The sequence below is a fragment of the Camelus bactrianus genome, chromosome 16 (genome assembly GCF_048773025.1).
Source record: "Camelus bactrianus isolate YW-2024 breed Bactrian camel chromosome 16, ASM4877302v1, whole genome shotgun sequence".
Lineage (NCBI taxonomy): Eukaryota > Metazoa > Chordata > Mammalia > Artiodactyla > Camelidae > Camelus > Camelus bactrianus.
The window spans coordinates 50125761-50340274 of record NC_133554.1 but is presented as its reverse complement, the minus strand read 5'-3'; the positions used below and the strand labels follow the sequence as shown (position 1 = coordinate 50340274).

At 37.6% G+C, this 214514-nt stretch overlaps 3 protein-coding genes and 2 pseudogenes across 6 annotated transcripts; all 5 read left to right on the top strand.

Annotated features, from left to right (window-relative positions):
- The first annotated feature begins 14365 nt into the window (after positions 1-14365).
- Positions 14366-79895, top strand: ABCA10 (ATP binding cassette subfamily A member 10). 2 transcript variants are annotated; one of them, XM_010948620.3, is made up of 39 exons: positions 14366-14778; positions 16132-16239; positions 17390-17594; positions 19632-19796; positions 20147-20250; positions 21788-22014; positions 26713-26854; positions 27091-27276; positions 28244-28391; positions 31905-32073; positions 33351-33409; positions 34459-34569; positions 34930-35105; positions 35300-35419; positions 35663-35801; positions 37155-37245; positions 37732-37871; positions 38615-38734; positions 39775-39973; positions 41617-41783; positions 42482-42615; positions 43803-43940; positions 45911-46012; positions 46981-47151; positions 47355-47468; positions 52965-53084; positions 53947-54033; positions 70604-70695; positions 71379-71499; positions 72154-72271; positions 72633-72724; positions 72976-73151; positions 73427-73502; positions 73573-73667; positions 74213-74332; positions 74527-74667; positions 76600-76679; positions 78747-78802; positions 78922-79895. In XM_010948620.3, the coding sequence occupies exons 2-39, from the start codon at positions 16144-16146 to the stop codon at positions 79018-79020; spliced, it is 4896 nt and encodes a 1631-aa protein (XP_010946922.2). In that variant the 5' UTR covers positions 14366-14778; positions 16132-16143; the 3' UTR covers positions 79021-79895. The 2 variants fall into 2 exon arrangements, with proteins under 2 accessions (XP_010946922.2, XP_045367885.2); XM_045511929.2 differs by lacking the exons at positions 16132-16239; positions 17390-17594 and having other exon boundaries at positions 14369-14778.
- Positions 79896-83029: 3134 nt separating this feature from the next.
- LOC105063962 (SKA complex subunit 1-like) lies at positions 83030-85713 on the top strand (annotated as a pseudogene).
- A 6388-nt stretch (positions 85714-92101) lies between these two features.
- Positions 92102-143428, top strand: ABCA6 (ATP binding cassette subfamily A member 6). 3 transcript variants are annotated; one of them, XM_010948625.3, is made up of 39 exons: positions 92102-92252; positions 93674-93774; positions 95028-95232; positions 96234-96395; positions 97600-97703; positions 98089-98315; positions 101224-101365; positions 102123-102308; positions 104852-104999; positions 106335-106503; positions 109037-109095; positions 111935-112045; positions 112452-112627; positions 112889-113008; positions 114535-114673; positions 115211-115301; positions 116142-116281; positions 119638-119754; positions 120766-120949; positions 121325-121491; positions 123466-123599; positions 124893-125030; positions 126411-126518; positions 127276-127449; positions 127674-127787; positions 130563-130679; positions 132235-132312; positions 133564-133655; positions 134321-134438; positions 135043-135160; positions 136243-136334; positions 136577-136755; positions 137193-137268; positions 137344-137438; positions 138371-138490; positions 138686-138826; positions 139847-139926; positions 141639-141694; positions 141826-143428. In XM_010948625.3, exons 2-39 carry the CDS (start codon positions 93679-93681, stop codon positions 141925-141927), a joined length of 4875 nt encoding a protein of 1624 aa, XP_010946927.2. In that variant the 5' UTR covers positions 92102-92252; positions 93674-93678; the 3' UTR covers positions 141928-143428. The 3 variants fall into 3 exon arrangements, with proteins under 3 accessions (XP_010946927.2, XP_045367887.2, XP_045367886.2); XM_045511930.2 differs by having other exon boundaries at positions 92208-92394; XM_045511931.2 differs by lacking the exon at positions 141639-141694 and having other exon boundaries at positions 92207-92394.
- Positions 127936-130554, top strand: LOC141573518 (protein transport protein Sec24A pseudogene; annotated as a pseudogene).
- Positions 143429-154274: 10846 nt separating the features above from the next.
- ABCA9 (ATP binding cassette subfamily A member 9) lies at positions 154275-208297 on the top strand. The gene is given in 40 exon segments (XM_074343563.1): positions 154275-154573; positions 160433-160534; positions 161871-162078; positions 163996-164160; positions 164735-164838; positions 165436-165662; positions 168600-168741; positions 169003-169188; positions 170076-170223; positions 170635-170803; positions 171501-171562; positions 172105-172215; positions 172615-172790; positions 172991-173110; positions 173575-173713; positions 174216-174306; positions 176399-176538; positions 179076-179195; positions 180368-180566; positions 182238-182404; positions 183059-183192; positions 185416-185553; positions 187196-187257; positions 187259-187301; positions 191652-191825; positions 192015-192128; positions 192273-192392; positions 193706-193774; positions 194220-194311; positions 195530-195650; positions 196247-196377; positions 197335-197413; positions 199440-199600; positions 200869-200944; positions 201015-201109; positions 202120-202239; positions 202426-202566; positions 203376-203455; positions 206849-206904; positions 207038-208297. Coding segments are annotated over 40 exon segments (4917 nt in total). The 5' UTR covers positions 154275-154534; the 3' UTR covers positions 207134-208297.
- The last annotated feature ends 6217 nt before the right edge of the window (positions 208298-214514 follow it).

The window sequence follows — 214514 nt, the reverse complement described above, 5'->3', positions numbered from 1 at the left end:
AAGAAGAAACCTGGTACTAAAATTTGTTAGTAACTTATTTTTCGTATCTGTTGGGAGTTTTCAAGTACAGAAGGAACATTGACAGTTACTCATGTTTTAATTCACATTCATATTTTAAACTAGGTGTCTTTGTTGATCTTTTAATCTCAAATCTGTTTTGTGAAAACATAAAGCAATCCCTTTTACTTACATTTTATTACATTTAGCAGATTAAATTATTCCCAAATATTTAATATACTTAGATTTTATCCATTTCCTTAGGATATCTGAATAAATTGGATTCTCCCAACGCTTAGACAAGATTTGAAATTTAATGAACCGATTTTTCTCAAGCACCTAAGCAACTCTTGCAAATCTAATTAATCAAATTAGATTAAGCAAATAAACTTAATAATTTTAAGCATCTTAAAAACAGACAATGTACACAAAACTACATGATTAGAGGGTTTGCTGCCACACTTACATAAATGCAGGATTCCCCGAAAGTATCAGTACTGTCATTTAAAGTAATTATTTATCTCATGTGTACACATATACCTTCCCAAGGTCACACATTTACCAATAAAAGGGCCATCTCAGGTCACCAAAATTTCCCTCCTGGTATCTTGAGACCAAGAGATGGATGCTGGTTAGGTTGCTCACTTAATGACTGGAACTGCTTGAGGGCTGGCTGTAAAGTGAGCGCTAATACAAGCATAAAACCCAGATCTGTCCTCAAAGAGGAAGCTAGGCATGCACCCTACCACTGAGCTATAGCTGTCCCCCTAAAATAAACGTGTTCTATCAGAATTTGATAGACTGTTATCTGCAGACTTACTCTGAAAGTCTTTGCACATTGTAAGGTTTCTTTTAGTCCTGCTTTGAGTTAATCTTCCACTATCTTTTGGTTATTTTGTGACCTATCTTCATACATGTCATGTTATTTATCTTGCTATCTCTAATGAGGGTCTCAGTTTGTGACTGGTCATCTTTGGGGAGGGGCACCACTATTTTCAGGCCTTCATTATGAATATTAGAAACGGTTGCCTGGATGATTGTAACTGTCTATGAAGCTAGTGTGGCGAGCCACCCGTCTGTATAGCTTGGCTTACATTTTGAAGTCCAAGGCAAGAAATTTAAGAAATATCCTACTGGCACTATTTGACTGACAGCCATTTAAATCATCAAACATATTGTTACTGCAGGATGCAAACCCAGGGCCTTGTCTCAGTCCTAGTGGATGTCCCTATGCAGTTGAAGATAAAAAGCCCATCCAGAAGACCACTGAGAAAAAAACTGAAGACTGAATTGTATACAAAAAAGCCACTGGAATTTTCTTGGTCCTTTTAGTCTAATGAAATTAGACGAGTCAAAGGGAAAGTAGACTCATCTTTCAGTCAAAAAAATTTAAATAACAATTTACAATTCAGAGCTGGGGAAGAATGAATCTCACATTGGAAATGTGACAACACCAGGGAGATTTTTATTCAAAAACGGTTTATCTCAACCTTCTCAATTAAGGTCCAATCCTGCCAGCTAAAAGCAGCAGGTGCCTGGTAGAGACTGGGCAAAAGGTGAAACCACCAGATGGCAGCAGAGGGCTGTGCGGCAGGGGTACCTTCCCAGTTCCAGAAGTGGGTGGAGTAAGGCGGGGTGAAGTAAGGCTGAGTCAACAGTTGGAGCCAGCATGTCAGCTGGAAAGCTGGAGGCTAAACTCTACGAGCCAAAGGGTCATCCTTGTACTAGTTCATCTGGGAAACAGTAAGGAGCCAACAGGGTTTAGGCTGTCAGGACAAAGAACAAGAAACGAGGAGTGAGCCAGAAAAAGTCCCAGTCATTCATCAAATAGAAGTAGGCAGAACAGCCAGAGGTTAGAGAGGACCGGAATTGTGTGACAGCATGGACTTGAGGCTGGATTTTAAATCACCAGTTTTAAATCCCTCCTTTGGTCCCTTTAAGGAGTCTCAAAATCTGAAACTTTTCAGGTTCTCTCCAAACTCTTCTGTATCCTGAAAGCCAACTTTGTTGATAACCAGGATAACTGGGAGGTGGATGGGCAGAGCTGGTGAAACAAAACCTCCAGGAAATAATTTCTTGGGATATCACTGATTATAAAGATACAGTCACAGTCTGATTTTTACTTCTCCCCTTTACTGTGCTTCCAATAGTGAAACTAGTGGTCCTCACATACTTGGGAAAACTTAGTTATTTTTTTCCCCCATATAAAGGATTACTTAAGAATTTCAACGATAATTGTCAGGTGGGGGAAAGCATCAAGATGAGTCAAAACAAAATATCGGAGTATTTAAAAAGCTGGCTTGATATGTAAGAACAGATTTTAAAATTTAATTGCTAACATTTATTGAGGACTCACTCTGTGCAAGGCCCTGTTCCACTGTCTTACGCACATTCGTACGCTGGTCATTCCCAGAATCAGACATGTAAATTCTCAGGTGGCCCCAGTTCTACCAAATCAGAAACTCCAGGAGTGGGATCCAGCCATCTCTGTTTAAACAAACAGTCTAGGGGATCCTGATGCATGCGCAAGTTTGAGAACCACTGGCGTTGTCGATTATATTCAATCCTTACAACCACCCTGAGAAATAAGGATGTTTATGCCCGTGCTCTCCCCTATAGCTGCAGAATCTGAGGCCAGGGACGTTAAATGATTTACCCAGTGACACGGAGCTCCTGAATGGCAGAGCTGGGATTTGAACCCAGGCAGGATGACTTCAGAGCTTATATTCTTGATCTCTTCCTCTCATAGAAAGTTACACTTAGCCCTTGTGCGGTATCTGGCTTCTGTCTTATGATACCTGCTGAATATTGAATTCACTAGGTGAAAGCCACGTGCGTAACAGGTTGATCTCTCTGGGGTGTGCACACACCTCCACACACACATGTGGTGCCTGTTGCCAAAGGCAACTGGGGGTGGCTGAAGGTTCACTGTTTGTCCTGTCTTCCTGCCAAATCAACTGAAGATAATCAGTCAGAAGGGGCTGGTTGTGAAATGCATGGTAAAATGAGAATCAGCATTAGCTAAAGCAGTGATTCCCAAACTTGAATGTATCTGAAATGCCTACTTTGAGAAGATCCTGATTTAAGTGGAACCCGAACTGGGAGTCTGAGAATTGCAAATATTAACTACTATATATAAAATAGATTAAAAAAACAAAATTTCTTCTGTATAACACAGGGAACTATATTCAGTATTTGGTAGTAACTTATAATGAAAAAGAATATGAAATGGAATATTTGTATGTATATGTATGACTGAAACATTATGCTGAACACCAGAAATTGACACATTATAACTGATTATACTTCAATTAAAAATAACAACAACAAAAAAACAAACCCCGAACAGTTCTTCAGGGACAGACTTTGGAGTATTTAGCAACTTGCCTTCAGGGGGCTCCTGAAAATTTCCCTGACTTCCATGCTGTTGAGTCACTTGGATTATAAAAGACAAATCTGTGAGGATTCCACAATTAGAGGATTATTTTACTGTGGTAAAGAAGTTTCACATCACTCTGAGGGGTGTGAGTGTGTGTTGGGAAAGTGAGTCTGGTGTATCCTGAACTGCCCCCAGGTTGGACTGAGATTGTCACAGTCTTCGTAGTAAGTCAGCCTGGCAGTGATTAAATTCAATATTTCCTTTTGTTCCTAAATTCCTACCTTGGGCCAAACACTAGGTTAGGAGCTGGGGATATAAAGGTTAACCATACAGAATCTTGACTTTAAAGGGCTTAGAATATATTGGGAGTTACACAGAAATATGTAAGTGTATTAGTTACCTGCTTTTAAATAACAAATTATCCCCAAATGTAGCATCTTAAAACAACACACATTAATCAACTCGTGGTTTGTGTAGGACAGAAATCTGAGCAAGGCTTAACTGTGTACTTTTAAAATTAATCACCAAACAGAAAAAAAGAGGCAATTTGGGGGAAAGTTTAAAAAAATACAAACTACAAAAGAAACATAATTAATACAGTATCATGAAAAAAACAAAAACAGGATATTATAAAAAAGGAGTCCAAGGATTGGGCCACATCAGGAACGAGTCGAGTTAATCCCAGGAATTCTACTTCAGAGAACTGTAAGAACTGTTAGAAAAAACAGAAATCATAAAACCGTCAATATATAGATACATTTATTGTTTAGGAAATTTTAAAAATTTACACTTAGAATAACAAGAGAGTGCAGCAAAGTTCAAATTAACATACAAAAGTCATCCTGCTCCTCTATTCAAGCAACAATTAATTAGAAAATGCTAAAAAAAAAAAAAAAAAAAGTCCTATTACGTTAGCAATGGAAACTCTAGCTATGCAGCAATCAGTCTTGCAAAAGACATGGCAGAATCTTAGGGTAAAAACTCACATTTTATTGAAGGACAGAAAAAGTGACCCAAGTCAGATCAACAGTTTCATCACGTTAGGGCTCAGGAAAATTCAATATAAGTGAGTTCTCTTAAATTATAAAAGCAAAACTGAGATATCGCCGGAGGGGGTTCACGCAGAGGACGCGATCTCTGGTCGGTCCTCGGGCAGCATCCGGGCAACATCCGGGCAACGGGGGCTGCGTACCCCTCCCCCGCCCTCGGCTGTCGGCACCGCCGCCCCCACGGCGGCGCCATTTTCCAGGGCGCGGCCTTGAGAGAAACCGTCTGGGCGGAATTAGGGGACCCAGCCCCGTAATGTCTCCGTGTTTAAGATTCTGGCGGCAGGTGCGGAGAGCTCCTTGGCTTGCGGCGCCCGAGACAGCCCCGGACGCGTGTAAGGTCCCCACTTCTGGAACCTTCCACTGCCAGTCAGGCGTGGCCGCCTCTGCCTTCGTGCCCCCGAACCTCCATGTCCACGCGGGGCTTAGGTGTCACCAGGAACTCGAGTTCGGGAACCCGCAGTTCATTCACTTTATGGCGCTCGCAGACCTGGCGCTTTTTGTTTTACAAACTGAAGGTTCCCGGCGACGCTGCGTCGGGTGCGTCTCCCTGCGCCATTGTCCCCACAGCGTCTGCTCCCCACGTGTCGCTGCCTCAGGTTTTGCTAATTCTTGACATACGTCCAACCCTCCGCCAGCAAAAGGATTACGAGTCCCAGAAGGCTCAGTTGACGGTTCGCGTTTTTATTTTATTTTTTATTTTTATTTTATTTTGTTTTATTTTTAGCACTGGTGTAACTGTTAGTGCGCTTGGGCGGCGCGGCTGTGTCTGGAGAGGATCTGCCTGCTGTCCTCCGGGCAGGAAGCGCGGAGGAGAGACGCGTGGTGGGAACCTGCCACCAAGTGGTCTCTGAGTTTTCAGTAAAACGGTAATTCACCTGCTGAAAGCGGAAGTGCAGAGGTGGAGCTAAGAGCCCGTGGAAGATAAAACTACAGGAGGAGATGAAAAAGAGATCCGTGGAAGGGAACCGTCCTACGGTGCAGGTGGGGATGTCACCTGGGGCCGCCAGTGTGGAGGACAGTATGGAGGTTCCTTAAAAAAACCAAAACTAGACTTACTGTATGATCAAGCAATCCCACTCCTGGGCGTCTATTCAAAAAAGATGAAAACTCTGATTCGAAAAGATACATACCCCCTCCTCCCTGCCAGTGTTCATAGCATTATTTACAAAAGCCAAGACATGGAAGCAACTTAAATGTCCATCAGGATGACTGGATAAAGAAACTGGTATGTTTATAGGATGTAATACTACTTGGCCATAAGAAAGAATGAAATAATGCCATTGCAGCAACGTGGACGGATGTGGAGATCATCATTCTAAACGAAGTAAGTCAGACAAAGGTGAATGTATGATTTCACTTATATGTGGAGTCTAAAAAATAATACAAAGGAATCTATATGCAAAACAGAAACAGACAAAGGAAACAAACTTATGGTTACGACAGGAGAAATGGAGGTGAGAGAGGAATAAATTAGGAATATGGGATTAGCAGATACAAACTAGGTAAACAACAGGGGTTTACTATATAACACAGGAAACTATTTTTAGTATCTTGTAATAACCTATAGTTATTATATAGTGAAAGATAATCAGAAATACATATATATGTTTTATATATATATATCACTTTGCTGTATACCTGAAACTAAGGTGATATTGTTAATCAACTATACTTAAAAGTAAAAAAGAAGTATAAAAAAATAGATCTGTGGAAAGCATGCTGAGGAGGGCTGGGTTGACATCATGTAGGATGGTCACCCATAAATCCAGGTTGGGAGAATTTCAGCATTGTGACCCTATAGAAGAGCTGCAAAGGTTTTTTTTTTTTTTTTTTCTTGAACAACAATATAATATTTTTATTAATTTATAATCATTTTACAATGTTGTGTCAAATTCCAGTGTAGAACACAATTTTTCAGTTATACATGAACACACATATAGTCTTTGTCACATTTTTTTCTCTGTGAGCTACCATAAGATCTTGTGTATATTTCCCTGTGCTATAGAGTATAATCTTGTTTATCTGTTCTACAATTTTGAAATCCTGTCTATCCCTTCCCACCCTCCATCCCTTTTGCAACCACAAGTTTGTATTCTATGTCTATGAGTCTGTTTCTGTTTTGTATTTATGCTTTGTTTTTGTTTTGTTTTGTTTTGTTTTAGATTCCACATATGAGTGATCTCATATGGTATTTTTCTTTCTCTTTCTGGCTTACTTCACTTAGAATGACATTCTCCAGGAGCATCCATGTTGCTGCAAATGGCGTTAAGTTGTCAGTTTTTATGGCTGAGTAGTATTCCATTGTATAAATACACCACCTCTTCTTTATCCAGTCATCTGTTGATGGACATTTAGGCTGTCTCCATGTCTTGGCTATTGTAAATAGTGCTGCTATGAACATCGGGGTGCAGGTGTCATCCTGAAGTAGGGTTCCTTCTGGATATATGCCCAGGAGTGGGATTCCTGGGTCATATGATAAGTCTACTCCTGTTCTTTTGAGGAATCTCCATACTGTTTTCCACAGTGGCTGCACCAGACTGCATTCCCACCAGCCGTGTAGAAGAGTTCCCCATTCTCCACAGCCTCTCCAGCATTTGTCATTTGTGGATTTTTGAATGACGGCCATTCTGACTGGAGTGAGGTGATACCTCATTGTTTTAATTTGCAATTCTCTGATAATTAGTGATACTGAGCATTTTTCATGTGCCTAATGATCATTTGTATGTCTTCCTTGGAGAATTGCTTGTTTAGGTCTTTTGCCCATTTTCGGATTAGGTTGCTTGGTTGTTTCTTATTAAGTCATATGAGCTGCTTATATATTCTGGAGATCAAGCCTTTGTTGGTTTCATTTGCAAAACTTTTCTCCCATTCCATAGGTTGTCTTTTTGTTTTATTTCTGGTTTCCTTTGCTGTGCAGAAGCTTGTAAGTTTCATTAGGTCCCATTTATTTGTTCTTGCTTTTATTTCTATTGCTTGAGTAGACTGTTCTAGGATAACATTTTTGAGATGTATGTCAGATAATGTTTTGCCTATATTTTCTTCTAAGAGGTTTATTGCGTTTTGTCTTATGTTTAAGTCTTTGATCCATTTTGAGTTGATTTTGTGGATGGTGTAAGGGAGTGTTCTAGCTTCATTGCTTTACATGCTGCTGTCCAGTTTTCCCAACACCATTTGCTGAAGAGACTGTGTTTATTCCATTGTATATTCTTGCCTCCTTTGTCGAAGATGAGTTGACCAAAAGTTTGTGGGTTCATTTCTGGGCTTTCTATTCTGTTCCATTGGTCTATATGTCTCTTTTTGTACCAATACCATGCTGTCTTGATGACTGTAGCTCTATAGTATTGTCTGATGTCTGGAAGAGTTATTCCTCCAGCCTCTTTCTTTCTCTTCAGTAATGCTTTGGCAATTCTAGGTCTTTGATGGTTCCATATGAATTTTATTATGATTTGTTCTAGTTCTGTGAAATATGTCCTGGGTAATTTGATAGGGATTGCATTAAACCTGTAGATTGCCTTGGGCAGTGTGACCATTTTAACAATATTGATTCTTCCAATCCAAGAGCGTGGGATATCTTTCCATGTTTTAAAGTCTTGTTTAATTTCCTTCATCAGTGGTTTATAGTTTTTTGTGTATAATTCTTTCACCTCCTTGGTTAGATTTATTCCTAGGTATTTTATTACTTTGGGTGCTATTTTAAAGGGGATTGTTTCTTTTCTTTCTTTTTCTGTTGATTCATTGTTAGTGTAAAGAAATGCAACTGCTTTTTGAACATTAATCTTGTAACCTGCTACCTTGCTGAATTCTTCCATCAGCTCTAGTAGTTTTTGTGTGGGCCTTTTAGGGTTTTCTATATATAGTAACATGTCATCGGCATATAGTGACACTTTTACCTTTTCTTTTCCAATTTGGATCCCTTTTATTTGTCTCTCTTGTCTGATTGCTGTGGCGAGGACTTCCAAGACTGTATTGAATAGGAGTGGTGATAGTGGGCATCCTTGTCTTGTCCCAGATTTTAGTGGGAAGCTTTTGAGTTTTTCACTGTTGAGTACTATGCTGGCTGTAGGTTTGTCATATATAGCATTTATTACATTGAGATATGTTCCCTCTATACCCACTTTGGTGAGAGTTTTTATCATAAACAGGTGTTGAATTTTATCAGATGCTTTTTCTGCATCGATTGACATGATCATGTGGTTTTTGTCCTTTCTCTTGATAATGTGATGTATTACATTGATTGATTTGCATATGTTGAACCAGCCTTGTGTCCCTGGGATGAACCCCACTTGGTCATGATGTGTAATCTTTTTTATGTGTTGTTGGATTCTATTTGCTAATATTTTGGTGAGGATTTTGGTGTCTATGTTCATCAGTGATACTGACCTATAATTCTCTTTTTTGGTAGTGTCTTTGCCTGGTTTTGATATCAGGGTGATGGTGGCTTCATAGAATGAGTTTGGGAGTATTCCCTCCTTTTCAGTCTTCTGGAAGAGTTTGAGAAGGACTGGTATGAGTTCTTCTTTGTATGTTTGGTAGAATTCCCCAGTGAAGCCGTCCGGTCCTGGACTTTTATTTATAGGGAGGTTTTTAATTGCTATTTCTATTTCCTTTCTAGTGATCGGTTTGTTCAAGTGGTCAGTTTCTTCTTGATTCAGTCTTGGTGGACAGTATGTTTCCAGAAACTTGTCCATCTCCTCTAGGTTATCCAGTTTGGTTCCATATAGTTTTTCATAATATTCTTGTATGATATTCTATATTTCTATTTTATTTGTTGAAATTTCTCCGGAAATTTCTCCATTTTCCATTCTTATTTTGCTGATTTGTGCTCTCTCTTTTTTCTTCTTTGTGAGTTTGGCCAGAGATTTGTCGATTTTATTTACTTTTTCGAAAAACCAGCTTTTGGTTTGATTGATTTTTTTCTATGGTTTTTTAATCTCTATTTTATTTATTTCCTCCCTGATCTTTATAAGTTCCTTCCTTCTGCTGCCTTTTGGGGTTTTTTGTTCTTCTTTTTCTAGTTCTCTCAGCTGGTGGGTTAAATTGTTTATTTGAGATTGTTCTTCTTTTTTGAGGAAGGCCTGTATCGCTATAAACTTCCCTCTTAGCACTGCCTTTGCTGTGTCCCATAAATTTTGTGTGGTTGTGCTTTCATTGTCATTTGTCTCAAGGTATTTTTTAATTTCAGCTTTGATTTCCTCATTGACCCATTGGTTTTTGATAGCATATTGTTTAATCTCCATGCTTTCCTTTCTTTCTATTCTTTGTTTCTCTGTTGTTGATTTCTAGTTTCATGGCATTGTGATCAGTAAAGATGCTTGAGATAATTTTTGTCTTCTTAAAATTGTTGAGGTTTCTTTTGTGCACAAGTATATGATCAATCCTTGAAAATGTTCCATGTGCACTTGAAAAGAATGTATATCCTATTTTTGGGGGGTGTAATGCTCTGAAAATATCCACCAAATGTAATTTTTCTGTTGTATAATTTAATTTCTCTGTTGCCTTATTTATTTTCTGTCTGGAAGATCTGTCTAGTGATGTTAATGTGGTGGTAAAATCTCTAACTATGATTGTATTCCCATCAGTATCCCCCTTTATCTCTGTTAGTAATTGTTTTATGTACTTAGGTGCTCCTGTATTGGGTGCATATATATTAACAAGTGTGATATCCTCGTCTTGTATCCTTCCTTTAATCACTATAAAATATCCTTCTTTATCTTTCTTTATGGCCTTTGTTTTAAAGTCTATTTTGTCTGAAATCAGTACTGCAACACCTGCTTTTTTGGCTTTTCCATTTGCATGGAATATCCTTTTCCATCCTTTCACTCTCAATCTATATGTGTCCTTCTCCCTAAAGTGGGTCTCTTGTATGCAGCATATTGAAGGTTCTTGCTCTATTATCCAGTCTGCCATTCTGTGTCTTTTGACTGGAGCATTTAGTCCATTAACATTTACAGTAAATAATGATAGATGTGTGTTTATTGCCATTTTGAACTTACCTTTGCAATTGATTTGATATTTCCTCTTTGTTCCTTTCTTCTTCCTTTTGTGGTTTGGTAATTTTCCTTTGTATTATCATAGATTTTATTTAGTTTTTGTGACTCCCTTGTAAGTTTTTGGCTTGTGGTTACCCTTTTTTGTAAGTCTATTAGCGCATTACTATAATTGTTTTTATTAAACTGATAGTAACATGATCTCAAACCCATCCTACCAAGAACAAAAAATTAAAAAAAGAAAGAAAAAAATATTCTGTATTTTCCTGCCTCTCTCTCCCACTCTTAATGATTTGTATGTCTTCTTTTATAATTTCGTGATTATTTTATTTGTAATTCATGAGTTATCACCTTTCCTGTTGTGAGTTTCTCATTTCTGTAGCATCCTGCTGCTTTTCTATTTAGAGTAGACCTTTCAATATTTCTTTTAGCATGGGTTTAGTGTTGGGAAACTCTTTTAGTTTTTGCTCATCTGTGAAATTCTTTATCTCTCCTTCTATCCTAAAGGATAGCCTTGCTGGATAAAGTATCCTAGGCTGCATCATTTTTTCATTCAGCACTTTGAATATATCTTGCCACTCCCTTCTGACTAGTAGTGTTTGTGTAAAGAAATCAGCTGAGAGCCTTATGGGGGTTCCCTTGTAACTCACTCTTTGCTTTTCTCATGCTGTCTTTAGGATCATTTCTTTATCCTTGACTCTGGCCATCTTGATTATGGTATGTCTTGGTGTGGGTCTATTTGGGTTCTTCCTTTTTGGGACCCTCTGAGTTTCCTGTACTTGGATATCTGATTCCTTCTTTAAGTTTGGGAAGTTTTCAGTCATGATTTCTTCAAAAACCTTTTCAATCCCCTTTGATCTTTCTTCCCCTTCTGGGACCCCTATTATGCGAAGATTGGCATACTTTATATTATCCTATAGGTCCCTTATACTATTTTCATTTCTTTTTATTTGTTTATCTTGTAGCTGTTCTGATTGGGTGCTTTCTATTGTCCTGTCTTCTAGGTCACTAATTCGTTCCTCTGCATTATCTAGTCAGCTTTGCACAGCCTTTAGATCATTCCTCATCTCAGCCAATGAGTTTACCAATTCTACTTGGCTCTTCTTTATAGCTTTGATTTCATTTTTGACATATTTTATATCTCTAGAGACTCTCTCTTTTAGTTCCTTCAATACTTTGATCACTCCTTTTTTGAAATCTTGATCTAGTAGGGTATCGATGACTATTTAATTGGGAATGGTTTCTCTGCTTCTTCATCTTGCTCATACCTCTCTGGCACTGTGGTTTATGGAGTATCAGTTATCTATTGTGGTCCTTAAGGAGTTTATCTATCTAATGCCTATGTAGGAATAAAACTTAGAAAAAAGAAGAGAGAGAGAGAAAGAATTTTAAAAGAAGGGGGAAAAAAGGTTTGAAAACAGTGTATAATGAATAATAGAAGAGCAAGTTGAAGCAGAATTGCAATTGGTTGAGACGTCCTTTAAAAACCTTTAAAAAAGGAGAAAAGAGGAAAAGATGTATTTGAAACCTGTGTATAATCAATCACAGGACATCAAAACCAAGAGAAATAAAAATGAAATGCTGTGGATTTTTCAAAAATAATAATAAAAGTATTTTTTAAAAACTTAAAAGGGATTAAAACTGGGGGTTTATATAATTGTTTAAGAAGTAAAAATTAAAAGGGTAATAGAAAATAGAACAAGTGAAAACAGATTTAAAAAAAAAAGAAAAAGAAAGCGGGAGGGGGTTGGTGTTCTCCTGGAGACTGTGTGCTTTTAATGCGAAGTCTTTCTCTTTTCGTCCTGTTTTGGAAGCTCAGCTTGCTGTTTCCAGAGGCCCTCTGTTGGCGCCCTCCTCTGTGCCGTTCCCAGTGCCTGTCGGCAAGCCGATTGCGCCCCCTCCCAGCATAGTGTTCCTGCCGGAAAGGCGGGGGCCACCCACCGTCTGCCGGCGCCGGTCGCTCTGCGCTGCTGCGCGCTCAGCCCCCGGTCGTCGCTCCGCAGGCGGGCCCCGGGAAGACCGCGGAACAGCCCTGCCCCTACTCCGTGCCCAAACTCAGCTCTTGTTTGTTCTGGCCGCGCGAACTTTGCGAGGCACCAGGGCTGAAGGATGCTATCTGACTTGGGCTGTAAACAAGTCACTATTTGGCCTTTGAGGCTGCAGAGCCCCCAGGCGCGGATTCAGGTTTCGCCCCCCCGCCCCCACCTGGGTGCCAAGCGCCTGAACCCCGCCTCTTCTCGCCGAAAACCTTCCGTGTGTTTTCAGAGATGGCGGTATGCACCCTTCCCTCCAGAGCACATAAGCTGTGCTGTTTCAGGGAGGGCCCGGGTCGTTCTGCCCAGTGCAACCACTCATCCACGTCGTGCAGCCCCCTGCAGTTCACTGGGGCTGCCTCAGTGCAGCCGTCCCTGTCCTCTGCCCTGCTCGGGCAGCCTGTCGTGGCCCCCGGCTCCTGGCTCGGGTCTCAGGCTGGGTGTCGCAGGGACCCTCTGTGCCCGTTTAACTTAGTTCTGTCAGTCAAGGGCTGCTCGGTATAGATCCGAGCCTCGGAAGCTCCCACTCTGTCCCGCTGGCCTCTCGGTTGGAGAGGGGAGACCCAGAGAACGAGCGCCAGGCCTCCTTTGCCGCTCCCTCCCTGCGGGACTGGTCCTGCACTGTTTTGCCTTTTCATCTTTTTTTCCTTTCTCCTACCAGATCTTTGGTGTCTTTGTCTCTTGAAGAGGGCAGTGTGCTGTCGGAGTTCCACAGGTGCTCTTTTTGGCTGAGTCGGTCCGTGGATGTGAGTCTTGGTGTATCTGTGGGAGAGGGTGAGCTATGAGTGTCCTACTACTCCGCTGTCTTGGCCTCTTCCGCTCTGCACAGTTTGTATGTACAGAGGCCTGGTCCAACCCTGTTATAAATATGGAACAGAGGTCTGTGGATTTTATGGCACCTGTCCAAGGTGCATAGCCAGTGAGTGACAGTTTGGAATGTAGGTCTCAGACCCCTTCCCTGTAACCACCTTACTGTGCCGTATTGGAAGTTACAATACTGTTTCCCTAAAATTATGGAAATAGACAAATTATCCTTTAGATGTAGTTACTAGGAACGTATGTGTGCATTATGATAACGATCTTAGTAGTTTTTTTCCCAGCCATTAAATATTATCATTAATGTCTGGGATTGGAACCAGGTTAAATATTTGGTGGTTTCCACTTCATGGATTTTTACTTCTAGTAATGACCAGGAAACAAGAAGAGAAATGTGACTAACAAGGGAGGGAATGCAATTAAAGTCAAAGAAAATGTTTATTTTCATCTTCTTAATGAAAACGGTAATAGCTTGAATAGTCTGAGTGCTTCTCCCTCTCTCTGTCCTTCATTTTCATGAGTGGTGATTAATTTGTGTACACATCCCAAGAAGAGTAATGATTACTGAAAAAATCATGGAAGGAGATTTTCAGAGTTGAGAAACAGGGGTTATTTACAATTCTGAGGATGTCCAATATTTGTAGCTAAAGAAAAAAAGCATTCTGCCCATCTAGTTTGAACTATTAAACTATTAAAATGGATATTAGGTATCATTGTTTTTATTAGTGTAATTTTCACAGTGGCAGTTAAGAATGAGGGGGCCTGGAATCCAGACACCATTCTGGAGTTAACCTGTTAACTCTGCCTCTTTTTGAGTATCCGCAAATAATTTCACCTTTAAGTCTCACCTTCCAAATCTGTAAAATGTGTACAAATACAGTATCAACTTCATAGGTTTGCTTTGAGTGTCAATGAAATAATTCATTTAAACCCTTCTCATACTTTTCTGGCACACAGGAATCAGTGCAAAGAACCCTTTAACTGAAGTGCAGTTAAGTCTTTGGTAAAGTTTTCTCATAAATTGTTCTGATTTTTGAGACTCGTTTTCCTTCTGTCTGTTCAACTTCTTTTTTGTCTTTTTTTTTTTTTTTGGCGTGGCTGTTGAATATTGAATCATTCAAAGTTAATATAGACTTATTTAGGACAAGGTTTTTTTTTTTTTTCTTTCTTCCTTTTTTGACTCTGATCACTTTTTGCATATGCCAGAAAGAGAGAGCAATAAACAAATACCACGTGACAAGCTTAGCCAACCATCCATAGCTGCACCCTCCCTGTGAAGCAACTGGACAAGAAGAAAGACATGGGAAAAAAACAAATTAGCAAGAAAAGAATGTGTTTGGCAGGCTTTTTACTCAGACATCATGGCCTGTTTTCAGAAACCAACTGAATGAAAACAGATTTACAAGAGGCAAGCATTTGTGGAAAAGTCCTTGAAGGATTGTTAACTGTTCTTCTGGACAGAAAGAGACCAGTGAGTCAAGAGTGCTTTTGAGTTCTTCACTCTTACTTTCCTGACAGTAAGTCAAATTTGTTTTTACCTTTCACTCTGCATAAGATAATCAAGGCACAAAAGACATAGTACCAAGGATCTTGACTGACATTGTTGAAATTATTGTATTGTTCTGATATTTCTAAATTATTGTTTTATATTATAGACCTAATGAGTGATGTAATATTTTAAACTCAATAACGTAGTATTTTGGTGTGATAGTCAAATGGAAGATAGACTCAAGGTATGTATAAATATTGTTATTTTTGTGTGTCAGATTTACACTTCCCTTGATGGCCTTTTGAGAACTTGCAAAATTTTACTTTTTGGGACTGTGGAGGCATTAGGACAAGTTGCTTCTCCCTGTGGTTTCCTTTTTCTTTTAAAATGTCTTTGTGGGTTGCTTCCTGAGCTCTCCACGTAGACCTCTATAGCCATAACATAAAAATGGGTATTTTCACTTAGAATCTTTCTCAAGTTGGATTTTAGAGATTATTTTGGTATTTGGTAACTTTACCTTTTCCTTTATCCAAAAAGGGAATCCAGCAAGTTCTCCAAACATTGTAATTTGTATATAACATCATTTATTCGAGTGAATTTAGATAATCAGAGCTGTTATACCAAATTATCATCTCAGAATTTTAAATTAAAAACACAGAAGGATCACTGCTACACATCAGGATGTTCTACACACATCAGTGACTCCATCACACTAGCTAACTAATGTTTTTGGCTTTCATCTGTATGTGTCTTACATACTTACTTCCTAGAAGGGAACTCATGAATTTGAAGAGGAGAAATGAGCTCTTTGGGATTCTAGGAATGACTGAAATGTTACTCAACTTTCTTTCACTCAGTGGTTTCCTTAATGTCATCAAATAAGCATGTGAAAGCATGCCATTCAAAGTATAGACTGCTTATGGTCAAATCTCTGAGTGACAGAAAACTGGAGATGGTTTTATTCCTATTACACCTTTAAAAAAAATTAAGTAAACGGTATAAAGTGTGATTTGGATTCTGAACATTACTAACATCTTATTCACTGATTTACTTTAGATTGTTTTAATGTCAGGATTTGGCAGAAGAATGTACTTTTGAGACAAAAGGGAGAAGACCTCCCACACCAAACCCCCATCTTTCACAACCGTAGCGCCTGCAGAGAAAGGCCAGCTGGTACTGTGTTCTACCTTCAGGAATACTTTATCCGCAGAAAAACCTTTTGAATCTATGTTTTTATGTCAAATGTTAGGCATTCAGTGAGTTTATCTGGGACTGTTTTCAAAGTGTGTAGAAGCTTTTCTTGTAACTGGATTTTTTTGGTGGGGGGGGTCTTTTTCTCATCTGGTTATTGCTGTCTATTTACTTTGTCTTCTTTCTCAAGGAACAGGACAAAATGATTAAAAAAGAGATGAGTGTGTGTCAACAGACTCAGGCCCTTCTGCACAAGAATTTTCTTAAAAAATGGAGAATGAAAAAAGAGAGCTTATTGGTATGGTTCACAACATGTATTTTTCCATGTTTAGTGAATGAAAATCCATCCCTTCATATTATGCCATTTTTATTGCTTTTTTATGTTCATCAATTCTACAGGCCAGTTGATTTGGGGTTCTCAATATAATATCTTGAAAATATTGCAGAATAGGATAATATTTATGGAAAAAGGTGAAGTTAACTAAATGGCTCATATTTCAGCTCCTGAAAAACAAAGTTAACTAACACTTTTTTGAGTAGAACTAGCCATTTTCCAAATAATTAATCCATTTGAATCTTGTGGAGTCATTCTGATTTACCCTGGGCTAACTTCAGTATTAGGGAAAAAAGAAAAAGCCAGGCAAAATGAAATAGATTTTAAATGAGTAAATCATAGTGATCCAGTGAACTCGCATCCTGTCCTATTCACCCACAATCCAGATTTGACAGCAGTTAATATCTTGCCATTTTTGCTTCATCTCTATCTCCCCTCAACTCCTCTCTTAAAATACATGACACTTGACTGCTAAATATTTCAGCTAGCATCTACAAAAATTAGGGACACATTCCCCTTTATAACCACTAATACCCTTTACAAAGTTAGCAATAATTGCGTATAGTTATCTAATTTCATATTCAAATTCAATTTCCTAAAATTTCCCACACGTCTCAAGGTTGGTTTGTTCAGTCCAGGAACCAGTGAGACCAAAGCTGTTCTCTTGTTGAACATCCATGTTCTGTACTTTTCATTCTGTCATTTAACTCATTCCTTAACTGTCTATGTTTCTTGGAAACAGAAAGTTAGATCTAAAAATGGGATTAACTTCAGGTTAAACACTTTTGACAAGAATATCTCATGTGATGCTATGTACTTATAAAAAATCAGTATGAGGGCATATAATCCATAGTGGTCCTTCTATTAGGGGTGCTGTGTTACTTAGGTCAAGATCAATGGACATATTTGATACTATGTCAGAGTTGTTTTTTTTTTTTTTTTTGAAATGGTGGTTTCTTTAAAGGATGGATGGTAACTGGGAAAGAAAAAAAATGGGAGAGTGAAATGAAACTATGCTCAATGACAATACTTTCTGTCTTAAGATGCGTTTGAATGTTTCTCACTGTCCTGGACGACATTATAATTTGACTCATTTTTCTTTTGTGTGCTGGAGGAATGGACAGAAGCACTGCTTCTAGGGCTGTCTTTGTGCATATTTTCGGAATTCTTCAGAGCTATTCGTTTTCATGAACAGCCTCCTCATGTTCTGGGACGTGTGGATCAATTTAATGACTCTGATCTAGTGGTGGTCTATACCCCAGTCACTAACATGACACAGAGGATAATGGATAAGATGGCTTTGGCTGCTTTTATGAAAGGTGTGTTGTTCAATGGCAGTGTTTCATTGTAATGTAATCTATGCATGTTTAATTTGAAGTTTGTTCTGCAAATTGATTTTTTTTACCCAGCTTGTGGGTCAGTGGTTCTCAACTGGGGCAAGGATCCTTATTTCATAAGCGGTGAGGGGTTGGTGTGGAGCTACAAGTAAGTGTATCTTTCAAAGTGAAAAAGATTTAATTGGGGCTTTTTAAACAAAACACATCCTTCTTTCCTGTCATCCTTGAAACCCATGGTATTGTGGGTCATTATCGTTGTGAGTATGTTGTTTGCTCCAAAAAGTAAAGTTGGGGTAGGATAAAATGTTGGACCCTATTCTAGATGGTTCCACTTTTTACCCCTGGCCACTTTGCCCGGTTTCATGATTCTTCACTGCAGCTTCTGAAGCTCTGATTTCTGCCTGCCTCACTTACCCGCATTGGTCACGTGCTCTGCCTGACCAGTGTTGATTCTACCTGGGTCTGGCTCTCCATGCATCATCCATTTGGTTTCTTTCCTCATCTCTTTTTAAATGAAGAAACATTTACAAAAGCCTCAGGGACTAGTCTCTGCAGTGCAAGCTGTCCGGTGCTTTCAGCCCTTAGGGCCTCACGACCCTGCCGAGTCTGTCCTTCTCTTACAGAAACACCCAGTTCCAGCTCCTGTGCCGGCCTGTCTTGGTCACAGCTCCTCTCTCACTGCCTCATTCCATGTTCATCTAACTCTGCTGTTCGGCATGTTCTGGCCTCCACGGTATTTGTGTAACTTTAGGGAGAATCAGTGAAATTAGCCTTGTCCTCATAAAGTTTCACAGCCTTACTCTGTTTGGAAGGACGAGTATTTTTGAAGGATACAGCTTCACTGTGAACATGAGTATCTTCTTCTTCATGTAGCCATCATCCTGCATGAGATTTAAACACTGTGTTAAAATTAGTAAAAATTTTAAAACATAATATACGTGAAAGTATAAAAAGTATTCAAAAAGGAGGCCATAAATTGGACTTCAGAAATTTTCAAAACTTCCATCATTAGTGGACTTGTTAACAACCGATTGAGTGGGTGACTTCTGCAAATGTACTCATTCATAAATATTATGAGTTTAATTCTTAGCATTCTTGACTCCAGAGAATCTGGGTGGACTGTAACATTACTTCAGAGTTTTGTACTCTGATCTTTGCATGCAGTTTATTTCTACTGGAGTACTATTTTCAGAAAATGGAAATCAGTTTATGATCATGGCAGGGAAAAGCCTCACCAGATTCTCATTTCTATTGATTATTTTAAGTATTTTTTATTTTTAATTTTTAAATTATTTTAATTACCAAAGTAAAAGCCAGCTTAAAAAAAAAAAAAGCTAAGCAATATAACTTGTAGGAAGCAGAAAAGAGAGCTTTTGCTTTTATCCTGGCCATCTTTCCTTCCCTATCATAGCTTCCATTTAAACTTGTATCTTTTTAAGATACTATATACACAAGCATATACGTGATTACTTATTTATACATATGTTTCTGTATGAATATAGGCATATAAATTGTTTTTCCTTTACTAAAATGGGAATTACACTAAAAAATATGCTGCAGATTGATTTGCAGGTGACCCTTGATAAATGCGGAGGGCTAGGGGAGCCCATCCTGCACAAAATCGAAAATTTGAGTGTAATTTATTGTGAGCCCTCTGCATCTATGTTCCCTCAGCTCCCGAGGTTTCTCCGTATCTGTGGTTCCACATCCATGGATTCAGCCAATCCCTGGATAGCATAGTAATGCAATATTTGCTATTGAAAAAAAAATCCGCATATAAGTGGACTCCCTGCCGTTCAAACCTCTGTTGTTCAGGGTAAAGAATATATAATACACATCTTTTCATGTGTTTACATTGAACTTAAAACAATAGAAAAGGCTTTCAGCCTTAACTTAGAGGCGCCTATTTGGGATAGTATATAACCAGTAATTTTATGGGAAATCTAAACAATTGCAACTTGGTTTTCTATCCTTCAGTAATAAGTTTCTATGATTGATTATGTTTTTCACCCATGGCAGGAAGAACAGTCATTGGGACTGCTGATGAAGAAGCCATGAACAGAGTGCCTCCAGAACACAGCTCTGAAGTGGTGGGAATTGTGTTCAGTGATACTTTCTCATATCAGCTGAAGTTCAGTCAGAGATACAGATTCCCAATTATAAAAGAGCACTTTGAACACTCAGGTAACTACATGAGAATTGATTCCAGTTTTTTTTTTTGCTACTTCATCAACCCCCTGTTGGGAGTGACTGATAGGAACATTCATAAAATCCAGAAAAGAAGTAATACACTTTTTATTCCTGAATTCAATGATCAGTCTTTACTACAGTGTAAGTCTTGTTATTTTGGCAGTCACTCAGTAATCTTCTTTCTTCCAGCTTTGCAGAGTGCTTAAAAAATTCTCTAGATTGTGTAATCATGGGCTTTGAGCTGACATTTAGGTATTTTAACTTTAGAGCCAAAGTTAATGTTCTTAATGCCGTTAATTGATTCCATTGCATAATGATGGGCATGTCTTCCTTCCTCTTTAAAGAACACTGTCGGGGTCTGCCTGATGAAGTTTATTGTTCCTTGACAAGGTACTGGAAGAAAGGGTTTGTGGCTTTTCAAACCGCAATTAATGCTGCCATTATAGAAGTAAGTGCCTAACTTCAAAGATCTATTTTAAATATTCTATACTTTTGACCTTACTTTCAGTCGCTACCTCCTCCTGCACCTTGGCCCTACACTCTTAGGAGATATTGCTTTTTATTTTTCTCATTCTCAGAGAAAACAGAAGCTGTCAGATGGGAATATCCCTCAACTTCCCAACACAAACCCTAGAGACTACAGACCTGCTCCTCTCTGTACCCACCCTTTTCTCTCGGTGTCATCCTAATGTTCTTCCTTAGTTCATAGGCTGAAAACATTATCCCTTTCAACACTATCAGGAGAGTTGCACAGTGGATTTACCCCTTCCATGTCCTCTTTCTTCAGCTCCTTCCAATTAGATACTTCCTTTCATATTTAAAATTATTAATTTCTTCATTTATTATCAAGACCTTCTCTCATCCATGTTTTCTCCTCAAACAAATCTTCTAGCTCCTTTCCCTTAATTCTCCACTTCTTGAAAGGGTTGCTTTCACTTTGGTTCAACTTAATATAATTTCTATTCCCGCCACACCACCAAGATGAATTTTTCTAAGGTCAGTAACAGTCCTCATGTTAATTAACAAGGGACGTTTTTCTTTCCTTGTCTTACTTGATCTTTTAACTAAATATCATAGCACTCTCTTGATTTTCCTTCACATTTCTAGCCATTTCTTCTCAGGCTGCTCGCAGTGTCATCCAGCTTTACCTTCCCACGTCTTCAAGTCAGTAGTTCCACAAGGGTCTGTCCTAGGCGTCTTTCTCCATCCGGTATACTTTTCCTAAATGATGGCATCCATTTCCATAACTTAATTACAGTTTACATGCTGGTAATTCCAGGAACCCTGCTTCTGCTTTTTGACCAGCAAACTCTTCCGGTGAAGAGTGAGTTAGCAAGTGTTCTGGGCTCTGGGGGTCTAACTTCCTCTGTTGCAGTTACTCAGCTCTGCTGCTTTAATGTGAAAGCAGCGGTAAACCAATGTGCACGACTGTTCCAGTAAAACTCTAGTTACAAAAGCAGGCGGTAGATGAGGTTTGCTCTACTCTAGTCCCAAGTATCTGACTCTACTCTTCTTTGATGCCCCATAAGCAGTTCAAACTTGTATGCTTGTATTTTTCTTTAACTGTGACTGAGACTTTAAAAATTTCCCGTATCTCAGCGAACGCCAAAGCCACCCACCTAACTGGGGAATTAGTAGAAGTCATTTCCTTTGCTTCACCCGTTACATCCCATCTCTCATCCAGCCTTGTTAATTCTAAGCTCAAATCTATGTACTTCTCTTCAACGCTGCCACTAGCGCCTGTCCAGGCCATCATCATCTCTTGACTGAACTATGGGAATAGTTCATTTATCCAGCCTTATCTACTACCTGTCTGCCTGCCTGCCTGTCTGTCTATCTACCTATCTTAGTTCACCGTATTTTAAACTGATAGAAATATGTAAATACTTCTATAGGAAACTGTAAAGAAACAAAAGGTGTATGGTTTTTTATATATTTCTTCTATAGTTAACATAATACATCTGTTTGTTAACATCCCAATTTAGGTCACAACAAATCATTCTGTGATGGAAGAATTGACATCAGCTACTGGAATAAATATGAGGACACTGCCTTTCATCTATAGGAGAAAAAATATAGACAAATGGTTTATTTTTATTTGTGTAGTTTATTTCTCTCCTTTTGTATACACTGCATCATTAAACATTACAGAGGAAAGAAAAAAATGTAAGAAGCTGATGACAGTGATGGGTCTCCGAGGGACAGCATTCTGGTAAGTCAAGTTGCTGCTTTACCTATGCATCACACATTAATAAATAGAGAAACTCATTAGGTTATAAATGAAATTAGCTGCAGTCACGAGTTGCTTTTGCATGCATTCACTTTAATTACCTTACTTGTATTAGATTTTAATAGCAGTAGAAAGTAAGTAAGGATTGTGCTTATGCTTCCCTGAGTTGAAGAAAAACAATGCCTGTATCAGTTAGCAATTGCCAGAAAAAATGCTGCATAGAAGACCACCCCAGAATCCAGTGGTCACAACAGCCATCATTTATTCTTTCTCAATTGTCTGTAGTATGGCTGGAGTCGGGATGGATCTGGCTGGGCTTGGATGCAAGTTGCATTTAGGTCTGTCCCACATGTCACCCACCCTCCTTGGCTCAGCAGGCTTGCTGGGCATGTTCTCCTCCTTCAGTCACAGAAGCACAAGGGGACCAGTTCGCTGCAGAAGCACATTTGAAGCTCCTGCTCATGTCATAGCTGATCAGATCCCACCAGTCACAGCAAATCATGTGGACAAACCCCAAGTCAAGGGACAGAGAAGTGTAGTCTGCCCACCACGAAGCCAAAACAAGTCAAATAGCCAAGCCCAAAATCAGTAATACAGGGAATTATACTCCCTTCATGGAAGTGAAGCGTGGGAGAAGGGATGAAAAATTTAAACAGTAAACTAAATTACCACATTTTATTGAAGCCAATTCATATGGTTAGTCAATAAAGATGTTCTTTGGGTGGTGAGGATTAAAAGAGACAATGTGTTTAAATTACTTAGCACAGATGGTCCCCAGTGCTTCTAAGATGCATAGTAAAATGAATCTGTCTGTCTCTCTCTGTCCATTATCTCTATCCATTTATCTGTTGTCTCTTTTCCCATACACTTTGAGCCAGTAAACAATAATAATGGTAATAATGGTAAACATTGAATTTACTGTATTCCAAGGATCACGCACAGCTCATAGTGCTGTTAACCCATTTTACAGGTAAAACAACTAAGGTGCTGAAAAGTTAAGCTGTTTGCCCAAGAAAACCCCATTCTTGTAGACACTGTGCTACATAACAAATATATCACTAAAATAAAATTAGTGACAAGGGATATTTTCCCCTTGATAGAAAAAGCTGTGGTGAATTGTGCCAATAGAATTGCATATCATACTGTCTTTAGGGTTTTTGAGATAGTCATTACATTTACATTCAATTTTCTAAGTGTTCCAAATTGAGGTAAACACAGCAGAAATTTTCCTCATATAGAACTGTCCAAGGTAGCAGGGTTTGCACTGGCTAGAGATTTTTAAAAATTAGTTAACATTGCATTAGTTATTGGAGAGAGCATTTGTATAAATATGCTCTTTACTCCTTTTTCTCTTGAAAGACAAAGAATAGAGATTCTAAAAATAAAATCATATGCTTAAAAAGTTTTGACAGTTTAACTTCCAGGATTTCCCAGATGCAGGCATCCCAGAAATTAAGGTAAAGCTGGTATATTTCTTATAAATTCTTATCTGTTTACCTTCTTCCACTTTCTTCCTGATCAAGCATAAATTTTGCTGTAATCTATTTAACCCAAATAAGGTTTAAGAATGCAGAACTCCTAAAGAATCTTGAGAGTAATTTCTTTATAAAACATAGTGAATAGGTCATGAAAATTATTTATAGTAATCCCTTTCCAATTGTACATTTCTCTCATGAAATTCTGGTACTTTGAATTCTGTGAATCTTGATTGAGAGAATTTAGTTTAAATATAAATATACACGAATTAAGATCAGCTCCTAGTGGGGCTAATTTTTAAGAAGAGGATGAAATAGGAAAAAATGATTTAAACAATGATTAAAAACAGATTTTTTTGCTTGATTCTCCCCCTTCATTAGTTTTTAAGATAATTAACTGTTTCCCTAAATTTCTTCAAAGATGACCAGTTTTTCAAATGCCATTATGAATTCGTGGATCTAAACATGTCTAATAGATTTCAATCCACTGTAATAATAATAATAATAATAATAATAACTATTATTATTATTATTATTATTATTATTATTATTATTATTATTATTATTATTATTATTATTATTATTATTATTACAACTCCAGTTGTTCCATCTTTGGCCAAAGGGAGCTGCTTCAGGTTGGTTTCTGAGTTTTGTTTTTGATAGGTTCCTTTCTATTTTGTATGACAAGGTGCTCCAGTTTCTTTCAGTTAGAAAAAGTATTTCAAGACCATTGTGTGCTAGAAATATTTTTTCCATGGGATCGGTCATTGTTTCTAGCCTTTTCAGGAGAGAAAGCGAGAGAATAATGTGTATGCTGCATTTTATATATAGAATAACATACACACATTAAAGATGTCTCATGAGTTCACGCCGATACTTACAATTCAAATGTAGTACTAAAGGGTTTTTAATTAGCCTCTTCCATATTAGAACTGTATCTTTTTCCTTATGCACTGATAATTCTAGTTCCCCAGGAGAGATACAGGGAAAATTAAAATTAGAATATCCCTAATTATTCGTTTGTTTTATCCAGAAATATACGTATAACAGTCTAATGACACTAATAATATTACTTCAATATAATAACTGAAAACAGTTTAAGTACTTTTTTCCATATGTTCTCTCCAATCCTGCCCAATTTTTTTTTATCATTTTTCTGTATCTATAATGATAGGTACATGTTATACTTTCTTATTTTTAAACATGATTTAGTCTTAGTGCTATAAGTAATGACAATATTTTCTAATTAAACATTTTTATTTTGAGTAGATTCATATTCAATCGTAAGAAATAGAGAGATTCTGTGTACCTTTTACCAAATTTCTCCTAAAGATACCATCTTGTAAAACTGTTGTAATCACAGCCACGTTATTGACATGTAAGGTATAGAGCAGTTCCATCACCACGAGGGTCTCTCCTGTTGCGTTATTACAGCCACCTTCAGCTCTTTCTTCCCTGTCCCCTATCCCTACCCCTTGGTAACCACTGTATTCCTTCATCATTTCTATAGTTTCAGTATTTCAAGAATGCTATGTAGGTGGAATCATGGAGTACCCAACCCTTTGAGGTTGATTTTTTTTCACTCAGCACAATTCCCTGGCAATTCCTCCAGGTTGTTGCATTTATCAATGATTTGTTCCTTTTTATTGCTGAGTACTTTTCAGTGATATGGCTAGCTGTCAGTTTGTTTAACCCTTCTACCTTTGAAGGAGACATGGGTTACTTCCAGTTTTGAGGTATTACAAATAAAGCTGCTATTGTCATTTGCATCCGGGTATTGATATGAACATAAGTTTTCATTTCTCTGGGATAAATGCCCAGCCGTATGATTGTTGGGCTGTATGGTAATTTGGCTTTGTAGGGAACTACTGAAGTGTTTTCCCGAGTGGACATTCATTTTTATTCCCACCAGCAATGTATAAATGACAAAAGCGTGGATTATAGAAAATAACTGTGTTTGATTTGATTTATGCCTTTATACTTAACATTGAAATATAGTATATGGTGTTCTTATAAATTCATTGAACATGAAAGTTGTCCATTTTTTTCTCAGTTCTTTTCTTCACAAATCTTTATATTCCATACTCTCCTTATGTCCATCTATGGCCAGCTGTTTCAAAAATACCTTTAATTATTAGGAGTAGATATTTTGATAGATGAAAGATTTACTCTATCTTCAAAAGTCAGCTGAATAAGATTATTAGGTATTTGGATTTGTAAAAGATTTTTTAAAAATTTCTAGTTAAGTAATGGGAACTTGAGAGAGTAAGGGAAACTATGATCTTTTCAGTTTACTGTAAGTACACAAGAAAATGCTATTTACTTGTGATAGTAATAACAACTTAGATTGATGTACTACTCAAGAGTATATAAAAGGCTTTCAAATGTATTATCTGTACAAAGTTATAACTCAAGCTGAAAACCCTATATAAATCCAGAGGGTACTTGGCAGTTTTATCAGTGTTTTCATAGAAGGTCAGTTTTTTAACATGAGAGGCATTGTCCTGTTTAAAACATAACTTTCTATCTATTTCCACAGATTTTCAGAAACAACCAGCCTTGATTACTATGATGTAGGATCACTGTTGTACACCCCTCACCACATGACACCTTTTGATTTATTTTAGCTTTGTGCTTCTTAACAGCATAGCTGTATTCTGATTCTTAAAAAACAATATCCTGAGTGGCTGACTCAAAAGCCATTTAAGGATGAAAAAAATGAAAACTTTACTTTTTTACTTAAATTGGAGAGATTTCAGTTAAATGCTCAGAACAATTGTATAAGGAAGTTTAGTGTAAGGGAATTTAAAGGTGAGATTATTATTTTTCCATTAACACTTACATAGTCATCTGACTGAAAGAATCAGTATGCATATAATTATATGAATTTTAAAAGTTAGTCTATAATTGAAGGATAATTATTTTAATAATTGCTAAGCTAACGTCTTCGTGTGCATTATTCCATAATCCTCAAAACAGCCATATGAGATAGCTATCATGATTGACCCCATTTTACAGATGAGGTGAGAAAAGATAAGAGACTTGACCCTGATCACAGAGCTAGAGTGCACATAGCCACAATTTTATATTTGACTCTAGGATGTTTGCTTCTGGAATGTGTACTGTGAACTGTTTTGCGTACTGCCTCTCCAAACATTTACGTGTTGAGTGTAAATTTTGAATTAACCCTTTGTTTCTACCGTAGGCTCTCCTGGGCATTAATGTATGCTGGCTTCATCTTCATTATGTCCATTTTAATTGGTTTGGTCATAAAATTTGTCCAAATTATAGTCATTCCTGGCTTCATGGTGATATTCACACTTTTTTTCCTGTATGGCCTGTCTTTGGTGAGTTGGCAAAACATAAATCTCTCAACCTGTTTCAGGTCTCAGATGTATGAGCAAACAATAGTTTTTCTTCAGGATATTGGTAGGGTGCGGCTACTCATGTTGTACCCTGGTTTTTATATGTTTTGAGAAAGTTTTTTGACAATGTGAGAAATAGATGAATATTGCTATTCAAGATGCTCAAAAATATATATATATATATATACACCAATTGGAATTCTTCTTTCTTTCTTCAGATTGCCCTGGCTTTCCTCCTGAGCGTGTTGATAAAGAAACCATTTCTTACCAGTTTGGTTGGATTTCTCTTCACTGTGTTTTGGGGAGGTCTGGGGTTCTTTGTGCTGTACAGACAGCTTCCTTTATCGTTGGTGTGGGCTTTAGGTCTGTTTAGCCCTTTTGCCTTTACTGCTGGAATGGCTCAGGTAAGAACACAACCATTTCATGATTTCATTTACTAGATTTTTAGAATTATTGAAGAGTTTGGTGCTTCGTAAAACTGAATGATCAACTATCCTGTATTTTAAGAAATTCTTCTTTTGAAAATCTAAATAAAATTTTTTCTTATCAGAATAATAAACAAAACAGATCATTTGTACAATCTTAGAAAACTTAAGTAAGAAAAATAATTGCACGTTATATGACCACCCAGAAATATCTGGTTTATGTCCCCACTGAAAGAAGCATTAAAATGTGGAGGTTATGAGTAGTGAATAGGGCCAGACGGCATGAATTAGGCTCAGCTCTGCCACTTAATAGCCGGATGACCTTGGGCAAGTCATTTGACTTCCAAGGCCTCACTTTCCTCACCTGCAAAATAAGGATGTCAGTAGAATCAACCTTGTGGGGAGTTGTGAGGACTAACTGTGCTATTGTTTATGTGTAATGCTAGAGCAGTGCCTGACACAAGCTATGTGAATGTTAGCTACTATCTTCATTAGCTTTCTGTGTTTAATTATCTTTATTATGCTTAAAGTTAATCTCTTTGGGTCTTCCGTACTTACTTAATGTTCTAACATTTCTGCAACGTCTTAATACTTAGCATTTTTGTATTTCCTTTAAATGTCCTTCAAGTTCACTGCCCACTCTTGCTCCTCCCAGAATATGTTATTTTTGATAGCTTGCCCCTTCTCCTAATCCCCTTCTTTAAAACTTCGCATCAATTGATTAGTTAAGTTTCTGTTCTTCAACTGTTTTACTTTCTAATCGAGCATTTCTCACCCTTGTGACAATAATTTTATCTGTAAAAAGCAACACTGCTACTAACAACTGCACCGTGCATTTTTCAGGAAAAGGATATTAGAATATGAATTTTATTTGCTTATGCAGCACCATTAAAAACTTTATTTTTATAGGTTCATCTAACTTTTATTTTGTTGTTTCTGATTTCAGATTTCACACCTGGATTACAACCTGAGTGGTGTTGTTTTTCCTGATCCTTCTGGAGAGTCACACATAATGATAGTGATGTACTTCATTTTGGTATTTGACACTCTTCTCTATTTGATACTAACATTATATTTTGAACGAGTTTTGCCTGGTAAGTAATAGTGTGGTTAAAGTTGAGCTGAAAGTAATTCTGTTTCTTTTAAGGTAATGCCTTACTCTTTGTTGACTTTTCATTTAAAAAGCATTTCTGATTGCATAGAAAGGAAAAATATTCAAAGCAATAGAATTTTCCTCATTTCATCTCACTGTTTCAACTCAGGCTATTTAATGGTCTGAATGGAAATTATTTTGTTAAGACATTTTAATTTTAAAAAACCTGCATTTCTGTTGGTTTTTATCTTTTATAAAGGTAAAGGGTGTGTGTGTGTGTCAGCTGGGGAGAGGGAAAGAAGCAACTGAAACAGTTATTGGAAAATGATGCTAATTTTTAGTGCTGAATTGAACTCACTGATAAGGTTCATTAAGAAATTCTTGCTAATATTTGGCTCTAGTAAATTGTTATTCTGAATCTAAAGATATGAAGAAGAAAACACAATGTAAAGTTAATGAATGACCTTTTTGTGGAAAGATCAGCCTAACAAGAATGCTTTAAATAGTGTTGTATAAATTAATAAACTCTACAAACAACTTTTAAATAACTATTATAAAATTCCTGTGTAGTCTGCACATATAATCCCAGGAACTAATATATTTATATTCCCTTTGCCCATATAAAATTCACAAATTTTACTCATACATCATTCTTTCTCACATGTCAGAATCTGAATGTTTCTATCCTTTCAAACCCAATTTATTCTGATATCTTCCTTTATATGTTTTCTAATTCAGATACTTTGCTTAAAAATATTTATAGTTTCCTTCTAGACTTACTTGTTTCATGTTCTTTATTTCCATTACACTTTTATTTTGGGGTTTTTGTCCCCTAGGTCTCTTATTCATTCCATTAACATAACTTTATTGTAAAATTTCGTAATATATCATTTTGAAGTAAGTAATTTCTTATGCATGTAGCAAATTGCCTTCAAAATTATTTTACAAAATTAGTCTTGTGAATAAATGGTTTCTCAAAATTAAATGAAATTTCTTCTTTGAGCCAGAAATTAGTATATAACATATTAACCATATAAAAACAAGTTAACATGTATCCTTGCCTTGGCACAGGTCACAGTCAAAAATTCAACACTATGGTGTCTGAATAAATGAAAATATTTACTTTATTAACATTTCTCAAACCTGCAAAATGGAAATTAAAATCCCTGATCTCATCTCCTTGTGTACACACTCACTTTCTCATTCACTCATCCTATGGCAAAGGCAGTAAAAACTTCCTTTTCTCTAAAATCTTAGAGTGTCCCCCAGCAAAACTGGGGCCAGGCTCTTCTCTCTCTTCTCATTGTCTTTCTCCTTTAGGAATTTCTTCTTTTCTCTTTTACCCCTTGTTCATTACCCTTTTAGCCTCCCAGGTCCAGGAAGCTAGTAGGTAAAATCAGAGTTCTTTCTAATGCGTAGAAGAAGACATAAGAGTTATACTCCAGAGTTAATTTTTCCCAGTCACAACTCTGTGCCACATTATATATTCGTTCTTTCCTAAATTTTTGGTTTACTACCTTAAAAATGATTTTTCCCACAATACGTCCGTTCACAATTTGATTCATATTTTAATAGGTAACACTTCCACTTTTTATTATCAAGTCCTCTACTTGTTCATAATTAGCTTGCTTTTCTTTTCCAAATGAAATCAAAATCAAAATAAAATGAATTTATTTCTCAATTTTAATGCCCCCCCCCCCCCTTATCCCTTTGCTTTTTCACAATGTAATGTCCCTTTCTGGCTAGTTCTGCTCTGGCTCTATGTAACTTTTTTTCACCTTTGAGCATTTCTGCTCTCTCATATTCTATCTCTAAAACCACAGCACACTATTCTTTTCATTTCCCTTTTCAAAGACACTTGTTTTCTAGCTATACTTTTCCCTTGTATTTTTCTACATGTGTCCAACACCTTTTACTTTCTTATTTCTGCAGGTTCTCTGCTGTTGTGTTTCCTCCTCTTCAGCTCTTCTTTGGGGGTAGTATTTGCTCAGATTTATCCTCTTATATTATATTAGCTTGCAGTGACAGTTTGTAATATAATATTACACGTGGAAACTCTATTTATTTTAATTACCCTATAGTTTCTGAAAAAATCCATTACATTTCCTCTTCTTGTCACTAGTAAATTCATGTTTTGTGGATATATTAAAGTACCATCTCATTTTGCTTTCTTTGATTCTTTAGATCCACAGCTTCTATTAATTGTTGCTCTAGTCTCATTTCTTGCCATTAAAATATAAGTATTTAAATGTCAAAGAATTTTAATTGATTATACATATATAGCTCATTCTGCCTTGCAATAATACAAACTATTGATGAAAAAGCCTTGTATAATTTTATGAAGTTATTAAAAACTTAAAGGATTGTCTGAATATGGTTGGAAAAAAATCTACATAAAACAAATGAAAACATGGCAGAAATAGTTTGATTTATGTTTCTTTCATTTTTCTAATGAATTTTTAATATTTCCCATGCGTCCCACTTCTGATCTCTTAAATTAATTTTCATCCTTTCCATACCCTTTTCTTATATGACAATAGTCATCCAACCTTATGTCTACATTTCTGTTCTTAATAACTTAATTTTTCTGCTTTTGTTTTATTCTTAGAGCTTTGAAAAATGTTGACTTTTGATTTATAGTGATTGATATGCTCATTATTTTCAATGTTCATTTTTATATGTTATCAAAATAATATTTCTTCATATACTGTGGCAGGAATCTACTTAACACAACTTCTCTTTTTAAGTATTCAAGTATTTGGAAATCTGGGGAGTAAGAATGTTCTTGATGCAATTTCCTACAGCTGCAACTTTATCTTCTTTGATAAACTTTTATTTTTATGAACCAGAGCTGAGAATTTATCAAAGGCCAAAACACTATCTTAAATTTAACATCCCTGTAATACCTTATTTTTAACATTGTAAACAAAATTTCCCAGTATAACTTAAATTCAAAATTGATATCAACAAAGACAAATGTGATCTCACTTACATGTGGTATCTGAGAAGCAAAAATAAAACAAAAACTCCACCCAACTTGTAGAAAAAGAGATCGGACTTGTAGTTACCAGAGGTGTACAGGGGCAGGAGGGGAAATTGGAGGAAAGTGATCAAAAGGTACAAAATTCCAGTTATAGTATAAATAATGTACAACATGATGACTGTAGTTAATATTGCTTTATGGTATGTAGAAATGTTGTTAAGAGAATAAATCCTAAGGGTCCTCATCACAAGGAGAAAATTTTTGTTTTATTTTTATTGTGTCTATAGAAGATGGTGGATGTAGCTGAACCTGTTGTAGTAAGCATTTCAAAATATATGTAGATCAAACCATCATGCTGTATGCCTTAAACTTAATAGTTATGTATGTCAATTACTTCTCAGTAAAACTTGAAAAAATTAATAAAAAATATTAATGTGTAAAAAATCAGTATCAAGCTACACGAAGACATATGTCATTCTTTATTGATGCAGTATGATTGATTCAGTATGTAATTGCATCTTGATTAACTAGATGAGGATGGCCACCGGCATTCACCGTTGTTTTTCCTAAAGTCTTCGTTTTGGTCCCAACATCAAAATACTCATCATGAAGTCTTTGAGAATGAAATGAATCCTGAGGATTCCTCTGAGGGTTCTTTTGAACCCGTGTCTCCAGAGTTTCACGGAAAAGAAGCCATCAGGTAATTAATGCATCATGTGACTATGTACACATTTCACTAAAAACTAAGTTGCAACAGGGACAACCACAGGTGAAATGTTACAGATAAAGTGTTTCTGAAAGTCCTTTTCTTTCAGGTATTTCTGCCATCATCCTAAAAGACTTCTTCATAATTAGTAGCTTTGTGACTTTTTGCTAAACTTGGTGCTCTCTGAGCCTCATTTTCTTCACTTATAAGAAATGTGTAATATAATTCCACAGAATAATGTCTTCTTCTTGAGTAATTTAAAGAATCAGTGAGATAATTAAGCAGATATGTCTGTAACAAAATAGGAACTGGATACGTGTTAGTCCTTTATCCATATGGGTTTCACATTCATGTGCAAGTATATAGTAGAAGTTGAATAGATAACTCTGAAACTTTGAAGAAAGATCTAGAGACACAAATTTAAAAATGAAGATCTAGGTGAGAGTGGAAGGAATCAAAGTGGGTAATACTGTATGGCGAAGATTTGAGAATAAGAAAAAATAGTTGGTCAGTATAGAATCCAGCTTAACCCGGAAAGTATGCTGAAAAGGAGAATTAAGGGAATAATGTGGAAACCAAAAGGGAACAGAGCCAAGGACATAGAGAGGGCCTTGCAAGAAGAAAAGAGTGAGCAGTTGTCAAATCAGTGATGAGGTTTACAAAACAGAGACTGAAAAGTGTCCACTGGATTTGGTGGTTAGAATGTCACTGGTGACTTGGTTGAGAATAGGTTCAGTGGCATGGTACAGTTACAAGCTATGTGTCTAAAGTTGGAGATAAAGAAATGGAAACAGTAGAGACTCTTATTTTGATATATTTGTGGAAGGGAAGAACAATTAAGTAATTGCTAGGGAGGATGCAGGGCTGATGGAAAGCCCCTCTCCCCTCCCTTGCTTCTTCCTTTCCTTCTTTTCTTTCCATTGTAGCTCCCCCTTCATTTGTTAACTTAGAGAAATAGCTGGAATATGTGAAATGCCAAGCTTGATGAAAGTCCAAGCAGGTCTGTGCAAAACTCTTTTGGGGGTGGTGTGGGCTTTTGCTGTTGCCCTCCTTGGATCTCGTTAAGATGGAGCCTCTTACCAGTCTCCTATAAACCAGTCCCACTTCCACTCTCCATCTCACTTGGTGTTTCCACTGAGCATCCTAGCACTCACACTAAATTTCTCCATTGTGAAGTTTAGGTTCAATCATGAACTGTAGTGTTGGCAGTTACCATAATCTGTGTTATTAGAAATTGTATTTACCTCACAGTTGCTTAATTCTTCTTGCAGAATCAGAAATGTTAAAAAAGAATATAATGGAAAGCCTGAAAAAGTAGAAGCATTGCAAGGTAAAGAGAGAAACTTCATAGTTTTGATGTTTTTAATTTAAAAAAATTTTTTTCCTGAAAATACAAATAGTCATAGTGGAAAATCAGAGAATGAATATTGATAAAAAGAAAAAAAACAGAAGTTTCTACTATGAGGGATGGTTACTAATAATGCATATTTTTCTATATATAAAATATTTTAAATAGTATTATATTACTTACGCTGGTTTATAGTCTTTGATACGAATTTGTCAAACTGAGCTTGGAGTGTCACTGGATTGTTTTTACTTTCATAGAACTTTCATCATCTATTTTGTGCTCTGGTTTGCCTTATTTTTGATTCTCTCACAATATGATTCCATATGTTTTATGTCTTCAGAGAATCTCTTAAAATTTCTGGGATGCTAATGAAACTCTTTGTTATTTCCCAATGAAGTTAGATAATTTTTCAGATATTAGAGAAAACCATGTCAAGTTCTAAGGATGCGTGTATAAAAATGCCTGTGACATGTCCTTGTTTCCAACAGACCTATCTTGAGACCATGCCCACACTCCCATGATACAAAACAGAGTAATGACTGGTGCCCAGGGAAACTACACCATCCTCTGCTCTGAGCTAACCCTCGTTCCTTCCTAACATGGAATAAACTACCCCTTTGCCTCTCTACCTGACCCTTATGTCCCCAGCTCTGGGACCCTCAGAGAGACTATTTCTTAATAGAAATAGAAACTTTCTTTTGTCCAGGAGGCAAATACTCTATTCGGTTTTTATTCCTTGTAGCTTTGGCTTTATTCTTTAATGTTAAACGTATATATTCTTTGACATTCAAAGGATTTGGGGTAGGGAGGGAAGTAGAAATTTATACTCCCAGTCTTGATCCAGTAGCTTCAGAGAAATTGATGGCTTTGTCTTCATAAATAGATACAATTAGATACATACTTTTATAGAGGACATATCAGAATACTAATGAACTGAAATGCTAAGATATATTTCACTCTTTCAGTTTTTTAAAAGCCCATTTCATCTGAACATAATCCAAACTCTGATTTTCACATTTTATCTGAAACAGGCATATTTCTTGACATATATGAAGGACAGATCACTGCAATACTTGGACACAGTGGAGCTGGTAAATCAACACTGCTAAACATTCTTAGTGGGTTGTCTGTTTGTACAGAAGGTAAGAAAATAATTTTACAAAACAAGTTGGCTGATAGAACAGATTCCTCAATCTGATGATGTAAAAGAAAAATATTTCTCTAAAGCAGACTTCTTACAAAGTTGAGTAATTTAGAATGGGAAATGTTTATTTCATATCTACATAAATTAGAATGCTTGTATTTGTATTCTTGCATTATTTGACATTCCACATATACTTTGCATTGCTTTGGACACTGATTTTTATGTCAAGACTAATCTGAATTTTTCAATATATTAATTATGTAGTTATAAAATGGAAATTTCTTCAGCAAATATCCTGTATTATTACTCTGCATAGTTCATATCCTGATGTTAAATGCTTTAAAATTTTTGTCTACAGGATCAACCACTATTTACAATACCCAACTCTCTGAAATAACAAAGATGGAAGAAATCAGAAAGGATATTGGATTTTGTCCACAATTCAATATTCAATTTGACTTTCTTACTGTGAGAGAAAACCTCAGGCTATTTGCTAAAATAAAAGGGATTCAACCAGAAGAAGTGGAACAAGAGGTAGCTGAACATAGTATAATTGATGGCTTTGGAAATAATTTACTTAATTTGCTCATGACCATAGCTTTGTTTAACTATTATTTTACTCTTTCATTAGTGAAGCTTAATTAATGAAAGTCTAGAATAAATTCTTTCTAATTATTAGAGATTTAAGACTGCTTAAAGTAAAATATTTTCTATTAATTTTTTGATAGGTAAAAAGAGTTATAATGGAATTAGACATAGAAAACTTTCAAGATGTCATTGCTAAAAAATTAAGTGGCGGACAGAAGAGAAAACTAACATTTGGGATTGCCCTTTTAGGAGATCCTCAGGTAAGAGGAAAAATATCTTCGAGATTAATTTTGATCAAAGGATATAAAACTATTATTAAAGTCCAAACTCTATTTTAATTGCCAAATATGAGAGAAAATTTATAATAAAGGACCATGCAAGCCTGTTAGGGATGTGGTGGAGGACTGCATTTGAATTTAGAAATCATATTGGTTTCCATGCTACTTTCTGAAGATACTCAACTTTGAAGTGGAAGGTACTTTCATATATTTTCTCCTCTGTAGGTTTTGCTACTGGACGAACCAACTGCTGGATTGGATCCTTTTTCAAGGCACCGAGTTTGGAACTTCCTGAAGGAGTACAAAACAAACCACGTGATCCTTTTTAGTACCCAGTTCATGGATGAGGCTGACATCTTAGCCGGTGATTCTTTGTTTCTTTTTTTCTAACTAGTTATGTAAGGATTTAACATGAGAGGTATTCTCTCTAACTTGTTTTTAAAAGAAGAGAATCATGTTTGCCATCCATCTGAGTGAGTGTATCTGAAAGATACATTTTGCCTCCAAGGAATTCTGATTCCCCCAATGAGTTCTTAGAACCATGCTTTATCTATCTTGTCTGTAACTTTCTTGAATGTCTACATTAATCACAAGTATATTTTTAAAAATTTGAAGCTCCAACATTACCTTTAATATATATAAAATTACTATATATATATTTGTATATATAGGATGTACATATTTATTGTTGGAAAAAAACTTTTAGCTGGGAAGAATTCTTTTTAAATTTACAACCCTTTGTTGCCTTCTTAGGGGGATCCTTTCTTCACTGAGTGAGGTGTTGGGTATGAAGATTGGAGAATTAGAGAGACAACAGATACTTTTGCCTAGGAAATAGTGGCAGGTAGGGAAGACTAGTTTCAATGAGGCAGGAGAGACTGTGGAGGAAGAGTCTAGAAAAAAATGAAGTCAGAAGTGGTCTCAGTGAAGGAAGAGAAATTTCTGTTGTTTGATGTGTAGTATAAGACTATTCTAAATGTCCAACATGAAATCTAAGATAAAATATACTTTACTTCTCATGTCAGTTATCTTCTGTCTCAAAAATGCTATGTTGTCTCCAAACTCAGTGCCTTAAATGAATAAGCGTTTATTTAGTCCTTGAGTTGGAGAGTCGGCTGCTTAGCGTGAGCTCACCTGGAGAGATTTTTGGGTCTTGACTGGGTTCACTCACATGTCTAGTGGTTGTTTGGCCATTGGCTCAGGTGACATAAGTAACACCAACTACCATGTAGGTATGTAACGTCTTCCAGCAGGCTAGCCTGGGCACCTTCTGATGGTAGTGCCTGAGCCTCAAGAGAGCAAGACCCAACACGTAAGCCCATTTCAGGCCACTGCTCGCCCAGGTCTGCCAATGTGCCACTGGCCAAAGCAAGTCTCAGGGTGGAAGCTGGTGTCACGTGGTGGAGCAGGTCACTTTGCCCACAGTGGAAGAACACTACAAAGTTACATAACAAATTATGTGGCTGAAGGGAGAGCTGAGGAATCGGGCATTCCTTGCAGTGTTTGTACCATTGGGTTAGCAGTGAGGGATACAGTGAATTTCTGAGTTGTGCTTCAGGGTAGGCACGGGGGTGAGAGGTGATGCTATACCCAGGAGCGCAGTTGTGTTGTGTTTGGTTTCATATTGAAAAAGTCCGTCAGAGATTTGGTCTCCATAGTACAGAATATACCCACATAAGGAATTCACACAATTTAGTCTTTCTTTCTTTCTACTCAGATAGGAAGGTGTTTCTGTCTAATGGGAAGCTGAAATGTGCAGGGTCATCTTTGTTTCTGAAGAGAAAATGGGGTATTGGATATCATTTAAGGTAACGTATTCTGGGTGTCATTTCTAATATGAGTGTATAAATACTGAAGGGTGAGCCTCATATTGTAATTTCATGTAATCCTATACAGATTTAAGAAAGTCAGCTTAATTTTGGGGGGAAATTGATTTATAATAGACACTATAAATATCTCCCTCATTGACCTTTTCTCTGTTGGTTACATCTTGGTCTTAAGCATGCGAATTTCTAAAGTTTATGTGTCTTTCAATGTAACGTTTTTGACTAATATTTATATAAGAAAAATCTGTATTTATGTCCCCCCCCAAGCAATTAATCATTTTTAATAAAGCATTTTGCCTAAAAGTCTAAAATCATATTCCAAATCCACTTAATAGTTCAGAACTGATTAATGAAGTTAGCAGGATTTGCTTGTAATATATATGTATTATTTCACCAAAATCTGTCTTTTCATGAGCAGCAGTACTGGAAAAGAATTCAAAAGACTTATGCCTTTTTTTGAAACATTAGTTTACACAGGAATGAAATGTGTAATCTGGACAGAATGACATCCCTCATTACACAGCACATCTCTGATGCCAAGTTAACAGCAGAAAGTAAAGAAAAACTTGTATACAGTTTGCCCTTGGAAAGAACAAACAAATTTCCAGGTAACTTACTGTGTGATCACATAGAATACAACTATGGTCCATGATTATGCTGATTGCATTTTTCTGCTGTTCTGTCAGTTGTGTTCTCAAGCTCACACACATGAAAAGACTTATTCATAGGTACTCTGTCTCCCATTTCCAATGTAGTGAAGTGTGTTACCAGATATAGTTTTGAGGTAAGGGCAACTAAAATTTCCATGAATGTAGTTCACTGAGAAACCCAGATTTGCCTTCTTTGTCAGCATTAAATGAAGCTTTGAAATATATCTTTTCTGAAGCAAAAGAGACTTTTTATTTCTGTTAGAGACACAGATTGAATAAGACCTTATTTTGAAAACACTTGTAGCAGTTCCATAGAGTCTTGGTAAATTATAATTTTTAATTATAAAAGTAGTATACTCAGTGTAAAAAATTTGGAAAATACAAAGAAGAAAAGAAAATACAATTTACCCCATACATAATGAGTTTTTAAATAGACATACAGGTACATACCTATATAATGCTCAAATAGCTATAGCAATTCAAGAGATTTTAAAGTTATAAAACTAAACTGATATGCAAGATAATAAAATAGATCTGAAAGATAAGAAGACACCTTATGGGAATGTTTTTCTTAAATTAGTGGTAGATCTAATACGAAAATATTTTTAGATTATCTATCCTGAGTAATCTTTAGAATTTAGTATTATAGTGGACTCATTATCAATATTAATTGCATTGTTTTATTACTTTCTGCTTTTTAGATCTTTTCAGAGACCTTGAAAAGTCTTCTGACCAGGGTATAATGAATTATGGTATTTCCATGACAACTCTGAATGAAGTATATTTGAACCTGAAAGACAAATCAGCAGTTGATGAGCCAGGTATAAAAATGTGTGTCTAGCAGAAAATTAAGAAAAAGGAAAAAAAAGTGACTATGCATTCATTTATATTTGCAGATCTTTATGTGGAATTCTGCCTAGAATGTATATGAGATATAAATATGGCTGTCCACTTTTAAAAGTATAATTATTTTATATCTACTTAATCAGGCTTGGTGCTAAACAAATCTCTTCATGACATTTTTTCCACCTCCTATGTCAGTTACAGTCTCATTCCTTTGCAATGCCCACTTACCCCTTCTCGTCAGTAGCTCTCTGATAATGTCCTGAATTCTGATTTTGTCTCTTACTTGCTATGTCCTGCAAGAATGTGCTCTTCCTTAGCTAATCAACCAGTTCTAATTAACATATTGACAGATAATTAAATAAGATGTTATCTTCCCTTACTTTGTAATAAAAATAATTTAGAAGCCTAGCATGCATCAGCCATTGTGCTCAGCTGTTGGGTTATATTGTTCTTAATTCCCATAAATAATTTCATGACACAGGTGAGAAGACAGATTTAGAGAGGGTGAGTGACTAGCCACAACCGACAGCTAGCGTGTGGCACAGGTGGGATTTGAACAGGAGTCTTTCATGGACTTTCTGTTACTTAAAACCACGGTGTCTTGAAAGAGCCACTGAATGTCAGTCGTCAGTGACGAACTGGTCCCGTGGAGGAGACAGAGGAGACAGGATGGAAGAGAACTTTTTAGAAACTCAGCTATGTGAATTTATCCTTGAGTTTTCGCATAAGACTTGCTCTGCAAAAATCCTTTAGTGAGGAGTAGCTGTTGTTGGTATGAAAGAATAAATGCTTCCTAGACAGCATAAACCATCCCTTCAGACTAATTTGCTCACTCATTGGAATTGGATCCATTATATTTGTTTGGAGGAAAAATTTTGAATACCAATGTTATGGATATCAATAGCTTCGCTTGTTAGATGTGTCATTTCAAGTATTCTAATATAATTTTTCAAAGTTGCTAAAGAGAAGGTACAAGTGACGTAGCCTCTTATAACAGTTTGTCGCATGGTTCTAGATTTGGGCATTCAGAGACAGGAGGAAATCTGCGTGACCAGAGGCACTGAAATTGAGTCTGAAATGGAACAGGCTCTCTGTTCTCTTCCTGAAATGAAAAAGGCCATCAATTCTGGAACTCTCTGGAGACGGCAGATCTGTGCGATGGCAAGGCTTCGCTTCCTAAAGTTAAGGCGTGAGAGGAAAATTCTTTTGTCCTTGTAAGTTTCAGACTGTTTTAAATCTCTTTAGTCCACATATGCAAAAAAAGGTTCAAATGTGAAAAAAAAGTCTACTAATTTCTTCATTCGTTTAACAAGTCTTTTTGAGTGGCCACAGTACTATCCTACAGTAGGGAATACCATTGACAAGGCCTTGAGACGTAACTGTCTTGTGGGGGAGGAAAGTACCAATTAATAATTACCTGATAAATGTTATTTATTCATTATGTCACAAGTCTTTATCAAAGCCTGTTGTGTGCTAGGTATTGTTCTAGGTGGTTTGGTTATATTAGATCTACACCCCTGTGGTATTTACCTTCTAGTTGGTGGGGGTAGATAAAAAAAAATAAGTAGAAAAGCTGAATACATTATATACTAGGTTACACAAAACGGAGTAAGGGGAAGGGGAGGACTGGTGGGAATTGGAGCTCATTATAATTCTAAATAGGGTGATCTGTGTTGCCCCCACCGACATGGTCTCATTTGAGCAAAGAGTAGAAAACATGAATGGGGATTAGCAAATAAGTGGGGACGAATGACAGTTTAGAACAAAAAGCATCTGTTGTATTTGGCAAAAGGGAAGTCATTAAAGGTTTCGGAAAAGAAGGCCTGAGAAGTCAGCAACTCTTCTGAGGTGCTTGGTCATGGAGGGAATTCCTGCTGTACTCCTTCTATAGACACTAGCTGAAGGGAGACGAGAGTCAGGAGGAAATTGCACTTTTTTATGAAGGGGAGGTAGAACATGCTTCAGTGATGATGGGAAGAGCCAGTAGAATGAAAGTCACTGAGGATGCAGGAGAGATGAGCCAACTGTGCAGGGTCCCAGGGAGGATGGGAAGGAACAGGGTCCAGAGTGATACTGAGGACTTGCCTTTGATACAAGCAAAGGTGTCACCTGTTACAGCAGAAAGGAAGAGTGAGACAATGAATGTATCTGTGAATGTGTTTTCTTTTCTTTTGGCGATAATAAGACCAGAGGGGATTTCTACCTGGTGCACTTCATTTTTTTCTCTCCATGAAATGTGAGACTGAAAGTGTAGGAGAAAGAGGTAGAGCCTGAGGTTTAAAAGAAGGTAGTTACTGCGAAGAGTGGATGCACCTACTTATTAGAGAAACAGAAAGATTGCTTGGAAATGTTTTACTCGTGATTGGTGGAATGAGTTCTAGGATCTATAAATGGTATATGAAATATTGTATCTAGTTTCATTAAAGTGAAAATACATGGAAAATAACAGCTGGTGAAAGTTAAAATTTTACTTGAAATTGTGCACAGTGCAAGCTTGAAGCCACAGTGTGAAATAGGGTTTCTTTCCCTTCAAAACTACCTGGGCATACTCTTTGAGGCCCCTAGTGTTCCATCCATAAAACTGGGTGTCCTGGTTAACCAGCACCCCCACAGAGAAACCTTCTGGATCTCACCTTCTCTCTTACTGTTCTGTTACCTTAGAACCTTCTAGTGTAATGGGAATTATGCAGAAATTTGAGCCCATTTTCAAATTGGTCTCACGTTAGCTTTTATTTTATGTAACTAAATGCCATATCTGTATGTAGAATTTCCATAGGTTGGCCTTTAAAGAGCATGTTTGTGACTTAATCAGAGGGAAGAATGTTTTAGACTCACATTCTCACTTTGTCTTACTTAGGTTAGTGGTGTTTGGAATTGTTTTAATCCCCGTCATTTGCGAGAAGATAATGTTTGTGGTATTTCATCATACTCATCTATGGGAGTTCTCATCCAGTATGTACTTCCTTTCTTCGGAACAGCTCCCACAAACTCCTCTTACCAGTCTGTTGATCATTAATAATACAGGTGAGAAATAGGGCTTAAGTTCAGTCTTCATTTTTATTATCAAAGGACTTTGGAGAGCACAAACTTAAGAGGCAAAAAGACCTATCTTGCAAACAGCTTGAGGGACAAAGGTGGTGTATGTCCAGCTTGCTTCATTTTCAGATTAAGGAAATTGATGAGCTTGTTTTCAAATCAAGAAAAATAAAAGACATAATGGAAAATATCAAGTTCACTTAATTTCATGCAGGTGTTTTGAGTGAGTCACTAGTACTATAAACATTCTTGCTAGGTTAGAGAGATGTAGCAGGTTACATAATGGGTGGGACTCATTTATGTCACTAGAACAAGCCTGGGTCATGAGGTGTGTATTTTGTATGTACTATATGTAATTACAAACATTGCAGAGTTCTGGCAAGTTTATAAAACTCACGAATGGAAAGTTTTATTCCTGTGAGAATTACACATCTCTCAGGAATTAACTCTTCTTAAGAATTACTAAGTAAATGAACAATTTCTGAAAAGAGTCTATTACACTCAAGATGGTAGGCTGGATTCCAGTGTCCCAGCATCAGAATAGGTTTCATCATATTCTCAAAGAGTGAGGGTCTCTACCATGTTATGCTGCGTATTCCTTAGCATGAGAAGAAGCCATTCTTATTTTAAAGCTTTGGCATTGATTTTCTCACTCTTATGCTGCCATTCTTCACTGGCTACATTAGGATCAAATATTGAAGACCTTGTACAGTCACTGAAGCGTCAGGATATAGTTTTGGAAGTCGATGACTTTAGAAATAGAAATGGCTCAGATGATCCGTCCTACAATGGAGCCATCATAGTGTCTGGTGACCACAAGGTATGTTTACTTCCTTGTACTGTTTTTCATAAATGGCTTTTTGCAACATTCTAATACTTTAGTCTATAGAGAAGCAACTCAGTCATTCCATAATCAGGGTAACTTGACCACTGTTTTGGCACTAATTGAATAAGGTATGAAGTTTTAATCCTATTAAAGGGCACATTTTATCTTCATTAATTTCTTAAAAGGATCATTTTTTAATTAAGGATTTTATTTGTTATAAAAGCAAAACATGTTTTATAACAACATGGATGGACCTTGAGGGCATTATGCTAAGTGAAATAAATCAGACAGAGAAAGACAAATACTGTATGGTACCACTTATAAGTAGAATCTTAAAAAAAAGTCATACTCAGAGAGTAGAAAGTGGTTGCCAGGGACTGGTGGGGGAAATAAGGAGAGGCTGGTAAAAGGGTACACACTTTTAGCTACAAGATAAGTAAGTTCTGAGGCTCTAATGTGACATGGTTGATAACTGTAGTTGATAACACTGTGTGTGTAACTGAAATTTACTAAGGGTAGAACTTACATGTTTTATATATATACACACTAAATATATACATGTGAGGTGATGGATGTGTTAATTAACTAGATGAGAGGAATCCTTTCACAAGGTATATGTATGTCAATCACCATAATACACACTTTAAATACTTTAAATATTTTACAGTTTTATTGTCAGTTATACCTCAATAAAGCAGAAAAAAGTAATACTGTTTAATAGAGAAATTCAAATATTACTAGAGTATATAGGAGGTAAAATTCTCTCCATAATTTCATTCCTTTATTTTTCCATATTATGTTTATGTTAATAAGTTTGGTAAATATCATCTACACTCTCTTCCTTTATAAAAACACAACTCACTGTATAGAATGATCTCATATTTGTAAATGTATTTTCTAAATTGGAATCAAATTAGATGAGTCCTACAACTTTATCACAAAAAATCTTAATCTTGGACATCTTTCCATGTTAGTGAATGTTTATGTATTTCATTTACAGAATAAGTCACTTGAATTACAAAAACAATACATCCTTGTACTAATTCAAATAGGCAGAGGTGTCAAAGAAAATTTAATAGTCTCCTCACCCTAATTCCACCCTGGTAATTTACAAACTGTGCAATAACTATATTTACTCTTACGAATTTAGATCTCTTATATTTGTATGCTTTTTTTTTTAGGATTACAGATTTTCAGTTGCATGTCATACCAAGAGACTGAACTGTTTTCCTGTTCTTATGGGAATTATTAGCAATGCCCTTCTTGGAATTTTTAATTTTACAGAGCTTATTAAAACGGAGAGAAGCGTATTTCCTTCTGTAAGTATAGCATTGACTTATCTAAGAGGCAGTACAGCCTGTGACAGAAAGGGCAAGGGTTCTAGAGTCTACCACCTGAGTTTGAATCCTGTTTCTGCTGCTCATGGGCAAGTTTCTTAGCCACTTCTTGCTTCCCTATCCTCCCCTCTAAAATGGGGGAAATAATCGTACCTACTTTATCTGATTATTTTGAGAATTAAGTGAATTTGCTAAATGCCTAGGACAGAGCCTGACATACACATTTTTCATTCATTTTACAAAAATTTCTTTAGTGTCTGCTGTGTCCTGGTAATACAACATAAACAGAACAGACAAAAACCCCACCCTGGGGAGCTTACATTTTATAAGAGGGAGAGTAAACACTTCATACATGTCTGGTATTATTCTGAAAGATCAAGAACTTTTCAAGTAATTTAATGTTTAGCTTCATTAACATTTAAAAATTTAATGGAAAAATTTATATACATAATAAAATTCCTTACCTTAGTAAATCAAATGTAAATTATCATTTCTGATCCTTTATGCAGATCTATATTTCCATTACATTTATTACCACTTGATACACTATCAAGTTGTTTCATTGCTGGCCATACCCTTCTAGATCTAAAATCTTGCCTAATCAGTAATTACACCCAGCTCCCTAAGATATGTAGCATGAAAAGAGTCAAGATCTGAAAGGACACGGAAACATTTAAAATGACAGAGAAACATCAACTGTTTAAGAATCATAGTTTGGGCTTTGTTTGATTTGCAATCCAGAATAGTTCTTTACATTTATTAGGTACCCTATACGTATTTTCTGAAGTTAATGAATGAATGGATTTGCTTGGAAACCTAGAACCCCAGAGAAGCCCCAAACCCAAATCCTTAATCTAATGGAGAGTTCCATGGGGGAATTTGCTGAGTATGTCATATACTCTGATTAAAGCAAGTGAGGAGGATATACATATGTATGTACCACAGTAAGATTTATGAGAAGGTATGGTCCAGCCCTAAAATTACGATTATTTAGCAGTTCTACACAGTTTTCTCTATAATTTGTATCTTGGCTGTTTTATGTTTTATATCTTGTGGAGTACAGTGCAGTATTTGATTGTACATGATTTTAATCCATTTCTCATCCTTCAGATAATTCCTGACATAAGTGGTCATGATAGATAAAAGGGGAAAATCACAGAAATTGGGTGGACGTTTATGAGTAGACACATAGTGGTCGTGGAGAATACATTTTACTGGAAAATTTCACAATAAGGAAAGAATATAATGCCAATTCCAGTTTGGGTTTTTTTGGGTTTTTTTTGCACATGAAATAGGGCAATTTCTGCACTTTTGTTTTAGTTTATTGTTTCTTAGTCTGTTGTTAGAGCAGTAATAAAGTTACCCTGTCTGGAAAATAACTTAAATTTATAATAAGACTATAAATCTTTATAATGCCTTAAAGATTGTTTAATTTAAACATTTCTAGAAGTCAAGAAATTATTTATGAAGAGATGATTTGCTCTTCTCTGATTATATCTTACATGTAGAAATAAGAACATAAGAACAGCTTCAAGACAATTACTATTAGAGTTTTAAAGGCTCTTATTTATAATTCATCTACTTGGAAATAGGGAACTGGGACAAATAACTTAGTTCAGTGCTTCAGAGACTATAAGTGTAGTTCTCAAGAGCTACATACATATCTGTCTCCATTTAATAATGACTAGATGCAAATATGAGAGAGAAACTATTCATGCCCTCTAAACACATGCTTATAAAATTAAGATTTTGAATTTCTTTTGAAATCATACAGTTCTTGGGAATGATGTCTGCCATTAAGGGTAACAACACATGTTTACTCTGTGTTTTCTCCTTAAACCAGGTATATGCTTCCATTCCAACTTTTTCACTATTTCCCTAAAAGTACTCTGTGTTTGATTGTATGATTGGTAACAATTTCAATAGTTTACAGATGTGTTTTGGATTTTCAGGATGACGTAATACTGTCACTTGGCTCTTTGGATCTTCTTTTGCTGTTACTTGTAAACTGCGCTTCTCCTTACATTGGCATGAGTAGCATCAGTGATTACAAAGTAAGAAGGAGAGGGAGAGGGTGTTGGGGAGGAAGAGAGAGGGGAGGAGGGGAAAGAGAGAGAGAGAGAGGATTGTATCTAACTTTAGTAACTAGAATTTCACTGTTTTATACACACAGGATAGCCCTTTAAGAAAAATGTTTTACACATAAATTATAGTATTCTGATCTCATTATACATTCTATTAAATGGTTAGTCATGATATCAAAGAGTTCAGAAAGTTCACTATTGAACATAAAAGGTTACCTTGGCTTTAAAGGGAATCATACTAAATGAGATTTTCAGAGATGAAAATGTGCTACTTTTTGACTGTGTGTAGTTATTTCATAATTCCAAAGGGAATTTGTATTTTTAAATGTAGTATGAAATATAAGATATATCACATTTCCAGACTTTTAACTACGCCGTTGTAAATTGGGCTTCAGAAACTTATGATATGGCTATTTTAATCTGTCTACACCAAAGGGTAAATAAAGCAGCTTTACAGACGGGTCAGTCTTTTCCTGTTGAGCCAATGGCCATAGCTTTCCATACTGGATGTCAGATACTTAGGAAGATGCTGTTTTCCAGTCACAGAGACATTATTTTCTTTGGTAGTATCAGTGTCTTAGGTGTCCTGTGACCTGCTTCCCGACACTGGGGCTAGAAGATTACTGAAGCTCAAATTTATTGTATAAAATAACATAGACTAAGCGGGGAGGATGTAGTTCGGTGGTAGAGTGCGTGCTTAGCATGCACAAAGTCCTGGGTTCAATCCTCAGTACCTCTGTTAAAAAATAAATAAACTTAATTACTACCCCCCCCCAAAAAGACTTAACTGCAAAAAAAAAAAGTAGACTAAAAAAAATAGCTTCTGCTACAGTATACTATTTCTAAAATTTACTAAAAATTAATGTTTTCACATAAACAAAATATCTTTTCTGCCTAAGATCTCAGCCTCTCCTGTATCCTTTCTATTTCTTTATCAGCAAAAAGTTCAGTGTCAGTTGTGGATTTCAGGCCTCTGGCCTTCAGCATACTGGTGTGGACAGGCTCTGGTGGATATTCCGTTGTATTTCATGGTTGTTCTTCCAATGCATTTAACTTACTGCTTCATGTTTTTGGAATTCACATTTCCATTGGGATTCTTGTTTGCTCTGGTAAGTGATAATTTTTTTCCCCCAGGCCACATATAATCATAGAATCAAAACCAAAAAAATTATTTTCATTAACACTTTGTCATTAACAAAAGGCATATGCAAGAAAATTGTCTTTGAAGCTTTATGATCGGATTCTGTCCCTGCCCCCTGTCCCATACATGACCCACAGTCTCTAACCTTGCTGATAATCCTGTTGTTTTCAGATGGTTTGCATAGCTGTTTGTGCAGCTTCTTCCATGTTCTTCACATACATCATTTCATTCATCTTTCCCACGGGGAGAAAAAATAAGGGCTTTTGGTCTCTTGGCTTCCTTATGGTAAGTATCTATATACATACACGCACATTTACATTAAGTTTTCTTAAAGTTCATTTCTACAAATGCAAAGTTAAGTGTACGTACTTTACTTAGAAAAGAATGAAACTGCTTCTTTTGCATTTCCATTATTGTTGGACCATGTTCATGGTTTCAGGTTTTTGTGCCTTTTCTTTTTCATACTTTCCATCTCTTCTTTGAGGTTTCTCTTGTACTCTTCTGTTTCTTTGGAAAGAAACAAAATATCTATAGAAATCCTGGCATGTCATAGCTGAAAGACTAGATCATTTTGATCAATCCCTTCATTTTATAGAGTAGGAAAAAATTAAAAGGATTAGAACTTAACCCAAGCTTCTCAACTCAGTGAGGTTTTTCTTCTAAGTAATTCTTTTTATTAAAAAAAAATTGTGATAGGTCCCCATACTGACTAATAACATAACCAAAGAACATGAAAGCATTTTATTAAGTAAATTAATAATTACTTAAGGTATACTCTGCTGTGTCTCCTTCTCCATGCCTTGTTGACCTCTTGAGCAGATTACCATAGCCTTCTATTTCAAATATTAAAATAGTCTCATTTTGTTAAGATTTGCTTTAAGTACTACATAAAGGCCAGTCAAGTCCAAATGGTAACTTTCATTTCATAAATGATGTAAATCTCTCTTCTCAACCCCATTTCAGGCATTCCCTTAGTTTGAGGACCAGTGGTGAGAAAGAGAGCAAGTCCTATTTTACTGTTTCTTTCAGAAAGCTTCTGGACTTCCCTTTCTCCTTTATGTTATGGGGACAGGGTGGAGGGATTAGGGTAAAGAGATCAAGGTCTTTCTTCTCTAAGACTATTAGAATTACATTGGCTGGTCATTGTGGGTAATATCCAAAGGTTGGATTTAATGTAGATAGGAATGTCACAAATACAACCAGTTGAAGAATTATGGCAGTTGAAATCCTAAAGGCTATTAAGTTGCTTCTTAGCTTCTAAGTCACATCCCTGTATACCTAATCATATCATTTTGAGTCAGTTTTTTTGGTGACTGTTAATATGATGGTTAAATGTCATTAATAAGGTAATACGCTCTTTACCAGTGAAATTAGTCCTTGATCTGTTTTTTCCCTCATGCATCCCAATAAAAAGGTAGATTTGTCAGTTTCACTTTTTAATTAATTTTCCTTTATGTGTTTTGAGACTTTTATTGGATGTTTTTTAAGTCTGGAATCATTATGTAGTGACCTTATTTATTCTACCTATGGTTTTTGGTCATAAAGTTCAATGTGTCAGATATTAATATAGGTTTTCACCAGTTTTCCTTTATTTAGTATTTGCCTAGTAAGTTTTTTGCCATTTGTTTACTTTTAACCTTTCAGCATCCTTATGCTTTAATGTATATCTTTTGTGAAGCAAATGTAGATGGATTTTGTTGTTTTTAAATTCAGTCTGTCTCTGCTTTTAATTTAATGAATTTATTGTAATTGTTAATGAACTTGAACTGGTTTATATCATTTTACTTTGTACTTTATGTCTGTGATATACATCAAGTGATTACCCCTCTCTCTTGCCTTTGTTATTTTGTTTGATTGAATTGGTTTGTTTTTTTTTTATTCTGTATTTTATCCTCTTCTGGCTTGAAAATCATAAACCATATTTTATTACTTTGGTGGTTACTCTTTGTATTAGTCTGTTAGGGCTCACATAATGAAGTACCATAAATTGAGTGGCTTAAACAACAGAAACTTATTTTCTACAATTCTGGAGATGGAAGTCTGAGAACAGGGTGTTGCAGAGTTGTTTCTTCTGAGGCCTCTTCTGTGGCTTGTAGATGACCGTCTTCTCCCAGTGCCTTCATGTGGTCTTCTCTGGTGTGTGTGTGTGTACGTGGATGTGTGTGTACAAATTTCCTCTTTATATCAGAACAATAGTCATTATAATCATTGGAGTGGGCTTCATTTAATCTTAAATTATCTCTTTAAAATCCTCTCTCCAGATACAGTCACATTCCAAGCTACTGGGGTTAAGACTTCAACATATGAATTTAGGGGGACACAACTCAGCCCATAACACCCCCGGATTTATTTTTACATGCTAAACTTAACAAAGCCTAGAGTTAGTTTATGTCCTAATTACTTCCAACACTTCCATGTTTTGGAAACTTTATTACCAATAATTGCTGATCCTGGATACATACCATTCTCTGATGTTTTGTTTCTCTCTTTTTTAATCCCACAAATAAACATTATTATTATTTTAAGAACTTAAAAAAAATTGTAGACTTTTAAAAAATCAATTTCATTATTTACCAGTTACACTTGGAGCTTAGTCTCCTCTCTCTTATTTTTCTTCCTGAAGTGTGTTATTTATGTATTCTTTTACAAAGGTCAGTCAGCTATAAACTTTTGCAATTTTTATTACCTTTTTTCACTTTCATTCTTAAAGATAATTTTGCTGCATATGCATTTCTTGGTTGATAGCTATCTTCTCTCATCAAGTTGAAAATTCATTGTTTTTTCTTATGTTTTTAGAATTGAGATGTCTGTTGTGAATCCAATGGTCATTCCTTTGTTGAGGATCTGTCTTTGTTTTTGAGATCTTTCTTTGACTTTAGTGTCCTCAATTTCATTACATTGTTTCTAGATGGGGATTTCTTTATACTTATTTTTTTTCGTATGAAATGTGTTGCCTGAATCTGTGAATTAACTTCTTTTATCAGTTCAACAATATTCCAAGATAATATACCTCTTCAAATACTACCTCTCTTACTAAAGAATAAGATATTTATTCTTTGTTCCCTGGAATCCACTGAGGTAGTGTTATACTTAGTTATCCTCAATCTATTCTCCATATCTCAACATTTTTGTAGTTTTGATTTGCATTTCTCTGACAATTAGTGATACTGAGCATTTTTTCATGTGCCTTTTGATCATTTGTATGTCTTCCTTGGAGAACTGCTTGTTTAGGTCTTCTGCCCATTTTTGGATTGGGTTGTTTAGTTTTTTCTTATTGAGTCATATGAGCTGCTTATATATTCTGGAGATCGAGCCTTTGTCAGTTTCATTTGCAAAAATTTTCTCCTATTCCGTAGGTTGACTTTTTGTTTTACTACTGGTTTCCTTTGCTGTGCAGAAGCTTGTAAGTTTCATTAGGTCCCATTTGTTTATTCTTGCTTTTATTTCTTCTAGGAGAAAATTTTTTAAATGTATGTCAGATAATGTTTTGCCTATGTTTTCCTCTAGGAGGTTTATTGTATCTTGTCTTATGTTTAAGTCTTTGATCCATTTTGAGTTGATTTTTGTATATGGTGTAAGGGAGTGTTCTAGCTTCATTGTTTTACATGCTGCTGTCCAGTTTTCCCAACACCACAGATTCTTGTCCTTGCTGAGTCTGGGAAATGCTTCAAGCTTTTCTTCCAATTCACTTACTTTTTATTTAGCTGTGTCTAAGTTACCTTTAGTCTTTGGCTGATTTTAAAAACTTCAATTTTATTTTCCAAAACTATTTGGTTCTTTTTCAGATATGCCCAGTTGTTCCTCACAGTGTTTTATTACTAGCTTGTGTTTTTTAATTCTACATTTAATTTTTCTTATACCTTTAATTGAAAATAATGTTTGTATTTGTTATTTGACAATTCTATTATCTATGAAGTCTCCAGATAACTTTAATCTATTGTTTTTCTTCCTCCTGATTCATACTTAATGTGGCTTGTTGCCTTACATGTTTTACTTTTTTTTCTTAATTGGGAGCTCATATTTGGTTGACTTTTAAGTATGGAAGTCCCTGATCCTAAATTGGGGATGGTTTCATCCTCTAGGAATTTTCAGTTACTTTTGTGAGAAGTGGAGTGTAGAACCCACCTAGGATTGCATAAACCATATCAGAGTATCATGCCTTAGTATGTGATTTGCAAGGAACACCTGTGACAAGGGCTTTAGTTTATTCCCCTGTAGCTGTTTGCAGAGAAAGATCTTAAGGAGGGCCTGATGCTTAGCCTCCTGATCGCTGAGCTGGAATGCTTATTCGTGCCAGTGTTTTTTAATTGTCCAAGTCAGGTCTCAGGCTTTGTTTTTGCCCTTGAAGAATTCTCTCACTTTTTTTCTAGGACTAGCAGTGCCTTTAAAGGACATGAGTTAATAACCCAAATTTAACTGTATGGTGTAGGTGAGGTCTTTCAGGGTATCTGTTCCTGCAGACTTCTGCATATAAAAGTCCACACCTTGTAACACGCAGTTTTTTTAAGCAGTGAATGTAACATCTAGTTTATAGCAAATGGAAGAGTAAATCCTAGAATGGGGAAGTATAAACAGGAAGTATTTTACTATTCCTTAACTGAAGTATTGTTGCCATTATTGCTTATCAGAAAGAAGTGTTAAAGGAAGGATTCTTTTCATTTTTCTGGTGGATTAGACAATATAGATGGGCTAATTTGTGCAGTGAGATAATAAAAAGAAAGGGAATTAAAGGAAGGAAGTAAAATGATCAAAGATAAGTTCTTTCACTGCATTGTTAGATTTAGAAAGTTTAGCTTCAGGTTTCTATGAGACTGAAGATACAGTGCCACGTATTTTGCTAGAGCAATACCTTTAATAATCATAAATGGTATGGCCAGTAAATATTTGATGAGATTCTGATCAAGGTTATAAAATAAACTGATGAACCCTCAGATTATTTCCATTTATACTACCTTTTCCTTGAGAAAGTATTTCTTGTGCTTGCAGAGTAAACACTGTTTATATGCTTGTTAAATTCTCTTATCAGTTTCATATATTTAAGTTCTTGGTACCCAACACATTGTATGTTAACTGATTGACTTGATGTATGGACAGTTGACTCATGGAATATCTTCTTACAAAAGTATACAGAGGTTAGGAGTTTAGGCTCTGGAGTCAGACAGCCCTGGGTTTGGCTTCTAGATCTGGCATTGAATAGCTGTAAGACATTGGGCAAGTTACTTCAGGTTTTTTAGGTTCAGTTATCTGAACCTCAGAGAATATGTATAGTAACAATAGTACTTTATAGGCTTTGGATTGTATTTTTCAAAGAGCATTAACTGTCACAGTGCTGGTAAATTGCTCATCAAAGTACTTGGTAAATACTATGTGTTCAATAGAAGTTTCTATTCCCTTCTTTCTTTCTTTATTTCTGTAACTACAGTAATGGTAGCTACAATACCATTTAACAAGATGTTAACTGTATTCTGGTGCTGAAAGCATACGAAGATTTATATGTTTACAAAGTAAATAATGTTTCATTCCCTTTTATTGTTTTGCCTTTCCATACTAGGTTGTACAAAATCTTTTAGTTGCATATGTCAGGCCTTAATTGTAATCCTGTGTTTCAGTTGTAATGATAGTCTGATGCTTCCTAAAGATGAAGTCCTCACAACATTATTGTATATAAGGTGAAAATTGAAAATAGGGCTATCTTCCTAGGAAAATAGATTACTCATAGAAAATATCTTAAAATACTAAATATGACTTAATAAGTTATATCTCTGGATTTATTTCTTCTAGATCTCAATATTTATAGCCATCATCTTGGAGTCAGCTTCTACTGGAAATACCACTTTAATTATATGCATGATTTTAATGCCTTCACATACTTCACTTTTCTTTTTTGTATATTTGATACAGGTAAGCAATATTGCATACTGTATTACTGACCTTGACCATGTAGCCCATGAATAAAATCTTTGCCCAATGTTGAAACAGGTACATTTTACAAAATTTAGAAATTACTCAATTGCTGGTAAGTTCTGAAAATAAGACTTAAAAACTGTATAAAGTTGAAAGTTGTCAAATTCACTGAGCCCTGTATTCATAACCAGAGGGAAGCAGGTAAATCCATTTAGAAATGCAGCAGGAAGCCTAATCTTGGCTTCTGAATTCCGAGAGGGGTTTGTGAAAAACAACTAGAAACAACTTTTTTCCACTGTTATAAAACACTCTTTGTGCATGAAGTAGAAGTTTTCCATTTCAATTTTGATAAATACCTGAAATTATTATTGTGCTTAAAAAAATGAAATGGGAAACTTCTACCTTTTCTAAAAATATAGAACTGCATGGAAGATATGACATGTTGTGCTCTTTGAACGTGCACCACTAAGTCAGTAAATTGCTTTTGGAATGTATGATTGGTAAAGGAAGGCATGATGCTGTTAGCACTTTTGACAGAATCCAAGCACTGCTGAGAATTTTGGTGAAGTGTTGACAAATCTCACCTACTTTACATTTCTATACTTAGTTGGTTACACTAAAAAGAAAGCTGTAAATCTCTACTACATAGAATCAGAAAGCAGAGTGTTGGAGATTATAATCAAGGAAGGGTGTCAGCTCACAACAGACTTCAGTATCAGAGAACAAATCTTATCCCAATTTATGGACTATCCCCTAGTGTCCCATGGAACATCAAGTACAATGTAGGCATATTTAATGTAAAAAGTTTATACTCATAAAGCAGAGAAACTTTCATGTAACTCTTGTTTTTCTTCCACAGTTGTCCTTTATGTATAAGAGAAGCTCCGAAAGTCAGAACTTTGGAAATACTGTTGCTGATTATTTTGTCCTCTTAGCAATCTTAATAGTAAGAAAAAATTTCTATATGAATATACAGTGCATAGGATTTATAACCATGTGGTATATTTGATCTTATTCAAAGAATGGGAAATTTAAATATCTCCAAAATACCTGCTCTTATTGTATATTACTGTCAAATATAATAGTAGTAAAACCTAAAGGTTTTTTTCTGATTAGAGTAATTGACAATACAATATATACCAGAAATTTTAAAGACTTGATTGCTATTTTTATTGCTGTTATTATACATTGTTTATATGGTATGTTTCCAAAGACAATTTGAGGTAGTTTATAAGAAATAGCAGGATGCTATATGACTAAAAATCATTTAAATATAGATAAAAATGAGCTAATTTGAATAATGAGGAAGAAAGGGAAAAATTAAGTGGAATTTTATACTGGAAAAAGATACTGAAACAAAGTATAAATCTTATTTCTCTGCAAGAAGGTAACTGAGGCAGAAGGGGAAAATGCAATGGATTATACATCTTTTGTTTTCTCTTAATGACAGAAAAGTAGTTAATCAAATAAGAAAATTTCCTAAATTTTAAAAAATTCATAAATGTATAAAATCATGCACATTTTCACAGAGGAATGTGTATTCATTTCCACATTTCATATTCATTTTCACACAGAATGTATGTCCTTCCTGTTTTGTCAACTGCAGAGATGTTCCATATAGTCATTTTTTCTGACCATTAATAAATATTAAAGTTATACAGTTGTTTGATTGGGACATATATTCAATAAAATGTAAAACTCTGGCCAACACAGCAAACAAAGCCAGGAACCTCCAAGCCTGGAGACAACAGACATTTATTATTCACTCACATGAAGTGTAGTGTGGGTTGTGGGGCCGTCCTCTATTCTGTAGTTGCGCCACCTGAAACTTTTCATCTCCAGTGTTACCTCTGCAGAGGAAGAAAAGGTTAGAGCAGTGCATGGAACATTAACGGTTAGGCCCAGAAGTTGCTCGCATGGCTTCCTACCATATATGCTTCATGTGTCTGTATTACTTGTTTTTTAGTCAATTACATGTGATCGTAAACATAACTGCAGTTATTTTTCAGATACACGTTTTTCTTTCAGATTTTTCAAATCATAATTAAAAAACATAACATAAAGCTTACTATCACAACAATTTTTAAATACCTAGTTCAATTGTGTTTAGTATATTCACATTGTTGTGAAATAGATCTCCAAAATTTTTCATCTTGAAAATCTGAGTCAGTACCTTTTAAACAACTGCTCCCCTTTTCTCCTTTCCCCAAGCCCCTGGTAACACCATTCAATTTTCCATTTCTATAAATTTGAGTATTTTAGATACACATATAAGTGGAAACATAAAGCATTTGTCTTTTTATGACTGCCTTATTTTACTTAATTTAATATCCTCAAGGTTCATCCATGTTGAAGCATGTGACAAAATTTCATTCCATTTTAAGGCTGAATTATATTCTGTTGTATGTATATTATCACGTTTTGTTTATTGATTCATCTGTCCATGGACATTTGGGTTGCTCCCACCTCTTGGCTATTGTGAATAGTTCTACTATGAACATGGGTGTGCAGATACCTATTTAAGACCCTGCTTTCAATTCTTTTGGATATATACCTAGAAGTAGGATTGCTGAATCAAATGGTAATTCTGTTTTTAATTTTTTGAGTAACCTCCATATATTTTTTCATAGTAGTAGCACCGTTTTACATTTCTACCAACAGTACAGAAAAATTCCAGTTTCTCCATATCCTTGTCAATGCTTATTATTTTCTGATTTTTTGACAGGAACCATCCTAATAGGTGTGATGTGGTATCTAACGGTGGCTTTGATTTACATTTCCCTAATGATTAGTTTACGTTGACTATCTTTTCACATGCTCCTTCGCCATTTTTATATCATCTTAAGAAATGTTTATTTAAGTCCTTTGCTCATTTTTTAAATTGGGTTATTTGGTTTTTGCTGTTGTTGAATTCTGGGAGTTCTTTATATATTCTGGGTATTAAGGCCTTATCAAACGTGTAATTTGCAAACATTTCTGCCATTCTGTAGGTTGCTTTTCACTCTGTTGATTGTGTCTTTTAATGCATAAAAGTTTTTCAAGTTCAGTGTAGTCTCATTTCTCAATTTCTACTTTTGTTGCGCATGCTTTTCCTGTCATAGCCAAGAAATCATTGCCAAGTGCAATATCATGAAGCTTTTCCCTTATTTATTTCTGGGAGTTTTATATTTTTCAATCTTACATTTAGATCTTTAATCTATTTTGAGTTAATTTTTGCACATGGTGTAAGATAAGGGTCCAATTTTATTCTTTTGCATGTGGATACCCAGTTTTCCTAACTCCATTAATGTCATTATCACATAGAGTCCATAGTTAATGTTAGAATTCATTTTTGGTGTTGTACATTCTATGGTTCTTTTAAATTTTACATTTTTAAACATTTTTTATTGAGTTATGGTCATTTTACAATGTTGTGTCAAATTCCAGTGTAGAACACAATTTTTCAGTTATACATGAACATACATATAGTCTTTGTCACATTTTTTTCTCTGTGAGCTACCATAAGATCTTGTGTATATTTCCCTGTGCTATAGAGTATAATCTTGTTTATCTGTTCTACAATTTTGAAATCCCATCTATCCCTTCCCACACTCTGCCCCCTTGGCAACCACAGGTTTGTATTCTATGTCTATGAGTCTGTTTCTGTTTTGTATTTATGCTTTGTTTGTTTGTTTGTTTTTAGATTCCATATATGAGCGATCTCATATGGTATTTTTCTTTCTCTTTCTGGCTTACTTCACTTAGAATGACATTCTCCAGGAGCATCCATGTTGCTGCAAATGGCATTATGTTGTCGGTTTTTATGGCTGAGTAGTATTCCATTGTATAAATATAGCACCTCTTCTTTATCCAGTCACCTGTTGATGGGCATTTAGGCTGTTTCCATGTTTTGGCTATTGTAAATAGTGCTGCTATGAACATTGAGGTGCAGGTGTCATCCTGAAGTAGATTTCCTTCTGGATACAAGCCCAGGAGTGGGATTCCTGGGTCATATGGTAAGTCTATTCCTAGTCTTTTGAGGAATCTCCACACTGTTTTCCCTAGTGGCAGCACCAAACTGCATTCCCACCAGCAGTGTAGGAGGGTTCCCCTTTCTCCACAGCCTCTCCAGCATTTGTCATTTGTGGATTTTTGAATGATGGTCATTCTGACTGGAGTGAGGTGATACCTCATTGTAGTTTTGATTTGCATTTCTCTGATAATTAGTGATATTGAGCATTTTTTCATGTGCTTTTTGATCATTTGTATGTCTTCCTTGGAGAATTGCTTGTTTAGGTCTTCTGACCATTTTTGGATTGGGTTGTTTAGTTTTTTGTTATTGAGTCGTATGAGCTGCTTATATATTCTGGAGATCAAGCCTTTGTCGGTTTCACTTGCAAAAATTTTCTCCCATTCCGTAGGTTTTCTTCTTGTTTTATTTCTGGTTTCCTTTGCTGTGCAGAAGCTTGTAAGTTTCATTAGGTCCCATTTGTTTATTCTTGCTTTTATTTCTTCTAGGAGAAAATTTTTGAGATGTATGTCAGATAATGTTTTGCCTATGTTTTCCTCTAGGAGCTTTATTGTATCTTGTCTTATGTTTAAGTCTTTAATCCATTTTGAGTTGATTTTTGTATATGGTGTAAGGGAGTGTTCTAGCTTCATTGTTTTACATGCTGCTGTCCAGTTTTCCCAACACCATTTGCTGAAGAGACTGTCTTTATTCCATTGTATATTCTTGCCTCCTTTGTCGAAGATGAGTTGACCAAAAGTTTGTGGGTTCATTTCTGGGCTTTCTATTCTGTTCCATTGGTCTATATGTCTGTTTTGGTACCAATACCATGCTGTCTTGATGACTGTAGCTCTATAGTATTGTCTGAAGTCTGGGATAGTTATTCCTCTGGCCTCTTTCTTTCTCTTCAGTAATGCTTTGGCAATTCTAGGTCTTTGATAGTTCCATATAAATTTTATTATGATTTGTTCTAGTTCTGTGAAATAAGTCCTGTGTAATTTGATAGGGACTGCATTAAATCTGTAGATTGCCTTGGGCAGTGTGACCATTTTAACAATATTGATTCTTCCAATCCAAGAGCGTGGGATATCTTTCCATTTTTTAAAGTCTTCTTTAATTTCCTTCATCAATGGTTTATAGTTTTCTGTGTATAAATGTGTCACCTCCTTGGTTAGATTTATTCCTAGGTATTTTATTACTTTGGGTACTATTTTAAAGGGGATTGTTTCTTTACTTTCTTTTTCTGTTGATTCATTGTTAGTGTAAAGAAATGCAACTGATTTTTTAACATTAATCTTGTAACCTGCTACCTTGCTGAATTCTTCCATCAGCTCTAGTAGTTTTTGTGTGGGCCTTTTAGGGTTTTCTATATATAGTAACATGTCATCGGCATATAGTGACACTTTTACCTTTTCTTTTCTAATTTGGATCCCTTTTATTTGTCTCGCTTGTCTGATTGCTGTGGCTAGGACTTCCAAGACTGTGTTGAATAGGAGTGGTGATGGTGGGCATCCTTGTCTTGTCCCAGATTTTAGTGGGAAGCTTTTGAGTTTTTCACTGTTGAGTACTATGCTGGCTGTAGGTTTGTCATATATAGCTTTTATTACATTGAGATATGTTCCCTCTATACCCACTTTGGTGAGAGTTTTTATCATAAACAGGTGTTGAATTTTATCAGATGCTTCTTCTGCATTGATCGGGATGATCATGTGGTTTTTGTCCTTTCTCTTGTTAATGTGAGGCATTACATTGATTGATTTGCATATGTTGAACCACCCTTGTGATCCTAGTATGAACCCCACTTGGTCATGATGTATAATCTTTTTTATGTGTTGTTGGATTCTATTTGCTAATATTTTGGTGAGGATTTTGGTGTCTATGTTCATCAGTGATACTGACCTATAATTCTCTTTTTTGGTAGTGTCTTTGCCTGGTTTTGATATCAGGGTGATGGTGGCTTCATAGAATGAGTTTGGGAGTATTCCCTCCTTTTCAGTCTTCTGGAAGAGTTTGAGAAGGACTGGTATGAATTCTTCTTTGTATGTTTGGTAGAATTCCCCAGTGAAGCTGTCTGGTCCTGGACTTTTATTTGTAGGGAGGTTTTTTATTGCTGTTACGATTTCATTTCTAGTGATCAGTTTGTTCAAGTGGTCAGTTTCTTCTTGATTCAGTCGTGGTGGACAGTATGTTTCCAGAAACTTGTCCATCTCCTCTAGGTTATCCAGTTTGGTTCCATATAGTTTTTCATAATATTCTTGTATGATATTCTATATTTCTATTTTATTTGTTGAAATTTCTCCGGAAATTTCTCCATTTTCCATTCTTATTTTGCTGATTTGTGCTCTCTCTTTTTTCTTCTTTGTGAGTTTGGTCAGAGGTTTGTCGATTTTATTTACTTTTTCAAAAAACCAGCTTTTGGTTTGATTGATTTTTTCTATGGTTTTTTAATTTCTATTTTATTTATTTCCTCCCTGATCTTTATAAGTTCCTTCCTTCTGCTGCCTTTTGGGGTTTTTTGTTCTTCTTTTTCTAGTTCTCTCAGCTGGTGGGTTAAATTGTTTATTTGAGATTGTTCTTCTTTTTTGAGGAAGGCCTGTATCTCTATAAACTTCCCTCTTAGCACTGCCTTTGCTGTGTCCCATAAATTTTGTGTGGTTGTGCTTTCATTGTCATTTGTCTCAAGGTATTTTTTAATTTCAGCTTTGATTTCCTCATTGACCCATTGGTTTTTTGATAGCGTATTGTTTAATCTCCATGCTTTCCTTTCTTTCTATTCTTTGTTTCTCTGTTGTTGATTTCTAGTTTCATGGCATTGTGATCAGTAAAGATGCTTGAGATAATTTCTATCTTCTTAAAATTGTTGAGGTTTCTTTTGTGCGCAGGTACATGATCAGTCCTGGAAAATGTTCCATGTGCACTTGAAAAGAATGTATACCCTATTTTTGGGGGGTGTAATGCTCTGAAAATATCCACCAAATCTAATTTTTCTGTTGTATAATTTAATTTCTCTGTTGCCTTATTTATTTTCTGTCTGGAAGATCTGTCTAGTGATGTTAATGTGGTGGTAAAATCTCCAACTATGATTGTATTCCCATCAGTATCCCCCTTTGTCTCTGTTAGTAATTGTTTTATGTACTTAGGTGCTCCTGTATTGGGTGCATATATATTAACAAGTGTGATATCCTCATCTTGTATCCTTCCTTTAATCACTATAAAATATCCTTCTTTATCTTTCTTTATGGCCTTTGTTTTAAAGTCTATTTTGTCTGAAATCAGTACTGCAACACCTGCTTTTTTGGCTTTTCCATTTGCATGGAATATCCTTTTCCATCCTTTCACTCTCAATCTATATGTGTCCTTCTCCCTAAAGTGGGTCTCTTGTATGCAGCATATTGAAGGTTCTTGCTCTATTATCCAGTCTGCCATTCTGTGTCTTTTGACTGGAGCATTTAGTCCATTAACATTTACAGTAAATAATGATAGATGTGTGTTTATTGCCATTTTGAACTTACCTTTGCAATTGATTTGGTATTTCCTCTTTGTTCCTTTCTTCTTCCTTTTGTGGTTTGGTAATTTTCCTTTGTAGTATGATAGATTTTATTTAGTTTTTGTGACTCCCTTGTAAGTTTTTGGCTTGTGGTTACCCTTTTCTGTAAGTCTGTTAGCCCATCGCTATATCTCAAACCCATCCTACCAAAAACAAAAAATTTAAAAAAGAAAGAAAAAAAAAATTCCGTACTTTCCTGCCTCCCTCTCCCACTCTTAATGATTTCAATGTCTTCTTTTACAATTTCATGTTTGTTTTGTTTGTAATTCTTGAGTTATCACCTTTCCAGTTATGAGTTTCTCATTTCTGTAGCATCCTGCTGCTTTTCTATTTAGAGTAGACATTTCAATATTTCTTTTAGCATGGGTTTAGTGTTGGGAAACTCCTTTAGTTTTTGCTCATCTTTGAAATTCTTTATGTCTCCTTCTATTCTAAAGGATAGCCTTGCTGGATAAAGTATCCTAGGCTGTATCTTTTTTTCATTCAGCACTTTGAATATATCTTGCCACTCCCTTCTGACCAGTAGTGTTTGTGTAAAGGAATCCACTGAGAGCCTTATGGGGATTCCCTTGTAACTTACTCTTTGCTTTTCTCTTGCTGTCTTTAGGATCATTTCTTTATCCTTGACTCTGGCCATCTCGATTATGATATGTCTTGGTGTGGGTCTGTTTGGGTTCTTCCTGTTTGGGATCCTTTGAACTTCCTGTACTTGGTTATCTGATTTCCTTCTTTAAGTTTGGGAAGTTTTCAGTCATGATTTCTTCAAAAACCTTTTCAATCCCCTTTGATCTTTCTTCCCCTTCTGGGACCCCTATTATGCGAAGATTTGCATGCTTTATATTATCCTATAGGTCCCTTATACTATTTTCATTTCTTTTTATTTGTTTATCTTGCAGTTGTTCTGATTGGGTGCTTTCTGTTGTCCTGTCTTCTAGGTCACTAATATGTTCCTCTGCATTATCTAGTCTTCTTTGCACAGCTTTTAGATCCATTCTCATCTCAGCCAATGAGTTTACCAATTCTACTTGGTTCTTCTTCATAGCTTTGATTTCATTTTTGACATATTTTATATCTCTAAAGACTCTCTCTTTTAAGTTCCTTCAATACTTTGATCACCCCTTTTTTGAAATCTTGATCTAGTAGGCTATTGATGTCTATTTCATTTATCGTTCTTTCAGGGAGTTTCTCTTGTTCTTTTAATTGGGAATAGTTTCTCTGCTTCTTCATCTTGCTCATCTCTTTCTGGCACTGTGACTTATGAAGTATCAGTTATATGTTGTGGTCCTTAAAGGAGTTTATTTATTTATCTATCTAATGCCTATGTAGAAATAAAACTTAAAAAATAAAAAAAGGAGAGAGAGAGAAAGAGAATTTTTTAAAACAGGAGAAAAGAAGGTTTGAAAACAGTGTATAATCAGTTATAGAGGTGCAATTTGAGTCAGACTAGCATTCAAGTTAAGAGGTCTTTTTTAAAAACCCTTTTAAAAAAAGAAAAAAGATTGAAAAACGATATTTGAAACCTATTCATAATCAATAACAGGAGATCAAACCCCAAAGAAATGATATTGAAATCAGGTGGATTTTTTCAAAAAATAATAATATAACTTCTTTAAAAGAAAAATTTTAAAGGAATTAGAACTAGAAGCATATACAATTGTTTAGAAAGAAAAATTTAAAAAGGAATTAAAACTAGCAGCATATGCAATTGTTTAGAAAGTAGAAATTAAAAAGAGAATAAAAAATAGAACCGTTAAAGATATGATAAAGAGAGAATTCTGAAAAAGGGGAGGAGAAAAAGGTTTCAAAACAGTGTATAATGAATAATTGAAGAGCAAGGTGAATCAGAATAGCAATCAGGTTGAGACGTCTCTTAAAAACCTTTATAAAAGGAGAAAAGAGGAAGAAAAATATTTGATACCTGTGTATAATCAATAACAGGAGATCAAAACCAAGAGAGAGAAAAATGACATGATGTGGATTTTTTAAAATAATAATAATATTATTTTAAAAAAATTTAAAAGGGATTAAAACTGGGAGGATATATAATTGTTTAAAAAGCAAAAATTAAAAAGGTAACAGAAAATACAACAGGTAAAAACAGATAAAAAAAAAAGGTGGGGGTGTTCTCCTGGAGACTGTGTGCCCTTAATGAGAAATCTTTATGTCTTTGCCCTGTTTCACGAGCTCAGCTTGCTGTTTCCAGAGGCCCTCTGTTGGTGCCCCCGTCTGTGCTGTTCCCAGTGCCTGTCGACAAGCAGATCACGCCCCCTCCCAGCACAGCGTTCCTGCTGGAAGGGCAGGGGGCCACCAGCTGTCTCCTGGCGCCGGTCACTCCGTCTTTCTTTTTTTCCTTTCTCCTACCAGATTTTTGGTGTCTTTGTCTTTTGAAGAGGACAGTGTTCTGTCGGAGTTCCGCAGGTGCTCTGGTTGGCTGAGTGGGTCCGTGGATGTGAGTCTTGGTGTATCTGTGCGAGAGGGTGAGCCACGAACATCATACTACTCTGCCATCTTGGCCTCATCCGCTCATTTATTTCTTTCTGTTTTTGTTTCCGTTGCCTGAAGAGACATATCCAAAATCTATTTCTGAGACTGCAGTCAAAGAGCATACTATGGTTTCCTCTAGAAATTTATGGTTTCAGGTCTTACATTTAAGTATTTAATCCATTTTGACTTTATTTTTTGCATATGGTGTGAAGTAGTAGTCCAGTTTAATTTTTTTACATGTAGCTGTCCAGTTTTCTCAAAACCGTTTATTGAAGAGGCTGTCTTTTCCACACTGTATATTCTTGCCTCCTTTTTCATAGATTAATTGACCATATAATTGTGGGTTTATTTCTGGGCTATTGATCTTGTGTGCCATTGATCTAAGTGTCTGTTTTTGTGCCGGTATCATACTGTTTTGATTACTGTAGCTTTGTATTATAGTCTGAAGTCAGGGAGCATGATGCCTCTAGCTTTGTTTTTTCCTAAAGACTATTTTAGCTATTCAGGGTCTTTTGTATCTCCATACAAACTTTAGAAATTATTTGTTCTAGTTTTGTGAAAAATGTCATGGGCATTTTGATAGGGATTGTATTGAATCTGTAGATTGTTATCATTTTAACAATATTGTTTCTTTCAATCCATAAACGTGGTATATGTTTGTGTCATCTTCAGTTTCTTTCATCAGTGTCTTATAGTTTTCCGACTATAGGTCTTTTACTCTCATAGGTATGTTTATTCTTAGGTATTTTGTCCTTTTTTATGCAGTGGTAAGTGGAGTTTTTTCTTTAATTTCTCTTTCTGATAGTTCGTTTTTAGTGTATAGAAATGCAACATATATATGTATATTAATTTTGTATCTTGCAACTTCATTGAATTCATTGATGAGCTCTAGTAGTATTTTGGGGTTTTTTTTTTTTTTGGTATCTTTAGGGTTTTCTATGTAGAGTATCATGCCATCTGCAAAGGTGACAGTTTTATTTCTTCCTTCCAATTTGGACTTCTTTTATTTCTTTTTCTTGTCTGATTTTTGCTGTGGCTAGCACTTTGAATACCATGTTGAATAAAAGTGATGAGAGTGGGCATCTTTGTCTTGTTTCTGAATTTAACAAGAAGGCTTTCAGCTTTTTGCTTGAGTATGATGTTAGCTGTGGATTTGTCATATATGGCCTTAATTATGTTGAGGTATGTTCTCTGCCTACTTCCTGGAGAGTTTTTAATCATAAATGGATATTGAATTTTATCACAAGCTTTTTCTGCATCTATTGATTTCATCATTTGGTTTTTATTCTTCAGTTTGTTAATGTGGTGTATCACACTGACTGATATGCAGATATAAAAAAATCCTTTCATCCCTGGGCTAAATCCCACTTGGTCATAGTGTTTAATCCTTTTTAATGTATTGTTGGATTCACTTTGCTAATATTTTGTTGAGGATTTTTGCATCCATGTTCATCAGTAATACTAACCTGTTATTTTCTTTTTTTGTAGTATTTTTGTCTGGTTTGGTATCAAGGTAATGGTGGCCTCATAGAATGAATTTGGGAGTGTTCTCTCCTCATCAGTGTTCTGAATAGTTTGAAAAGGGTATGTTTAAGTTATTTTTTGTTTGTTTGTTTGGGGAGGAGGTATTTAGGTTTATTTACTTACTAGTGTTATTTTTTTAATGGAGGTAGTGGGGATTGAACCCAGGACCTCATGTATGCTATGCATGTGCTCTGCCACTGAGCTATACCCTCCCTCCATCCCCCTTATAAGTTCTTCTTTATATGTTTGGTAGAAATCACCTGTGAAGCCATCTGGTCCTGGACATTTTTGTTTGTAGGGAGGTTTTTTTTTTCGCCCCTTAATCTACAGATTCTGTTTTGCTTCTAGTTATCAGTTTGTTTATGATCTTGACTCAGAGCTTGGCAGGTACACCTTTCTAGAAATTTGTCCGTTTCTTCTAGGGTTTTCAGTTTGCTAGCATATAACTGTAGTAGTCTCATGATTTTTTATATCTCTGTGGTATCAGTTGTTATTTCTCCTCTTTCATTTTTGATTTTGTTTTTTTTGGGTCCTCTATTCTTGGTGAGACTAGCTCAAGGTTTATCAATTTTGTTTATCTTTAAAAAAAAAAACCAAGCTCTTGGTTTTTCATTGATCTTTTCTACTGATTTTTTGGTCTCTATTTTATTTATTTACTCTCTGAGTTTTATTATTTTCTTTCTTCTGCTGACTTTGAGCTTTGTTTGTTCTTCTTTTTATAATTTTAGCTAGTAGGTTGAGTTGTTGATTTGAGATTTTTCTTGTTTCTTGAGGAAGGTCTATATCCCTATGAACTTCCGTCTTAGAACTGCTTTTGCTGCATTCCATACATTTTGTAAGATTTTGTTTGTCTTGAGGTATTTCTTGATTTCTTCTTTGATTTCATCATTGGCTCATTTGTTTTTTAGTAGTATTTTGTTTAGTCTCCAAATGTTTGTTCTTTTCCTGTTTTTCTTTCTGTAGTTGATTTCTAGTTTCATGCCCCTGTGGTTGGAAAAGATGCTTAGTATAATTTTTATCCTGTTAAATTTGCTAAGGCTTGTTCTGTGACAAATTAGGTGGTCTATCCTGGAGAATGTTCCATGTGCACTTGAAAATAATGCATATTCTGCTTTTTTTGGATGTAGTGTCTTGTTGAGTTCAATTAAGTCCAGCTGGTCTGTTGTGCCATTTAGGATCTCTACTGCCTTAATGATTTTCTGTCTGGATGATCTGCCTGTTGATGTCAGTGGGTATTAAAGTCTCCTGCTATTACTGTATTATTGCCAGTTTCTCTCTTTATGTCTGTTTATGTTTGTTTTATGTATTTAGGTGCTCCTATATTAGGTGTGTGTATGCTAATGAGTGTAATACTCTCTTCTTCTGTTGATTGCTTTATCATTATATAATGCCCTTCTTTGTCTTTCTTTATGGCTTTTGTCTTAAAGTTTGTTTTGTCTGATATGAGTACTATTACTACTGCTTTCTTGTCATTTCCATTTACTTGAAATACCTTTTTCTATGCCTTGACTTTCAGGCTGTATGTGTCTTTAATGTGAAGTGAGTCTCCTGTGGGTGGCTTATTGCAGATTCTTATTTCATTATCTGATCAGCCTCTGGATGTCTTTTAATTGTAGCATTAATTCACTGACATTTAAAGTAATTATTCACAGGTATGAACCTATTGCCATTTTAAGCCTTATTTTCTAGTTTTTTTTGTGGTTGTTATTGTGGTTCTTCTATGTTTGAGTTTCTTTCTTGTTTTTTTTGTTTTGTTTTGTTTTGTTTTTGTTTTTGTGAATCTTTTATATGATTGTAATTTGTGGTTACCATAGGTTCATATATGTTAACCCATAACAGTAACTACTTGGTTTAAACTGATAGTCATTCAAGTTCAGTCACATTCTGAAAGTTCTGCATTTTTATACTCCCCTCCATCACATTTTGTGATTTTAATGTCCCAGTTTACATCTTTGTGTTCATCTGTTTATTGTTTATTATAGGCATAATCACTTCTATAATTTTTTTCTTTTTCAATCTATATACTGGCTAATTTAAGTGAATTAGCTAATTTAAGTGAAATATATAGTAATTTATATTTGCTATATATTTGCCTTTCCTGTTGTGATTTTCCCTTTCCCTTTCCTTGCTTTTTTCCACTTAGAGAAGACCTTTCAATATTTCTCTTAGGGTAGACTTAGTAGTGCTGAATTCTTTTAGTTTCTGCTTGTCTAATAAATTCTTTATCTCTCCTTCTATTCAAAATGATAACCTTGCTGGTAGAGTGCCTAGGTTACAGGCTTTTCCCTTTCAGGACTTTGAATATATCTTGCCACTCCCTTCTGGCCTGCAAAGTTTCTCCAGAGAAATCAACTGATAGCCTTATGGTTCCCTTGTAAATGTCTCTTTGTTTTTCTCTTGCTGCTTTTAGACTTCTCTCTTTATCTTTTAACTCTTACCATTTCAATTATGACATGTCTTGATGTGGGTCTGTTAGGGTTCCCTTTGTTTGGGACCCTCTGTGCTTCCTGTACCTGGATATCTGTTTCCTTCTTCAGGTTGGGGAAGTTTTCAGTCATAATTTCTTCAAATACATTTTTGATTGGCTTCTCTCTCTCTTGTCCTTCTGGAACCCCTATTATGTGTAGGTTGGTAAATTTTATATTATCCGATAGATCTTGTATGTTGTTTCATTTTTTTCATTTGTTTTTCTGTCTGCTGTCTATGATTGTCTTATTTCCATTATCCTGTCTTCCAGATCATTTACTTGCTTTCTGTATCATTTAGATGGCTATTCACTACTTCTAGATTGTTTTTTTATCTCAAAAATTGAATTATCTATTTTTGATTGCTTCATCTTTATAGTTTCTAGTTCCTTGTTAACAGAGATCTTTGTTTCTATAGATAATCTTCCTTAATTCAGTTAACATGTTTATTACCGTTTTGAATTCAGGGTCTGAATTCAGACTACACACTGTGTAATCTGTGTGTGTCCAGTGTCTTTGGTATTAGAGCTGATTTTGATATGGACACCAGCCACATCTTTTTCAGGGTGTGCTGACCACTGTCACCTTCGTAGGGGGTGTGGTTGGTGTTGGAGGATCTAAAGCCTGTTCAAGGTGTGAGCAGGACTTCCTCTTTGTTCTGTGGCTGTTGCCACCCTGTCAGGGGTGGTCTGCTCCCCAATTTTTGGAGTAGAAGCCCTGATGGTCATGCTCAGTCAGGCTCTGTTCCTCTTGAGTATGTTTCCTGCCCTAAAGAGAATGATTACAGAAACAAGTGAGACTCATACACTCACAGAGGACTGATGTGCTGCCTCTGTGTGCATGTACAGCTTCACTGAAATGCAGCCCGAGGTTGTGTCCCTTCCCGTGTTGTGTTTGTCCCATATCTAGTGCAAGGCAGTAGTTTGGGGTAGGTGGGGCCAGAGCATCCCCTAGGCTGGTGCTGGGAGTTGGGGTGTTGTGGTTGCAGGAATTGAGGTGGCAGAGATATGGGCTGCCTCTATGGCACTCTTCCAGGACCTGTCTGTCCACATCCAGCACTAAGCTGTGGCATGGAGTGGGTGGGGCCAGAGTGCTTACTGGGCTGGGAGATAAAAGCCAGTGTGCTCCTGTGGTGCCGCCCAAGGGAGTGCTGACAGTGGCTGCCACCACCCCACCCAGATCCCACCCCAGGCGCCCCAGGCTTCTCCATGTAGGTAGACTGTTTTCCCAGGGTCCAGCTGGTCCAGATCTCGTGCCAAACTGTGATATGGAGTGATTTGGGCTGAGGTTTTCACTCCATTTGGATTAAGGAGAGTAGCAAGGTGAAAGCTGCCAGTGCAAAGCTCTCTCTGTCCTGATTGTGGGCAAGCCAGCACCCATACACTCTTCATGAGTAGATTCTAGGCTTTGCCAGCCTTTCGATCTGTCCCACTGGTTCTCCCAACAGCCAAGGGGGCCTGTCTCCTCTGTGTAGGACCCTGGATGCCCAGTCTGCGGCTCGACCCGCTTGCTCCCTAGGGCGAGGAACCATCCATGCTAACCTTCTCTTCATTTCAGATCCCTATTAGGGGTAAAGGTCCTAACCTTATGCCTTTTTGTGTCCTACTCAGCTATGTGGAAATCTTTCTTGCAGCTTTGGTTGTATAGGAGTTCTTTTTTCAGTTTCTGGTTAGATTTCCATGAGAATTATTCCACATGTGTATGCATTTTTGATGTATTTGTTGGGGGAGATGAGTTCAGCATCCTCCTACTCTGTCATCTTGAACTCTCTCATTTTTTTCTTTATGAGTCTGGCTAAAGATTTATCAATTTCAAAGAACCAGCTCTTAGTTTCATTGGTTTTTTCTGTTTTTTGTTTTGGTCTCTGTTTCATTTATTTCTACTCTGATCTTTATGATTTTTTCCTTCTATTAACTTTGGATTTCATTTGTTTTTTTTTCCTAGTTCCTTTGGGTTTAAGGTTAGGTTGTTAATTTGAGCTTCTCTTGTTTTCTTAGGTAAGCTTGTATCACTACAAAGCTCCCTCTTAGAACTGCTCTTTCTGTGTTCCATAGATTTCAGATTGTTGTGCTTTTAAAAAAATTTTTTTATTGAAGTGTAGTTGATTTACAATTTGAGTTTGAGTTTTATAGCAAAATGATTCAGTTATACATATGCATACTTTTTTTTTTCTTTTTTTGGATTCTTTTCCATTATATGTTATTTCAAAAAATCGAATATAGTTCCCTGTGCTATAGAATAGGTCATTGTTGTTTGTCTATTTTATATGTAGTAATGTGTGTCTGTTAATCCCCTAATTTATCCCGCCTCACCCTTTCCACTTTGGTAACTATAGTTTGTTTTCTATGTCTGTGAGTCAGTTTTTGGTTTGTAAACAGAATTTGTATCTTTTTTTTTAGATTCCACAAATAAGTGATATCATATGATATTTGTCTTTCTCTGTGTGGCTTACTTCACTAAATATGATAATCTCTAGGTCCATCCATGTTGCTTCAAATGGCATTATTTCATTCTTTTTTTATAGCTGAGTAATATTCCATTGTGTATGTATATAAGTATATAGATATATATATTGCACATCTTCTTTATCCAATCATCTATTGATGGACATTTAAGTTGTTTCCATGAGATCATTGTGCTTTTCTTTTCATTGTCTCCAGGTATTTTTTTTTTATTTCCTTTTTGATTTCTTCAGTGACCCTTCTTCATTGCTTGTTTAGTAGCATTTTGTTTAGTGTCCGCATGTTTGTGTTTTTTGCAGTTTTTTTCTGTTACAGTTGATTTCTAGTCTCATAATGTTGCGTTTGGAAAAGATGCTTGATATGATTTCAGTTTTCTTAAATTTACCAAGGCTTGTTTTTTGACCAGGCGTGTTCTCTGTTTTGGGAAATGTTCCATGTGCACTTGAAAATAAATATTCTGCTGCTTTGGGATGGAACTATCTATGTGTATCTGTTAAGCCCATCTGTTTTAATGTGTCATTTAAGATCAGTGTTTCTTTTCTGATTTTATGCCTGGACGATCTGCATTGATGTGTAACATTAAAGTCCCTGACTATTATTGTATTACCATTAATTCTCCCTTTTTGTCTGTTAATATTTACTTTATGTATTTAGGTGCTTCTATGTTGGGTGCATGGATATTTGCAAATGTTTGATCCCTTTATCATCATGTAATGTCCTTCTTTGTCTCTAACTACAGTCTTTGTTTTAAAGTCTTTTTTGAGTAAGTAGTGCTACCCAAGCTTTCTTTTCATTTCCATTTGTATGGAATACCTTTTTCCAGTCCCTTACTTTCAGTCTGTGTGCGTCCTTAGAGCTGAAGTCTCTTGTAGGCAACATACATAGAGGTTGGTTTGAGTAAACTTCTCCATGTGAGAAGTATTTCAAAAGATTTTTTTCAATTTTATAGGAAAATTATCAAATGTTCAGTGATAGAAGGCATATGTTGCTCACGGAGTTTGAGTCCCATGATGATGCTAATTCTAACGATTTTTCTTTGCCTTTAGCCATTTCTTCAGAGCATCATTTTCCTTTTTGTTATAAGGTGTCTGGAAATGAAGTACGGAAAAGAAACAATGAGGAAAGATCCAGTTTTCAGGTTGGGTGAACATTAACATCTGAATATAATCCAAATATTTAATGTTTAAGTCAGGACATTGAACATTAATTTATTTGAATGGATTTACTATCCAACTCTTAGCTAGGTCCATTAGGCAGTGTTATTCTGGAAAAAAAACCACAGAAGAAAAACAAAAAATCAGGATTAAATTGAATGCAGTTTCTAAGTCATGGATCTTAACTGATTTTAGGCAAGTTGAGTATTTATCTTGTGCGTCTGTATATGCAGTGGTTAAGCATCAAAGCTTGTTTTTCTCCAGCTTATTGTAAGTATAGGCTTCTGAGTAGAAAACAGAATGATGAAAATGGTTTCACAGGGAAATTTTTTTAAAAGGCAAGTAAAGCCAATTATGGTGATCATTTATGATATAATGTAATGATTATCTGAATGGCAACAGACTAAGAAGACTGATAAGTCTATATTTGAGAGAACTTGGAGAGCTGGGAGACAGATGAGATAAAAGATTTTAAAGAGAAGAAGTAGTCAGAGTATTTCATTGGATGCGGCTACACGAGCAGATTATTACTATCAAGGGAATGGTGTAGGTAATAAATTAATCATCTGTGTTCTTTTAAAGCAAAGAACAGTAGTAATTGAGGATACATTCTCTTGGTATTTGTATAGTTAGATTTCATTTTAATGTTATTTTATTTTCTCTGTAGAATCTCTCCAAGAAGAAAGGAAAGTCATCCAAATCCAGAAGAGCCAGAAGAAGAAGATGAAGATGTTCAAGCTGAAAGAAGGAAAACAGAAAATGCACTCGCTCCTTCAAACTTGGATGAGGTGAAAACAAGCGACCAAACCCCTGATGATTTCTGAAGCTGGGGAAGCCTGTCCGGTAGAGTGGATAAGCTTGGTTTTCAGGGTGGAAATTTGCTTTTGTTTCTGTAGTACTTCCATTTGTAGGTCATATTCAAATCATTCTCTTTTGAAGTATTTGTCCTATCATCACTCTTTTAAGTTTCTCTTCTTCCATTTTTTGTGGGTTTTATTCTTCATTCATCAGTGCAACTCGAGAACTCTTGATATTTTTAGCAACTTTAACAAAATCCCACATCTTTTTCAAGAGTTTCAATTTCATTTTGCAATACATTGAAATTGTAATGTCAAGATCTGTAAATAGCATATGAAAAAGAGCAAGTGAATTTACATTGTATGAAGATCAATAAGAAATGGACTAGAAATGGAATTAATGCAAAAGGCAAGGTTAGCATAACACAAAGGGGATATATTTGATTAGGAATTAGTTTTATAGGGAGTTGATAAAGAAGTCTTTATTTATAAACATACATTTGAGTATTTTATTTAAAAAGGGGGGCTGAATTATTATTGACAAAAATGTGGTTCAGGTCATACCCTGGGAAATAAAAGGTAGAACATGAGCACACAAAATATCTGACATTTAACAGGAAAATCATGCTTTCTTGTATTTTCCAGAAACCAGTAATAATGGCAAGCTGTTTACACAAGAAATATAAAGAGAAAAAGAAAAGTTGCTTTTCAAAAAGAAAGAAGACAGTAGCCATTCGGAATGTTTCCTTCTGTGTTAACAAAGGTTTGGATAATGTTTCCTCTATTAGAATATTCCTTATTCTCTAGTTTTAGGACTGTGAAGGGAATAATTTTCCATTCTTTGAGTCTGCTCATATCTCTTAATAAATGTGTAATTATAAAAATATCTGATGTCATCAGAGAAACATTTTTACTTTAAAATCCTGTCTCAAATCAAATGGTAGGAAAACCGATCTTGGATCAGGAAGATCAAATTATTGTGTAAATCCAAAGTCTTTCCATTAATGCTGTAATATAGAAAATTATGAAGGTGATGTTTGAAAATGTTACTTTGTTTCAAGAAAATATGATTTTAGGTTAGTGTACCTTTAAAGTACAAATATTGATAGTGAGCATTTTTCCAGGTGAAGTCTTGGGATTGCTGGGACATAATGGAGCTGGGAAAAGTACTTCTATTAAAATGATAACTGGAGAGACAGAACCAACCGCAGGAGTGGTAAGTGCATGTGAGAGAGCCAAACTCATGGCCAGAGGAAATTCCTTTTAAATATCAGTAGCCTCTTTATATTATTTCTATCAGCAAATCAAGTGATTTAAAAAAAAAAAGAAAAAATAGACGAAAGAATTTATAAAATGTCTCTTGCATGCTGAAAAAGATTGTAACTTAAGGGCCACTTTTATCTCCTTTAGAAGTGGGAGGAGAATGAGGGTGAAACCAGATGATCTGACATTCATTGTTCTGTGCAGGTGATTTTCCATGGCAGCAGTACATCTCTGAAGCAGCAAGATGACATCCTCAAGTTTTTGGGGTACTGTCCACAGGAGAATGCCTTGTGGCCAGATCTTACGGTGAAAGAACACCTGGAGTTATTCGCAGCAGTGAAAGGACTGGGCAAAGAGGATGCAGCTCTTCATATTTCAGGGTACAGAGAGAAGCTTCCTTCACACTGTAACTGTAGGAGGGAGGAATATAGAACTTACTCATTAAATATGGAAAGAATAGTATAAACAATGTCTTTCAGTTTCATGCAAATAAAATGATTGAAAACCTGAATAAGCCAAATCATAAGCCAGTTAGTATTTGTGACAGTGTTCATGATGCTTAATGTACTGTTTACAGATCAGCAGTGCTAGGGTTCTCTAACGTGTTTTAGGTGGGGACATGTTCCTCGTGCATAATCAGAACTGTTTCCTTCAGGTTGGTGGATGCACTCAAGCTGCAGGAGCAGCTGAAGCTCCCCGTGAAGGCTTTATCCGAGGGAGTAAAGCGAAAGGTAGGGGCGGGGCTGGGTGCTCCTCTGCGCACCCCCAGGTCGGTGCCAGACGCAGTTCCTCCCGTTCCAGCTGTGCTTCGCGCTGAGCCTCCTGGGAAACCCGTCGGTGGTGCTTCTGGACGAGCCGTCCACGGGGATGGACCCCGAGGGGCAGCTGCAGATGTGGTAAGAAGTCGTATCAAGTGTCAGAGTCAGTTGTATAAGTCTAAAGTGATTGCTCATTTATTTTTTACATTTGCCCCATTAACCTTTGAGTTTTATACCCTCTATTATTTAATTCAGTGAAGCTCAATGTGGTGCTCAGAAGTCCTCAAAGAAGGAAAAATAAATGTTTTAAGAATCAGTTGGACTTTTGAATGTATTAGGTTGAATTTTCTTTCTCTTACTACTCTTCCTCCTGACTCTTTCTTCTATTTTATTTTTCAGTTATTGAAAATCCTACAATGTGGTGTTTCTCTATACTTAAACTTTTTTAAACAAGCATTATTTTACTCACTATTTCCTAATCTTCTACTTTTGATTCTGTGAAACCTATTGATGTGGTAATATAACTACATAGCATACAATTTTTCTTCTTTCTCTCTAGAGCAAAGATTTCTTTTTCTTGTAACCTAATCTAAAGTTTTCTGTTTAGGCTTCATACTCATTCTCATAAATCTATTTTCCCAAATTACTTTCTAAGTGCAAACAATCCCTTATTTTATCTTTAGGCAGGCAATTCGGGCCATTGTTAGAAACACGGAGAGAGGTGCCCTTCTGACCACCCATTACATGGCAGAGGCCGAGGCCGTGTGTGACCGCGTGGCCATCCTGGTGTCTGGAAGGCTGAGGTGAGTGTCTATCGAGAGCCAGCACTTGACCCCCAAGTTCTTGGAGAGAAAGTTTCTGTTTATTCTGAACAGCTGATGCCTTTCAGCTCCCTGATCTATGATCGAGAACACCTTCCTCTGCCTCTGTACTTGAGGAAGAAATTAAGAAGATACGTGTTTTTTCTTTAATTAGTTCTTTCTCGTCCCTGAACTAGGTGTATTGGCTCTGTTCAACATCTGAAAAGCAAGTTTGGTAAAGATTATTTGCTAGAACTAAAAGTGAAGGAACCCACTCAGATGGAGCTTCTTCACACACACATTGTGAAGATTTTTCCACAGGCTGCCCGGCAGGAAAGGTAAAGGACATTTTTGGCTTGAGTGACAGGTATAAGAACTTTCCAGCATACATCACTTAGTGTTGTACATGTCTGGACAGGAAGAGAAAGCCTCAGCTGCTTGTTTATTACAAAACAAATTGTTTGGGGGTCACGAGGAAGTACAAAAGAAAGACAGCAATTGAAAAGTTATTTTCAGTGAGTCTTTCATACTGAGAAAATGTGGATAGATTGTGTGTGTGTATGTAAATGGTGGAATGACTTAGAAGTTAGGAAAAAAAGTACAGACAAACAACCATTGATTTAATGATTTTTTTAAACAGACAGCTGGAATTTCTATATGAATTTATAGCATTTTACCAAATATAAAATTGCACCAAGAGCTCAAACAGACTCAGATGCTTCAGAAAGATGAACTCTTTCCTAAATAAATTCATTATAAATCATTTGATCCTCCCTATGGTTCTTTTAAAATTATATGAAGTCAGTTATGAGTTAAGAGCAAGGATAACCAAACCCATGTGAATAGCAGAATGAGGTTGAATTTAATTGAAAGATACATAAAGTTTTCTCATATACTTCTTCTACTCAGTAAATAGACAAGGTTCTTATGGTGCTTGCAGTCTTTTTGAGGCAAGGATATTAAGCAATTGAAGATCCAAATGAATGAAGAAGTGACATTAGGTAGGACTTTGACTGAGCAGGGTTTGGCCAGTTGAATAATGGGGATGAGTCACTCTTCTGAGAAAACATCATGTGTAAAGAACTTAAGTCAAGAATAAACTCTATACATGCAAAGGATGGAAAGAAAGCTCACAGAGTTGATATAAAGATATATCCAAGTGAAGGTGCCAGTATACAAAGATGTGGGCCTATGGCTCAGAAGAAAAGAGACGAGTCATTGAGAGGTACAGTCTGTCAGTAAACAAAGTGGAACATCTTAAACATATAGATACAAGGCCATTAAGCTAGGAGAATGGATGAGGTCAAAAAGAGAGACGGAAAGGGGAGAGGGTCTAGGATGGACCCCACAAACCCTCAGTACTGAGAGTAGATTGAGGAAGAAAAGCCGGTGGGGGAAACTGCCACCACAGCATTAGCCATAACAACAAATACAAAATGGTGAAGCATGTCTGGAACAGCCCTGTCCAAGAGAATTTCTGTGGTGAGGGAAATGTCCTGTATATGTGCTGTCCAGTATAGCAGCCAATACCTGCATGTAGCTACTGAGCACTTCACATTTTGAATTTTACTTATTTTGGCTAATTTAAATTTAAATAGCCACATGTACCTAGTAGGTAACATATAAAACAGAGCAGTTCTAGAAAGTTAAAAGGAAAATCATAAAAGTGTGATTGTCTCAGAAGCTGAGAGAGAGTGTCTTAAGGAGGATGTGTGCATTTTTATTTAATGCTTTTGAGTAGTCTAGAAAATAAGGACTAAAGAATGTTTATTGAATTGTGCAGGTGGAGGTCCTGGATGAACTTATTTAGGGGAGGCTAGAGGTCAGGGAAGAACTTTTTTTAAATAGGAGACAGTTCAACCGGTTTTAATTTTTATAAGAGAAGTTGAAAGTTAAATGCAGAAAAGAAAATTTGATAAAACAGTTCCAGGGAGCACTGAAAGATTGGCTTTCAAGAGTAAGAAATATAACATAAAAGAAAGATATCACAGGCTGATTGTGAAATAGTATCAGAGCTATTTTTAAGAATTTATCTTTAAATTTATCAAAAAGAATTTATCTTGATCATTAAATTAGGAGCAACTAGATTTTTGTTGTTATCAAATTTATGAGTAAAGATAAATTATTTGGCTCATATTCATGCTTTATCAAATTAAACTACCTTTTTATTTAAGAAAACTTCGAAAAATTCTTTGATTATTTTAGTTATCACTTCCTTCTCAGTATTATAACATTGAAACACAGTAAATCTTACTCTTTACTCACCCCAGGTATTCCTCCATGACGGCGTATAAATTACCTATGGAAGATGTTCACCCTTTATCGCAGGCCTTTTCCAAATTAGAGGCAGGTAAGTTTAGATACACTTAAGACTTTATGTATTGTGTACATTTTTTATAACTTCAAGCAGAAAAATTATATAACTAGTCAAACCTTGGACAGTTTCCTAGAACAGGCTTAAGAATCGTGAAGGGAATGCATCGGTGGCCTTAGGCTTGGGTTTGCTCCACCTGATTCTCCCTCTGCTCACAAGGAAGCCCAAATAAATAAAATAAGTCAGAATGTTCTGTCCTGGTTCCAGTGCATATTACTGAAGGATGACTTTCTGCATGATATCCCAAACAACAGCAAGTTGAGCTTCTCATATCTCCATATTCATCAAAGTCAGAGGCACGAGGAGCAAGAATATGGAGCCAATGATTGAATCTAACTGCGCCGGCACTCTCTCTTACCCCACTGATCTGGTTGTTTACACTAGTGACATGGCTACATTGGAAAATACACAGGGATGAAATGTGGCAAGTCAGGATCGGAGAGGGGTTTCTGAACTAGTTCCAGAGACACTGACCAGAGCTCACACTGGGTATTTATGAGGCTATGACGTGTAAGAAACATGGGATTCGTTGAAAAGGAACCAGCATAGAGTATACTCTGCCATGGACTCATAAATATAGACTAAAGTAATACTCCACAGTTGATTTGGAGTCCAAAATATGCATATGCGAAGAATCAAAAGGCTAAATACTGAAACAGGACACAAGGAACCATTTAAAGAGGTTTACAGGTAATTTGTACATTAATGCATTGCTATTTTTTTTTTAAATAATCACAATTTTTTTACTTTTCCAACATTTGTTTTTTCCACATTCTGCAGAAAATAGAATGTATTCAGGCAATTGCTCTGAAACAAATGTCAAAAAAGTAAGAATCATATAAAGCACATTGTTGCAGAATATTCTGTGCCCTCCGTGGAAACATGATATTTTGTTTGAAATGATTAGATTCTGTAGGAAATCCATTTTCTCCAGGGTCCCCAATGCAGAATCCCTCTAGGCGTTGTACCATCCTTTCCAATATGTTTAATAAAGAATTTTATGTGGAGAAAAGATGGTGGAGGAAAGATAGCCTCTTCAGCAAGTGAAGTTAGGAAAGCTGGACAGCTGCGTGTAAACCATTGAAGTTAGAGCACTCCCTCACACCATACACAAAAAATAAACTCAAAATGCCTTAAAGACTTAAACATAAGACGCTACAAACATCCTAGAAGAAAACACAGGTGAAACATCCTCCGACATGAATCTTAGCAATGTTCTCCTAGGGCATTCTACCAAGGCAATAGAAATAAAAGCAAAAATAAACAAATGGAACCTAATTAAACTTACAAGCTTTTACACAGCAGAGGAAACTATGAAACAAAGGAAACAGAACCTACAGAGTGGGAGAAAATGTTTGCAAATGATGGGACTGACAATGGCTTAATTTCCAGAGTAAACAAACAGCTCATACAACTCAATAACAAACAAAAAACCCTAATCAAAAAATGGTACAAGATTACACTGTATAGCACAGGGAAATATACACAAAATGTTTTGATAACTCAGAGAAAAAAATGTGACAATGAGTGTGTATATGCCCATGAATGACTGAAAAATTGTGCTGAACACTGGAATTTGACACAACATTGTAAAGTGATTATAAATCAATAAAAAATGTTAAAAAAATGGACAGAAGACTTAAACATTTCTCCAGTGAAGACATGCAAATGGTCAATAGGCACATGAAAAAATGCTCAATATCGCTAACTTTAGAGAAATAGAAATAAAAACTACAGTGAGGTATCATCTCACACCAGTCAGAATGGCCATCATTAAAAAGTCCATAAACAGTAAATGCTGGAGAGGGTGTGGAGAGAAGGGAGCCCTCCTACACTGGGAGGAGGGAGTGTAGTTCGGTGCAGCCGTTGCTATCTTTGGATTAGCCATATTGGCCCTCTTCTTTAATTTATCCTTCAAGAAAATTTAATTACTTGGCCTGTATAGTATCTCATGGATTTGAAGTTGCTGCTTATGTTGCACATTTTGAAAATACTTTTGGTGAAAAATTTGTAAGCCACTGAAGTCAGTCCCTTTAAATGCAGTGAAACAGACCTTTGACGTGGAAGAATACAGTCTCTCTCAGGCTACCTTGGAACAGGTGAGTTTTCTTCAAACCCGTTAGCGTCATCTGGGTAACCTTTGTGTGAGCTCTGTGTGCATCTATCTTTCAGAAGTACCCTGACATTTTCATTTCCTTATTTATTTCCTCCTACTTAGGTGTTCTTAGAACTCTCCAAAGAGCAGGAGCTGGGAAATTTTGATGATGAAGTTGATACAACAGTTAGATGGAAACTCCTCCTGAAGGAAGAGCCTTAAAACCCTGAACCTCCTAATACTAGATTTTAGGTCTTACTACATTATTAGTTTCCATAATTCTGGAAGAATCTTTCATATTACTGCAGTTAATGAAACAAAACATTCAGTAGTTTAAGCATTCAATAATGATTTAAGGTTTTAAATGTTTTTTAAAATTTTAGAATGGAGGGAAGAGGCAAGGATAAGGAAAGGTAGCAGACAAAATTAACGTAACCAGACATATAGGAATCATTAATATAGGCCTATTTTGTGCTTAATATTAATTCAGAAACCACAGAATGTTAGACTAGTATTTTGTTGCTATCAATAAGGCTGACCACTGAGCACATTTTACAAATAAAACATTGTAGGCTTTTTAAAACCTAAACTTTAAATATATAAGCTTTTTAAATCATTTTTACATAAATCATTTTTAAATCATTATTTACTAAGTACCAACAATGTGACATGAACTGTCAGAAGATCTAGTAAGTTGATAGATGAAATTATGTGGTATAACATTTAGATATAATTATATATTCTGATTATAAAATAAACATATGCTCATTTTAGGGTATAAAAATTATGTGGATGAAGGTAACAGTAATCACCACAGTAAAACATCACAGTAAATATTTGGGCCTACCTGTATGTAATGTGCTTTTAAAGAGTACTTTTCCAAAGTTAATATCCCAGTGAGCATAGGAATTTTTTATATTTTTTCACTTAACATGCATGAACATTTCTCATGTCATTATAAACCTTTTGTGTTTTGTAATGGCTCCATCACATTCCTTTGATGTGCTATCATGGTTTTTATTTAACTTTTTACTGTTATCTGACATTTTGGTTACATGCAAATATATCTCTTATAAATAAAGCTGCGGTGGACTTCTCTTAAGTCTTCTTTGTTACAGTCTTAGGGTAAGTAGCTCACATATCAACTATTGGCCGTTTGCTGTATGAGATTTTGGTAACTTTGTTGTCTGATCCATAGAAAAATTCAGTGTCCATCATAAGCTTCTGAAACTCCCCCGAGAACTTTTAATCTCAGACTCATTCCTGACTCGGACTTCGCTTATTTGCTGAACTTACTCTCTGCTCTGCGGTCAGTTCCTTTATCTCTGCCTTGGCACTGATTTAAGGTAAAGCTTGGCTTCTTACCTTGATTCTTACAAACAGCTATTTCCACAGGTAATTTGTAAAAGAAGCAAGTCCTCCTAACTTGTAGGAATGCTTAAAATGCGAATAAAAATTTGACATATATTTCAAGCTGAATATTGTTTCATATACATTACACATTTTCTCATGAATAGAGTATGCCCTTGAAGATACAGAGAACTAAGACATCCTTAGTAGCCCTTGAAATACTGGACAAAGTTATATATAAGAACGTCAATGAACAGAAATGAAAATAAAACATCTAGCATTTGCAATTAACTCCACATTAATACAAATCAGTTGATGTAGGTGGGGGCAGAGGTGGCATGGGAGAATATTAGGGGGAGAGTTTGCTTCATATTTGTGATGGATTATCACAATTGGTCAAAAAGAAGAGCTCAGTAAAAAGTAATACCTTCTACTTTCTACAGATGTTCTCATTCCTGTCAAACAGAGATTGGCCGTGACCAAAAAATATGCAGCAAGGTTCTGTGATTTTTTTCTGATGCAGCTATTGGCCAGTGGACACTCAGCTATCAGATAAAAGCCCCTTCCTCTAGGAGATTTCTCTAGCTGCTTTGAGTAGGGCATCCTAGACTTTAACATTGTAAACTTCCTATTGCTATTAAAGTCATTCAACTCTGCCCAGTTTCTTTCCTTCTACCCTTAAAACTGCTTCTTTGCAGCTTTTGCCCATAGCCACAAAGAAGTCATAGTATGTCTACCAAGAAAACACAGTTTTAGAATAGGTAGAACATTTCCAGTGCTTTCAGCCGTTATGTCTTAACTAATTTCAAAATCTCCACATCCTTGGTGATTTCATATTTCACAAATCTCAATTCCTGGTAGTAATTTCTCTGTTCCTCGAGTTTCTCTGGTTGCAAGAAACAGATTCACACATGCTAACTCAGGTGAGGAGGGGTTTGTTGTGATCCAAGGCACATCCAAGGGTAAGAACAGGATTGAAAGAGCCTGCTTGGAAGTCCTTGTGGATTCAAGGCCGCCTCAGGAACGTCCGTGGGCCAGAGGTGGTGAAACGTCACTGGAGTGTTCTCAGCCCACGCCAGAGACCCGGCTCCTCGCTGTGCTCGTTGCCATGTGCAGTCTGTCTTCTTCCCCCAGGTGCGTGGCTCCAGCACCCAGTGCTCAGTCGGTCTTTTCTCACCCTCCCCCTTCTGCTTGCTCAGAGTTTTTGTTTACATCAACATTAACTTACCCAATGGCCTCCATTATCCCTTCGGCCTTATTGCCTCTCTCTGTGCGTACTTTTAGTTTCCTCTGTATTTCCCAGTTTAATTTCCAGAGAGCCAAAGTTTGTGATTTGCTTTGCCTCTATTTGAACTAAGACTTTTTTTTTACAACCAACAACATGTGGGTTAAATGTGCTGTGGTCTTGGGTCCATGATACAAATTATGGTCAGCCTTATATTAAGAACAGCCCTGGCCTCATCCCTCAGGAGAGCAGTTTCCCATGAGGGAGCTATGAAGCTGGTAAGAACCATGCTTATCATATTCAATAAAACCCATATAGAGTTTAACTCTCACATACAGTTTATTTCCTTTTACACAGACCCTCCTCCCATGGCAAATACCTGAAATTCTGGGTAAAATATGACAAAAACCACTTTAATACCATCAGAGCAGTAAGCTTCAGCTTGTATTACCTGTGGCCCAGCATCATAATGAGCCTGAATCTCAACCCCCAAACATGAGACTGGGATTTTTGTGGCCATGTGAGGATCTGAAAGTGGTTTATAGTCGATGAGAAGTGAAGACTTAGAACGATGATTGCGGTGTAAAGCCAGCTTCTACAAAAAAACTACCCAGGCTGGGACAGAGGACTTGATGTACAGTGCCCGCCATCTGGAGAAGCTGTTCCAGACAAGAGATGGAAAAAAAACTCTGAGCTATGCTTATGTGACAGCGCCACAAGAATTTATACTATCCATGTGGTCCAGGAAACCCACCTGACAAAGCTAGCCTGTACCATCAAATAGACAACAGATAACAAGCGGTGAGGACGTGGAGAACGGGAACACCTGTGCACTGCTGATGGGAATGTAACCTGGTGTAGCCACTAGGGAAACAGTACGGAGATTCCTCAAAAAGTTAGAACAATCATACGATCCCCACCAGTGGGTGTATTCCGAAGGAATTGAAAACAGGCTATTGGAAAGATACCTGCCCTCCCATGTTCATTGCAGCATTATTCACAGTAGCCAAGGTGTGGAAACCACTTCTAAGTGTCCTTTGGCAGATGAATGGATAAAGATCACAGTTGTGCACATGTGCATGCACATACACGCACACACACGAATATTATTCAACCACAAGAAAGCAGGGAATTCTGCCATTTGTTACAGTATAAATGGAACATAAGGATATACTAAGTAAAGTAAGTCAGAGAAAGACAACTGTATGAGCTCACTTATTATATAGAATCTAAAAAATTCAAACTCATAGAAACAGAGCAGTGGTTTCCAGGGGCAAAGGGTGTGGTGGGAGAAATGGGGAGATACTGGTCCAAGGGTATAAGCTTTCAGTTATAAGATGAATAGTTCTGGGGATCTAATGTTCAGCACAATGATTATAATGTTGTTAACATTATCGTATTATATACCTGAAAGTTGCTAAGAGTAAATTCTGAATGTTCTCAGCACAGAAAAGAAATGGTAATTATGTGATGTGATGGAGGTGTTAGCTAACTGATCATTTTGCAATATAGAAATGTGTCAAATCAACACTTCACATGCCTTAAACTTATACAATGTTGTATGTCAAATACATCTCAATAATGCTGGGAGGAAAAAAGCCTAACAATGACCTATGGAACATCTAGGAGGAACAGCAGGTCAAGCAAACAGCATCTATGCAAGCTGTGGCTTGTCCAGAAGTGGCAGGAGAAGCCACTGACACAGAAGCCACCCTGAAAGGAGAGCCAGAGGCAGCAGGAGCTGGTGGGTTGGCTGGAGGCAGAGCTCTTAGGTAGTTACTGACTTCCACATGTTTGCAACATGCAGCGTTTGAAGCAGAGCAGTGCAAAATGCTCATGGGATGAATATAGAAGCGAGTGCCCTGGGACATCTGGCAGGATGGCTCCGGATTACATTTTTAAAATACCAATAGTTACAAATAAAATGAATGGGCATTTATTACCCAGAAATTCTCATTGTCTCATTCCTTTCGATTTTTTTAATTTGCTGTAAAATATATGTATAACATAAAATTGGTTTGAAATAAACCAGACACAAGTATTGTAGGAATAGGAACACTTAATTAAATGTCTAGAATAGGCAAGTTCATGGAAGTGGAAAGAATGTTAGAGGTCAAAAGGGGCTAGTGGAGGGCTGAATGAGCAGTTATTGCTTAATAGTTACAGATTTCCTGTTTTGGATAATGAAACAGTTTTGGAGCTAGATAGTGATAATGGTTGCACAATACTGGGAATGTAATTAATGTCACTGAATTGTACACTTAAAATGATTAATTACAATGGCAATGTTAATCCACTTTTTAAAAATATATAATTTAAAATAATTATGACATTACACAAGACTGCTGTAAAAAGTCACATAGTGTATATCAGTCTAAAATTTGAAAATGTTTTTGCTTAGCTAATACATTTTTCTGTCATATACACAGGATAATAGCATATCTACTGTTAGGTAATTGTTTTATTTAACAACATACTATGAACATCACATCTTCCCAGTTGATTATGTATTTGTGTCATTGTTTGTAATGTCTGTTGTGTTATTTCAGTGTTTGGATGTACCAAAAATTTTTAGTTGAAAATTGATTGAAAGATATATAGGTTCTTTCTAAACTTTCCTGTTATAAACAGTGGTGCAACTAAGAATGTTGCATGCAGATCTTTGGCGATCCTCTGTTTAATCACTTGGAGTATATTCCGAGAAAGCCTGGCTCAAAGGTTCTGTGTGTGCGTACGCTTTCAACACAAGAATCTCCTAGGAGTTTCATCTGTACAGTGCAACCAGTTCCCTGACTTCACATGAAAGTCAGCTCCTCTAAAGCAGAGATCTCCCAAGAAAGGACGGAATTAGAAGCTGCAGGCAATTATGCTGAGTCAAGTGCCCATTTATATAATACCCTTACTCTGTCTACTAAAGTGAAAAAAAAAAACCCCAAACCAAAAAAGATAGCAGAAATACACATCTATACTGGAACTCAGAAAGGCCCTAGACTCTTATTATAACCCTCAAATAACTTTGTTAGCACCCCAAACAATTGTTTGCTAAACTAAAGGAAAATGCCAGGAGTCAGCAAATAATCACCTTGCCGATGCATGAACAACGTGGTCAGTGGAAAGTGAAGCAGAATTTGAAAACCCCTATTCTGTTCTCCCTCCTCAGTGGGGAGAGTCCTGACAGCATGATCAAACTAGGGGAAAGCCTGTTCTATCACCAAAGAGATGCGAGTGGTGGAAGAGATGGGAAGATGAGGAAGAAAATGTTCAGCTAAATGTTCATTCTGCCCAGGACCACTGTGTTATACTTTTCCTTCCTCAGAGCCAACTTGAGGGTCATACGGAGTAAAAAAAATTTTAGGAAGGACTTTGGTTACTCAGCTAAAGCCATCCCCAGGATGAGGTTACAATTTAAGTGAAAAGGGCCTTTGTTTTGAGGAATCTTATGTTTACTCATTTTAAGAGAGAAAGGCAGGGGAAGGCAAAGAGAAGGGTTAGCTTACCAACCCCCCAAAAAAGGGAAGAAAAGAAAAATGAAAAGGAAAAAGTTTTTTTTTTTTTTTTAAAGTAGCATTAGCCTTTGCTCCCAGACTTTATGAGAGGCATAGAGAACAGACTCCTTAGATCTGGAACAATTATGCTCTCATATTAATGACAAGATTGATAGTATTTTTTTTTTAAAGTCTGTTAGTAAGAAACTGTGGCCAAGAACTTACCTTGAAGACTGTATGAAATAAAATAGGAAATGAGATTGTTTTAGCAAATGAACTGCTAAATAAATTGGAATTGGAAGTTCAGTATTAAAAATTAACAGTTTACTCAAGGAACACTGACTCTGGAAGACAATTATAAAGATACGGAACATCTCAGGGAAAACAGTCCTCCCTTTTGCCTCAAGTAAGAGTAACCTAAACGTTCATTAAGGGAAGAGAAACTTGACCCAGATGAAGTAAAACTGAGGAATCTGCAGTGTCACAAAGAAGTTCCCCAAAGAACAAAGGAATATTGTACTAAAGAAAAGCCACATGTCACTTCTAACAAGTTCAGCGGTATTCCTGCATATATGAAATCTTGCTTAACCTGTTGTCAAATTAATGATGCTGTTAAAGAAATCAACAAGGCAGTAGTTGGTAAACAGAAGAGCCCGTATTAACTAAAAAAGTCTATGAGTTCTGTGGCCAGAAATCTCTTATCATGTATTTATTGATAAAGAAATAAAGGATACCAAAGGTCATTATTTTATAGTGGAAGCTGATGTAAAGGTGTTCACAGCTTTGAAGATTAACAAGAGGGCTCATGTGATACTGAATTTTTTATGACACTGACAGAGGCTATCAGAGATCTGAGCGGGAACACTTACCAATTATGTTACAACCTAAGGCGGTCGTGAACTTTTGAACTGATCATCAGGTTTAGAGACTGTTCCTATAATTTCCTTATGTGTGTGTATTTTTTTAGCTTTTTCTTTTTGTCTTATTTCTTATAAAATACACCATTTTGATGAAGCAGATATATTTTAAAATTTACTTCATTTGATCAAATATTGAGCCACCTACCCTATGAGCATCTGTGCATAATGCAACTAAAAAATGTTTATGTCTACTTTTTTGTGTTTAGTGGATAGCACTGCAGACTTAATAAGATGAGTACCAACATAGTACTGGAAGGAAGGGATCAAGAAGATAAGGAGAAGGATACCCAGGCCCTTTGGAATTAAAGGTCATTAGAGCTTAACTTCTATCAGTGGTGTTTCAGTCTTCAGGCCAACTTCTTGAAGTTGGATCTGGAGGCAGCTTATCCATCTGATTATTCTGTTTTTCCTAATGTCATTAGGGAAGAGCTTGCCTGAAAGGCATTCAGTATAAGCCAGACTGCAAACTTCAACCTGAACTGAAGTTGTAATGAAAGTCCTGAGACAGAAATGATAACGTGCGAGCAGGTTGATAGTAGCCACGTGAAATGAGTAGCTGGATTGTTAGAACTTGGCTATGTTTGTCTTCTGGGCCTGGGGAGACTGGTCTGCTTATGCTGCATCATCTGCTTGGCAGGTTTATCCCTGTAGCAGAGAAAAAAGTGTCTCACCAGGCCCTGTGGCCTGGTTAACACCATCACTGTGATAACCACACAGTACATTATGGACACTGCGTACAAGGGGAAAAAAAGTAACATTGACCTGATCAGTTGTCAAGAGCATCTGCAACAACTAACCATCATGCTGGGCAATCTAGATCTCTGTAATACGGGCCATTCATGGGAAAAATCACTGGTCTGTTGAGGAGAAATTGAACCTTAGTAGACCAACCAGCAAAGTTCTCTAAAGAAAGTAACACAATTAATTACAGAAACAGGGACGATCTTAAACAGAGTATTTAGATTTCTTAGTCGCCTTTGAAAGTGCTTGCTGAACTCACAACTATGTCCCCTTTTCCGGGGACAGCTTTGTCTCCACTTGGCAGGCTCACGGGATGGGCCTGTAGCAGCTGCGTCTGCCTCATGTGACTCCAAACTAAGGATACAACAGATTGGAGTGGGAGTGGTGCCAAATCCAGACAGGATCTTTTGAACTCTGTCCCAGAGGTGTGAGTGAATACCAACATACTGGCAGCTGGGGTAGCTCTGCAGAGAGATCTACAGACTCTTGGTGCTGAAATTTTGTCCTAGGGTAGTGCTGGTATAATCCTGATATTGGATCCTAGTCACTCTGGCCACAAATGGAGGTCTGTACATGTCCTTTGTAAAGCAGATGGGCAAAATACAGAGGCTGTAAGAGAAAAACATGCAAAAGGAGAAGAAATAGATGGCTAAAATTCCTGCTGCAGCTAAAATTCCAGAAAACTTGTGCTTAGCTCTAATAAGCTGCCAAACTGCTAAGTTCCAGTTGACTTGAAAGTTTCTTTATTTAGACAATGAGTCATGACCACATACTTTGTTTTACTTCAGTAAAACTTAGATATAATCGCAGATAGCCAACCCATCCAAAGTTCACCATCTTTCTGAACACAGGGAGAACACTCTACCATGTACTTGAAAGCATTACGTAGGATCTGGTGGACGAAATCAAGTTGGCCAGAAAGAAGAGGCATCAACTATCTCCACTTAGCAGTCCTCAGCCCATCAGGGGAGAGGCTTATTTCAGCCAGTAGCCACTTCCGCATATACACCATCAGTACTCGACCCTCTTAAGCTTCATCATAATTGCCTGACAATATGCCAATCTTGGTTAAACCTGTATGAGGGAGATGAATGTTGATAAAAGATACACATGAACAAAATCACTGGTCTCACTTTAAACGAATGACCATTGCCTTCAAGTGGCACCATAGTTCTGCCTGCCAACTCCACTCCATCCCCCTCTTCACTCTTTCACTGAATTGGATAACTAATTAAATGACTTAGTCCTATATATTGCTTCTGAGACTCTAACATCTCTTACCCCTTCTTTCGCTCTCAGCAGAAGACCTTTCTTTCCACTTGACTGTAAAAATGGAAGCGTTTAAAAGAGAATGTCTTCACAAGTTTTCACCACCTCAGCAACCAGCCAGGTTTCATTGTACCCATACACTCTGGCTTTCTCCTTGTTAGTGTGAATAAATAGCATTCCTCTCTGTGAGGCCAGCATCCGCACTGTGTGCCTGATCCCGTCATCAGCTCCTCCCCCCTTGGTTAAGAACATACTTTGTCAAATGCTCACCCCCACAAGGGCTCATAAGTGCTGCTGCTTAAGTGAAGTGGGAGAGTCATAGAATAGTAATTCAGATAACTTTGGGCCCCCACAAGAAACAGAGGAAAACAATGGCATAGTACACATGTAAAAACCCTACCATTATCACTCCTATGCCACATCTGTGTTTTTAACTAGCAATTAAAGCTCCATAAAATCATAGAAATCTCTTAAGTTTCCATCATCAGAGACTGAAGAAATGTGTGGGTTGATGGGAAGTTCTGCTTCCTCTTCCACAAAATTATTTACAGTCAATGAATACTTAGTTTTGGCAACTTATTTGCCAAACTCTTCTGGCACTCGGCCCTGTCTGAGTTCAATTTCCTTTTTTAAAACTACTGTTTTATTTATTTATTTTTTTACTGAAGTACATCCTTTAGTGTTCTTTTGGCCTGGCTGTGTAAGATAATTCTTTCTGGAGTTATCTCTATTTCATGCACATTTAGCTGGGTATAGAATTTTCTCTCAGCTCTTCGAGGGTATTATATCATGGTTTTCTGACATCTTTTGCCTGTTGATCCTGGATTGACCATCTAGCTTTTCTATTTTATTGTTTTTTTTTTTTTTTTTAATATTTCCCTTTCTTCTCTCTCTTTCTTTCCCATCTCTTGGTAGGTCACTGTGAAACAGTCGTTGGAACTAAAATAGTTTGTTTTTAACTCTGCACAGGACATACTGATTTTTCTAATCCAAGGAGTTATGTCTTTAATTCTTCAAAAATCTCCTGCATTTTGAATATTCCTCTTACTTATTTCTTTTCTTTTCCTGATTATAATGTACCTATTAGGCATGTGCTGGACACCCTTATTCTGTCTTTCATGTCTTTAATCTCCCTTCATTATTTTTCCAACATGTTCTATCTTTGCACTAAATTCTGTATGATTTCTTCAGAGGTGTTTCTGGTTTACTGATTTTCTCTTCAGCTGTGTCTAATCTGCTATAAAACCTATCCATTAAGTTTTTAATCTTAACTGTTATTAATCTCTTTAAATGTCTATAAATTCAATTGGGTTATTTTCTTTTTAGTCTTCCTTTTCACCATCTATTTTAACTAACATATTCTTTAACATTTTAGTTACATATTTTACAGTTTCTGTCATAATTTTTATTATCGTCAATTCTTGAGATTGCTAATCTCATTTTTTGGTCTACTACTTCTCCTTCATGATAGACTTTTAATTATGAGCTTAGCTTCCAGAAGGTATGTTTATTTTTAAACTGTGTTGCCTTGAACCCTGAATTCTGGACATATTGCTACAGAATTGTTTATATCTTCTCCACGAGGCTCCGGGATAATAATAGTAGGAAGAAGAGGAGGAGAAGGGGTATTAGCAACAACAAGGAACATTTTTTGAGCTTTTATAATTTTCCAGACATTGTTTTTTTCATTCATTTGTTCTGTTTTTTAGATTCCACGTGTAAGTGATACCATGTAATATTTGTCTTTCTCTGTCTGACTTATTTCCCTAAGCATAATATCCTCCAGGTCAATCCATGTTGTTGAAAATGGCAAAATTTCATTCTTTTTATGGCTGAGTAGTATTCCATTGTGTGTTATACACAAACACACACACACACACACCCCACATCTTTATGCAATCACCTGTTGTTGGACACTTAGGTTGCTTCCATATCTATTGTAAATCATGCTGTTGTGACCATTTGATTGCATGTATCTTTTTGAATTCGTGTTTCATTTTCTTCAGTTATATAGCCAGGAGTAGAATTTCTGGATCAGGCATTGATCTATAAACTTTACTTATTTTAATGAATCTGATACCCCCAATAACTATATATGTAATATTAACAGTATAACAGTGTACTATAATACATACATACACACACACAGACACACTTGTTATCTCCATTTTTACTGATTAAAAAACTGAGGGGTGGGGAGGTTAAATAGATTATGCAAGGTCACAAAGCTATAGCAGAGCCAGAATTAGAACCTCAATTTGGTTCCAGAGTGCATAATGCTAAGTGCTATGACATTTCTTAGACACATTGCTGTGGGGGGAGAATAGATTCAGATTCCTCTCCTGTGTTCTGTACCTGCCTTGTGCTATGTATAGTTGGGATTTTCATTTTCTATGGAGAATTTTTTTTTCAAGCCAGAGATTGGGCAAAGACTATGTATTTTTAATTTTCCTTTAGGTAGTAGGTAAAGTTTTTCTAGTCTCTATTTCCAGCACTGAATAGTACTGTGGCACTTCTGGATTCATGCAGAGATATGAAGTTTGGCTTTATACCTTGCGAGGGATCAAATCCAGGTCACGGGTATTGAAACACCTCTTTGAACTGCTGTATTTCTAACATAGCATTCACAATTTTGACTTTAATTTCCATTTTTATTTTTAACACCTGGGGATGTGCTTTCATTTCTCTTTATTTCTTCTATTGATTCTTTTTTTTTTCCTGGTGTACAGCATAATGTTTCAGTCATACATATACATACATATATTCATTTTCATAATTTTTTCATTATAGATTACTATAAGGTATTGAATATAGTTTCCTGTACTGTACAGTATAAACTTGTTGTTTACCTATTGTATATACAGTAGTTAATATTTGCAAAACTTGAACTCCCAATTTATCCCTTCCCATCTCTTTTCCTATCAGTAACCATAAGTTTGTTTTCTACATCTGTGAGTCTGTTTCTGTTTTGTAACTAAGTTCATTTGTGTGATTCTTTATTGTTTTCATCTTCCTCTTTAAGTTCGGTTTTGCCCCTAAACATCTGTGTTAGATATATTTTACCCACTGTTCTGATGTGCTTCTAGCTGGAGGTTGGCCATTTACTCACCACATTAGGTCATATTTGTGGGGAAATCCTCATGTTTCCTCATGTTTAAATAAGAAAAATGACCAAATCAGAATTAAGTAAGGAAGAGGAACACAAAGAAGATGCAAGGAATAGCAGTAAGAAGTAGAACTAGTAAGATATGTTTAATCTAATTGATATTGTAGTTGTGACTCTTAATGCAATTGTAGGAAAGGCAGAGTGAAAATTATTCCTAAAATACAGTATACAGGGTCTAAAACAACTGTGAGAATAAAATTAATAAAAACCTGAATCGTATTTCAGGTGATTTAAAAGAAACTTAGAACTTTTGTTTAGACCATTGACCTTTCATTAATACAAAATTTTAACAATGTTTATGACCTTCCACCCTGCTCCATGAGACACTTAGGACATCTTTATTACTTTTTCTTTTTTTTCCAATTTTAATGTAAAGACACGTCCTATTTCACTGTTGACTGTTTTAAAAAACAGAACTAATTACCAAAGAGAGAACTGTATATACAAAATATCATGGTGTTAAAGTTTTTTCTCTTTAATTACACTCTTTTCTTCAGAACATGTCTCAGCTTTATGATTATTAACATGTGTGGATTGGGAGCCATGTCAAATATTTGAGATTTCCCAATTCATGGACTTTGGTTTCTTGTTTAGCGATTTACTTTGGCAGGTCACGAAAAATTCGTAACTCTTTACAGAGATAGATGATGCAGTGGGAATTGAATACATTTCAGTTTTTTCCCCAGTGTTCCCATATAAAAATTGACTTGAATCTTTTTCAACGTTTTTTTAGTCCTTATAATTCGCTTACTTTTATTTTGTTCAAATGCCTTATGAAATCCTACATCCACAATGCAAGGAGCAGGAGAAAGGAATTTTTTTCATAATTCTTTACTTGTCCAATTTAGGTGTTTCTCCGAGGCAGACTATTGATTACTTAGCTTTTGTTAGGCCAAAAAAGTTCAGCTCCAGCACATTCTAGAGTGTGTGTAAGTTACTCAGATATCTCAATGGCAGTTGTGTTTAGGCATTAGTAGTGGAAAAAAATACATAGTTAAAGATTTCTCGTGCAAATTTAACTGCTTTGTTTGGTTAGTTACTCATTTATTGCCCTTTCCCCATCTTGGTCTCATCATGTCTGAAGGGCTAGTTCCATTTTCCTTGTTTACTATTTCCCCTCTTATCCCTGGAGTTGAAAGGCCAAGTGAACAAACACAGGGTTTGTTTTATTCCCAATCAGCCACGGACCAGTCATTTTCCTGCAGAATAATTGGCTCAGGGAAGAAAAGACAGAAAACAAAACAAGTTCATCATGTGCAGCTTGGTCTGGCTACACCCCTTCTCAGAAACTAGCCTGGGTAAGAACTGTTGAGAGTAAGCGTTCTTTTAAGGAATAAATTAGGAAGTGGCAATAAAGAAATTTTAATTTGTTGCCTTATACAAAAGAACTGTGCTTTGACAGTGTTTCCAGAGTGCTTTTTTCCCCTCATTTTCCTAACAGTAAGTAAAGCTCTGTTTTGTTGTGCTATGCCAAATATGTGGGTGGACACTGCTAAGATCTATCTATTTTTCAGATGTTTCCAAATACTTCTGTGTTTTGTATTGAAGACCTAATGACAAAATGTTTCTGCTTTTTCCCAACCAATTTTTATTGTGTAGATACAACAACAAAATATAGGAAAATAGTAAAATTTGCTTCTGTACTAGCTGAGGGAGAATTGTCTGAAGATTTTGATATTCAAATCTTAAAGAATTTAATTTTGCGATGATAAAAACGGAAAAAATTGTCTGTTTATTTGCAAACATTTGGGCAAAATTACTTTCCCATGTGATTTCTCTTTCTTTCTTTCTTTCTTTCTTTCTTTCTTTCTTTCTTTCTTTCTTTCTATTTGCAGTTTGTTTCCTCAGTTATTCAGGGACTTCTGAATTCAGAAAACTCATATAAATTGTTTCATTCTTTCTGTGTATTAGAATCAAGTTTCAAGTCGTTTAAGTCTGGATTGTTATCCTATGTCCTAACTTTTTTGATAAAAGTTGTTCAATTCAATCTGGAAGGTACATACCAAAAGAAAATACTTCATTGAGATTGCTTCTAATGGACATAATTAATTACTTAGATAAAATTAAGTGATCAGAATTTTTATGTTAATTTGATTTGCTCTGGGATTTCTATTTAAGTGTAAAGAACAAAAATTATTATTAACTATATGAGATATAATTCAATTACTCTATTTATGTAGTTGAATTCCTCTTATAAAATGTCAAAAATGAGAAATATATTACAGGTTCTGTAATTATATCTTTCCCATTGAAAAACTCTTATTGTAAAACTGTGATAATAGTTCACTCTACTTCCCCAGCATTACTTATCTCCCAGATAGCTCACAGTGAGTATATCTGATGTAAAATTTTACAATCATGATTAGTAAAATAATATTTTAAATCCATTTTTTGAAGTTCTCTTTGTATTTCTTTTTCAAAATTGAAGTATAGTCATTTTATAATGTTCATGTACAGTCAGCTTATGGTGTACAGCATATTACCATCATACACATACATACATATATTTATTTTCATATTTTTTTCATTAGAGGTTACTACAAGGTATTGAATATAGTTCCCTGTGCTCTACAGTATAAACTTGTTGTTTATCTATTGTATATAGTAGTTAGTATCTGTAAATCTTGAACTCCCAATCTTTCCTCAAAATATGATCAGGGTTTTTCTTATTGCTAGCTTATGCTCCCACATGTTTACTTTGTATTTGTTTAACTAACAGGCTAAATGCATATGAAACAGAAAAGTGTGTATCAACAAACTCAAGCACTTTTGTGCAAGAATTTTCTTAAGAAATGGAGGATGAAAAGAGAGAGCTCATTGGTATGTTCAAAAGTTTGCCTCTTTCCATAGTTAGCAGTATGTTTTTATTTCATTGCCTAATGATTCTCTTATTTTATATTTTAAGTAGAAGACTGCATTTATTGATTTTAAATGTCTCTAGCTATGCTTGTTGAATTAAGAGACTCACAGCAATCTTTGAAAAAATAATGTAGAATTGCAAAGACAAAGTAGTACTCATATTTCTGTAAAAAGGAGAGTAACTGAAAATTTAATTATATGGTATGTTATAGCAACTATTAAAGCTACTATCATGGGCAGTGGAGTCAAGAACTATTAAAAATAGTGTCTGGCAGAAATAGAGGAATTTTAATTTGGGAAATTTATTATCAAGGCCATACATTTTCTGCACAGAGATTATTTCCAAGAATAATGACTAAGCAACACCACTGATTGTCAGCTTGCATTAAAGCCACTAGTCTCAATGGCTTAACATAGAACAGCCATTTATTTTTCATTCTTCACTGTCTAAGTAAGGTTGACAATAAAAGTGACGTGGATTGGGTAGGTGGAGGAATCTTCTCCATATAGTCATTGAGGGACCCAGGCTCATCTAGAGACTATGCCATCTAACTAGACTTTGGGGACAATCTTTGGATCCTCTGCATCCAGTCAGATCAGGAAGTAGAAAGACTGAGATAGAGAGAATATGGAAGGTTTCGCAGGGTTCCATTAGCCAGGCCTGGAAATGGTGCATATCATTTCTCCCCACATCCCGTTAGCCAGAACACAAGCATTTGGTCCCAGTTAATTTCCGGAGGCTCAGAATGTAGTCTAGCATTGTGCCAAGCAGGAATGTATTACTAATATTGGTGAATCACTAGACTGTCTCTACCACTCAGTGCCTTTTCATTTTCTTAGACTTCCAATACAAAGATATAACCACTGACAAAAATGTTGCTTTTTGCCACCATGAGCTCTATCTGGGATACTCCATGTCTTATAGACCCTGGAGTCAGATGCCCATGCATACAGAGATTGTCAGACTGTTAGTTTCTTTTACGGCTTCTGCAGTAGTTCATGATTTAGTACAAAAGGTTAGTTCTAATATTAGAGAATGACATATGTGACAACTATCTCAGTGTGTATCTTTCATTGGCTTCCTTTGCTTTGAAGAGTGGAGAGCACAGAGAAGCCAACCATATGGCAAAACTGGAATTTGTCTTCAATAGTTCTTTGATGTTGACTGAGCTCTTTAAGGGAATACAACCTAACTTTGTTCTCTTTTTCTATAGGAATGGGGGTTCCCAATACTTGTAGGACTTTATATGGGCACATTTTTATTTTTCAAAGAAAATGTGCATTTTCCTGAAATACCTTCCCAGGATCTGGGAAGGGTAGATAAATTTAATAGCTCTTCTATGAACCTTCTATATACACCGATCTCTAATATAACCCAGCAGATTATGAATAAAACGGCATTTGCTCCCTTTTTGAAAGGTAGGTGTGCTAATGGCAAAAAAGTATTAGTGATTGTATTTTATATATTTTTGATAAAATGTATACATGTTTAATTTGAAGTTACAGCTATCCATTGTGCTGATGATCTAGGCATTAACATAGCATACAAATTTAGTTAGCTTTTTCTTTCTCTCATGACAATTAGCCTTTTAAGCCCTTTTAGCTTGATGGGGTTCCAACTTAGGGAAGCCTACATATCTATTGAAGTTTAACTAAAACAATATATTGTCTAGGAATATGCCACTGGTGGCTGTGGGCATTTTTAACAGGGAAATATAATGATTAAGATTTACAACACAGGAAAACCATATAAATAAAAGAAAGTAGGTCATGGTTATAAAAACAATAATTTCAGAGCTATGAAAAGTAAGGATAGATAATCTAAGGTTTTCTGTCTGCATATCATATAATTTATAAACATTTTTAAAGGTCTTCATTCTAAATGAGGCCTTTAACTGATAAAACCAAAATATGTATTTCCCTCATGCACAGGATGGGTGCAGTCTAACTATCTACTCTTTAATCCTTGATTTCTAACAGGTAAAATTGTGGCTGTTAAAAATAGTCACTTTGTGATCTTGGTTCCTGCATAAGATAAATTCCACATGAAGTGCCTTTGCTTTCATAAATCTAAAATCTGGAGCCCTCTGACTGCAAAATAACTACTACAATTACCTCTATTTTTATACCCTAATTCTCTTAACAGATTTATCATGGCATATTTTTTTTATACCTAAAACTTGCCTTAATACTTGTTGTTATTAAAATAAAACACTCAATTCTCATGAATGTCTCCTGATTTTGAATCTGAAACAAATAAAGTTACTTTTTTTCCCTTTTGGGATAAGTTTAGTTTAAAGGGAAAACAATTTTAGTTTAATTCCAATGGAAAATATGTGATGACAAAGTTGGATGTTATATTCTGTTTTGGTGAAATGCTAACAGTCCTCTGTGTCTGTTTTTTACCTTGCAATTCTCAGGAAGAAGAATCACTGGGGTACCAAATCAAAAATATATGGATAAAATGCTTCTAGACGATTTCCCATATGCAGTGGGAGTCATCTTTAATGACACTTTCTCTTATAAGTTAGAATTTTATCAGGGATATGGCCTTACAATTTTGAAGGAAGATCTTTACCCAGGTGACTTTCCATATGAAATATCATTATGGCATTTTTCATGTTCTTAACATAAGGAGTAGGTTGGGATGGGCAACAGAGATACTTTTGATGGCATGAGAAAATAAACATTTTATTGCTGAACTTATTCCAAGGTCAATCATATCTTCCCACTAAAGGATGCTCTTAAACAACCATTGTGCCATCCAACAGATATACAGTGAATTCACAAGTGCATTTTCAAAGGATGCAGGGTTGATGAAGACAGATAGGTCCCAGCCTCAAGTGAGATTCCAGTTTAGCAGGAAAGGCAAGCAGTGAACAAATAGTTAATGACCAATGCAAGGAAAAGTGCTTGGGGTCTTAGACGAGGGGTTTCTAATGAACTGTGGGATTAGAGAAGTCCTGCCTGGAGAAGTGGTGTTTGAATGAACACTGGAAGGGATAGCATGTGTGAGGTACAGAGGGCATTGCATTTCAGATAGCAGAAGGGCCAGGGTGGGGGACCCTGAGGTGAAGAGGGGCATCTGTTAGTAGATATGGAAGAAGAGCTGTACGGTATAGCAGAACAGGGCATACAGAGAGGAACATGCTGGAAGAATGAGGTTGAAGTTACTCAAGGGCTAGATCCTGCGATGTCTTGAAAACCCAAGGCAATGGAGAGCCATCAAGGTACTTTAATCATGGCAGAGACATGGTTAGATTTCTAAGCCTAAGGGAGCACTCTAGATATAGCCCAGAGAATGGATTGCAGAGGAGTCAGGCAGTGAAAAGTACTAGTGAGCTGATGGTGGCTTAAACCAGAGGGGAGATGCTTTTAATTATGATGGCAAGGGAAGACCTTTGTGATGAGTTAATTTGTGAAAAGAGATCAGGATGGAGGGAAGGAGTAAGCCATAGATCCATCTGGAGGAAGAGCATTTGAACACAAAGAAAGTGCTAGTACTCTAGTGTGTTTGGTGTTTTGAGGCACAGCAAGGAGTCCAGTGTAGTACAAGCAGAGTGTTTGCTTTCATCTTCTTTTATTTTCTAAGACTTTCTATGCATGCCATGTTTTCCACAAATAAAATTGTTGTATTAAGAACTTTCATTTGCCTCTTTTTTTCTGTGTGGTTGAAGTTCTTCCTGGTGGAGCATCCTCTAGATATTTTTCTCTTGGATTCTTGTGTCTTATTTTCCAGTTGCCTTCATCCCATAATATTGGTTATGCTTTTCTTTGTGCTTATAGCTCAGTGTGGGGATATAGCTAATGAATTTTCATGTTCACTGGCCAAATACTGGGCTACCGGATTCCTGACTTTGCAAACTGCGATTAATGCTGCTATTATACAAGTAAGAAAAGTTCTAATAATTAATGTGAACTAATTCCAGAGGCATCAAGATTTTGATAAAAGATAGTGTCTACTCAGGTTTTATTATGTTTACATAATGAAGTAGGCATCCAAATGCTGAAATTGAAATTTAGGCAAAGGAGCACATTACTTTTTAAAAAAAAACTTAAAAATTTTAAGTAATTATAGAATGTCAGAAAGTTACAAAAACAATGTACAGGGAGGTCCATGTGCCCTTCATCTAGTTTCTCGTAAAAGTAACATCTTGCACAACAACAGAACAGGATTAAAACCGGGAAATGAACTTTGGTATGATCTTCAGAGCTTATTCAGATTTCACCAGTTTCTATAATTTAATGATTTTGTTTGTTTAAACCTTTCTTTAGATCACAACAGATCACTATGTGATGGAGGAGTTGATGTCAGTTACTGCTATAAATATGAAGACATTACCCTTTATTTTTAAAGAGAACCTTCACAATGAGATGTTTATTTTCTATTGCTTGGTTTACTTCTCCCCATTTATATATTTTTTATCACTCAATGTTACAAAAGAGAGAAAAAAGTATAAGGATTCGATGAAAATGATGGGTCTACAAGATTCAGCATTCTGGTGAGTGAGTGATTCAAGTAGTGCAAACGAATAAACAGAGAAATTCAGAAGCAGTAAAAAAGTGTTTCTGTTTCAGAACATCATGATTTAAACTTGCTGTGATGACTGCTTTGTTGTTATTCTGACTTTTTGATTCAGTCTTTGTTAAACTTTGCTATGCAAAATAGCGACTATAATTTGCTGCACATTTTTTCTGCACCATAAGTGTGTTAAGCTAATGCTGTGATAGAGGTACCATTAAAATCACAGAGAATAAGAGTGACCTAATGTCAAATGGATGCTGTGTGCTAGAGTGGGGACTCCACTCCAGGTCCCTTGATTGCAGCTCTCCTGCTTGGTCTGCCCATAGTTATCACTTGATTTCTCCATACTTCCTCATATTGAAAAAGTATGATCCTGTATTAGCTAGCTTATGTTCAGCGATTAGATCGCCAGGGATATATTTTTTGGAGCAACTAAATACCACATGTTGGAGTTCACATAGCCTATATAATGTGACCAGCTTGTGCAATACATAGGCTGGCATATAGGAAAGACTTAATAAGAGCATTTTATATTGATATATTTATATCATATCTTGCCCCATTCCACAAATGATTTAAATTTAAAGTGATTTTGAAATAAACATATATTTAAATATTTACTATGTATGTATATATGTATCTGTGTATATTTGTATTATAATAAAAACAAATAATTGAGGAGTAGAAACAAAGATTTAGCAAACTAACAAATGGGTAAGATTAACAGATAAATATGCAAGTCATATAAGCTCTAAGTTTCCAAGAGGCAGAGAATTCTTGTACTGTCTAGGAAAAGAAAAGAAAAATAGTCTGTTTGTTTTACCTGGAAAGAAAACTAGCATTTTTCTAATGTTGAATCCTGGAAGATATTTCTCCATATACTCTCCATGTCAAGACAATTCTCTTTATGGATGTGGTACTATCTGGAATGGATGAGGAACTATTTATTAAACAATCCTTTGCAAGACACATGTTCCCCGAAATAAAATTATGGTCTAGGAAATTTAAAATTTTCTATAAAGTATATTTTATTAACAGAGAGAGTTTTAATTCTAATATACCTGAATTGTGAAATAGAAAAAGAGGAACTGAGTCTTGAGATTAAGAAAAAAAAAACAGTGGAACCTTGGGAATTACAAAGAAATGGATAAAGTTTGTCAGGAGGGAAGAGAGGAACTACGTAAAAACGACCAAGGCTTGTTCTGTGGAACAGTATCCCTGCAGTCAGTCACTTCAGACCATGTAGGCACAAGCCAACTCTAGATTAAAATCAGAAAGGCACTGGACATTTAGATGTGTGTTCATTCTCAGGATAAATGCTTCTTAGTATGCATTAACCTGAAATTTAGCAAAATGAATATATGTCATTAAAACGAAGAAGGAAAAAAATTCTGAAATGTTCTTGTAAGAGCAGAGTGTCTGCTGGAAATAAGTTTTATGGCACCTCCCCCCTTTATTTTCCCCTAATGAAATAAATGTGAAATGTAATCAGTATTTATTCAAGTGTGATGTCTGAATTGCTTTCTTTTTATCATGAAGGTTCTCATGGTTTTATCTTCCCCATCACACCCCCAACTCCCTGCAGTGAGTTCCTTTTTCTAAGTAATAGTTTAATTTCCTTCATTTGTAGTTCCACTATCCTATGGTTTTTCAGTTCTGACGTATGGTAGTTCCCTTTTGTGCTCAGGAAGTGAATTCTGCAGAATGTGGTATTATTTTCCAAAAACGCAGATGTTCTAACAATCTGAATAGTTGTAACTACATAAAAATTTAAAAAGTCAAATAAGCAATAATTAAACATGTTCTATGGAAACATATTGATGCAAGTTCCTAGTTTTAATACTTCTGCTGTTTTCTTCAGCTGTTGAATTCTAATTTGGCAATTTTATGCAGAGGAAACAGCTCTGGACTGAGCGAAAAGCTGCAGCTGCTGTGTTAGCTTTGTTGGTGGTGTACTTTGTTGACCCTGAGTAGGCCCATTACCTAGTAATAGGAACTGCAGTTTACTCACCTGTAAAATGAGAAGCTGGGCTAAAACACCCTCTATGCTTGTTAGATCTAAGATTGACTGGTATTTCTAATAACCACTTCATAAAAATGTGAACTCTAGCACATTTAAAGCAGAACAGTGTGAGCACTTACGGGTGTACCATAGTGCATACCAGTTTAAATAAAGAAATCATGACTAGGAATAGCAAGAATGGAATGGGCTCAGTGCAGTAATGGGATTTTAATTCTCTACTGCTAGGAAGAGTGGAGGTGCTTCTGGCTGAGATCCTCAAGAGTGGTCAAATTATTACCTGCCCCCAGTCCACAGGTGTTTGATTGATCAGCAGCTGTTAAGTTTCTTCTAATTCTGTAATTAGAACACTTTGGTAATATGTAATATATAGTTAAGCTGAACATGCAAAATGCTTATCCCCTTTAATTTGGCAATTTCACCCTAGAGAAATTTTCTTATACTCTCCCCCCAAAAACGTAAGTACAAGAATATTCTTAGCAACGTTGCATTAGAAATAAAAAATGGAAACCACCTAATTGTCCATGGGCAGGAGAACACTGTGTTTTATTCATACAATGAAATACTGTACAGCAGTGTATAATATTGTATATGTTGCTGATAAAGGCAATTTGCAGAAGAATATATACAAGAGTATACTGTTTATGCAGTGTTCATATTGTTTGTACGATGTATGAATACAGAGCTGATACCTAGCCATGGCACCAGCACAGCCATGCCAGTGTAATATTAGTAACATTTTAGTTGTTTATCTAGGTAGCAGGTACAAAGATAATCACTGAATTATACTTTAGATAGTGTTTTATGTTTTAAATATTCTATGATGAAAGTTAAAATAACTGAAATAATTTTTGTCTTTGTTTAGGCTCTCCTGGGGTTTACTGTATGCAGGCTTCATCTTCATTACTTCCATAGTCATTGCACTCACCATAACATCCACCCAAATTATAGTCATGACGGGCTTCATGGTTATATTTGCTCTGTTTTTCACATATGGCTTATCTTTGGTAAGTTCATGCATTTATTGCCATTTTCTCCGCTTTAGGTCTTAGTCATGTGTTGCAAAAAGTAATGTCTCAGCAGGCTGCTACAACAGCTTCTTTCGTGTGGTGTGTGTGTTTGCTTGAGAAAGTCTTTATGAGAAAATGATGTAATTTAAATAAAATTGGACTTCTTTTTGCATAAAGGTCTGAATTAATGAAATAATGCATCAAAAAGAAACAAACTATTTTAACGCTAAAAATATCCAAGGCTTTTCTAGATGATTCATATGGATGTTTTTAAGGGCTGGACTCATCTTTTTTCCCCAAAGGTTCCTGGTCACATGGTAGCTTTTCACATCTCTTTTCCCTCTAACATCGCACTTTGCTCTGACTTCCCATGTCACCCACCACTTCGTTCTCTGACCAAGACCCTCTGATTTCTTCCACTTTGCAGGGCGTTTTCTGCTCTTTGGTAATACATTAATTTAGTTTCTGTCAGTCCTTCCAAGTCTGCATTTCTATCGTTCCTCAGCTCTCCCTGCAGTTTTTCCCCCACTCTTTCCTCAATAACGAAAGCCCACCATATGAGTAGGGTAAATAAGGATTCTCTTTACAACGAGGTTGAGAGAAGACTGAGCGTAATCATACCTTAATATTGTTCATCATTGTCTCCCTTATAAATATTTATGTTATGGTATCAAGATCCTTATTTTATCACACTACCAGTGACTCTCAGAGAACTCAATCTGTGTAACAGCTAGATGTCATCTCTCTCTTTCAGATAGCTTTGGCATTCCTGATGAGTGTGTTGTTAAAGAAAACTGTCCTCACCAGTTTGGTCGTGTTTCTCCTCACTCTCTTCTGGGGAGGTGTGGGAATCACTGCATTTTATGAAGAACTTCCTTCACCTTGGGAGTGGATTTTCAGTATTTGTAGCCCCTTTGCCTTCACTGCTGGAATTAAGCAGGTAAGATCATAGTTTTTATTTAATTACATTTTACAATGTTGTGTCAAATTCCAGTGTAGAGCACAATTTTTCAGTTGTACATGAATATACATATATTCATTGTCACATTTTTTTCGCTGTGAGCTACCACAAAGTCTTGTATATATTTCCTTGTGCTCTACAGTATAATCTTGTTTATCTATTCTGCATATACCTGTCACTATCTACAAATTTTGAAATCCCAGTCTGTCCCTTCCCACCCCCTGCCCCCTTGGCAACCACAAGTTTGTATTCTGTCCATGAGTCTGTTTCTGTTTTGTATTTGTGTTCTTTTTTTTGGATTCCACATATGAGTGATCTCATATGGTATTTTTCTCTCTCTTTCTGGCTTACTTCACTTAGAATGACATTCTCTAGGAACATCCATGTTGCTGCAAATGGCAGCTTAATGGCTTTTTAGATTTTCTGTTTTATAAATTGCCTATCCAAGTCCGGATTCCCCACTTTTAAAATGAGTTTTCTATCTTTTCCTTATGACTTTGTACTCACACATGCTGGATATGAGGCATTTTTCAGTTATTTGCTGCTGGCATTTTTACTCTTGGTGCCCTAATGGTGCTTTCAATGACCAGAGGTTCTTACTGATAAAGTCCATTTTGTCAAGCTTTTATGTAGAGTGCTTTGTATTTTTAAGAAAGCATCATATACCCCAAGATTATAAAGATAGTCTCCTGTGTTTTATTCTGAAAGCTGGATCAATTCAGCTTTTATATTTAGACATAAAATCCATTTCAAAATAACTTTTGTGTATCTATAGGTAGAGGCAGTATTAATTTCTCTACATATTCAGTTGCTTCAGTTCCATTTATTGAAAACCATCCTTTCCCCAAATGAATTCCAGTATTTCCTATGTCACAACTGAACCAATCATGTACTGACGCGTCTGTCTATCCTGGCACTGTTGCCACATTGGTTTTGTTTTGCCTTATAATATGTCTTGATATCTGGCACAAACAATTTTACCACTTTTTCTTTTGTAAGAGAGTCTTTTCTATTCTAGGTTCTTTGAAATAATGTAAATTTTAGAATTAACTTAAGTTATATACATACACAGTACATGAGCTCAAAGCTGTTGAGATTTTTGGTGCAGTTGAATTTGTCAGTCAGTTTGTGGGAAAACTGATACCTTTTTTTGGTCAGAACGTAATTTATTTTCACGTACATTTTCCTTTAATAACTGTTTTAGTTTTCTGTATAGTATCCTGCACATTTTTGTTTGATTTATCCCAGAGTTTTTGATACTTTTGATGCCATTAAAAGTAGCATTTATGTTTAAATTCTTATTTCTAAACGTTGCTAATGTAGAGAGGTGCAGCTGATTTCTGTACATTGGTGTTGAATCCAGTATTCTTGCTATATTTTTTGGTTAAATCTAGTCTTTTTCTGAGCTTTTTTGTGGGATTTCCTTATGTATAATGTTGTTGTTTAAAATTAATGATGATTTATTTTTTCCTTTTGTAGTCCTTATGTCATTTATTTATTTTGCTTGCCTTACTGCACAGATCAGGACCTTTGGGACAATGTTGAATAGAAATGCAGGCTAAAAAAGTTCAACATTTCCCAATTAAGCATGATTTGTGGTGTTGATCTGCCTACACTGAATTCACCAGATTAAGGAAGACCTCTTATCTTCTTAGTTTGTAGAGACTTTCTTTGTTATAAGTGTGCACTGCATTTTATCAAATGCTTTTTCTACATCTATTAGATTAATTACATTATTTCTGCTTCAGTCTGCTTTGAGTTGAATTACATTGATTGATCTTCGTATATCGACCCAGCTTTCAATTCCTAGAATAAACTCAATGTTGTCATGAATTGTTAACATTTTAACATAAATTGAAAAATTGTGGAGTGTCTAGGGTGAGGAACTGGACTTGGGAGCTGGGCTTCCGGTATTCTGATTACAGCTTTGTGACTCCTATGTGATTTTGACTTCATCTAGTTAAGCTACTCAACTTCTCTGTGCCTCTGTTTCATCATGTGTAAATACAGATTGAAAACAGTAAGTCCTACTTCATAGGGTTATGATGAAGATTAAGCGAAATCATACAAAAAACACTTAGAACAGTGCCTAGAACATGGTAGCTCTTATTACGTGGCAAAATTATAAACAGAAATCTTTATTTACAGTGAAAACTAGGAAGAGATAAGTTCTCTTATCATTATCCTAATAAGAAACTTCGAAGAATCCTTCATATTCTTTCCAAAATTTGTATTCCTTTGTTGCATGTAGTAGATATTTTGCAGTATTGCAATGGCATTATGAAAGAACCAAAGGAATTATAATCTAAATTCCTGTTATTAAAACATTGTATTTTTAAAAAATCAGTATTTTCTTCTAACATTCCTTTGATTGCTGTAAAATAGAAATAGTTTCACTAATAGCTTCATAATGAAGGCTTCTTGGAAAAGCTACTTAATAAAATGATCATTTTTGCTGCTACATTGAATTATTTTTATTTATTTAATTTAAATATTTATTACTATTTTTGTCTGAATCTTAGATTATCCGCCTGGATTATAATATGTATGGTATGATTTTTCCTGATGCTTCAGGAGACTCGTATATAATGATAGCAACTTTTTCCATATTGGCTTTTGATGCTTTTTTCTACTTGGTGTTGGCGTTATACTTGGACAAAATCTTACCCTGTAAGTAGTAATGAGTTTTCCTCTCACCTCCACAAATACTGATCACATTGAAGATTTTTTTTCCTTAAGGTTATATAAATATATTTTAAGAAATGAAGAATGAAATATTTCCCATCACAGGTTGAATGAGTTCTTTATCTCTGCTTAGTAGTTTTAATGGCCTGAAGGAGTTATTACATAAAAATAATTGTTCTCCTGAATGTAATATAGTGAAACACATTATAAACATACAATAATGTATGTAATATAGTATTAAATAATGTTACTCTTTTCAAGGATCCCTGAAAGTGTTTTCAAAGGGTGATATTTAGGATTTGTATCAGAACAAGAGGAAATAAATTAGTTCTTAAGATGGTTTTGGTTAGTGTAGAGCCATTGTGCAGTGGAAGTGCTTCCTGATAAGTATTTTTACGAGAATGGGGGTAGATTGTAAACTAAACACAGCTAGATAGGACCTAGGTGGGAAATAACCAGTGTTTTCCTCACTGCCCCTGTTTATGGGAGGACCATTTGAGATGTCTGTCATTTAAGGAGATAGCAAATGAAAATTGGAGAGGATGATTTCAGCATTAAACTGTTCATATAGTGCTCATATTTACAGAGTATATTGCCCAGTTAGATTTTATGTATCTTGAAAACAACCAAAAATTTCAAAAAAGGCTAGATTTCCTGCACACATATTAGAATCAGAATGCCTTTTTTTCTTGCACAGTCTCATTTATCTTATTTTTTATGTTCCTTCTATTTGACTGTATTTGTTTGTCTTGTATGTTCCCATATATTTATTTGTATGTATTTCTGTCTTTTTATCACTTCTGGTTAATATCCAAAGACCTTTAATAACAAATATGATTTCATTTCTTAAAATCTGGAGAATGACCATATATTCATCCTAAACAAATTAATTTCTTCATGTAGTTTTTATTCAGGTACCATATAGATTTCAGTATGATGTTCAATCATATTGCTGTGGTCATGTAATTTCTTAAGTTCACAAACATTTTTATGTGCCATATTAAGTCTTCCCCCTCCAATATTTGATTTAATTCATTATTTCAAATACCTTTTAGAACAATTTTACTCCAACCTTTGATTTATAGTTCATCAAATTTTCTATTATATTGTTTAACTTTAGTAATAATATGTTATTTCTTTTTCATTTTCCTTGTTTTCTTCACTCTCAAATTTTCTTCTCAATAATAGGAAGGTAGAAAGCAAATATATTTTTTTATGATGCTTGGAAGTCCAAGATATTCTGCACTGTTCTGAACAAGGCTTCTTTGCTTATTGTTTTTTGTTACTGAACAAGTATCGTATTGCCTCTTGGTTAATTAGATGGAAATGAGCGCCGTTACTCTCCATTATTTTTCCTGAGCTCATCATCTTGTTTCCAACACCAAAGGACTAGTAACAAAATCATCGAGAAAGAAATAGATCCTGAGCACCCTTCTGACGATTATTTTGAACCAGTTCCTCCAGAATTCCAAGGGAGAGAAGCCATCAGGTAACCGCATGTGTACTAATACACGGGTGCGAGGTGAATGGATTACTAACCAAGAATAGAGTGAACCTGAAGCAGAATATTGAAAAAGAAGTTTGTTTTTGTGAGCATCACTTTGAAGTCTTTCACTATCATCAGCATCAGCGTCTCCTACTGATACTTGAAAATTCCCTTTGCTCAGCTCCATAAAATGTTACTGCATCACCCTCTGTCTTGTCTCCCGCTTGTTTCTGTCTCTTGTCCCCCACCTCTCTTTTATTACTGCTCTTTTCTTTCTCTGAATCCCTTCCTCCATGGTTTTGTCTGGCTTATATGGTATAATAGAAGAAGCAGGAAGTTTGGAATCAGAATTTCTTAGCAGTTAATACCATCCTTTCCTCTCATCTGTTGTTTTATCTTGAACAAGTGAAGAAGTTTCTCTGAGTCTCAGTGTCCTCTGTGAAACAAGAGTAACATCTACTTTGTAGGGCTGTTTGTAACAGACTTACATGAGGAGCTTTAAAAATCTCTCTGCTCTCACACCCTACCTCCAGTGATTCTAATTCAAGGACTGTGGGCTTGAACCCCAGTACCTGTGGATTTTAAAGAGCTCTGTAGATTTTCCTAATGTGTACTCAAGTTGAAGAATTAGAGAGTTTTAAACATTAAGCATTTATGCAGCAGATATTCACATAGTGCTTACTATGTACTGGACACTCATTTAATTCTCACAAAAAGCTTACAAGGCAGATACTTCTATTTTCCCATTTTACAGATGAGAAAAGTGAAGTCCTGAGATGTTGTCTCTTGTCCAGTGTCACATACTCGTAAAAGAGGAACTGATATTGGAATCCAGTCTGGTTTCAGGATCTATACTCTTACTGAGAAGCTGTCAGGAGGCAAAGGAAGGTGAATAAAATGAAACTGTAGCTATGAAGTGCTATGAAGTAAAATATTTCTCTGTAAGACGAAGAGCATAGGGTGAACTTATGTACCTAAGCAGCAGACTTCTAATTCTGCCCTATTGTCTGTTAAGCTACAGCCCCTCCCAACCCCAGCTCCATAGAAAGCTTCTACCCAAAAAAGCAAAGCCAAGTGACGAATAATCCCCCCAAATTCAGTGTCATCATTCCCTCTTTACCAGTTGAGAACACAAAATATAAAAATTGTATTACTATTCAAATTATAATAAGTTTCAGATTCAATCTCCTAAGAAAGTCATAAGGTTACTTATATAGTTCAAAAAATGCTTGTTCTTTGACTTCTGTGAAGGAGAGAAAAGTGAAATGTCCTCACCGACCTGCCCCGGTCCCCCTTACCCTGCAGCCCTGACAAAGCTATGTTGCATTGATTCTGGGCATCCCTTTCACTTTGTCTGGATTCTTCACTAATGTGGAGGTCTGGGGCCACTGACAAGCCAGGAAAGGAAAGTCGTGATCATACATAGTCAAGACATCTATAATCTGTCTGAGCCTGGTTCCTGCTTTGTCCTGTATCTGCTTCCTTTGAAATTCCAGTGTGCATTCAGGTTTGGTAATCATTGATTTAGAGGTGTGTGTGTGTGTGTGTGTGAGAGAGAGAGAGATATTGGGATGAAGCAATAACAGCAAACCTTTAGATGGTGAGCCTAAAGCTCAGGGCAGAGAATGAGGTCAATGTTGTGTTGGTGCTGAAACAATGAGAATCAATGAAATAATGCACTGACAGAGCCTAGAATGAGAAGACCCATAATGTGCATAGAGAAAGCCCCGTGGAACACCAGGGTCAGGGCTGGTGAACGAAGAGGACTCTACAAGGAGACAGAAAGAGCATTTTGAAAAACAGGAAGAAAAAAGCAACAAACTTGAACGTTACCTTGAAAATAGACACTTTCAACAAAGACAGAGTCCTCAGTAGTGACCCACAATCCAATAAGTAAGGATGGAGAAGTATTTGTTGCGTTTGGTAATTAGGAGGACACTAATGATTTCAGTATGAAGAGATTTGCTAGGATAGTGGTTTCAGAAGCCAGAGTGACTGAGGAAGAAGTGAGATGTGAGGAAGTTTTGATGGCAAATTTACACTTTTATTTTGAAAAAATTTTTAAGGTAAGGGGAAGAGAGAAATTTGATTGTATCTAAAGCAGAGTTAGAACTCAAACAGAAGGTCTCAGAGAGGAAACTATGGAAAATGCAGGTGACAGAGGTCTGGTTAATGAGCAAGACTAAAGGGGATGGGAGATGATGGTTAAAGAGTGCAGATGAATGAGCTCATCCTGTACAGAGCAAAGCAACAGATGTTCGAAGACTGGAGTAAGAAAGTGAGGGTAACAATACAGCATTCTACTTGTCTAAGCAAAACACTAGTAATTTAATTGTAACTTTCTAAAGAGACTCTTAGTTTTCTCCCTCAGGGGAAGTGATCGATCAGAAGAAAGTCTTGGTCTTTTTGAGTAGACTGTTATGCCAGCCCTTATTTCTCATGAAGTTGATCGCATCTGTCACTCTAAATAGGGTTGTTCATGATCTGTACTGTTTTTACTTTTCTGTTGGTTAACTAAGCACCTCTTTTATTTCAGAATCAGAAATGTTAAAAAAGAGTATAAAGGAAAGACTGGAAAAGTGGAAGTATTGAAAGGTAAGGAAAAATATTTCATAGTTTAATTGACTTCTCTGTAGCAAAAATGGGGGAAAATTCAATGTGAAAAATTAGAGAAAGCCAAACAGAAAAATATATAAACAATCTAGCCCCACCACCTGAAAACTGACGATGATTAAGAACTGGATATAAAATCCTTCCAATGTTTCATGGATCTATTAATCTACAAAAATGGAATTATACAATGAAAAATGCCATTTCACTTCATTTTAAAAGATGAATTTGGTATATAAACAATATTTTATTTGCACAATGAGGAAAGAACATCTATACTTAAAATTGATCATTTTTTTTATGCTAGCCAGGGAATTTACATAGTTTATAGGTACTGGTGAGGTTGTCTAAAAACAAGGTGAGTAACACCATTGACCACGAATTAAATTTCACAGGTCAATATCCTATGACAAATACGGTTCATAATTTTTAGTTAACCAACATATTTTATACTAAACATTTAAGCAAGCATCAAACTTAGTGGTTACATTTCATAAAAAACAGTTTGCTTTTATGAATAATGATTTTTAGGAGGAATGTGAATTATTTTTAGAAGAGACAAAAGCCTTAAAGTTGAAAAACGAAGAGCCATAGACCCTCCCAAAAATTGAGGGTTCTTGGTCCAATTTACTTATATTGTATTTATTTTCTAATAAATGTAGCAAACCTTAACTTAATCTTACTTATTATTCCTTTGAGATTATATCTTTGAGAATTTAATGTACTTATGTAAGCAAGTTTATTCTTAACAGATACCATCTATATCTAGATTTAGTTTTAGCCAAAGATACGTGGAAATATTTTTAAATATATCATTTCAATTTCTAGAACACATTATGAACTACTTTTGCACTCATCCATGTCTGTGAACAGTTTCAACTTCTGCAAGGATTTCTTCTATTTTTAAAAGTAGTAGGACTTAAAAAAAATTAAAACATCAAGGATCAATATATTAAAAAAATATAGGAAACAACCAATTGGAGTTGTTCTTTGGGAAGCAGGGGTGGGACTTTTACCCTCTCATCCTTCTGCCCAGGAAACTGGTTCCTGTGGCAACTTGGAACACTTTAGGAAATATGCTTTTGAAGTCCTTTGTCTACAGCCTGTTTTTCGATGGCTAGATAACATTCCATTGTATGGGTACCATGATTTACTTAACTAACACACTAGTGTATGAAATTTAGTTTGTTTCCAACTTTTTCACTATCGTAAAAGATGCTATAATGAACATTCTTGCTCAATCTTTGTAAGGATCATTAATTATTTCCTAAATAAAAATTTCTAGAAGCAGAATTATTCAAATTGGGCATTTTTTTAAAAGATTCCTGTTTCATACATGAAATCATTCTCCTCCAAAGTTATGAAAATTCATCCTCCCAAGAGCAGTAGTTGACCACAACATCAATAACAGTAATAATAGCAACACACATTTAAAGTTTATTGAGTACTTACTGAGTATGTGCTGGGAACCATGCTAAGTGATGTGCATGGTAATTCCCTTTAATCTGATGAAATCCATAACATGCCTCCCATTTCGCACATGAGGAAACTGAGACTTATATTTCTTTTTTCAGTTAATATGTGTCAGTTCCAGGATAGCTAGAATTACTTTTCTCTTATCCTTGAAAACACCTTTTTTCCCATTTAAAAACAACAGGCATGAAATTTGTTAATGTCTTGTGTAGTTGTCCCAATACTGTTTATTAATTAACTCACCTTTTTGATGAATTTGAAAAGTTGTTTCATTAATCTTTATTTCTTGTCGTTAGTCCATTTTAAGTTTCTGTTCTATTGGTCAGTGTATCGTGGAACAGTAATATTTTAATTATTATGTTTGCTCTACTGGTGTTACTGTATTACTAATATTTTAATTATTATAGTTCTCTAGTATATTTCAATATCTTATAGCCAAGGCTGATTTCCTTACTGTTTAATTTTTCTTAATTATTTGAGTTTATTCTTCCAATGATCTTTAGAATCTTTCAGTCAAATTGTAAGCGAGGGTTTTAATGGTTTGGATTACAACAGAAAGAATTTTCTCTTTATTTATAATTATTATTACTAGCACATTTAATATCTGAGTAAACCGAACCTTATAGAGTTTAGTTTATTCAAGATCATCCAGATAGAAAATAGATTAACTGAAATTTCAGCCCAGCTATTAAGTAATTTCAATAATGTTTGAAAGTAAGTTGCTTAAGGGAACTATCTTTTCAATATAATGTATTATAAGATTCTTAAGAATTTCATCTTACTTTGTTTAACAACTTTCCATAACAAAGTTTGATTTTCACTTGGTGGTAAGGCAAAAAAGCAAAAAATAATACTTCAAAAGATTCTCAGCTAAATGATTTTTCTATGACATATAAATGCAAAAAGTTTATAACTCAAGAATAGAAAAATGGGCACAGGGAAAAATATAAATTTTTGATGACTATATTTTAGAAGGTAATTAATGCCATGAAAAGTACTTACGATTTAATATTTAAAAAGGCTGGCTAGAAAAAAAAGAGGATGATCAAAGTTTGTAAAGATACATTTACAAATTCATATATGCAAATACATATGCACTAGATGCAAGTGTATTACAATGTTAATGTTTGGAATTATGATTGATTTTTATCTTCTTAAGTGATTGAATTTATATCTCAAATATTCTACAATAAGCATGTTATTTTAGCAAACAGGAAAATACTGAATTTTACATTTTGTAAACTATTGAGATGCTTGAGAACACACATTTAAATGTTCTTGTTCTGTTTTTAGAACCAGCCCTGTCTAATGCCTTCTTATTTACAATGTTAATATTTTATTCTGAAAACAGGCTTGTTCTTTGACATATATGAAGGTCAAATCACAGCAATTCTGGGTCGCAGTGGAGCTGGCAAATCTTCGTTGCTAAACATCCTTAATGGATTGTCTGTTCCAACAGAAGGTAAGCAAAAAGAAATCTCCCGAAGGCAAGATGTCTGATAATCGAATGAGGTCATGTGAATGCCCTTCTCATTTTAGGATTTAAATTTAACTGCTTAAGAGAAAATAATGTTTGTTTATCTAAAGTTGTTTATCAGAACTACATGATTTTGTATGTATTTTATATTTCCCAGATTTTCATGAAATTCATTATCTTTATTCCATTGCTGTGTGATACTCCAGGGAAAATATACACTATTCTGAGCATGTACTTACGTTACGAATAATTAGTAGTTGCTAATAAATTATAAGGTCATCATTTTAGGTATTTCTGAATATATGCCAATATTTGCCTGAATAAGATCTCCAAACACTAATAAAATATATTATCTCACCAATGTTCAATTATTTTTAACTTCTATTCTTAGGGTCAGTGACCATCTATAATAAAAATCCCTCTGAAATGCAAGACTTGGAGGAAATCCAAATGATAACTGGTGTTTGTCCTCAACGCAATGTTCAATTTGACACACTCACTGTGAAGGAAAACCTCAGGCTGTTTGCTAAAATAAAAGGGATTCAGCCGCAGGAAGTGGAACAAGAGGTAGATGGTCATGCTCAAATTGATCAAAACTGCCAACCATTTGCCAAGTTAAATCATGACCACAGAATTCCTGCCAGTGATTTACTGCCCTGTTATGAATAAAATTTAGACAATGTGGCCCTTTAAAAAAAATATATGTATGTGTGTGTGTTTATATATATGTGTGTGTGTGTGTGTGTGTGTATGTGTGTGTGTATATATATAACTTTAATGGATGGTTAATCATCTTGGATTTTAAGCTTTGTATATTTTCTTGTCTAGGTTCAAAGAATTTTATTGGAATTGGACATACAGAACATTCAGGATAGTCTTGCTGTACAATTAAGTGAAGGTCAGAAAAGAAAGCTGACCCTTGGGATTGCCATTTTAGGAGATCCTCAAGTAAGTGTGGAGGAATGCAGACTGAGTATCAGGAACAAGTCATGCTCTTTTGTGTGTGTGTGTGGTAAAGACATTTTATTGTATACACAGATGATGAAACTACATTTTACTTTATTTATTTACTTGGAGTATAATTGACCCACAACACAATGTTAGTTCCAGGTGTGCAACATAGTGATTCAGTATTTCTGTACATTACAAATGATCACCACAATGCGTCTAGTTACCATCTGTTACCATACAAACTTCTTAAAATATTATTGACTATATTCTCTATGCTGTATGTTGCATCCTCATGACTCATTTATTTTGTAACTGGAGGTTTATACCTCTTAATCTCCCTCACCTATTTCACTCATCCACCCTCCTCCCTTCTGCCAACCACTTGTTTGTTCTCTGTATCAATGAGTATGTTTCTGTTTTGTTTTGTTTGTTCTGTTTGTTTTATTGCTTAGATTCCACATATAAAAGAGATCATACAGTATTTGTCTTTCTCTGGCTTATTTCACTTAGCATAATACCCTCTAGGTCCACCATGTTTTCGCAAATGGCAAGATTTAATTCTTTTTATGGCCAAGTAATATTCCATTGTATATGTATCTCACATCTTCTTTATACATTCCTATATTGATGGACACTTAGGTTGCTTCCATATCTTGGCTGTTATAAATAATACTGCAATGAACATAGGGGTGCATATATCTTTTTGAATTAGTGTTCTTGGTTTTTTGGGGGGGAAATGTCCAGAAGTGGAATTGCTAGATCATATGGTAGTTCTATTTTTAAATTTTTAGGGAAACTCCGTGCTGTTTTCCATAGTAGCTGTACCAATTTACATTCCCACCGACAGTGCACGAGTGTTTGCTTTTTTCCACATCCTCACCAATGCTTGTTATTTGTTGCCCTTTGGATAACAGCCATTCTGACAGATATGAGATGATATATCATTGTGGTTTTGATGTGCATTTCCCTGATGATTGGTGATGTTGAGTATCTTTTCATGTGTCTGTTGGCCATCAGTATGTCTTTGGAGGAATGTCTTTTCAAGTCCCCTGAACATTTTATAACTTTTTTTTTTTGGATGTTGAGTTGTGTAAGTTCTTTGTATATTTTGGATACTAACCCCTAATCAGTCATATCATTTGACAATATCTTCTCCCATTCAGTAGTCAAACTTTTTGTTTCATTGATAATTTCCTTCCCTCTGCAAAAGCTTTGTAGTTTGATGTAGTCCCATTTGTTTATTTTTGCTTTTGTTTCCCTTGCCTGAGGAGACATATCCAAAAAATATTGCTAAGATTAATATCAAAGAAGTCAGGCTCTCCTTTTACCACTGGTAGTAGTGGAGTTTTCATTGTAGTGGATCAAGAGAGAACCTACTATGTTTAGCCATGAATATAAGTATATAGGACATAAGTTGTTGGATAGTCATTATTATTTTTTGATTTTTATTGTTTCTTATATTATATTGTGGAAATAATTAACGTGGAAGAGACACACACTTTATATATCTTCATCCTCTGTAGATTTTACTGTTAGATGAACCAACTGCAGGATTGGATCCCTTTTCAAGACATCGAGTATGGAGCTTCCTCAAAGAGCGCAAAGCAGACCGCGTGATCCTCTTGAGTACACATTTCATAGATGAAGCTGATGTTCTGGCTGGTAATTGTTGGTTTTCTCCAACATGATGGTAAAGACCTTGGGAAATATTTATTCCCAGGCCAAGATGCCTGCTTTCATCACCTTGGTGTGTCTATTCCATAGGAATCTGAGGGATGACAGGCATCTAATCCCACTGTAGAATCCCTCAGCAACTGTACATGTGCGAGACTGTGACTGCTAATGAGAAAAGTGGTATTTTTCAGATCAGCTTAATTTCAACATCCAGATCTTCTTTCATGTATATTTGATTGAAAATATCCATTCATTCTTTACCATAAAGAGTAGGAAATATGCCTGTATAATTTATGGTTTTTTTAAGAAGTGTTGAGGGCCACTGAAGAAGACTGGAATGCATAAGCTCATTTTAAATGCATCTATTTTAATGCATGTTTCCAATTTTTAAATGCACCTTAGATGTAGTTATGCCCACAGAACTCTTCTCCTTTGGAAATCAGAGCTGTGCTCCTCCACCCACACTTTCTAGATTTGGGAGAAGTGGCTCCTATCCTTTTCTCTCTCTTACTTCTTGTTACTCAGATAGAAAAGTGATCATGTCCAGCGGGAGACTGAAGTGTGCAGGCTCCTCTGTCTTTTTGAAGAGAAGATGGGGTCTTGGATATCACTTAAGGTAAAGACTTTAAGGGAAGATTGGACATGTAGATGTATTTCTGATACTGGTATAGCAAAAAGGGAGACCATTCTGAGAGAGAATTGGCCTCATGCTCCATCGCTGCTGAACTGGATTAATCAGTGTTTCCCAAAAGCTTTTTTTCCCCACATTCCTGCCTCCTGTATCTTCACTGACCAACGGTAGGCAGAATCCCAAAGGGGAAGCCTAGGCTGACTGGTCACAGCAGGGCTTCTTCCGGACCACTTTCCAGGTTGCCGCCCTGTGCAGCCTCAACCTCCACCTTCTCCCCACCCTCAGTTCTCCTCAGCTGATCCGTAGAATCCTGCAGTGTGTTCTCATTCTTTCCTAGGGCACAAGGTCCAATGCTTTCAGAAGCTAGTATCAACCAAGTAAATCTGGTGGCAGAGAGAGGACTGTGTCTAACAAGAAAGTATGTCCAGGCTAAAAAAATTAAAAAGCAAAACAAAACCTGATGGCCAAACAAAACATACATGAAGGGCAAAGTTCCCTATTAGACACTAATTTTCTGTTATCTACACAATTATTTTCCCTAAGAAATCTCTTCTGCCTAATGTTCTTACCTCCCTCTGTTTATCTTCGTGCTTAATATGTAGTTTTAATTACATTACGTATCTGTAGTTTTGAGTTTATACACCTTTTCCGTTTAGATCATAAGATTTTTCAAACCGATGGCATTGTTATTGTTATTTACTCATTTTGTTTGTTCCCTAAAGCCAAGTAAGGTAGTACTCAAAAGCTAGAAATCCAATAAAAGCTCTTTTTTTCTGGTAGCAGTAGAGAAAATACAAATGAATTGTCTTTTCTTTTACATATTAGTTTGTGCAGAAATGAAACATGTGATCCAGAAAAAATAACATCCTTCATTAAGCATCACATCCCCGATGCTAAACTGAAGGCAGAAAGCAAAGAAAAGCTTGTGTATGCTTTGCCTGTGGAAAGGACAAATAACTTTCCAGGTAACAAATATGAACACAATGGAGTGAAATTTGGGAACAGTGTTCACATCATTATTAGTTTTCATTGTTTAATGGATTTGGATCTTGTTTTGGGTTGGGTTTCTTAAGAAGCTGAACTTGAGATGAAGGATTTAGTGGAACTGATTTGTTTGGTAATTGATACTTAGAAGCACCATAAGGAATGGGGACAAGAGAGAGGGAAGGGGAGGAAGCCAGGGAAGTTTGCATTTTCAGGCAGGTTATTGCAATAAGCCACTGAGATATGAAGCCACTGAGAGAAATAAATGAATGAGGGGCTCAGAGGTATGTCACCAGAGGGGTGAGAAAGCCGGGGTATTTAATTACTCCTTATTCGTCACTGGTTAAGAGGGGCTTCCAGGAGTATTAGTTTTCTGACCCTTCTGGCTTGTGCCCACCATGAACTTAGCATGCTGCACAGCTCAGGGGGAAAAAATGCCTCCAGGCAGGTGTTCTTAATGAGCAGATTTGCTGTGTTTAGGTGAGTGCAGAAGAGGTGGGGGTGGAGCATCAAGGCCGCTGCTATAGGTTCCCTTTTGTATTTTAATTTAATTGTGTATGTAATTATTTTGCAGAGAAAAACATAGTTTATTTATTCTACCCAAGTATTTACCATGGGTTCCCAGTCTGCTGGGTAGCACCACCCAACTAGGATCTCTTTGATTAAGTAATTCTAATAATCACTAGCTCTTGGCACAGTACTTACCCATCAGTCAGGCCCTGTTCTGATAGCTTCATATATGTCAACTCCTTTAGCCCTCACAGCAGTTCGGTGAGGATGGTGCTGTAATTCTCCTTGTCTTAAAATTGAGGAAATGTGCCCCAGTCTTTTCTGATTTAAACAGCTTTCTTTTTGCTTAAACATTTACTTTCATTAAAGGTTTAACTTTCTGCAGGCCTGATCAAACAGGCTCATGTGGATGATTCACTCTCATTAGACAAGTACTCAGGAATTCAGATTTAGTCTCAACCTGCAAATAGGGTGGCTTTCTGTCATCCTTAGAGTAGCATGGAAGATGGTGTCCTCAGGTCCTCGGGCTGTACTATGTTCTTCTGTTCTTGGACTAACGTCCAATGAGGTGCAACTAGCTTACCTTCTTTTTTGGTTGGGGAAGAGGAATAGTAAGTTATATGCTGAAATCACCACTAGAATATGTCACTTAGCCAGAGTCCCTGGTGTTGATTTGTGAGCCATGGCAGCCTCAGATGCAGACCCCAGGCCTCTGCCAGTCCATGGCATACTTACGTCCTTGCTAGAACATCCCAGAGCCTCTGCATGTGATGTGCAGGCCGTGGGGAAACACAGTGCCTCTCCAACCTCAGACCTCATCTAGTTCCTCTCAGTAATGTTGCTGGCCTATCTGGCAACCATTTGTAGAAAGTGGTAGGTGAGAGTCTTCTCAAAGAAGCTTGCATCCTCGTCCAAGTACCCACCATGAAAGACGTACATAATGAATGTTTATCGGGAACCTGTTGTATAAAAGGCACTGCTTAACGTGCTAGGGATTAAATAAGACATATATGTCCCTACCCTCAAGAAGCCTACATTCCATTGGGTGGGGAGAAGTGGACATACACAATAACCCAAATGATATTACAACTGTATAATAAAATAATAAACATATGGGCTTGACTGGTGTTAGGCTGGGGTTTATATGGAGTAGTCACTGAAAACTACAAGAGGAAAATGTTTGAAGCATTCCAAGCAGAGAGGGAAACAGGATGTCTGGACTGTAGTGAGGGAGAGGGCAGAGTGGCAAGTGGGGATGGGCAAGGTTGTGGGGATAGAGACTTGCACGTATGGAGCTTTGGAAGCTGTGGTGTGGTCTTTGAACTTTATTTTAAATGCATTGAGAAACCACTGAAAGTCATCACTGGGGCTTGATGTGATGTGACATATATTTTCATTCTCTGGGTATAAAAGATCACACCAGATATAGAGGACATGAATGGACACTAGGAGACCAGCCATGTGACCATTACAGAGGTGTAGGTAGAAGATGATGGTGATTGGGTTACTATGGTACCAGCTGAAAGATGGTTGAAAATGGGTAGATTTGAAACATACTTGGAGATAAAGCCAAAGAATCTGGCTAATGGCCAGTCTGTGGCGCACAAGGAAAGTGGAAAATCAAGGACGACCTGCAGCATTTTGACTTGAATTACTAGGTGGAAGGTGGTGTCATTTATTGTGAAATGATGGGAGGGACAATTGGGTAGAATGGCGAAGGAGGAATTAATGCTCTGTTTTGGAAATGTTTTCTCTGAGATCCTTTTAGACTTCCAAGTGGAGATGTCAAATGGCCAAGTATATAGTTGGTTATAGGACACTGGAAATCAGAGAACGAAGTGAGAATTGAATTTGGGAATCATTGGCATATAGATGGATTTAATGAAAAGGGATTGGATTACAGTGTATGGAAAGAGAAGTGATCTAGGACTGAATCCTCAGGAGAGAGTAGAGTCAGAGTGTAGTGGAAATCAGAAGCCCCCTGTGAAGCTGAAGGAAAAGCAAGAGAATGTGTTCTCAAGGGAGAAAATGTTTCTAGAAGGAGGGAAGAGTCAACAGCTTTGAATAAAAGCACCCCCCTACCATACCTGGCCATTACATTTAAAAACCTGGACTCACTGATGACGTTGAAAAGAGTAGCTTCTGTGGAGGGATAAGGGTAGCATTAGGATTTGAGTAGGGTAAGTGTGCATCGGATGTGATTAATGAAAGACAGCACAGTAGACAAATCTTTGAAGCCATCTGTGCGTAGGGGGGCATGTGGGGAGTAGGTTGTTTTGTTTTGTTTGCTGTTGCTTGTCTTTGTTCAGTGGGCAACCTCACAGCACTTTTGCGTTTGGGGTGACCCAGTTCAGGTAGGAGAAATTGATGATGCAGGAGAGAAAGAGGAGATTATTTGGGGAAGTCCTTGAGATGCCCAAAAGGAATGGAATTCAGGACACAAGTCAGAGAGGTCGTCTTTGGTGGGAGCAGCTACAAATCATACAGAAGGAAAATCAGGAGACATATATGCTAATTTATGATGTGGAGGTGAGAAGACGATGCTCCTTCTGATTGCTCATCTTTCATCAGAGACTTTGCAGGCAGTTCATGAGCAGGGAACAGAAGACAGCATGTAGGCAGTGTGAGGATGGAGGGAGAAGCCTGACACACTCATTTCAAGGAGGGAGAACATTCTACTAAAATCTTGCTTTTGCCTACTGTGGTATTCCAAAGACATACATCTTCTGAACAATAGTCGGCATCATCTTTTAAATAAATTTTAATCTACTCGGTTTGGTTATAGATGTGGTATTTCACATGTATCTATTCCCTTCTGTTGCCTTAGACCTGTTCAGTGATCTTGATAAGGGTTCTGGCCAGGGTGTGATGAGTTATGACATTTCCATGTCAACTCTGAATGAAGTCTTTATGAAACTTGAAGGAAAATCAACTACCGAACAAGGTAAATCTATTTGTATAATTCATAGAAGATCAATTTCCACATGATCATGTATCAGCTTAGTATTTATAATGTCTTATGCATGATTCACACTAAGGAACGTGACAAATTCCAGATCTGACTCTGCCATTTGGGAGGGACTGTCATTGTTTCCTCACATCATTACTAGGACTGAACACAGATCCCTTCTTGGAATATCCCAAATTTCTGTAGGGAAACTGTTTTCTTCCTATTTCAGCAGTTTTCTCCTGTCCCCAGATGCTCACTGCTTCTTGGATATTTTGAGGATGTGAAAGGCTCTCAGTCAGGGTCATGAGGTCTGACCAGATATTTCTGCTAAGGGTTAAAAAATGCCCTTAGCTTGTTCAAATACAAAATTCCACTTAAGGCTTAATGGGGAGAAGGATTAGCTAATCTCCCAAGATGTATTTTAATGAACAATAAGAATGAGTTGTCAACAATGGAGTGTCTGTTTGATCAATGTGTAGCTACTGCATTATCTTTTTCTAATAACCTTTCCAGCAAATGCTTTGGACACCATTTTACATGTTAGAAATTCAGACCTGAGAGCACTTAAGTGATTTGTCCCAAATCATGCTGCTTGTAAGTCATATATTTGGGAATCAGGTACAGATCTTCTGGTTCCAGAGCTGGCACTCTTTCACCGACAGGTCGGAATTATTGATAGCTTAATAGTGGGCATTTAGGCATCAATGACTGGCTCTTCCTTTGGAGAAGATTTCTTGAAATCCCTCAGAACATTGTTACATATGGAACCTTCCATGCCTCTTCAAAGACTGGGCATAATGAGATCACCCTTTCCTGAATTATTCTTTTGGTGTGAATTCAGTATATTTTACCACTGAGTTTATTGAATGTGGCCATCATAAACATAATTCTTATATTCTTTGCTTTGTAACCACAAACATTCTAAAGCAATTTTTAATATTACTAAGAAGAGGAAGCTATGATGCCCAGAGATGACATTCATATTGTGTGTGTGTGTGTGTGCAGATTTTGAACAGGCAGAGATGATAAGGGACACAGGAAGCCGACATGAAATGGAGCCAGCGTGCTTTTCTCTCCCTGAAACGCAGAAGGCTGTGAGTGGCATGCGTCTCTGGAGGATGCAGTTCTGTGCAATTGCACGACTCCGTTTCTTAAAGTTAAAACATGGAAAGAAAGCACTTTTGACCCTGTGAGTATCAGAGCACTGTGGTTTGTTAGATAATGAGTGTCAAGAGAGGGTTAAACTAGAAGTAAATTTAAAACTAGAACACAATACCCAACCAACACTCCTGCCAGAGGACGGATAAAGGCAGTGCTTGATTTTCCCAGCAATGGGAATACCATACGTTGGACCTTATAAGCCTTACTCAGAGGTCTGTTTAATATTCACAGATTGATAGCCTGGTGCTTATATAGCAATGCCTCTCAGCACTGTGTGGCCTACTAAGGTATGACTTGCAAAATTCTAGCACCTATAGATGGAACTCGACAAATATTTGTGCAATGTCTGGCTGAATGAGTAACATTGTTATAGATTCACACGGTAACTTTTCTTTGTTGGTAGACTGTTCGTACTTGGGATTGCAATGCTCCCTTTGATTGCGGAAAGGATACATTATGTTATATTAAGTCAGAAGACTTCTTGGGAGTTTAAACCTGAATTGTATTTCCTCTCTCCTGGACAACTTCCCCAAGACCTTCGTACCAGCTTATTGATCATCAATAACACTGGTAAACAGAAAAACAAACACTTAAATCTGGAAATAATTTATTTTTATTTCTAAATAACATTTGTTGGGAGGGAGGCAAATATAAGATATGAAAATGTGTGTATTTAAACCTCATTTATAGAAAACTACTTATGAGGAACAATGCATATTTGCTGTGACCTGGTGGGCATGATGGGACAACTAGAAGGAGCCTGAGTCACTGTGTAACCTGGTAGAGTAGAGCTGCGCATCTCCCTGATTATCCTAAGGTCTTATGTGAGAGGGACGTAGACTACTGTATTTACTGAACCTCCCCATTTTTAGATCTCTTTGTTACAGCAGCCCAACCTAGTCCATAAATATTGTACTCACTGATTGATATATAAAGATGGCATTTTTATACCCTAAGTCCCTCCAACAAGATCTGGGAAGATTCCTTTTAAGACCGTTTGGAACCCATGATCTTGTTATCCTAAATGATGGGTAACTGGTTTTGCCTAACTGTTCATTAAATTGTGAAAAAGAAGCTTTTATGTTTCTCCCTAAGATGTCAAAAAGTATGTTCAGAGTACAAGTCTTCTCTTGATGACTTCCCCCTGCATGTTCCAATTTTTATATCCATTTGTGACTCAGAGTTCACATCTTTAAACCAAGATGGTCTTTTTGTTTCTAATTCTTGATCTCTTTGTTTTCTGTTTGAGTTTTAGAAAATAAATTTTATTCACTCTGCTACCCTAAAACTGAAAGTCTTGCTAATTGCATAGTGGATTTCCAATATCTAGAATTGTTCACCTTTCAGTCTTTCATCTCACGTTTTCCTCTCCAGTCACTCTGAGATCAACATACTTGTGTTTACTTATTTTTTTCTTCTCTGTACTTAGCTGTTAGCTGTTTTGTGATTTAAGTTTGGAGCTTCTATGCCATCTTGTTCCTCTTTTCTCAAAATCTGTTGAATATTGGTTAAATATTCATCTTTAAATTGGAGAATCCCTGGTTGCCTAGGTGAATGTGGGCCACCATTAAGGTAAAGTGACTGCAGTGGGATGTGTGACTGCCCCAGAATGCCTCCCAGTTCAAAATTTAAATGAGCAAAAGATGAGAGTCCTCCTTTTTCCTTCTCATTCCACCCTGTCCTTTTAATTGTCTGGAGTTACCTTAGGTCCTGCCCTGATGTTTTCCCCAGATAATGTCTCTTAGAAAGTAAATTTGGGGACCTGTATCCTGGGGGACCACTGCAGCTGCTGCGTCCTCTGTGGGGAACATGAGAAGCGGCATGTGGTCGCCTTGCTCAAGGCGTGGTTAACCAGTCAGTGAGCCTGACCGTGGCTTCAGAGCCCGCTTTGCCGCCTGAATTTGCCCACTCTGAGTCTAGATCTCCTGGAAGCTGGTCTACCTTGTAGCTGTCTGCTCCTAGGCGCTCTAGGCTGCAGGTCTTCTCTGTCAAACCAGTCTCAGCTGCTTGCTTCTTGAAGGGCATATCAAAAACTGTGGTTGGACAGTGTTCCTCTTCACTTCCTACTTCCTAAGAGCAAAAATATATTAATGTAGCATATGTCAATATGTAAAATAGGCGTAAAATAGATGTGTGAGTTATACATACACATACGTATATTTATTTTTCTATTATTTCGAATAAGGGAGGGGGAAGCATTATTATTGGACATTTTAGGCTGCCCAATCTAAAGTAATTCTCATGCAATTATTATATTTCCACAAATTATTGAGTTCAAATGTATTTTTTTAACCACAAATCAGAAAATAGTGTTATCTTGTTTTAATGGTCACATGTTAACTTGCATTAAATATAATTATAAAGTTATCACAGCATAAGATTTGATAAATATAAGATGATAAAATGGGTTCTCTTTCATGGGCCAATATTATTTTGATGCCCAAAGAGACATGCCTTTACATTAATATTCTATAAATATTGACTTTAAATTGTGTTTGTGATTTATTTTTTTAAATTGGTCTTCTGTTATTGATTTAATACCAGAATCAGACATTGAAGATTTTATACAATCACTGAAGCATCAAAATATCCTTTTGGAAATAGATGACTTTGAAAATAGAAATGGCACTGATGACCCATCTTACAATGGAGCTATCATAGTTTCTGGTAAACAAAAAGTACGCTTGCTACTTGCCTCTTGTTTTTGCTTTTATGAAAAAAATTAATAAAGTGCAACATTTTAACAGTTTTAAAAACTGCAGAAAGTCATCCCAGCTAGCATACAACAACCTGACCCCAAAACATTTGGGGTTATTATTGAATAAACTGTGAAGTTTAAACAATAACTTGTTGGAAAACATTTTGTATCTTAACTTTTGAATTAGATGATTTTTTTTTTACATTTTGAAAGTAGCTAAATGTAGTTGCATTATACAGACTCAGTAAAATATTAGATGTTATAACTACCAACCAATGCAGTTATGAATTTAAGAAATCCTATTTAATGACTAATTACCCAAATAATATTTTTATATAGAGAGAAAATACATTAAATATTATAATAGCCACATGAAGCCTCTGAGAAAAATGTGTTCTCAGTTTATCATTTAGTATGTTTCAATTTGGATAGAAGAGTACAAGCAATAGAGATCCTGTAAGGAACGAGACTATTGAAAATACATCCCAACCTTAAGGAAGACTCTGAGTCCTATGTCCCCGCGGAAGGCTGGAAGCCAAATTAAGTGACGCTTCCTCTTTATTTCTTGCTACAAGGGAAATAAAAACAAAAGCAAAAGCCTTTGACGATGGACAGTGAGTTCAGTTCTACCTGAAGTTAGTATGTCGTGAAAAACGTCATCTCTATGAAAACTTTAGGAAACCACGTTGCTTGGCATTGCTTCCCCTGACACTTATCTAACGTATTTATTACATGAGCTACTGGTAATATTTAAACAGTATTGAGCCTCTTGATGGACACAGAAACATTGTCATCAACATGAAGACCATTATCTTAGAAAGTGTGAAAATGCTTCATTAACAGTGTAACCATGAATATTTTATGAATTTCATGCTTATCTCCTACCCATAAAATCAAGGTTCCTTTGCTGGCTCACCGTAAACTTACACAGTGTCCCCTTGGCAGGGCCACATTCAAGTTCTGTTAGTTGAAATTTCTTCATCAGCAAAATGAGGACAAAGTGATCTAAAATTAGCAATACTAATAAAAACTCATATTGCTGACTGTGCTGTCCACTGTGCTAGAGTGTAATAGATGTGATCACATTTAAAGTGTAACAGCCCATTTATCTTCCTCTTTCACAGAAGTGGAAGCTGTAGCTCAGAAAGGCCAGTTAAAAGTGGTCACACATCAGGAATATGGCACTGTTAAGATTTTATATACAAAACCTTTTTCTTTGTTCTCTAATGATTTAGAATTAACATTATTTTATTTGTCTTTGTTTTGTATGAAGGCATATAGATTTTCAGTTGTGTGCAATACCAAGAGACTACACTGTTTTCCTATTCTTATGAATGTTATCAGCAATGGGCTACTTCGAATGTTTAATCATACACAATGTATTCGAACCGAGAGAAGCTCATTTCCTTTTGTAAGTATTGGATTTACTCATTCTGAACAATTAGGAATTTGAGAAGCAACCTGTTTTCCCTCTTTAGCCTTTAAATACTTAATAATTGATTGTTCATCCTTAAAGTTATTATTTTGTCCTAACATTATAAACAGACTATATGTAACAAAAGATGATTTTTGACTTGTTATTACCAGAGAAGTCCCATGGGGGAATATTTTTTATTATGTCATAGTCTTCCTAGGGAATCTTCTGAAAAAATACATACTTGATTGCTGAAGTGTATTGGAGAGAAAGAGAGAGAGAGAGAGAGAGAGAGTGTGTGTGTGTGTGTGTGTGTGTGTGTGTATGTGTGTGTGTCTGTCTGTCTGTACACTGAATTGGAAATCAGGAGCACTTATCACTCAGCTTGAGGACCTACAAATCCAATATAATTTGTTGGTGGACCCCTCGTTGACTGAATGGGTAGTAGACACACTGAAGTGAAGAAGAATTTGCCAGTCCTCGGGCTGTCTGCCTTCTGATTAACTGCTCCACTCACCCACAGTTTCTTTACATTACGTCTGTGATACCCACAGGCTGGATTTTCAGGATCTTTGTCAGCTGGCTGTAAGATGGATCTAGACAACAGGTAGCAGTGATAGGAGCCAGCCCCCAGCAATCACCTTTCTCCTTGCTGTTTCTATGAATTTGACTACTTTTGTTACTTCATCTAAGTGGGATCATATACTTGTATCTGTCTTTTGGTGATGAGCTTACTTCCCTTAGAATCATGTCCTCACAGTTCATCCATGTTGTAGCATGTGGCAGGATTTCCTTCCTTTTTAAGGGTGAGTAATATTCCATTGCATGTGCATACCACATTTTCTTTCTGTTTGTCCACGGACATTTGGTTGCTTCCATTTCTTGGCTGTTGTGAATAATACTGCTGTGAACCTGTGTGTGCAGGTACCTCTCTGAGACCTTGCTTTCAGTTCTTTTTGGTATACACCCTGAGGTGGGTCCTGAGTTGTTTTTCACTTCTCTTTCTCCCTAGGAGTTGAAGCCTCATGCTAGATGATCAGAAATGATTTTCCCACCTACCTCCATGCGTAGCTGTTGATGAACTATATATACACTTTTCTTTTGACTTTTCAGTATTTCAAGAAGCACATTTGTTTATGATGATTAGTATTTGTTTCATTTAAAAAATATTTCCTGGTTTATTGATTTATAATCATTTTACAATGTTGTGTCAAATTCCTAGTTTAAATTATTTTAATTAATTAATTAGATATATTTAATTGAGTAATTAATTTGTTTAAAGCTAACTTTGATTTGTGACATTAGATAAGGTTCATGCGTGTGACATGTTTCCACTTCTATATACCCTACAAAATAAAGTACCTTTTATGTTTGCAGATTTATGCACCGTTCTGGACTGGGCTGCCAGAGGGCTCCTTTTTCTTGTTTTTTGTTGTGTGCAGCCTGTCTCCTTACATCGCCATGCACAGTGTCAGTGATTACAAAGTAAGTAAAGGGGAAGGAGCCCTCAGAGATTGCGTTTTAAATGCTATCTGTTTCCTCACAGGAAAACATTTTATGATATACTTGAAATAGATGATGTAGTTAAGCATTATCTCTATCAAGTCAGAAAATTTACTTCTCAAAACACAAAATACTTTTTACTCCAAAATTACAGGAAAAGTTCAGTAATCTTGCAGGGACTCAAATTAATCTAAACCTTCAAAGGGGAGTATTACAAAACTTTCAACTACATTATTTCCTAACTACAGGGAAGAACATTGAGGACAATATTTAAGACTTGAATACTTTCTACTGTGGAGAATAAAATTTGGGGGGTTATATTTGTATTGAGTTATGCCTATTATCCAGGCAAAACAGTTACATCAGATTTAAATAAGTCATCCCTCAGCATTCTGAGTCAGTTAACTCTCCTAGAGCATATTCGTATAATGGAGAATTTATTGTCCTTCAGATCACAAAATAACATTTTTTTGAAGGAGATTAATGCCTTGATCATTATGAGGCCTACTTTTCTATTCATTCTTCATGAGTTAAAGTAGCGTTGTGACTCAAATCTGTCAAATGAAACAGTACTCATTTTCAAATATACCTAATTAACAGCATATACCTAATTAAAATTATTAGAAGATTTAAAAATATTAGAATATGAGATTATGCTTATATTTAAAAATCTTCCAACGTGTTTGTTTTGGATTTGGATTTCAATCAACTCTATGTGTATCTTGTGTTTTCCCATCAGAGGAGAACAAAGTCCCAGCTGTGGATTTCCGGCCTCCACGCTTCTGCTTACTGGTGTGGGCAGGCACTGGTGGATGTCAACCTCTACAATTTTATTCTCCTTTCAATGTATTTAACTTTCTACATAGTAAACCTGCTGCCCATTTATCTCACAAGTCGAATTGTGTTTGCTTTCGTAAGTAACACATTATATAGACAGCATCTTATAAAGTAATTCAGAATACATTTTAGTATTTATATTTTATATAATCATGATGTCTTCATCTTCATTTTGTCATTAACCAACACAAAAAAACATGCAAAGTACATGTGTAATGAGAAACATAAAAAATATTTATAATCTTGCCCTCAGTTAATACTTCTTTTTCTGACTATGTCATTTATTTGTATTATCTTCAGGCTGTGATTACATTTGGTTATGCAGCTTCTCTTGTCTTCCTGACATATGTGATATCATTTATCCTTCGTGAGAGGAGAAAAAATAGTGGCCTTTGGTCATTTTGCTTCTATATTGTAAGTACTTATACAAACACATAGAGTTCTTTTTTAAACTTTTAATATACCATTAAAAATAGTCACATATACTTTGTGCAGTGGGGAAAATTAATACCTTAAAATTCCACACTAGAAAGGAGAGGGAATGTAACATGTTGTTGAGTCAATGAAGTTCCTGGAGAATTCGTGTATAACCCTTGACTAGAATCTATGGAGAACCTTACAGAAGATCTGGAATTCACGATGCTATTATTGAGTTACTGGACCTTTCAGAATATAGGGCTTCTGGTAATTCTAGAACAAAACACGGCTTTATAACGTTTGACAGTACAGTCCATTCCTGTGGTCTTTAAGAAGGCCACTTTTAACATCAGATGTTCATCATTTAAGAGATCAAAGATGTTTTCATACTTGTGCCAAAAGACTTGTTAGTAAATATAAATGAAAGATTACTGAAAGCCCACGATTACTGAAAACTCAGACAGAAATCATTCCCAAGGCTCAGGAGACCCAGAGTGTCTAATCTCAGCACGTCAGCTGCCTATTAGCTGATACCCCAACTGGTGGCTGAATGTCTGTCTTGCAAACACAGCTCGTACCTGTTGGAGTGGGAGTCCTGAAACATGAGAGGACCCCAGCCAAATTCCATCTGCTAAGAAAATATGTTTAACATCATCCATTGACTTCTATAAGAAATCAGCCTTGGGCTGCTCTGGTCACTGAGATTTTTCCCTTCTCAGTGGACAGTATTCTGATTTGGCTTCTCTAGAGTATATTTCTCTGTATTCAGCAGGTAGTGTCTATTATTATTCCTCTTAGCCACCATCAGCACAACCCATTCCAAGCATAGAAGTTAGAGAAAAAAACTATAGAGTTACCTTATTTGGAAGACTGGCTTTGAGGCAATCACAAAGATTTGGTGCACCAAAAGTCTTTCCATTCATGCTTTGCATTGGAAACTTTTTTTGGTTAGGTCAAAAGACTTACTCCTTTTGCCCAATGTAAATTCACATCCTGGGTCCACAGTACAGATGTCAGTCTGATTAATCATTGATTTCTTTTCAGTCAGTACTTTTGTGCATATCTAGCAAAGGTGAACAAAGAATTCGTGTCCACACTTTGTGTCTTCTAGTAGTTTCAACTCTGAACAAAGTCTTTTTCAGAGCTGATGGTCAAGCAATGTCAGGGTTATTGGCCACTATGGCTGTTGACAGTTCTGTGACTGTCAGCCTGACCGAGGCTCGAAATATCCCGTGAGTGACCTCAGAGACACTCTTTAAGCTTGTTGGTCTTCAGTCCTAAGTCATGGTTCCTTTTTCTTAATGTCTTTTCCCACTCTTTATGTTGGCTCTCCTTAAACAGAAACCATTCCAGACTGAGATAAATGCATGTCTAGATGAATGCATGTTTGCTGTGTGTCAAGTGAAAAGCCAGCTCCTGGTTTACCGTGTACTCACAGTTCATCCTGGCTTGTACAGACTTGACAGTCTCTCAGATGAGGGCAGCTCAACATCAGCAGCAGACCGGACCTCAGCCCCTGATACTTCAGCTTTCAGTGAGAAGCAGAAGAGGGGTGGAGCTCTTCTCAGGGATGCAGACTCTGGAGTGGTGTTTTGGATTGGAAAAAATGTGGACAGAATTGTTTCAGCCAAGTTCTAGGATTTCAGTGTATCAGTTCCACAGGATATGACAGACCTTCCAGAACTTGATACACCAGAACCTGCTAGAGCAATAGCTTTCACCTCTTGGCATAGAGAGAGGAGACCACTGTTTTCCTAATCTTTACGTAACAGAGCTTGAAAGTCTAATGAGAGCAAAGTTCCTTTAATACGTGGGAGAAGGCAGAATCGAATCTGCTTATCTTATTGTGAATTCCTCTTGTATAATTCCTCAACTGCAAGTGAATAAATGAACAAATGAAATGAAGAAATTTGACTTTGTTATTTCTAAGGAAAGTCATGATAATACAGACACTTTTACTATGAGGTTTGTGGATTAATGTGATGATTAAGATGTTCTCTCTGTGATATTAACAAACTATAGCAAGAAAAGCACCACAGCAGAGAACTGAACATTTGACTCTGAAACACTGCATTTTTCAAATGGAAATTTATCTACAAATGATTGGATACTGTTTTATCCTTTGTTGCCAACTATTTTTTGAATTATTACCAATTAAAATAAGACAAAGTAGTATTGCAGAAGCAAGCTAAATTTTGTAAAATAAAAACATCTTTGTTCAAAATGTAAAAAAATACATCATAGTGTTACAGTACAATACTCGTTTATAATTTCTGATTATTTTCCCTTTTTATTTCTCATCCTTATCTATTTCAAATTAACTTGTCTATTTTATTTTTACACTATTGAAAAGAAGCTGCATAGTTATGGAATACTGGAATGTCAGATTTGAAAACAAGTCAAGATTATCTAGTATAATTTACCTCATTTTACAGAGGGGAAAAAAAATAAGTAACCTGTTAAAAGTAATACAAAAATTAGTGACAGACTCAGGAATAAAATTGAGGTTTCAGGAAGTCTATTTGGTCATTTTAGCTTTCACATTAATCTCCAGATTTTTTTATCCAAGAATTTCCTGTTGAGGTGCTGAAGATCACTTATGTTCTCATTAACAAAAGCTCCTCCCTTCCCTTCTCCCTTTGAAAGGGGTATTTCTGCATATGGAAAATTCTCATGTATATGATGAGAAACACCTACACATCTTAAATAGTTTATCAAATATCAATGACCTGAATATGTATGACATGTAATGTATTTCACCTTGCCTTGTAGAGCGCAGTCATCACGTTTAGCATCCTGGCTGAATTTGACTCACTGCCTATCTGGATTGTTGGCATGATATTAGTGCCCTCAATGACCTTGGGCGGATTTGTAGTTTTCTTGGAAGAGGTAAGAAATGTTATCAATTGTGTCATTAACTTTGAATATGCAGCCTGTTAAAGCACTGTGCATCAGTCTATAAGGACAAAAGGGGGCAGGTGTTTCCCAGGGCTTGGGTGGGTGTGAGGAGTGACAAGAAATGCATCCAAGGTGTCTCTTTGGGGTTGATGGAAATGTTCTTAAGTGAATTGTGGTGATGCTCTCACAACTCTGTAAATTTACTGAAAATCCTTGAATCAAACACTTAAAATAAGTGAATTTTATGGCATGAAAATATAACCTCAGTAAAGCTATTTAAAAAGCTTTGCTGTATGCACTTTACAAAACATGAACATTGTCGAATGCTAGTCAAAAGTAATGCCAGAATGAAAAACATTGCCTAATTTAATGGGTCTTTATTATCCATTGAGAGGATATTCTGATATACAATAACATTCATTCATTCAAAAATATATATTAAACGTTATTCTGTGTTAGATGCTGTACCAGTAACTGGGGACACATGATGAACAAGGTAGCTCAGGCCTTCCTTTCACAGAGCTTAGTGGAGACAAAGACAGGCCAGCCTCAGGCAAGTCAATGCAAGGGGCCTAAAGGTTACAAAGGAAAAGGGCAAAATACCAAGGGTAAGGTTCAAAGCTTAGCTGACGCACTCTGGAGAGTCAGAGAATTCTTCTGGGGAAGCAGTGTTTAAACAGAAACCTGAAGAAAAAGTAAGAATTTATGAGTGGGAAGGTGGGGCAGGAGGGAAGCGTGTTCTGTAGAGGGAAGCAAAGGCATTGATGCAGGAAAGTCTGGGAGGCATTAAAGAAACTTTCCAACTGCTTCAGTTGGAAAGAAGTGGATGATGAGATGAGCAGAACAGCTCAGTTGGGACATACATTTTTGGGCCCTGCCTCATCCTGGTTGAAATGGCTTTAAGGAAAGTAGAGAGGGCTTCCCAGTCATTTGTGCTCTTGGGGACCTAGGAAGTCAGCTGCAAAAATTCTTTTCCCTTTATTGAGCAATGCCTGGAATTCCTGGTTAGAAATTCATTCCTTTCCCTAAACATTCCTCTCCTAAAATGTGAGTAGACTTGTAAGGTAAAATACACTAACCTGACTCTGTCATGCATTATTTAGGAGGAATGAGTTATTTTTTTTAATACACTGATTGATGAAGAAAGAACACCATGATGGGGCTAATTAATGTGGTGGGAAACATTAACCATCGGGGTAGGAAGACTCATCAGGGGCATTTTGACAAATATGGTGGACCCCTAGAATCTTCCACAGTGCAGGCACCTCTCTCTGTTGTGCTTTTGTAAACTTCGCAAACATTAAACCAAAATATTACAGAAAAATAAAAGAAGAGACAAACAGACATAGGTTCCCTTCTCACTGAGAGGTGTTTGGGGTTAAGTAGGGTACCCTCTTTCATCTGCAGGGAATAGCTTATCACCGTTGCACATAGGGGAGTCAAGCTTAATGAGAGAAGTGTTCAGTGTGTGAAATTCCCTATTATGTAAATGCAGACTGGAAAATTGATGAATTTCCCTCTAGCCTTTTTTTTTTTGTCTTTGCAGAGAGCCCACAAAAGCGAAATAAATTATCCAGACCCAAATTATGATCTGAATGCAGCTGATCTTCTACTATGCCTAATAGTAAGACTGCCTCTCTACCTCATCAGCTACTTTTGTTGATGGTTATCATTTATTGTAATAACTGTGTGATCTTGTCTGGGTGCCAACTTTGAAAGTGTTTCTAATATAGGCTTAGATAAAGCAATTAAGTTCAAACATGATTCTAAATCCTAGTTACTTTTAATATGCCTGAATGGATTCCGTAAGTCCAGAATTCAATATAAAAATAATTTTTCATGTTTATTTACCCTGTCTACTGCCCCTCCAAATTTGAGAGCTTGTTAAAAGAGAAAAAAAACATGCAATATAACTTCAATCCTTCGCATTAGAGATAAAAGGCAAAAGTCAAAAAATAAGAATGCGAGGGGGAAAATGATTATACTGGTATATTTAGGCTGAAGAAAGCTACTGTCTTTGAATACATTTCAGTACTTTTCTAGGCATAGAGCAAAAGTAGACAGAAGTCCTTGCCCTCATGGGGCTTATAAAGAGACAGCATAACATATGCTGTGTCAGATGGGTGGTCAGGAAAAGACTGACTTTAAAAGCAAAGACCTGAAAGAAGCAAGGAAGCAAGCTGTAGGAATAGCGTGGGGAGGAACTTTCTAGTAGCAGGGGCAAGAGTGACCCTGGCTTGTTCCAGGGTCAGCCAGGAGGCCAGTGTGGCCAGAGTGGTTGTGGTGGAGCAACCCAAGGGGAGAGTGCTACGAGAGGGGGTCACAGAAGTAAGAGGGTTACTTAAGTGCGGGGTGGACAGAGGGGTGACAGAATGTTCTGCGTCACTTTAAGGACTTTGACTTTGCTTTGAGTAATCAAGGAGTCACTGGAGGGTTTTAAGCAAAGTGATATGATCAGACTTACGCTTTTTAAAAAATAACTCTATTTACTGTGTTGACAATAGATGCTTGGGGCAACGGAAGAAGAGGGAAACCAGGTAGCAAGGTGTTGTCATGTTACAATGAGCAACTACAGTGACCTGGGCCGGGGTGGCAGCAGCATAAGCAGGGGTGAGAATTAGCTGGGTTCTGGACAGTTTTGAAGGTAGGAACAGATAGACTTTGCTGACAGACTGGATGTAGATCATATAAGAGGAAGACAGGAGGCAGGTTCCACAAAGCTGGATTGTCACTGTAGAGCTGGATTCCTCCCCTCATTTGTAAGGATGGTTCACATCTATTTTATCTGAACACAAAAGACCACAAATTTTATTCAAATGTTTAAATAATATTTCTGAACTTAGGCCTAAATGTAACTGTTTTTCTTTTTTCCTAGCCTTACTTTCAGGCTTTGCTGTTCATTTTTGTTCTAAGATGCTTGGAAATAAAGTGTGGAAATAAAATAATGCAAAAGGATCCTGTTTTCAGGTTGGGATAAAACTTAATTTCACACTTTATATCATATTTTAATATTCATAGATAGTGGCTGCACTATCAATCCGTTAATAAGAATTTATATTTATGGTGTAAACAGCATGACGATTTTCATGATGGTCAGTGGATTTCTGGCTTAACTGCCAGGAATAGGACACCCAGGCAGAGTTCTGCCACGAATCAACTGAAGGAAGCTCTTAGTCTCTTAAAAATTTAATGAGTACTCAAATATGCCATTCTCCCATTCAAGAGGATTGTACATGCTTAAACTGAAGAGATGGGGTAGAATTGGTTCAGCAAAATAGTTCAGAGTTTACAAGTTCTAGAAAGGGTAAACAGTAAAAGATGTTGGATGTGATTAACACTGGCTCAGAGTTAACAGAGAAACTGTAGGTGACCTGATTTTTAAAGAAGCAGCAGTGCTTGCTGACACAAAAAAAAGGTCAAAGATGCTCATTAGGAGTATGGCAACAACATCAAGAAAGGGATTTGGCTACTGGGATGGAAGTTCTTGGCAAGAGCAGAGGCAGTACTCATACAGCCATCACCATCCTGTTTACTGAGAGTGAGGACCGAGGTAGAGTCACAGAGAAGCTGGTTTTTGATACATCTTTTACACCCAGAAAAACCACACATTGGACATTTCATTTTCTCTGCAGAATTTCCCCTAAAAGTAGAGATGCTCGACCAAATCCAGAAGAACCTGTAGATGAAGATGAAGACGTTCAAACAGAAAGAATAAGAACAGCCACTGCCCTGACCACTTCAATAGAGGAGGTAGGAAAGCAAGTGACAAAACGGGTGTTAATGGAACTATTTAAGAACTGTGAAGAACAGAGGTTGATGGGCTGGTTGTTGTTTTGAAAGTTTACAGTTTGGGGCATTATGTGATTCTTACACATGCAGGCACTTCTTTGGAGCTCTCTGGAAGCTCAAAGGAGAGCACAAATCATAATGGTTTTATTTTTTTTGAGAAAAATGGGCTTGGATAAGCAGAGCTATAATTTCAAAACCTTAAATTTCATGAGTTGAAGAATTTATGTGAGATTTGTTTTTAAAATGACAAGTGAAGATTAAGATTTCAAGGCTTATTCTTTCATTTGACTTTGCTGTTGTGGTGTTTCCATGAGCTTAGAAACTGCTGGGAAGACAAGGAGTCGGCTTCCATGAAACTATGCTATTTTCTGAGTCCATTTAGAAGCAATAAATATTATCGACATCACTGAATGCATGTTACATTTGAAACAAGCAATACGGGTTACCCTCAACTCAAAATATGGTTTAGTTCATGATATAGGGCAAGAAATGGTCCAGTAGGGAGAACAGAGAAACGTAAACTCTCTGAAGTTCAAGAGGAAAATTATGCTGTCATCTATTCCAGAAACCAGTCATCATTGCTAGCTGTCTGCACAAAGAATATGCAGGCCAGAAGAAAAGTTGCTGTTCAAAGAGGAAGAAGAAAATAGCAGTGAGAAATATCTCCTTCTGTGTTAAAAAAGGTTTGAAAGAATCACTTTTTTATTCACCGTTATTTTTTAGAAATGCCCACGAAACATCTGTGTTATAGGCACTGTTGTACTTGCTGAAGCAGTCATTCATTCATTCAAAATACATTTTTTGAGTGTGCCAGGGACTGTTTTAGGATCTGGAAATATTACATAAAAAGTAGACAAGTTACTGACCTCATGGACTTTACATCCTAAGAGGGGTCAATAAACAAAAATAGCTTATCAAGAGAAGTTTCAGATGTCACATTGACAAGTTCTGTGTGGAGCATTCAAATACGTGAAGTGACATGAATGACTTGGGGCTGCATTCATTTAGGATTAGGGAAGACTTTTCTTGAGCAGTGACATTTAAGCCAAGATTTGGGTGATAAGTTGCTGGCTCTGTGGGGTTAAAGAGATAAGGGAACCCCAGGCAGAGGAAATAGCGAGGGCAGGGACTGAGACATAAGGAGGTCTTTGGGATGATTAAGTCACAAACAGAGAGGTCAGCGGGCATCTGTGAATGGAAGGGATGAAGTCAAAGAGTTGAGCAGGGCCAGATAGGGTACTGCATTGAGGAATACAGAAGAGTTTACATTTTATACCAAGTTAGTGGAATGCCACCGGAGGGTTTTTAGAGGCTTTTTGTTACCATTTAATTTATATTTTGGAAAAAAATTACACCCTGGCTATTGTTTGCTCATGAATTTGTGTGCTGGACAAGCTAAGAGGCTTTTATTCAGTTCAGATGAATGATTATGGTGACTCAGACACAGGTGGTGGAATTTGGGATGGAAAAAATGTCCCTGACTCCCCAGGCTCAGGAATCACTTATGTACTCAAAAAAAATCAGTGAAAAAGTAATCTGGAAAAAATAAGACCCATGTATTGATAACAAATCCGCAAGCTCTTTCAAAAATATTTTATGTAATTATAGGAGTTACAGAACATGTTTTGGAGACATGGGTTACATATACGTTATAAATTTCAAAATGGTACTGACGGGGTGCACCTGTATCTCAGAAGGCTATTGAAGGAACAGGTTTATATTATTATTTTACTTCCAACACTGATAGTTGGTGATTCCTTTTCAGGTGAAATTTTGGGATTACTAGGACCTAATGGTGCTGGTAAAAGTTCGTCTATTAGAATGGTGTCTGGGATCATGAAGCCCACAGCTGGAGAGGTAGTGAAAATGAAGAAATGGTGTCTATTCCCAAAATAGAAGTATCCTAATATGTATAGTTTGTATCTTTATGACTTATTTTTAGTAGTTAAAAAGTTTTCTATAATAAATATATGAAGTAATTTCTGTAATATTTCTTTGATGCTCAAAAATTAAAAATTTACTAGCTGTATATCAGGTCTTTAGTAATCATGTGGTTAGGGAAAAGGCTACACATTTCTAAAACCAGCTTACTTTCTTAGGTGGAACTGACAGGATATGATTCAGTTTTGGATCATCGGGGGGACGGCAGGGTCAAGTTCCTGGGATACTGCCCTCAGGAGAACGTGCTGTGGCCCACGCTGACAGCGAGGGAACATCTGGAGGTGTTTGCTGCCGTGAAAGGGCTGAGGAAAGCGGACGCCACCGTTACTATTTCACGGTACAGCGTGGTCATGGGATTCCTTTGTGCCAAGAGTCAGGGAGGCTGTACCATCAATGACGAATTCACTCGTCGAGAGTGGAGAGTAGAAATGACATCTCCACTTTTTCAGGGAGTGTCAGTGGTAGAGCAGAGATGGAGGACAGGAGCTGTTTCCTGCATCTCTGATTGAGGATCTTTAAAAAAAATAATTGCATGAAATCGTTGACAGTGTTAAATAGATGAGTAATCATGCATAATCACCCATTTCACTTCCAAACTCAGATTTCTAGACATTTTTAAAAACTTTTTATGAGGTGAAAAATCTTTTGTGTTCCAAAATAAACTTTTTTTCTTTAATCACTAGAGTTTTTAGAATAATGCTCTTACTCTTGTGTGTGGTTACCTTTCCTTCAAATCCTCTCTTGGTCACATGGTCTCATCCTATTTTCTGTTAGATTGGTGGAAGCTTTCAAACTGCATGAACAGCTGAATGTTCCAGTGCAGAAATTAATGACAGGAGCCACTAGAAAGGTATGTGTGGTGTGTGGGGTTACTCTGAGGGCTGATGGGTGATGGCAGCAAATGGGGCGTTTCTCTGCATTCTAGTTGTGCTTTGTGCTGAGCATCCTGGGAAATCCACCCATCCTGCTTCTGGATGAACCGTCTACCGGCATGGATCCAACAGAGCAGCAGCAAATGTGGTGAGAATTATCATAACCCTCAGTGCCAGGAGTACAAGCCATATGTAAAGGTAGCATTTTTAAACTGATCTTGGAAAATCGAACCCACTGGTTCCTAATCCTGGAGATAATCCAGATTATTAGGAAAACAAATATTTAACAAGTAGATTCTCTAATATTGCATCATGTTCGTGTGGTATTCACATTGGAAAAAACTCTCCAAGTGTTTTGTTGGAGTTTCAGGTCTTGCAATTTGGAGTGTATTTTAATTTTGCCTTTTAATTACTGAAATGTCGATAGCTGTTTCCTTTGAAACAATTAACTCGCTGATATATTTTTCTCATTTCCTTTTTCCCTATTTTTACCTAATCTGTCAAATTTACCAATCTAGTTTTTTTTTGTTTGTTTGTTTTTAAATTCTTTTTACTTTCCTATCTAGGATTTTCCATTTAGAATTATAAAATTCTCTTAATTCAGTTTCATAATTGTGACTATCCAATATATTCTGAACTTTTTAAAAAGAACTTTGTTATGGAAATTTTATACAAATGAAAAGAGAATAATTTATGAACCTATTAAACCAATAATTATTTATGTAAGGCCAATCTTTCTTCATCTTCACCTTCCCCCACTTCCTCTCCCTATTCGCTAATTATTTTGAACCAAATACTAGGTAGTGTATCCTTTACTTATGAACATTCCAGTTAGTTTTTCCAAAAGATATGAAGTTTTCTTTTTTTAAACTTAACCAGAACACCATTAGCATACCTAAAAATATTGTAACTTTTCTTTATGTTATCAAAAACTTACTTGGTACTCACATTTCCCTGTTTTTTTTTAAAATTAGGATTTAAATATAATTCATAAACTATGTTTTATCTGTAAGATTTCCCCTCCACTTCTTTTTTTCCCTGCTCTTTAAAAAATGGTGTTAATTTGGGGGCTCACTTCAGGCAGACGATCCAGACAGCCATTAAAAACACGGAGAGGGGCGCCCTCCTGACTACCCATCACATGGCAGAGGCCGAGGCCATCTGTGACCGCGTGGCCATCCTGGTGTCTGGAAGGCTGAGGTGGGTGTCTTTCCAGAGCCTGAACTTGACCTTCAAAACAAGATTCCCCATGAAGAGGGTAAATCATTATGAGCAGCTAGAGCACTTCATCTCCCTCGGGACGCCTCTTTTCCTACTTCTGAAATTTAAGAATAACATGAAAAAATTTAACGGGCAAGATTTTTCCCAACATGTCTTTCTTTCTTTCCTTCGTAGATTCATCGGCTCCATCCAACACCTGAAAAACAAACTTGGCAAAGATTACATTCTTGAACTAAAAGTGAAGGAAACTTCTCAGGCGGCTTTGGTCCACACTGAGATTCTGAGGCTTTTCCCACAGGCTGCAACGCAGGAAAGGTGAAAAGGGCTTTTGATTGTGGAGAACGAGGTGGGCCCTATGCACTCAGCGGCTCCTCTTCTGCTCTGTGAGGACTTCAGGGCAATTTGACTTCACAGTCAAGTTAGGGACCTTGAGAACTGATTTGTTGAGTCTTCCAGCTTATAAGGTATTTGGGAGCTATCCAGAAAGCTATGTTCCCACAGGGAGGCCTGGAGACACCCTGCATGGGTCTCCTTGGCTGTCCAGGGTTGGTCCCCAGCTCTGGAGGAGGACTTGGGAAAACTGGAGTAAGGAACTTCTGACGACTTGGATCGACACAGGACTGCAGCCGGGGCCATGCTGCCTTCCCTAGACATCCCTATGAATATTTAAAAGATATAAACATTGGCAGTTTTAAAGATGTAACTCTTTAGGGTAAATCTACCTCATTGGAAACAAACAGCAATTGAGATAATCCAGGAGTGTCCCTTTAACAGTTTTCATGCCTCAAAACAAAGACTAGAAAGGTGCATGTGTGTGCATATATGTCTGCGTGTGTTGTGTATGTCTGTGTGTTATTAAGGGGAGGGCAGGGAGGTGGAGCAGGAACTGAATCTGAAGTTTCTTGGAGGGATAAGCACACCAAAGAAGCAGGACATGACAACAGCTGTTTTCCTTTTAGCACAGTACAGGTGTGGTGGAATTATCTGAGATACATATATATGTCAGGGCATATAACTCAGTCCTATTCCTAGACTAATTTGAACTAATCAAAGGGACTCATTCAGAATATCTGTGCTCAGCAAGAAAAAGGTTTGCCTAAACTGAGCATAAATGTAATTAAACTGGATCATTTCTAGGAGAATGATCTCTAGCAGCCAGCCACCAAAGCCACTGAAAGAATTGTCCTTGATAAACTAGCTATTTCGTATTTAAGCTGTGGATTAATTTGCGTTACTTTTATCTTAAAAAAGGAAATTACTGTTAATATCATTTATTTTAATGGTCATTTTTCCCCTTGAAACTCAAGGTCAAGTATGACATTTCTCTCTTTCCAGGTATTCCTCCTTCTTGACCTATAAACTGCCCGTGGAGGACGCTCACCCTCTTTCTCAGGCCTTTCACAAATTAGAGGCGGGTAAGAATGACCATTTTTAAATAAAACTTTTGAAGAGTTAATCCAGAATTAGATAGGTTTTTTTTTTTTTGTATTTAACTTAACTTTTTTTTTCATTTTTAAACTGAGGTATAGTTGATTTGCAATATTGTATTAGTTTCAGGTGTACAACGTAGTGATTCAAAATTTTTATAGATTATGCTTCATTTAAGGTTATTATAAAATATTGGCTGTATTTCCTATGCTGTACAACAGCTTATTTATTTTACACATAGTAGTTTGTACCTCTTCAGCCCCTGCCCTTATGCTGCCCTTCCCCGCTTCCCTCTCCCCACTGGTAACCACTAGTTTGTTCTCCATATCTGTGAGTCTTTCTCTGTTTTGTTATATTTATTTTCTTGTTTTATTTTTTAAAGTCTACATATAAGTGATAACATACAGCATTTGTCTTCCTCTGTCTGACTTATTTTATTAGGAATAATATCCTCCAGGTTCATCCATGTTGTTGCAAATGGCAAGATTTTCATTCTTTTTATGGCTGAGTAGTATTCCATTGTATGTATATGTGTGTGTATATATATACATACACCACATCTTCTTTATCCATTTATCTGTTGATAGACACTTAGGTTGCTTCTGTATCTCTGCTATCATAAATAATGCTGCTATGAACAATGGGATGCATATATCTCTTTGAATTAGTGTTTTCATTTTCTTCAGCTATATACCCAGGAGTAGAATTGCTGTATCATACAGTAGTTTTATTTTTAGAGTTTTGAGGAACCTCAAAAACTGTTTTGCCTGGTAGCTACACCAATTTACATTCCTACCAATAGTGTACAAGGGTTCCCTTCTCTTCACCTCCTCTCCAACATTTGTTACTTGTGTTCTTTTTGATGATGGCCATTCTGACAGGTGTGAGTTCATAGCTCACTGTGATTTTGATTTGCATTTCTCTGATGATTAGCAATGGTGAGCATCTTTTCATGTGCCTGTTGGTCATCTGTATGTTTTCTTTGGAAAAATGCCTATTCAAGTCTTCTGCCTACTTTTCAGTCGAGTTGTTTATTTTTTGGATGTTTCTCTGTAGTAACTATCATCATTTACTTTATTATATATTTAAGTGCTTATTTATTCAATGCCCATATTCCTCCACACTATAATGCAAACTACATGAAGGCAGGAATTTGGGGTTTGGCCTTATTTCTCTCCTGCTCTATCCTTGACACCTAAGGGTGGCTCACACATAGAAAATTCTCTTTGTACAAATGGTGGATGGTGGAAGCATGAATTTGTAAATCTGATGACCAGTCTCATGCAGATTTCCTGGTAGAGAGCTGGCACGGAAGATGAGCTGGCTGAAGTACAGTCACACAAAACTAGTGTGTCCTTTTAAAGGGAATGGGATGGAATTGAAATCTTCCTCATGTGGAGGACTACATCGATCACTTATGCAGTTCCTCAAGGAACTGACATATCTCCCCAAGACACATATACTAAGTAGTAAAACACATATTATCAAAAAGTTATATGAGAGAATTCTAATATGAAGGTGAATTTAGTATGTATTTATATTAACACTATGACTTTTCATTATTTCATTCTTTCACCAAGCTTTTGTTTCCTCAGCTTTAAATTCTATTTATGTTAATTATTTGAATTGTTATCTTGGATGACTTTGGAAAAAAATCTAAGTAAATTGTAAGCACCTACTACTAGTCTGTTTTTTCCAGTGAAATGTAACTTTAACCTGGAAGAATACAACCTCTCTCACTGCACATTGGAAAAGGTGAGTCAGCCAGTATGGTTTTGTATCATCCCTGTAAATTTCACGTGAAAGTAACTGCATTTCTCCTGTTTATGTGGAAGACAATCAGCACCTTGATAATCCTTTTTCCTTCCTATTTGTCTCCTGTTTAGGTATTCTTGGAGCTTTCTAAGGAGCAAGAGCCAGGAGATTTTGATAGAGAGGTGGATACAACAGTGAGATGGAAACTCCTCCCTCATTCAGAGGACCCTTAGCACTTCAAGCCTGATACTTCTTTGCGGATGTCGTATAAGCCTGTGTCATGTGCAATAATTAGCAGAATTGTAATTAGAAAATTATGAACACCAATATTAGTATATTTGTATGTTTAATCAATAAACGAATAAATTTAAAAATTATGCTTCCCCTCAAATTTAGCGGTGATGGACGATCTGTGATAAAGGCAGTAGCACAAAGTGCTAGTAAATATACCTGAGGAGCCAGGCATAGGGGGTTGTGAAAATAAATCCACAAACTTGAAGTTTTTTTAAATACGACTTTTTAAGAAATATGACATTTATTAAACTTTGCTGCTCACCTGTGTGAGGGATGTATTCAACAGCTATAGCTGCATGATTGTTGCACAACAGTTTGTGATTCTTTGGATACATGAGTTCGCTTTAATACACAAATACAACCCAAGGGTCTTCCTCTGAAACCTTTTCAGAAATTGTTTTAAAACTCGTGGGATTAGGAGTCCCTTGTATTCACAAGTGAACAAGCACGTGCATTGGAAAAGCACTTCAAATATACCTTTTGAAAACAGTGGGAGTCACAGCAGTATTTGTTCAGATTTTTAAAAATTTGACTATGTTGTATTAAGTTCTTATGTTTGTGGTGGGCACTGATTTCCCTCATCATATGATCAATAGTTCTTTCGTATTTTTACTGCTGCTTTGAGATTATTTCTCTCTTATGTATCTTATGTACACACACGTGCAGATATCTTTTGTATTATTCAATTTAAAAAATCTGTGCCAGCTTTATATAGTATTTCATTTTCTCCTTAAACAATAAGCTATTTTGTTTTGAATATCACCAGTAAAAGTTTTCAAGGCCAAGCAGTATTCTTGCTGCTTTTTGAGGGTGATATGTTACATAACTTTAAAAACAAATTGTTGTGCTCAGAGAAGAAAATTTCTATAATAGAAAAAAAAAAAAGAAATTGAATAAAATGAATGAGTCATCACCCTTTCTCTATACTGTCCTCCCAAAGTCAACTATTTCCTTTTTTTCTTTAGTTTCTTCCTTTCTTTTCTTTGTTCATTTTTTACATAGAATCATGATAGTACATATAATTTTCTGATTAAATAATATGCATAGTTACTGATATAACAATGGTTTTAATTTACTTTTAAATTTATGGTGAGGTTGCAGCTTTATATGTTTGCATTTTATTTTGTTTTAATTATTTGTACTCTGTTCATTTATCTTTGTATTTTAACTGTTTCTTAGCCACTTTATAAGCTTTTTATATAGTGAAATATTTTATATATTTTACATATATCATAATTATATCTGGAGCATTGCATTTCCAAATCTATGATAAATGATCTATAGTTAATTGTTTACTCAGGTGCCCTTAGTGGCCTATAAAAGTAATTCCATATCATAATGAGAGTTGAATTTAATTATTTCTAAAACTCAAGCAATAAATAATACTGTTTTGCTCAACTGTATAACATCACAACATATATAAACATTTTACATAACGAATGATGAAATTTTTGCTTGTATTCTTTATAAACTATATATTTTCTTAATTATTATAGACATATGTTTTACAAAGTACCGAATAACTAGTATCAAATATAGTACTATGAAATCTTTAAAAGATTAATCTGGACAATATAGTTTGCTAAAACTATCATAATATAGTTTTTGAAACTATTGACTTGTGTTTTTATTAGGATTATGTTCAAGAGCAGGTGAATCACTACCAAAAGAGAAGGTGATCAGAATAAAACAGAGGAAGGGATGCTTTACAAAGGGTGGAAAGTCTGTACCATCTCTAAATCTATTGTCAGCAGATCTCGTGCAGCTTTTGTTCTCTATTTTCCTGACATACCCTTTTCAGGGGAGGCTGACCTGAAAAGGTCGACTGTGGTTGGCATCACAGTTCCGTTCTTTGATGGTTGGCTTCCAGTTGGCTTGACTAGTCTAATAGGAAGTAGCAACAAGAGATGGGAGCATGGAAGAGAGAGACCAGAGGCTTTCTCGCCTCCTACCCCTGTTTTAGTGTCGGATCTCAAGCAGTAGATGTAGCTTACAGTCTTTGTCCCCCCCCCCCCCAGTTGCAGCCACCTACTTCTGCCCCCTCATGACACAGCTGGCCTCAGCAGTGTCTCCCGCTTAGCCCACACTCAGCCTCAAGCCGTCCCTCAGAGTTACCATTTCAGTGCTTGCTCCTGCCAGCTTACGGCTCTAGCGGCTTCTCCAGGTAAGCAGATCTTGGCTGTCATTCTCTGTATTCACTTGTGTAAAAGAATAAGAAATGTATACCTTGGTTGTTGCCCCTGGTTTCTGCTAATGTTTGGTTTTTGGCTCGGAGCTTCTAAAATCCTTGTAATTTCCTTAGCAGTAGGATTGTCTGACCCAGAGCTCATAAATTCCCTGGAATTTCCTGGGTGATAAAAGCATCCTTTATTCTAATGAGGCAACTATTGGTGGGCTCCTGGATGGGGGCTGGGCACCAGAAAGACCGAACTATGATTAAAAACTTGGTATTTTCAGCCTCATCTCCCATTCTTTGAAGAGGGGAGAGGGGTTAAGAAATTGAATTAACAATTGATCGTGGCTCCCTGATAAAGCCTCCATAAAAACCGCCACAGTACTGAGTTCGGAAAGTGTCTGGGTTGGTAAACACATGTGCCAGGAGAGTGATGCACCCCCCAACTCCACAGGGACCCAAGTTCCTGTGCTCGGGACCCATCCACACCTCATCCTGTGTCCCTTCCTATGGTTATTTACCTGACTCCTTTATCATATCCTTTTTATATAATAAACCTGTAAACATAAATAAGTGTTCCCTTCAGCTCTATGAGCTGTCCTAGCAAATTGGGGAACCCAAGGAGGGGAGTAATGGGAAGCCAAATTTGTAGCCGTTGATCAAAATCACAGGTGACCACCTGGGGACTTGCGATTAGCGTCTGTCGTGGAAGTCGTTTTGTGGGACTGAGCCCGTAATTTGTGGGATCTGATACTAGCTCCAGGTAGGTAGTGTTAGAACTAAATTATTTGAATTAAATCCTCCAATACCCAGCTATGGACTGCATCACAGTTCCCTTTTTTGATGGCCAGAAGTGAAGTAGGGTTGCAAAAGGAAACACTGTGTTTTTCCTGGACATTTGGTGTCAGTGAAGTGGAATTTGCTAGGACTGCACTGGCTCATGGAAACATATGGGTTGGGAGAGAAAGTATGAAAGGGCAAGGGATGGGGAGCCTTTGATCCCCAATGGCTCCCTAGTCACCGAGGTATAAAACTGCAACGGTGCTACCATCAGTCACTAAAGGTAACAGTTACTAGCGGAGGGAGAGATGAGAGCAGACACAATTCCCAAGGAGCTGGTTCATTGGTTATGTAAGGAAACAAAACATACGCGTGCTGAACATACAATCTCTGGAAGTTACTATTGTCTGTAATAGCGAAAGTGGGAGAAACTGCTGTCAGATTTGGGTCAGTCTTAGCTTTGGCTACTAACCTCAGAGCTGCCTGCAAAGGGGAAAATTATGCCAAGAAAGTACCTCCGAGGCCTCTGGTCTCCAAAAAGGAAGTCAGTGTGGTGGAGGGAAAACCAAGAAATTGCTGAGGCCAGGGCTGTAGTGTGAAGGAGGTGTCTCATTTTATGGATTGGTACCATCAGCTTCCTGAAGAACCTTTACTAAAATGGATTGTGAGAGTGGCTAATTTGGGGGCTGTGTCTTTGGTTCAGAGTGCTGCAGAGGGGAAGAGCTTGGTTGGGTCTTACAGGACCCGTTGAACAGTCACAGATGGCTCTATGTGATCCAGACACACAGAAGGTTATTCTTGAGGGAATGGCCAGCCTGGTGGACTGGATAAAAGCCACCATAAAAATGTATTTATTCTGAAGAGGGTAACTGCCCAACTCCCCTAGAAATGCCTAGTGGAACACCTCAGATGAAGCAGTGGATATGCTTCGCATGCAAGTGGGATTGGCTTTATGGTGACTGGGACATTCATCCATTAAATATGCTCATTAGCAGGTTATGGTAAATGCTGTAACTAAAGGGGTCCCTTTTACATAGGCACCCCACGTGACATTACTCTGCAAAAATCTAATGAGTTTGAGAAGCTTTATCAGATTTGCAGTCTCATTTCCCCATATAGATCTTACTGATACCAAGGTTACTAAAGTAATTAAAAAGAAAATGAGAGACTGAGAGGAGAGTCAAGGAACTTTACCTAGAAAGGGGGACGTTCTAGATGGTTACTGAGAAATGGGGTGAACGTGGTGGACATTGGTGGTAATGAAACAAAGGTGTTGATGCAGTACTGTCGAAGGTTGGGTGGACCAATGGGACACTCTGCTGGTCCCCAGCATCAGAAGGGCCCAAACAAGTCGACTTCATCTACCCAAGTTTGGAGGAATTTTAAAAACCAGAAGGCAAACATGATGATAAGATACTCTGCCCAGAATCACCTGGGATATTGGTTAAGCAGATTAATCAAGGTAAAGATTGAAGGAGAGGACACAGTCTTCTGGTCCTACCTGGTGGGGACCCAAGGCCATATGTACATGTGTGGGTAACATGACCAGGGAGGAGTGGGAGAGAGACTTTCCTGGGATTCACTGACACAGGCGCCCAGTGCACTGTGATTTGAAACCTGTTGGTGAAATGTTAATGGCTGCTAAATTTAGATTGGGAGGATGTGGAGATGCAAAGGCTGATGGGATTAAGTGAAAGTGTAGGTGAAAATTGGGATTTTTGAGCAACGTTTATGTGAGGTGGTCAAGTCTCCTTTACTGAGTGTGTTATTGGGATGGACACCATTGGGATGGGTATTACATCTAACTGGGGATTGGTTCCTCTACTGAACATTGTAAACAGAAAGCATGGAAGTACACCCTCAGGCTTGTCTTAATTGGACGCACTAAATGAGAACCAATAGAACATGAGTAGGTAATTAAAACAATATAGAATAGTTTGGTGGGCAAAAGGGGATGACCACTTAAATTAATGACATGTTAGAAGCTGGAGTGCTGGTACCAATGACTTCCCCGCCCAATAGCCCTGTGTAGCCCTTGGCAAAGGCTTGTAGCTCACGGAGGCTAACAAGAGATGACTGTGGTTTGGATCGGCCGTAACTCAGCAGTTCTGGACGCGGCTTCAACCGTGCAAAGAAGTAGAGCCGGCTAAATGAGACTGGGACGTAGCAACTCTTTCTGCAGACAGGTTCTTCTCCATCTCAGTCTTGGAAGAGGGACAAGCGTCGTTCATCTTCACATGGGGAAGATCTCTGTTTGTTTACTGTGCTGTCACAGGTTATTTTAACTCCTCAACTTACTGTCATCATTTGGTCAGAAGGGATTTGGGCTTGATGTGGGTTTCCAGTGCAGTAAGACACCATATTGATGACGTTATGATTGAATTGAATATATATGGTGAATCACATAACCGAGGCTGGGCTAATAAATCTAGTGAAAGTCCAAGGACCAGCCCTAATGATAAAATTCTTTGGAGTAACGTGGGCAGGAGCCATCCGGGATATTCTACAAGAGACTAAAATTAAACTGCTGTTGCTCTCCCCTAGGCCCAAACCAGAAGCGCTGTGTTTGGTTGGTTTATTTGGATTTGGGAGAACACTGTTCCACCTCTGGGAATATCGCTAGCTGCCATGCACGAGGCTACCTAAAAGAAAGCTGTATTTGTGTGGAGAGGCAAACAAAAGCAGGTCATGTCTGAGTTTTAAAAAGCTGTAAGTCTCTTAACACCTTTGGGTCCTTGTGATTGCAGATTTCAGGGCTGTGATGGTTCCAAGAAACATCATTGATGTTCAGTTTGCTTACCTTTTCCTTGTTGTTAGGAAGGGAATGAGGACTTCCAAGCGCTTTCCGTGTCGCAGGTAAAGGAGCTGAATTCTACATTTTATTGACTTCTAATGAATTAAAATTTAAGTTTAAATACCCACAGGTGGCTAGTGGCTGTGCATATTGGACAGTGCACTTCTAAAGTTAGTCAGTACTTCTGTCCTCATCCTGAACTGTAAGATTTACAGGGAACTTGGCTCTGATCATGCCTCTCTTTTCTCCAGTATAATTGCTGTGTGATATTTTAATCCCACATTGTGTTTAACACCCTCCCCCCATGCACAAATTAGTCATTGTCGTCATTACTTTGCACCGTTAATATTTACTTAGTTTACCAATGTATTTATTTGTCTCCAACATCCAACTACTTCCTTTTGGGCTCAATTTCTTTCTTCTTGAAGGAGATCCATTATAAGATATATTATCCATTATCAGAGATATCTATAATGGAGAAACCCTAAATTTTATTTAAAAATAGGACTATGTTATCATCACACATGATTTATATTTTAGCCGGTTTATCAATCAGCTTTTGCCAAACCACCCCAAAACTTACTTGCTTAAATTAGCACTCTTTTTTTCACTTTGTTTTCTTGTCTAATTTCTGGCATCTGGATATTTATTTTTCTTTGAATTTGGTCTCTATTTTTGTTATATTTTTTCCATCCATTTTTAAATGAGAGGGAGAAAAACACATCAGCAGGAGTTCAACTGTTGATAGAAATCTTACTATTGTCTTTAAAATCACACTATGTGATATTTTAGTGCAAATGATTGACTGAACTGGCCCAATATTTTCTTCATCTTTTTTAGGTTTTACACTAGGTAAACCGGAAAACTTGCAAAAGAGACACCTGGGGGTGGGTTTAGAAGAGTAATGATTGTATGTTATAAATGATGCTTTCAGATGATGGAATAAATGCATTTTTGTTTGAAGCTCTCATTGAATATGCAAAAAAGCTGAGCATCTAAGCTTATGTAATAATCAGTAATAATTTCTGTGAGAAAAAAAGCTCATGCAAAATTTAAGCTATATGGATTTAATCAAATATCTGAAAAACAAATATAGGAAATAGTAATAGCCCAAAATATTGTGGGATGAGGCTTGGATTTCCTAGTCTCTAATAGAGAAGGAGCTGAAATTTCTCAGGTACCATTCAGGCATTCTGCACTGGGGTTGGCATCTGCCATCACTTTTTGCATACTGCCCTGAGATACTCTCCTGCTTTCAACCAAAGTTGAGAAGAATTCAGTGTCAATATTGCCTCATTCTTTCAAATCCGGTGAGCCGTGTGCAGCGTTTGTTAAGTCTACCTAGAGCTTGTAACGATGTACTTACGATGGGCGGTGATGCCCTGAGAGCCCCAAGCTTACCAGTTAGGCTTATATAAAGTAAGAAAAGAGGGAGAAACTTGTGTAAGTCCAGTGACTTTATTTTCTAAATTCAAAATTAGTGAATATAAGTAACAACATTAAAACATTTAGTTATGCATTTGGCAAACTGCACTTTGTAAAAAGAATGAAATAGCAAAAACATCGCAAAATTCAACAATAAGATGTCAATTCATGCACTTTCTGCATCGATGTTTTAGTCACTGAGTTACCAGTGCTGATGCTGGAGTCCTGAGTTTGAATAACTCAGTTTGTTGGATAAATGTTCTTGCTTGCTTGCTCATTTTAAGCATTTTTTTGGGTAAGTCTTTGGGTAATTCATGATTTATCAGTTTCTGTAGTCATTGATGCCTTTCTTGACCTACTAGTGATTTTAGTCAGCAAATAGATGACTTTTAAAAATGTTACTTTGAGACATCAGTTCAAAGGCAAACGCCATGATTTTTTTTTCCTTTGATTTAAGGAGCTCTGCCTCCTTCAGCAGGGCTCTCAGCATGACTGAGAATCCCTAACACATTCTAAGGTAAACCCGTTCCATTCTCCTGAGAGCAGTTTCAGGACTCCTAGCACTGTCCTCAGTTGCCAAGCACATCTGTTGGTCTGCTCTTAGAATTTCACAGAATTTCACGGAAACAATATCTTAACTCTCAAGGGATGAAATCCTCACTGGATGTTGTCATATTTAAAAGTTCTTTCAGTTCTCAGTTTCACCTCCTTTTTTTCTTGCGACAAAGAAACTCTCCCTTCTCCTTTTCAAGGTTTCCTCTCGTCTTGGTTCTGACGCAATCCTGCAAAGGCAACGTTCCATCTATTACTTGATTTCTTCTGTATTTTTGGTGTTTCCTTTTTTCCTTCCCCTTCCAAGTACTATCTTAAAAAAAAAACAAACCAAAAAAACCCTACCCTTGACCAAAACAACTCATTTTGGCTACCAGCCAACAAAGACTTTTCTTTCATAATCAAGTTTCTGGAAATAATAAATGCTAGTTTTTGTTTATTTTTGCTTCACTACCTCACATTCAACATTATATCTTTTAAACTCAGAGTAAACGTATTGAGCAACTTTCATGTCCCAGGCTCTGAGATGTGTACAGCAGCGAGGATTCTGTGGTTCTCTTCAGAAGCTTACAATCTAGGATGGAAGAGAGATGAGTATAACTAGTTTAAAATATGGTGAGGTACACACTACAATGGCGGTAACCATGGTGTGCTACAGGAGCACCGGGGAGGGGCACCTAACCCACATAGGAGGCTCTCCTCGGGGGAGGAGACATCAGACCTGAGACCTGCTGGACAGGTAAGAATTAGGCAGATCAATGTAGTCATCATGGGATGACCAGCTGAGAGGAGGGGCTCATTCCCGGAGAAACAGTAGAGGTAAATGAGAATGCAGTGTATACATTTTTTTAAAAAGCATCATGTTGAAGTATGCCTGTATTTGGGGGAAAGGTTAAGGCAAAGGAAGGCGAAGGAGAAGCAAGGACCAGATGATGAAAAGTCTTGTGTATTTCTGCAGCGAAATGGCGACACCGTGAAGGTGACAATGGGAGTAGCGTTATAGAAATTGTACAGCGGAAATGTTGTTTACTTGTGGTGTGAAATGGATTGTTTTCCAGTTCCAAGATGGTAGAGAGGCAAAAGGTAAGACAAGGACAATAGATCTTGAATACCTAGTAAATTTTCAGGTTAAAAAAAAAAAAAATAGACTAGGAGGGAGGCAATTTTTGACCAATATATTAGCTGAAAATTTCCCAGATCTTAAAAAGAAGACACATTTTTCATTTTAAATTGAAGTATAGTTGGTTTTACAACATTGTGTTAGTTTCAGATGCACAACATAGTGATTCAATATTTTTATAGAGTATATTTCATTTAAAGTTATAAAATTTTGACTATATTCCTGGTGCTGTACAATATATCCTTGTAGCTTATTTATTTTAGACATAGTAGTTTGTACCTCTTCATCGCCTACCCCTATTTTGCCCCTTCCCACTCCCCTCTCCCCACTGATAACCACTAGTTTGTTCTTTATAGTTGTGAGTCTGTTTCTGCTTTGTTAATTTCACTCATTTGTTTTGTTTTTTAGATTCCACATATAAGAAATAACATAGTGTCTTTCTCTGACTTACTGCACTAAGCATAATACCCTCTAGCTTCTTCCACATTGTTGCAAATGGCAAAATTGTGTTCTGTTTTATAACTGAGTAGTATTCCATTGTGTGTGTCTATATATGTGTATATATCTTCTTGGCCCATTCATCTGTTGATGGACACTTAAGTTGCTTCCATATCTTTGCTACTGTAAATAATGAACATCAGAGTGCATGTATCTTTTTAAATTAGTGTTCTCATTTTCTTCAGATATATACCTAGTTCTATTTTTATTTTGCTCTTAGGGACCTTCCACAGTGAAGACACAAATTCTTTGAATGCAAGTGACCACAAAGTGCTATGTAGGGCAAAAAAATAAAACCGTAAACCAAAACAAAACTTACACGGAGGTACAGTGTCATGAAATCTCACACACTTGAGGCTAAAGAGAAAATACTAACATACTCTAGCAAGAAAAACAAAATGCCTCAAGTTAATGAGATCAAAGTTATGTAAGCATTCTCAGCAGCAGAACTAGATGTGAGAAGGCAGCAACATTTTTAAGTGAATGATTTAAGTTATTTTCACTCAAGGTCAAAAGCAAACACATAAACAAAAAACCTAGAATGGCAGAGTACCAGAAATACAGGTGGAAAAAATGGACAGATTTATTAGTCAAATAATCTACAAATGGCCAAAAATTAAACTGAAATGTGCTTGGCATCACAGATAATCCAAGAAATGTATGTTAAGTAATCAAAGTGGTAGTATTTTTCATCCATTAGATTAATACCTATAATTTCCAGTTTGGGCAAGGCGCTGGAGAATATAATCTCTAGCATTTACTGAGTGTTCACTCTACCCTACCCCCAAATCCCAAATTTTTAAATTCTATGTGACCCCATTGGATACTATTGTATTATTTGTCTCTTACAGGTGGGGAAACTGAGGGTCCTCGAGTAAATCATTTGCCCACCGTTGCACAGCTAGCAAGGAGGAGAGCTAAGGTTTCAAGGTCATATATGCTGAAGGACTTATCATGGAAGGGGTGGGAAGGAGGCACGTATGTCCATAGCAGGCCATGGAGGGGAGACAGGGAGAGATACAGGCTGACTTTTTTGCATTGCCAGCATAATGTAGGTTCAACTACACTTCCCAGCATTTAAAGGTGAGCACCAGTAGAATGAAATATCAGAAAGTTCTCACTCAGAACGCTCCAGAGGAGAGGAGGAAGAAAGAGCAAGGGGAACCTAAAACAAGGAACAGAGAAAAAACAATCAGTGTAGAAATGGAGAAATGGAAAACCACAAGAAATCTTAGAGACCACACTATCAGATGACTGGATGAAATGGACTGGCTACCCTAGGGACTTACATCCCCTTGTGGAAAGTAAAAGATTTGCAGAAGAGATGAAAAGAAAAATAAAGTATACTGTTTCAGGAGACTTTGTTATTTGAGATAACAGACTGGAGATGTGTTTTAACCCAGATTCTGTTACTTACCAGCTGTTTGAATTTGGGCAAGTTATTTAAACTCAGAATCTCACTTTTCTCATCTGTAAAATGGGGATGATTATAATAATGCTACCTCATGAGATTATCGTGTGGGTTAAATGCGTTAATATTTTTGTGTGCCTTCCACATAAGAAGTGTCCTATTTGGTTGCTCAGTAGGTACATTATGCTATAAAATCAGTGCCATTCCACTTGTGAAATCCCAGTAGGACTTTCTTTTTTTTTTTTAATTGGCAAGCTGAGACTAAAGATTGTTTAGAAGAGTGAAGACATGACTTGATCAAAAAAATGTTGAAAAGGAAGTTGAACGAGGGTGGGCTTGCTCGGTTACAATGCTGCAGAGATTACCATGCAGTAAAGGAAGAAGCCAGTATATTGAAAGAAAAGAATACAGTCCAGAAGCCAGCTCTCTCCTAGATACAAAGTTCTTCTAGGAAACAGTTACTGGAAAAAAAAAATTCCTGAATATCTGTGTACAAAATGCTAGTAGTGTTATTAAATATGGTAATCTTATATCTCCTACAGCAGACAGCAGACATACAGGAACAGCGGTCTTTTTTTTTTTTTTTAAGCTTGACTGTCTCATGCGTTATTGAATTCCATCTGCCTCTATTTTATTAGCTGAGCAATTTCTGGGCCCATATAATTAGCCAAAAAGTAAGCATGATTGAATAAATATTGAGGGAACGAGAAGTAGGTGAGGAAGTTTCATGCAATTACCCTGGCCAGTGGGACACAGGTGAGTCTGTTTGATGTGAGAATTGCATGCGTAGCACAGTATTTCCCTTCAGCCATGTTTTCACGGAGTAATGATAATGCAGAGGAACTTAACAGACTGACAGCAAGCAGAAAGAGGGTGGCCCTTTTCACCTTTCTCCTTCCGCCAAAGACGAACTCCATGAAATACAAGAAGTTTTGGAATTGCCTTGTCTTTGACTTACCTGAAATGTTCACACACACAAAAAAGATAGAATGGCAGCTCTTACCTGTTAAAAAAAAATATTTCTTGAACAATATGGAAAACAGGACATACTAAAAACCAGTGTTCGCTTATAGAGAAGGTACTTTGCTTTCTGGGACTTGCAGAAATCACAAGCCTATCTAGGTCTTGAGAATGCAGATACTTGTCTGTGACATTGCTCTAAGGATTCTCCTATTTTCCACTTCAAGAAAGATGCTGCAGGTATCTTGCATGCAGTGCAACGAGATGCAGATGAAAATTCGAAGTTCATTTTGCTACCCTTAAAAAAATACGTTGCTTCATTGCCGTCTTTCTATATCCAGGTTTTAAGAACTATATTTCAGTGGAAGGTTTTGAGTTACTTTCTGAACTGTTTGTATGTACAGCTATCATTAAAAAAAATTTTTTTTTCCTTCTCTACTTCTCTCTGCTCTGCTCCGAACTGTTTCTTTAAGAGACTGTGCTGGGGATCAACTCTCCCAAGAGGGCCTTGTTTGAAAAAGCTAATTGAGAAAGACTATGTTCCCTTTGATTTGATAGTTCCTAATGTTCTTCTGTGTTCAGCCAGCCATCTGCAACTCTGAACTCCCTGCTGAGGAACTGGCGGGGAGACAAAGAAACGGAAAACTGGAAAGAAGTCGCCATGCGACGTGAGCCAAGAGTTTTTGGCAGCCTGGCGGACTTAAGACCGTAATCCTTTTCGGAAATCATTCTGAACGGAACTATTGACAATAAACATGAAGTTAAAAGCATGATATAGTAGTGACCCAAAAGGAATGTGAGTTCTTCTCCAGGACACGCAGAGAGACCCGTGGATGAGCTGTTTCCAGATCCTTGCTCCAGCCTTCCTGAGAGTAAGTTAACCTCTAAAACTGTGGTTGTTTTGCATATGAAAATACAATGTGCACCTTCAAATAGGAAACGCCAAACATTTAGATGGAAACTATTAAATGCGGTAAGTCACTAGTCATTTTGATTTTTCAAATCATCTGAGTCTTTTATATTGTATGACTAAATAACCAGTTGGAGAACTAAGATTTTTTTCATTTTTACCCCATGACAAGCATGTTTGGACAAATAGCCTATGTTATCTAATATACTATTGGATGAATTGAAAGGAATGTAACCTTATGTTGCCTCTTTGCAAGTATGAGCTGTTTCCCAAGTTATTAAAATTACTTATTCTTTTTTGTTGATTTTCAGTTTTTCCACCAGAGGGTTTATAAACATTGGAGGATGCTCAGTTTTCTGAGTTTTAAGTTGATTTAACAGGCTTGAGAATATTTTTATCAAAAAATCTTAAGGTAATATTTTTATTGAGCTTGTTTGTCATACTAACTGTTTAAGAATTTTGATCTAAGTTGTTGTGCAATGTATCTATGCTCTGAATCTTGGGAATTCTGACTGGGAAGTGACTGGTTTTTCATAGCCAAGTTATTATTTCTAGATCACATGACTTATACCATTCAGAGCCATTTAAGCTAACTAGATATTTTATGCAACTACAGTGAATAGTATGGTTTTTTTTTTTTCCTAATCTTTTTTTTCCTGATCAGGATGTGCAGTGGAAAAAAAATCAGTCTTAACAGTCAGAAACAGACAGCCACAATCATGGCAAATAGATCATGTTCATTGTCCTTTAGTCGTAAACATGTCCCAGCACATGTGCTCATCCACAGAAAGGAAAAAGAACAGGCCCCAGGCAACATGTTTAACCCTTTCAGATGCCGTGGTTTGCCTCAGCAGTGATTTCCTAGTTGGAAATGCTTCAGTTCGGTTTTGGTTGGGGTCTCCAGCTGTCCCCGTCGGCTCTGACGGCATTATTATCAGGAGCTCATCCAAACGGCTTCTGAATCCTGACATCCATTCTTAGGTGCTTTTTACACGTGAGTGTGGTCCATGAAAGGGGCACACCACACAAGGAAGCACCAGCAACTAATTTTGTTCCAAAGCCCTTGTTCTAGACCTGGACTGACTATAGGGTCTCCTTCCTGTCTTGTCCTTAGTCCTCAGGCTCTCACACTCCTCTTTTACTGCTTGGGTTCGCTTTCTATTGCTGCCATAACAAATAACCACACACTTCACGGCTTAAAACAGATTTATCACTTCACAGTTTGGGACCTGAGTCTCACTGGACTAAACTCAGGGTGTTGGCAGGGCTGTGTTGCTTCCTGTAGGATGTAGGGAAAAGCTCTGCCTTCTGTTCTTTCACGGCTTCCAGAGGCCATGCACATTCCTCCGCTCACACCCTTCCTTCTCCATCTTCAAAGCTAGCAAAGGGTTGAGTCCTTTTAACATGGTCTTTGTCTGACCTCCACTTCCGTCTCCCTTTTCTACAGTTAAGGGCCCTTGTAATTACACTGGGTCTGCCCACATAATAGAAGATTAATTCCCTGATTTAAAGTCTGTTGGTTAGCAACCTTATGACCACCTGCTGCCTTAATTCTCCTCTGCCCTGTAATGTCATGTATTCACAAGGTTCAGAATCGTTGCCGAAACTGAGCCTCCATACCTCGCTTATGGAATTGAGACCCGGGCACAGAGTTCTGGATGAAGTCAAAGAGGAAGTTTTATTTCTTTTCCAGACAAAGGAGGTCACAGTGGGCTAACGCCTCTGAGACCACAAGCCTGCTGAGGAGGAAAGGCAGGGGGGTTTATGGTAAAAGTTTAACAGTTCAAGGGGCAGCGCTGGTTTCCATAGAGATCACATACAGGGTAACAAATGGTTGCAAAGTCGTCCATGTTTTTGCAGATGCAATGGTCCCCTTCCTTCTGTTGGGTATGATGTTTCCCTCTGGCTTTGGGACTCTCCTAATATTCTTGAGTCTGGGACGAAGGGAGCTGAGGGAGGGTGTCTGTGGAAAAGTGCTCCAGAGAAAATCTTGTGCAGTTTAAAGTCAGGTTGATATATGCTTCTAGCATTTCAGTCAGCCTGAGGCCTGGGACCTCTTGCTGCAGGCTGGGACCTCAAACAAAAGAATACAAAGAAACCACAAGGGGCTAAAAAAGAACTGCAGACATTAGTGAGTTACAGATAAGAAGATACACAAACCATCCAACTGCCTTTTCTGAGGTGTCGGGAGCTAAGGCAGGGCACTGAGCAGGACCCCTACACATGGCACCGCCAGGGGGTTGGGCCGACCACCCAAGCCCCGCTCTTCTCCAGCCCACCCTGGACGGCAAGAGCATGAGAAAAGCCATTTAAACTATTATACAATTAAGCAGTTACAAATACTGTACTGTCACCTATGATAATAGGGTCCTGCTCCGTTATAGGATTAGAACGGGACCATTTTTTTGCCTACCATGTTCCTCTTCGATTATTCCTGCCCTCTCAGACTGAGATAGCAGCAGCACAGTATTCCCTGAAATAAAACGTGGTTAGATGCTCCCTCCGGCAGTGCCCCCTGCCCGCTGAGTAGGTGGTTTTGCCATTTGAGCTCCCCACGAACGCCAGCATGGGCCAGCCCATCTATGACTTTGTTCTCGCCCCATGGGTAAGATAAGGATTTTAGGCGATGAACCAAGTAGCCAGAAGTAACCTCATTGGTAAAATGATGAAAGAGATGATAGCAACCTATGATTTCCATCCCTCTTCAATAGGAGCCCATCTCTGGCAGGGCCTCCGAATCCAGGCATCCGAATGCACAGAGCTTCAAGGGTTCTCTGTTTTTCAGGCCCTTTTTCACTGTTGCTTTTCCTGGAGGAGGGAGAGGGGGTCAGTGGGGGAACGTCTAACATGGCTGTAGGGTGAAGAAAACACTGTTTAGGCTACTTTTTTTTCCTATGCATTTTGGACTCTTAGATTCCAATTTTTTCATCTAACCCGTACTATCATCTACAGGTTAAATTTTTTGTTTATCCTCATTCTTGCAAATAGTCTTTCCAGCAGACCTGCCTTCTCTGTCTACCCAAAACTAGATGAGATGCTTGGCTGTCTTTCCCCCTTTCATGGGCTTGTTTTTCTTGGGAATTCACTTCATCAAGGGTTCCTTCCATATACTGTTTTTTTGCCAGTGCCATGGGGAATAGGATTTTAATTTTGTTAGGGTTAGGGTTGTTTTTACCATTGGTGTGAAGGTGTTTCACCTTCTATATCTCAGCCTTGGAACCGGAGAAAACAGAAGTATGGTATCCATTGCAGATTTCCTTCCCCCTGAACCTGCCTGACCTTCCATAATGCGGAATCAGACCCCATGGGTCTGTCCAGACCTTTAACACTACAGGTCATTTTAAGCAAAGAAATATCGTGTAGTTTTCAGTGCTCTCAATAATTGTAGATTAAATTAATTTTCTTGGTTATTTCTAGATTAATATGCACATTTTAGTCAGGAGAGTTGAAAAACTTCTTTGTGTATTTTCCTTAATTGGAGGCAAATTTTAATGATTTGGCTGACTTTTTATGGAGTGGGGTAATGTGTATGTGGTTTGAGGTTAAATGATATTCTAGTTCTACCACAAATGGAGGTTTCTTCAGTGTTCTTGTTTATTTTTGTCCATTTTGGTAAAATTTTCAAAGGAAATTGGGGAAATCAACTTTTTTGCATACACTTTTAAGGTAGGCTAATTGTTTTTCCATTATATACTATTTACTCCCTTCCTTCTGAACTACCCCACCCCCATCCAGTCAACTTGATTCTTAGAGACTTTTCTCTTTATACTGTAAATTCAAAAATATAATTTTTGTCATTATACTTAGTACCTGGAAAGCCTTTATGGTAAATACACATGTCTTCTCACAACCCTGAAAAATTAATTTCCATTGCACTTTTTACAATGAATTTTCTTTAAATCTATGTTCACATACTTCAAAATGTATTTTCTATAATGCATTTTTCTTGCAACTGTATTTTCTTCTTTTCAGTTATCTCTTTACCAAATACTTGACTTTTGATCGTTTCCCCCAAGATTTCATGTATTTTTTCCCTCTCTCACTGTTTTCAAATGCATTTTAATTTTCTTTTAAAATTTGGGAGGATTACAAATTTTTGTCTCTGTATTATGGAAGATTTTATGTTTTTACTGACTTCAGTGGGAATCTTAAGTCTGTTGTTTGCTTTTCATTTCTATTTCATTTCGTTTTTTCTTCTGAAATTTTATTATAGTCATTAAATGGAAGATTTAAAACCTTTTCTTCTGTATATATAATAAAATTTTCTCTTAAAAATTATATATTTTCTCTGCCTCTTGAAGGTAATCTAACTTTCCTTATGGTCTAGCATCTGGGGACTCCTGATAACAACTGCACAAAGTGGAGCCAGTGAGTAAAGAGCCTGAGTGGATCCCTCCTAGGTCTCCTCCCTGCCTGGCTGGGTGCCGGGAGAATCTCTGCTCTTACTCTGAAGGGAGAATTGATCCCTTGGCATGCTGATTAACAGTGAGATCTCCAGAACTTGGCTTTCTGGGTTAAATCCCTGGTTGTGCCAGCATTAGCAGTGTTTGGGGAGTCACTTTGCCCTTCTATGACTCAATTTCCTCATCTGTAAAATGGGGAGAAATCTCCCAAAGGTTTATTGGGGGATTAAACTAGCTAATTTTTATAAAACCCTTAGAACTACCTGGAACATAGAAAAGAGAATTAAATATAGTTAGTATGATTTTCTTTTTAATATCCTGTATTCAAGCTAATTCTAATCTCTCCTTGTTTCAGCCATAATGAACAACATGAAATGCTCTAAAATTTCAAGAGATTTTTCTACCTACTTGTCTTTGAGTTTTGTTACTGTTGGGTTTAGTGTGTGTGTGTGTGTGCGTGTGTGTGTGTGTGTTTTAATGATGGTTGGCTTGGGACTTTTCTGGACTTCATGTATAAAAGGTTGATAGAGATGGAATTAATCGTACTGTGATTTCATGGCACACAGAATGATTGATTCAAGCAAAGCTCCCATCTTGTTTAGGTTATTTATTTTCTTGAATTTACAATTCCCACTTCACACTCCACCTCCATTTCCCACTTCTGGTCACCTTTTCATTGTACTTGATGGAAAACCTTTAGTCCCTGGATGTTCTTGAAAACGCTGTATTGCAGGTAGTGTTTGTTCATACAAATGACATGGTGGTATCACTCTCAATGTTTCTTACTGTTTTTTAAAATCGGCACTATGTATTTAAGATCTCTTCATGTTGTTGAGTATATTCCAATCCATTGCTCCTGAATCCTATACAGTATTCTACAGACTGTATCCATTAAAACTTGTTTGACAGCTCCATGCTGCAATAGCCTACATCATGATGAGCATCCTTGTACGGGTCCCCTCGTGGACCGGAGCAGGAATTTCCTTGGCGCACATACCCAGGAGCAGAACTGACTGACGGCAGGATGCTGCTAAGTAGTAATGAACTGGTAATGAATCACCAAAATGGTGAAGTCTTCCCCCACTAGCAGTACATAAGGCTCCTTTATCCCCTTAGAAAACTGAACAATGCCAAGTTGTGGGACAACATTTGACTCTGGTAAGGTCTCTACTTCTTGTCAGACCAATGAGGGAACCAGTATGAATTACATGTATCTCATAATTGTTTTGATTTTTATTTCTTTCAGTGCTGAGCTTGAATGTCTCTTCATGTGTTTTTCAGCTTTTTGGCTTCCTTCTCTGCTACGCACGCAATTGGAAACGGCTGTGGTGATGTTTCTTTTTGGTTGGATTGAAAAATGTTTTCTATTCCAGACCTTCACATTTACTTCCTTTACTTTCTCCTTTTAAAATAAACAGGTCCTAATGAGTAAGAGACACCTCAGCGTGGCTCAGCAAACGCGGGCCCTTCTCCGCAAGAGTTTTCTTAAAAAATGGAGGATGAAAAGAGAGGCCCTGTTGGTACGGTTTGGAGCGTATGTCTTCTCGTATTTACAAAAGGAAAAAGTATTTTCTTGGGTAGCGCACACACTTTATCTTCATTGTTGAATGTTTCTTTTATATTCTATTTCTAATTAGCAGGCTGGATTTTTTTTTTTCAAATTCTGGACTTTGCTATTATTTCAAATAAGATTCCTTTAAAGTATATCATGATTATATGTCTTACTGGAAGCATTTTGAAAAAATTCATATTCAGAAATTCCCTGAAAAATAAAGCCACGTCTTTATGCTGCAGAGATAACAAGTAACATCTGAACTCACTTGAATCTCATAAAGGAGTAAATACAAAAAGTCAGGAGTAAAGTCAAAGAGAGGCAGAATTTCATCCAGAATTTAAAAAAAAAAAAAACACTCAAAAGACAACAGGCAGCACTTCCACACCATCATACTATGGACAGAGATGATGTCAGTTTGAAAGAAATAACGAGCACATACGCAAACGGGAAAGGACAACGGCTTTGAACTTTTGCTTCTATTAAGATGGTGCTTTTCTTCTCATGATCAGAATGGTTACATGTGATTTGTGTGGAAAATTTAGTAAATTCAGAAAAGTGTAATAAGTAAGTTAAGATCACTTATAAAATACTGATATTTCAGTGGTATTGGTGTTTACTTCTAATCTTTTATCTCTTTTCAATATAAATATTTTATCTGCCAGTTTATCTATCTAGATCGATATAGTTGTAAAAATAGACTAACAAATATAGCTAAAATAAGATCATCTGGCGAATAAGATCTATACCTCTTTTAAAGGCCATGTGTTTAGAAGTGTAACTGGACAAAGTGTGTTCTTCCCGCTAGACTTTGAATGCATTCTGTTGCATTTCCAGATCCAGAGTGTTGCCACAATGACAAAGGCTTTTAACATTCCTTTTTTGAAGCAATATTTTGGAAGTATCTTCTTCAGCATAGAAGATAAACATATGACCTTGCTCCTGTTTGTGGAAGCTGGGTATCTATTTCATGCCACCTAATGCTTCTTTATCATTATCACTCAGGTTTCAACATAACTGTATATCCCTGGGCCGTTCATGATGCAATCCAGCCTTTAACACTTGCATTAAAGTATGATACAGTTAGGTTCTTAATTATAATTGGAATTAGTACTACAGCTCTGTCTTGATGGACAATGGCCATATTTCAAAAAGTGCAGAATAAAGAACAAAAAAACTGAGAGGGAGGGAAAAAACAGAATCCAAGCAGCATAACAGAATTAAATGGTTTAAATTGTTTGTGAGTGATTAATCTGTGGTTGGACAGCTACTGATTTGCTTTGTTTTTCTCTCATGATGTGCAGGAATGGTTTTTCTCACTTCTTCTAGTACTGTTTGCATACCTGTTTTCCTCCAGTTTACACCAAGTTAATGACTTTCATCAACTGCCTGCAGTGGATCTGGGACGTGTAGATGATTTTAATGATTCTAATTACGTTATCGCACTTGCTCCTAAATCCAAGACAACCCAGGAGATAATGAACAAAGTGGCTTCCACGCCATTTATGAAAGGTATGTTCTCTAGAAGCTCATGGTAACTTCCTTATTTGCAAAACACACAAATTCGTTTTGAGATTTCCTTGATAAACTGTGTTAAATGTTCAAGTCTCTAGATTTAATTACCAACATTGATACATGTTCCTTTTGAATATCAGGAGTTTCTTGCTCTATTTATTAGTCTCCTATTTAGGAAATTTTACATTAAAAGGGTTATCCTCACTACAGTCCATATCAGAATGAGATAGTCCAGGATTTTTCAAATGTATGTTTGTGAGAAGATTCTGGGAAGACTGGACAGTGGTGAGAGCGTGGTTTTTTAATCTCTTCAAATACGCATATGAAAACTGAGAGAGAATTTAAACAGCAAAACCAAGAAACCTTGGGCAATACTTACAACAAAACTAAGTGACAAGGTGTTTCCTTGAACCATAAAATGTCAGGGGGTGGGGAGAGAGCAAAGGGAAGCGACAGGCTGTCTGATGGACCAGGGGAGAGAATAAGAGCCCAGCAGCCCCTGCAAAGCAGAGAGGTCCAACCTGAGGACGAGAGCTAAAGACACCTTCAGTAGTTGTACTGGTTGTGCAGTATTGGGATGTTATTCCAAGGCTGTTATACATGTAACGTGGGAAACGCTGAATAAGGAAGTATGGAATAGTTGAACTCTTTTACCCCTGTGTTCTTGAAACACAGGCAGAAGAAGGAAGAAAGGCGACGAAGAGATCTGGGACAGGAACTTGACAGGGTGAGGGACCCTGTCGTTCCAGGTAGCTAGGAAGCCACTGAGAATGGTTACGTGATGTCAGAGGAGTCAGCAGTCAGCGTGAAGAGACTCTCACTGGTCAGAGTTGGCTTACGCTGAGCCCCAGCAAGACTAAGTGCAGTGATTTGAAACTCACTCAACGTAGATTTAAATCCATGCTTTCATAATGATATTGAAAAAAGAAGTTTGCCTTTGAAGGAGGATAGGAAGCCAGTTCTTATGTGATAACGTCTACATAAAGGGGAAATACCAGCATTTATGCCCTGTGAACTGTACTGTTGGATAACCAAGGAGATGATGGAGAGTACTGCTTGATAAATACTTTCTACTAATAAGTGAAAAAGAAATGATGCAAAGAGAACACGACCATTTTGAAATTTCCCACTAAATTAATGGAGCCAGGCACTGAGCATCCAAGGCAGCTAGTATCTCAGAGAGAGAGTCAATCTGAAACAGAGGCTCTCTGATGAACCCACACACCACCACCCACAGTCTTGCCAAGAGGACTAGACCTGAGTTTGATTCAGCCTCTGAATGCAGCTGCCAGGTTGCAGGAGATGCAGAGGACAAAGGAGCATGTTGAATGGCACCAGGAGCCTCGATTCAGCAGAATCCAGACTGTGAGAAATTGTATGGGTTAAAAGGCCTGGGTTTGGTCAGTAACAGTCAGCCATTCATTTATCTGATATATTTTAGAACAGGCAAAGTCGTTCGAGGAAACAGTCTCCAAGTGTCACAATTTTATGCTGCTTTTGGAAGTTTGGCTATGTTGACACCATCATCAAATGGAAATGTAATTATAGTGTATACTTATAACATATATTTCCACTTTAGATGGGCCTGTGTGTACATGAATTTAAATATGCATCGACATTGCTATTATTCCAACTTCCTTGTGCTTCAAATTACCAGTTAACTAATTCATTTGGAAAGGCACAATCTATTTGTGATAAAAGTGACTGCCACACAACACTTCTGACTTTATCTGGGACATTAAAATCCCCCCACTGACCCCCTCTAAGTGTGAATCTCTTATTTAGGACCAGCACTGCCTATAGTAAAGAAATAACTTTAGCATCAAATAGCTTTAACGTAGTTGAATACGACATGCTGTCTTTGGCGCACGTGGAAATCTTCTTACTTAGCTATTCCCTTCTTTCTCGTGGCAGGAAGAACTATCATGGGGTGGCCTGATGAAAAAAGCATGGATGAGCTGGATTTAAACTATTCTACAGACGCAGTGAGAGTCATCTTTAATGATACCTTCTTGTATCATTTGAAGTTCCTCTGGGGAGATAGAATCCCCAAGATGAAGGAACACAGAGACCATTCAGGTAACTTCTTAGGAAAAAAATTTTTTTTTTGCGATTATGTTATTAGCCACAAGGAAACATGTGTGATAAGAGAAATTTATGCAAACACACACAAGATAAACTCTGAATCTGTGAAGATACATGAGATTCATTCTTATTTAGTGAAGCCTCTGTTCTTAAGTAGATTTTTATTAAATTATATTTGCTATTATTCCTGTGTTACTTCTAAGTAAAAACCTAAAGAAAAGGCTCTCGCTCAGTGATTCCCAATCATCAAAAATAAGTAAATAAAATAAAAATAGTGCTTTCTTGACACAAGCAACAAAAGAGAAGAGCTCAACAAAGCATTCTTGACTAATGGAGAGAATTATCAGACTTAATGAGAAATTACTGAGCACTGGTCTTAAGAACATTAATAAAGCAGCTCTGGTGTATTCTCCTTGGGTAAACGCTACAAACCTCCCCTGAGAATTCTTACCATCCACTACATTGTTGTGGACCTGAAGTGTATTTTGGAGCATCTGAAATTTTGGTTTCTCCTGTAACTGAGACTGTCCCGTCTCATCCTAATGCGTGTCTTCTTCTTTTCCTAAAGCTCATTGTCAAGTAATGGATGAGACAATCACGTGTGAAAGTTCAGTGTTCTGGGAGAAGGGCTTTGTAGCTTTTCAAGCCGCTATTAATGCTGCTATCGTAGAAGTGAGTATTGAATTAAAGGAAACTAATTGCATTGTAAATTCAGTCTTAATGGATGGTAATAGAATGGGTTGTCCTAGTCTATCATTTAATCAATTTATCCACTTAATTAATTTGGCACAATATACTGAACAAGTGCTCTATGTAAACCTTATGCTAAGCACTGAGGATCAGGAAATGAGTAGAACACACACAGGCACTTTTCTCCAGGGATATTGGGTCGTCAGGGGATAAAATTATGGATAAATAGTTACAGTTAGAGTTTAGGTTCTATCCTGGAATTGTAAATGATGTGCCAGGCAAACAACGAGGCAGAAAGTACTCTGGTGAGAAATGTCAGAGAAGACTTACCAGTTGAAGTGACATTTCTGTTGTGACTTCAAGCATGAGTAGGATTTTGTTTCAGTGCAGGTGGTAAGTAGGGTTGTCCTAAGGAATGAAGACAAAAGCCAGAGTGTTTCAGGAACTACAAGGGCACAGATCACAATGGGCATATATGGTTGAATGTGGGATGCATGTAATTTCTTATAATTGAGGGGAAATGTGTGAGGTTATAATTAGCTTAATGATAACAGTCTGTTCATTGATGTCTTCCTTAAGATCGCAACAAATCATTCAGTGATGGAAAAACTGATGTCAGTTACTGGCATAAATATGAAGATATTACCCTTCATTGCCCAAGCAGGAGTGACAACGGATTTTTTCATTTTCTTCTGCATTATTTCTTTTTCTGCATTTATATATTATTTATCAGTCAATGTTACACTAGAAAGACGATACATGAAGTCACTGATGACGATGATGGGGCTTCAAGAGTCGGCATTCTGGTAAATCACGTGGCTGTGATTCATCACGCAACATAAATAAACAGAGCAAGTTAGCTGGCTGGGCTCCCTAGACCTATAGAGCATCATATTTAAACTTGATGCTTTCATAGAGTAGCACATTATAAGTGAGTGGAGTAGATGGACCTATGGGCTTGGTGAATGAAACTTTTCTTACTTTCTTTAAATTAAAGAAAGCCTGATGCTGTAGATCATTGGAACCCAGGTCACTAACCAATACAAATGAAGACTCTTAGTCATCTGGGTACCATATCTGGGTGAACCTTCATATACGACAGCTTGAGGTTTTGTATGTCCAATGAAATATGTGTTTCAGATATTTCATTAGAAAGGGTGAGTGGTTTTGCCCCCACACTGAGTGAGTCATCACTTCTATGACACCAAAGAAAAAGAACGTTTTACGCTTTTTAAGCACAGATCTTTCCTTGGCAGAGGAATAGCGGGATGGTAGTAACACAAGCCTGGGAGGAAGGAAGCCACGGGTCATCTCCAGCTGAGCATTTAGTACCTACTACCTTGACCAAGTTACTTCATCTCTTTTTAACCTTAGTTTTCTTTCCTGTGAAACACTGGTGATGATACCTGTCTCACTGGTCATGCAGATCAAAGAAGGGAATGTACTTAAGGTGTGTTATATTGAGCTTAACAAAAATTAAACACTTGACATTAAATAGCAGTTGATAGAACTTTAGGAAGTATTACACCTGAGAGGGCAGTAAATGCAAGTTAAGAAGCCAAGGATCAAATCCCCAATTAGTGACAAAAAAATTTTAATGAGTTCAGCCAAGGGATGTTTTTGAGGCTTACATAATAGTGAAAGAGTGAGTTCTGGAGTCAGAAAGCAATGGTTAGAATTTGCCTTTTACACACTGTGATAATATTCTCAGTGTTAAACAAGATATATAGAATAACTAGATATATGCCCAATAGCCTTTAAAAATGTTAGACGCTATTAAGGTGAGTAGGAAGACCCCACATTTTTCATATTGCCATTGGTGTAAACCAAAGTTATTTATTTTTCCTTCAGAGTTTTTCACTAAATTGAGTATGAAGTGGAGAAAATGGATTGTGGTTTGGTTTGGTCTAGAGTGGGAGGCTTTTTTTTTTTTTTGGTGTCTCTTTTTGTATTGAAATTGTCTAAGTCAATACTGAAGGACATTTTAGTCACTGTATTTTAAAAGATATTGCAAATGTACAAAGAGTCAGAGAAAAGTAGCCAACATGATACTTGAAAAAAATGAACCAAATATATCCAATTTGGAAGGGTTTTTAAAAAATCAGGACTCCCCCCCCAAGAAAAAGTTATGACTCATGAAAAAGAATGAAATAGTGCCATTTGCAGCAACATGGGTGGACCTAGAGATGATCATACTAAGTGCAGTAAGTCAAAGAAAAATATCACATGATATCACTTATATGTGGAATCTAAAAAAATGATACAAGTGAACTTATTTACAAAACAGAAATAGACTCAGACATTGAAAACAAACTTATGGTTACCAAAGGGGTGAAGGAGGGAGGGATACATTAGGAGATTATGATTAACAGATACACACAACTACATGTAAAAAGTAAACAACAAGGACCTACTACTGTACAGCAAAGGGAACTGTATCGAATATCTTATAATAACCTATTGTGGACAATCTGAAAAAATATATATGTGTAACTGAATCACCTTGCTGTACACCCGAAACACTGTAAATCAACCATTCTTCAATTTAAAAAAAAAAGAAAGAAAAGGCTGTGACACTCTGTACAGCATATGAGTGAAATTACAGACATGTTGAGAGGTCAAAGATAGATGAACAATGTGAGGTGAGTGGAAGTGTGTTGTGCAAAGGGAATCATTACAATCCGGTGAGACTTCCCAACACATGATGGCATTTTCTACTTTAAATAGAAGAAAACTTAGTGTTCATTTTGGACCCATTATGAACAAGTTGCCATATTGAATCCATAAAATACAACATTTCATTTCATTCTCTTATTATTTTTCAGTAGGAGATAAGGAAGTTTAAAGTTTAAGGTTTTTAAGTAACTACCTCTCAGGATCATAATCATTACAATGTAGCAGAGAAAGCCTGAACCCTGATGTGGACGATGGGAGGGTTTATTCTCTTTCCCTTATGAAGCACTTTCTTCCTGATTCTTTGGAACTGATGGCAAGAAAAACTTATCTCACATCCACCTATGTATCTGTATCTATCTATGCCCTATGTCTTTGTGCGTTTCTGAATCTATAATCTATCATCTGTGTCAACAGCAAAATACAGAGTCCCTTTTTTTTTTTTTACAAAGTAAGAATGGCTTTTTATGTTTAAAAAATTAGAACAGTAATATTTTTACGGCACACAAAAATGTATATGAAATTCACATTTCAGTGTCTACAAATACACTTTCACTGGAACACAGCCGTACTCGCGTAAATGTTGTCTCTGACGGTTTTTGTGTTCCGAAGGCAGCGCTGAGTCGTCGCAACAGAGACTATGGTCTGAAAAGCCTAAAATATTTACTCTCTGGCTCTTCAGAGAAAGAGTTCACTGATTCCTGCTTCATCATCTATTTTTCCTGTCCATGTTGTCTGTGTGATTACCGAAAGAGGAAGTCCAGAACTGACAAATCAATCGTCATAAATGCCTTCCCTGAAAACATCTCCCAATTGCTCTCATTATATTATCCACTTTATTTCTTCTTTTCAAATTAGCTTCCTATTTTCCCTGTTGACTTATTTATTGCCTACCGTCCTTTGTAGAATATGACCTTCAGGGGCAGAGAAGTTTTCCGATTTATTAGCTGTTGAATTCCCTTTATTCTTGATATATGGTAAGCTTCACAAATCATTGGCTGGAAAAAAAAAGGAATGAATCAAGTGATGGAGTAACAGCCCTTTGAACTGATGCTTTGCTTCTGTGCCAGGCTCTCCTGGGGTTTGATGTACTCTGGCTTCACCTTCATTATGGCCACTTTGATGGCTCTGATTGTAAAATCCGCCCCAGTTGTCATCCTAACTGGCTTCATGGTGGTCTTCACCCTCTTCCTCCTCTATGGCATGTCTTTGGTGAGTTGGTTAATGTAATCTCTCTCTCTCTCTCTCTCTCTCTCTCTCGGGATTGTTTCTCAGAGAAATTACAAGTCATGTCTCACTGATTCTGCTCACCCTCTTCTGTTCTGTTTGCAGTATTTGAGTATTTGCATGAGACAGTATCTAAAGGTTGGGGGAAAGATGAAATATACTTTTGTGTTATGAAATTCTTTTTTATCACGACACTGATCATTCTCAGAGGATTATATACTACCTGAAGTCTTTCTCTCCTCTCAGATAATGTTAGCTTTCCTGATGAGGGTGTTGGTGAAGAAACCTTCCCTTACTGGGCTGGCTGTCTTTCTTCTTACTGTCTTTTGGGGGAGTCTGGGATTCACTGCTCTGTACAGACACCTTCCTGCATTTTTGGAATGGACCTTATGTCTTCTTAGCCCTTTTGCTTTCACTGCTGGAATGGCCCAGGTAAGAGTTAATGTAACTATTTCATCTTTTACAGAACATTTAAAACGGATTCCCTCTTCATAATTCATGCTACACGTGCTAAACATTAAAATTCCCATCCACTTTTGTAAAGATGCACTTTGAAGAGACAGGAGAGGGTTCACTTTTTCTCTCTCAGCATAATTAGGGTTTTTTTTTAGGTCTGATATAGACTGATACTCCGTCATCGGTGTGGATCAGTTTTTACTTTTATTGGGATGCTCCAATGCACATTTATCGAATTTAATGCTCAGGAAACATGACCCCTTGTCTTGTCACAAGTATTTGAAAACCAGGAATTCCCTAGAAATAAATTGTTATTCTTTGATTGGCCAGTTCTATATGAAACTGAACCTCGTCTCAGAAAAAATAAGTTATGATGTCATAATTATCAAATGCAAAGTGAAAGGTTATGTCACACATAAACTCACTGTATCTTAACTACACTAGGAAGTTACTCTTGTCTTCGGCCCAAGTGCAGAGGTACTTGCATCCCTCCGTGTTTTCACTTTCAGACATGTCCCCATCAAGAATGCCCTCCTCCTCCCCATCATAAGCCTGATGAAATCCTATAGGAAGCCCACCTCATATACCACCTCCCTTGAGTTTTCACCTCTGCCTAGAGGACCTGCCTGCTGCTGCCTGTGGGAACCCTTACCCAGCACCTGCCTTCTCCACCTTCCCAAAGTGCTTTGTAGTTACGTGGTTTCACTGCTGTATCTTCCAACAGATTAGAGCTCTGTAAAGACCAGAACTGTGTCTCATTTATCTTTTCAATCCCAGTGCCTAGCAGAAATAAGACAATGATCATTCTTAATGCTCTATTTATCTTTTTTAAAGTCCATGCATGTATCTCTTTTTTTTTTCAGCTTACACATTTGGACTATGATAGGAACTCTAACATCCCTCTGGATTCTTCAAACAACCAGTACCTAATAATAGCAACTCTTTTCATGCTGGTTTTTGATGCTTTTCTCTATTTGGTATTGACATTATATTTTGACAAAATTTTGCCCAGAAAGTAGTAACATGATTGTGATTCAACACAATTTCATTCGCTGTATTTCTTAAATAACTGTCTGCAACATATTAAATATAAATTATCAAGAATTTTTTTCCCCAAAATTTCTAAAATGAACCTAGTGGTATTCTGTACTCTGTTTATAGAATCACTTTCTAAGATCTTTTTCTACTGTAACGATTTAGGTGGCTTCTTTTTAAAAGGAGTCGCTTGCAAGAGATTAAGGATAATTATAATGTTAGTGGTTGTTTTAGAACTAGTTAAAGAATGCTCGTGCTTGATACTGGATCTTCGAAATTTCTAAATGCTCCCCCAGTGAGTTGCATTGACGTGCCATCCTGTCTACAGTGACTATAATCCTTAAAGTGGTGACTGACCCAGTGTTTAACTGCCTCCTGTTTGTGTAGCTGAATATGGACGTCGACATTCGCCTTGGTTTTTCCTGAAATCCTCTTTCTGGTTTCAACACCAAAGGGCTGATCACGCGGCCCTTGAGAATGAGACAGATTTAGATTCTTCAACTAGCGACCCCTTTGAACCAGTGTCTCCAGAATTCCATGGGAAAGAAGCCGTTAGGTAATAAAAATATTACATGGTGTTGCAAATGGAGAATGAATCAGAGACCATAGATCTATCTGTACCCACCTACATCCCAGACTGCTACACTCGTGAAAGGCAACATCGTTCTCTATCAATGTATTTATTTAATGGAGGTACTGGGGACTGAACCCAGGACTTTGTGCATGCTAAGCATGCACTGTACCTCGGAGCTATACCCTTCCCGCTGCTTTTATAAAGCCTGCAGCACCCAGCATTTCCCGCGGGTCCCCCATCCAAATACTAACCAGGCCTAACCCTGCTTAGCTTCCCGGACCCCGCGCCTTCGGGGTGGTATGGCCACAGACTCTTCCGCAACACTCATTCTTATTCGCACTTTGTTTTCTCGCGTTGTCAGCTTTTACGTTTATATCTTATGATGTAACAACAACTGTCAATAAAGAGATCATCTTCATATTTCCATTTTCTTCATTGTCTCTTCTTTCTCTTCTTCGTGCTTTTCTCTGCCCTTTCCCTTTATGGCAGACACTCATCTGTCATAATGATCGCGGATGCTGCCTCTGGTGAGACCCCCTTCCTTCCCCCCCGCCAGGCCCCCAGAACCCGTGTGTCGGGAAGGAGCCCCCGGATTTCCCGACAGCCTCAATGACTTGATTAGTCAGTTCTCTTTCCACCTCTACAATTGGCTCAAAACATTTTCCTATTTTTTTTGCAGAATAAGAAATCTTAGGAAAGAATATGGAAGAGGAAAGCATGCAAAAGTAGAAGCTTTGAAAGGTAATGAAATAACATCGTATTTGACGTAGCGGTTTGATGTAGGGGTTGTGCCTCACTGTTGTCCTGCCTTGGTAGGGGTTAAGAACAGACGCCCCAGATATCATGGCTCTCCTTTATCTGGATACATTATGTTTTCTTCCAAGTAAATTTAAAGATCTTATAGCAATTTGGGGAAGTTGGCTGCACCACGGATATCTTAATGCGTTTGACAGAGGATAGCATATTATTTTCAACTCATCATACTTTCTAATCCTAATGCTGTGTTTATTATAGTCAGCCTATCTTTAATGACAAAACTGCTTTTATCCAAAAAAAAACCAAAACCCTGTTAATCGCATAATAATATATCATGGCAATCCTAGCCTATAAAAATGTGTATCATAGAAGATGCAATTTTAAAAGTAAGAATTGGGGAGGGGGGTGGATTTTACTTTGAATATTGCTAACCAAATGGACACATGCAATAAGAACTTATAAAAATTTCAGAGAATGTACCAGTTACTATAGAGGCTCTGAGTGTAAATTTTCTGAAACAATGCCAGGTCTGGTATTTGACATACATGAAGGCCAGATCACTGCCCTCCTTGGTCGCAGTGGAGCTGGGAAAACCACCCTGTTAAATGCGCTCAGTGGACTGTTGGCCCCAACATTAGGTGAGAAGACAGTCATCCGACGGCAAGCACACGGGCAAATGAGTTAACTGTGCTTTTCATGAACTCATTAATTTCACTGGCTGCTAGTCACACTCGGGCATTTAGTAGGAAAATTTTAGAAGTTTTAAGTTATTGTTTTACAGATTTATGTTTTATTTATTTAGGAAAATCTTTGTGGCTGAAGTATCTCATGATAAGTAGCTTTATGCTTTCTAATGGGTATTCCAATGGGTCAGATATATTGTGAACATTAAATTTTTAACCAGTCCAGAGTGTACGGTATTCCTGACAGGGAAAGTACGTCTAAGGGCTCGAATGATTGACGCACACTGTTTTCCACTTTAAGTATCTTAAATGAAGCATGGGACGTCACCTTGATGCTGACCCTCTACCTTCTAGGTTCGGTCACCATCTATAATCACTCACTTTCAGAAACGGCCGACCCAGGAACGATCAGCAGGCTCACTGGAGCTTGTCCACAACCCAGCGTGCAGTTTGGCTTTCTCACCGCGAGAGAAAACCTCAGGCTCTTTGCCCAAGTGAAAGGGATTCAGCCACATGAAGTGGCGCAAGAGGTAGATAAGCATGTTAGATGTCATACAACCAGGAAAATGAAGTTGTTTAGCTAGAATATTCTAAATGAATCGGTGTGACTTCTCCATGATTCATCCTCTAAAGGTCGAAAAAAAAAAATCCTTTGTGATGAACAGCAAAATGATAGCATTTTTAAGAGAAACATTCTGGGTTTTGGACTAAATATCCTTTACTTTGTTAGGTTCAACGAGTTTTACGGGACTTAGAGATGGAAAATATTCAAGACATTCTGGCTCAACATTTAAGCGGTGGACAAAAAAGAAAACTAACTTTGGGGATTGCATTTTTAGGAGATCCTCAGGTAAGCTGAACTCAAGTTACTGGCGAAATCAGATCGAGGACTGTGAAACGACTATATTTGATCACGGTTAATTTGCAAGTGATAAATGTAGGAGAACAGTTACAATGAAAAATTAAGTACAAAAATATTTCCCCCTCAAAATTGTACAAGTACAGTTGACTCTCGAACAATGCAGGGTTTGAGGGCGCTGACCCACCACGCAGTCAGAAATCCTGGTACAGCTTTAGAGTGAGCCCTCTGTATACATGGCTCCTCTGTGTTCATGGTTCCATATCTGCAGATTCAACCAGCCTGGGCTTGTGTGTTACTGTAGTATGTAGCGACAAAAATCCACCTCTAAGTGGACCCGTGCAGTTCAAAGCCATGCTGTTCAAGAGTCCACTATATAGGTGGTTTTTTTTTTTTTTTTTAAAGAACTTTGCATGAAAAGAGGAAACACTTTTGTGTGCTTTCCTACTGTGCAGGTTTTGCTTTTGGACGAACCAACTGCTGGATCAGATCCTCTTTCAAGACACCACGTGTGGAACCTCCTGAAAGAGAGGAAATCAGACAGAGTAATTCTCTTCAGTACCCAGTTCATGGATGAGGCTGACATCCTGGCTGGTGATTCTTGGTTTTCTCGCACGTATTTTAGTGACAAATTAGGGACACATATGGAATTGTATGGATGTGTCCCAGCACGGCTGCCATGCACGTCACCGCCATGAGCCAAGGCGGGAGGATTGTTCTCCCATCCATCGGGATGCCTGCATCCCCGAGTACATTGTCCCATGAGAGTGTTCTGATCCTATTGCAAAGCAGCTCACTGGTTGTAAAATATATAGCATCCTCTCTAAGATACACTATGTTTTATGCAGTGTGAATGCCAGTTGGCTTGAAATTTCCTTTCAATGCAAGATAATTTTCTAAATAGACTAAAGAATAAACTAACATATCATTTTAGTTACTGGATGACAAAGAAAGTGGCTTACCTTGACCAGAACCAGAATGCATCTCTTTTAGTGGTTCAGGCTTCTAAAATACATTATTTATTAATGGATTTATTCTCTTATAAATAGTGAAAGGATAACCCTTTAATACAATTTATTTGGTTTTTCCTGCTTAGATAGGAAGGTGTTTATATCCAGTGGAAGGCTGAAGTGTGCAGGTTCTTCTCTATTCCTGAAGAAGAAATGGGGCATCGGCTACCATTTAAGGTATAACCATCATTGTTGGGAACATGTTGGAACACACTGGGAATGTTGGGGACAGGTGATAGCAGTGTCGGTGTGTTAGTGTAGGCAACACAGTAAGTTCATTTCAAGAGGGCTGTGTTGGAACTACACCACAACTGTTCTCTTTCTTAGCTAGAAAAGGGTATGTGGGACTGTAAACACTGAGAATATAAGAATGTTTAAGCTAAGTTTAAATTAAATGCTTGGAAACTATTTTCACAACACATGATTTGCTAAGAGAAACTTAATGATATTCCAGTCCTCTCTCTTACCCTATTCCTAATATTTATTTTTTGTTGATCCTGGCAATTTCAATTGCCTCCAGTCTGTTCTCCCTGACTTCCTTTTCTTCCTTATTTTTTGTCTCCTTTTCTTTCTGATAATAATTATTATCACTGTTAAGTAATGTCTGTCACTTATTAGATGTTAGCTGTACTGAAGTTACTTGATAAGCTATTTACATATAAGATACTCATATAATCATACTTAATCCTCCAAATAACTGTAAAAATATGGTATTATTATGTTCCTTTGACGTGTCAGGGAGTTTTAATAATCCATCCAATCTCACCTCATTTATGAGTGGTAGAATATTTGGACCAAGATTTCAGATGTGATATAAATTGCTCCTTATACTTCCCACTAAAGTATTAATATTTCTTAAAAAGTGATTCAGGTCACTTCATGCGCAGTGGTGAAATGGGTCCCCTCCTTATTTCCTCCCCATGTTTACCCTGACCTAATCGACCGTTCCATCTTGATTGCTCGGTACAACCTAGCTGGATAAGTACACACAACTAGCACGAACCACTCACTCTTCCCTGGGTACGTTCCGTAGTTGAGTGTCCTGTCTCTGCTTGAGGAGGACATCTGTTTGACATGTCTTTCTCCAACCCATTTTAACCATTGTCAAATCCCAGCCATTCCTGAAAGTCTTTTTGAATGTCTTTTCCTTAATAATAAGCATCCTCTTTTCTGGGGCCCTGAAAACACTATTTTGAATTGTTGCCTTGAGCAACTTAATAAACTTTGATCCTCAATAACTTCATTTATAAAATAGAGGCAAGAAGACCTACTTTGCCATTGAGGCTAAAAATGATGAATGAATATCTGACCAGGTGCCAAGGGCTTAACTGGTTTGATTCAACTTCTCTCTGCCCTACTTCTTCTCTAATACGCTGCTTTATATTACTGTTATGTTCCCCGCTCCTTAGGGAAGGTGCTACATTCTCCCTATTTGGTATCCTGGGTGGTGATTCACACAGGGCCTTGTAAACACAGAATAGTTTTATCTACAATTGATGTTTTTAGGTTTGTCTCATCAGTGTGAATTGTGAAGCCCTCATCATTCTATAGCCTCAGTAAATTTCAATGGACATGACTAATAATGAGGTTTCTAACGTCCAGTGATTTCATGAAGAACTTGATATGTTCTCAGCCAGAAAACAGACCAGCTTTGAATAAATTTTGGACAGAAAAATATGCTAAAATTAGCTAACGTATTCTGAGGGTTCACCCAGTGCAAGGCCCCGTGTGCAACTTCATACATACTTTATTTTATTCTCTTTTCAAAGTTCTTTGAGAGCTGAGTACTCATTCATGTCACAAGTTAGAAAACTGGTGCTCATAGACATGAAGCCAGAGTTCTGGAACATGGATCCTCAGGACAGGGTGGTGACTGGACCAAATTAGCTTTTGTTTTTTATCATGGTCAAACCCTAGTTTTTGCAGAACTCAGACTTTACGGCAAAGGGAGAATTCATCATTGAGTTTTTGAATAGACAGAGACAAAATTGGGCATTCCCCTCCACCTGACCCCAGCCACGATGGAGCCAAATATCTCTCTTCTCCAAATAACAATCCTTGAGTCAACTTACCTGTCTCTAATAATCCTATAATGATCTGCGTGTTGTGTAGACTAGACAGCTTGGACTAAATTAATACTTAGTCTTGCTTCTTCTATTAGATTACGCTTTTTTGCCTCATTGATATTAAGTGACAAACACACCCTACGGTTGTTTGTAGAGATAGTGTTGGATGAAAATAGCTTTAACTTACTCTTCTTACATGTCAGTTTGCATCTGAATGAAATGTGCGACCCAGACGGTACAACATCGCTTGTTAAACAGCACATCCCTGATGCCAAATTAGCAGCACAAAGTGAAGAAAAGCTGGTATATATTTTGCCTTTGGAAAGGACAAGCAAATTTCCAGGTAACAGAATGCAGAGACCACAGGATGATTTATAATGCTGTTACTTAACAGTGGTGTTTAGAATGATGGCTAACATTTTAGTGCTTGCTAAGTGCACGGCACTGTGCATTAATTTATTTAATATCCCCAAGGTCACTTCCAATTTTAGCCCCTGACATTATCCCCACATCACTTATGAGTAAACTGGGGCACAAAGACACTAAATATGTTTCAAGTTGCAACACGTGCAATTAAAAGATACAGGGCAGCATCAAACTAAAATTTGGGCTGTTTGGGAAATTTGTTTCAAGAATGAATGAGAATGTGGTCCTGGCAAGAAAAGGTCTGTGAAAACAGTGGCAGAGTACTGAATGGGAGCGAAGGGAACGGCACACAATATGTAGATGGTTTTATAAACACTGTGACGTAACATTATGATCGAAAAATTCCATAGTAACTGTAATCGACCTGTATGCCGCCAGACGTTCACAGATCCACAACTTTGCTGCAAGCACAAAAACCTGGAGGATCGCTGCCTTCAGTGCTTTCCTATCTGATTTCCCAATGTGCTGTTCCGTTTTCCAAGAGTTCTGAGCTAGATCGCATTAAAAAAAAAAAAAAAAAGTGTAACCCGTAGAAATGTGTTTACTTTATTGAGTTCGGGGATTTTGCCAACTCTTACTGGAGGGTACTGAGGCCATTGCTCATGGTTGGGCTAGGAAGCCTGCCACACTCACGGCCGATGAAGACACACAGCCCCGGGCGACAGAACACAGTAGCTGAAAGCTCAGATGCTAGAACCAGCCTGGCTGGATTCAAGTCCCAGCTGCGCTGTTGCTAGCTCCGTAACCTCTAACAGGTGGTGTCACTTTTCTGCACCTCAGTTTCCTCATCTGTGAAAGGGGGCTCATACTAGAACTAACTTTATAGAGTTTTAATAAACATTAGGTGATTTAATATATTTTAAATTATTATGAAAATATTAAATATGAATAAAGCACCTGGAATCCCACTTGACACATAGTAGCTGTGGTATTTTGCCAAGTCTATGGCCCCCTCAAATTCGGTGTGTGCTTCTAAGAAAGAAACCGAAAGAAACAATGCTGGCATTTAAAATGTGACCGACTAGGATTTATGATGCGTGCTCACTTCAGATACGTTAAAAGATGAGGAAATGTACTCATCTTAGAGTCAGTGACATAGTGATAGACTTAGATGCGCACACAATGTCTTTGATATATGTTATCGTTTACGGAGACGGAAAACTTCATGAAGCCCACAGGGCCAAGTATTACCTGGTTATTAAATGCATTTCAGAAGGGGAATGCACAATTTAGAGAAAGAGTGAAAAAGAACCAGCACGTAGGTGGGTTTAAGAACTCATTAGAAATCATGACTACATGTCTGTTTTTCTTTACCTAACACACTGTTGAGACAGAAACCTTTAATCTCTCCCAATATTGAAATTAGTTTGTTCTTTATTCTGCTCTCAGTTTTCCTGAACTGTCCAAGGATTATTCCCTATCTTAAAGGGAAAAAATCTCTCCAAATGACCCTCCAAAATCCCTCATAAAGACTTACCCTCTTTCAAGGATCTTGTGCAATTTTCATACCATAGTTAGAAGCTGGAAGAGAAGAGAGTGAGAGTGAGAGAGAGAGAACTCAAGATTACATACTTTGCCCTTTCCTTCAATTTATATATACTGAAGCCAGGAAAAGATTCTGCAGCACCTAATTATTTTGATAAACTTTAGGGGTTGGTTTTTGTTTGTTTGTTTGTTTGTTTGTATTTGTTACTATATTGCCTAGCACTTATCCCTAATGTGAAAGCACAAATCTTTATTTTCTGGAAAAGATTCCTTAATGAATGAGGGTTTAGAATTAAACATTTCCTGTCTTAGTTCAGGCCACTGTAACAGATGCCAGCAGACGGGGTGGCTCACAGAAAGCAGACACTTACTTCTCACAGCGCTGGCGGCTGGGAAGTCTAAGTTCAGGGTGAGGGCGCCAGCACAGGGGGTTCTGGTGAGGGGTCTCTTTAGGGTTGCAGACGGCTGACTTCTTGCATCCTCACGCAGCAGAGAGCAGAGAGCAAAAGCGAGACTTCTTGTGTGACTCTTAGGAAGGCGGGGATCCCATTCATGAAGGCACCACTCCTATGGCCTCATCCAATCCTAATTCTCTCCTAAAGGCCCCACCTCCTGATAGCACCACATTGCGGAGCAGAGTTTCCACAGGTGCGTTTTGGGGAGACAAGCATTCCGTCCATCCATAACGCTTCCCATCATCTAACAAACATTTAAAAACACATTAAATAAAATATAATACATTTTTCTAGGCATGAAAAAATAAAAGTTTAGGCTTTTATACTCAAGAAGGTTTGGAAGCTAGCACACTGTGTAGTTTATTTTAGACATAAGGGACTGTCTATTTCATAGTTTTGTTTCTGATGAATGCATTTGGCCGATCACAAGTGTTTCCTATTTTTTAAAAATACAGTTGTTATCAATCTCATTACAAATTATATTATTTTGATGCATTTTTATGCCCGCTTTTAGACCTCTACAGGGATCTTGATAGACGTTCAAACCAGGGCATTGAGAATTACGGTGTTTCCGTGACAACACTGAATGAAGTGTTCTTGAAATTAGAAGGAAAATCAGGCGTCGATGAACCAGGTAATAAAATATTTTTTAACTTGAATTTTACCTTTCTGTGCTGTTATCCTAAAAGTATACTTGGAATGATGAAATGATGAGATTTTCAAGGTGCTATAATTCAATATGGTCTTGAGGAAACTTACAGCAGATAGGAAATAGGTTTCTTATTTCTTTCCCTCTTCTCTCAATGCTGGTTCCCCACCTTGAATTCCATAATTTGTACCAAGCTTTTTATTAAGCATGTGGAATACAGCAGTGTACAAGATGTGGTCCTCATGGAGCAGACAACAAATATGCAATATAATATTCTTTGAATGTAAGTGCAATAGAGAAAAGAAAATTAGAACTGCAGGTTGTATGTCACTGTTGCCGTTGAAGGGTTTGCTGTCAGTCTAATTGCCGTTCCTTGGGAAGTAGTCTGCCTTTCTTCTCTAATGGCTCTAAGATGTATCTTTGTTTCTGGTTTACTATCAACCTACTGTGTTTACCCTTTCCTGTGCCCTTTTCCTTTTTCTTTTCTTTCTTTCTTTTTTTTTTGATTGATAAAGTGGGGGGTCTTTTTGATCCTTCTTTCCCTCTGTCATCCACTTTTGAAGTTATACACTTAATATCTTTTTGTAGTGATTATATTCAATTTTTAATAAATATATTAAAATAGAAATAAAAAGAAAGCTATAGAGCTTTCTAAAAGTCTAGAGTTGGTCAGTTTCTCTAGGCTTCTCTTCCAAAAGAGGTAACTTTTGTCTAGTTTTCAAACATGGGTGTATTAAAAATTTTGTCTCTACCAATTTCATGTTCTTTGGAGGAGAAGCAAAGTACTAACTTTTCCATCTTGGTCAAAAATACTAAATAGTTTGTCTCTTGCAATAAATAGATTTTTTCCAGGCTAAATATGGGTTTCTGTTCATTAAGTTCCCTAGGATTGAGTCCTTTAAAGCTTTAGACACAGAACTGTTTTTTCAAGAAAATACAATATTCTCTTTTATCCTTATTTTTTCTTCTTGTATTATATCTTTTTTTTTTTTCTTCTCTGTTCCTTTTTCTTTAGTAGTTGCTCTAGTAAAGCCCTGAATTAGAGTCCTTGATCCTTCCCCAAGGCTCTCTCCTTCCATTCGGTGAAAAGATGCCCATGGGGAAATAATGCACATCTAAAATGGTGCTTCACAAGTTCCTGGTTTTGTGTTTTATAGATATTGGAATTTGGGGACAGTTACAAAGTGATAGGACAAACGACACAGGAAGCCTTGTTGAGCTGGAACAAGTTTTGTCTTCCTTGAATGAAACAAAGAGTGCAGTCAGCGGCATGGCTCTCTGGAGGCAGCAGCTCTGGGCAATGGCAAAAGTTCGCTTCCTGAAATTAAAGAAAGAAAGAAGAACTCTGTTGACCATGTGAGTACATGAGTGTTTCAGGTATGTTTGATCAGTGCACTCAAAATAAATTCAAGGAAAAAAAACTGAGATAAAATAGATTTCAGCAACCACATATGATCTTTTTAATACAGAAACCAAATTTTAATTGCTTTAGTGGATATGTAATTAAATTAGATAAAGTTTGGGATTTTTCTTTTAATTTTGCAGTCTGCAGGTTAGAAGCAAAGGGTTGAAGTAGTTTTTCAGAAGCATGGAAATTAGCACCCGGGTCCTATCCCAAAGACTTTCCTTTTTCCCCAGAGTAGCTCTGTGCCAGACCATGTCTTAGCCAGGAATTCACGTCACTATCTGAAACTTACTATATGGGTCCCACATTCCTCTACAGCATCAGGCTCTTTGTTGAGTAATACCTCCTTCCATAAGCCTTCTCTCTACCCAGGGTATTTATTCATTAAAAAATACATGTGAGTACCCCTGCCTGATACTCTGTGTTAAATGTTTGTAACACTTACCAAAATAAACCAGACATGAGATTCGGCTTTGGAGGGTGGTTAGAAGTACCCTAAAAAAGTCAATAAATGAAATAAAACAAAATAAAATTAAATTAAATAAAGAAGTACACTAAAAAAAAATAATAAAAATTATACAATATTGTCAACTGTAGCATTCAGTACAAGAGAAATCATGTCCAAAAGGCGCATAATAGAAAATAATTTTACAAGAGGGAGGATTTCAATTTGGTGTAGGAAAATGGGGCATTTAAGTAAGGAAAGAAAGGGGGGTGGAAGATCCGGCAGAGAAAGCAGTTTGGGGCGTGGAATTACATGAGGAGATGGAAGACTTGTTATGAATTTGAGTTAATTGCAACATAGGGTGTACAAAAGAGTAAAGATAATTTTGATAATGTATTAAGTAGAGCTAAAGAGTTTGGACTTTATAGAAAAATAAGGAACTAATGAGGTTTTAGTTTTTATTTTGAATAGGCCATTGACATAATTAGAACAGAATGCCAAGAAACTTAATTGGGCCACAGTGCAAAATGGTTTGGACATAGTAGACATTGGAGACAAGGGAAACAGACATTTAGGACAATGTGAAAGAGGTCAGGATGGGGATAATTAAGGTCCAAGCTTGTAAGGGAGAGAATTTTTGGAGGCAGGCAATAATGATACAAATAGAAGTTTTCAACCATTTGGTAAAGGGATGTAAGGGAGGGAAATGAGTAGGAAATGCTTGAGCTTCAGAGCTTGAGTGAATGAGAAAAAGTAATTTATAGAAATTGGGAACAGGAGAGGCTAAGGTTCAGGCTGTAGTGAGTCTGGGTGTTAGTGATACGCCAGTGTGCAGTGGTCCAGAAAAGGAAGAAATGCAAGACTGAAACAGAACAAAGAAGCGAGCACTGGAGAGAGAGATTTAAGAGTCATTCTTGGCTGACTTCATGAGCTTTAAAGACATGTTCAAAGGTGGGGAGGGAGGAAGGCATTTAGAGAGACAGGGAGACCAAGGTTAGATACATAGGAACCATCTCATTTTAGAAAGAAGAAAAAGGTGGGGGGGGGGGTGCATGTTCCTGTGTTTGGTTAGTGTTTACAATTTATTCCTATGATCACATCCATTATCTGCTCAAACTTAAAACCCTAGTCAAGTTGCTATAGGTAAATATTTTCTTCTACATTTTTCTCCATGTAGATTGTTGCTTTTTGGCATTAGCTTTTGCCCTCAGCTTTTGGAACGTCTATTCTATGAGTTACATCAAAAAAGTTGTTCTTGGGGACTGTCTCCTAACATGTACTTCCTCTCGCCAGAGCAACCACCTCAGGCACCTCTGACCCACTTACTGGTCATCAGTAAAACAGGTGAACACGGGGATGTGATGCAGCGTTTAAGCGTTGGTTCATATTGCAAAATTTACCAGACAACAGAAACCACGAGGGAAAAATAAATTCTGTACGTTTTAGAAAGTGTATATGAGGCCAAAAAGGAAATTAATTTCAAAATGAACAATACGAGGTTGGAGAGTTTGTTTTAGAAACACATTTTGCAAGTTTAGTTAAAGACTAAAGCTTATTGCACAAAACGGCAAAAGGGAATTTGGAAAGGCAGTTACTGACTCATCTTCGAGGTCTTTCTATAACATTTTCTAAGGACTGCACAGTCTTGCGCCCTGGGGAAAAAAAAAACCTGTTCCAAATTTCTAAGACAATAGAAGATTACTATGGTCAAGGATTAAAATGTTAATTTTAAGTAGTGTTTTTACAGGAACAGAAGTGAAAAGTCAATGCGACAGCTCTAGGCAAAGTAAGTTTGTCATATCCTTGATATCAGAATGGATTTAAGTCCCATAACATCAATTCCACCTTTTAAAGGAAATCCTTAGAGAGTCCTTATTATGGTGTGCTTTGAGTGACATGTTTAGTGGTTCTAAAAAAAATTTAGTGGTTCTAAAAAAAAATTATTTGACCATTGTTTTACTTCATTTATGCTTCTTTTGATCTTTGCCTTCCTGGTAGGGTCAAGCATCGATGACTTCATACATTCCCTGAGGCAACAGATCATAGCTTTGGAAGTGGACGCCTTTGGAACTAGAAGCGGCCCAGACGAGCCATCATACAATGGTGCTATCACTGTGTCGGGTGATGACAGGGTACGTCAGGCTCTGATTGCTGCATCCCACCAAAGATGGAGTACGAATGTGCAGTTTGAATAACACATCAACTGACATGAAAGGCCAATTGGGCACGAGCAAATGGGATACTTCTTATTTTTAGTGGAGATGCTGGGCCACGATTCTTTGCCTACAGCCTCCAACGTATAATGGAATGCTGTGTGATTTTTATTCCTCATTAAGTTGTGTGCACTGCTATAATTAACAATGAATTTAAATCTCATTATCAATTGTATATGGAATACAATTATTGGAATGGCCCAATAATTAATTTCAATCTTATTCTCAATTGGATTTCAACTCATGACATTTTGATGAATCTTCCAAACAGAAATCTGACTAATACCTATGGCAAACTTCAGCTCCAGTTACCAAAAAAAAAAAATCGCTCTTAATTTTTTTACAGTAGATTTTCGCATGGTTTTTATGGGCAAGAAAAAGCTCAATTCTTACCAGCTAACCTTTACCCAAATAGGACAAATCTTCAGATAAATATTTATGCCCAACTGTCTGATGATTTTTAAATGCCTTAGTTTCCCACGACTTGAAGTGTGATTCCAGAATCAACATCACTGGATCAAGTGGGAGCTTGTTAGAAATGCAGAATCTCAGGCCCCACGCCAGGCTACTAAGTTAGAATCTGAACTTCAGTAAGATTAGCATGCTCATTAAAGTTTGAGAAGGACTGCCTTGTTGGGCAGTATTTCACATACAGATTTAAATTTCTAGCTTCCCTACAGAGAAGGTTACTGAATTTATCATAGTGATCTTTTCATAATGTATGCAAATGTCGGATCATTGTGCAGTACACCTGAAACTAACATAAAATTGTACGTACATCAACAGTATTTCAATGAAAAAATGTTAATGAATAAATTTCTGACTTCTCTTGAAAAATCCCTCCATATGCCAATTCTGACTGTCTTCAGTTTGAACTCAGAAACAGTTGCTTCAGAGTCAGGATTTACTTTTCAATTTGCTACAGCTCCATTCTGCTCCATTTATTTATACTACCTGCCTGGACCCTGTGGGAGTTGGGTAGAGATCCCTACAGCCAACAAATGGAAAAAGACGAGAAGAGAGTGTTCCATGTATAAATCACAGCCGTTAAGTGTCACAAAGTTGGACTGTTTGCAGCTTGTCAGAGTTAATTCTCAGGAATAATTTCCATGCCAAAAATAAAGTCAGATGTTACCTTTGATCCAACTAGTCCTTGATACGTTTTAATCAGGTTAGTTTCCAGCATACTGAGAAAAATATTTCTAAAAGAATAGCATTCTTAATGTCAATAAACATTTAAATAATTTGGTTAGAAACAATTCACCTGATTTATTTATTTATTGGGGAGAGGTAATTTAGATTGATTGATTGATTGATTGATTGATTGTTTGACTTAATAGAGGTACTGGGGATTGAACCCAGCACCTCGTACATGCTAAGCATGTGCTCTATCACTGAGCTATACCCTCCCCTCCACTTGATTTATTTATGATATTTCATGCAATATAGATAATAATTTACTTATGTTTTATTTGGAGGAGAAATAATCATGTTGATATATATTATACACACACACACACACACATATGTATGTGTAGACATTTTTTTACCATGTGCTTTTCCCCCGTTTTACTGAGATATAATTGACATACTGCACTGTATAAGTTTAAGGGGTACAGTAAAATGATTTGACTTTCATATATCAGAAAGTGATCTTAAAATCTCATTTGAAAAGAGATTTTACATGCAACACTATGATTGCAAGCTCAGTATTTGTGAAAGCATATACAATGTGAAAGCATTACAATAGCTGCCAGTCTTCTGCTTCCCAAGTATCTGCACATTCTTTACTTGTAAAATGAACGTGTCACATTTTGAAACAAAGCTTACTGCCATCTTAGAGGGAGGTTGCGTTTATGGAGTTTTATAGTTTTGCTGCTAAAAATCCTGTAAGGGGCTTTGTTTCGTGAGAGCTTAGGCATAAATAGCCATGCAGCTAATGCCGTGGTTGGGAGAGACTAAAATACTAGATGTTGCCGTATATTGGAAATTAATCAAATAATACGATTGATGGTGATACTAATCACATTCAATGCATTAGCCTTACTGTGTTGTCAATTTGAATGAGCTTCTACCATACTCTTTTATTAAGTTTTGTGTTTGCTTCCTGAGAACTTAGAATACATGTTTGTTATATTTTAGGATCACAGATTTTCCATAGCGTGTAACACCAAAAGGCTGAACTGCTTTCCTCTCCTCTTGGACATTATTAGCAATGGGCTACTTGGAATTTTTAATTCTTCAGAACACATTGAGACTGACAGAAGCACATATTTTGAAGTAAGTATAAGATGATCTCACTTATCCTGAGCCACAAGAAGTTTTCAATAAAATACCTGAAGTGCTGAAATAGCATGTTAATTTTTATGAACTTATTCTTGAATATGTCTTATGTACATGTAAGTTACTGCATATATGTTAATGTATGTACACATATAGGTATACACACATATACAGTGTTTAGCAATGATTACATAACATTATAACCTTACCTAGATGACCTATGGAACATCAGAAAATACAGTTAACTGGGGAAAAGAAATGAGGGCTTTTGGTCTTAGATCTGTTACCATCTGTGGCTCTTTGGTAGTAGGACCTAGTTTAAACAGCCAGCATCTTAAATGCCAGACCATGTGGTCTTCTAACAACTCGACTTTTGTAGGCCTTGGTTCACCAATCCACAAGAAAATACAGATGAAAACATTCTCACAAAGATTTCTTAAAAAGGACATGAGGCATTGTGAGCGTCAGGGTTAGCTGCTGAGTTACCATGAGGACAAGGGACGAGGCACAGAGAGAAGCCTAGGCGCTCAGTAAACCGCTCTTATCGTCATCATTGAGGTTAATACTGTTTCCTCTTGGGAATTCGGCAAGTTTCCATGAAAGAATGTTCAGCTTTGACTAGGTCAGGGGACTGGCTGGATTAGAACTAGAAGACGTTCTTGTTTAAAGTATAATTTACAGCCCGGCTCAGAGCCTCTGAGTCAGAATCTCCACAGGTGGGAGGAAGATGTGCAAATCTACATCTTCAAGTCATCCTTTTCATCTCGCTGTGTTGAATCTCCCTTTGCCTTCTTTAAATGACACCTTGGGCATACTCAATAGCTTCCTGATCATTTTTTTTTGTTATTAAGTATTATTCCAGTGCCATCCGAAACTTCAGTTTCCTGTCCAACTCAAACACCGCTGGGTCAACTGTGGCCTAAGGGATGTGGACCAGGGTGGGTTGGTGGTGGTGTGATTTACTCTTTAATGGTGAGATAACAGGTCACAAATCAAATCAAGGCTTCTAACAACCCCCAACAGGCCCTCCTTAAGCTGTACAGGGTTTTGAATTCTTTTTACTTCAGTGCTTTTATGTGAAATGTGCGCTGACCGTTCTTCTCCAAGCCCCATCACTTTTACTTTCGAACATCCACCTACTCGTTAATTTATGTCTGCCAGGACTTTTAAGGCATTTGAATTTGCTCCTAATGCATTATGTTGAGCTAGAGGAGTGAATCTTCGTAAACGTGGAGCTGATCTGATTTGGCATCGGTTTCTGAGGGTAGCAGAATTAGCTCCTCCATCGGCAGTCCTCAAACTCTATTGTCTATGAAAACATCAGCCGAAACGTTGTCCTCACACAGCTGGAGCGCAGGAGTTTCGTGCTTACTTCACAGGTTATTAACTGTGGGACCTTAGCCAAGTCATACGACTTGGTGGAGTCTGCTTCTTCATGCATAAGTCAGGGTACGTGTCCAAGTGTCCAAGCTGCTGTAGCGCGTGATTGAAAACGAACGTGGGGAAGAAGTTGCAAATAAACTCTTGAGAAGTGCTTTGGGTAGTTTGACCGATTCACTTGTCTGAACAATTTAGTTTAGAAAATACAATGAAGCCTGGGCCCAGTTGCCATCAGCTCACAAGTTCTGCCTGATTTCAGGAGCACACATCCTACGAGTCTGGTTACCCGAGCAGCACCGCCTTCTGGATCCCGCTGACAGCATTTCACCCCTTACATTGCCATGAGCAGTGTCGGCGACTATAAAGTAAGAAGATTTTGGCGTCTGTGTTCATCAGTAATATTGGCCTATAATTCTCTTTTTATGTAGTGTCTTTGCCTGGTTTTGGTATCAGGGTGATGGTGGCTTCATAGAATGAGTTTGGGAGTATTCCCTCCTTTTCAATCGTCTGGAAGAGTTTGAGATTTGGTATGAGTTCTTCTTTGTATGTTTGGTAGAATTCCCCGGTGAAGCCGTCCGGTCCTGGACTTTTATTTGTAGGGAGGTTTTTAATTGCTATTTCTATTTCCTTTCTAGTGATCGGATTGTTCAAGTGGTCATTTTCTTCTTGATTCAGTTTTGGTGGACAGTATGTTGCCAGGAACTTGTCCATCTCCTCTAGGTTATCCAGTTTGGTTCCATATAGTTTTTCATAATATTCTCATATGATATTCTGTATTTCTATTTTGTTTGTTGTAATTTCTCCATTTTCCTTTCTTATTTTGCTAATTTGTGCTCTCTCTTTTTTCTTCTTTGTGAGTTTGGCCAGAGGTTTGTCAATTTTATTTACTTTTTCGAAAAACCAGCTTTTGGTTTGGTTGATTTTTCCTATGGTATTGTTAATCTCTATTGTATTTAATTCCTCTCTGATCTTTATTATTTCCTTCCTTCTGCTGCTTTTTGGGGCTTTTTGTTCTTCTTTTTCTAATTCATTCAGGTGGTGGGTTAAGTTGTTTATTTGAGATTGTTCTTCTTTTTTGAGGAAGGCCTGTATCGCTATAAACTTCCCTCTTAGCACTGCCTTTGCTGTGTCCCATAGGTTTTGAGTAGTTGTGCTTTCATTATCATTTGTCTCAAGGTATTTTTTAATTTCAGCTTTGATTTCCTCATTGATCCATTGTTTTCTCAATAACATATTGTTTACGCAAATCAATCAATGTAATACATCACATCAACAAGAGAAAGGACAAAAACCACATGATCATCTCAATCGATGCAGAAAAAGCATTTGATAAAATTCAACATCCATTTATGATAAAAACTCTCGCCAAAGTGGGTATAGAGGGAACATATCTCAACATCATAAAAGCTATATATGACAAACCTACAGCCAGCATAGTACTCAACAGTGAAAAACTCAAAAGCTTCCCACTAAAATCTGGGACAAGACAAGGATGCCCACTATCACCACTCCTATTCAACATAGTCCTGGAAGTCCTAGCCACAGCAGTCAGGCAAGAGAAAGAAATAAAAGGGATCCAAATTGGAAAAGAAGAGGTAAAAGTGTCATTATATGCTGATGACATGTTACTATATATAGAAAACCCTAAAAGGTCCACACAAAAGCTACTAGAGCTGATTGAAGAATTCAGCAAGGTAGCAGGTTACAAAATTAACGTTCAAAAATCAGTTGCATTTCTTTACACTAACGATGAATCAACAGAAAAAGAAAGAAAAGAAACAATCCCCTTTAAAATAGCACCCAAAGTAATAAAATATCTGGGAATAAATCTAACCAAGGAGGTGAAAGAATTATACACAGAAAACTATAAACCATTGATGAAGGAAATTAAAGAAGACTTTAAAAAATGGAAAGATATTCCATGCTCTTGGATTGGAAGAATCAATATTGTTAAAATGGTCACACTGCCCAAGGCAATCTACAGATTTAATGCAATCCCTATCCAATTACCCAGGACGTATTTCACAGAACTAGAACAAATCATAATAAAATTTATATGGAACCATCAAAGACCTAGAATTGCCAAAGCATTACTGAAGAGAAAGAAAGAGGCCGGAGGAATAACTCTCCCAGACTTCAGACAATACTATAGAGCTACAGTCATCAAGACAGCATGGTATTGGTACCAAAACAGACATATAGACCAATGGAACAGAATAGAGAGTCCAGAAATGAACCCACAAACTTTTGGTCAACTCATCTTCGACAAAGGAGGCAAGAATATACAATGGAATAAAGACAGTCTCTTCAGCAAATGGTGTTGGGAAAACTGGACAGCAGCATGTAAAACAATGAAGCTAGAACACTCCCTTACACCATATACAAAAATCAACTCAAAATGGATTAAAGACTTAAACATAAGACAAGATACAATAAAGCTCCTAGAGGAAAACATAGGCAAAACATTATCTGACATACATTTCAAAAATTTTCTCCTAGAAGAAATAAAAGCAAGAATAAACAAATGGGACCTAATGAAACTTACAAGCTTCTGCACAGCAAAGGAAACCAGAAGTAAAACAAGAAGAAAACCTACGGAATGGGAGAAAATTTTTGCAAGTGAAACCGACAAAGGCTTGATCTCCAGAATATATAAGCAGCTCATACGACTCAATAAGAAAAAAATAAACAACCCAATCCAAAAATGGTCAGAAGACCTAAACAAGCAATTCTCCAAGGAAGACATACAAATGATCAAAAAGCACGTGAAAAAATGCTCAATATCACTAATTATCAGAGAAATGCAAATCAAAACTACAATGAGGTATCACCTCACACCACTCAGAATGGCCGTCATTCAAAAATCCACAAATGACAAATGCTGGAGAGGCTGTGGAGAAAGGGGAACCCTCCTACACTGCTGGTGGGAATGCAGTTTGGTGCAGCCACTATGGAAAACAGTGTGGAGATTCCTCAAAAGACTAGGAATAGACTTACCATATGACCCAGGAATCCCACTCCTGGGCTTGTATCCAGAAGGAAGCCTACTTCAGGATGACACCTGCACCCCAATGTTCATAGCAGCACTATTTACAATAGCCAAAACATGGAAACAGCCTAAATGTCCATCAACAGGTGACTGGATAAAGAAGAGATGGTATTTTTATACAATGGAATACTACTCAGCCATAAAAACCAACAACATAATGCCATTTGCAGCAACATGGATGCTCCTGGAGAATGTCATTCTAGGTGAAGTAAGCCAGAAAGAGAAAGAAAAGTACCATATGAGATCGCTCATATGTGGAATCTAAAAAACAAAAACAAAAACAAACAAACAAACAAAAACAAAGCGTAAATACAGGACAGAAATAGACTCACAGACAGAGAATACAGACTTGTGGTTACCAGGGGGGTGGAGAGTGGGAAGGGATAGACTGGGATTTCAAAATTGTAGAATAGATAAACAAGATTACACTGTATAGCACAGGGAAATATACACAAAATGTTATGATAACTCACAGAGAAAAAAATGTGACAATGAGTGTGTATATGTCCATGAATAACTGAAAAATTGTGGTGAACACTGGAATTTGACACAACATTGTAAAATGATTATAAGTCAATAAAAAAATGTTAAAAAAAAATAAAGTAAGAAGAGTTAACAACAAAGTCCTGATATGTTCTTAATACCCAGAGAACCTTTCCCTGTCTTATACACGTACATTTACACATACGAGCTGCACCTCATTTATGTGCTTGAAACAACGAATAGCCGACCATTTTAATAAAAGGCTGGCAAATACTCAGAAAATGTTATTTTTCTTAATCAAATGAGAGACCTCAGGAAGGTTGGCTTAGGAAGTGTTATCACCTAACAGGGAACAGCAGCTTCTATCTGGCATTTCACTTGGCATTTAATTTGCAGCCACTTACCCACCAGCGTGGTCACATCCCCTCGGGGATGGTTTCCACTTTCCAGGTGGTGGTGCGGTTACCCAGTTAGACAGTTCACCATAGTACTTTGGCTTATTGTTCAAAAAGACTGTCCCTTTAAAGCGTTGTTTTTGCAAGGACTTTATAAAAATTTAAGAAGCCCCTCATGGTCTTTCTGCCTCTCCATGGTATTCTGTGCCACTGAAAGGCCCTTTGTGTGTCCCCATGTCCTTAGCACCATCGCTGGTGCTCTCTTTGTGCTGTTAAGCCTTGTGAACTCAGGGGATGGTGGTGGACTTGAATTAATTTTAATTTATTCTGATCCTTAAACTCTCCTTATCTTTAGCAATTTCTCCCACGAGAAAACAAAATAAAATGCCAAGTATAAGTGCACTATTTATATTCAGCATAAAACTTAAGAATCTTACAGGAAATTGTAAACCTACTGAAACTTTGTGCAACTTGCAAGTCTTGAAAGTGTCAGAGGGAGCAGTAGCTTTGAAAAGAAAAGAACAAATATCTTCTCACTGAGGCAATGCCCAGTCTGCTGGAATGTTATGTTGGTAAAATTTCCCTTTAAGACAATGAAGTCATCATACGGATTGCAGCATTATTAATGCTCCCGAAATAGGAATGTGGCAAGTGACAGTGTCATTTGCTCACTCAGCATAACACGTAAAAGACGTACGGAAAATTAATGATTTTGTGACTACATGTTTGCAATTTCTCAAGCCTCAATAGTTTGGGACCTTTTAATAATTCTTCTACTTCTTTGTCAGAAAAAAGCTCACTCCCAGCTATGGATTTCAGGCCTCTGCCCTTCCGTGTACTGGTTTGGGCAGGCGCTGGTGGATGTCCCACTGTTCTTCTTGATCCTCCTCCTGATGCAGATCGTGGATTCCATTTTTAGCCCAGAGGAGGTTCTGTTTATAATTCAAAGCCTGTTAGTTCAGGTAAGTGGCCAAAGTTATCAAACGGGTTCCTTAGACCACTTTTCATGAATGCAATAACATTATTCATCTTAAGCCAAAGAACTTCACAATTACCTTTGTTATAGCATCATTTTGAAAAGTTGAGGTTTAAGTATGAATATATATCTAGAGAGCATTTACCTTGCACAACTTTAATATTTCTATTTTCCGATCCTGTGTAGTATTGGATATGTCTCATCTCTTATTTTCTTGACATACGTGATTTCATTCATTTTTTGCAGTGGGAGAAAAAACAGTGGCATTTGGTCCTTTTTCTTCTTAATTGTAAGTATACATACAGTGCATATTAAACTATTTTCAATGATTCTAAGAACACATATTTTAATCTTTGTACTCAGCGCAGTGGTAAATTAATATTGCTCTTAGACTGTTAGACTTTAGAGAAGCTACGTTGTGTTTTTGTTTCAGATTACCATCTTCTCCATGGTTGCTACCAAACTAAATGAATATGGATTTCTAGGGCTGCTTCTCTGTACCATGTTAATACCAACCTTCACGTTGATTGGTTCCCTGTTTATTTTTTCTGAGGTAAGTCATTTCACTCCCGTCCTTGGGTCATGAAATGTGTTGCCTTTGGAGAAAGCCATGGGATGTGTTAAATGTATGTAGAGTCCTTGGCCGTACAGTGTCTGCAGTGTGCCTTCAGAAAGCCGGTTCACTCACCACAGGCCAGGGTCGCATTCTTAACCCACAGGAAGCCCCGCCGGGGTCCATGAAGGTCAAAGGCAACTCCACCGTGGCGGAATCTTACACTTCTCATAATAACCTTCACTCCTGGGAATAAATGACCCTACTGGGAGGCTGAAGAGATGCCCTTTTTCTGTTAATTTTGGACAGTGAAGAAGTGGTGGGTTGGTGGCTTGGAAGTTCGCCAACTCCAAATTATAGAGTAAGGAACCTGAAAGAATAAGATGTAGGGGCAGAGAGAGCATAGATCAGGGAGCCTGAAGTTGATCTCGGATATGATACGGTTCTTTGAAGTGGGTGACTGCAGCACTTAGAAAAACGAGACCATCTGAAATGAAGTCAGGATCCCGGCAAATCATCCGGTATGGAAAAAAAAAAAATCATCATTTTTAGACGGTGGACAGCTGTGATGGCTAAAAATTTATGACACTGGCTTAAAGTTGCTCAGAAAAAAGTCTTGGGAAATACAGCTCAAGAAACAAAATTGGCCCTTTACCCCTTATTCACTAAATGGTTGGGGGATGTTTCAAACCCTGTCTAAGGAAAACCATGCCCTTAACCAACACACAGAGGCTTTAAAGTCTGGACCACTATCTTAATACTGGTCACCTGACACAGAGCGCAAAGCCCAGACCCTCAACGGCATGAGCAGCATGTAAGCGTGTGCACGTGGAACTCCAAGGGAAGGGCTTCGTCTTCGGGGTGAGGGACTGTCATGATTATTCCTCAAGGCACGGAGCAGTGTAATGGTTCTAGGGCTCTTGGGGAAGAAAAGAGGGAGGGAGCACAGATGTGGAGAGAGAGGCAGGTCGTTGGGGGAGAGAGTTTGTCTTAAGACAATTCTTGCCCGTGGCTTCAATGGGTCCCGCCAGCAGCACCCAGGATCGTGCTACCGGGCGAATCCCGCCGAGTCCCAGTGCTTCAGGTAAACGCAGCTGAGCCCACAGCCAGACACAGGTGAAGAGGTCACTGAGTGACCTTGGAAGCAAGGAAGACACACAGCAAAGTCAGACACGGACTTTCCCCTGATGCAGAAGGGAGAACCACATAGAGTGCTGGCTGGCAAGGTCATTTAATGGACATTAATTTATCTAAGAGGAGATTCAGAAACAGATAAAGGTTCATCTAAACACACTCTTTCCCTCATTTTACAGATTTCTCCTGACTCTGTGGATTATTTGGGAGCTTCAGAACAGCAGACTGTATTTCTGGCATTGCTAATAGTAAGAAGACATTTCCATTTAAATGTTCTTGCATGAGGGGGCACATTTGTATGCTCTGCATTAAATTTAAATTTTTAATTTGGCGCTTAAAAATTCTTCACTTTACGCACCGGAAGCAACACTACACACACACACACACACACACACACACACAAGCTTTAAAATCTGGACCACTGTCTTAATACTGATCAACTGATAATGAAAAGCTCAAACTCTGAATGGTATCAACTTACTACTACTGTTGCTGTCATGGTTTCTCTTAAGGGCAGTGATGCTAACGAGGAGAGTTTCCTAGAATATTAAATACATTGTCTTTCAATCTTGTAAAAACGTTAATCAAATCCTCAAAAACTTCATATACGATCAAACTCCTTAAATCATTTCCTATATGGAAATTGTTGTTTTTATGGTGATGCTAATTTTGACTGTCCTTTTTTCCCCCTAGCCTTACCTTCACTTTTTCACTTTCCTCTTTGTTCTACGATGTCTGGAAATGAACTTTAGGAAGAAACTAATGAGAAAGGATCCTGTGTTCAGGTTAAGAAAATTCCAATAGAATTTCATGTTTTATTTGAATAGTCATTGTTTAAAGACATTTTAATAGCCCTAATAAATTGAGTAAAAAGCACTTTGTAGGGTTGTTTTTAAGGGACTGTGTAGTGTACAAAATTATAATTGATAGTACTTTAATGAGCTTACATTCTAGTGAGAGAAGCCACATTAGCACATATAAGACCCCAAAAAATTAAGGCAGACGGTAATTTCACTGACATACTAGAAGAGAGTGATAGACAAGAGGTAGAATCTTTAAAACAGTCGGTAGGTAGAGGTAAGCACTTGGAAAAGTATAGCCAATCCAGGGAGGAGGAGTCGTCTGGGCAGAAGAACACGCTGAAATAAATGCCTCCTTGTAGATTTGAGAAGGCAGCTGGGAGGAACCTGGAGGCTTGTGTTGAAGGATGATGGACAATGAAATTGGAAGCTAGATATTGGAAGGTCTTGGAATAGGGAAGTTTTTCCCATTATGCAAGTTACCTCATGGGAAACAGAGACAAGCATGATTTGAAAACCTTGCCTAACTCACAGAATGTGAATCAGGCTCAAGCCCAGAGTGGGCAGGTAGAGCAGGAGAGTGACAGGATGGCTGCCCTGTTTCAGGGAATCTGCTGGCAGCAGTCATTTGGGCTGGCGTGAGGGAGACGGGTGGGAATCAGAGGTAATCAGTGGTGAGGATGGTGAAGGAAAGAGATCAACTGCAATCAGGAAAGAGGGATTCTGACCTATATTCCCAAGAAATGACTGTGTCCATTTACTGGGGATTACATGTCCTGGCTTTTCTAGGACAGGTCTCTGATTCTGAATGTTTGGATCCATTGTTGTCACAAAGCCTTCAGAATTCCAAAATATCTGTGTCAAAACTACAGCTCCTAGGTTCCTTTTACATGCAACTCTGCTCCAAAATCCTTTGCCAGAGAGTATGTACTGTTTTATTACTTTAAAAAGAAGTCACAGCCGATAAGGAGAATTAAGCTTAGGCAAAAAGCCAGGATCCTGTAAAAGCAGCATCATTTGAATCATTGGTGGAAACTAGGCTGTTAGAAAGGCAAGTGGTGCAGAGTGGAAAAATGGGGAGTATGTTGTGCTCACGATTACTCAGTCTGCTCAAGTAATTGATAACATTTTATCGAAAATTCTTTATTTTGCTACAAGTTTTTCAACTGGAAACCTGTCGGTCTCACACTGTTTTGATTTCAGAATTTCACCGAGAAGCAGCAGTGTTCTTCCAAACCCAGAAAAACCTGAAGGAGAGGATGACGATGTTCAGATGGAAAGAATGAGAACAGCAAACGCTGTGACTGCCCCGGACTCGGACTAGGTAGAACTGCTAACAACATGCATCACGTGATTTTATGTCAGAGGAAGTGGGCTACTTTGCAGCCTTACTTTTTCAAAAGCACTCAAGTGCTTCAAGGTTATTTCATTCTTACCCATTTAGCTCATTATTTGACCTCTGTGACTATGCAGTGCCCACAAGATAAGAGAACTAAGGAAACACACACACTAACTTGTTCATTTATTTTTCAGTCATAGTTTTTGGCAAGTAAATATAATCATTACAAAACCTAAGTAAGACTTTGTGAGTTTTATAAAGTGAGTAAAGCTTATGGCAAGCAGTTCACATCTGAGGGGGTTGTGTGTGTGTGTGTGTGTGTGTGTGTGTGTGTGTCTCAACAGTCCTGGTGGTCATGTAGTTGCGTCTATTCCACTTTTCTGGGGAAGAGCAAGCTCAAACGACACGACAGAGTACAGATGTCCTTTCCCTGCAGGAATATAGACTGGGAGAGTTCGCTTGGAAATGGCAGTTTCCAGGGGAAGGACTGGCCGGCTTCGTGGCAATGAACAGGGGACGATGTGGTCATAGGGAGTATGGTGAGAATGAAGCCCCCCTGGTCCTGACTTTTGTCTTTACAGAACCCAGTCATCATTGCCAGCTGTCTGCGGAAGGAATACACAGGCAGAAGGAAAACCTGCTTTGCCAAGAGGAAGAAAAAAGTAGCCACAAGAAACATCTCTTTCTGTGTAAAGGAAGGTTGGAAACGGTAGTTCTGTTAGCACAGCTGTCTTTTTCTTTTTCTTTTTTAATTGAAGGGTAGTTGATTTGCAATGTTGTGTTAATTTCTGATGTACAGCCTAGTGATTTAGTTATACATGTGTATATATTCTTTTTCATATTCCTTTTCATTATAGGCATTACAAGGTATTGAATATAGTTTCCTGTGCTGTAATGTAGGACCTTGTTGTTTATCTATTTTATATGTAATAGTTAGTGTCTGCGAATCTCAAACTCCCAATTTACCCCTTCCCGCAACATTTCCCCTTGGTAACCGTAAGTTTGTTTTCTATGTCTGTAGCACAGCAATCTTGAACTCTTGAGGATGAGATCCTTTGAGGGGATTAAGACTACTGATAAACATGAGTGGAGGCCAACTCGTCAACAGGCTGAGGCTGGTCCATCCTGTTTAAAAGACTCAGTTACAATAATAATGTTTTTTCTCTGCACAGGGAGACAGTTATGTCTGTTCTGTTCAAACAAACAAAAACCAGAAAAGGATAAGAATAACAATGACCCAAACAGAGGCAGTCTTTCTGTTAAAAAGGATGGATTTTTAAGTAATATAACTAATTTCCCAGCAGGGGATATTACCCAGAAGGGAATTCAGTGGGATTCTTTATTCTAACAAATAGCATGTTTTGTGGAGGGATGGTTAAGTGCCACAAAACAGAATTTGTTTCAAATTCCAGCTCAACCTCTTATGGGCTGCATGACCTTGGGCAAGTCATTTATCGTCTTTTATGCCTCAGTTTCCTTGCCTGCAAAATGAAGCTAGGGGTGTGTGTGTGTGTGTGTGTGTGTGAAGAATAAGTGAAATGATGTACATAGTGCATTTGACAACAATCTTGACACGTGGGGAGCCTTCAGATACCATTTGTTTTGTTTTATTGTAATTATTTGCAGTTGTAATTCTGAGCACACCTGTTTCTTTCAGGTGAAGTTATAGGCTCTTAGGACACAATGGAGCAGGTAAAAGTACAACTATCAAGATGATAACCGGAGACACAAAACCAACCGCAGGGCAGGTCAGTAAAACACAGAAACGTGGTCACTAATGCTGCCTAGAGCAAACATTTTACAATGAATACTGATGACAGTCTTAATACACAGATGATCCTTTTTTATTAACCAATGTGATTTATGCATTGAATGAAGAGGATTAATTAAAAATTTCTCTCCTTGAGTCCAAAAATAGTTAGGTGCTAAAAAGGGTTACGTGTTATCTATACTGTGCCTTTTAAAGAATGATAAATAGAGACATTAACGGGAAATATTTTGGTAAGTAAAGCTAAATATTAGTTTTATTTTCAGTCCAAGATGTTTGGGATTTTATTTTTTTTGACTTACGTATCCCGAGAACTTGTTGAATTGAATTGCCAAGATCCAGGATTTATTCAGAAAATAGAGATCATAGTTTAGAGGAAACTGTCTAAATTCCAAAGCAAAAATGAGAATAGCCTATGAACACACCACGTGCCAAATTGTGTGAAACGATGGACAGTGGACCGAAGTTCAAAACCTTTGAAGGGGAGACGCCCCTGACACCTGATGGAGGGTTAAGGCCAGAGGGAGCGCTCACAAAGAGAGCTTGCGCAGGGGTGCCAGTCACTGCGGAGGTCCCCAAGTTACCATTCTTCCATTTCCACTCTCGCCTCACACCGCAGCCAGAGCCGTCTCTAAGAAATGCACATGAGGTCGTGTCACTGTCCTGCTTATAACCCTTCCGTTAGAATTGATCCCAAACCTTTACCTGTAAGATCTGGGCTCTGTTGAGCACCCTTCCCCCAATGCCGACTGCTCACGCTGGCCTTTGCTCGTCTTCCCAGCGTAGCACCTTTAGGTTTGCTTTTCTGGTGGGTGGAGTGCTCTTCTTTCGGTGCATCATGAGTTTGGTTATCTCCTTCTCATCACCTTAAAACTCACCTCCCCAGAAGCCCTTTCCCTGATTACACTGGGAGCTAAATTGGACCCTCCCTTTTAGCACATTTCTTTCCTCGAAAGCATTCAGCAGGGGCTGTAACTCATTCACATATGTGTTTACTTGTTTATTTTCCATTTCTCTGTCTAGATTGAAGGCTCTGTGTGGCCAGGTGAGCTAGGTCTCTACTCCTTTGTACTGGGGAGAGACACTATAGCATCGAGGTCAAGGGCTTGGATTCTGAAGGTGGATCCCAGTTTCAACTCTAGGGTTTGCCTTGTGTGACCTTCTGCAAATTTCTAAATCTGTGCATGTGTTTGTTTTCTCATGTGAAACAGGGGTGATCAAACCAATACTTCAGTCATAGAGGGTTTTTCTAAAGTTAAAGTAATTCAAAACATAAAATGTTAAGCCCTGGTACACATTACCTGTCATTATTAATATACAGCATGGTATCTGGCTCATAAAAATAAGAAATGCTATCGTGTGTTTATTGGTTCCTGTGTGCCAGGCTAGTGCTCAGAGCTTTTAATTTATTACCTTAGTGCAGGATTTCTCACGCTTGGCACTCGGGTCATTTTGGACCAGATGACTTTACTGTGAAGAACTGTCCTGGTCATTGCAGGATATTTGGCAGCTCCCCTGTCCTTGACCCACTGGATCCCAGCAGCACCCTAGTCGTGACAATCAGGAATGTCTCCAGACATGGCCAAATATCCCCTGGGATTGCCCCAACTGAGAAAAACTGCCTTATGTAATCCTCATAACAAACGTGTAAAACAGATGATATAACTGTTTTAACACTGGAAAAACAGAATCTTCAGCAAATACCTGTTCCTCTGCATGTTTAGATCAGTAAATGAAGTCAAGCACTGGGCAACTGAATAAGCAACCCTGAATTCAGTCATGGTGATGGACTTGGTGATAAAATCTAAACTTTAATGGAGGGGTACAGCAGTGTGGATTATCTGCCGTTTGAGTTTTTCATCATCTTTTCCCCAGAGTGAAGTGATTACGTATGTACTTTTGCACTCTTGGCAGCCCATGTGCGTCAGGGGGCATCACTGAAATGCACACAGTGCACACACACATGCAGGCTTGGAGAGAATGTGAGAGGGGACTTTCCTCCGCAGATGCTACTGAAAGGGTGCGGCGGAGGGGACGCCCTGGGGTTCCTGGGCTACTGTCCTCAGGAGAACGCGTGGTGGGCCAGCCTGACGGTGCAGGAGCACCTGGAGGTGTTTGCCGCCGTGAAAGGGCTGAGGAAGGCAGACGCCGCGGCTGCCATCACACGGTACACGGGGGAGACATACCTGTTCTCCACCAGGGGGATGATGCCTTAACACAAAATAAGGGACGGAGATTCTAAGTGATGTTCATGGGAGACGATTTGATCATCAAGAGCCCAATTCAGTGTCTTCTCTCACCTTAAACCTGGAGAGAAAAGGGTTATGGATTATTCTTTTTTTTTTTGATTGCTGTATAGTTGACTTACATTATTGTGTTAATTTCAGGTGTACAGCAAAGTGATTCAGTTATGTGTATATATTTTTTTCAGACTCTTTTCCATGATAGGTTATTACAAGATATTGAATATAGTTCCCTGTGCTATACAGTAAATCCTTGTTGCTTATCTATTTCATGTATAGAGGTCTGCATCTGTTAATCCCATACTCCTAATTTATCCCTCCCCTCTCCTTCCCCTTTGAAAACCATAAATTTGTTTTCTATGTCTGTGAGTCTGTTTGTTTTGTATATAGATTCATTTGTATTATTTTTTAGATTCTGCATATAAGTGACATAATATTTGTCTTTCTTTGACTTACTAAGCATAACATTCTCTAGGTCCATCCATGTTGCTGCAAATGGCAATATTTTTCTCTTTTTTATGGCCGAGTAGTATTCCACTATATCTATATCACATCTTCTTATTTATTTATTATTTTTTTAAACATTTTTTATTGATTTATAATCATTTTACAATGTTGTGTCAAATTCCAGTGTAGAGCACAACTTTTTAGTTATATGTGAACATACATATATTCATTGTCACATTTTTTTTCTCTGTGAGCTACCATAAGATCTTGCATATATTTCCCTGTGCTATACAGTGCAATCTTGTTTATCTATTCTACATTTTGAAGCGAGTCATCTTTTGATTGGCACTTTGGTTGTTTCCATGTCTTAGCTGTTATAAATAGTGCTGCTATGAACACTGGGGTGCTTATATCTTTTTGAATTAGAGTTTTTGTCTTTTCTGGGTATGTGCCCAGGAATATGACTGCTGGATCTTGTGGTAGGTCTATTTTTAGCTTTTTAAGGAACCCTCATAATGTTTGGTTATGGATTCTCCTTAATGCAGAAAGAAGCCACTGAAAATATGAATTTGGCTGCCATACAAAGTTCACGAAGTATCCTAGATACTTCCAATTTTACGATCACTCCGAAAACTCTTTTAAAAATGTCTCTACTGGAGTGTTGGCTCTGATTTGCCCTTTCTCCCACGCACTCCCCGCTGTGCGGAGGCAGTGTGGAGAGAGTGACTCACTCTGTCTCCTTCAGGTTGGTGGATGCGCTCAAGCTGCAGGAGCAGCTGAAGCTCCCCGTGAAGGCTTTATCCGAGGGAGTAAAGCGAAAGGTAGGGGCGGGGCTGGGTGCTCCTCTGCGCACCCCCAGGTCGGTGCCAGACGCGGTTCCTCCCGTTCCAGCTGTGCTTCGCGCTGAGCCTCCTGGGAAACCCGTCGGTGGTGCTTCTGGACGAGCCGTCCACGGGGATGGACCCCGAGGGGCAGCTGCGGATGTGGTGAGGGTATATGAGGAGCACCCCCAAGTGAATGTATAGCCCTGTAAGAACTGAACTTCAAAATCGTTTATAACCGATCCAATAGTGAGAGTCAGTGAATTTTTTTGTGCCGAAGGAGGTTTTTTCCTCTTTGACTCACAGTTTATAAATACACCTAGGCAACGATTGTGCAGTCATCATTTGAAAGTCTGAAATTTTACACTAAAAAAATCCTTGATGCAATAAAATTCTTTTTTAAATTGTTTATAATGTGAAAACATCCACATTATCAGAAAAAGCAATTATTAAGAGAAAAAAAATCTAACGTCATGTCATAGACAATTTTTTTAAGAAGAAAAAGATAATTCTTAACAACTCAGTACTCACTCTAAGAATTTCCAAGTCTGCAAGGCCTGTTTTTATATTCAATCAACTTAATCTATTATTAAATTTTAAATTTTGGCAGCACCACCAGATACACAATTCTTATGGAGGGAAAATAAATTCCAATATATTCTTATTTTTGCCATGCAAAATGTCCATTTAATTTTATTTTTGAAACATTTTTAATCAAAGTATAGTTGATTTACAATATTATATTAGTTTCAGACATACAACGTCTGTGATTCAGAAGTTTTTTAGATTATACTCAATGTGTTCTTTTAATGACTTTAGGAATATCCTGAAATCTGTCACTTTGTACTTTAGGGAATATGTCATTACTCTCATGCTTTTAAATAAGCTCTCCTCATTTTCTGTCTTCCCACTGCCTTTCATAAATATTCTTGAAATTCAGCATTTTTCTAAACGACCTTGTACCCAGTCATTCTCTACCTTCAGCTCAGGCCATGCTCTGAATTAGGTACCCTGTTAGCTTGGTTGTTTCCATGCATGTTGGCCCTTCAAAGATCCTTTCTTTGTCTGATCTGAATTCACTGTTTTATATGAGCCAATGGAAGCTCCTTTAAAATGTGTTTTCATGTTGCCCGGAGCATTTCCACTAGCTAACATTTCCCTTGACCTCATGTTAGGCAGGCGACCCAGGCCACCATTAGGAACACAGAGAGGGGCGCCCTCCTGACCACCCATTACATGGCAGAGGCCGAGGCCGTGTGTGACCGCGTGGCCACCATGGTGTCCGGAAGGCTGAGGTGGGTGCCCGTCCCAGCCCACGCTTGGCCCCCAGGTGTGCTCTGCACAAGCGGCCTCTCCCTGCACACAGTTATGTCTGTGAGAGGCCGCAGGGCTTGGCTGCCCCTGGCTCCCGGCCCCAGGTCACCTACAACAGGGTTCTTTCTCCATTTTCTTCCTGGGTTTCCTCCTCCTCTTACCTCCAGATGTGTCGGCTCCATCCAACATCTGAAGAGCAAATTTGGCAAAGATTATCTGCTAGAGATGAAGGTGAAGACCCTGGCCTGGGTGGAGTCTCTGCACGGCGAAATTCTGAGGGTTTTCCCCCACGCTGCTCGGCAGAAGAGGTGAACACAGGACTTGTTCTGTTTCAGCTTGGTCTCTGTTTTGTTTTTCTCTGATGGCCGTGAGAGATAAAAGCTTCATTGGCTCATTTTTTTTTTTTCCACCTCTATGGTGATTATGAATACTTTAATGACTGGAGAAAGGCCCAGTTCCAAGGGATAGTACAGAGGGGAACTAAGAAAACCAAGTACTGATTTGAAAGCTGATCCTTGTAAGAAAATTAGCATTTCTGGCAGCTCTATAACGTGCCAGGTACTAACATGTACAGGTACCTAGGTCATCTCAGTGGTTTTCTTCCTAAAGGATAAAACTACTCCCATTAAACAAGATCATCTGTGTGAAGCCTGTGCCCAGTAGCAGGCGTCAGTCAAAGCGCAGGGAATGGCATCTCTGAGCATTTTAATTATGATCTGCAGTGGCCCTTGAAGCCCAGGTGGGTTAGATGTTGCCAAGGAACTAGTGGGGGAGCCAGAAGGTGAACCTGACTCTCCTCGCTTGAATGCTCCCCTCTTCTCATTGAGAGAAGAGGGTGATACACAACCCTGCTTCTCCCCTTCTCGGGGCGTCGGTGCTGTCAGCTTCCTCCCCGTCGTCCCCCGTGCCTCCCGACAGTAAAACTTCTAATGGTTCCGCTTGAGTAAGTTTACTTCCTGCTGATCACAGACCATTCACACTACGGCTGCCCCCAGCGCTGTCGAGATGCGTACGCCTGCACGCATTGTGGACGAGGTCCACTCCCCTTCAGACCTGCATCCGTTAGTGACTGTGCTTTTGGAATCTGGAGTTCAGCCTCGCTCTCTTTTCCTCGCAGGTTCTCCTCCCTCATGGTCTACAGGCTGCCTGTCGAGGATGTGCGACCTTTATCGCAGGCTTTCTTCAAATTAGAAGCAGGTAAGAGTAACCATTGAGAGGTGAGACTCTAGTAAACAGATGTATGCAAATCTTGCATAAAACAGTATAATAAACACATGAAGATAAAATTGTGATATTATACCTAAATAAATATCAAGACTTTTAACCCAGTTGTTCTCAGTTGGCAGTTTCTGGGGATTCAGGAAGACCTTGGAGATATTACAGGTTTGGTTCCAGATCAACACAGTACAGTGGACATCCCAATAAAGTGGGTTGCACTCATCTTGGGGTTCCCCAGGGCATATAAAAGTGGTGTTTACACCATACTGGAGGCTATTAAGTGTGCAATAGCATTATGTCTAAAAAAACAACGTACATACCATAATTTAAAATATTTTCTCTCTAAAAAAATGCCAGCCATCGTCTGAGCTGTCAGCGAGTCATCATGTTTTTGCAGTAGTAACATCAAAGATCACTGATCACAGATCACCATGACATAAATATAATAATAATGAAAAATTTGAAATATTTTGTGAATTACCAAAATGTGACACAGAGACACGAAGGGAGCAAATGCTGTTGGAAAAATAGCACCGATAGATTTGCTCGATGCAAGGCTGCCACCAAACTTCAATTTGTTTAAAAAAAAAAAAGACAAGACAAGATAAAAAAATGTATCTGGGAAGCGCAATAATGAAACGCAGTAAAACGACGTCGGCCTGTACTTCTGGCTCTCACGACTCGGGGTACAGCTGGTGTCTGGGAGGTCTTCTCGAGGCCAGGGAAGGGGCTGAAGATCCTGCAGCGCACAAGTCAGCCCCTCCCACAGCAAAGCAAGGACCGGGCGCCAAGACTGAGAAACCCCAGCCTAACTGAAGGAGACTAGAAGGGAGGACGAGACACTGGCATCTGGGGCCACAGCGTCCGCAGCTCAGACAGACAGACATACACATGCTTTTTGTCTCTTTAATGCTTCCATCGCCTTTCAGATGCTGATAAGGAGGGCCCCCTCTGTGGAGCTGGGCCAGGCCAGGCCTCTTCTCTAGGCTCGCGGAGTTTGATCTTTGCTTCCTGCGTGGGTCTGTCATGGGCTCAGTGTTTGCCTGACACACCAATGTATGAACTCTGATAAAAAGCTGAACACCGCCCCGCTCTTCTTGATCTTGCCTTTCTTGCAAGTGACCTGCCTTTACAGGCCCCAGCATTCTAGTTTTTCTGTTTTTTTTTTTTTTTTAAAGAAACAAATTTTTGGTTGTATATTTATTTTTTAAATGGGAGTACTGGGGATTGAACCCAGGACCTCCTACGTGCAGGCAGGTGCTCTACCGCCGAGCTGTCTGCCACCCCGCTCCCCCACCCCCATCAGCGTTCTATGCTAATTCTTAAAGAGAGTCTTCTCCTTGAGACAAGGCTCCGATCGTCCCAGGCAGGTTTTCTTTTCACTTTGGTCACCTTCGTTCTATGGCTCTTGTGGTCATTCTCCACACTGACCATTTTGACCGAGTGACCAGTTTTGCATCATTCAGTGGGAAGGATTCCCACAACTGGCTGGCTCCGGGCAACAGGAAGGGTTTTATAACTAGTTAAGATCAGGGAGGGAGATGTTCCAGGATGGTTCCCTCCCCGGAATACATTGGAGCCTTTTCTTAAGAGCCTTCTCACATTTCTGCTTTCAAAACTGTTCCTCCCACCTCAGATTCCTTCTGCTGTGCTTAACGTGCTAAAACTGAAATTCTCATTTTGGGGGGAAAAAAACAACTTTTTGTGACAGTTTCCTGCTCCATTGTGTGAAGAGTACACAAAGTACAAAATAGGGGATCTAGGCTAGCATTTTTTCCCTCCAAATGTTAATTTAGACACAGTTACATTCTCAGCTGCAACACATTTACTGAATGAGCTCGGCCCAGCATCAGGCAAGCAAAATGCCTGCCCGGTGACAATTTCCTTGCCTTGATACCTAGACCCATTCTTCCAGGCCATCAGATCACTTTCGGGTAATGCAGACTCCAGCAAAACATGAGCCTCACGCTGCAGGTCAGACTTGCCTCAGATTTGAAGACCTGAAACTGGGAAGGCGGGATGTTCAGCTTTCTCTCTCGTCTCACCCTATTCCCTCCTCTGCCCATAAGCTGATGTTCTGGGCCTCCCTGGGGTGGAGTTTAAGGAGAGTGGAGGAGATTATACGGCAGCAAAGCTTGATCTGGTCATTAGAGCCGGAATACGGCAGCAGGGCCTCCTGTGTGGAGATGAGCAGTTCTCTCCTTTGTGGAGTGCTTTTGTGGGTTCCTTGAAGGCTCCTCTCCCTCCCATCTGTAATCTCTGACTGCAGCCTCCTGGGAAGGGGAGGTGATGCCTCCTTTACCACCTTGCGGACGTTGGGCTCCTGCTCAGAACCCCTTGGTCCTTCCAGGAGTTACTCTTGGGGTGCCTCCCTTCAAAGTCCATCAGAAATTTGCAGCGTCTTTGCTTCTCCAAATTCTGAAAGTACAGGGTCGTCAGCCACCCGCAGTATTTCTTCTTCACATGTTCGCAGAAGTGAGTCAAGGACAAACCCCCATGCCCCCAGACTGCAGGCCAGTCCCACCACACCCTCTGTCCGTGGAGAGGAGGGCGGAAATACCACAGCCATGCACAGATGTCCAAAGAAGCCTTGCTTTCCAGCCCCGTCTTCCCGTTCATTATTCTCTTACGTGTTTGCACAGTTGGAGGCTCGGTCACAGTCCACACTGGTAGCAGACTGTAAACTCAAAACCAGGATAATCCCATGCAGTATTGTTGATAAAGGGACCCTTTGGCAAGGTGCAAGCAACAGTGCAATTATCCGAGGCTGGAAATGGCAGAAGTGTTTCCATTCTCAGGTCCGAAGGGACCGAGAGAGAAAACAAGGACTGAAACTTGGGAGCAGAGTCATGTAGAATTTGCCACCTTGAGGGAAGCAGTGACCTTGAATCAAGGGACACACCTGGTGTCAGGGAGGAAGAGAAGGAATAAAGGCCTTCATCTCCTCTCTCCTCTGTCCCTCCTCCTGGGCTTTCCACTGGCAGAGCCCCCCAGCAGGAGCCTCTTAAGTCAGCCTCTGGCGCAGAGGGCAGGGTGGGGCAGAGGGAAGGCGGAGGCAGCAGGGGCACGTGGTAGGTGCTCAGGCCGCAGGGACCTGTCCTTTGGCTTGTCCTGCACAGCTGGTCTGGAACCTACCGTGTTGTCTTCCAGGCTCGTGGAGCCTCTGCCCAAACTCCCAGACAGTGGGAGAGTGTTTCCATCCTGTTGCAGGACCGTGTGGTGAATTTGCTTTCCCATGTTCAATCCAGGAATATTTGTTACCTTGCCTTTTACATTTAAAATCTGTTTGTACGGACTTTCTCGTCCATGACTTGGTAAAACTCTGTGAATGAAAACTATATGCGCTCCTAATGCACGGCCATCCTTCTGCAGTGAAGCGGAGCTTCGACCTGGAGGAGTACAGCCTCTCGCAGTCCACCCTGGAGCAGGTGCGTCCGCTTTAGGGATTTTACGGCCTCCGTGGAATGTGTGCGTATTATGTGCGTACGCTCACTCTGCACTCCCTTGGAGCCACCGGGGGCAGTGTGACGCCCTTCTCTTTATTTTTTCCCTCCATTGCAGGTGTTTCTGGAGCTCTCCAAGGAGCAGGAGCTGGACGGTTTTGATGAGGAAGTTGATCTCTCAATAGAGTGGAAGCTCCTGCAGGGAGAGCCCTAAAGCCCAAATACTCGATCTTTAAGATAGTATTTTATGGCATTAATATATCTTATCTCAGATGTGGCTTCAAAATGCTTTAGAAACTCATGCCATCGTTCTTCTCAATAATACTCCATATAGTGGGACTAAAGAACAAGGCCCGTGAGGGCGGTGACGCTCAGCCGGCCGTGCAGCCCCCCAGCAGCCGCCGAACCCCGTGTTTCACACGGCAGCAAATTTTAAAACGCATTGATTATTGAACTGTTTATGCTTCTGAGGATGATACAGAGATTGTTTCATTTTCTTTCTCTGAACTTCAAAATATTAACTATTTTCTCGTCTTTCTGAGCAGGTACGTACGCAGTGAGACAATGCCGATGGTTGTAGGGGAAGGGGAGTCAAATGATTAATTATAGCAGCGCGGTGTTGCTTTTCGTGATTCACTTCTTTATCACCTGATCTTAATTTACTGATTTTTTTCCTTTTCTGTCACTTTTCAAATTTTGGGTTGTAGAGTCCATGTTCTGTCTGTTGTGACGATGCAGGAGGTTTGAAACCTGTTAAAGTCATTGTAGTAAGATTTGAATGATCAAGCTGGTACAAGTTTTAAACTACGTATAGTACATACAATTTCAAAATTTATTTTATGTTTTCTTATAATGCAAAGGTCTACCCTTATACAAAGCACTAAAACTTCATAGATGTTACTTTCCTGTATCTGTATATGTTATGACCTACCCAACCAGTGATCTTATAAACACTTTAAAGTCAGTGCACTATTCTTGTACATTCTTATTTAGGTGAGCTTTTAATGTTGTCGTTGCTACTGTTATTGTTGCTAGCTGTCACGCACTGAATTGTGTTCCCCACAAATTCATGCACTGAAACCCTCATCTCCAGCGTGGCTGTATTTGGAGGTAGGGCCTTTAAGGAGGTAATAAGTTTGAATGGGGTCATAAGATGGGGCTTAATCTGATAGCACTTGTGTCTTTACAAGAAGAGGAAGAGACACCTCATCTCTCTGCACACTCACAGGGAAAAGGTCATGTTGAGAGCACATCGAGAAGGTGGCTGTCTGAAAACCAGGAAGAGAGACCTCACCAGCAGCTAAATTTCCTGACACCACGATCATGGACTGTTAGCCTCCAGAACTGTGAGAAAATAAATTTCTGTAGTTTCAGCCTTCTCATTCTCAATGATCCCTTATTTATTTCATTTCTACCACGGCTCCTCCCTTCACCAAAGAATTATTTGGCCCCAAGTGTCAATAGTGTTGAGGTTGAGAAGCCTTGAGATAGAGGTAAGCACTGTGCAAAAAATAAATAATAATAATGTGGTCAGATAACAGAAATGGTGGAAGGAAACACTGGGGACATTAATCAGAAAAGACTTACTCTGGCCAATGACAAGGTGAGAGTCAAGGGCAAGAAGAAAGCAGTGATGTTGAGAACAGGGGAGAGATGGACAGGCCAGGCGAAGAGCACAGACAATGGTCTCAAGTCAGGAACAGGTCTGAGTGCCTAGAGGTGATGTTGGAGCAACGCGGAGGGCTCGGTGAAATGAGGAAATTGACATGGACTTGAAGTGCAACGGAAAGTCTTTGAAGGGTGCTGAGAAGGAGAATTACATTATCAGATACACACTTTAAAAAAGACAGCACTTTCCTGTGAGTGGAGAATAGATTGTATGGTATCAAGAGTGGGTACAGGGAATTAATTAATTAATTGTTGCAATAATACAAATTGAGAGATGACAGAGGCTTGGTGTAGGTTGGTGGAGAGGTATGGAGACTGAATGGACTGGGTTATACCTGAGAACTAACATTGACGGGTAAGACTTGCTGGTGGTTTGGGTGTGGGGGGATGTTGGGAGGGGGAGGAAAGAACAGTCCAGGAGATTTCCTGTATTTTATCTTGAGCAAGTAGAAGTTGGTGCTATTTCCTGAGGTAAAAAGTAGGAAAGGAGGATGTGATGATATAGGAAGCAGAGAAGATTTAAGCATTTGCTTTTCAAAATGGTCAAAACCTGATTAAATTACTCGAGTCAACATAACCATTCAGAAGGTCCAGAACTCCTGAACAGAGGAAAAAAGGATTCTGTCTGACTAAGCTCTTTACCTTCTTACTTTTTAAAGGTAGTGTTTTATATTTAGAAATCAGCCATTTTCTTTTGAGGCACAGAAGAGAGCGTTTTACAAACCTTAGATTCCCTCTGGAGACCCCTCCTTATGTGATGCTCCAGAAATACAGCTGACACTTCTCTGCCAAGGAATCGGCTGCAGGTCAGTAAAAAAGCAGTTTCTCCAAGAGTGATCACATGAATCCAGTGCTGTCAGGCCAAGAGAATTGCTATCACAGTCTCCCTCTAGAAAGCAGTCTTAAAGGGAATTTTCAAGGCAGGCAAACAGCTCAACCATAATGCAGAGGTGTTACAGATGAGGAATGTGAACAGTTTTCCTGGAAATAATGAGACCTAGGCATAAACTTACTGTCTCAAAAGTAAGTTCATCTTTTTCTTCTGTTTTGTTTGTATTATACAAAAACATATGATTCCCATATGCTAAATGCCAAACATCTCTGGAGACATTATTCTTATAATAATTAATTTAATGTTTATGAATAGCTGCTGATTTATATTCCACAGAAAAGGAGGGCTAATCATTGGGTTAATAACCTTTTTTAAAAAAAAATTGCAACTATTTTATCATATGAGGACAAAAATCTTGACTGTGTGAGTAAGCTGGAAATTTGCTACTGGATTGATCTTTACGAACTTAAGTAACTCTTGTGAATGAATTTGCAAGTCTGAGTACGTATATGTGTGTGTGTGTGTATAGAGAGAGGGAGAGAGAGAGAAAAGCAGGTAGATAGACAAATAGCTATGCATACATGAGTATATGTATCTGATTTTATTGCATGACAGTTTGGAGGTATTTTGGGTACAATTACTCTAACTGTAAGATTTTTTTCACCAGTAACATTTAGAAAAATGTTTTTACTGTCTCTATCTCACTCTCAGATATATATATAGAGAGAGAGAGAGAATTTTTTTAATTGAAGTACAGTCAATTACAATGTGTAAATTTCTGGTGTACAGCACAACGTCCCAGTCATGCATATATATACATATATTCATTTTCATATTTTTTCCATTAAAGGTTATTACAAGATAGTGAACATAGTTCCCTGTGCTATAGAAAAGAAACCTTTAAAATCTATTTTTATACACAGTGGCTAACATTTGTAAATCTCAAACTCCCAAATTTAAACCTTCTCACCCTCTTTCCCTAGTAACTGTAAGATTGTTTATTAAGTCTATGAGTCTTTTTCTGTTTTGCAGATGAGTTCATAGTGTCCTTTTTTTTTTTTCTCTCTTAGATTCCACATGTAAGTGATATCATATGGTACTTTTCTTTCTCTTTCTGGCTTACTTCACTTAAAATGACGATCTCTAGATCCATCCATGTTGCTGCAAATGGCATTATTTTATTCTTTTTTATGGCAGAGTAGTATTCCATTGTATAAATATATCACAACTTTATCCATAGACTTATATCTTTAAAAAGATGCTTTCCTGTATCTTTTACTCTTTGGATATAACATGTTAAGTCTGCTTCTGTCTACTTGCCTCTCAGCCTCATTAAGCAGCCACACGTACGTTCTTCCTCTGGCAATGCGCTCTGAGGCTGTCTTGGCTAGCATGCCTCCTATTGGGACTGGTCCCTGCACCTCTTACCTGAGCTTTGTCTCTAGGAGATACTTCAACCCAAAGCATCATCCTGCTTCATGAGTGGGATGAAGCCTTCTGACAGGGGACCCCCATTTCTTATCTCCATGCAATATTCCATGACAACTGTTTGGACCATTCTTAGCCAACAGAGTGTAAAAGGAGCGGATCACATCTCAAATGTCAGGACCTAAGAGCCAAATGAGACCAGCTAGGATGGAGCTGCTGGCTTTGTGTGTTAAAGTCTCGATCCATTTCAGGAAGCCATGCCCCCGGCGTGCTTTCCAGAAAACTAATGTTCCCTGTAAAAATAACTTTTATTCTGGTAATTCAGACTGAGAAATCTATTTTCTTATGCAATGAAGACCTTTTGTAAATACTTAAGTTCCCACAGTTTTCGAGAGACCCAGAAAATCCTATTGGTATGGGATTTTAGACTGAGGCTATGGAAAAGATATGGTACTCACCAATGCCCTGAAGTGTCTCCTGAGTGAGATTTTGGCTTTCTGTTTGTGATATTGTGATTTATAATAAGATGCACATATTTGGCTTTTATTCCCTTTCTGGCACGGAGCTGTTAAACCCCTTGGAATTCACTAAACGATGAAAGTGGTAATGAGTCTTTTTTTATGTTAATGAAGTGACTTCAAGATGGGGGTTGGTCATCAAGAAAATCAAGCAAGTGATTAAAGGGTTGGAACTTTCAAGGCCACCCCCTGGCCTCCGAGGAGGGGAATAGGGCTGGAGGGTGAATTATTACCAATGGCCAATGGTTGCATCAGTACATAATGAAGCCTCCATTAAGCCACAAGAGGTTGGAGTTCAGAGAGCTTCCAGGTTAGTGATGGAGGTTTGCTCACAGAACATGGCCCGCCTTGGAGCAGGCATGGAAGCTCTGAGCCCCTTCCCACACACCTTGCCCTATGCACCTCTTCCACCCGGCTGTTCCTGAATTAGATCCTTTTAAGATAAATTGGTGATGTGGTAAGTAAAATGTTCCTCTGAGTTCACTGAGCCACTCTAGCAAATTGAACAAATCAGAGGAATAAGAGGGTCGTGGGAACCTCTGATTTATAAGCAGTTGGTTAGAAGCACAGGTAACAACCTGGGCTTGAAACTGGCATCTGAATTAGGGGGAGGCCGAGCCTGGTAGGACTGAACCCTTAACCTGTGGAATCTGATTCCATCTCTGAATAGACAGTGTCAGAACTGAGATAAGTGGTGGGACACCCAGCTGGTATCCAGAGAATTGCTCTGTGGTGTGGGGGGGACCCCACCCCCCAAACAATTGGAATTGGTGACCAGACCAGCCGTTTACTGCTGCAACGAAACGTGTGTGTAAATTCTCCCCTCGTGATGGTTAATTTTATGTGTCAGCCTGGCTAGGCTGTGGTGGTCAGCTGTTTGGTCAAACACCAACCTGGATCAAGGTGATTTTTCAGTCCAGTGAGGGTGATTTTCAGATGTGATTAACATGGAAATCAGTGGACTTTAAGTAAAGCAGATTAGCTTCCATCTGTGGGTGGGCTTCCTTCAGTCAAGGCCTTGAAAACACAGACTGAAGATTCCCAAAAAATAAGGAATTCTCCTCAGACCATGCGTAGAACTACTGCCCGAATTTCCAGCCTGCCAGGCTGCTCTACAGATTCAGGAATGGTCAGCCCCCACAGTCGTGCAAGTCAGTTACTTAATTTCTCTCTCTACATCCCCTCCTTAGCTACCTAGCTATCAGTCAGCTATCTATTTCTCCTATTGGTCTGTTTCCGTGGAGAATCCCAACTAATATACCCATCACATTATAGGAATCCCCACCCTCCCAGACATTCCTTTTGCTATAGGTTATAAGTACGAAGGCTGTGATTTGCAGCTTTGACCAGATGAGGGGGCTGGTCCACTGCTATACTTCTGCTCTGCTTGCTAAGAGCTTAAAAATCTTTGAAGTTCTTCTCTGCATCTCTCTTATCGTCCTCACCATTGCTATCTGCCTTCTGCCCGTTTAGCCACACACAAACCACATGTGCATATGCACGCACATAGACACACATAAACAACAAAAAGCAGAAGTAGCCTTTGTATCACATTCTTGGAAATTGCAACTGTTGCTCTATCACCTAGGGGCAGGGTGAGTGGGCCTGCCAGATGCCGAGGGCATCCACAACTCCACCGGCACCTCTGTTCACAACACCCTCTTTTACAGTAATCCCTAAGTCTCCATTTCAAGTTCTACCACCACCCAGCAGGCTGTCAACGCCTGGGGAAATCTTACACTCCCAGGAGATCATACAGCAGTATTTCTCAAACCGATCCATGGTAAAGGATCATTTCATTTCTCATCTACAGATCAGTATGTATTTTTTAAATACAAAAACACGTACCGTGAGGTTGCAGAAATGTTAAATTGCTATAAAAGCTTCTAAAGTATACACTTACTTTAAAAATTTTTTTTAAATTTTTACTATATTGTCACTGGCCAGAAACCACCCACACCTTGAGCAGCCTTGCCTACGTGCACAACATACAGGGACTGAGGATGGTGTCTGTGGTAACAAACACGCCTCATCAGGGAAGATTGTGCAGGATGATATATAACCTGGTCTGGCTCATATTCTGCTATGTCAGCATCCCCCGTCTTGCTAATAATCAAGCGTCCAAAATATTAAATACCATTTCTCCCCGTCCCCAGCTTCTCCCACGCAACCATGCCCACTTCTCTTCTGTATACGTGTTCAAGTCCCGCTGTAATCACTCACTCTATAATCTGCACCATTTTGACCCTCCTAGATGATCAATGAAAGGAAGTCAACAAAAACAGGTCAACAGGTCCTGGGTTTTCACCAGCTAAAGCCTATCTGAATCTCAGTGTCCGGGGAGGCTCTTCCCATCCCCTCCAGCACATCCCCGCCTTTCCATGGTAACCAGTGACATCCGTTCATGCAGCTAACCAACTTGTGATTGTAAGAAAGCATCTCCTCTTGCGTATTATAAACAGAGAAGGTGGGACTAACATTTTATAAAGCGGTGACAAGGATGATCGTGGTTGGAAATTCCACAGAGTTAAGGTATGTTGAAATTTCTTTCTTGTAAGCCAAGCTGATTGGGAGTAAATGACGTCAGGCTTTGATATGTAACGACAAAGCAATGTCCAAGATGTAACGATTAAACACTGAAGGAATAAGATGATTAGTTACTGAAATGTTTCTAAGATGTTTCTTGTCAAACTGTTTCTAAAACGTTGAGATTTGGGAGAGGCAGAATCTCCATACCACTATCCATAGCGGCTGCACCAATTTACATTCCCACCGACGATGCGCTAGGATTCCTTTTCCTCCACATCCTCACCAACACTTGTTATTTGTTGTCTTTTGGACAATAGCCATTCTGACAGGTGGGAGGTAATATCTCATTGTAGTTTTGACTTGCATTTCCCTGATGAGTATTTATCTGAAGAAAACAAAAACACGAATTAGGAAAGATACATGCACCCCTGTGTTCATTGCAGCATTATTTATAATCATCCAGACATGGAAACAACCTAAGTGCCTGTCAATAGATAAGTGGATAAAGAAGATGTGGTAAATATATATACAATGCAATGTTAGCCTTAAAAATAATGAAATCTTGCCATTTGTAACAACATAGATGGACCTAGAGGGTATTATGCTAAGTGAAATAGGTC

What these genes read in the sequence shown, in the direction of transcription:
- ABCA10 (XM_010948620.3), top strand. Translation starts at nt 16,144, where the DNA reads ATGATTAAAAAAGAGATGAGTGTGTGTCAACAGACTCAGGCCCTTCTG. An exon ending in CCCTTTTAGGAGATCCTCAG is followed by an intron (nt 35,420 to 35,662) that starts GTAAGAGGAAAA and finishes TCTCCTCTGTAG; the next exon opens with GTTTTGCTACTGGACGAACC. An exon ending in TGGGATTCTTGTTTGCTCTG is followed by an intron (nt 47,152 to 47,354) that starts GTAAGTGATAAT and finishes TGTTGTTTTCAG; the next exon opens with ATGGTTTGCATAGCTGTTTG.
- ABCA6 (XM_010948625.3), top strand. Translation starts at nt 93,679, where the DNA reads ATGCATATGAAACAGAAAAGTGTGTATCAACAAACTCAAGCACTTTTG. An exon ending in ATTGTCTGTTCCAACAGAAG is followed by an intron (nt 112,046 to 112,451) that starts GTAAGCAAAAAG and finishes TTCTATTCTTAG; the next exon opens with GGTCAGTGACCATCTATAAT. An exon ending in CCATTTTAGGAGATCCTCAA is followed by an intron (nt 113,009 to 114,534) that starts GTAAGTGTGGAG and finishes CATCCTCTGTAG; the next exon opens with ATTTTACTGTTAGATGAACC.